The sequence below is a fragment of the Phyllobates terribilis genome, unplaced genomic scaffold, assembly GCF_046119375.1.
Source record: "Phyllobates terribilis strain yellow unplaced genomic scaffold, ASM4611937v1 Scaffold_11__3_contigs__length_659146591, whole genome shotgun sequence".
Lineage (NCBI taxonomy): Eukaryota > Metazoa > Chordata > Amphibia > Anura > Dendrobatidae > Phyllobates > Phyllobates terribilis.
The window spans coordinates 144,364,918-144,653,275 of record NW_027362771.1 but is presented as its reverse complement, the minus strand read 5'-3'; the positions used below and the strand labels follow the sequence as shown (position 1 = coordinate 144,653,275).

Here is a 288,358-nt window from a genome sequence, read left to right as displayed (position 1 = left end):
TGAGATTCTCAAAGCACAATCGTTAACAATCCCGAAAAGTAGGAAGAATGGGAAGCATTTAAGGAAACCAGGATGGATGAACACAGAACTTAAACACATGCTAAAAAGAAAGAAAGAAATGTTTATTAAATGGAAAGAGGGAGGCATATCTAAAGAAGATTATAATGCAGTCTGCAGATCCTGCAGGGCACGTATCAGGTTAGCTAAAGCTGACAATGAATTAAGGCTTGCAAGAGATGTCAAAAGCAATAAAAAAGGATTTTGGGGGTATGTCAAAAGTAAAAGAAAAGTCAAAGATGCTATAGGATTTTTACAGGATGAAAATGGAGAAATGGTAAGAGAGGATGTTGAGAAGGCTGAACTTTTTAATTCCTATTTTGCATCTCTTTTCTCTCAGAAAGAAAATGTAACATCAACTGATCTTCACTGTCCTTTTAAAGGAATAGAGGAATCCAAGTTATCTGTAAACAGAAAGATTGTGAGGGAATATTTAGCTAACATAAATGAGTTCAAGTCTCCAGGTCCAGATGAATTACACCCCAGAGTACTGCAGGAGATTGTAGAAGAAATTTTAGAACCACTCTCCATAATCTTTGAAAATTCTTGGAGAACAGGAGAAGTCCCAGAAGACTGGAGAAGAGCAAATGTTGTTCCTATCTTCAAAAAGGGGAAGAAGGTGGACCCAGGGAACTATAGGCCGGTGAGTCTGACTTCTATACCAGGAAAGATCTTTGAACTAATTATTAAACAACATGTATGTAAGTACATGGATAAGAATGAAGTGATTAACCAGAGTCAGCATGGGTTTGTAACTAACAAGTCATGTCAGACTAACTTAATTTCCTTCTATGACAGAATCACTGACTGGGTGGATCAGGGAAATGCTGTAGATATAGTATATCTTGACTTCAGCAAAGAATTTGACAAAGTATCTCACATCATCCTTATTGAAAAAATGACCAAGTATGCAATGGACCAGGCAACTGTTAGGTGGATTCATAACTGGCTTAGTGATCGGACTCAAAGGGTGGTTGTAAATGGCTTCACATCCAGCTGGATGAATGTCTCAAGTGGGGTACCACAGGGCTCCGTCCTGGGACCTGTATTGTTCAACATCTTTATCAATGATTTAGATGAAGGAATTGAGGGTAAACTGATTAAATTTGCTGATGACACAAAGCTAGGAGGGATAGCTAATACTAGAGAAGAGAGAGAGAGGATTCAAAAAGACCTAAATAAACTGGAGCAGTGGGCAGCAACCAACAGAATGGTTTTTAACAGGGAAAAATGCAAAGTACTACATCTGGGCAATAAAAATGAAAAAAGCATATACAGAATGGGAGGAATAGAGCTAAGCAACAGTACATGTGAAAAAGACTTAGGTATACTAATAGATCATAGACTGAACATGAGTCAACAGTGTGATGCAGCAGCAAAAAAGGCAAATACAATTCTGGGATGTATTAACAGAAGCATACAGTCTAGATCACGTGAAGTCATTATCGGTCTTTACTCCTCTTTGGTCAGACCTCATCTGGAATACTGTGTACAGTTTTGGGCACCACATTTTAAAAAAGACATCGACAAACTGGAGCAAGTTCAGAGAACAGCGACCAGAATGGTGACTGGTCTGCAAACCATGTCCTATGAGGAACGGTTGCAGGATTTGGGAATGTTTAGCTTGCAAAAAAGAAGACTGAGAGGAGACTTAATAGCTGTCTACAAATATGTCAAGGGCTGTCACATTGTAGAAGGATCATCTTTATTCTCATTTGCACAAGGAAAGACTAGAAGCAATGGGATGAAACTAAATGGGAGGAGACACAGATTAGATATTAGAAAAAACTTTTTGACAGTTAGGGTGATTAATGAGTGGAACAGGCTGCCACGAGAGGTGGTGAGTTCCCCTTCAATGGACGTCTTCAAACAGAGGCTGGACAGACATCTGTCTGAGATGATCTAGTGAATCCTGCTTTGAGCAGGGGGTTGGACGAGATGACCCAGGAGGTCCCTTCCAACTCTACCATTCTATGATTCTATGATTCTATGTAATTACTTTGCTAAAGAAGCCATGATAAATTACAACAGCAAATAGAAAAAGTTTCCTGTTTGCATAAATATTGTTTCATAACTACGGCGTAAATGTAGATAGGAAATATAATATAAATGAGTAATGTCATTATGGCAAATGAAGACTGATGTGCATCACTGGAAGAAATGTCTGCTACAATATGGGAATATACGAATATCTATGACATCCTTACATCAGTGGAAGAGATGGCTGCTACAACACAGGAACACACTAATATCAATGATATCCCTACATTACTGGAAGAGATTGTTGCTACAAAATGGGAACATACAGGTGCATCTCACTAAATTAGAATGTCATCAAAAAGTTAATTTATTTCAGTTCAATACAAATAGTGAAACTCATATATTATATAGAGTCATTACAAACAGAGTGATCTATTTCAAGTGTTTATTTCTGTTAATGTTGATGATTATGGCTTACAACCAATGAAAACACAAAAGTCATTATCTCAGTAAATTAGAATACTTTATAACAACAGCTTGAAAAATGTTTCTAAAATCCGAAATGTTGTCCTACTGAAATGTATGTTCACTAAATGCACTGAATACTTGGTCAGGGCTCCTTTTGCATCAATTACTGCATCAATGCGGCGTGGTAAGGAGGCAATCAGCCTGTGGCACTGCTGAGGTGTTATAGAAGCCCAGGTCACGTCTGTACCAACACCGGTCACGTCTGTACCAACACCGGTTCAAAAAAGGTGGGACCCCTGATGAAGGCGGTCGTAACAGCAGAAACGCATTAGATTAGTAAGCACTCCCCTTTTTTTCCTGAGGAGAGTCCATACTGCTTTGACTGAGGCCACGCATCTGCAAGACGGCAGCTTTTTTTGAAAAGGTGTTGGTAGAGACGTGACCGGCCGGCACCATACCAAACACTGTCCTTTTGTAAGCATAGCGTGGATCCAAACACGCAGGATTCCTCGCATCCCTCACAATCCACTACTGTGAATGAACCGCTACCATCATATACTGCAGACAGGTAAGGGGACTTTCCTTACTCAATCACCTTTTTTTGTTCAGTTCAAGTTTGTTTGTCTCATTGTTTTTATTGGACCTAGTCCAGCGTGCACCTAGGCAAAAGGTGTAGTTTGAATGTGCTGCTTTAAAGAGGAGAAGTGATAGCGCTAGTGCAATCTCATTTTTATAATTTTCAAATCTTGCCACAGATTCTCAATGGGATTTAGGTCTGGACTGTGACTGGGCCATTCACACACATGAATATGTTTTGATCTAAACCATTCCATTGTAGCTCTCTCAGGATGTTTAGGGTCATTGTCCTGCTGGAAGGTGAACCTATACCCCAGTCAAGTCTTTTGCAACCTGTAACAGGTTTTCCTCCAGAATTGCCCTGTATTTAGCTTTATCCATCTTCCCATCAACTCTGACCAGTTTTCCTATCCCTACTGAAGAAAAGCATCCCCACAGCATGATGCTGCCACCACCATGTTTGATGGTGGGGAAGGTGTTTTCAGGGTGATGTGCAGTGTTAGTTTTCCACCACACATAGCATTTTGCATTTAGACCAAAAATTTGTACCAGAAATTTGACCAGAGCACCTTCTTCAATATGATAGCTGTGTCACCTACATTGCTTTTTGCAAACTACATATGGGACTTCTTATGTTTTTTTTCAAAAATGGCTTTCTTCTTGCCACTCTTCCATAAAGACCAGATTTGTGGAGTATACAACTAATATTTGTCCCGTGGACAGTTTCTCCCACCTGAGCTGTGGATCTCTGCTACTTTTCCAGAGTGACCATGGGCCTCTTAGGTACTTCTCTAATTTGTGCTCTCCTTGCTGGGGATGCTTAGGTGGATGGCCATGTCTTAGCAGGTTTGCAGTTGTGCCACACTCCTTCCATTTTTGGATGATAGATTGAACAGTGCTCTGTGAGATGTTTAGAGCTTAGGTTATTTTTTTTTATAACCTAACCCTGCTTTACTCCTCTCTACAACTTTGTCCCTGACCTGTCTGGTGTGTTCCTTGGTTTTTATGATGCTGTTTGAACCCTAATGTTTTCAAACACACCTCTGAGGCCTTCACAGAACATGACACTAGCAAAATTCAAAAGTATGACTGTGTTTTTGTTAGAACCCTCCTGTTTTGTGTTTTGCGGTCACGTGACCATCTGCCTTTATATTCCAGCTCCGCCTTTTTAGCTTTGCTGGACTTCAGTGTTGTTTGACTGTTTTGCTAGCCAGGTGCTTCGGTGCCTATCTCTCAGTTCGCTTGGTCCTTTGGGACCACTAGTACCTTTTTGTCAGTTTTTATTTTGTTTTCTGCAACAACTTTCTCTGTTCAGGAGGTGTCCCTTTTTGTTCCAGTCCTTATTTCTATTAGGGACCCCTTCCCTTTGTTCTATAGGTCTTCGTTCAGACTAGCCTAGGAATAAGGCGGGTCTGTTCGCTGAACAGGCAGCCCGCTACATTGTAGGGATTCAGCTTAGTCTTACTGTAGTGTAAGCTTTCCCCTTTTTTCCTTTGTTCTTGTTGCAGACCATAACAGTTTTATTGTAAAACTGGTACAGTTGATGTTTACTGTTCGTTTTCTTTTTTGCATTATTATTTTTTCAGAAAGGGGGAAGAAGTGAATGAACCTCATACTATACAAAAATCAATAGAAAACATTATGTAACAAAGTGTAACAACAACATATTTTGGTTTTCTAATTTTCATTTACTATATTTCCTTCATCTGAACAACTCCTTTGCATATACCTTACATTATAAAGATAGTGTAATCATTCTGGAGGAAGGGCACAGAGCAACAATGAAATTAAATTGCTACCCATTTATTTGAAGGTCTGCAGATATATTTGCCCAATTCTCACTCAGCGTTAGTAGGACTGATGATCACCAGTTGAAATATACACAATATTTATCACTGTATATATTTTCTCACCTTGATTCACTGTACTCAAATTATACTCTATACTTAGCTGTGATAAAGGTTGTATACATCTCCCCCCCTTTGTTTAGTAAGTTGTTAGGCGAAAGCTTATTACGTTTTTTTTTTCTTGCAGACAGTACACCGCCAGCTATAGTGTATTGTTCTGCCTTGAATAAAAACATATCAATAAAAATATGTTCGAAAAAAAAACGTGTTGATGGTAATTACGAGAAAAATAACATGTCTGTCATGGAGCTGAGTCACTGCAATGACAGGAAGACTATGTGACAATAGAGGATAGTTATTCATCACAGCTTTTAATTAAAAAAAATGAAAGGAGAGCAGAATGTTATTTTACAGTAATAGCTCCCACTGGCAGGAATATATTTCCACCAGGTGAAACTTTGCCACCTGCTACGTGTAGATTTTGATCATTATTCTCCAGAAAAAGCTATAAAGTCCCATATTCAGAAGAAAACAAACATGTATTAACACAGCAGGAAAGTAAGGACAACTCTGTGGTTTTGTGCAACATATTAGCACTGACAATCTCTTCACTAATCTGTATTTGCTACTTCATTGAAGTGACATATTATTATTAATTTATACACTGTAGCATTCCAATATTCTGCTAATTAATAAGCCCGTACAAGTATTTTTCCTTTTACTTGAGAGGAGATCTAGTTACTAGAGATGAGCGTTGTTCTACTTGAACTGTTCGCCAATCTCAAATTCGAGCTGTTTTGGGTGGTGTTCGAGCCGTTCGGCGAACACAAACAATTTGAAAAAAATTCGGCTGTTCGAGGTTATGTTCGATAACTGTTCGTGCACCAAAATCATAACTGGATTTTTTCTCAGTAATGATGAAAATTAATGTTAATACGCAGTTTGAGTGTACAGCGGGGTGGGGGGAGGGGCAGGGGATGGATCTCTGCAGGAACAATGAAGATCTCCATTTTTTTTTTCTCTTTCCCGCATTTGCAGTGGGGAGGTGCAATCTGTCAGCCTATCAGCAGCGCACACACGGAGCGAAGTGCTTTTTTTCACACAAGCAAGGGCATGTGTCATTGGCAGTGTATGTCACATGTCCTTGCCCTATAAGACCAAGCCATTTTCCCCGTCGCCACCATTTTCTCCCTGCTGCAGCTGCGTGTTAGACGGCACCGCTGTTGCTGTGTGCGCTATACCTTGTTAATTTCAAGCCAATTTTCGCACAAATATACAGATAGCTTGGGAGTAGGGAATAGTTGTGATTGCAGTCCTTTTAAGGACTAGGTTACAGCATTTCCTACGACTTTTATCAGGCAGGTCTGTGCTCTTAAATAGATAGATTGTGGGAGTAAAGACTAATTGTAATTGGAGTCCTTTTCAGGACTAGGTTACATCAGTTCCTATCAGTTTTTGCCAGGCAGGTCTGTGCCAGTGCTGTGCAAGTTTTTTTCACAGCATTTGGCTGAATCTAGCAAAGCTAATCCTTTTTGGCCTATTGCAGAGTGTGTTAGTCAGTGGAGTAGCCTATCTGTGTTGCAAGATATACCACCTGTGTATAGAATACCAATTTTTTTTACTGCACCTAGTGAAGTAAAATCTTTTGGGCATAGCATCATTCTATTAGTCCATCTATACTGACCTCGATCAGGTTGCAAATTGAATATAATTTTTTTCTGCATCTAGCTCTGAAAAAATATTGGGCTTCTAGCTGTGTGTGGGACTTGTTGTATTAGTCCATCTATACTGACCTCCATCAGGTTGCAAACTGAATATATTTTTTTCTGCATCTACCTCTGAAAAAATATTGGGCTTCTAGCTGTGTGTGGGACTTGTTCTATTAATCCATATATACAGACCTCCATCAGGTTGCAAACTGAATATATTTTTTTCTGCATCTACCTCTGAAAAAATATTGGGCTTCTAGCTGTGTGTGGGACTTGTTGTATTAGTCCATCTATACTGACCTCCATCAGGTTGCAAACTGAATATATTTTTTTCTGCATCTACCTCTGAAAAAATATTGGGCTTCTAGCTGTGTGTGGGACTTGTTCTATTAATCCATCTATACAGACCTCCATCAGGTTGCAAACTGAATATATTTTTTTCTGCATCTACCTCTGAAAAAATATTGGGCTTCTAGCTGTGTGTGGGACTTGTTGTATTAGTCCATCTATACTGACCTCCATCAGGTTGCAAACTGAATATATTTTTTTCTGCATCTACCTCTGAAAAAATATTGGGCTTTTAGCTGTGTGTGGGACTTGTTCTATTAATCCATCTATACAGACCTCCATCAGGTTGCAAACTGAATATATTTTTTTCTGCATCTACCTCTGAAAAAATATGTGGCCTTCTAGCAGTGTGTGGGACTTTCTCTATTAGTCCATCTATACTGACCTCCATCAGGTTGCAAACTGAATATAATTTTTTTCTGCATCTAGCTCTGAAAAAATATTTGGCCTTCTAGCAGTGTGTGGGACTTTCTCTATTAGTCCATCTATACTGACCTCCATCAGGTTGCAAATTAAAAATAATTTTTATCTGCATCTACCTCTGAAAAAATATTTGGGCTTCTAGCTGTGTGTGGGACTTGTTCTATTACTCCATCTATACTGACCTCCATCAGGTTGCAAACTGAATATATTTTTTTCTGCATCTACCTCTGAAAAAATATTGGGCTTCTAGCTGTGTGTGGGACTTGTTGTATTAGTCCATCTATACTGACCTCCATCAGGTTGCAAATTAAAAATAATTTTTATCTGCATCTACAGTACCTCTGAAAAAATATTTGGGCTTCTAGCTGTGTGTGGGACTTGTTCTATTAGTCCATCTATACTGACCTCCATCAGGTTGCAAATTGAATATAATTTTTATCTGCATCTAGCTCTGAAAAAATATTTGGCCTTCTAGCAGTGTGTGGGACTTTCTCTATTAGTCCATCTATACTGATCTCCATCAGGTTGCAAACTGAATATATATTTTTTCTGCATCTACCTCTGAAAAAATATTGGGCTTCTAGCTGTGTGTGGGACTTGTTGTATTAGTCCATCTATACTGACCTCCATCAGGTTGCAAATTAAAAATAATTTTTATCTGCATCTACAGTACCTCTGAAAAAATATTTGGGCTTCTAGCTGTGTGTGGGACTTGTTCTATTAGTCCATCTATACTGACCTCCATCAGGTTGCAAATTGAATATAATTTTTATCTGCATCTAGCTCTGAAAAAAATATTTGGCCTTCTAGCAGTGTGTGGGACTTTCTCTATTAGTCCATCTATACTGACCTCCATCAGGTTGCAAATTAAAAATAATTTTTATCTGCATCTAGCTCTGAAAAAATATTTGGCCTTCTAGCAGTGTGTGGGACTTTCTCTATTAGTCCATCTATACTGACCTCCATCAGGTTGCAAATTAAAAATAATTTTTATCTGCATCTAGCTCTGAAAAAATATTTGGCCTTCTAGCAGTGTGTGGGACTTTCTCTATTAGTCCATCTATACTGACCTCCATCAGGTTGCAAATTAAAAATAATTTTTATCTGCATCTACCTCTGAAAAAATATTGGGCTTTTAGCTGTGTGTGGGACTTGTTCTATTAATCCATCTATACAGACCTCCATCAGGTTGCAAACTGAATATATTTTTTTCTGCATCTACCTCTGAAAAAATATGTGGCCTTCTAGCAGTGTGTGGGACTTTCTCTATTAGTCCATCTATACTGACCTCCATCAGGTTGCAAACTGAATATAATTTTTTTCTGCATCTAGCTCTGAAAAAATATTTGGCCTTCTAGCAGTGTGTGGGACTTTCTCTATTAGTCCATCTATACTGACCTCCATCAGGTTGCAAATTAAAAATAATTTTTATCTGCATCTACCTCTGAAAAAATATTTGGGCTTCTAGCTGTGTGTGGGACTTGTTCTATTACTCTATCTATACTGACCTCCATCAGGTTGCAAACTGAATATATTTTTTTCTGCATCTACCTCTGAAAAAATATTGGGCTTCTAGCTGTGTGTGGGACTTGTTGTATTAGTCCATCTATACTGACCTCCATCAGGTTGCAAATTAAAAATAATTTTTATCTGCATCTACAGTACCTCTGAAAAAATATTTGGGCTTCTAGCTGTGTGTGGGACTTGTTCTATTAGTCCATCTATACTGACCTCCATCAGGTTGCAAATTGAATATAATTTTTATCTGCATCTAGCTCTGAAAAAATATTTGGCCTTCTAGCAGTGTGTGGGACTTTCTCTATTAGTCCATCTATACTGATCTCCATCAGGTTGCAAACTGAATATATATTTTTTCTGCATCTACCTCTGAAAAAATATTGGGCTTCTAGCTGTGTGTGGGACTTGTTGTATTAGTCCATCTATACTGACCTCCATCAGGTTGCAAATTAAAAATAATTTTTATCTGCATCTACAGTACCTCTGAAAAAATATTTGGGCTTCTAGCTGTGTGTGGGACTTGTTCTATTAGTCCATCTATACTGACCTCCATCAGGTTGCAAATTGAATATAATTTTTATCTGCATCTAGCTCTGAAAAAAATATTTGGCCTTCTAGCAGTGTGTGGGACTTTCTCTATTAGTCCATCTATACTGACCTCCATCAGGTTGCAAATTAAAAATAATTTTTATCTGCATCTAGCTCTGAAAAAATATTTGGCCTTCTAGCAGTGTGTGGGACTTTCTCTATTAGTCCATCTATACTGACCTCCATCAGGTTGCAAATTAAAAATAATTTTTATCTGCATCTACCTCTGAAAAAATATTTGGGCTTCTAGCTGTGTGTGGGACTTGTTCTATTAATCCATCTATACAGATCTCCATCAGGTTGCAAACTGAATATAATTTTTTTCTGCATCTAGCTCTGAAAAAATATTTGGCCTTCTAGCAGTGTGTGGGACTTGTTCTATTAGTCCACCTATACTGACCTCCATCAGGTTGCAAATTCAAAATAATTTTTTGTCTGCATCTAGCTCTGAAAAAATATTTGGCCTTCTAGCAGTGTGTGGGACTTGTTCTATTAGTCCATCTATACTGACCTCCATCAGGTTGCAAACTGAATATATTTTTTTTCTGCATCTACCTCTGAAAAAATATTGGGCTTGTAGCTGTGTGTGGGACTTGTTCTATTAATCCATCTATACAGACCTCCATCAGGTTGCAAACTGAATAAAAAAATTTTCTGCATCTACCTCTGAAAAAATATTTGGGCTTCTAGCTGTGTGTGGGACTTGTTCTATTAGTCCATCTATACTGACCTCCATCAGGTTGCAAATTGAATATAATTTTTTTCTGCATCTAACCCAGCCAATAGTTTTGGCCTAATACCACAGTTTGGCCACTCAGCTCTGCTCGGTTCCCATCCATTGTTTTTTTGTGCAAACAACTCCAGAGTTGTGAATTAGTTAACCACCAAAATGAGTGGAAAAAGGCCTGCTGCTGGTGGAAAGGGGAATAGGCGTGTTGGGAAGGGGAAAAAAGGTTGTGTCCGTGGGGTAGGTGTTAAAGCAACAGTAACATCTGCAGAAGAAAGACCATCTTCCAGCCAAACTAAAATGTCTACTTCTTTTAGCGGACAATGTGATAAGATCCCTTTCTTACGGCCACGCCAATCGCTACAAATTCCAGATGAGGCACAAAAACAGCAGGTGCTTCAACGGATATCAAGTGCTCCTTTAAGTGGGCTCTCCTCCACATCAACTTCAACATCACAAATACTCCAGTCCTCAAAGGTGTCACCCCAATCGCACTTGCTTCCTCACAGCTCCCAAATCTCCAGCTGCCCGTCTGAGTATGAGGTAGAACAGATGGTTGAGTCTGCAGAGCTGTTTACTCATACTATAGCCTGGGAATCAGAGGTCGACTCCAGCGCTTCTGTGAATCCAGACGAGGAAATGATCTGCACTGATGCCCAGAATCTTTATGAGCCGGATCCAGGACCAGACGCAGAAGGTTCTGACCATAATGTAGACCCTCATTCCCAAACTGTAACTCCTGTTGGTGGAGACAATGAGGAAGACGATGATAAGACTCAAATACCTGATTGGAGCGACAACTTTAGTTTTTTGTCAGGGCAGGAACAGGTTGGCTCTGAGGACGACGGGTGTGATAACGCACAGGGTGATGATGATGAGGTTGGAGATCCCACTTACTGTCAACCCACAGTCAGCCAAGAGATGAGGTCAGCAGAGGAGGTGGAGGAAGATGCTAGTGACGACGAGGTCAGGTTGCGCCTTCCTGGACAGAGACGTAGTACTGGAAGCACGTCAACAACTGCATCCTCAAACACAACTCTGCCTCTCACCACAAGTCGTGGTGGCTCTTCAGGTCGCATGGGTGCTAAGCCTTGCATAGCCTGGGCATTTTTTCAGATCGATAAAGATGACCCAACTCGTGTTATCTGTAACATTTGTCAGCAAAAGCTAAGTAGAGGCCAAAAAATACATAGTTTGAGTACTTCATGCATGAACCGGCACATGGACATGAAGCATAAGTTGCAGTGGGAAGCTCAGTGTGCTACAATGCGGCCTAGCCGGCCGGGCCAACCACCGTCTGCCATATCTTGTGCATCCGCGGCCTCTTCATCCTCTGTGACTGGGGGGACAGCAGTCACACCTGTTTTGGGGCGCAAACCTGCCACCTCTTTACCCGCAACAGCCAGCGTGATTGGCAGGTCATCATTTTCTTTGGAGGTGGTAACACCAGCTGGTGTTGAGCGCTGTCCGACATCGATAGCACCACCTTTGGATCAAGGCAACCTAACATGTCCGCCTGCATCTTCCTCACAGACCGGCAGTTTGCCGGGGACACCCTTATCAACCCCGTCTAAGCACAATAGCCAGCCCTCGGTCTCTCAGATGTGGACAAGTAAAAGACCATTTCCTCCTAGCCATGAGAAAGCTAAGAGGTTGAATTTCACCATCTGCAAGCTCTTGGCTACAGAAATGCTGCCTTTCCGCCTGGTGGACACAGAGGATTTTCGAGACCTTATGTCCGTCGCAGTGCCCCAGTACCAGATGCCCAGTCGGCACTACTTCTCAAAGAAAGGTGTGCCTGCGCTCCACCAGCATGTCGCACACAACATCACCGCTTCTTTGAGAAACTCTGTGTGTGACAGGGTGCATTTCACCACAGACACTTGGACGAGTAGGCATGGACAGGGGCGTTACATGTCGCTGACTGGGCACTGGGTAACTATGGTGACAGCAGGACAAGGGGCTGCTGTCCAAGTCTTGCCGTCCCCACGAGTTGTGCGTCAATCCTCTTTATGTCAAAGTTCCTCCTCTGCTTCTGCCTCCTCAACCTCCTCTCGGTCTTCCACCTGCACCCAAAGCCTGTCTGGTCATGCCACAAGCTTTCTAACTGCGCAGAAGGGATCCTGCACACCTCCTTACTATGCTGGCAGTAGGGCTCAACGTCATCAGGCGGTTTTTACATTGAAATGTCTGGGAAATGTGAGTCACACAGCTGAGGAGTTGTGGTCAGCTCTGGAGAACCAATTTCATGAATGGTTGTCTCCACTGGACCTGAAACCAGGGAAGGCCGTGTGCGACAATGCTGCAAACCTGGGTGCGGCCCTTCGCCGGGGCAATGTCACACACGTGCCTTGTATGGCTCACGTGTTGAACCTGGTTGTCCAGCAATTTTTAGCCCACTATCCCAGACTAGATGGCCTTCTGCAGAGGGCACGGTCGCTGTGTGCTCACTTCCGCCGTTCGCATCCCGCAGCTCAGCGACTTACATCTCTACAGAAGTCGTTGGGCCTGCCACTTCACCGGCTAAAATGCGATGTGCCTACCCGGTGGAATTCAACTCTGCACATGTTGCAGCGACTGTGGCAGCACCGACAAGCCCTGGTGCAATACGTTCTGACGTATAGCCTGGGCCAACGAGATCCAGAGGTGGGGCAAATCACGCTGGAGGAGTGGTCTCAGATCAGGGACCTATGCACCCTTCTGCACAGTTTTGAAATGGCGACGAAGATGTTTAGTGCTGACGATGCCATTATCAGCATGACTATTCCGGTGATTTACATGCTGAAGCACATGTTAAACAGAATTCGGAGTCAGGTGGTGGCACAAGAGGAGGTGGAGGAAGTAGAGGAGGAGGAGTTGTATGCGGAAGGGCTAACATCTGCAAGGTCCAGACGGTCGGCAGCACCAAGGCGGCAGGCATGTGAGGGTGGGGGAGATGGTTTTACCAGGGCGCATGGTAGCAGCCAAACTAGTGAGGAAGGTGCAGGAGCCCAGGAAGAAGTGGAGGACGAACTGATGGAAGACTCATCAGATGAGGGAGACCTTGATCACATTTCTGTTGTGCGAGGTTGGGGGGAGAGGACAGAGGAAGGAAGCATGATTGTTACCTCGCCACCAACACAACAGGGACTTGGTGCTCCTGGATGCGCAACACACATGAGTGCCTTCTTGCTGCACTACCTGCAACATGACCCTCGAATTGTGAGAATTAGAAATAATCCTGACTACTGGGTTGCCACACTGTTAGATCCCCGGTACAAAAGTAAATTTGCAGAAATTATTCCTGCCATAGAAAGGGATGCACGCATGCAGGAGTATCAGCAGAGACTGTTGCAGAATCTTACATGTGCTTTTCCACAAAATACCAGTGGTGCACGTAGTGAATCTCACAGTTCCAACTTGCCAACCGTGGGACCGTCAAGTGTTCAGCACTCAAACCGTAACAGAACCACAGTATCTGCTGGTAACATCAATTTTGCGGAATCATTTCACCACTTTTTTAGCCCATCCTTTGCAAAGCCACAGGAGACAAGAAGTCTGACACATAGTCAACGCCTAGAGACGATGGTACAGGAGTATCTCCAAGTAAACATTGAAGCCATGACTGTGTCACTGGACCATTGCTCTTTTTGGGCTTCCAATCTGGATAAATGGCCGGAGCTAGCCACTTACGCCTTGGAGATCTTGTCATGCCCCGCAGCCAGCGTTCTGTCTGAACGTGTGTTCAGCGCTGCTGGTGGTGTGCTGACAGATAAGCGCACGCGGCTCTCCACTGATAATGTAGACAGACTCACGTTCATAAAGATGAACAAATCATGGATCCGAAACGACTTTTCTACCCCTGTGTCATCCTGGGGAGAGTAAAAGCTTGATGATTGGTTAAAATCACCCTACCAACCGTTTTAAGCTTTCAAATTACTAATCATGTTTATCTGTATCTTGGCTGGAAAATAATTTGGGCTTTGTAGCAGTGTGCAGCACTGATTCTATTAGGCCATCTATAATAAGCTCCACCAGATTTAAAATTACTAATCATGTTTATCTGTATTTTGATGGGAAAATAATGTGGGCTTTGTAGCAGTGTGCAGCACTGATCCTATTAGGCCATCTATACTAAAGCTTCACCAGATTTAAAATTAATAATAATTTTTAGCTGCATCTAGCCCGGAAAATAATTTTGGGGCTCCGAGATGCGCAAGACACATAAGTGCCTTCTTGCTGCACTACCTGCAGCATGACCCTCATATTGTCAGAATTCGAAGTAATCATGACTACTGGGTTGCCACACTCTTAGATCCCCCAAACTTTTCGATCAACCTTTTCATTTTAATAAAGACCAAAAAAATGGTCATTTTTGAAATTATAAGCATTAGCAGGTTGTTAGAAACTGAAATCAAACAGTTTTCAACTCAAAACTTTATTCTTGGTGATGTTACATTTTCACATAGGACCCCTTGTTCGAAAGGAGCTTCTGAACTCTCTCGTCCATTGAATTTGTCAGGTTTTGGATGGTTTCTGCTTCAATTGTTTTGCATGAGGACAGAATACCCTCCCAGAGCTGTTGCTTAGATGTGAACTGCCTCCCGCCATCATAGACACTCCTTTTAATGATGCTCCAAAGGTTCTGAATGGGGTAGAGGTCAGGGGAGCATGGGGGTCACACCATAAGTTTGTCCCCTTTTATGCCCATATCAGCCAGAGATGCAGATGTTTTATGTGCAGCATGAGATGGTGCATTATCATGCAAAAAAATGATCTTGCTGTGAAATACACGGTTCTTCTTCTTGAACCATGGCAGGAAGTGCTGTTTGAGAAAATCCACATACATTATGGAGTTCATCTTTAGCGCCTTCAGGGATCCTAAAGGGGCCGACAATCTCTCTCCCCATGATTCCAGCCCAAAACATTACTCCACCTCCTCCTTGTTGGCGCTGTAGCCGTGTTTGCGTGGGGTGTCCATCAACCAGCCATCCTCCACTCCATCCATCTGGACCATCGAGCGCTGCACGGCACTCATCCGTGAACAAAACAGTTTTGAAATCAGTCTTCATGTAATGTTTGGCCCACTGGAGCCGTTTCTGCTTGTGTGAAGTGGATAGAGGAGGTCGACAGGATGGCGTATGCACAGCTGCAAACCTCTGAAGGACCCTGCATCTTGTTGCTCGGGGGACGTTGGAGGCACCAGCAGCTTCAAAAACTTGTCTGCTGCTATGACAAGGCTTTTTTGCCGCTGCTCTTTCAACCTGACGTAATTGCCTGTAGGAAAGAGTCCTCAATTTGCCCTTATCAGCACGCACATGTGTGTACTGTGAATCAGCTACATACTTCTTGATTGCCAAGACACTTCATCCTGATCATCGCACAATGTTGATTGTAGTCATGCCTTGACCTAAACACTCCACAATTTGTTGCTTCTCAGCAGCCGACACATCCTTTTTCTTTCCCATTTTGGCAGAAAATGTAGGCTGCTTAATAATGTGAGACAGCCTTCTTAAGTAGTCTTGCCTTTCATTGGACACACCTGCCAAACTAATTAGCACAGGTATCTGCAATTGCTTACAGTGATATAAAGAGCCCTGACACACATCACCATCAATGAGTTTAACTGACAAACAAACAAATTCTTCCCTTATCACTCCTAAACACTTTTTGCATAATAATTTGGAACACAGTGTACATGTGCTTTTCCACAAAACACCAGTGGTTCACGTAGTGAATCTTACAGTTCTAACTTGCCAACCGTGGTCTGTATGGAGTTGTTCAATAAAGGGCCCAAAATTAAGATAACATAGATGGGAGAGGTCTCTATGAATAGGAATTCCTAAGTATTTGAAACCCTGTGAGGGCCAGGCAAAGGGAAAGTTGGACTGCATGGAATCCTATATGGATTTGGGGAGGGAGACATCGAGGGCCTCAGACTTCGCTGCATTGATTTTAAAATTTGACCATGTAACAAAGTGATCTATTTCAGCCATAACAGCATGGATGGATATATGTGATTGAGTGATATATACTAGGACATCATCAGCAAATAGAGAGCACTTGTACTCGGTGCCTCCCACCTCAATCCACCTAATATTGGGGTTATGGCGAATTGATGAGAGCAGGTGCTCCGTCACTAGGATGTATAAGAGAGGGGACAGAGAACATCCCTGCCTTGTCCCATTGGTGATTGTGAAAGGTGATGAAAATGTTCTGACGCGCCCCCTGGGCCTTGGGACACCCGGAGCCGGACCCTTTTTGGTGGATGCTGGTGGTTGTAGTCTCCGTGGCGGCGACCCGGTTCCGTGGCTCAGGGCGGTCAAACCAGTGGCGGAACTATTTATGTGGTTTTGATGTTTAAATGTCCGACTACGCCACCCGTGGATTGCGGTCAGAGTGAACCGCCGCTCCAGGGCAGCCCGCTGAGGCTGGTGTTGTGGGTGCAGCAGAGCGTAGCATAACTCCCCACGGGAGGAGTATAGCCTCAGGGCAGTGTATGCGGAGGATGGGGGTGATGGTGCAGGGCAGCAGCAGTAACGACACGGAGTCAGTGATGCAGTCCAGGGCCTTTACTCACAGTTCTTATTATCCAGACCACGTCTGCAGGTAACGGCTGCCCACGTCGTACTGTGCTCACCAGGTGAGGGGCTCAGACAACTCCCAGATAACTTTGGAGCGCTTCACAGGACCCCCTTTGTATGTCCTTTGTCTGGCCTTTCTTACCAACCCTTCTGTCCGGCTGCCTCGGGCCTCCTCTTGGTAAACTTGGCGCCAGTTTCCCTGACCCTATGTGGTGCCTTCCTAGCGGGTGTAGCGAGGGGCTGCGCCACATAAAATGTCACAGCCTCCTGTTTCTAGCTGAGGGTCGTTTCCTGCCTCCACTAGTTTCGGGGACCGGTCTCCCCCTTTGGCCTGACCCCTCCACGCAGGTGGATTCGGGCGTGCGGTGGCGACTCGCCCGTCCGCACCCCTGGCATCCCTTCGTTCCTCGTTCCTGGAGCCTTCTCCGCTCCTCTTCCTTCCTTCTCCCTCTTCCAGGCCTGGGCCTCTGTTACTAGGCCCGCCTCCGGAGCAGAGCTCATGCAGAGCCCCTGCTCCCTGCCACTTCTGCTCAGACTTCTCTGCACTGAACTAAGATGGTGCCCACCTTTTATACTCCCTTCTCAATGCACCCAGGAACTGCTTCCTCCCTGCTCCTGCACTACAGGGTTCCCCTTCCTCAGTGTTCCCTCCCCCCACTCCAGCCAGGGACAGGGACTGTCGTGCCCATCTCAGGGGCATATTGGTCGCCCTGCCCCACGGCAATGTGGTGTAATGCATGCAGGTGTCGGGTACTGATCCACACTACATCCTTACCTGAGAGTGAGATATCACACCTCTGGGTGAGGTGCAATACCTCTGTAGCAACCGAGCCCTCAGGGTGCTACAGTTCCATTTATCTTCAGCCTAGGTGACGTATTGCGATACAGGGCCGTGATTTTGGCTATAAAAGGGTCCCCTAGACCCCTACCCCAAGCTTTTTAAGAGAATCATATATGGCGTGCCAGGAGACTCTATGGAATGCTTTCTCAGCATCCAACGAGAGTATCTAATTACAAATTTTTAACTGCATCTAGCCCAGGAAATACTTTGTGCCTAGTAGCAGTGTCTGCTAGTCAGCAGATTATCCCGGCTGTTAAGCAAGCTACACCACCTGTAGTTTGGACACTTAATTTTTTCAAAGGAAATGCTTCGGGACCACGGGATACTCAGTGAAGAGCATCAGGAGGCACCCCAAGGCATAGGGGCTGGGACTGGCAGTAGGATGCCTTGCGGTGGACAGCCGAGCTCGATCCTTATAAAAGCTTTTTAACTGCAGCAGCTTTAGTGGACGCTACTGGAGCTGGAATTACGCGGCTGCTGGCATGAGACTTGCCCTCCAATAGATCCTTGTAAATGGATTTAAAGTGTATTCATTCAAATTAGAGAGACAATTTAAATTAAAAAGCTTAGAGCTGCCTCCACCACAGGGGGGCTCGCTCGACCCACCAGCGGACAGGCACCAGTATTGGGAGAGGGGGGCTGGCCGTCAGGGTTCACCGCGGCTCTGGCACAAACCCGGCGACGCGGAGGTGGCACGGGCAGGAGCGGACTGAACGTGTCGGCTTCTCACTTTTTGGATTTTAGAAGGGCATGACATGCCTATATCTGTGTCTCCCCCTCCTTTTACTCCTCCACCTCTTTTCTTTTCGCATGACTATATGTACTTGTCACTTTTCCATGTGTTAGTTGTGTCTTCTGAGCAGTTTGTCAGCTTTTGGACACCTTTGAAGGTGTTTTCTATGTGTTTCTATGTGTTTTTGTTTGCCTGCCATTGGTTTTAACGGTGTTCGAAGGTGTTCGACGAACAGTTCGACGAACAGTTCGGCGAACACACGGGTGTTCGACGAACCGAACCGAACTCGAACACTACGGGGGTGGCTCAACACTACTAGTTACATGAATGGTTTCACATGCAGTGATGCCAAGGCTTGCCAAATAATTCTTACTCAGATAGTGCACACTTTGTTCTTTTAGGGGAATTCATTAAAACTTGATGTATTATAATTCAATCCATTTTTAGAAAAGAGCTATGAATATGAGTTTGAAACAAAAAGGAATTAAAAACAAGGGTTTAAAAAAATAAAATATTTGGGGTAAGAGTTAAAAGCAGTTGTCCAGGACTATTTTTTTTTTTATTATCGGCCTAAAGACTAACAGACTGGTAGTTGCCAACAGAGGTAACTACCTGCCTGTTTATTCGGCTCCGGCGTAGGCTCAGAGCGGTCACCGACCACTCCTGTCGGCCATTCTGCTGCTTCACATAAACAGAGCAGCTCTTCTTCTTCCAGACTGCTCTGTGAATGGGGCGTCACTGCCGACATCATGCTGATAGACAGCCGGCAGATTTTGTGATGGTAGATTTTATTATATTTTATTTTTTAATATACATAGTGTGATAGAAACAAAATATACAGTGGGGGGGAATAAGTATTTGATTCTTTGCTGTTTTTGTAAGTTTGCCCACTGACAAAGACATGAACAGTCTATAATTTTAAGGGTAGGTTAATTTTAACATTGAGAGATAGAATATCCAAAAAAATTAAGAAAATCACGTTGTATAAATTAGATACATTTTTTTACATTTTGCAGTGAGAAATAAGTATTTGATTGCTCTGGCAAACAACATTTAATACTTGGTGGCAAAACCCTTGTTGGCAAGCACAGCAGTCAGACGTTTTTTGTAGTTGATGATGAGGGTTGCACACGTCAGGAGGAATTTTGGTCCACTCCTCTTTGCAGATCATCTCTAAATCATTCAGATTTTGAGGCTGTTGCTTGGCAACTCGGAGCTTCGACTCCCTCCATAAGTTTTCTATGGGATTAAGGTCTGGAGACTGCCTAGGCCCAGAGACACTCCATGACCTTACTGTGCTTCTTTTTGAGACACTCCTTTGTTGTCTTGGTTATATGTTTTGGGTCATTGTCTTGCTGGAAAACCCATCTGCAATGCTCTTACTGAGGGAAGGAGGTTGTTGGCCAAAATCTCACGATACATGACCCCATCCATCTTCCCTTCAGGACGGTGCAGTCGTCATGTCCCCTTTGCAGAAAAGCACCCCCAAAGTATAATGTTTCCCCCACCATGCTTCACGGTTGGGACGATGTTCTTAGGGTTGTACTCATCCTTCTTCTTCCTCCAAACACGGCGAGTTGAGTTAGAGGTTAGAGTCTGACTGATTAATTGAGTCTGTGGACAGGAGTCTTTTATACAGGTGACTATGTAAGACAGCTATCTTTAATGCAGGTAGCGAGTTGATTAGGAGTGTCTAATTGGTCTGTAGGAGCCAGGACTCATAATGGTTTGTAGGGGATCAAATACTTATTTCTCACTGCAAAAAAAAATCTAATTTATACAATGTGATTTTCTTGATTTTTTGGGATTTTCTATCTCTCAATGTTAAAATTAACCTACCTCTAAAATTATAGACTGTTCATGTCTTTGTCAGTGGGCAAACTTACAAAAACAGCAAGGGATCAAATACTTATTTCCCCCATTGTATATATTACAAACAATAAAAAATATAATGAATATAAAAACTTGATCTAAACAATAGGTAATTTTCCAGTGACAATCCAAACCACTGTTTGGAAATATGTCACATAACAGCATTTTTTCTGTTGTATCTGTATCTGCTTTGGGTCTAGATTATGGATAGTGCTATACTATTGGAGTACATCCTGTGGCAACCAACAGGTAAAGGCTCAGTTCATACTTGAGTTACTATGATTCGAATATGGTATGTTTGATGGCTCAGTTATAAACAGAAGCCATGATGATTATGTGAACCAGGCTTAGACTGGCCCACAGGAGAAGAGGAGAATACTCCGGTGGGCCCCTGTGAAGGAGTGAACCACCACCCTCTTATATGAGCAGTGCTTGGCACAATATACTTGAATCACTATATACAGACAAAGGCAGAATCTTATTAATTTACCCAGTTCATTGTTATATAAATTTGTGATTGAGGATAATATTACATTTGTATGTAGCTGGAAAGTGGGTCCCTGGAGCTGGTTACTGGTGGGCCCCTGGCACCCCAGTCCGACCCTGATGTGAACAATGGCTTACCTGTGTGATTCACCATTCATGATGTCAGAAATAAAACACAGCAAAAAGGCACAACATTAACAAAACATAGTAGAAAAAAAAGGTAGCCATGTTCACCAACTACGGGTCACAGAACTATTTGGTGAGTTCTTTACCTCAGTATTTGTAAGCCAAAACCAGGAGTGAAATTATCAGAGGAAAAGTATAATAGAAACACATCACCACTTCTGTATTTATCACCCACTCCTGGTTTTGGCTTACAAATACTGATGTAAAAAACTCACCAAATACTGAACATGTAAACGTGGACTCAAAGTCATCAGATAATTCAAAAGAAACAAAAAAAAGCAGCAGCACTCCATAAAAGGTCAAAATACATGAGTACATTGAAAGTATTGAATCTAGACTGTTTAGTCACTTAATAAAATGTACTTACAAAATGAAGGTTTTTAGCGCATAATTTGGCCAATTCATGTGTGCCCATCAACCACGACAAAGTAACAAGAAATTATAGGTTCATAGCTCAAGTACAGACATATTGCCAATTTATGTAGGCTTATAGCCCAGGAGTGGCATATCAAGTGGTAGTGTAGTACCCATCAGAAGGAGGTTACCTTGTCATGGTTGATAGGCACACATGAATTGGCCAAATTATAAGCTAAAACCTTCATTTTGTAAGTACATTTCATTAAGTGACTTAACAGTCTAGATTAAATACTTTCAATGTACTCATACAGTACAGACCAAAAGTTTGGACACACATTCTCATTTAAAGATTTTTCTGTATTTTAATGACTTTGAAAATTGTACATTCACACTGAATGCATCAAAACTATGAATTAACACATGTGGAATTATATACTTTACAAAAAAGTGTGAAACAACTGAAAATATGTCTTATATTCTAGGTTCTTCAAAGTAGCCACCTTTTGCTTTGATGACTGCTTTGTACACTCTTGGCATTCTCTTGATGAGCTTGAAGAGGTAGTCACCGGAAATGGTCTTCCAACAATCTTGAAGGAATTCCCAGAGATGCTTAGCACTTGTTGGCCCTTTTGCCTTCATTCTGCGGTCCATCTCACCCCAAACCATCTCGATTGGGTTCAGGTCTGGTGACTGTGGAGGCCAGGTCATCTGGCGTAGCACCCCATCACTCTCCTTCTTGGTCAAATAGCCCTTACACAGCCTGGAGGTGTGTTTGGGGTCATTGTCCTGTTGAAAAATAAACGATGGTCCAACTAAACACAAACCGGATGGAATAGCATGCCGCTGCAAGATGCTGTGGTAGCCATGCTGGTTCAGTATGCCTTCAATTTTGAATAAATCCCCAATAGTGTCACCAGCAAAGCACCCCCACACCATCACACCTCCTCCTCCATGCTTCACGGTGGGAACCAGGCATGTAGAGTCCATCCGTTCACCTTTTCTGGGTCGCACAAAGACACAGTGGTTGGAACCAAAGATCTCAAATTTGGACTCATCAGACCAAAGCACAGATTTTCACTGGTCCAATGTCCATTCCTTGTGTTCTTTAGCCCAAACAAGTCTCTTCTGCTTGTTGCCTGTCCTTAGCAGTGGTTTCCTAGCAGCTATTTTACCATGAAGGCCTGCTGCACAAAGTCTCCTCTTAACAGTTGTTGTAGAGATGTGTCTGCTGCTAGAACTATGTGTGGCATTGTCCTGGTCTCTAATCTGAGCTGCTGTTAACCTGCCTTTTCTGAGGCTGGTGACTCGAATAAACTTATCCTCAGAAGCAGAGGTGACTCTAGGTCTTCCTTTCCTGGGGCGGTCCTCATGTGAGCCAGTTTCTTTGTAGCGCTTGATGTTTTTTGCAACTGCACTTGGGGACACTTTCAAAGTTTTCCCAATTTTTCGGACTGACTGACCTTCATTTCTTAAAGTAATGATGGCCACTCCTTTTTCTTTACTTAGCTGCTTTTTTCTTGCCATAATACAAATTCTAACAGTCTATTCAGTAGGACTATCAGCTGTGTATCCACCAGACTTCTGCACAACACAACTGATGGTCCCAACCCCATTTATAAGGCAAGAAATCCCACTTATTAAACCTGACAGGGCACACCTGTGAAGTGAAAACCATTTCCGGTCACTACCTCTTGAAGCTCATCAAGAGAATGCCAAGAGTGTGCAAAGCAGTCATCAAACAAAAGGTGGCTACTTTGAATAACCTAGAATATAAGACATATTTTCAGTTGTTTCACACTTTTTTGTTAAGTATATAATTCCACATGTGTTAATTCATAGTTTTGATGCCTTCAGTGTGAATGTACAATTTTCAAAGTCATGAAAATACAGAAAAATCTTTAAATGAGAAGGTGTGTCCAAACTTTTGGTCTGTACTGTATATTTTGACCTTTTATGGAGAGCTGCTGCGTTTTTTTGTTTCTTTTGCATTATCTGTAGTTATTTCAGCAGGCACGTGTTCACATTATAAGATATGCTGGTCAGTTTTTTGCTTCACTCGAAGTCATCAGAATTAGAAACAGTGGCATGTAAAGTTAAGGGTCATTAGAAGTGCAGGGACCATGTATAGTTTTGCAATGGGGACAAAGACATAAAAGTAAAAACCTCCAGCCTTATTATGACACTGGCTGCAATCCCTTATCTAACTATATCGGTTAGCACTTTGAATGAATAAAATGTTGATTTCTATTCCACTGATGTTATCAAAGCTGAGTCATCATGAATTTATCATCCTCCTTTCGTTTGACATTCTGAAGTAATGTATATAGAAATCCTGCAACATTTCTTCTGTCTGAAAGCTTAACAGTGCTCAGAAAGCCTAATGGGAAAGCCATATGACTAGTCTCTATCTCTTCAGTTCTTTTTATTTGCCATCAACTTTATATATGACTCATTAGTTTCATTTATCTGTTTCAGTGACATTCTATGTGAATGTTCGAATGCATAAACTCAAACATGGTAGAACAAGTAATTAAAAACTGAATGGCATCAAGAATCAACATGTCAAGGACTATAAAACAATGACAATGTCCATCTAATGGGACCACCAAGTCTGATATTAGGCTAATACTTCCTGTTCTGTTCGGATCACTTGTCAGTAGTAAGATCATTATCAGACAGGTTTACAATGAAAGGTAACACCTATATATACAGTGGCTTGCGAAAGTATTCATCCCCCTTGACATTTTCGTGTTTTGCTACCTCACAACCTGGAATTTCATTTTTTTTGAGGATTTGCATCAGTTCATGTAAAGAACATGCCTACAACTGTGAACATTTGGTTTTCTTTTTATTGTGAAGTAAACAACAAATAGGATAAAATAACTGAAAACTTCTGTGGGCATAACTATTCACCCCCTAAAGTCAGTACTTTGTAGAGCCTCCTTTGCGGCAATTACAGCTGCAAGTCGCTTTGGATAAGTCTCTATGAGCTTTCCACATCAGCCACTGTCTCTCACCTAGCCAAATCAGATCTCATACTTTGCACTGACGAGGGGTAATATCCCGAAACACTGTGTCTGTAAATTGAGATTTTAATTTGACTTTTATCCTAAGTCATATTGCAAGGCTCATTAAAGAGTCGATAGTGACTTGTAGGATTGCTGCTTCTAACAGGTGGCGCTATAGTGTTCTAGTCCTCTTCCTCTCTGAAGAGGTAATTTGCACATCAGCCACTTGGATTTTTGCCCATTCCTGAAGACAAAACTGCTCCACCTCCTTCAAGTTAGATGGTTTCCTCTGGCGAACAGCAATCTTCAATTATGACGACAGATTCTCAATTGGATTAAGGTATTAAGGACTAGATCACTCCAAAACATTTACACATTTCCCCTTAAACCACTCGAGTGTTGCTTTAGCAGTATGCTTTGGGTCATTGTCTTGCTTGAAGGTGAACCTCCGTCCCAGACTCAAATCACTGAGCCTGAAACAGGTTTTGCTCAAGAATATCCCTATATTTCGCACCATCCATCATCAACTCAGACCATTTTCCCTGTCCCTGCTGCCGAAAAACATCCTATAGCATGATTCCGCCACCACCACGTGCCTTTTAGCAAGCTCAAAACAAGCCTTATAATTTTTGTGTGTAAGTAAAGGCTTTTTTTTCTGCCCACTCTTCCATAAAGGCCACCTCTATGGAGTGTATGTATTGAGGTCATATAGACAGATACTTCACTGCTTGGCAACTCAGCAGCTCCTTCAGGGTTACCTTAATCCCTGTGTTGCCTCTTTGATGAATCCCTTCCTTGCCTGGACTGAGAGTTTTGGTGGGCGGCCCTCTCTTGGCAGGTTTGTTGTGGTACCATGGAAAATTTGATGATAATGGATTTGATGGCGCTCCGGGGGATCCTAAGAGATTGGGATATTTTTTTACAATCCAACACTGACTTGTACTTCTCAACAACTTTGTCCCTGACTTGTTTGGAGATCTCCATGCTTTTCATGTTTGGTTAGAGATACCTCTTGCTTAATGGTGTTGTAGCCTCTGTGGCCTTTCAGAAAAGGTGTATATATACTGACAGACCATGTGACACTTAGATTGCACACAAGTGGACTTCCTTTCATGTGACTTATGAAGGTAATTGCTTGCACCAGAAATTTTTAGGAGCTTCATCGCAAAAGGGGTGAATACATATGTACATTCTAATTTTTAGTTATTTGATCACAGTAAGTTAATATATGCCTATGGTTTTCTCACTTCACTTCACCAACTTAGACTATTTAGTGCTGGTGCATCACACAAAAATCAGATTAAAAAAATATTTAAACACAGGTTGTAATGTAACAAAATAGGTAAAAAGCCAAGGTGGTTAATACTTTCGCAAGCCACTATAATCCACCATTCACAATCAGTGATAGTCACAGTTCACCTACTCCATCTTCTTGTACAATATCCACAGTACAAATCACAGAACATGTCTTGAAAATTCTAGGCAGCCCCATACCATGTATTATTAGCAAAAATCCAGAATAATTATTTAATCTAGGTTAGATCATCATAGATCATTCATGCATGTAGAAGATGTAACAGCACTCCTAAATAAACATTTGAACGCAGGAGAAAAAAAGGAAGAGTTTTTTTAAAAGAACATCAACTTTATTAAATACAGATTAAAAAAGATTATCATACAAATAGGACCAAAACAGGCTAAGTGGCAACAGACAGAAACAGAGGTAGGAAAAGCCCATGCAACATGGGATAACCGAAATATAGTACAATAAAGAGCAAGTGGAAGTTGGCATAAGTGAACTCAATCCATTTATCATACATTTCATTGTGAGAAACATACCAAAGACCCCACCAAATATGCTCAATTATAAGAAATACTTACCCATATTGCAGAAAGGGCCCCCCGGAATTGTGCAAGCAGATAGTGCGGTACCCCTATGTGCGTTTCACGTGCCGACCTCACGCACTTCCCCTTGAGAAAGCGTGTAAGTCTCTCAATTAATAGCAATACAGGCCAGATGGCTGTCTCCATAATCATGTACAGAAATTGAATGAAATAAAAAAAAACTACAACCAGAATTTAAAAACAGATTGGTAAATAAAAGAACATGTTTCATTGCATTATTTTAGCGATTAAATACAATATACGTGACACATTCTCTTTATTGGAAATCTGTCATAACACTTGACTACTTAAAGGAGTTGTCCACTACTCCTACTCAGATAACCACTACCCCTTCTGAATCCGTATGAATCCCAGCAAAGTACTAACTATTATACTCAACTCTGGTGCCGGTGTCGTTCCAGCGGTGCGGTACTGGCTCTCCCAGGGCTCACGCGAGCTTTGCAGGCTATCAGCACTGGTTTCACCCTTCCGTCCTTCGGACAAATGAAGACATCTGGAGGAAGTGAGTGGAGTATTTGATGTGGAACATGAACAGAAAAAAAATAAATAAAAAAAACCTTGTTACTTATTTAATTTATATGTACACTAAAACAGCACTAAAATAAATACAGTTTGTACTGCATAAAACAAAGTCTCATACAGCTGCGTCAGTGAAAAAATAAAGTTATGGTGGCTAAAAAGCAAAAACCAAAAAATAAATGGTTTGTAATTAAGGCTTTTTTTTAGGTTTTAGGAGTTAATATCTCATCTTCTTTGCTGGTACTGTGTTACACGGCAGAATTTCTCACACCAAATATATTTTGTGTACTTTCACAATTAATATACAATTTTGCTTGTAGAGGATTTGAGTAGCAATTCCTCCTTTAGTGTGAAAAATCATGTCTTAGCGAAAAGCAATAGGTCCACTTGTCTTCTTTCTTTTGGCTAGTAAAATAGGTTTACCTGCAATGCATGTAAGGCCTGAGCAGTTTAAACAAAACTGACACTATCGAATGAATATTTCATGAAAATGTGAACCCGTCAGAATAACCTCCACAGATGTCAAGTTAAAACTTACCTCAGTGCATTTTTTCCAGTTAAGTGAAGGGTTCCTATCAGGCAATTGCCAGCTGGTCTCAGATCGCAATCTAGCAAGTTCTGGTGTTTCCTTTAAGAAGGAAAATCCACATTTCCCCAGTTCTTTCATAAAGAGCTGCCTTACAGTTCTAACAGAAAGAAAAAAGTTATTTATGTAAAGCAAATAAAAAAAACCCGGTACCATTATAATTGGCACAAAGTATAAATTATGTACCAGGCTATAATTCCATAACTGTTTGTCAGAAATTTACATCTCATGATTGTAAAATATAGTAATTCATCATCAGATCTTTCTACCCTCGATGAGCTTTTGGTGCGTTTTTGATACTGTATATTTTTGCTGCATTAAAAACACAGCGTCTTACAATTCCAGCAAAGTAGATGGGATTTATAGAAATCTCATGGCTACTGTGCTTCTTTTTTACGCTTTATAAACTGACCTGTTTCAAATCCGTAACATGTCAATTTCTCTTGCTGGTACGCTGAGTTTTCTGTGCAGATTTTTCCCATAGACTTGCATTAGATGTGGAAATTCCGCAGTTAAAAAACGCACATGCATTTTTAGTGCGTTTCCGCAGCGGAAACTCATCAAAAACGCTTGGAATCCGCACCCTACATACCGTATGTCAATAAAGTTTTGTCAAAGCCCAAATACCAGGAAGAATCCAAAACAAATACGCATGACATACCAAAGAGAGACAAAAACTGGAGCATTGAAAGCTCATGTCAAAAAATGCACATGAAAACGCAATGAAAAAAAAGCAAGCAACCTAATTTAAATAATAGGTGCAGAAATTCTGCAGTGTCAAATACTCACCAAAAGCTCATCATGGGAACGCAGCCTAAAGCCAGAGTCACACTAGCGCTTAAAAAATCGTTCCGATGTTGATCCAGAAAAGTAAGACTAGTGTCATGCAAGTTTCATGCACGTGTCATGCGAGTATATTGTGATTTTTCTCAACGAACATCCATATGACATTCCTTTGCAATCCGTATGCAATGCATTTTTCTCATGCAGCGAGCACTGACGCCAGTGAGGTGACCGGAGTTCATCAGTTATGAACTCCAGTTACGTTACTGACGTCAGCGCTCGGCACTGAAGCTGCATTCTCACGTGCTGGTCAGAGTCTCCTGGATGCCGGGCTAAGAGGTGGCATTTTATGTACTGCAGGTCAATTTCTGTTGTATTAAAAACAGCACAAGATATTTATATAAATCCTATACATTTTGCAGGATCTGTAAGACGCTGCATTTTTGTGCATGAGAATTTTTTGTGCAGAAGAAATAAAACGCACCAAATAGTGATCCTGGGAACTTAGCCTAACACTCATAGGTGCAGTTGGTTTCTTCTGTATACTATTGCCGGACAACTATCCTCTTCTAGACTCAGACTGGGCCACAAGAGAAAAGATGAATCTCCCGGCCGGCCATTGTGCAAGACTGGGCCTCCGACATGGGGAGTGCTTGTCAGGTTGTATGCCCACGATGCGGATTTAACGCGTTTCCGCGGCGGTATTTCCGCTGCGGAAATGCATTACAATCGCTTGTTAAGATGTCTGCCATGTTTTCCAATGATAATTATCATTGCGGAAAAATCCGCAGCACAACCATTTATTGTGCGATTTCACGCCATTGATTTGCATTGAACCGCAGAACATCCGCGGATGGTACCCGAGTCTGGAGAAGAGGAGACTCTCCTCCAACCCGGGCACCATCGTACCTGCAAGTTAAAAAAGAATTATAAAGTAAAAAATAAAAATATTCATACTCACCTCTCCGGCGGCTCCCGGTCTGCTCCAGGCGGCGTCCTCTCTCCTCGGCGGCCCGCGGTGTTGTGCCAGGACCTGCAGTGACGTCATTTAGTCAGCTGATGGTCACGCGACCGCTGGCGTTAGAGGTCAGGTGATAGTCGTGTGACCATCAGCTGACTAAATTACGTCACCGCAGGTCCTGGCACAACACCGCGGGCCGCCGAGGAGAGAGGACGCCGCCTGGAGCAGACCGGGGGCCGCCGGAGAGGTGAGTATGAATATTTTTGTTTCATTTTTTACTTTATAAATATTTTTTTTTACTATAGATGCAGTATTTTAAGCAGAAATCTTGGTCAGACAATATAAATCCATGCCAGTTGCATGGATTTATATAGTGTGACCAACTTGTCAAGCACTTTTCCAAGTGATGCTCAAAATCACTTGGAAAAGCGCTTGAAAAAACGCATGCATAAACGCATGTAAAAACGCATAAAAAATGCTTCTCCCTGGCATGTAAAATCTGCATGCGTTTTTTCTGCCAGGGAGAGGAAAAAACGCTCAGGAAATTTCTGCTTAAAATCTGCATCGTGGGCACATACCCTCACAGTGCATTAACTTCTGTATTTACAGACAAAGGCAGCATCTCATCATTCATTAAATAACTAGCTGCTATATTATTATATATAAGAAAAGTATGTTTGTGATTGGGTAATGTAATATGAGCATGTAGCTGAACAAGAGGCCACCGGAGTCAATATTACTGGTGGGCCTTTGGCACCACAGTCCAACATTGTCTACTTCCCTCTTCTAAGGCTGTGTGCCCACGTAGCATTTTTCAAGCGTATATGCTGCGGAATTTCCGCAGCGTAAACGCTTGAAAAACGCATGTATATCCGCACCCCATGGTCCCCAATGGGATTCCGCAAGTTCTATGCACATGCTGCGGATTTTTCCGCAGCGTTTATGCCGCGTTCAAAAATCCGCAGCATGTCATTTAATTTTGCGTTTCCGCAAGCGGAATTGCCTTAGTCCAATGCATAAAAAACGCAAGGCAATTCCGCATGTGGAAAACGCGTGATAAACGCGCGAAAAATGCGCGATAAACGCGTGCGGAATTCCGCATGCGTTTTTCCGGGAGAGGACTTGCATTTATGCAGCAGAAATTTTCTGCTTCATAAATGCAACGTGGGCACATAGCCTAACACTGATTGCTAGGTTACACAGCATTGCTACAAAAGAACAAAACGTAAAATTGTTTTGAAATCTGTCTTTTGACCCGGCCATAATAATTCAGATTTAATATTTGCTCACCTAACCTCATTTTAGAATTCCTTAGCATTTTTTTAATTTTTGAACTATACAATGTTCACAACCGATGCCTGCATTTCAAAACATGAGGATTTGGACCCCAAGAGTATTATGTGCAACCTTCTAATATTCAATGGTACACAGGATAAATCTTTAAGTCTAGAGTACATGTATCAAACCAGAATGCAAATAATAGCAAACCATTGTAGAAAAGAGGAGTTAATGACTGCCATCCAGGTATTCATTCTCTAACATCAACTAGGGTTACTTTTTAAAGAAATGAAATTGAAGGGTTATTCCCATGTTCTACATGATTAAATTTGAAAAGTTCTTGTAAAAACAAGCAACTTCTCTCCATTCTCAAAAAATGGAGATTTTTTTTTTGCTCTTAATGGCTTGTTGAATAGGTTACTGGTCAAACAAGTTCAGCGCTTACAAGCTCATTTTAATAGAGCTTGTAAACCCTGCTCTTCTCTGAGGTAGCTTATTAGAGTTATACGCACCTATAAGCAGCCTTATATAGCAACATTAGAGAGCGTACAATTTAGGACTGTGGGGCAACAATGTCGATGGTCTGATCCGTCAATCAAGCAGGAGCACACTGGCCCCCAGCCAGGAAGAAGCTAGGAGGCTGGGGAGTGGTGTGTTTCTGCTGAGTATCTTGAGACAACCCCTTTAACCTCTCAGTATGTTTTTGGAGTGTACGAAGAAACCAGACTACCCAGAGAAAATCCACCCAAACATGGGGAGAACATGAATAATAGCTATGCGGATGTTGCCCTTGATAAGACTTAAAAGGGTTGTCCAGTACTTTTAAAAATATGCCAGTGTGTTTTAATGATAAATAGAAGCTTCTTTCTAATTACCCGTTGGTGCTGTTTCTGCCTGTGAGCGGCGCTATCGGTGACCGCTCACAGGCAGCACGTGACCCCCCGCTGACGTCATGTCAAGTGAGGCATGACTCAGCGCTGGGGTCCTCGTGGAGTCTGCTGGGTTGTGGGCGGGGTTATTCCCCCCGCGTCACACCCAGCATCCACCGCGCACTTTCCCAATGAATGGGGACAGGGAGAACGTGTGGTGGATGCCGGGTGTGACGCGCGGGGTAACGCCACCCACAACCCAGCAGCCACCGGTGGAACGCGGAAGAGGGACCCTCGGCTGCAGCCTGGACTTGTCGTGATGTCAGCGGTCGCGTGACCTGTCACATGACTACATGACGTCATGGAAGGTCCTTTCACACCACCACGAGCCGCACAAGAAACCGGACGCAGTGGAGAAAAAACTGGGGGACATCAGAAGGTGAGTATAATGTTTATTTTTTATTTTAAATTCTTTTTTTAACAGGTACCACGGTACCTGGGTCTGGAGGAGAGTCTCCTGTTCTCCAGATCCAGGTACCATCCGCACATTGAATCGCTTAATATCCGCATGTGCACTTGTAGTCATGCGGATATTATGCGTTTCAATGCAAGTCAATGGCGGCAATTACGCTGCATGTCCGCAAAATTAATCGACGTGCTGCGTATTTTTCCGCAATGATAATCCGCAGCGGAAATTTCCGCAGCATGTGCACAGCACATGCGGATTATCATTGGGGACCATGGGGCACATTATTACCAAGCTTTTTTTAAGCGTTTTCACTGTGGAAATTCCGCGGTAAAAACGCTTGAAAAATTCATAGTGGGCACGCAGCCATAAGGTCATAAGTTTACTAACACTGTTGAGTAACACAGAAAATAACATCATTGCTACAAGGAAACAATAAGTACAACAGTTTTCAATCTTCTGGTTTTGGATATTAGGTAACAAAAGTCTACTATTTTATCACATCTACACTCCTCGCCACGTAATAAGAAGAGCTAAGTCTAACATTATGTAGAAAATGGTAAATCACAGACTGTCTACAGCAGACAAAATAAAAGGCAAAAAAAAAATCATATGTTTACTTCTTCCATGTTATTTAAGGGAATTAAAGTCGGATGCCAATATTCAGTAAACTTGGAAGTTCTACTTGTGTAACTGGCGTTCTGCTCTGGAAGTAAAAGTGCACAGCGTATGAGACAGGTGCACCCTAGACAGAGACATCTACGAGATTAAGACGTGCCCATTATAGCGTGCAGAAAACCACTTCTGTGTTCTAGATAAATTTGGCAGCACGGTCAGTGAAGGTGTCAATGCCTGTCTTTTAACTTTCTTGGCAATAGTGGTTCATCAGGAGCCGCAATCAAATAGGGCTTCCCTCACACTGTGCCAGCAAGCTGACAATCTTACCTGCTAGGAGGAAGCAAAAGGAAAGACCAGAGGTTTAACTTTTGATGGACATCTCGTAGATGTCCCTATTTATACTAATATCAACATACAAAAATATCAACAGAATAGAAAGGTCCCAAGATGAGGGAAAGAGATTTCTTGAAATAAAGCCAAGGAACATGCATCTGTTACGGTGAAACACGTAATTTCATGCAAACCCTAAAGCCTCCGATTCTCGTCTGTAATATTCTCGTAATGTATGTGTGTTGTCTTTGTGTTGATTTTGAATAATTTGTGCAAAACAGTTTTGATACAGTAGTTCCCAGAGAATAGTTTGCAGTCTAATGAATGGCAGTTCTGTAAGCGAAAAAGACTTACAAGACCATCTCTGAACGCACGGCGTATTAAATCATGAAGTCGATGGGTACTGCTGTCAGATTAAAGCCACTGCTGTCAGATAAGAAGAGAAAGCAGGAGCCACAGCGAGAGAAAACTCACCGATATTGAAGGTTGTAAATTAAAACCGCGCTACCTGGTCAGATGAGTCCATTGATCCATACTGCCGAGTGTCAGGTCAGGAGAGCGGTAGTAGGATAGTGCAGGCAATATGAGATCAGTGTAAAAAAAAATACCCAAACTGATACAAGAGCACGAGATCATATATGGGGTGTGGTGGGTAAAGATAATCATAGTAAGGCCACAGCCCCACTATCAGTATTCGGTCAGTATTCGTTCAGTAGTTTTTCTCAGGAGTGGGAGCCAAAACCAGGTGAGGAACAATCAGAGAAAAGGTATAATAGAAACAAGTCACCAATTCTGCATTTATCACCCACTCCTGGTTTTGGTTCCCACTCCTGAGAAAAAATACTGACCGAATACTGACCAAATACTGATAGTGGGGTCGTGGCCTAACAATGTGTATTTGTCGAATATGTATTGATATTAACATAACCAAAATCAGGAATGCTTCAACCATGGACGCAACAAGGGAAAGACAAAGTAATGGGAAGTAGGAAGGGGGCAAAGGGTAGGGTTTTCTTATATAAATAGGAACTCCATGGATTGGTATGAAAACGTGCCACAGGTAATAATTGAATGAATGAATGAGTTCCATTTGACACCTATTATATTGGACTATAGGGTAAGCACCACCAAACTACCAGCCCCAGCCCTTTTTTCTAGTATCTGAATGCTATGTAAAATTCAGACTGTACCATAAACAAAGATGGTCTTGGCAGTGTTTGAGGGATGTAACTATTAAAGTGGCTACAGACTACATATACAGTATGCATATAAAAATAACCTATAAGCCACAATTCAGACATCTATTTGTCAAGTAAGTGTTCTATCCGTGGCTTTTTCGTTATAATCTAAGGAGCTGTTCACATGTTAGGGTTTTTTTGCGGACCGCAGACATGACCATTTTAAATTGACTCATGGACCAAAATTACCTATACAAGTCTATGGGTCCATAAAATCATGGCAGCACACAGATGCCATTCATATGCAATCAGTTGGTTGTCCGTGACTAACATTGATTTAGCAGCAAGGACAGACTCTAATATTAATAAAATATAGCTTTTAATGAATAATTCTAAAAACATAGGGATAATCCCCAACACACCCCAAGAAGAACCAGGTACAAACAGAGTATGATATGAATATGCATCAACATCACATAGGTATTGGATAATAAAGTGCCATATATAAACGTTGCCAGTAGTAAATATTACAATCTCACCCAATCAGGCTTGGACTGGCCCACAGCAGAACAGGAAAATCCTCCGGTGGGCCCCTGTGCAGGAGTGGGCTACTACCACCCTCATATATGAGCACAATATACTTGAATCACTATGTACTGACAAAAGCAGAATCTTATTCATTTAACAATCTACCCAGTTCATTGTCATGTAAATTTGTGATTGCGGATAATGTAACATTTGTATGTAGCTGAAAAGTGGGGTCCTGGAGTTGGTTGCTGGTGGGTCCTTAGCATCCCAGTCTGACACTGCACCCAATTCAGATGAGAAGACCTCATAGTCCGTGGAACTCTGTGGGTAGCAGAGCTGTGACTTCAAGTCTGCAAGCACTGGAGCAATCCAGCAGGTCAGAACCTGCAGAAGTCCAACCAGAGCAGCGCAGATAACAGAAGAGGATGCCAGCAGGTAAGTATGAGACTAGGTGCCAGGAATTTAGATTAGTGGCACCACTCCAGTGGTAAAATAAAGTGCTTGAAGTCACTTGGACCATTATTTACGCACATGAAAAAAATCCGTCTGAATCAGTCCCAAACAATCATGTACCATATTTTGCGGATTATAAGATGCACCGCACAATAAGACATACGTTTTGGGATGGAAAATAGCAAAAAAATATTTTAATAAAATGGTGCGTTTTATAGTCCGCTTTTACGGTAACTTACCGGGGGGCGGATGCGGTGGAGTGGGGTCCCAGGAGGCAAGGTTGCTGCTGCAGGAATCTTGGGGTCGCGGCAGGAGTGGGGCGATGCTGCGGGCCCCGGGCTGGAAAGAGGGGGGTGTTCGGCGGTGCGATGCTGCAGCGGGCCTCGGGCTTTCACAATATGTCAGCGGAGTCCATGCAATTCCCAGTGTTTCCACTGCGGTGGACGTCTGGAAAATAGCTGCCGGAGGCGGTGCATGCGCAAATTGAGATCTCGACACCGGCAGTCATTTTCCCGAAGTTCGCCGCAGTGGAAACAGTGGGAACTGCTGGGACTCTGCCGACATATTGTAAATGTCCGGGACCTGCCGCAGCCTCGCATCGCCGAGCACCCCTCTCCTCCCTGCCAGGGGCCCGCAGCATTGCCCGCTCCTGCCGCTGCCAGCTAGCTTTCAGCAGAAGCGACCCTACCTGTTGGGACCCCGCTGCACCACAGCTGTCTTCCACCCGTAAGCTACAATCAGATTATAAGATGCACCCCCATTTTCCCCTCAAATTTGGTGGAAAAAAGTGTGTCTTATCGGAAAAATATGGTAAATGTTTATCTGAACTAGCACATACAAATATATATAAATTGTTACTGACTGATGCAGGTTTCAGCTATTGATATTACGTGTCCCACTGACTCACCATATCTAGGACTTTACATAGAAGCGTCAAGTTAATATTCTACCTGAACTGTAATTCAGGGCGGGCGGATAAATGAATTTCCCCGATTGACACAATGTTATATCATATGGCAACACGGTGGCTCAGTGGTTAGCACTGCAGCCTTGCAACGCTGAGGTCCAGGGTTCAAATCCCACCAAGGACAACATCTGCAAGGAGTTTGTATGTTCTCCTTATGTTTGCGTGGGTTTCCTCTGGGTAATCGTATTTCCTTCCACACTCCAAAGACATACTGATAGGGAATGTAGATTGTGAGCCCCAATGGAGACAGTGCCGATAATGTCTGTGAAGCGCTGTGAAATTAATGTCGCTATACAATTGAGTAAAATAAGTAAATTAAAAATATCATATAGTGGCTGCATGTGCTAATATGGTGTAAGAAGCTAGTAATATCTTATAGAAAAATATATTATCAAGACATTCCAAACCTACAAAAATGAGATTGGAGCATTGAATTCAATAAAAATGTAAGTTTATTACAATTATGACAAAGTCACTGGTAGTGTGTCAGAAGGGAGGTATGTGTCGCTGAGACTCTTAGACTCAGTGATGTGAAAACATGTGAGTTCTCCTGCACAGTCAGTGCAGAGAAAGTTAATATGACCACTTTTACAAGGGTATGTTTTTAGTGGATAACGAAAGTGCAGGGCGGGACGTTATCCACCATACCTCCAATCAGGGGAGAGTCTGGGCTTTAAATAACCAGCCCTGACACTCAGTTGTGTTCAGTGTGTGGAAGCAAGCTCCTGAGAGAGGAGCTTGTGTTTGTGCTAGAACTGGACCGTGTGCTATTGCTGACCTTGAGTGGCCGGACCTCGGCCGAAGTAAGGACTGTACTGTACCTTTTCCCTTTTGTTTGTTTTCCTGTTATGCCAGAAAGGCTATGTTTATGTTTTACACTTGGCCGTGGTTTATGCTGCTAATAAACCACCAAGTCACTTAAAGAGACAGTGTCCTGTATCTACCTCCGAGTGCCGCAGAGCAAGAGACTACCACACAATGAATAAATTACATGTGGCATAAAAATAAAAATACACAGTGAAAAAGAGGTTGGTTTAAGAAGACCATAAAAAATCCCAAGTGATGAGCAGACTAGTATATTAGACATGTATAATATAAGTACACAGGTGAGTATAGGGTAATTATTATCAATCTACAAAAAAAGCATAGTAAGGCTGCGTTCACACATTGCGTATTTTCGCGTGCTTTTTTGCGCGCGGTTTTTGAAAATACGCAATGTGCTTTGTGTCTGCCAGCAAAGTGAATGGGAAATTCACTTTGCCGTTCAGACACAGTGTAATTTTACGCAGTGGGAAAGCGCAGCTGCGTAAAGAATTGGCATGTCAATTCTTTACGCAGCTGCGTCCTGCGCTTTCTCTCTATTGTGCCCATTATAAGCGATGGAATTACGCAGCGGTGTTCACACACTGCGTAATTCCATCGCTTTTTTACGGAGGCGCAGGATGGATACTCACCTACCCGATGTCAGGGGAGAGGCGTCCGGTCCGCTCCAATCCCGTGCTTCCAGCATCTGCCGGTGAGCCGATCAGCTGTTAGCTAACCGGCTTGTAACCGGCCGGTCAGCTGATTACAAGCCGGTCAGCTGACAGTCTGCTGATCGCTTCACGGCAGATGCTGCAAGCGCGGGACGGAGCAGACGCGTCTCTCATCCATCGGGTAGGTGAGTATCCACACACACACACACACACTCACACACACGACACATAGACACACAGGACACATAGACACAGACAGTACACATGTCACCCTTCATTTTTCACACTGCGTTTTTTGCTGCGCTTTTTTACGCAGTGTGTGAATGGAGGAGCTTTTTTTCCCTGCGTAAAAAAAAAGCAGGTAAAAAAAGCAGGAAAATACGCAGCGTAAAAAAACGCAGGAAAATACGCAATGTGTGAACGCAGCCTAAGAGTCTGTTGGTAATCCTAAAAGCAAATATACTGGTAAACATAGACTGGAGGTTTTCTATACTTGTGAGTGATACAAAGGTTAATCCTAATAAGTACTATTCAATTATCCATCATACAGTGTGTCTTGCACTATAGCAATCTGATTGTTAAGCCTCCACCAAATTATTTTGATTTTATGCGTGTATTAATAGAAGCGGATTATAAATGAAATACATGACATAATAGTATAATATATGTATATTTATATATACATATATATATATAATATATACTCAAGAAACGTAAACAGCGAGGAGAAGTCAAAATCATATCTGTATTCCCAGCTGTTTGATAATATGGTCTTCATTACGTATGAAACACCATATAGTTCCCTAAAAAGGCAAAGCCACAAGAGACAATGCTACATGCAAAACTTCTTTTTCCATTAAAGGAAAGAGTGAATTATTCAGATAGAAATCAAAGATTCATAGTGTCATCCAGCACACAGATGGCTGCACTGACACATAAGAAGTGGGTGTGCGTGCTTATCTCTTCGGGGAATGTCCAATGATTTTTCCATAATAATATTGCATGATAGGAGATGCTGCATATTAGCAAATTAATTTGGATACACATATGAATTATAGATTTTACAGTTAGTGAGATTGATGAGGAAAGGCGGCATTGCAGATTAACATTGTCAGAACCATAGTTAGATAGTTAATGAAGATAAAAAAGACATATGTCCTTGTTCAATCAAGGGATGGGAAAGGATATAGGGTCTCCAGATATTTTCTAACACTATTATTCCATTATTCCTATGTTCTCAGAAGGACTGCTTACCAACAGCACCTCAAGGTGCAACAACTTCTGCAGAATTGCAAATGTAATATACAATGGTGTAACGCTAACAGCGGCAGATAACCTGGCCCCTATGGTGGCCCGTAAGTCGGGGGGCATCACACCCGCCCGGCATCACATTTTAAAGTGATCTGCATTCAGCCGTCACCTCCCTCCTCCATCAGTCTCTCTGTGCATCTGAGTTCTGGCGTCTCCGCACAGCAGGCACGATGATGTCATTACATCGCACCCGATGTGCAGAGCTTTGGATTGCATTCAGCGGAGACCGGAGCACCAGGGAACAGAGAGAGGGTTTTATTTTTTTTTCAATGAGTACATTGAGGGGGCCATCATACTGTTTGGGGGGCTAGGTGGGAGCCATCATACTTGTTGGAGGGCTGTGTGGGGGGCATTATGCTGTTTTGGGGGCTTTGTGGGGGCCATCATACTGATTGAAGAGCAATGTGGAGGACATTCTATTGTTTGGAGGGCTATGTGGGGGCCATTATACTGTTTGGATGGTTATGTGGGAACCATTATACTAGTTGGAGGGCTATGTGGGGGTCATTATACTGTATTGAGGGCTATGTTGGGGCCATTATACTGTTTGAAGAGCTATGTGGATGACATTATATTGTTTGGGAGGGCTATGTGGGGGCCATTATACTGTTTGAAGAGGTATGTGGAGGACATTCTATTGTTTGGATGGTTATGTGGGAACCATTATACTATTTGGAGGGCTATGTGGAGATCATTATACTGTATGGAGGACTATGATGGGGCCATTATACTGTTTGGGTGCCTATGTGAAGGGCAATTTTGCTGTTTGGAGGGTTATATGTGGGCCATTACACTGTTTTGTGCTCTATATGGAGGGTAGCATTAAACTCTGTGTGGGTCATTATAAAGTGTGGAGGTTGGTGTGGGGTTCATCATACAGTGTGGAGGGCTGTCTGGGGACCATCATACTGTGTGGAAGGGTGTGGGGACCATTGTATTATACTGTATAGAGGGCCATTATACTGTGTGGAGGGGCCATTGTATTGTATGGGGAGGCCGTCATACTGTATGGAGGGCTGTAGGGGGCCTCATACTGTGTGGGAGGACTGAATCAGGGCCATCATACTGTGTGTGTGGGACAGTAAGGGTCATTGTACGTGTGTTTGGGAGAATGTGAGATCATCATATTGTGGTGGGACCATCATACCCTATTGGGGTCACTGTAGGGACATCATACTGTGTTGGGATCATTGTGGGGGTATCATAGTTTGTGGGGGAGGGTAAAGTCTTTGTCAGCTATCAGTATTCTGTATATCTGTATAATTCTGTGACATCTGTCAATAATATGTGTATATACTGTATGTGGTGACCTCCAGTCTACAACATGTGACTATTGCAACCAATGACTGGGCTCAGCAGTCTCATGCAGACTCTCTCTGCATCACCATTGAGCCCAGTTATTGGTAGCAGTGGTCTTCCGTTGTAGACAGAACATCACTGCTTCATCTCTGCTGAAAAAGCTCAATGGGGAGGAAGAGATGGAGCAGGAGAGGCTTCAATAGTCAAGTACTGTTAATTTTGTTATTTTTAAGCATTGCCTGTCTGTTACGAACTTTTTAGCGAGACTTCATAACTTTTTTAATCATACAACTTAGACAACTGGCAGATCTGACAATGAGCTATCATGGGAGTATCAGAATATATCAGGGAGTTTTTTTGTGCTAGCAAAAATATTGCAGCATAAACTTTAGTGGTAAGGTGTGCCTGCTACCCATAGGCTACAAAAATGGAAAATCATCTGATTTTATGCTTCCTGATTTGGTACAGAATTGCGACATTAGTGTACTGAACATATTTGTCTGTCTCCATATTCCTGTGGTCTATGCTGTACAGTAAAGGCCAAAGGAGTTGGATACTGCAATACCTTCAAACACAAATCAAAGAACATGGACAATATTATAAGCTTATAAGCAGTGCTGCATATTTTCTTTCACAAAACAAAAGGACCACTTTAGGTTGTACCGGGCTCAGTAGGCTCATAACTTCTGTTTTTAAGACATTCCTAAAGTAATTGCAGAAAAAAAGGAAGTTCACAACACATTTCCGCCCTAAATGCTGCAATAAATAATGTACATGCATAGTTTTTCATGGATCGATCTTATGGTATACAGTTGGAATGTAGATTTATACAATCAGAATCTATTGCACAGATTTGCCCCCCCCCCCCCCCACATGGACTGGTGATGTCATAGAGCCAATTAAGTTATAATGGCTGCAGAATGGGTAATGACGTCACAGGTCATAATGTCTAAATGTGTAAAAAAAATAATCCAGTATCATACATATCATATCATACAGCAGTGCCTACATGTCAGACAACTTCAGTGGCTGTAGCCAAGAGTAGGTGTTGTCAGCCTTGGAGTTGTAATGTGTCACCTTTTACTCTCCATATTGAGAAATGATGTAACTGGGGTGGAAGTTGTAGGGCACATGTGCTACTGCTTCCCCTGTAGCGCACCAGTGCATTGATGATGTCATAGGAGTGGTCAAGTCTCAGAAGTGATGACACCATACGAGTAATTATACAAAAGCCTAGGCCAAAGCTCCAGCTGTACACAGGCTAAGGCTATGTGCCCACGATGCAGAAATGAAGCAGAAAATTTCTGCAGCATTTCTGCATCTCCCTGGCAGAAAAAACGCATGCAGATTGTGCATGCGTTTTTCCTGCAGAATATATGCGGATTCACATGCGTTTCCGCATGCAGATTGACAAGCGCTTTCTATGCGATAGCATCACTTGGAAAGTGCTTGACAACTAGGTCACACTGTATAAATCCATGCAAACAGCATGGATTTATATAGTGTGAACCGTAAAAATGAAAACAAATAAAGCTATACTCACCCCCGAGGCCCCGGCGTGTGCAGCAGCGCTCGTTCCTGTCTGGTTCCTGGATGCCGGCATATCGCGACACAGAGCAGTGAAGGGCCTGCGGTCACATGACTGTGACGTCACCGCAGGTCCTCAAGCGATGCCGGCATTCAGAGAGAAGCCGCCGGACAGGTGAATATAAACTTTATTTGTTATTTTATTCTTTTTTTACAGGTACAATGGTACCCAGGTCTGGATGAGAGTCTCCTCTCCTCCAGAACTGGGTACCATCCGCGCATAGAGACGCATAGAAGCCGCTTGTAAAAATGTACAGTCGCGGTTTCTATGCGTCTCAGTGCAAGTCAATGGCGGGAGTTCCGCTGCGCTTCCGCAAAATTAAATGACATGCTGCGGATTTTTGTACGCAGCACAAACGCTGCGGAAAAATCCGCAGTATGTGCATAGAACATGCGGAATCCCCTTGGAGACCATGGGGTGCGGATTACCTAGCGTTTCACAAGCGTTTATGCTGCGGAAATTCCGCAGCATAAACGCTTGAAAAACGCTACGTGGGCAAACAGCCTCAGACATCACAATTATTTTGTTTGGTGTTGACTGAATAAAAAGGGTGTTGTTAGGGGCTGTTTTTTTCTCATTTAGGTCACCAGGGCATGTAATAAAAACAGTAGGGCGAGGACATTATAGACTTGTTGTCACATTGGTAATGATGTCATCATTTGTAAATTCTGCGACACTATCTGACTTGACTTTCCGTTTTAGTATCTCAGGGTGGTACTTGCATATCCTCTGGATTTCCAGTGTAATTCTAGCAGGTGATATATCAGGCGACTGCACCCTCCATTTCTCGCCTGAACTTAGGTTCTAGTAGCTCAGTCTCTAGCTTCCTGTATTGGCGCATTCCTGTTTAGTCTCACCTGTTATCGACCCGGCTAGCCTTCTCGTTTATCCTGATCTCTCCGCTCCTGATCTTGGCTACGAATTCTTAACCTATGCTGTCTGCCCCGACCTCGGACCATCTGACTACACTTTTGTCTTTCCCACCTGTACCTCGGACCCGTGGCTCTGACCCTCCGGTCAGCTGCTGCAGTCCCGGGGATTGCCCTGGAGTGGTATCTGGTGTCTACCGGCGGCCCAGACTATCCTCCCCATCAGAGGCTTTAGTGAATACCCAGTAGACACTTAGTCATGTCCCTCCAGAGTAAGCCTGGCCTGTGGCACAGTGGGTAAACACCCACCAGCTTTACAATGGCTTATCTCTGGGAGAACAATGCGATCGGCAGTCTGAAATTGGACATGCCTGATTGACATTCGCTCCAACCGTTAGGTGGCCAGCGCCCTCATACACATTCAATTGTCTGATCTGTCGATATTGGCGAGGTCAGTCGGCATTAATGTGTATGAAGGCCTTTAGCTACAAGTTGCGTTCAGTTGGCACTTTTGGGACCTGTCGTACAAACAATAATTGTGCATACTATAGTGTTATGGGGAAGCTACACTGGAAGATAATCGTGAAAGAGTGTTGTTTCAAACGCATGTGTCACAATTATCTTGCCAAGTAAACAGGCTGCCGGTCAACTGATGAACAAGCAAAATTCATTGGGTGAAATTTTTTTCGCAGCATAACAGATCATCATTCTCGGTGGTGCATCATTCTGCGTAAACAGGACTTGCACTGCCGAAAACAATGGCAGACTATGCGCACTAAGGCTATGTTCACACATGTATTTTCAGCGTTTTTTGCTGCAAATTTTTATGCAAATTTTCAGCTGCGTTTTGCAGTACCAGCAAAGTCAGTGAGAAACCAGAATTCTCTGTCCACACATCTTGTTTTTTTTTTTGCTGCGTATTTTGTGCCTTGGTTGGGTTTTTGGAAAATAGAGCATGTCACTTCTTTCAGCGTTTTTTCACCCATAGGAAGTAATGGGTGGTGAAAAAACACACCAAAATTTGCATCAGAGTTTTTTCAGCGTTTTTTCACCCATAGGAAGTAATGGGTGGTGAAAAAAACGCACCAAAATTTGCATCAGAGTTTTTTCAGCATTTTTGATGGCAAAATAGAATAGGGTTCTCTTTTTCACAGAACTTTATGTACATACATAAATAGAGACAGAAGGACAGTGAAAATTTTTTTGAAAAAAATGCACAAAAAACGCATCAAAACCAGATTTTTTGACGCAGTTGATTTCCTGCCAGAGATCAGTCCTGCAGATTTATGACGTAAAAAAAACCCAACATGTGTGAATATAGCCTTAGAGATCTACTATAGATTGTTTACTTTGGTCTACCTGTGTGAACAGACATTCAAATGACCGCTGATTGGTAAACGTTTACCGTTTGGCAGTTGTATTGTGCCGCCGGTCGGTCTGTGTAAATGGACCTTTAAACATTTAGGCTTTCATTTGGTATTCTGATAGCATAGTACAGTATAATTCTCTTGCCACAGTTTCTTTCTTGTCCCGAATATAGATCCCCTTTTGTAGTTTCATTCTTATCAGTAATTGCTTATTTGCTCAGAATATTCCTGTATATCTCAGCAAACAGAAGTTTCCTCACTGCTGCACAAACATTTAAAGGGGTATTTCACAATCTTTTCACTTATAAGAAGGGTCTGGTCCGGTTGTGCACAATGTTTTATGAGCCTGTTTATTACACCACTAATCAAGCTAAACCTGCTGAATAAAGGACAAAGGCTTACCTGGGGTTTTAAACCTGGGTTACTCACAGTATATCTGCAGTCTGAAGAAAAGAATTAAGGTCTGCAATTTGACTAGTCGTAAAGCAATATAATGCGTTTTATAATCACAATGGAAAAAATGTAACAGGTTTATAATTGTAATATAACATTTTTTTGTTCATTAAATCAGCAGTTTCCATGAACGTGCAAAAGTGAACTAACTCTATAGACTTATTCCATATACTTAAAACAGGAGAGCTGTGTACTTGTAAAAGGACATTTTATGAATTTTCGTATTGATTTACATCTGTGCTTAAATCCATTTATTACTACAGTGTGAGAGGTTATCACCACACGATTACTTGTTTCCAGCTACATTTTCCACAACAAAAACATTTTCCATAGCAAGTCATTTAAAAAAATGGTTGAGCACAATGCAGTTTACAAGATAAAATGAGCTTGTGGGGACAATAGTCAGCACATTATGAGACCCGCTTCCTTTTAAGATATTGTAAAATATGACGGAGACATTCTGTGTTTGCTGATAAGGAAAAATTTTCATGCTACTATGTCACTTCAAACTTTTGCATTCATGTGCCAGAAAAAAAGGGAAGGAAAAAACAATAGAAACATTTAGAGAAATGCATTTTCAGCTGTCCTATCTACACAACTACATTTATTTTTACAGAAGGAATAACAGGGCACGGTTGCACCCTCTAAGTATATTTTTCCATAGAAAGTGGTGGGTAGATTCAGAGCCAGGCAAATTAAAGTTGAGCACCACCTTTGTTCATGTTAAAAAAAAAGAAAAATATTTAAAGTACTTATCACTTACAAAAATGTTTTAGATATTTTAGGGGCTGCTCTGTGCTGCTTTTATGTGGGAGTCTTGGTCCTGAGACTCCTCAATCCGATTGGTCAAAACACTGCTTTGAAATGGTCAGGTCTTTCATGAGCTGCACGTGCGGAGAAGTTTATGGGTTGAATTGTTAGTCAATGGGTCTGTGCACTGTTCTGTGTTGAGCGTGATGTACTGACCCATAGGGCATGTTCAGACGTCCAAGGAAATCGATCCCAATCCCAGATCAGATTGCAATGCACGGAGTGGCCGCAGATCTCCCGACCCTAGTGTTACAGCTTCATATATTTCTATGAACATCAGGTCGGTAGACCCGTGGCCAGTTTGTACATTGCGGTTTGATATCGGACCGATTTGCATGGATGTCTGAAAGCGCCCTTAGGCCACGGCCCCACTATCAGTATTCGGTCAGTAATTTTTCTCAGGAGTGGGAGCCAAAACCAGGAGTGGGTGATAAATGCGGAATTTGTGACTTGTTTCTATTATACCTTTTCTCTGATTGTTCCTCACCTGGTTTTGGCTTCCAATCCTGAGAAAAAATACTGACTAAATACTGATAGTGGGGCCATGGCCTTAGACTTATTGTTGAGCCCATATACCACTCATGCACGAACTGATCATTTCAATGCAGTTTTTTGACCCATTTGTGGGGATCTCAGGACCGAGACCACACAGATCATCATAACATCCCCATAATGTATAAAAAAATTGTAACTTAAAGGTACCCTTTAAAGGTGTTGTCCACTACTAGGACAACCCCTTCCCGATCTAAATGCTTGGCCTCGATAAAATAAAAAAGCCTATACCCACCTCTCATGTCGGTGCCGTTCCAGCGGTGTTGCCACTTGCTTTCCCGGGGCACTCGTGTGGTTATGATACGTGAGGCTGGCGCCCAATCGGGGATGGCATCACTGTCTCCGCCTTCGGACGAATCAAACAACAAGAGGAAGTGAGATCAGCCGCAGCCCGGACTTACTTTTGATGTTTGATTTGTCTGAAGGTGGGGACAGTGACGCCAGCCCTGATCGGGGCTCACGTGCTCACGTATACTTTTAGTCAACTATAACCCACAGATACATTTTTTCTTTGAAGTTTTAGAATAATTTTTCAATAAGAATATACACCTACGCTGAACCACGGCTGCTGTCAAGCAACAACGGTACAACAGTAAGGTAACCAGCACTTCTATGTTTCTGTTATCCTGTACTGATGTGATCACCTTGCCAGGGAGTATCTGTATCTGCCTGGATAATGATGCAGATACAGATACTGACTGCCTGTCACCCACTGCAGCCTAAATATGATAGCAGAAAACCATGGCTGCTGGGCCATCAGAAAGTCCTACATCTAACACAAGTGAATTCTACACTAACCTTTGTGTAGTAAAAATACGGAGAGAGGTTGGATTTTTTTTTTTTATAATTTATTTAAATAAAGAAAAATATTTAGATACTTTGTTTATTTTACTATTTTTCTGTGCAAGCAATCCGAGCGCTAAAACCCCCCTGTTGTGTGCACATACTATGAAGCCTTTAGTTCTACTTGATTCCGTTATGGCCTACATACTGTATCCTTCAGGGACTCAGTGAATTACAATTCTGAAATAGAGTTTATGAAAGATATTCACATCAAAGGAACAGCAAAATGATTTGAGCGGAATTTTGATAGGCAGGCTTTGGCAATCTTGAAATGTTTGCATACAATTAAACATTTAGAAATGTAAAATGTAGAAATTACCCCTGTATTACCTTAAAGGATATGAACACTTTCTAAATGTAAAATTAAGCAAACTTATAAGCAGAGTTCATTACAAAGTTCTTAACTTTTTGCTGTTGCAGAGCCTATCTAGCTCCTTCACATAGTTTGCTGTCCTGCTGCTTCCGTCCTAGATCAGAAAGCATACTGCTCATGGGTACGTAGGCTCTCCCCCTCCTTAGAGATAGCAGCACAGAGTGGGAGGAATTCATGTCAGATCAGAGAGGGAGAGCAGCATCCAAGTCTTCAGGGAGGGGAGATTTCACAGACTTTATTTAATATTTTGTCAATTGGGGAGGAAATCACACAGGGCAATCTATAGGTGTGGTGGAAATACTGAGATAAAGCTGTACTGTGGCAGCAGCCTTCTTAAACTACAGAAGTAGCATGTTTTACTGACAGGGACTCGGCCACAAAACAAAATCCTGAAACTAATAGCAGTTTGGAAAGTGCATATCCGGTGTTATGTGCACACAGGCATACAGTGATGTACTCAGAATAAATTAGTATCGCACTCAGGGTATGTGCCCACGTAGCGTTTTACAAGCGTATTTGATGCGGAATTTCCGCAGCGGAAACGCTTGTAAAACGCTTGTTATTCCGCACCCCATGGTCCCCAATGAGAATCCGCAAGTTCTATGCCCATGCTGCGGATTTTTCCGCAGCGTTTTGGATGCGCACAAAAATCCGCAGCATGTCAATTAATTTTGCGTTTCCGCAAGCGAAATAGCCTTTTCAATGCATTAAAAAACGCAAGGCAATTCCGCATGGCGAAAACGTGCGACAAACGCGCTATAAACGCTTGCGAAATTCTGCATGCGTTTTTCCGGGAAAGGACATGCGGAAATGAAGTGCAAATTTTCCGCTTCATTTCTGCAACGTGGGCACATAGCCTTAGTGTGTGGTTGAATAATATGCAATGTGTTGAATAATTTTTCCATAAGAATAAATCTCCATGTAAACTGGGAGAGATACAGAGATACACTATGGATGGGCCCATAACAGTCTATGGAAACAGTTTTTAGAATCTGTACACTATGGATCCTGAACATCACTAATTGCATAAGGCCTTATTAAGAAGAAAAGTCGTTATGACAGATCTAGAGCATAATGATTAGGCCATACAGATGAGGTACTGCATGCTATATTTTTATCTATTGCTAGAAAAAGAGATGTAAAAATGTGTGTGCTTCAGGGCGGACATATCGTTGGTGTAACCTGTGAGGCCGCACAGAGGCTTAAGAGGTAAGGAGATGCTTTTATACCTCCAAAGCAGGTGCAATTTTCAATTTTTAGGAGCTCTTTGGCTGCAAAGGGCCCATATATTGTCCTTGCACAGGGGGCCTTTGCTGCCCGCCAGTGGTGTGCTTCATACATAAATGTGCCTTCTTAATGTGGTTGTCAGACACTTGTAGTGAACTTGATCAGGCACTTCCTTTTTGTGAGGCCGGACTGTCTTTTCTACTGAGCATGCTCCGGTAGTCAGCTCCAGCGTATGCTCACAATGGTTTCCCTACACTCCGGGCTCCTTCACCGGCATGCATTGGAATTGAAAACTGGCGCCTGCTCAGTAGAAAAGGCGCAGCCTCTGAAAAGGATAAGCCTTATGATGTTCAGTATCAAGGCGGGTAAAAACTGTGCGGAGTGACAACAGTGCCGCCTCCTGATGATGCTTCATTTCAAAGAGAAAAAGGAGGAGGCCATGTAAGGTCCAGCAGCCCCTACCCCCTGATAATAATCAGTTTGAGATTTCCCGATGCATGCTGGGAGACTCAAATTAGTCATCATCGGAAGTAAGTAAAAAACAAACTGGAAGTTACAATAGAGCGAAAGGGTCGGAAATGTATAAATGAAGTACCATACATTAGAAAAGTGGTTAGACTTGTAATTAAACTAGGTAAATTTATAGTATGAAAGTCACTATTAGCACTTATAGGACAAGATTTTACCTTTCAATGATTCATCTCGACAGAAAATGATGAACCGGGCAGCACAGGTCTAGAAATCAGATGTTCTATCTCCGGCCACTATATTTGCTGTTTGTGAAACTTCTCATTTTGTTTTAGTTACAGAGAGTATTCTTACCACACTGTAAATGGTCCCTGATGCTAGACAAGTGGAAACCACAAAATCAGCTATCAAGCGTATCAGACAAGGGAGAATTATGGCCGCAATAGTAGAAGAATGCCTTTCTGTCCTTATTTCAGTTTAATCCTAAAGGGATTTAATCCTATTTTTATTTTCAGCCGCCAAGTATAGTATTTGATTCTCCTTCGGGTATCTGAATAGTGCCCTATTTCTGAGTTACTGCAAATATAAAAGAAGGGATTTCTGGTGAACTAGATCAGTGCATCTGAGTGAAAATACTGCAATATTGGACTTCAATAGGTCACATACATTACCATCCAAACTGAAGAAAATAGATTATATCATTATTTTATATGAGGAGGCAGAAATAACAGTCACTATAGGGCAAATACATGCTATACTTCAAGAATAACACTCAAAATTGGCACCAGCTAGTGGGCAGTCATTGAGGGGTGCTAGGAATAGGATTATAACATCAAAAACGGGGTGCATTAATATTAGTGACATGTAATGTGATTAAGCCTTGATACTAATATTTATTCAGTTTTTTATATTATAACCATATTCCTCCCAATGACCGCCCACATTCTAGTTGGCACCGATTTTGAGTCTTATATATAGTTGAAAAATAATACTGTTTGCAACTACTCTTTTTTATCTAATGAATGGGATTCTCCTGTAGTGTTATTTTTAGACAATAAATGTTTTTTTAAATGACCATAGCGCAGATCCTTAGGTTTTTTATTGGGTGTCTTAACCCTCTGCACCAATCATTTTCATTATGAAAGGTGTTCTGTGTGGTCATTTCCGGGCCAGCCATAAGTCCTGACTCCTGTAGAACAGAGAGGAGTAGATGAGGTGAAGCAGTGGCTGCGCATGAGCGATGTTGTATTCATTGTAGTTTAAGGGAGATGGGAAACAATCGACTGCTTCAACGTCTGGAATCTAATGCAATGTAGAGCGCTGAATGCATGGTCTCTTCCATTCAGGACTGCAAACCCATGAGAAGGGTACCTTTAGCTTCCGGATTAGATATTTATGGAACATACTTTCAATATACAACAAATGTCTCGAAATGTAATACTTAGGTAATATTGCAGCCCATGGGTTGATTCGATCAGGCAATGTAGCCCTCAGGCCAAAAAAGATAGTGTCCCCCTGCATTAAAGGGAAATTCTTAAGTTGTCTCTTGAGCAGCTCACAGTTCTGCAGTCTGCTCACTTCCTGGTTTCTGCCAGGGCGGACTCTCAACCTCCAGTGACAGTTCTAGTGATCAGCAGAGCTATAGTATTAGTAGAACTATAAGCTCAGCACAAGCTCTGCTGTAACACATTCAGCTATCAGTGGTTTGTTCTGGAGGGTGCACTGTTATCATTATATTTTTGGGGAGATATCAGGGCATGTAAACAAGCACATGGCTCGGGGCAGTGAGAGCCCTGAAGCCTGGAGCCCATGGCATTGTGTTTACACAAGACTGATAAGAGAACTGTCAGAAGCTGAGAAAGTGGGAGGTGAATAGCTAACTGCAGACTAGAAATAAATGAGATTGAGAGAACTGAATGGTATGTAAGGAGTTAATCCCTCTTCTGGAAAGTAACTACTGTGCACGCTCTGTTGGGGCTCATTCAGGTGTCCATTTTTAGCGTACCTGTGCTATCCATGTTTTTCACAGATAGCACTTTTATATACAATAATGAAAGGGGTTCATTCACGTCTCTGATTTTTTGCAGACAAAGTGGTTCGTGTAAATTCACAGAGACATGTCCGATTTCGATCCGGGCGTCAGACCAAATTGGGTAATGCAAGTCTATGAATCCCTGAAAAAATTAGACCGTACTCGGATGCCATCTGAGTGTGGACCAATATTTATAGACTGTTTGGAAAAGAAAGGAGAAACTTTTTTTCAAGTATAGGAAAAACTTAAGAAACTCGGACCAAACTGATTAAACTGTGACCAAAATCACACATGAAACATGGTCAGTTTTTCTTATACTTAAAATGAAATGACATGTGAATGAGCCCCAAGGGTCTGAGCATGTGATAGTAGCTGAACTCCATGGAAAACAGCTGTATACTATGAAAGATAAAAAGTCTCACATCAGAATGACAGCAGCTAGAAAAAGCAAGTCAGGTGCAAACTTGCTTATATTCATGCTGTCTAACGAAAGCAATTTAAAAACACGAGAATACCCCTTATGTCAAAGCCAAGAAGGAAGGGTGAAATCCTACCACTACGGGTCTGAATTATCTGCTGGATGATGAGCAGAGCAGAGGGGAGTGTGTTGAAGCTGGTGAGTGATAAGCCAAAATGTGAGCTGTAGCTGGGATACATGCCAAAGTCTCTCTCTGAATGGAGACTGCACATGTCAACTAGGAAAGCTGAGCAGTCTGTGTGTTGCAGCTGCAGAGTAACGTGGGAGCAGCAGCCTGCACAGTGTGAACTGCGCCCAGAGTTCAACACTTCCATTTGGTACTGGAAGCTGCTGGAGTTCAGGCAGAAGGTGATACCGAGTCTGGTAGGACTGTACCTGTTGTGTGTAAAGGACTGTAATCTGTTCGGGTGAGCCCGCACTGACATATGTGCCTGCTGAATGAACTGCTTATTTGCCATGATACCTTTGTGGCCGGAAGAGGTTGTTTTGGTTCTGAATCCCTTGGGAGTTTTATGAAATCAATGAAACTGCACCTGTTTGGACCAAACCGCATTGCCTGTGTGAACGCTACTTAATATCTACCTGAGAGCATGAATTCCTACACCCTTTAAACCAAATAGACATACCACACAAAAAAAGTCAATAAACATAATTTCCCATATATCTTTATTCAAATGTCCTTATATTTTGTTAGGTTGTTAAAAAGTTGAGCAGCAATTTTTCATTTTTTTTTTTCAAAGAAATTTAGAAAACATTTTATTTTACAGACCTATTCGGTTTTGAAGTGACTTTGAGGTGCCTATATTATTGGAAACCCCCATCCCAAAGCTTCCCCATTTTAAAAACAGCCCCTTAAAGTATTTAAAACTTCTGTCTTGAAGTTTGTTAAACTTTAAAGTGCTTCACGGCAAAGTAGAATGAATGCAATGTTAAATTACATGTTTTCATCTTAAGTGTTGCTGACACTCACTAACAAGCCCCCATAGCTGGTAGACCTTAGCCCATTATTTGCCCTTGCGTGGCCGTGGAAATCATTGGGACTACACAAGTGTGATTGCAGGTTGCCAATGCGGTTAAAGAGGTAGTCCCTACCCTCTGTCAACCATCTAGATGTCGCTATTGACAGCTGTACCTCGGGGTTAAACGGCCATGATGCTAATAACACAGATTGTAGCCGATGCAACATGGAGTCAGCTACATCAGAGGCACTACTCATTCCTTAGGTCAGTAAAAAGGCGAACTGGCAGTCATTAAGTGGTTGTCCAGGCTCCATGTGGCTGAAGACTTGTGAATCCTCACTGCGTGCATAGCATGCACTGTCGGGATTCTCCGCTGCCGACAAGTATGCGATATCTAGGCTTCTGGCCACATTCCCGCAGCGGCCTCGCTAAATTCACTTGTATTGAATGAGGTCGCTCATATCTAGTTGGAATGTGGCTGGGAGCATAATAGTAGTCACATGACTGCCCAATCCTGACAGCGTGCTTTGTCAGGATTCACAAATCTGGAGTCACGTAGTGACTGCTGACTTGCGTGCTAAACCTGGATGACCCTTTTAAAGGGGTTGTCCACTACTCGGTCAACGCCTCTTTAATCCTGGTTTCCTCCCAGTAAAATAACAAGCGCTCTACTCACCACCAATGCCTTTTCAGTGGTGCCTGCACTGGCTCTCCTGGGGCTCCCATGACATTATGTCACGCGATCCCTGTGACCAATCACTGTCCACTTCTTAGGACCAATCAGGCAATCAAAGGATAGAGAGATAGCGCTGCTGTTACCTAGGCGAGTATAGCTGTTAGACCTGTATAAAGGGGAGGCATAGTGATGGAGAGAACCCCTGTCTGAGTAGTGGATAACCCCTTTAAGGGGGCACCTGCTGCTGCGAGGCTCATGTAATAGAAACCTATGGGAGGAGTACAGACATGTCTACCAGACACATACTTCTGGCTCTCTCTAATAATGACAGCAGCTACATATGGCGTCAGACATATCACTATATGGAGCTATGTCCGCCGCCCATACGAGGACTCCGCACTCAGGGCGCACACAGCCGGGCACCTGACGCCGGGCTCCGCACTCCGGGCACCTGACGCCAGGCTCCGCACTCCGGGCGCACACAGCCGGGCACCTGACGCCAGGCTCCGCACTCCGGGCGCACACAGCAGGGCACCTGACGCCGGGCTCCGCACTCCGGGCGCACACAGCAGGGCACCTGACGCCGGGCTCCGCACTCCGGGCACCTGACGCCAGGCTCCGCACTCCGGGCGCACACAGCCGGGCACCTGACGCCAGGCTCCGCACTCCGGGCGCACACAGCCGGGCACCTGACGCCGGGCTCCGCACTCCGGGCGCACACAGCAGGGCACCTGACGCCGGGCTCCGCACTCCGGGCGCACACAGCAGGGCACCTGACGCCGGGCTCCGCACTCCGGGCGCACACAGCCGGGCACCTGACGCCGGGCTCCGCACTCCGGGCGCACACAGCCGGGCACCTGACGCCTGGCTCCGCACTCCGGGCGCACACAGCAGGGCACCTGACGCCGGGCTCCGCACTCCGGGCACTGCAGCCGCCAGCTCTCAGCACTCTTCTGGGTTCAGACACACGCCGTACAGGACGACGTCATGGAAAGAACTGCGTCACGACCAATTAGCCAACAGGAACGGGCCGGGTGGGCGTGTCTATGAGGGGGAGCGCAGGCGGCGCGCACACTGCTGGTGCCTGCTCCGGGGCGCGGACCAATGTCCAAGCGGAGTCGCTGAGGACGAGACGTCACAGGCCGGTGAGCTAGGAGCACGTGACGGGCAGGGCGGGAGGGCAGCAGTGAGGGGGTGTGAGGAGACACTGTGTCTCCTTGTACCGCGGCTTCATACCGCGCTCCTCCCAACGTGCAATTAAAAAATAGCGAGCGGCGCGGAGCTGCCCGAGTGCGGCTGCAGGGCGAGCAGCAGCGCTGTGAGGGAGCCGCTGAGCGGAGGTGCTCGGCCGGCTCCGTGTTTGTCATTTCAGTCAGGTCTGTGCCGGTCCTCCCCCCGCTCACCACTCCTCCTCCTCCCCCATCACTTCTCCTGCCGCCTCAGTCTGCGTGTGAGGGAGAGAGCGGCCGGCGGGGGAGCCGGGGGACACCATGCTGTGATCAGGCGCCTCCTCTCTCCCCCACAGCTAGACTCCCGGGACCGGGCTCCACCTGCACCTCCTCCTCGCCAGGTAAGCGGCCCACATAACGGAATGGCCCCTGCCACACTGCCCGTGTCATTGACAGGTGCGGGCTGTGCCCTTTGTGCTGCGGTGCCAGCCGCCTCATCCATCCACGTCCTCACACCGCCTCCCCCTCATTGTTCGCCGGCCAGATGCCTTCACAGGAGCAGGCCGGTGCTGTGCTCTGCCGATGCCACCACCACAGGGGATTAGATGGGCATGGCTGGGGCACCTGAGTGCACAGAGGGGGGCACACCAGTTGATCCTGTGCTGGCTTTGACCTTGAGTGAGGATCTGGACCTTTTATCTCTGGAGGTAACCTTGGCTGCTGGTGGAATGCTTTCTCTGGCAGTTGCTCTGGTGTGGGGTGGCATGCAGCAGGTCAGGGGGCAGTGCCCCCTGTGTGCCAGGAGCTGTGCTCTGCAGGGTTGCCCCCCTGATTTCTGGCCAGATCCAGCTGTGGATGTCTGATGTCTGCCCATCCTGATGGCACTGCCAGCAGCTGCCCCATGAATTGTGCTTGTGAACGTTTCTGCGTGTGCTTGCTCGGATTAAGTAGCTGGGATTAGTCTCCTGGCCGCTTACTATTTCAGATGGTGGTGAGCCTTCCTGTGCTGTGTGCTGGGGACACTGCCATAATCTGCCATCTAACCACCGCTTCCCTGGTCCTGTAGAGATATATGTGAAGGCCACAGATCTGTTATGGCTATTCGTTTCACTCGTCCTTACACGTCGTTGCCTTTTTCTTAAATTTCTTTATCAATGTTTGTGCGTAAAGTATCCTTGTAAATCAGGATTCCTGCCTTGTATATTGTAAAATGTGAACCTGCAGGAGAACGAGCCTGTGTTACTCCTCATTGGGATGGGAAACGATGCAGGTTGCATTCTTGAATGACTGGTAGGTCATTTTCACCTCTTCGTATGTGCTCGGCTTTTTATCATTGTCATCAGAGGCTATAAATGTGATGGAGTAGAGGAAGACCCCCAGGGCTACTTTCCTGCTCATATTTCAGTCATGAGAAGTTTATCGACAGCACTGGGACGTGACAAGTCACCTGGTGGTTTCATTAATAAAGCTCCTGTTTACGCCTATTTTTAATGATCAGGGTAGTGACTTTTTCAGGTGAGCAGTAGTTGTGCTGAGCTTTGATCTCTACGCTTTGATCTTCCACTCCTCAGTCCTTGACTGTTCCCAGTGTCATTTAGATTAGCAGTCCTAAGGTTCAGTTTGCAGTCAGGTTATCATTATGGAGGTTGCATTTTTTGGGTACTGCATGGACCATCCTCTATAACTGTAATGCAGAGTACATTCCCTTCTATGTTCTCAATTCTGTCACTTGTTAAAGGCGGCATCTTATCTTTATTGCTCATGGACTACCTACTTACCTTCAAGACACAGGTATGTCATGGGGCTACTGTCATGTTTTTGGATATTGCTTTCTCCCCATTTATGCTGTGTTAAGCTTTTATAGAAGCGCTTAAAAAGAATGGAAGTGTTCACTTGAAACAACTTGCATGTTTTCTAGTTATGTTGCTGCAATCCTCATGTGTTAGGTCTAGAGCTTTCTGGACACTTTATTGGAAATGTAGGACTTTTGTGGCTTCTGTGACAGCAGGCGCGAACCTCTCATCATTCATTTATGATGTCTAATGTGCTAGGTGATTGATTCTATATAACGTCACCATTCAGCGTATATAGGATTGTGCAGCAATATGATCCATTGTCATAAGCAACCTGCTCAGGGACTTGGCATCAAGAGTTAAGCTGCACATATGAATCCGACAGATGACTGCAAATTGATAGACGGAAGTGAGAACCTTCCCCACTGATTGCTTAACATTAACAACTGTGTAATTTAGATGTATAATCTAGGTTTTGTACTAAAACCATGTAAAGAAGTTGCTATTTAAGCCATGATATGATTTGTATCAGGCTCATTCCATGGAATGTCTTTCCTGTGTCATAATTGTTGCTTGCCTGTCTAACTGGACACATTGGTTAACCTCACATTATGTGCTAACCATAGAGGTCAGATCTTTGTCATGCTGCTCCAACACCTTACTCGTAGATACAAGACCATTTTTTGTGCATCTTTGCCCTTGCATAATTTATGAGATTAAAGAGGTTGTCCACCATTGGGCACATTTTTTTTGTTTTCTTAAATGCACGCATTTAGATCTTTAATTTTTGCATTTTGGTTGTATGAAAACTTTTTGCACAGTTTGCGTTTCATAGCCTCTATGTTGCAATTTCTATTGCTGGCAGCAGTAAGAGTTAACTGAGAATCCATCAGTGAGCCCGCCATGACGGTCAGGCAAGGAGGGAGTTTTTACTGTTTTTATCTGTCTTTCAGCTGCTTTATAACCACATCAATGTTGAATGTGCAGGAAAACAAAGACTCTGTAAAAGTCAAATGGTGCAAATTTTCAATGGAAAAAAAAAAAGTACGCAAAGGTGGACAACCCCTTGTAAGATGATTGATTGAACTAAAGTCCAGTGTTTCACGTTTTTAAATCTCATTTTATTTTGTGTGCAGTAGTAATACCTCAATGAGCAGATTTAATACATGGAAGTCTGCCTGTAGGTTTATGAATATGTAGCATAGGCATGGAAAAGCTGTGTAGAAATATGTTCATGTATAATATATATGCTACCTTTTTATTAGACTTGATAAAGTAAATGCTTTATAAAAGACCCCCTCTTTGAGAAGACCATTCCTCTAGAAGAGCAATTTTTAAAAGAATTTTGGGTGGTCAACTTTCAGCGTGGCTTGGTTTATTTTACTGTATTTGTGACCAAGCTGATTGTATGGGTCTTGGGTCTGTTCTGTGTTTTATAACCTGGGTAGCTGTGCTCTATATTATTATTATAGCGCCATTCATTCCATGGCGCTTTATGCTTTTACATTGGTAAGGAGTCTATTCTGATGTATGTATTAGTAATGACTGGATTAGCCGTGTAGCTCTGACTTATCCTGCCACTCATGACCTGATATAGTTAGCCTGTATAGAAAGTGCCACTGCTTGGTTAATTGCTCTCACAAATGCTTTGCCACTGCCCTCCTCACTTGCCAGTGCATTAATACTACTTTTCATCCTTTGTTGCACTGCATTTGGGTTAGTTTGTATCAATTTGCGCATTAGGAGCTTGTGACATGGACTACATGTGACCGAAATGGAGCTGAGGATTGTGGAAAGGCCATCTATCTATATGTCTCTAGCTTTTATCGTTGGAACAACTCGCATCTCAAGATGTCAATTATTCAGAATTTACGTTTTCCAATTGATCAGGCTCTTGTTATTTACACAGTGAATAGAATGAAGTCTTATATAACCAGTATTTCTTCATCTATCTAAATTTTTTTTATTTTCAAAAAATTCTGCTGTTTGCTACGATCAACAACGTTCAGTCATATGCAAAGTAAAAGAGTCAGCGACTGGGGCTGTTTGTATGCAGATGAATATTAATAAAATTAAAGGGGTTGTCCAGGCTAAAAAGGGTTTGGAGCTGTAAAAAAAAAAAAGGCAATACTCGCCTTTCCTCCAGCACCCACCTGAATTCAATGAAGGTTGCAGTGTATTCTGCCCTGGTAAAGTAAGAGTAGATCAGTCCTGCTGCTGTTGGAATGGTTTCTTCTGTGTCGATGTAGACCACCTAGCAGTCTGTGCTGGATCCAGGTGGGTGCCGGTAGGCAAGTGCCACTTACTCTGTAGGGGCTTTAATTTTTTTTCTACAGCTTCAAACCTCTGGGGAACTTTCCTTTTGGCCCCGACATCCCCTTTAAGCTGCACAGTCTGGCCTGCACCATAGCAATTGTTTTAAGCTCACTGAAAGCCTAGAATGCCATTTAGGCTATGGTAGCAAACATGGCACAGAATAGCTTGACATAAGTGTTACACAAATTCGTTCCCACTTGATTATGTATCTGTCTTCGTTTTTTTTTTTTCTTCATTAAAAATGTCATTTTGTGTAGCTCAGGCCTTTCTAACGTCACTTTTTTATATTTGTTTTAAAGCTGCTTTTGTTGCATCAAAATATGTTTTGTATTTATGGTAAACTAAAGAACATGGTAACCTCTCCACTAATAGGTCCAGACACATTATTGCATTTTCTCCTTTTTTTTTTTATCCACTTTTTCATTAACATCTTATTCTTTTAATTGATGCCCTTTTTTAAAGTCTATTTCACGTGTTCACCTATTTTTTTGATTGCCATTGTGGATGGGGTTTGGGGTTTTCTGCTGATTCATCAATTGAAATATTTTAAAAAGTCACCAAATTATTGCGCAAACGCACTCCAGTACCCTGAAAGTGATTTTATGTACGTCTTAAATCTTTGCACAATTTTATTTTGCAACATTTTAGCAGAACACATGACTTCTTGTGCTAAACAGTCACTAAAAAAGGTTAAAGGCAAAGAGCATTTTTTATTTTGAGAAAAATTCATTTAAAAGAATTTGATGTAAAAAGTCAACAAATGACACAAGACCAAAAAATTAAAATAGTAAAGTATCTTAAAACCCACCAATGATGAATCGGGCCCACGGTTCCATTTCTGTTTTGGCAAACTGACACTTTTTTTTTTTTTTTGCCTAGAAACAGGTGTAATTCTGGTTTGTCAGGGGCAGGCAGAGGTTGGCATAGCTAGTATGATGGATTGGTTGTGCAGGACCTTTCTTTATACTAAACACAATTTTGTGTGTATTGTACTGATGGCATTAGTTTCCAGGCACTAAAGCAACATGAAATATTAGATGCCATGTGGCTGAATATATAATGCCACTCACACTTTTAGCAATACATTTTTGAAGTGTTTGCCCTCGCCTTGTTTTTCAGTGCCGGCTCCTTTCTCATTTGCTTCTAGCCTGCACTCTTAAGCCAATGCACAAGAGTCTTTCAGACAAAGTATTTCTCCTGAGGCATGTATGTACTGTATTGGAATTTTGAGGTCATGCAAGGTCACTTTGCCTAAAATAGAAGTCTGTTACCTGTTGCTGGCAGTTATGTGCATCATATAGAATTACAGACTAATGCAAATTGTTCGTAGGATTAAACAGTTGTAAGTTTTCAGTGAAAAGTTACCCTCGTCCAAAAGATTACCAGTATGGAGCTATAGAGTAGCTACATACGTTGCTGTTAATACATTTATCGGTTAGGTTTTCCCCCTAGCCCAGACCTGCCTCCATATTTATTAGTCACACATGTCATTTTCACTTGGATGCCTCATTGTAGCAGTCTTTGCCACCTGTCTATTGTTACACACATTGAATGGGATCAAGTATCTGAAAACATAGCAGCTAGGTTTGCACTGTGTACCATGTATGGTGCATATGCATTACCATGACTACAAAAAAACAGTGTGTTGTACTCCTAATAAATAAATGTTAAGTTCTATAGAGGTCATATTATTCATAATCTAAAATTACAGCCATATGACCATTGGGATCTACCTTTCCCGTCAAAAGTGATTACACTACTGGCATCTGGACAGATGACTGCTTTCTGTTGCCTGATTCACGTGTTTGTGGGCCGCACTTGGACCTCAATGCACTTATTGGCCGCAGGTCTCCTGACCTGAACTTGACTGCCTCATAGGCATATATGTGGCCATCAGGAGCTGGTCTGAGAATCGATGTATAAGTACGGACCACAAAACGCAGATGTATGTATCTGGCCTAGGCTTCATGTGAGACTAATTTCAGATGTGGATTTTGTGCCTAAATTCTGACAGAATCTGTCAACATTTAGCAGGTAATGTTATTAGGGTATTTTTTTTCCCCATCCACATGGAATGGTAAAAAATTGCATCTAATAAAGAGTGCCCAGCGAATTTTAAAATCTATAGTGTATTTCTTATTGTTGGGGAGTCTGTATGAAAAAGCCATGAATTGGTCTAATTGAATGGTAATGGGGCTAAACCATGTGTGGATCCTTTGCCACCTCTGTGGGACAAATCAGAGTTCGGCCTCAGTTTTTTGTTTTTTTTTTAACATAGATTCTTTGAAAATTCATGCCATTGGGAAATCCAAAATGTGTGGACTTGTCATGAGGTTGGTTGATGTGGACAAAGTTCCCTTTGTCATTCATGAAGGATATAAGGGATGGATTGTTAGTAATAACATGGTGGAAAAATTCAATGACGGGTTCCTCTTTAAGAATTTTAATTGTCTTTAATTGCTACTTTGAAAAATCCAGCATTCCAATTTTTTGTATTAAAGAGTTGTCCAGTGCGTATTTTTTTTTACTAGTGGCCCAGATTGAGTTAAAAGAAGCAAGACAGACCCCATCAATCCTCCATTGCTTCTGTTCAGCTGCTTAGCAAGGTGACTTTTGCCTTTTTTTTTCCCCGCAACCTGAGCCAATGGTAAAAATTTTACCCACTGGACAACCACTTTAATGCCATGCACGAGATATATTTATAAGTATATTTTCAATGTGTGGTCCATTAGACTGAAGGAGGACATAAACTGCCTTTTCAGTGACCTGTTCAAGTCTATATCGATGTGCGTTGGAGGTCAGTGAATCGAGACTAAGGTGGAACCACAAAAGTGTTGGCACAGTGAAGTGAGTATACTGCTTTAATTTTAGAAGATGATCCACACTTGTGCATTTAGTTGTCTATCAATTAAAATTTCAGATTTTTACTTTCCCTAAAACATCGATGAGGAAAATGCGCAACTCATTTGCAACCAATACGCCGCAGGATTCAACATGCTGCCAGTTCTTGTGGAACTTCATGTGGAAAGTTTCTGCAGTATGTGGAGGAGATCTGTAAAATTAAAATCCCGCTTGTCTACTTCCCTCACACGTGAGCACTTTTCCCCCCCCCACATTTGTCTTCATTGTTGGCCTTTCTAGGGTAGAGTTTTTGGTACGTCGGTGGTAATGAGGTTCTGCTGGTCTGCTCGATAATAGTCACTAATCCTCTTGTGTATCTCAAGAGTGTATTTTGCAGTATAAACAGTTTAGAGGAAAAAATCTTAATAATTGTTAGATTATTGCTGTGACTCATAAATTCTGTTATCACTGCACACCATGCTCTTTGTACTTTTGCATTTTTGTCATTTGCTTGCATGGTTTTTTGTTTTTGTTCAGACTATTTGCATTTTTACATTTTAGTAACTTGATGTGCTTTTCCATAAATACAGTTCTAGGACAATCTAGAACTGTTACATTAATGGCCTTTTGCCCTCACCGTTACCATGTGTGAATGCAACTTATAATGCTTTTTCTGTTTTGTGTAAATAGAGCTTCATTGCATAATGAAACATTAGGCTGGTTGCACATAGCGTAAATATCACCACATATTTTGGCATGGATTTCTAGACTTGTTCGGCAGCAAAGAAATTGTCATGTGTTGTATAAAGCTTTCGGTTTGTATTTAATTCTAGATTTCATACATTGCATGCACTGAAGGTTTTTTTATTCTTCTGATGGTTAATTCTGTTTTTCTTTAGTTCTGTTGACTCAGAGGGCTTTTTTTTTTTTTGCTGGACTAGTTGTAATTATGACTGGCACCATTCACTTTTATTATATAATGTATAGAAAAATCGGAATTCAAATTGAACTGGAATGAAATCGAAAAAAATGTTTGAGGCTTCAGTGACCTGCTGTGTTAGGGGTACATGGACTTCAGATGGACTTCACATGGACTGCTGCATCACATGAGTCAACAGTGTGATGCAGCAGCAAAAAAGGCAAATACAATTCTGGGATGTATTAACAGAAGCATACAGTCTAGATCACGTGAAGTCATTATCGGTCTTTACTCCTCTTTGGTCAGACCTCATCTGGAATACTGTGTACAGTTTTGGGCACCACATTTTAAAAAAGACATCGACAAACTGGAGCAAGTTCAGAGAAGAGCGACCAGAATGGTGACTGGTCTGCAAACCATGTCCTATGAGGAACGGTTGCAGGATTTGGGAATGTTTAGCTTGCAAAAAAGAAGACTGAGAGGAGACTTAATAGCTGTCTACAAATATGTCAAGGGCTGTCACATTGTAGAAGGATCATCTTTATTCTCATTTGCACAAGGAAAGACTAGAAGCAATGGGATGAAACTAAATGGGAGGAGACACAGATTAGATATTAGAAAAAACTTTTTGACAGTTAGGGTGATTAATGAGTGGAACAGGCTGCCACGAGAGGTGGTGAGTTCCCCTTCAATGGACGTCTTCAAACAGAGGCTGGACAGACATCTGTCTGAGATGATCTAGTGAATCCTGCTTTGAGCAGGGGGTTGGACCAGATGACCCAGGAGGTCCCTTCCAACTCTACCATTCTATGATTCTATGGATGGTTGTTGTAAAAGTGCTTCTGTTTTAGGTCCTGTTCACATTGCATTTCAGCATTATGTCCCCAGTCAGCTATGTTCTTTTGCCTGTTTGCGAAGATGGACACTTTCAGGAATAAAACAAACTGGGTTCATTTGAATACAGTCTTTCATTTCATTTCATCAGTCTTATTCATTTGTAATAAGTCTATGGCTCCATCTGTAAATAAAAATGGAAAAACTAGAGAGACAGTAAGTGGCAAAAGGGTGTATGAAGATAAGAAATCCGCTCACCTGATAGGGTTGTGACAGTCACAACTCCTGTATAAAGCATGTGAAGACTACTGCAGGATCAACAGTGGGGTTTGATGCAATAGAATGAGGGATCTGGTGATTCAAAATCCGCGCTGCCAAGTATCCAAAGTACGATCGTAGACAGAGATGTGGTATAATTGCGGTTTATTACATCAACGCGTTTCAGGGTTTTTCAAACCTCTTCATCAAGACAAAACCACAGTCTTCTGTTTCTTGGGGATTCAGGTGGAGCCTCCAGGTATAATGCAAAAAGCCAATATAAACAGGGCATTGGGCTGTAATCGAACGTGCATTTTGAAGCAAATCCAAAAGTATGTTCAGAAAGATGTTCTTTTATATCTCCAACTCCTGGTGACTCAGAAAACAGCATCAAAACCTGTTAAGATTATTCCTGCTTGTCCGATTTGCATAAAAAAATCATTAATTCGAATCAGTGGGTCTGAAAAAAAAATATATATAATCACCAAAAGTGAAATTGCAACACCAAGAAGTCATGAAACTTAGAATATCACAAGATCAAGAAACGTGTTAATGATTTGGAAGTGATAGAAAAATTAAAACAAAAATTTTTCAAAACATCTCTATTCATTATTTAGTATCTGAGCCATCTGTAGAAGTACACAACACACTTACACATCTTGGCATGCTATCATTGAGTTGGTTTGTTTCAGGAATTTGCTAAAACACTAAATGCAGTTGGGCACGCACATCATCAAGATCCACTGCTGGCAGCTTCTTTTGCAATTGCCAAATTGATGTCCTAGATGTGCTTGATTGGAGAGTAGTCTGGAGACGCTGCTGGCCATGGTAGTATGTTTAGGCCATGCAAGCTGCTCACAGTAGCATGGGCAACATGCATTGTCGTGTTGAGAAAAAAAAATGGCTCCTGTGTCAATTTAATGTTCTTTTTGTAAATTACTCTGCATGGCGTTGCCCACGTGGTCTTCAAATCAATCGATATCATTACGTTAAGACAAAAGCGTGTCTCATATGCTCCTTTTCCGTCTCCATTACTGCCTTGTTCTGCAATATGATGGTGTATGAGAGCGGTAGCATGAGATCAGTGGAACTGTAGCTGGATGTCTGGCTTGTAGCCCAATATCATGCAAATACACTGTTTGTGTAGACACTGTATGACGTCTAATTTCACTTTCAGTACAGAATGGGTCACTATGCACCATTCTTTGAATCTGACGAGACCATGTGGAGCAAACCCATGAAGAGGCCTTCACGAAAGAACATCACACCATTCCTATTCCCAGGTTTATGGTGATGGGTGGCATAATGTGGCAGCCGGACCCCTATATTCTTTATTCCAAGTACACTAACAGCTCATCATTACGTTAATATAATGAAACTGGTGGTATGTCCATTTCTCCAAAGTGTCCCAGGAGCTATTTTTCAACATGCCAATGCTATGTCGCGTGTTGTTCGTGCTATTCTGAGCAGCTTGCATGGCCTAAACGTGCTAGCATAGCCTGCAAAGTCTCTGGACTTGTCTCCTATTGAGTACATCTGGGACATCATTGGTTAGCAATTGGAAAGGGATGATTTGCTCAAGCGCATTCACCATGGTAGAACATTCCTTAGACAACCATTAATAACCTTATTGATAGCATGTCAAGGATTGTATATGCGTGTATTAATGTGCATGGCGCTTATGCTTGATACTGAATAAATTGAGATGTTTTTAACATTTGTCCATTCAATTTGCATATCATTAACATGTCTATCAAGTTGATTTAAAAAAAAAAAAAAAAGAATGAAATCTTGGGTGATTTTCAGCTGAGGGCCTATTATACGACTGCCAATCAGCTACATGGAAGCAGAATGGTGGTTGTTTAGTGTCTTTCTTTTTTGTGTGTTCCTTGAAAGAAGGCAAAATGGGGAAAATAAAAAGGAAGAGCATTTCCAGCTTTGGCAGGTTTGATAAAATCACTGTGAGGAGCCGCATGGTTGCCCAGTAGTTAGCACTATTGCTTTGCAGGGCTGGGTTCTCCCCGTGTTTTCGTGGGTTTCCTCCGGGTACTTGGTTTTCTTCCACGCTCCAAAGATATACTGATAGGGAATTTAGATTGTGAGTCCCTATGTGTACAGTAGTGATGTCTGTAAAGTTCTGTGGAATTATTGGTGTTATATTAGCGAGTAAATAAAATAATTCACTCTCTGCAAGAAACTGGACAAAGCTGTGAGGTGCCATGCAAGCAATATAGTGTGTGATAAGTATATATCACAAATATAATCACATGACCCTTCACACTGTTTCCTCCAACTTTTTGTAAAGGTTAAGAAAGGCTGGACCCACATTGAGTAACTGTTGGTCCTGGAGTTTGATTTTAGCCTGCTGAAGACGCCGTCTTTTTTTTATTTTTTTTTTATATGCTTTCATTTCTTCTGATGAACATAGTGTCAACATAGCTGTTTGAGGACTTTTTTTTTTTTTTTTTGCTGGGCTAATTGACCCAGGTCTCTACCATATAATGGACAAAAAATTCCAACTAAGGTAGAATAATGGGGAAAAAAAAAACACCCTCCACTTCAATCATTTAGTCTTTTTTGTCCTACTTATAGAATGGAACGGCAAGTTGGATGCTTGACCGCTGCACCATTCTTTCTCTGTGGGGCTGCCGGAAAAAGCCGAAGGTAACTCCATAGCGTATAGTGTTTTTTGAGCATGCGCACTGCTGTTCCATTTTACGGGGGGAAAAAGAGCCCCTTTTTGACAATCAGTGGTTGGGCCCACCTTTACAATAAATTATCACCTATCTTGTGGGTATGATAACTTATTACTCTGAATTAACCCCTTTAAAATATTGAATGCTAAACTGACCAAACAAACAAGTACCTAATCAGTCCTCTGCTTTTACTTTTTTAGTGCAGTACACAGAATGAAATCTTCATGATGCTTGCCCTTAGAACAATTGTCATGAATTGTCGGTTTAATTTTTTGTTTCTTTCCTAACTTTTATGGTTCTTCTCCCGCCAGACACAGCCAATCCTCGGTAATGTAACAACGCTTTACCAGAGTGAAGGGGAAGGAGTTAACACCATGTTCCGTGTTCTTGTGGAGTCTCAAAGGAGAAGGCATTAACACATTGGAAATGAACAGTATCAGCTAGACAGATGGTAGCAAATGCATGCCTCTGCCAGCAGCAAACACCATTTGAGTCATCCTCACACATCTAGTAGAGCAGATGGAGTTGCACAGTAGAAAATAAGTTCATTTTACCAAATTTTTCCTTCTGGGTGCAACCTGGTAGTGCTTCTGTACAGACTGTGAGTACGCATTTTCATGTAAGGCCCCATGCACATGTCTTGCAGATCAAACACCGCAGCACAGAGTAGGGTCACTTTACAGCCAGCAGTTACTTTATGTCCCTCTTGGTGGCTCTGTGAGACACTACTTTTCCATAGAACCATTGCTGTATAATGAGTCCATAAGCATGTTTTGGGCACTGTATTAAAGGCTCTTTCAAGAGTTTGAGAAAACTAAACTAGCTTTCACAAGTGTGCTTAAAAGAAAATCGCTCTGTAAAGTTATTTCAGTGCAGCTGGCGTCTTCTAGAGTTTTACTTTCTGAAAGGGAAATGGTTACCAGGTGTTTGCTACCTAATCTGAGTGCAGTTGAAGGGGCAGAGACCCTGATTCTAGTGATGTCACTTTCTGGACTGCTTAGTGTCCTTTTTTTTTTTTTTTTTTTTTTTTTTTAACTGCTTTCGGTTCGATCGAGCCATGGTGACTTTATGAATGAACGATCTGTAGGAAAATTGATCTTGTGCAAACCTAGATAGGTCCACAAGGGTCTTCTGCGACATTATCTTGATAGTATCAAGCCATCAGGTTGCTGGTCTTCCTCTTCACCTTTTGTACTTCTATTCTGACCATGATGTCCTTTTCCAGTGATTGTTGTCTTCTTATGATGTGTCCAAAGTAAGAAAGTTGTAGCTTGGTGTCCTTGCTTCAAGTGACATGTCTGGCTTGATTTGTTCCAAAATAGATTTTTGTTTTCTTGCATCCATTATATTGGTAACAACATCCTCCTGCAGCACCACATTTCCAAGGCGTCGATTCTTGTTCTGTCTTGTATCTTACCATCCAGGTTTCGCATCCGTATGTTATGTTACCACAGAAAAGACCAAACCATGTACAAGCAGTATCTTCACCAGTAAAACGATCCTCCATTTTAAGGCCTTGTCCAGTAATTTCATTGTTGATTTGCCCATAGTTATTCTCTTAGGCTATGTGCCCACGATGCAGAAATGTTCCGGATTGTTCCTGAGCGTTTCTGCATCTCCCTGGCAGAAAAAAGTACATGCGGATTGTACATGCATTTTTCCTGCCAGGGACAAGTGGAAGTGAAGCGTTCTTCACATGCATTTCCGCATGCGGGTTGTCAAGAGCTTTCCAAGCGATTTTAGCATCACTTGGAAAGTGTTTGACAACTTGGTCACACTATATAAATCCATGCAACCGGCATGGATTTATATAGTGTGACCTTTAAGAATGGTAAAAAAAAAAAAAAAAAAAAAAAAAAAAAAAAAAATTCTATACTTACCTTCTGATGGCCCCCGGAGTCTTTATTCGCTCCATTCTGGCTTGCCGGCAGCTCGCAGTACACTGAAAGACCTGCAGACGTCAGCGTCGCGTGACCCGTCACATGACTAGATGACATCAGCGCAGGTCCTTCAGTCCACGGCAATCTGCCGGCAAGTGAAGACGAGCACACCGGGGGCCATCAGAAAGTAAGTATAATATTTATTTTTTATTTTATTCTTTTTTCACAGGTTCCCGGGTATCATCCGCACATTGAAACGCTTAGATTCCGCATGTACAGATGCAGTGATGCGGAATCCAAGCGTTCCAATGCAAGTCAATGGTGGCGAAAACGCAGCACTTCCGCAAAATAATTGGTAGTGCTGCGTTTTTTTCTGCAATGATAATCCGCAGCGGAAATTTCCGCAGAATGTGCACTACCTGGCAGTAGTCAATATCTTTGTCTCCTTTGTGTTAAGTAGCAGTCCCATGTTCGAGCTTTCCATCTTGATACTCCGTAATAGGCCCTTCATTCCATCTACGCTTGTTGCTATCAATGTTGTATTGTCTGTGTATTTAAGATTGTTGGTGATTCGTCCAGCTATTATGATTCCTTTTTCTTTTTGGCAAGTCCAACCTTCCTGAAAATAGTTTCTGCGTATAAATTGAAGAGAAATTGTGACAGGATGTAGCCTTGACCGACGCCTCGCTCTCCTTTGAACCATGCTGTGTTGTCGTGTTTTGTTCAGACTTTTGCTTCTTGGTCCGTGTAAAGGTTCGTAATGAGGTTCATCAGATGGTTTGGCACACCTATATCCTTCATGGTATGCCAAAGTTTCTGGTGATCAACACAGTCAAAGGCTTTGCTGTGGTCTATGAAGCAAAAATAGATCTCCTTGTTGTATTCTTTGGCCTTTTCCATTATCCATTTAATGTTAACAATCGCATCTCTTGTTCCTCTCCGTTTTCTGAGTTCTTCTTGTTCCTCTGACAGTTCTTTTGTCAAAGAAAGGCTGTATCAGTCTTTATAGGATCTTTAGTAGTATTTTGCTTGCATGAGGTGTGAGCGCAATAGTCCAATAGTTTCCACAGTTGGCATCATCTCCCTTCTGTGTAATAAGAATAAACACTGGTCTTGCCAGTCCTTGGGCCATTTGCCAGTTGTACATATCTGTTGACACAGGCATGTGATGATATCAACTACTGCTTCAGAATAATTACCCCTATCGGAATATTGTCACATTCAGGCGCTGTGTTTGACAGAAGCTTTAACGCAGCAACAACTTTGTCTTTCAGGATGTTCGTTGCTCTATTATTTCCAGTCTGTTTCATCCCATTTCACTGAGTCATTCTTGTAGAGGTGCTGCGTGTACTCTTTCCATCTTTCGTTGATCCGTTCTAGGACAGTTTGTTCCTGTTGGCGTTTTTTACCATAAGTTGAAACCTTTGTGGTATCTTTGACCTTTAGGTATATCCTTCCTGGTCTTTCCCCTCAGATGTTTGCTTTCTGTCTCTGTACACCTCTTTTGGTTATAAAGTTTTTTGTCTGCTCGAATGGCTCTCTTTAGTCTTTTACCGATGTTGTCTGCATCCTGCTTGTTGCCGTTTACTTGTGGTGTTAGTCTTTTTTTCAATGATCTTTAGGATCTCTTCTGTTAATTTATGGTTGCAGGGGCCTCTTCTGCCTCTTGTTTATTGTCTTCAGTAATAAGTATGTGTGTCCAAAATTCCTCAAGCTTTTTCATCAGTGTCCATTGATGTAAATCAGTTGTGCAGACCGTTCCAAAAATCTACAGGTATGTTGGTCAAGTCAAAGTTAAAAACTACCTGTTATCTAGTCCGCTTGCGCAGCTTGACTGTAATCTTCTTGATCTGTTCCACAGTCAGCTTCTGGCCTTACTGTAATTTTTATACAATCATTGTTTTATCAATAGAGGACTACTTGGCCTACTACCAGGTAGTCTAAACTTGCCCCCACCATTGATTAGCTCCTTTCTGTCCATATACAGTGTACACAAAAAACGGCCAGTCATTGGTGTGGATGGGGTTATAGAGAGCTCAGCATTCAGAAAACTGGTAGCTCAGTAGATGACAATGATGTTATCAAAACTGCAGCAAGCAGCCCAGTACCTGATATATCACTGGAATCTGTGTCTTTGCCCCTACATCATGCTCTTCTCAGATGGAGAAGCAAAAACCTGGTGACAGATTCCTTTTAAAGCAATTATGGATCCTACTGAAATAATGCAGCTACATACAGTACCTTCTAGCATGGCCAATGGCACCAGTGACTTAACTCCTGTAGCTTTATGTTGCTGCACCATGTTATTGCTCCAGAAAAGTAAATATACCCATGGGGATCACAGGAAGCGTTGAGCAGCAGGGGATTAGCGCAAAATTGCATACATGTTCACCATGTGTGGAGAGGATTCTGAAGCAGAGCCCCCTCCAAACATTGGTAGCTTCTGGCTATGTTATGTAGCTGGCATCTTCCTATAACGACAGCAGGTAGAGCTAATCTTTGACAGCGCCATCTAAATGGATAACAGCAGCAATCCCTGACAATGGCTGTTGTCCGTGAGCAAAAGGATCAATTACCATTGACTCCCTAAGATGTGAGCGCAGGGCTCTGATGGGTTTCAACTTTCTGCTGAATGCCCCAGATGCTATCTTCCATAAACCTTTTAAATGTGTAGTTGTAATAAAATACATACTGATCGCAGTCTTGTCTGGGAGTACTTCTTTCCATAAAAACAATTCTATGCATGTTTAGTATCGTCTTAATCATACCTACATAGTTACATAGTTTATAAGGCTGAAAAAAGACAAGCGTCCATCCAGTTCAGCCTATTTCTTGTGTACTGCAGCTATTCCTATACCATGCGGTATAGGCCAATTTACATCATTGAGGAAAAATTCACTTCCCGACACCAATCTGGCAGTCAGATTAAATCCCTGGATTAATTAACTAAGCATAAGATGTAATTTTATTGTTCTCAAGAAAGGCATCCAGGCCTCTCTTGAACTCATTAAGTGAGTTGGACATCACCACTTCCTCTCCCAGAGAGTTCCAGAGTCTCACGGCTCTGACCGTAAAGAATCCCCTTCTATGCTGGTGCAGGAACCTCCTTTCCTCCAGACGCATAGTGTGCCCCCTCGTCTTTGTCACCATCCTTGCTATAAACAGGTCATGAGAGAGATCTCTGTACTGCCCCCTGATGTATTTATACATGTTTATGAGGTCTCCCCTAAGCCTTCTCTTTTCCAATGTAAATAGGCCTAATTTTGACAACCTCTCTGGGTATTCTAGTCCCTCCATTCCCTTTATTACCTTAGTCGCCCTCCTTTGTACCCTCTCTAGCTCCAGTATGTCTTTCCTGAGCACCGGAGCCCAGAACTGTGCACAATATTCTAAGTGCGGCCTTACCAGCGCTTTATACAGAGGAAGAACAATGTTCTCATCATATGCCCCTATTCCTCTTCTGATGCATGCCATGACTCTATTTGCCTTCGCAGCTGCTGCCTGACACTGGGCACTCCAATTTAATTTGCTATTAACCAAGACGCCCAGGTCCTTCTCCATGTCAGATTTCCCCAACGGTTTCCCATTTAATATGTATGGGTGACTGCTGTTTTTCTTTCCCATGTGCATGACCTTACATTTATCGGCATTGAACCCCATTTGCCATTTTTTGGCCCAACTCCCCAATTTATCTAAATCCTCCTGTAGCTGTGCCCTATCCTCATCTGTATTAACTACTTTTCAAAGTTTAGTATCATCTGCAAATACTGATATGGAGAATTACTGTATATACTAGAGTATAAGCCGAGGTACCTAATTTTACCACAAAAAAATGGGAAAACTTATTGACTCGAGTATAAGCCTAGGATGGGAAATGCAGCAGCTACTCGTAAGTATTGCCCCCCCTCATCCCCCAATCATAGTATGCATGGCCCCCTCATCCCCCAATCCTGGTATGTATAGGACTCCTCACCCCCCCCATCCTGGTATGTATAGGACCCCTCACCCCCCCCCATCTTGCTATATATAGGACCCCTCATCCCCCCAATCCTGGTATGTATAGGACCCCCCTCAATCCTGGTATGTATAGGACTCCTCACCCCCTCCCCCCAATCCTGGTATGTATGGCCCCATCACCGCGCACACAAAAAGATAAACACTTATACTCACCTTCCTTCCTCACCTTTGCTCCAGCGCTGCGTCCTGTTCTCCTGCTGCATCTCATGTCAGCATCTGAGCAGCACATGACGTTACAGCCATGCGCTTTCAGACACTGATGTGCGCTGCTGCTGCTGACATATTCACTCCTCTCCATGTCGGGACTATGTGCATGCAGAGGAGAGAATGAACATGGGCGTGGAGAAGAGGGAATATTCATTTCCCTTTAGCAGCAGGCACATGTGGTAGCTGCAGCAGCGGTTACTGCGTGTGCCGCGCTCCTCCGCCACGCAACCTGCTCCTCTCCCGCCACCACAGCCTCCCCACCCCCCTCCCCCACACTCTCTATATACCTGGGTATATACCAGAGTATAAGCCGAGGGGGGCTTTTTCAGCACAAGTATACACTATCGTTCAAAAGTTTGGGGTCACCCAGACAATTGTTTTCCATGAAAACTCATACTTTTATTTATCAAACAAGTTGAAAAATGATTAGAAAATATAGTCCAGACATTGACAAGGTTAGAAATAATGATTTTTATTCTAAAGAATCATTTTCTCCTTCAAACTTTGCTCCCTTTGAAGCAATTACAGCATTGCTGACCTTTGGCATTCTAGCTGTTAATTTGCTGAGGTAATCTTGAGAAATTTCACCCCATGCTTCCTGAAGCCCCTCCCACAAGTTGGATTGGCTTGATGGGCACTTTTTGCTTACCATACAGTCAAGCTGCTCACACAACAGCTCAATGGAGTTGAGATCTGGTGACTGCACTGGCCACTCCATTACACATAGAATACCAGCTGCCTGCTTCTTCCCTAAATAGTTCATGTATAATTTGGAGGTGTGCTTTGGATCATTGTCCTGTTATAAGATGAAATTGGCTCTAATCAAGCACTGTCCACAGGGTATGGCATGGCGTTACAAAATGGAGTGATAGCCTTCCTTATTCAAAATCCCATTTACCTTGTACAAATCTACCACTTTACCAGCACCCAGACCATCACATTACCTCCACCATGCTTGACAGATGGCGTCAGGCACTCTTCCAGCATCTTTTCAGTTGTTCTGCATCTCACAAATGTTCTTCTGTGTGATCCAAACACCTCAAACTTTGAATAGTCTGTCCATAAAACTTTTTTCCAATCTTCCTCTGTCCGATGTCTGTCTTCTTTTGCCCATATTAAGCTTTTCCTTTTTTTAGCCAGTCTCAGATATGGCTTTTTCTTTGCCACTTTGCCCTGAAGCATCCCGGAGTCGCCTCTTCACTGTAGATGTTGACACTGGCATTTTGTGTGTACTATTTAATGAAGCTGCCAGTTGAGGAGCTGTGAGGCGTCGATTTCTCAAACTAGAGACTCTAATGTACATGTCTTGTTGCTCAGTTATGCAGCAGGACCTCCCACTTCTCTTTCTACTCTGGTTAGAGCCTGTTTGTGCTCTCCTCTGAAGGGAGTAGTACACACCGTTGTAGGAAATCTTCAGTTTCTTGGCAATTTCTCGCATGGAATAGCCTTTATTTCTAAGAACAAGAATAGACTGTCAAGTTTCACATGAAAGTTCTCTTTTTCTGGCCATTTTGAGAGTTTCATAGAACAAACAAATGTAATGCTCCAGATTCTCAACTAGCTCAAATGAAGGTCAATTTTATAGCTTCTCAAATCAGCCAAACCATTTTCAGCTGGGCTAACATACTTGTGCAAGGGTTTTCTAGGGTTTTCTAAACATCCATTAGCCTTCTTACACAGTTAGCAAACACAATGTACCATTAAAACACTGGAGTGGTGGTTGTTGGAAATGGGCCTCTATACACCTATGTAGATATTGCAATAAAAACAAGACGTTTGCAGCTAGAATGGTCATTTACCACATTAACAATGTGTAGAGCAGGGGTCTCAAACTCAGCTGGGCATATGGGCCGCACACGGAATAACATTTAATTTGGGGGGCCGCATTATTTGCATAACAAAGTGACATTTTTAGTGATACCATTTTATTTTCTATACACCTTTTGAACTGGTCCTCATCTTGCAGACATGGTCTCCCCTCCCGGTCCCCCATGTTGCAGACATGGTCTCCCCTCCCGGTCCCCCATGTTGCAGACATGGTCTCCCCCTCCCGGTCCCCCATGTTGCAGACATGGTCTCCCCCTCCCGGTCCCCCATGTTGCAGACATGGTCTCCCCCTCCCGGTCCCCCATGTTGCAGACATGGTCTCCCCCTCCCGGTCCCCCATGTTGCAGACATGGTCTCCCCCTCCCGGTCCCCCATGTTGCAGACATGGTCTCCCCCTCCCGGTCCCCCATGTTGCAGACATGGTCTCCCCCTCCCGGTCCCCCATGTTGCAGACATGGTCTCCCCCTCCCGGTCCCCCATGTTGCAGACATGGTCTCCCCCTCCCGGTCCCCCATGTTGCAGACATGGTCTCCCCCTCCCGGTCCCCCATATTGCAGACATGGTCTCCCCCTCCCGGTCCCCCATATTGCAGACATGGTCTCCCCCTCCCGGTCCCCCATATTGCAGACATGGTCTCCCCATCCCGGTCCCCCATATTGCAGACATGGTCTCCCCATCCCGGTCCCCCATATTGCAGACATGGTCTCCCCATCCCGGTCCCCCATATTGCAGACATGGTCTCCCCATCCCGGTCCCCCATATTGCAGACATGGTCTCCCCATCCCGGTCCCCCATATTGCAGACATGGTCTCCCCATCCCGGTCCCCCATATTGCAGACATGGTCTCCCCATCCCGGTCCCCCATATTGCAGACATGGTCTCCCCATCCCGGTCCCCCATATTGCAGACATGGTCTCCCCATCCCGGTCCCCCATATTGCAGACATGGTCTCCCCATCCCGGTCCCCCATATTGCAGACATGGTCTCCCCATCCCGGTCCCCCATATTGCAGACATGGTCTCCCCATCCCGGTCCCCCATATTGCAGACATGGTCTCCCCATCCCGGTCCCCCATATTGCAGACATGGTCTCCCCATCCCGGTCCCCCATATTGCAGACATGGTCTCCCCATCCCGGTCCCCCATATTGCAGACATGGTCTCCCCATCCCGGTCCCCCATATTGCAGACATGGTCTCCCCATCCCGGTCCCCCATATTGCAGACATGGTCTCCCCATCCCGGTCCCCCATATTGCAGACATGGTCTCCCCATCCCGGTCCCCCATATTGCAGACATGGTCTCCCCATCCCGGTCCCCCATATTGCAGACATGGTCTCCCCATCCCGGTCCCCCATATTGCAGACATGGTCTCCCCATCCCGGTCCCCCATATTGCAGACATGGTCTCCCCATCCCGGTCCCCCATATTGCAGACATGGTCTCCCCATCCCGGTCCCCCATATTGCAGACATGGTCTCCCCATCCCGGTCCCCCATATTGCAGACATGGTCTCCCCATCCCGGTCCCCCATATTGCAGACATGGTCTCCCCATCCCGGTCCCCCATATTGCAGACATGGTCTCCCCATCCCGGTCCCCCATATTGCAGACATGGTCTCCCCATCCCGGTCCCCCATATTGCAGACATGGTCTCCCCATCCCGGTCCCCCATATTGCAGACATGGTCTCCCCATCCCGGTCCCCCATATTGCAGACATGGTCTCCCCATCCCGGTCCCCCATATTGCAGACATGGTCTCCCCATCCCGGTCCCCCATATTGCAGACATGGTCTCCCCATCCCGGTCCCCCATATTGCAGACATGGTCTCCCCATCCCGGTCCCCCATATTGCAGACATGGTCTCCCCATCCCGGTCCCCCATATTGCAGACATGGTCTCCCCATCCCGGTCCCCCATACTGCGCTCGGGGGGGTCCCTGTCCCCCCCCCCATACTGCGCTCGGGGGGGTCCCTGTCCCCCCCCCCATACTGCGCTCGGGGGGGGTCCCTGTCCCCCCCCCCATGCTGCGCTCGGGGGGGTCCCTGTCCCCCCCCCCATGCTGCGCTCGGGGGGGTCCCTGTCCCCCCCCCCCATACTGCGCTCGGGGGGGTCCCTGTCCCCCCCCCCCCATACTGCGCTCGGGGGGGTCCCTGTCCCCCCCCCCCCCCATACTGCGCTCGGGGGGGTCCCTGTCCCCCCCCATACTGCGCTCGGGGTCCCCTGTGCTGTATTTCACATGACAGAGAAAAAAAGGATTCTCACCTGTCCTCCGTTCCCTCGGTGTCCTTTCTGCACCTCTGGCCCGCAGGCACATACACCCCATGATGATCGCGGCTCTCTCCAGCAGCCGCCGACATCAGCGCTGTAATGCAGTCAGTGTATGGCTGTGCAGAGACCGGCTCTCTGCACAGCAATACCAGGGCCAGCCGCCGGCCTAGCAGAGGCCAGCAGCTGACATCTGCGTATGGCAGTGACGTCATACGCCGCTGCGCTGGGATGCAAATGTCAGCTGCTGGCCTCTGATGGGCCGGCGGCTGGCCCTGGTATTGCTGTGCAGAGAGCCGGTTTCTGCGCAGCCATACACTGAACTAAAGCGCTGATGGCGGCGGCTGCTGGAGAGAGCCGCGATCGTTACGGGGTCTGTGCCTGCGGGCCGCAAGAAGCAGCCGGAGGGGCCGCGTGTTTGAGACCCCTGGTGTAGAGTGTATTTCTGATTCATTTAATGTTGGCTTCATTGAAAAAAATGTGGTTTTCTTTCAAAAATAATGAAATTTTGAAATGACCCCAAACTTTTGAACGGTAGTGTACATGGTATGTATCCAGGTCATTTTTTTTACTATATAATGATTGCTAAATATAAAACCCAAAAAACAATGGGGGCGTTTCACCATTTCATCCCACTTGGATTTTTTTTTCTAGGTGTCATTCAAAATTATAAAAAACTATAATATTTACAGAAAAATAAAGTTACTGCTCATCAAAGGGAAAATGCAGATGAAAAAATATAAATTGGTTGTGAAGGCTGGTAAAGGAAATGTACACTTTAGCACAGAAAATTAAGTTTGTAATTTCTTCATAAAAATTTTCTACCATTTTGCTATATGTCCGATATATAGCTGCTTGTTTTGCAAAAATGTTACAAATCTATCAAGCTCCTGGTTCTGAAGGCTCTGTGCCACCTCTTCCTTCACTCAGTGTAAAGTTTTTTTTCTGACAGCACACTCATCGTGTTTCATTGAGCCATACACACAACAGTTTAAAAAATAGGTCAGTGTTTCTGGTTCAGGAGATTCTGAACATGTTTTAGGCTGCGTGCCCACGTTGCGTATTACAAGCGTATGTGCTGCGGAATTTCCGCAGCGTAAACGCATGTATATCCGCACCCCATGGTCCCCAATGGCATTCCGCAATGTCAATGCCCATGCTGCGGATTTTTCCGCAGCGTATATGCTGCGGTCAAAAATTCCGCAGCACGTTCATTAATTTTGCGGAAGCGCAGCGGAATCAATGTGCGGATGGTACCCAAGTCTGGAGGAGAGGAGACTCTCATCCAGACCTGGGTACCAAAGAACCTGTAAAAAAAAAAGAATAAAATAAAGTTCTGATGTTTTCCCTCCGTCGCGCTGTTGTGTGAAGGACCTGCCACGTCATTGAGTCATGTGACCCATCACATGACTCAATGACTTCACCGCAGGTCCTGCACACAACAGCGTGAGCCGCTCAAGACTCCGGACGGGGCAGAGAATGCATCGGAAGGTGAGTATAAACTTTATTTTTTTATTTTTTACCATTCTGATTCTTTTTTTTTAACTATTACTTTGTCACATTATATAAATCCATGCCGGTTGCGTGGATTTATATAGTGTGAACAAGTTGTCAAGCACTTTTCCAAGTGATGCTTAAATCACTTGGAGAAGTGCTTGATAACCCACATGCGGAAATGCATGCAAAGACTCACTTATTTTGTGGATCAGACTCTGCCATTAAAATCTATGGGGATCAATGAGACACTGATGAAACAGACATGCCACTTCCATCCTACGGTCATCCGTTTTTACTGATACATCAGGTGTCACTAGTTAAAAAAACAGTCTACCTGCTTCAGTGGAAAAAAAATGATGATAAAACTGATCCAACTAGGATGTTAAAAATCGGAGCACGCACTAGTTTCTTCCTTGCATCGAACGAAACTTGCCCATTCAAGTCTATGGTTTCGCAAAAAAAATCTGATTCATTTATGGAGCCACAGTATAGCATCTGAGTTTTACAGATGTATTGCAATTATTTACCTGTATTTAGTTTATTGTACTTTAATAACTGCTGCTGTCTAAAAACTGATTGCACACAGATTACAATCGGATGACAAATGAGAAAATTGTCTGAGATTTCTGAATGAAATGGACTTTTTTTTTTTTTTACATGTTTGTGTAAACTTAGCCCTATAGAAGCTCATCAAGAGAATGCCAAGAGTGTGCAAAGCAGTCATCAAAGCAAAAGGTGGCTACTTTGAAGAACCTAGAATATAAGACATATTTTCAGTTGTTACACACTTTTTTGTTAAGTATATAATTCCACATGTGTTAATTCATAGTTTTGATGCCTTCAGTGCGAATGTACAATTTTCATAGTCATGAAAATACAGAAATTTCTTTAAATGAGAAGGTGTGTCCAAACTTTTGGTCTGTACTGTACATACCAGGATTGGGGGATGAGGGGGGCCATGCATGGGGAAACTTAACAGTAGCTGCTGCATTTCCCACCCTAGGCTTATGCTCGAGTTAATAAGTTTCCCAGTTTTTTCTGGTAAAATGAGGTACCTCGGCTTATACTCGAGTATATACAGTAATCTCTTTTTGACAGAAGCATATTTGTCCTTCCCAGAATGAAATGGAATAGCACATTAAAACCACTGCAGCCTCAATATGACAGACGATTATTTGATATGAGGACGTTCTGCTATTCACTGTTGTGATTGTGCTCTTTGTAATATCTAATGGTTGTAATGCTGAGTAATTGGGGAAATCCTTTTAGTGCTACGTAAGAATGCAATCCTTTCTGATGTACAGTTTTAAAAAATAATTATTTTGGATTGAAAGTTTTGGCTTGTTCTGTTTTTTGGCTTTTTTTTTTTTTTTTATATTCGGTAAATCTTAATCCTTAATTAAGAAATGTTCAGTTTACAATAAGTACAGAACCGTAACTGTAAACGCTTTTTTTTCCCATTTTTTGTAAAACTGCTTTATCATAGAAAGAAATGCACGTTTAGGCTGAGTTCACACGATGCGTATTTCATGCCTTTCCGCTGCGTTTTTGCAGTTGCGTAAACGCCGCGGAAACGCATGAAAAACGCATGGTAGAAGGGCAGCAATGTTCCCCAATGGAAATCCGCATGTGCTGTGCCCATGATGCGGATTTTTCCGCAGCGTGAACGCTGCGGTCAAAAATCCACAGCATGTCAATTAATTTTGCGGAACCGCGGCGATTTCGCCGCCATTGACTTGCATTAGAACGCGCCAATTCCGCAAGACAGCATCTGTACTTGCGCTATTGGCGCGTTCTAATATGCGGATGGTACCCGAGTGTGGAGGAGAGGAGACTCTCATCCACACCCAGATACTATTAAAAAAGCTGTAAAAAAGAATAAAATAAAAAATAAATGTATATTTACCTTCTGTCGGCCCGCGCAGCGCTCCTGCTTGGTTCCCGGCACTTGCAGTGAGTTGTAGGACCTGCGCTGACGTCAGTCATGTGACGGGTCACGTGACGCTGACGTCGGCAGGTCTTTCAATTCAAAGTTGCCGGCAGCCGGGAACTTTGTACAGCAGGACAGCGCGGGCCATCGGAGGTAAGTATATACACTCTCTCGGGTCACACTATATAAATCCATGCTGTTTGCATGGATTTATATAGTGTGATCTAGTTGTCAAGCACTTTCCAGGTGATGCTAAAATCGCTTGGAAAGCGCTTGTCAATCTGCATGCGGAAACGCATGTGGATCCGCATGTATTCTGCAGGAAAAACGCATGCACAATCTGCATGCGTTTTTTCTGCCAGGGAGATGCAGAAATGATGCAGAAATTTTCTGCTTCATTTCTGCATCGTGTGCACATACCCTTATAATGCATTTGTTCTACTTTTTTTTTTTCCCCCTATTTTATTTACTTTTTCATGAAAGACTGAAACTGATCTAAGCAACTCATGTACATTTGCATATTCTTCTAAGGGATAAGTTTGGGTTGGTGTGAATATAAAATACATTTTCCTTATAAATGTGTTTAATTTACTTTTTACTTTTTTTTCCTTACCTATACAATAGAAATGTAATCTTTTGATGGACATGCATGGATTTGTTATTCAGTTAGCAGTAGCATCGTCCTTTATCTCAGTATAGGAGTAATTAGTACTGTGTATGTGTTACTCATTTAACTTCAAAATGCAAGTTTTTTTTTTGCAAAACTTGGGGAGAATCCTTAAGGTCTTGTTCACACATGATAGTTTTAGTGCAGTTTTCATGCGTTGTAAAACAGCAGCATTTTACTGTCTCAGCAAAAATCAATGGTGTTTTCTAAAATTGTATTCATTCTTTCTCCTTGCTTTTTGTTGACCGGAGAGGAGTTTTCTTGAAACCAAAGCATGTGTGGTTTTTTTTTTTTTTTTAACCCATGCAAATGCATCCATCCACACAATAAAAAACATGCACATTTTAAGACTGGGATCACACGGCTAGTTATGCTAATGACACTCGGCTCGATCTCTATCCGTTTGAGCCGAGTGTCATCTTGCTGTACTGCGATTCTCATACATGAGAGAATCACATCACGGAGGTATGGAGAATTTAACTTCTCCATTGTCTCTGTCCGTGGATGTCTGACTGCACTTGTATGACATCAGAGTGCAGTCCGATGTTTCACACGCACTCAGACTTGTATGGATGCCGGTGATCTGATTCTTGGATGCAGTCACAGCATGCTGTGGTTGTTTTGTCATGCCGAATAGACATGAGGGAAAAAAAGCAGATCTTCCCTTCTCCGTAGCTTAACATTGGGCCGAGTGCTATTTGATAAAATTTCAGGTAGCTCTTGGTCGTGTGATACACATGTATAAGCGAGCTCTAAGAGAATGAAATGCTTCTACTTTTCTGCCTATAGATGTGGTTATTAATGGCCTCTTCATTAATTGTCTGAAAGATTTCATTTGTGGCAAAGCCTTTCTTCTTGTTGTAAGGTGACATCAGTCCTGTTGCTGCCCATAGACAGGGTATTGTCTTTTGAATGTATCGCAGTGGCCCAAGGGAGCAGTGTCAGCGAAGCAAGGGACGTGTCGCTTCTGACTGCAGTCTCTAATCGATTAGAAGATGCCAGGAGCTCCACCGTGTAAAGTAGGGTGGTAGAATGAGGATTGGGCAATTTCCTAACACTTCTCACAAAATGTAAAAAATTGTTGTCAAAAGGTATAATGATTTAGTCCTATCACTTTGATTATCAATTCAAAGCTGGATTTACACTTATAGGCTTTAAACGTATCCTTAACTCATTTGCCTGAGTTGTCCTTTTGCACACAGATTTTGTGCTTCTGTATGGAAGATTGAGTTTGTAATATGGTTTCATTTTTTTCATAATTTCAGCCTAAATTTCAGTTCAGGAAAGGGCCTTTTACCCTATTCACATATATATATATATATATATATATATATATATATATATATATATATATATATATATATATATATATATATATATATATATATAATATTTTCTATGGCGTACCATACTAAAAAATACTAGCACAAGCATTGATTGCAAACAAGATTTGTTATTTTGCACACTCAAAGAAAATTTCCGAACCAATTAATTCAAGACCATGTTGCAAAAAGGAGTACATCCCAATGAAAGCCTTAAGAGCAAAGCTAAAGTTTAGACTACAAAGGTCTAATAAACAACAATTTAACCACAGACAAGTCTAATTATTGATTAAACAGGTGTCCAGCAGACGGCAATGGCACCACATGGAAGAGAGATGCCACAAGACCTGAGAGTACTTTTTCTACACAAAGGTGAAGGCTACAAGATGATCGCAAAGCTCATCAGAGTACTATAGCAAAAGTGATACAAATATTTAAGATGAAACTGCAACCATCTCTGTGACAACCCTGCTGACCATGTAGCTCAAAGCCTAAATAGGAGTGTCTTCTGATGAGAAAAACAACATGCAAGTTAACTGCAGTTAGCTAAAGAAGGAGAAAGCCTAACCGGGTTTTTCCTGTGACCCAAAACGGCGTACGCTGCATAGAAATGGCATGCATGAGTGTTGTCCACGAAAGAAGCCTGTCTGTCCCAAAGCCCATGAACTAATAAGCCTGCCTACAATTTGCCAGGGTCTGTGCTTAAAAAAAATATGAAGATTACGGACACTCTACTCTAAAGTGATAAGGCCAAGATAAATGTGTTTGGAACGGATGTCCTCAAAGCTGTATGGCATCACAAAGGTGAGGAGTGAAAAGGGAAATGTATGGTGCCTACAGTTAAACATTGTGGTGTCATTGGCCTTATGTGGGGCTGCATGAGCGCTACTGGTGTCAGGGAGCTACATTTCATTAATGGTTTCATAAATTCACAGATGTATTGAAAGAAAAGATGCTACCATCACTCTGTGCCCTTGGTGTACGTCACTTTTCCAACATAATGTTGATTCACATCGCACATCTAAGGCCACTGTTAAATTTCTGATGAACAGGGTGAAAGTGATTTCAGTGGCCAAGTATGAACCCAACCTATGGAGAATTCTGAAGAGACAGGTTGAGCATCCAGGCTCTAAAAGAGGTCATCGATGTTTGCAATGTCACCTACTTGTTAATTCCAAGCCTAGAAGACTTGGTGCTGTTTTTGAAAATCATGGAGGTCATACAAATTACTAGATGTATTAGTTTCTGACGTGAGGTGTATTCATTTTTGCATCAACTAATTTGAGTAAAACTGAAGAATCTATAATGAGTTATAATATTAACCTTTCATGTCATGGGTTAAAAATTGTTCTATGATCTGTCCTGTCAATTTTTAAAATTCTTGTGCTCAGTGAGATATTGATTAAAATCTTTTTGTTGGGAAGGTACTCTTTCGCGCTAGGCACTATGTATATATACAGTGCCTACAAGTAGTATTCAACCCCCTGCAGATTTAGCTGGTTGACAGAATAATGAGCTTCACATGTGTGGATTAAAGATCTCTTTTGCCAGCCTTTTCTGACTATTTAAGACCCTCCCCAAACTTGTGAACAGCACTCAGACATGGTCAACATGGGAAAGACAAAGGAGCATTCCAAGGCCATCAGAGACGAGATCGTGGAGGGTCACAAGGCTGGCAAGGGGTACAAAACCCTTTCCAAGGATTTGGGCCTACCTGTCTCCACTGTTGTGAGCATCATCCGTAAGTGGAAGGCTTATGGAACTACTGTTAGCCTTCCACGGCCTGGACAGCCTTTGAAAGTGTCCTCCCGTGCCGAGGCCAGGCTTGTCCGAAGAGTCAAGGCTAACCCAAGGACAACAAGGAAGGAGCTCCGGGAAGATCTCATGGCAGTGGGGACATTGGTTTCAGTCAATACCATAAGTAACGTACTCCACCGCAATGGTCTCCGTTCCAGACGAGCCTGTATGGTACCTTTTACTTTCAAAGTGTCATGTCAAGGCTCGTCTACAGTTTGCTCATGATCACTTGGAGGACTCTGATACAGACTGGTTCAAGGTTCTATGGTCTGATGAGACCAAGATCGAGATCTTTGGTGCCAACCACACACGTGACGTTTGGAGACTGGATGGCACTGCATACGACCCCAAGAATACCATCCCTACAGTCAAGAATGGTGGTGGCAGCATCATGCTGTGGGGCTGTTTCTCAGCCAAGGGGCCTGGCCATCTGGTCCGCATCCATGGGAAGATGGATAGCACGGCCTACCTGGAGATTTTGGCCAAGAGCCTCCGCTCCTCCATCAAGGATCTTAAGATGGGTCGTAATTTCATCTTCCAACAAGACAACGACCCAAAGCACACAGCCAAGAAAACCAAGGCCTGGTTCAAGAGGGAAAAAGTCAAGGTGTTGGAGTGGCCTAGTCAGTCTCCTGACCTTAACCCAATTGAAAACTTGTGGAAGGAGCTCAAGAATAAAGTCCACATGAGACACCCAAAGAACCTAGATAACTTGGAGAAGATCTGCATGGAGGAGTGGGCCAAGATAACTCCACAGACCTGTGCCGGCCTGATCAGGTCTTATAAAAGACGATTATTAGCTGTAATTGCAAACAAGGGTTATTCCACAAAATATTAAACATAGGGGTTATATAATAATTGACCCACACTTTTATGTTTAAAATTTAATAAAATTCAACTGAGCAACATAACTTTTTGGTTTGTAAGATTTATGCTTCTGTTCATAAAACCTACTCTCGTTTGCAGTTTGAAGGCTCTAACTTATTTGCATCTTATCAAACCTGCTAAATCTGCAGGGGGTTGAATACTACTTGTAGGCACTGTATATGTGTATATATATATATTGATTAAAATCTTTTTGTTGGGAAGGTACTCTTTCGCACTATGTGTGTGTGTGTGTGTGTATGTATGTGTATATATATATATATATATATATATATATATATATATATATTGTGTGTAATTTGTATGCTTTAATGAAACTTTGTTTTTTTTTAATCTGCAAAATTGGAAATACATGTGTTTTTATCCATTTTATTTTTTTTATTAATACATTTTTAAATTGCATTCCATAGGAATTATTTGGGGGAAAAAAAGATATAGATATAGATACTGCTGACTGTCTGTGACCAGGTACAGTTGAATTCAGCCTCCTTTCTGTAAAGCAGAGCTGACTGGGTTTCTAAGAACACTGCAGTTTTTGCTTTCTCTCTACTACCAGTGATCACCTGGGTCTGGCAGAAGAAGCGCTGACACCGCTTCCTTTACTGTGTACAGTCATGGCCAAAAGTATTGAGAATGAGACAAATAGTAATTTTTCCAAAGTTTGCTGCTTCATTTTTTGTAATGGCAATTTGCATATACTCCTGAATGTCAAAGCGTGATCAGCTTAACAGCAATTACTGTACTTGCAAAGTCAATATTTGCCCAGAAAATGAACTTTAACCCCCAAAACACATTTCAACATCATTGTAGTCCTGCCTTAAAAGGAGCAGCTAACATCGTTTTAGTGATTAATCCATTAACACAGGTGTGGGTGTTGATGAGGACAGGGCTGGCGATCAATCAGTCATGATTAAGTAAGAATGACATCACTGGACACTTTAAAAGGAGGCTGGTTCTTGGTATCATTGTTTCTCTTCAGTTAACCATGGTTATCTCTAAAGAAACACGTGCTGCCATCATTGCACTGCACAAAAATGGCCTAACAGGGAAGAGTATCACAGCTACAAAGATTGCACCTCAGTCAACAATCTATCGCATCATCAAGAACTTCAAGGAGAGAGCTTCCATTGTTGTCAAAAAGGCTCCAGGGCGCCCAAGAAAGACCAGCAAGCGCCAGGACCGTATCTTACAACTGTTTCAGCTGCGGGATCGGACTACCAGCAGTGCCGAGCTTGCTCAGGAATGGCAGCAGGCTGGTGTGAGTGCTTCTGCACGCACTGTGAGGCGGAGACTCTTTGAGCAAGGGCTGGTTTCAAGGAGGGCAGCAAAGAAGCCACTTCTCTCCAGAAAAAACATCAGGGACCGACTGATATTCTGCAAAAGGTACAGGGAGTGGACTGCTGAGGACTGGGGCAAAGTCATTTTCTCTGATGAATCCCCTTTTCGATTGTTTGGGACATCTGGAAAACCGCTTATTCGGAGAAGAAGAGGTGAGCGCTACCACCAGTCTTGTCTCATGCCAACTGTAAAGCATCCTGAAACCATTCATGTGTGGGGTTGCTTCTCAGCCAAGGGAATCGGCTCACTCACAGTCTTGCCTAAAAACACAGCCATGAATAAAGAGTGGAACCAGAATGTCCTCCAAGAGCAACTTCTCCCAACCGTCCAAGAGCAGTTTGGCGCCCAACAATGCCTTTTCCAGCATGATGGAGCACCTTGCCATAAAGCAAAGGTGATAACAAAATGGCTCATGGAACAAAACACAGAGATTTTGGGTCCATGGCCTGGAAACTCCCCAGATCTTAATCCCATTGAGAACTTATGGTCAATCATCAAGAGACGGGTGGACAAACAAAAACCAACAAATTCTGGCAAAATGCAAGCATTGATTATGCAAGAATGGACTGCTATCAGTCAGGATTTGGTCCAAAAGTTGATGGAGAGCATGCCAGGGAGAATTACAGAGGTCTTGAAGAAGAAGGGGCAACACTGCAAATATTGACTTTCTGCATTAACTCATTCTGACTGTCAATATAACCTATTGGTACTCATAATATGATTGCAATTATATTTCTGTATGTGAAATAAACATCAGACAAACACTAATAAAAACCAGAGGCCAGCAGATCATGTGAAAATATATAATTTTGGTGTCATTCTCAAAACTTTTGGCCATGACTGTATACAGCCATCAGGAAGGCTCTCTATGGGGAGTTCGGCTGTGTCTAACATTCAGCCTCACAATCTAGCTTCCTCTGAATTGATGTATTAGAATGTCAGTGCAAAGTGCAGACCATCAAGATGTTTAAAGTCTATGGGCAGTCTACATGGTTAAGCACATCATTGTAAGGGTAGTTCATCTACGCCTTCTTATTCCTCCCTACCTCCCCTTCATACACCTTACTGCAAGGACGAATGTTCAGCTGGGCTTTTGAAATCAAACCTATCCTTATCTGCCCATACGTCATCTGTCTAGGGAGCCCCATACATATTCGGTTGCCAGCCATTCGCACCAAAATTGTTGATTAGGCAAGTTTGAATCTGATGTTTCATGTTTTTCGTAGTTGTTACTATTTTCAGTTTGATAACTTGGCCAATTATCAACGAAATTAAATTGATATTGGTTTGATAAACTGTTATACCAAATTGACAGAACGTTCTCATGAACAGAAGCTGAGACTGGCCAACAGATTATGGTAAAAAGAACTCTGCACTCTCAAATTGCAAGGTACAGGTTTTTTTGTCAGGCAAGCCAAAAACTATGACGTTTCAGTCAGATTATGACTTTCAGTCAGATTATGACTTTTCTCAAACATTGGATTGCAAAATCTCATCAGGATGTAGAAATAATGTCCAGTGAAGGGCCAAATCACCTCCGACATATAATCTGACCAAAATGTCAAACTTTTTGGATTGTCTAACAATAAACCGAGGGGTAGGATCCTACTTCAGCACTTAAGTCCCAGTGCAAGGTGCTCTATACCCTTTTTGGTTAGGCAACAGTTAAAGGGATATTCCCATCTCAAAGATCCTAACTAGTGATGAGCGAGTATGTTCTATTAACCCTTTCGGCGAGTATGCTCGGGCCGAGCTCCGAGTATTTACAGCTGCTCGGTGATATGGTTGAATCGCTCCCATGTGCATGATTTGCAACTGTTTGACAGCTTTAATACATGTGAGGAATGTGTAAGAAATAGATATTCCTCACATGTAATAAAGCTGTCAAACAGTTGCAAATCATGCACACGGGAGCGATTCAACTATATCACCGAGCAGCTGTAAATACTCGGAGCTTGGCCCGAGCATACTCGCCGAAAGGGTTAATAGAACATACTCGCTCAACACTAATCCTAACCCAATATGTAGTAGGTGTAATAATGATGGCAAATACCTCCAATTAGAAATGTATAGTTTTTCTGATGCGCTATGTCTTTCCTCATGTGCAGACATTGCAGAACCTTAGGTATCCATGGTTATGACCACTAGCAACTAGCTAACTGTAACCATAGATACCTAAGGTCCTGCAATGCCTGCACATGATGAAAGCGACATAGTGAATCAGAAAAACTATACGACATTTTTATTTGGAGGTATTTGCTAATATTATTATTATTACACCTACTACACATTGGGATAGGATCTTGGAGATGGGAATACCCCTTTAATGGCAGAGATTTTTAACTCATCCTTGTTCAAAAGGAGAATATTTAGGCTACGTTACCAATGGTGAGTATTTGAATTGTTTGAGGTTGCAGATTTTTTGTTGTATTTCTGCAGCCATTAGCCAACTAGGTTCCTTGAGGTTTTTCTATGCGTTTTTTGACTGCAGTTTTTTTTATTCTTTTTGGTGTCGTGTTTTCAATTAACTGCTTTTGTTTTTGATTCTCCGTTATTTGACTTTGATATAGTCATATGTGGATTACATGTTTTATTGCATTTTTTTTTCAGGCGAAATGCACTAAAAATGCATATGCATTTTTTTACACTAATTTTCCACACCTTATGCAATTCTATGGGGATTGACTTGTTGCTGATTTGGAACACGCACCGCAAGTCAGTTTGCAGGGTGTATTTAAAAAAAAAAAAAAAAAAAAAAAAAGCAGCACAGGGGGCATGAGATTTCTATAAATCCCATCCAAATTGCTGAAACTATAAGATGCTGCATTTTTACACTGAGTCTTAGGCTGTGTGCCCACGTAGCATTTTTCAAGCGTATATGCTGCGGAATTTCCGCAGCGTAAACGCTTGAAAAACGCATGTATATCCGCACCCCATGGTCCCCAATGGGATTCCGCAACTTCTATGCACATGCTGCGGATTTTTCCGCAGCGTTTATACCGCGTTCAAAAATCCGCAGCATGTCATTTAATTTTGCGTTTCCGCAAGCGGAATTGCCTTTGTCCAATGCATAAAAAACGCAAGGCAATTCCGCATGTGGGAAACGCGTGATAAACGCGCGAAAAATGCGCGATAAACGCGTGCGGAATTCCGCATGCGTTTTTCCGGGAGAGGACTTGCATTTATGCAGCAGAAATTTTCTGCTTCATAAATGCAACGTGGGCACATAGCCAAAGTCATCCTGGGAACTTTAACGTTGGATACTGTGAAATAACAAGTAATTCAGAAAATGTCTGTTTGGAAAAAGTAGTTTGCGTTCCCACTATGAGCTTTTGGTGAGTTTTTGATGTTGCAGATTTTCTGCAGCATTTCTGTGCACATTAAGTAAAGTAGATTACTTGCGTTTTTCTAAAATACGCTGCGTAAACTCACCAAAAACTTATCATGGGAACACAGCCTAATTGTTTCGGACAAACATGAGTTGAAACGAGAGATCAATCTCTGCCATTAGTTGTTGCCTAGCAGAAAAGCGGACACAGCACTTCAGTCCCAGTGTGCAGTCTTTCAAGCAGAGTATCTTGGGCCCCTGCAGAGTGGGGTTTCCCCTCAGTCCTCAGTTTTAGGCCGCAGTAATACATTTTTGAGACTCGTCCTAGTGCTCTCCTTTTCTTTGTTTCATTGATCCATACACACATCAGTTATAAAAATGGATCTGACTCTGGGCCCATTCTCCTCCATCTTGTAGGTCATACTCTACCATTAAAGTCTATGGGCATCTGTGTATATCTGATAACACACGGAGTACATTCTACATACTGCCGTGTTCCTTCTTAGTTGACTCTTAACAATTTTTCAGTTTACCTCCTTCAGTGATTTAAAAAGGATGAGGAAAAAAAGGATGCTAACTAAAATGATTGAGCAAGAAATTGATCTTTTTCTCACGTGTGTGATGGTAGCTTCATATAAAACAGTATATTGATTTACAAAGATGGATATGTATATTCATTAATATCTGACAGTATACAAAGTGCAGAGCTATAGGGACCAAGCATGCAGATAATCAAAGTATAGCAAAAATAGCTCGGTCATCAGATATATTAAGCCACTATAACACAGTGCACCCAATTGAAATATACTGAAGGCACCTATATACACACACTTCATATGCTAATGAAAAGAAAAAGAACACCTCCTGGCCTACAATCAGGAACATGCAATACAGACCAAAAGTTTGGACACACCTTCTCATTTTAAAGATTTTTCTGTATTTTCATGGCTTTGAAAATTGTACAAAAAAGTGTGAAACAACTGAAATTATGTCTTATATTCTAGGTTCTTCAAAGTAGCCACCTTTTGCTTTGATGACTGCTTTGCACACTCTTGGCATTCTCTTGATGAGAGTGCTGTAAAATTTCCTGGTAGATGGCTGCGCTGACTTTGGTCTTGATAAAACACAGTGGACCTACACCAGCAGATGACATGGCTCCCCAAACCATCACTGATTGTGGAAACTTCACACGAGACCTCAAGCAGCTTGGATTGTGGCCTCTCCACTCTTCCTCCAGACTCTGGGACCTTGGTTTCCAAATCAAGATCCCAAAATTGTAACTCTGGGACCCTGTGGAGTGTGTCAATGACTGCCTCCTGGACATCTGTCAAGTCAGCCGTCTTCCCTATGATTGTGGAGCCTACTGAAACAGACAAAGGGACCTTTTTAATCTGTTAGGAAGCCTTTGCAGGTGTTTTTTGGTAATTATTTTAATTTACTGAGATAATGACTTTTGTGTTTTCATTGGCTGTAAGCCATAATCATCAACATTAACAGAAATAAATTAGATCATTCTGTAATGACTATATAATATTCACTTTTTGTATTGAAAAAATGAAATTTACTTTTTGATATTCTAATTTAGTGAGATGCACCTGTATGCCAGGATAAAGCCATCAATGTGAGAATAAAAAATCATATGATTTCTTAGCAATGACGGTTAGTATGTACTATTCCCTATGTGGTGGTAGCTTTAGCAAGACCATAGATAGGTTTTCTCAGGCTCTGACATTCTCCAGCCCATTAATTATCTAGGTAAATAAATGAAGATACTCATTTGGAGTTTCCTATCAGTCTTTGCCATATGCATTGCCATTTGCACTAGATCTTTGGTGACATTGATATTAAATCAGACTGTTCTCCATTGTTTTGGTGTTATCAGATATGACTGTCATAACGAAGTTAAGTAAACATGTGAATACTGAACATCTAGCCATAACTTTTTTTTTTTTTTCTTCCGTATTATCCAATATCCAGTCTGCTACACATCAGGCAGCGTTTTATTTCCTATTTGCTGGCTAGCAGATTGTGGTACCAAACCTGTGATGCCTCAGCACAGCATGACATGAGCAGGTGGTGCAATCTCTGCCGGGGTAGAACAAAGTGATTATCCTTCCCGCAATCTCCTAAAGGAGAGATTAGGAGTAGAGAGACTGAACTGTGATCTTCATTATAACTGTCAGATGGGTATCTCTAATTATTATCAATACCCATGATCGGTGTTTGTGCCCAGATTGTGCAACCATCCATGTGAGAGGGTGAAGCTGCACCCAGCTCTGGAAGGACATTATGGAGGGCATGCCCTAGTACCTTACCGTGTGACACCAGTTTACTTGTAGAGACCACTGAAGAGTCCCTTGAATTCTGGCTCTTGGTATGCGATTGATCTATCTGGTCATACCTGTTTTTCTTGCTGCTTCTGACACCCTTAACTCCATAATGGAACACGTTAAAAATCCTGGTTTTGAATGGAGATTTCCATTAAAATTTGCTTGTTGTTGCTTTTTGGTAAAGGTGCCATTGTATCCCTTTGAATAGTCTAATGTGGCAAGGACAAGCATTTTGCCCACGACCTGCCATCAATTTGTATTTGGTGATTTCCTTTTCTTCCTGTGATGTTGGATGCACGGATATATTTTGTGCTGCAGACCTGTTTGTCCCCAATTGATCCCTGCTTTTGATGATAATCTCCTTGAAATTCATTGGTCCAGTGCTAAAAATGATTTGGAAAGTTAACCCTACGGCCCCTATAATCTTCATCTTCTGGCTACATAAACTGGTTCATCAAGCTGAGCATAAAGATCACCTATGAGTTACTGGCTTTGTTAGCATTTTAACCCTTCTACTGCTGCTATGTTCCTATATAAGGGCTTATTCACGTGAATACTTTCAGGATGTGCAATATTGATTCAAGAACGCAGCCTGTAACAGGCTAATGGCCCCTGTTTATACGTCTGCGTGCCTACAATTTTCACTCAGAGCAATAGGTCTTTTTTCTCAATGCATTCATAAGAAAGATGAGACACATGCTTTTTATTGCAGATTGTATTTTCCTTAAGCGTTGCCGTTTAGGGGAGAATGTTGGCACATGAGGATTCATAAGGACACCATACAGGCTTTATTATGGGTCCTCTGTTATCTGAACTGTAAAATGTAGAACACCTCAGTATCTGACTAAATACATACAATAAAAGTCTGTGGTCTGAAAGTCCTATAGATTCTGAATATTAATGGTCCTGTGTCACATCTCCACTGGGACTCCACATTGACTATGGCTGTGACAGCCAATGCGCAATTAAAGATCACTCTGACTATGCAACATCACCACATAGCGGAGTACTGCAGTTGGGCACTGTTCTCACATGTTATCACTTAACCACTGTTATCACAAAACTACCCTCCCCAAAACAGACCAGTCAGATTTTGATCTGATCTGGATGACAAAACTGATTCTACACTGATGATAGAAATGGACACACAGACTAAAAATAGAGAATTGCCTAGAAAAACACTGATCTAAATAGATCTGATACGCAATTTTTTATTTTTTTAAAGGGTTGTCCTGTCTAAATCGATAAGTCTACAGTCACTCTGTACAACTGCAGGCTTATGAATCCCCCCTATGAAGACTTATGAAACTAGTGGGCATGGCCTCGCTCCATACACTTGTCCCAACTAGGGACATGGCTGAGCAGTGGGCGTGACCGACTAATGGGTGTGGTCTTGCGCCATACAAGTGTATGGAGCGAGGCCGTGCCCACTGTCGGGCTCTGGCCGGGAAGATGTATAATGCATACATGCCCTCCGGTTCTGGCTCAGAAACCGGCGAATCTCTGCAGCACACAGTGCCTGTGCTGGGGGGGATTCATAAGTCTACAGTCACACAGAGTAACTGCAGACTTAGTGATTTGGACTGGACAACCCCTTCATATGCGAATGAGCTGGGATAAACAATGAGAATCGCAGAAATTCTGGATCATCTTTAATTAAAATTGTTTTGTGCCACTCCCCTATTATTCCTACTAAAAATTTATGGATACTTTTTTAACTGGTACCATAGCTGTAGAAAAAAAGACACAGACCACACATCCAAGAATCATACCTTGATCTAATACAGTTACGCAAAAATTTTCTAAAAAGTGAAATGAGGATCTTGGTTTAACATTCTGATCAGACTGTATGGAGCCCACTACAACCTCATGGTGTACCTGTGTGGGTCCCTAGCCTAAGAGGTGCAGCTCCATACGCCGACCATTGCTGGAGGGACCTGGTACTGCACAGCACCCATGCTGCAGTACAAGGTAAAGCCCTACCACTCCAGGCCACATCACCCCACATGTACACCACCACAGCAGCAATGGCCACCACACAACACCAACACCAAATGAAAGGGGCAAAAATCTCACCTTCCACATGTTCTGAGACAGAGAGCTTAGAGCAAAAATTGATGGAACCCCTCTTGCAGTCTCCTGCTAGTTAAAAACACCTGGGCCAAATGTAAGGAGTGCTGGTACCAAATAAATAAAAAGGGGGGGGCAGACCAAGTATGTATTAGATGAACATATGATTTTTGTATGGTTGGTCCATGTCTTTTTCTGCAGCTATGATATACTTTTGCATCTGGTGTCATGATATGGAGCTGCATCCATTTGAGGGAAATGGTAACACCTATTTGTCAACTTCTATTCGGAATAAGACATTATGAAAACAGTTTCTCAATCAGAATAGTCCATAGTATAGAGCTATTCTAGTAAAAACATTTACTAAGACCTATCTAGAGAGTTGACAGGTCGCCTTTAGCTGTGACACTTTTTGGAATGCACTACCCAGGACAATTCAATTCATTCCCAATACCCACCGTTTTAAGCGTGCCTTTTAAAAATGCATATCTTTAGACTGGTCTCACCTTGCTTAAGTAACAACACTTCCCATTTTGTCCTTGCAGAATTTTCTTCCAAATCCTGGTCCCTTGTATCATCTGTTTCCACAGCCTCCATGCATCTAATAGCCCTCTGTGTCTGTATTGGCTGGTGACCGGTTCAGACAGCATTATGTGAATACAATACATTACCCTAATTATTATACTGATGGCTAGACTGTACAATATAAGCACTTTTTACCATTTGTCTCCCTATTACCTCATAGATTGCAAGCTTGGCAGCAGGGCCTTCACGCCTCTTGGTATCTGTTGATTTATGTGTTATTCTATAATGTCTGATATTGTCTGTACAAGTCCCTCTGAAATATAAAGTGCTGCATAATATGTTGCGCTATAGAATGAAAATTTATTACAGTTAAAGGGATCTTCCACGAACAAAAGTTCATTTTAAAAATTGGCTGTGTCTGACCGTGTACGGGACCCAGTCTGATCAGATCACAGCTCCTGTGCAGGGGAGGAAGCAAAAGAGTATACAGACAGGACAGCATGAGATCACAGCTGATTCTTTCTGTGAGGTAAAACCTTGTTTAAAAAACGGACAGTAAAATGTTTTACCTCACAGAAAAAATAATTTGCGATCCCATGCTGTCCTGTCTGTATACTCTTTTGCTTCCTCCCCTGCCCAGGAGCTGTGGTATGTGCAGACCGTGTTCCGTATGCGGTTAGACACAGCCAATTTTTAAAATGAACTTTTGTTCGTGGGAAAACCCCTTTAAGGAGCTTTGAACATCTGATTCAGCTTCTGCTCCTCTTCAGTCTTTCCTGTGGTACTACCTTGCTGTACAGGGAACGGCAGCTGGCCCCATTCGCTTGGAAAACTGACGGGACCGCAGTGTTGACTCACCACTGCATTCTTTGGATCGATATAGGTCCCAGACTTCGCACCCCTACTGATCATAAAGTTATGGATTATCACCTTGACATGGGTATGCCCCTATCAGACTCGCCACTACTATCTCTACATGATTGTTTCATGAACACACAGAAAATCCTGCGGACTGACAAAACCTTGTAGGCAGGTTTATCTGCTGCAAGCCTTTTATCACTCATTTCTAGGTTTACTGTCCTTTTAATATTGGCACTGGAGTGTTTTGTAACTGAGCTATTAGCACACAGCCAGGAATCCAGCAAGTATCTGCTGGTATCCCATGTAGCACTGAGATTGACTTCGCTGGATGTGTCTATTCCTGTGCCAACGACTAACTTGAAATGTTCCCCGTACTTATTTGTAAGAAGGCATTTAAAATCAATTCATGAAGCACAGATACATTTTTGATATGTGGCTTAAATGGGTTTACAATTACAATCAGGCTGGAAGGGTGTTTGCCCTAAAATAATAAAGCTACCTGATAAATGCCTTACCTTTCCAGCTTTAAACTATGGGACTCCCTGGCTGACTTTGTCTACTGTGCTGCTGGGATGATGTCCACAGCTAGTCAGGCTATTTCTGAAATGCTAGGCTATCAAGCAAATTAGTCTATTACTTTATTGCATTTCTCCCATTTCTCCCAACTTTTTTTTTTTTTGATCTAGGAAAATCACTATAAAAGAGTATATAGTAACGTGGGAAAACTGTAGTTTATTGCTGTGATTACCTGGGCTGTGGAGTCGGGAAGCCAAACCTCCGACTCCTCAATTTCCCTGACTCCCGACTCCACAGCACGGCCTCACTACTGAGCGTGTACATAAAGTGCAGCACAGATTCATCTCAACTAAAAGCCCAGATCCTTACATCAGGAACAGAACAGACATTTATAGGACATTTCATAACTTTCACAAATTCTTATGAAAACATCTACAGCACATCCTGCATTGTACTACTGTACCCAATCTTACTAAATAAAGAACTTAATGTTGAGGTGAGTCCGAGAAAAATCAGCTGACGTTGTTTTGTTACTCTTCTTTGTCTTGCCAAGATACATACATACATACATACATACAACGACATTAACTTACCAACACAGCTTCTACTGATCTGTTCTTTTCTGATTAACTCCAAACTTAATGCTACAACACAGAATGCGTGGAATCCATAAATGCAATTTAGTTTTTTTTTTAAAAATTGGAAGTGGTTCCAGAAATATGAAATTTTATTATTAAGGGATTTCCATCGTACAATAATGTATGTACATTTGAGTTAGTTTTTATTATGTAGAGAACACTTTTCTAGCTTCCGAAACTTATTTGTTTCGGAACTCTGGCTTCTAGTTTATTATATATTTTAGGGTTTGGTCCATTTTATACTGACTCTGACTCCACAGCCCTGGTGACTACCACACAGGAGAGGCCAAATGCAGTGGTTTTGCTGCAATAGCTTGGTAGATTGCTGTTTAACCACACCTTCAGAATATGCCTTAATGGTTGGAAGTCACATAGGATGAGGTCCATGAACTGCATTTGACTGTTCTTTAATATCGATTGTTCCTGGCCATTGAGGAGGGTGGAGTGTGTGCTGTCCCTTTCCACTGAAATGTGTGCTGTGGCACCAGGAGTTTTTTTTGGTTGTGCTTTTATTTCAGTGGCGATTGACCATGCATACCCGGGAACATCTTCATTGATGGTGATTGCCAGCACCTGCCTTTTTCAGGGTAGAGTTGGGGGACTTTAAGGTTTATGGATGAGAACTGTGTGGCCATTTAAGGGCTCTTTCTGCTGTCAGTTCTTCATCTGAGTTCTATCCGTTTTTAACAGAACATGTACCCATTTATATTATATTTTTTTGGAAAAAGCCCGGGAGGGGCTGAAACATCTGATGACATGTATGTTGAGACAACAATAAACAGCTAATTATTTCACATGTGAGTGCCGGGATCCTTCTTGATTTGATCACGTACCCATTATAGTCTGTGGCTGCTCACATGTCCATGTTTTATTGCAAACCGTATGGTCCTCAAAAACACTAAGACATGTTCGGCTTTGATCAGAGTCAGATCAAACTCGCCAATTGGTCCATGCACTGTCCATTTTTTATGGGCTGTTTAATGCAACAAGCTTGAGAAACCTCCATCATATTTTTTTTTTTTTGTTTTGCTGATAAATGAAATGCTGATGGTAAGGACGGACACGCTGACCAAACTGATGGAAATCTAATAAAAACGCTGATGAAAAACAGTCCGTTCTTTGCAAACAAGACAAATCACTGCTTTCTCAGTGAACCCCAAGTCATCCTACCTTTTACTAATTGTGAGGTACAGCCATTGTATAGCATGCATTCACACTTCTTGTTTTTGAGCTGAAATCCTCCATTATTAACTGCTTGTTCTGGTAAAAGGCATTCTTGAAAGTGTAGTGTTAGATCTGTTTCCACTAGCACTCACCAGTGGTATGACCTCCTTTTGGGCTACTTCTCAGGTTGTAGCTCCTCTTGAACTTACTAAATCTTGTCTGTCTTGTATCTATCCTTTTCCTGCTCCTCAGAGCTGATCTTAGTGACGCAGCTGGCTTAGTTACTTTCCAAGCCTCTGAGGCTGCGATATATAAAGAGATGTCATTAGGGACAGTGTTGAACAATGTTTTGCAGAAGTAATGAAATGCATTACATCTACCGTACTCCCTCGCTTCAGTCCTTCTTGAAGCTTTTGAAGTGAGAGGGCTGCTCAGTTTACAAAAAAGCCAGTAATTTGGTTTGTTCAATATCTAAGCAGTACGAAATGGCCAATTCCCCAGTGTGCTCATAGATACCACAGCGTTCAGCTCTACTGTAGAGATGTCCTCTATTCTACATAGTTGTGTAATATGTGAACCTGTGGCTTGGTGTTAGAGCACTCTAAGGCCTCATACATTTTGTATAGGTTGTACGAAGCAATAATATAGCACCCATATGTAAGGAGGCTGCCAGACACATACAGGTACTTCTCACTAAATTAGAATATCATCAAAAAGTTAATTTATTTCAGTTCTTCAATACAAAAAGTGAAACTCCTCTATTATATAGAGTCATTACAAACAGAGTGATCTATTGAAAGTGTTTCTGTAAATGTTGATTATGGCTTACAGCCAATAAAAACACAAAAGTCATTATCTCAGTAAATTAGAATACTCCATAACAGCTTGAAAAATGTTTTTAAAATCCACAATCCTTGCTACTGAAATGTATGTTCAGTAAATGCACTCAATACTTGGTCGGGGCTCCTTTTGCATCAATTACTGCATCAATGCGGCGTGGCATGGAGGCGATCAGCCTGTGGCACTGCTGAGGTGTTATGGAAGCCCAGGTTGCTTTGATAGCAGCTTTCAGTTTGCCTGCATTGTTGGGTCTGGGGTCTCTCATCTTCCTCTTGACAATACCCCAAAGATCCTCTATGGGGTTAAGGTCAAGTGAGTTTGCTGGCCAATCAAGCTCAGTGATACTGTTTTTAAACCAGGTATTGGTACTTTTGGCAGTGTGGACAGGTGCCAAGTCCTGCTGGAGAACGAAATTTCCATCTCCAAAAAGCTCGTCGGCAGAGGGAAGCATGAAGTGCTCTAAAATTTCCTGCTAGACGGCTGCGCTGACTTTGGTCTTGATGAAACACAATGGACCTAGACCAGCAGATGACATGGCTCCCCAAACCATCACTGATTGTGGAAACTTCACACTAGACCTCAAGCAGCTTGGATTGTGTGCCTCTCCACTCTTCCTCCAGACTCTGGGACCTTGATTTCCAAATGAAATGCAAAATTTACTTTCATCAGAAAACAACACCTTGGACCACTGAGCAACAGTCCAGGTCTTTTTTTCCTTGGCACAGGTGAGACGCTTCTGGCATTGTCTATTGGTCATGAGTGGCTTGACACAAGGAATGTGACACTTGTAGACCATGTCCTGGATATGTCTGTGTGTGGTGGCTCTTGAAGGAATGACTCCAGCAGCAGTCCACTTTTTGTGAATCTCTCCCAAATTTTTTGAATGGTCTTTTCTTAACAATCCCTTCAAGGCTGCGGTTATCCCGGTTGCTTGTGCACCTTTTTCTACCACACTTTCCTTCCACTCAACTTTCCATTAATATGCTTGGATACAGCACTCTATGAACAGCCAGCTGCTTTAGCAATGACCTTTTGTGGCTTACCCTCCTTGTAGAGTGTGTCAGTGACTGCCTTCTGGACATCTGTCAAGTCATCAGTCTTCCCCATGATTGTGGAGCCTACTGAAACAGACTAAGGGACCCTTTTAAACACTTAGGAAGCCTTTGCAGGTGTTTTTTGTTAATTATTCTAATTTACTGAGATAATGACTCGTGTGTTTTCATTGGCTGTAAGCCATAATCATTAATAGAAATAAACACTTGAAATCACTGTTTATAATGACTTTATGTAATGAGTTTCACTTCTTGTATTGAAGAACTGAAATAAATGTAAATTTTGGATATTCTAATTTTGTGAGAAGCACCTGTAGTTGATGGGCGGTATGAATCACGAAGGTGGTTTGTCCTGGAGTAATTCTCTAGTGCACGTAGTTCTAAGAGGCTTGTTTTGTACATCTGGGCCATGTTTACGGGCAGCCGGAGAGATGGGCAGGTCTGAATGCCAGAATACACCACCCCTGGGTGTGGTTCACAGTGTAAAATGGAGTCTGTTTGACACATGGTTCTGTGTGTGAAGGTTCCTGTGTGATGTCTTCAGACTGAGCCGGTATACTGGATGCTATCCAGCCTGTGTGTCCTGGACTGTCTCTAAAGTGACTTTGTTGCAATTGTTTACTTTGTTTTGCCTGTACTGAAAGGCTTTTTATTTTCCTTTTGCTTGTGGCATGGTTTATGAAGCACCAATAAACCAGCCTGGATATTTAAATGGAAATGGCTCCTGTGTTACCTCACCACGCACCCAAGTGAGTAGCATTCCCACAGTGCATTTACACAGGCTGATTCTTGTGAACGAGAGTACCTAGGAACGCTCATTTCCTGAGAACGGCCAGTGTATAAAGGCTGCCAATCACTCAACAAACAAGCTTACTTAAAAATCCTGTGTAAACTGAACAATGACAGTCTGTGTGCACATCGGCAGAATAGTTGACATGTCTAAACAGGTAATCATGACCCCCAATTGGCAAATATGTAGCCTATTGGTAAAAAAAAACAAAAAAAAAAAAAAAAAAAAAACAGCTTTATGGTATGGAGCTCTACTTCTTCCATATGTAGGCAATTCATGCCATGTTGTATACTTAAATTAGCTAGCAGCACTGTTTCTAATTGGGAAGTTCCACTCTTATAAGTGCTGTGCAGGGGTGTCATATTGTGTACATGCAAATATTTATGGCTCAGTAGTTGGGGGTGGGGTGGGTGGGGGTGGTGTGCTGTAAAAGCATGGTGCTGGGACTTCATAGAGACTTTTTGTAGTACATAATGAATTGGTAGCAGCAAAGTAGAAATTCCAGAACTGACCAGAGTTAAAATCGGTCTAGAAACTATAAATACTGTTGGAGTTCTCCAATGTCCATTGGTAGTCAGGTTACAAAGAAAAGTCTGCATCTAGTGGAATGTGCCCCACCTCCACCTAGTGAATAGCTTTCCTGTCAATGTTGCAAGCTGATAATTCCTATCAAGGATATTTAAAAAGTGCAGTTTTTTTTTTCCTTCTGGTATACACATGACTTATTATAGCCACTCCTTTTTTACGTTTTGGTCCCACCAAGTCTAGTGTCTTGGGAGGTTAGTTGTATATTATGAAAATGTGGTCACTTTTTGTGTCTGTTGTTCTCGGTCGCTTTAAAATACTACTTGGGTGTTTTCGACACAACTTTTATTAGTTGTGTCTAAGGATCTGAGCTTTCTAGTATAACTTTGACATCTAATTGTTCAGTTTTTATAATACTGAACATATATATATATATATATATATATATATATATATATATATATATATATATATATATATATATATATATATAATATAATATAATATAATATAATATAATGTGTGTGTGTGTGCGCTTTGTTCTTGTGATTGGTAGGGGCCTTTAGCTCTGGTGCCCCTGGAGCTGCTGTCAACACACCAGGCCCCATGTTGCTAGTACTACTATGAGCTGCCCTGTGTGGCCTAAAGATGCTACATTGGCCTGTAGCGTCTTCAGACTTCTCTCCGATCAAGCGCACCTGAGACGTCATTGTTCGGCAATTGCAAGGGGACCTGCCAGCAGCAGATCTTGATGATTTGTGTGCCTAAGAACCATTCATACACCGCTTGGCTTGCTATTAATAAGGTTATCTGTGCATACTCAATACTGAATAAATCAATTTTTTTTTATTTGAAAATTTTATTTTCATTTTTCTTATCAATTGCATATCATTAACACTGCTAATTCCACGACTTTCTTCTTGGTTTTTCAATTTAAATTTTGTACTGCACACTCTCTATTGGGAGATTGACCATTGCTTTTTGGGAATACAACTTTTATCATACTGTTGTGGACATATGAAATCTGAGAAAATTCAGAATTTTTAAAATAAAGTGTTTTGTTTGACATTCTGCACAAAATTTAGGTGGCATAGATAGTATTAATTTTTGCCGTGTTCTGTAACTTCATACTACATGGGTTTGTCAGGCCTCAGATGAACTAATTAGATTAAGCTAGAAGCTTTCCTTAGATAATCATTTAGGGAGCCATTTCTTATGCTGAAGCTCACTGCTGATAATGTGCAGTTGAAGGTCAAATGCTTAGCAGAGAATAGCAGCAGCAGCGGCTTAATCTCAGTCAGGCAGTGGTTTAAAATTACTTAACGATTGGCTTTTGAAATATCTATGGGAATCGCAGGCTTTTTGTGCGGCTGTGATGCCGAGTTCTCAATATGCAGCGTACATAGTATTACCAGGATCAAATGGCCACTGGCTTCCTGTGCAGCACATACTATAATGTTTTCCGTCTCATTCATTGCCGGCCACTGGTGTTTGTCATCTGCATCCCAAAATAGTTGCACTTAAATTAGACACATTTAGATTGGTTTGTCACTGAAAGCGAACATACTTCATCAATCAGGTCTAAGTGCTGTCTAAGAAACAAATGCTTGTCCAGGTGGGATTTAAAGTCCAAGCTATTTCCCTATTATTAAAAATGCTTTAGCCCTCACTCAAACATCTTTTTTTTAACATGTTCTATCACTGTTTTTCACTGATAGACTATAGTGGACACAGGTTCTATGGGTCTGTGTTTTTGTTTTTTTTGCGGTCTGTGTATTTGCAAACAAATCACAACAACAAAGATGGGTATCTCTAGCTCTGGAGTTTGAGAAAACCATATTTTAAAAATCCAGCTGTGGATCATAGAGACCAGACTAGTCTGGCACTGCCCCTGACTAGACTTAGAGTGCTGCTTTAAGTGATTGACTTGTCTCTTCCATAGCAAAAGATCTGTCAGTCACCTCTAGCAGTGCTGAGAAGATCCAATGCCTGTTTCCCTTTTAACATTCCCATTTGTGCACATTCACCAGCCATAGGCCAAGAGTGTCCTTTTGGCCTTCACCTAGCATATCTCTGCAAAACATTAAACTGTATTGGAAGTCCTAGTAGTACATATCTTTAAAATGGTCCATATGGTAAATGGAAGTCCATGTATTCATCCAGAGTGTAGCCATTGTCAGACATGTATCCCCTGAGCGTATGCATCTGACAGTAGCCATAAAAAGCAGTGTCCCTAGCTTCATTCCTCCCAAATGTATTTTTAGTTTGTTTACTAATAGTTGCCATTCTCATTCAATCAATGTGCACCATAATCTGTGGGCTTCTATTTCTTGTAAGCTTCAGGAAAATAGCATTTAAGGCTAAGTGCCCACGATGCAGAAATGCTGCTGATTTTTTCTGCATCTCCCTGGCAGGAAAAACGCATGCGGATTTTACATGCTTTTTTTCCTGCCAGGTAGAAGCGTCTTTGCATGCATTTTCGCATGCGGGTTATCAAGCGCTTTTCCAAGCAATTTTAGCATCACTTGGAAAAGTGCTTGACAACTTGGTCACACTATATAAATCCATGCAACGGCATGGATTTATATAGTGACCAAGTTAATAGTTAAAAAAAGAATAAAAATAGTAAAAAATGAATTAAAATAAAAAAACATTATACTCACCTTCTGATGGGCCGCGGTCTTCTCTCCGGTGCGTCCTGGCTCCCCGATGGCTCGCGATGGTGTAAAGGGACCTTCCATAATGTCATTTAGTCATGTGACTGTAACATGACTAAATGACGTCATGTAAGGTCCTTTTACACAATTGCGAGCCATCGGGGAGCCAGGACGGCACCGTACAGAAGAGCGGGGGCCATCAGAAGGTAAGTATAATGTATATTTTTTATTTTAAATTCTTTTTTTAAACAGGTACTATGGTACCCAGGTCTGGAGTAGAGTCTCCTCTTCTCCAGACCCAGTTACCATCCGCACATTGATTCGCTTAATATCCACATGTGCACATGTAGTCATGCTTATATTATGCGATTCAATGGCGGCAATCACGCTGCTTTTCCACAAAATTAATGGACATGCTGCGTATTTTTCCGCAATGATAATTCGCAGCGGAAATTTCCGCAGCATGTGCACCGCACATGCGGATTATCATTGGGGACCATGGGGCGCGTATAACCAAGTGTTTTCGCTGCAGAAATTCCGCAGCAAAAAATGCTTGAAAAACGCGTAGTGGGCATGCAGTCTAACTTTACTTGCAGCCCTTGTAGAAGAGAGTGGGACAGTTTTTTTTTCTTGCCATTTTCGAGCTTTAAGTATTTTTTTTTTTTTTTTTTGGAAAAATTCTATGAAATCTACATAAACACATTCAGGCTGAGTGCCCACGTAGCGTTTTTCAAGCGTTTATGCTGCGGAATTTCCGCAGCATAAACGCTTGTGAAACGCTAGGTAATCCGCACCCCATGGTCCCCAAGGGGATTCCGCATGTTCTATGCACATGCTGCGGATTTTTCCGCAGCGTTTATGCTACGTACAAAAATCCGCAGCATGTCATTTAATTTTGCGGAAGCGCAGCGGAACTCCCGCCATTGACTTGCATTGAGACGCATAGAAACCGCGACTGTACATTTTTACAAGCGGCTTCTATGCGTCTCTATGTGCGGATGGTACCCAGTTCTGGAGGAGAGGAGACTCTCATCCAGACCTGGGTACCATTGTACCTGTAAAAAAAGAATAAAATAACAAATAAAGTTTATACTCACCTGTCCGGCGTCTTCTCTCTGAATGCCAGCAGCGCTGAAGGACCTTCGGTGACTTCACAGTCATGTGACCGCAGGCCCTTCACCGCTCTGTGTCGCGATATGCCGGCAGCCGGGAACCAGCCAGGAAGCAGCGCTGCAGCCACGCCGGGGCCTCGGGGGTGAGTATAGCTTTATTTGTTTTCATTTTTACGGTTCACACTGTATAAATCCATGCTGTTTGCATGGATTTATACAGTGTGACCTAGTTGTCAAGCACTTTCCAAGTGATTCTATCGCCTGGAAAGCGCTTGTCAATCTGAATGCGGAAACGCATGTGAACCCGCATGTGGATCCGCATGTATTCTGCAGGAAAAACGCATGTACAATCTGCATGCGTTTTTTTCTGCCAGGGAGATGCAGAAATGCTGCAGAAATTTTCTGCTTCATTTCTGCATCGTGGGCACATAGCCTCAAAAGCGGAATTGGGCTGACTTCTTGCTCCTGTAGCAAATATTAAGATTAACAGGGGTAATGACCAAACTTATTTGACATATGCAAGAATTGTACTAATTAGTTGACATGGGAGCTAGAAAGGGTGCTTTCCCCAGATTTTTTAGTATAGATTAAAAGAATCCTAGAGGGACTCTGAGCAAGTAAAATGGTGAAGATAAAATTGAGAGCAGTGATAGGGTGGGGGGGAAGGTGTAGTTAAAGAGCAATATCCAAAAATGAGTCCAGCTAGAAAACTTTGTCTTCCCGAATAATATGGGAAGGACTGAAATTTCTGCCGGTTAATACCAACTGTTAAAAATAAATAATGTCATGTGAGTTAGTGATAAAATGTGAGTTCAGCAATCCACTTCACTGTCCATTTTAGAGAACTAAATTAAAGGAGGGTAGCTCTTTTTTCCAAAAAAATTGAGACATGTGCTGCTACCGCTGAAACTAAAGGTTTAAAAATGGAGAGTTTATAAACTAAGATGGATAACTCGAGGTGGTGAAGGAGGAACAGAGCCGACCCCAAATCCATCATTAGGTCCTAACCATACGGGACAGTCATAAGGGGGCCAGAGAGATGCATATTGAAAAGTTTAGGAACCAATTAACACCTAAGATCACAGTATAAATATTTAGCATAACAAGGTCATTGTCCAAGGAACTCACAATTACTGCTTATGCTTCTAGCTGGCTTTCCTATGAGAGATGAGCTGGGGGGAGATCTGAGCCATATGGCAAGCATGCTGTAACTTCTGAGCTTGGGTAATAACCTTCTGCAGCATCATCTTCAAAGCTCTGGTTCAGTCGTAGGGGCGGTGGTCAGTCAATCAGAAGGCCATTAGATGAGTGCGTCGGCTCTATGGCAAGAAAGTCGAAGAAGCTGGCTAGATCAGCATGGCGTTTCCATGGGAAGGAGGCTCCGTCTTTACATACTATCAGATGGAAGAGATGACCCTATATGTAGGTCGCATCGGTTTCATAGACCTTCGCGAGGAAAGGTTGCAGCAAGTGACGCATCCGAGTGCGGTTGGAGACCTTTAGAAATACTATAATCTTTACACCTTCCCAGATAGTAGGGCTGAGAGACCAAGCCCTCCACAGGATGGCGTACTTTTCAGTATAACGGTCCTGCGTAGTGCATCCATTGGGTTGTTTGGATTCATCGGCCTCAGTCTAGCTATCCAATGTATCTTGTCAGTAGTATGAGAGCACTCATGATCGTTGTGTTATTTAATGAATACAGTAGTCACTATTGCTCTGTGATCTGTTTCAGATCTTCCTAGTCTGCATGTTTGGGGATACCTTTTATTTGGACATTGTTTCTACGGCCTCTGTTTTCTTGGTCATTTCAGCAGGAATACATTACGTACCTGCTCTGTTTCTCTTTCGAAGGGCTGACTCAATCCGTAAGAGAGCTTGTGGTACCTTCTGTGGAGGTTGTTCTGGAAAAAATACACTCTTTTCATTCGGACTGAGTAGAGCCCGTTGATGATTGACTTCTATCTTCAGGATTAGCGTGCTGATACCTGATTTGGCTGCCAGAGCCTGTATTAGTTCCTATAGGAGCTGTAATTTTGAATGCACCATAGGGCACACTACACCTCAGGGTTGTTGTTCCATAGTGGGCTCTCACTGTGAGGGCTCAGCCCTTAAAATATTCAAAATTGAGACTGACAAGTCCGTGAAAGTGGTGACGGATGGGATTGCCTGTAGAGAAACTGTCAGCATTGCAGGTGGTGCTTTGATTTCTTGGACGTTCTGCATTTACTGCTCAGCGCAGACTGTATCCGGTACTGTGATGGAGAGAGATCTACCTATGTTGGCTCAGTTATCACAACAGCATGAATGTGGTAAGGAGAGCAGGATGTTCCTGTTCTTCTTCCGGACATCACCGGATGTCTATAGGCAGGGACTTTTTAGTGTAAAGTGGATGGGACAGCAGAGCTCTGAAGACCTACAGTTTCACTGTAGCATAGCTAAGCCACACCCCGACAGTGCAGTTTGCACGCACTTAGGACCCTGCTATTTTACTAGTTTAAGCGGTCATCATGTGACTGCAAGTACAGTGGCTTGCAAAAGTATTCACCCACTTGGCTTTTTACCTATTTTGTCACATTACAACCTGTGTTTTAAAGGGGTTGTCCACTACTTTTACATTGATGCCCTATCCGTAGGATAGGGCATCAATGTACGATCAGCTGGGGTCCCGCACGCGGCACCCCCGCCAATGAGCTGTTATCGGTGCCGCCGGCCGGAAGTGCTCACCTGCGGGGCTCCGCCATCAAGTTGTAGTGGTCGCCGTGGTGTACTGCAGATCCGCCTCCCATTCAGTATAAGGGGAAATGTGTAAATGTCTTGGAGTGGCCTAGTCAAAGTCCAGGCCTTAATCCAATTGAGAATCTGTGGTCAGACTTGAAGATTGCTGTTCACCCGAGGAAACCATCTAACTTGAAGGAACTGGAGCAGTTTTGCCTTGAGGAATGGGCAAAAATCCTAGTAGCAAGATGTGGAAAGCTCTTAGAGACTTATCCAAAGTAACTTGTAGCTGTAATTGCCGCAAAAGTAGGCTCTACAAAGTACTGACTTTAGGGGGGTGAATAGTTATGCACACTGAAGTTTTCAGTTATTTTGTCCTTTATTTATTTCACAATTGAAAGAAAACCAAATGTTCACAGTTGTAGGCATGTTCTTTACATGAAGATGCAAATCCTCAAAAATCAAAGCTGTGAAATTCCAGGTTGTGAGGAAGCAAACCAAGAAAAATGCCAAGAGAGGGGGTACTTTCGCAAGCCATTGTATGTGATTTGCTGACTTGTTTCTCATCGGCTTTTCTCACTAGGACATTGAGAGATTTAGGAAAAGTTACTAGTCTGCATGTGAGGATTCACCTTTTTTTTTGTCTCAATGCATGTTAATTTAAGTGACTTTATAAATCAGTCTTATTTAATCTGCAACTCCTAAAGAAATGTCTCCATGGTAACATACTTCAAACAAAAAGTGTAGTATTTTCTTATATACATCCCTACTGCTTAGAAATCTACCAAGTATATGATAGAAAGACGATGGCACAGATGGAAGGCATAGAGCTGCAAGTAGTAGCACACTGTTGGTTTGCAGTCTGTTATTATGGAGGCACATTGATACACTAAGTACTTCACTTTTTTTCTTATGCATTGTAACAAAAAATTAAATGGGCATATGTGATAAAAAAAAATCGAAGTTAGATTTGTTTTTTCTTTCTCTGCTTTAGCCACAAAGTGGTTAGACTTTGACTGACTTGTAAACCAGACCTATGTTTAGAAGCCAGAGGTGGGGGTTGCTACATACATTTTTTTTGTTTGTTTGAAGCATTAGTTTAGCCGTGGTGTTTGTGGCAGAAAAGACTTCTTAGTTGAGCTCCACTAATATTCAGTCATGTGATGTGTGTGGTAATATGGCTTCTATCATTACACTTGCATTGAAGTAAATCCACTTTGTGCAATGCCCCAGTTTAGCAAAGCTTTTACGCTTTAGGCAATTTCAGGTTTGAAGTTTCTCTGCCAAAATGGGTGGAGCTGGGACAAGGCATGTCTACTCGTGCCTGTTGGATTCTGCAAAAGTGGTGGCGTTATTTATGCCAGGAATGCTACTCCAGTCACTGACTGGAGTAGCATTTCTGGCAAGGTGCAACAGAGGTGAGGAGATGCGCCAATGTCATTAAGTGGCGTACTCCTCTTAATTTGGCTCTTTATACTCCAGCAAACCATTCAATAATACTAATGCATGAAACACCTTAATGAATCAGCACCAAAGTTTTGTTCAGACTCCGAAAGCATTTGGGCTCTGTTTGCTCCATTCTTGATGCGGAGGCATGCTGGAGTCAGAGGCGCCTGATTCAGTAAGATGTGCGTGCCCCTTTATGAATGAAACGTGTCTTAAAAGTTGCGTGTGCCTAATGTGCACGTCGCCACAAATCTTACTCCAGTGATTGACCAATGTTTACCAATATGCAATATTAAATGCACTGCAGGATGCAACAGTTGCTCATGATAGACTTTTGCACAACATCACAAAGCATTTTACTCCAGTTTTCTGGCATAAGTGTTGATGAATCTTAGTGTTACATATGACCTGGTCTAAGTCTTCCTATGAACACCAGTATTACGGACCTAAATGTGAATTTTAATAATACACATAGCTTTCTGCTTGTGTAAGGTTGGATATATTGCACTAATTTTACCACTTTTTTTCCCTTAGTGCACTCTGGATACAGCTACATGAAATGATGCCGCAGTATACCATGGAACAGTATTCACAACATATTTGTGGAAGTCCCCTTTGAGTTATTTTTGATCATCCCTTTAACATGAACTTGGCATAGATTTATTACCAAGGATTGTTTCATCGGTGTGGCAGAAGACATTAGCACCCTGCTGGATTTCCTGAATCCATCTGTTCATTTGACTACTCCAAGGGATTGTCTGTGGCAAAAATGGCAAATAATTCAGTTGCATATAGTGGAGTAAAAAACTCCATAAATGAAGCAAATCATGGTGGTGACTTTGGGATCACGATTGAAGAGCTTCGGGCTCTTATGGAATTGAGATCAACTGATGCATTACAGAAAATACAAGATTGCTATGGAGATGTCTACGGTATTTGTAGTAGATTGAAAACTTCCCCCCATGAAGGTAAGAAAGATATTTCCTATTTGTAATGGTTTTTATCTGTGTTCAAGATTTGCACACCATTTCTCCAGTTCTTTTTTATGCTAATGTTTGGGCAAAGGGTGCATTCTGTGGTTTTGTTTTCTCAAATGATCTTCCTTAATGCTGAATCCTTCACCTGCAGAATGTCACACTAGTAAGAGGCCTGCCTGTCTGGCTTATGAGATATGATGAATCAATAAAATCTGTCCAGCAGTGAGAAATACTGTAACGTGTCCCCCTATATTCTCAACCATTATATATATGCCATTGCTAAATTCCGTGGATGAATCAGGAAAAATAAGCTTGCACAGTATATAATATAAGACTATAGAGAGGCTATGTATTGGAATGGCTCTGCTACCCTGTAGATTATTCAGTGTGGTGCTAAAAGCAATGACATGGGAGAAAGTGTGTTCACATTGTATTTTCAGTGATTTTTTTTTCCCCTTCATAAGTGCAGCAATCAGCCCAGTAAGTGACATATCCCCTAGAATCAGGGTCTCTGCTCCAACTGCATGCTGCTTTCAAATGGGGTAGTGCAAACCTGGTGACATTCACTTTAAGCCCATTCACTAGATTAAACATGTACTGCAATACCAGCACATAAACAAAAGTGGCTATATTTCTGGCTAAATAAAAAATAAAACAAACAGAAAAAACGTAGCCCCAATTACAAACCCATTTAGAATTGTTAACCTTCCTCCTAAACCTTAGAGGTTGTCTACTACCCTGAATCAGTTATTGTTATTGCCCTAAATGTTAACGGATAATGCCCCTAAAGATCCCCATATACCTTTTCTGCTATTTTTCATGTAGTTTTCTGCCTTTCTGCTTCACTTTCTGTCCCCTGACACCAGCATCCTCTGCTCCCTTCTGACTGCTCTTCCCATCATACCTTGTGCTGGGTTGCAAGCCAGCAGTGAGTGCAGCCCCTGTAACTCCGCTTACACATCTCGAATACCTCCCCCAGAGTCACGCACAAACTCAGCATAACGTCTTGTCCAAGACTCATTCAATGTACTAAAACAGTGCATAGAAGTAACACAAAGCTCCAGAACACCAGCCCTAGAGATAGATTATCCCCTACTCCCCCCTGGCTAATCGTGATCTACTGTAATAGGATGGATGGGGGAGAGTGAGATGAGTGTGTGTATATTAGAGAGCATATAGCATCATGTACATACATTTGCAAATATATATTATATTACACATGTATTCAGACAAAGCTCTGGAGGGAGAGCGGTGTTTGCAGCAGCATTTAGTGTGAGCTCTGCTGGATAGAGCCACCCACACGGCAAGCCTCGATCACCCGCCGTCTTCCAGAGCCAAGAACGCGGGGTCAGCTTGACATGACCTCACAGGAAGCCAGGAGATTCTCCACCAGAGATCATGTGACCAGGAGAGCAGCTGAGATTACGCAGGATTTGGGAAAGCAATATTTAAGTAAAGTGCTTATCTATGGTAGTTGGCTCACGTGAAAGGGACACGTAAAGTAGTGACCAACTCCTTTAAGTGATTCTGCTCCTGTTCTCATTCCTTTTAGGGGCGAAGAGGGCACGCACATTCAGTGTTTGGAAACATTTTGTAGAAATGCATGCTAGAATTGAATAAATCTAAACGGTCATATATTAGCTGGAAGCACAAAACACAGCAAACCTTCAAAGAATACTTCCATGCAAAAACTCATTTAAATAGTTAATCTTTATTTGTATACAAAGAAATTATAAAAACAGGTAAATAAGATATACTGCAGAATGAAAACAGCTGGTATACAAAACCTGTGTGTGTCACATGCATAGAATAAATTCAGATTAAATACCATATAAATATGTTCACTTACATGCAGAGAGACCTATATGCACAGACATTCCCCCTTAATATATACAGGTAAATATAAATAAACCAATATAAATACGACATCAGTAGAGAAAAAGCATGTATATTACTGGAAATTGTAAGGCTGTATGCACACAATGCGTTTTTTATGCGTTTCCGCAGCGTTTCTGCAGCTGCGGAAACGCATTAAAAACGCATGGTAGAAGGGCAACAATGTTCCCCAATGATAATCCGCATGTGCTGTGCACATGCTGCGGATTTTTCCGCAGCGTTTATGCTGCGCTCAAAAATCCGCAGCATGTCCAATAATTTTGCGGAAACGCGGTGTTTTCGCCGCCATTGACTTGCATTAGAACGCGCCAATTCCGCAAGACTGCATTTGTACTTGCGTTATTGGCGCGTTCTAATGTGCGGATGGTACCCGGGTGTGGAGGACAGGAGACTCTCCTCCGGACCCAGGTACCATTAAAAAGCTGTAAAAACAAGAATAAAATAAAAAATAAAGATATATTCACCTTCTGACGGCCCCTGGTCTCCTTCCCTCTGCTCGCGTGCAAGACTGAAGGACCTTCGGTGACGTCACAGTCATGTGACCACAGGCCCTTCAGCGCAGTGTCTTGCGATATCCCGGCAGCCAGGAACGAACGCGGCAGCACACGCCGGGGCATCAGAGGGTAAAGTATAGCTTTATTTTTTTATTTTTAAACCTTCTTATACGGTCACACTATATAAATCCATGCTGTTTGCATGGATTTATATAGTGTGACCTAGTTGTCAAGCACTTTCCAGGTGATGCTAAAATCGCCTGGAAAGCGCTTGTCAATCCGCATGTATTCCGCAGGAAAAACGCATGTACAATCCGCATGCGTTTTTTCTGCCAGGGAGATGCAGAAATGATGCAGAAATTTTCTGCATCGTGTGCACATACCCTAACTCCGCTATGCAGAAGATCACTTGAACATTTTGCCTAGGTATTTTAATTTGGTAAACAAAAATGCTAATGTAAGTGCAAATAAATTCTAAGGCAACCGCAAGTGCTTCTTGGTAAAGCAGATAAATATATATTCACACATGTGAGAAAGTCCACACTCTAGTTAGAGGGCTGAGAGGGCTATGTCTGGTAACTATAGTGTGGACCTCCTCACATGTGTACCTGTATATATTAAGGGGGATTGTCTGTGCATATATGTCTCTCTGCATATAAGTGAACATATTTTTATGGTATTTAAACTGAATTTATTCTATGCATATGACACACACAGGTTTTGTATACCAGCTGTTTTCATTCTGCAGTATATCTTTTTTACCTGTTTTTATAATTTCTTTGTATACAAAGATTAACTATTTAAATGAGTTTTTGTATGGAAGCATGCTAGAATTGGTCAAGAAAAGGGGTAGTCTATTCTAAGCTGCCCCCTTCATTTTAGGATCTACACAGCTACAACATGGGCTGTCAATGACTTTTACACAATAACAGTTATACTGAAGTACCTCAAAAATATATATATTTTTTTTTATTACCGGCAGACCTGCTTGAGAGAAAGTAGTTTATGTAATGTTGAAAAGGAATAGAGCAATAGATTGAGGCAGTGTGCATGCAGAGCTTGATTCCTACAGGCTTTATCATAATGAACACTTGAAGGTACTCCTAGAAACATGCTGACATTTCCTATGATTGCGGGTACATCCATCCCTAGATTGGCTGCAGTTGTTTATCTCTTTCTTGACATGTTCCCCAGTGGCTGTCATTCGCCATCTGTTCTGTGGCATCTCAAGTACAACTGTTAGAAGTTAAGGGCAGACGCTTGTACTATTGAGGGCCCTGGAATCCCATTCAGGTGAATGGATGCCTTTCACTCAACAAATTTAATGGCATGCTCTGCCTGTTCTTGGATAACATGTCATTTCCTGAGGTGATGACTTTTCACATAGATTGAGAAATAATATACTTTTTTAACACGTTTATTAGTTAAAATGGTGAATAGTAAAACAAATGTCTACATGCAGAGATTCACTGCATGACATTTGTCACTGTGACAGCAAGTGGTTACTGTTAACCTCTTCACGACAAATGACACGACAAATGACGTAAGCTTACGTCATATGCAGGCTTGCACGCTGAGCCTGCGTCGTTACCCGCACATGACTGCTGATTTAATCAGCCATATTGTGCCTCTAACAGTCCCATATGGAGTGGAACTTTGCCCGCAGCTGTTAACCTATTAAATACTGCTATTAATCTCTCACAGTGGCATTTAACACGCGTTGACAGGGGCGTGCATCATTCCAATCCCCCATCAGCACGCACATGACGTCTTTTGAAGACCCCCGTGCATGTCATTACAATCCTCCTGTTAAACCAGCTTGGGCTGGCATTCATAGATTGTGATTTTCACTATACAAGCGATCGTATGATCGCAGCTTCAAGTCCCCTAAGGGGACTATTAAGTTCAGTAAAAAGTGAAAAAAAAGTTCATATAAATATGTAAAGTAAAAAAATAGTTAAAATTTCCCTCCTTTTGCCCCATTAAAAATAAAACAAGTAAAAAAAAAAAAATTAAACACCGAGCTATACGTGTTTGATATTTGCGTACTTCTACTGACCTGGAGAATCATATTGCCAGATCAGTTTTACCATATAGTGAACATGGTAAATAAAAAAAACATTGTGTGAATTTGCACTTTTTTTTTGCAAATTTAACGCACTTGGAATTTTTTCCCCCCGTTTTCCAGTACACTATGGTAGAATGAATGGTGTTATTCAGAAGTACAACTCGTCCTGCACAAAACATGCCATCATACGGCTATATTGATGAAAAAAATAAAAAGTTATGGCTCTTGGAAGAAGGGGAGGAAAAAACGAATACAGAAAATGGACCTTTCGTGAAGGGGTTAATGCTTACTGTGAAACTTACATATGGAAGAACTGACTTTTGACCATTCACCGGCCAACAGTATTCCTGATTATGATGGCCATTAAGGGGCTGTAGGTCAATAATTTTCATAAGCATTTGTAAGAGTAGACCAGAAACTAACCCATAACACAATGGAGAGAGAAATCTTTCCATCATACTTTCTCCAGTTTGTTGTATATCCAATTTACAGTGATAAAACAGAGGCGAGTGTTGGGTGATTGAGTTGCTTTCTACCCTTTCACAGTCCAACATCAGAACATTTTGGTCTTACAACATGCGCGCCCTCTTCAGATATCAGCAGCTTGTTTCTGAGGAAGGTTTACTTGTTGTAAGACAGAACTTTCCTGATGTTGGATTGTGAAAAATTACACTACTGCATCTGTAAACCAGACTGGCGAGTTCTTTAGTCTTTTATCATTGGTTCTAGCATACAATGACTGCAAAATACTGTAAATAATACTGTTGTGTAAAAGAGGCCTTATTCTAGAGCTCCCTGTGCTATCATCCCTGGAGACCTAGAGAAAAGGACCCCATAGCTGTGTATGTTCTAAGGCTTGATATTTTCTTAACCGGCAGCGCCGGGGTGGTGCTGCTAACCTAAGTTCCCTGCCCCTAGTATGATACTTACCAGCCGCCGTCTTCATCATCTGCGCTGCACTGGTCAGTCTCCAACAGTTTGTGACCTGCTAGATCGCTCCAGTGTTTGCTGGGCGACTCCGTGTAAGTCTGAGACCCAGAATGAGGCCCTCATAGACTTGCTTTGAGAGCGGCTGACTTGCCTCTGACTTCCGGGCAGTCAGAAGTTGTGGGACTGGAGTGGCTTCTGGAACAGGTAGGTGAAGGTGACAGCTGGTAAGTAAAATGAAAAACATAGCCAGAGAAATAACAAAAAAAAAAAAAAAAAAAGTTAAAATAAAAAACTAAACAAATAAATCAATTTTAAACATTGCAAAAAGGCAATGGTATTTACCAGCCAAGGCAGAGATACTAATGCACAAACAGGATGAGGCAGACCCCCTTAATAAAGGTGAAGGTAACACTGGTGCAAAATACTGAAGAAACAACCACTCACAACCTACCAGTTCATGGAGGGGGTGATTGTCTTGCATTAGGGTGCAAGTTACCTCCACCTTTATTAAAGGGGTCTGCTGCATCCTGTTTGTGCATTTTCTGTGATCTTGGCTGGTAAATACCATTGCCTTTTAGCTATGTTAATAAGTATAATACTAGGCTCAGGGAACTATTAGTTACACCACTCCAGCGGTAAAATTAAGAAAAAACCGAGTGGTGCGTTTAACGAATTTGGTTCATCTTTGTATGTCAGTGGAAAATGAATTCCCTCTTCTCCTCAGCCAAGTTGTTGCTCTAACACAACTTTTTTTTTACTTTTTTCTTTCTTCTTCCTGCAGACTGTGACCAGAAACTCATTATGATCTCAATGAGGAAAACCTGCATTAAAAACTCTGAAAAATTGATATACTGTGCTTTGTAGAAGCACTAACCACAGGTCAAACAAAGCTTGTGTGAAGAGGAGAGAAAAAAAAGCTCCATATGAACTAAAATGTAAAAATCTCATTCGTTTTGCAGTTATTGTAGAACATTTTTTTTCTGCATCAGGATACACTTCAGATGCATCTTATGAACAAACGCGAACAATAACTTAACTCCTTAACATTCGCCGATACGCATTAAAACGGCGGCTGCTAAGGGGCCTTATTCCCTCATCCCCGTTTTAAAACCGCAATCGGGAATAAGGAAATGGTTCCCCCCAGAGTCTGAATATCTCTGGGGTCTCGGCTACCCCGGGCAGGTTTTTTTCAAAAGTTAAAAAAAACAAAACGATATTATGACTCTTGTTGAACACTAGTGCTCGCTACTTGAGTTTGCTTCGGGTACTCGGGTATGCACAGAGTATTGAGCATGTCACTCGAGCACCCGCAAGTCCCCGACCCGCATCTTTCACGGCTGTTAGGGTATGTGCACACGATGCAGAAATGAAGCAGAAAATTTCTGCATCATTTCTGCATCTCCCTGGCAGAAAAAAGGCATGCAGATTGTGCATGCGTTTTTCCTGCAGAATACATGCGGATCCACATGCAGATTCACATGCGTTTCCGCATGCAGATTGACAAGCGCTTTCCAGGCGATTTTAGCATCACCTGGAAAGTGCTTGATAACTAGGTCACACTATATAAATCCATGCAAACAGCATGGATTTATACAGTGTGAACCGAGAGAGTGTATATACTTACCTCTGATGGCCCGCGCTGTCCTGCTCACTCCGTTCTCCCGGCTGCCGGCAACTTTGAATTGAAAGACCTGCCGACGTCAGCGTCACGTGACCCGTCACATGACTCTGACGTCACCGCAGGTCCTACAACTCACTGCAAGTGCCGGGAACCAAGCGGGAGCGCTGCGCGGGCCGACAGAAGGTAAGAATACATTTATTTTTTATTTTATTCTTCTTTTTACAGCTTTTTTAATGGTACCTGGGTGTGGATGAGACTCTCCTCTCCTCCACACCCGGGTACCATCCGCACATTAGAACGCACCAATTACGCAAGTACAAATGCTGTCTTGCGGAATTGGCGCGTTCTAATGCAAGTCAATGGCGGCGAAATCGCCGCGTTTCCGCAAAATTAATTGACATGCTGCGGATTTTTGACCGCAGCGTTAACGCTGCGGAAAAATCCGCATCATGGGCACAGCACATGCAGATTTCCATTGGGGAACATTGCTGCCCTTCTACCATGCGTTTTTCATGCGTTTCCGCGGCGTTTACGCAACTGCAAAAACGCCGCGGAAACGCATGAAATACGCATCGTGTGAACACAGCCTTAGACTGCCAAAGAAAACATGCGGGGATTTGCCTGCCATACACGGGCAAACCCCCACATGTTTTGTTATTATTGGGTGTCTTTACAGCCACGAAACATGTGGGGCGATACACGGTGCATACCAGAGCACCTGATGCAAACTCAAGTAGCGAGCACTTGCGCTCAACACTAATGACAACTTATTCAATATGATGACCTAATGTTATCAAATTCTGTGTAGTGCCTTTGGGTTCAAAGTGCTCACTATACCCCTGGATGTAGTTTCCAAAATGGGGTCATTTGTGGGGAGTTTCTAATGTTTAGACATTTTGACTACATGTGGGGCATCGCTGAAAGAAAGTGGGTAATAAAATATGGGGTACATTTTTTTGGTGTTCCCTCTTGCAAAAGTAAAAGATTGGGGCAAAAGCAACATTTTTGAGGTAAAATTAAATATTTTTTTTTTCATTCCATTTTGCATTAATTCCTGTGTAGCATGTGAAGGGTTAAAACATTTCCTAACAGTCTTGAAGTATTTGAAGGGTGCGGTTTTTAAAATGGTATCACTTTTGGGGAGTTTTCAATACATGGGCCCTTCAAGGTCCATTGAAATCTGAATAGGTCCCTAAAGAAACAGGTTTTGTAAATTTGTTGAAAAAATGAGAAATTGCTGCTTAACTTTTCACCCTCCTAAAATCCTAACAAAATAAAATGATGTTTGAAAAATGTTGCAGATGTAAAGCAGACATATGGGAAATGTTATTTATTAATAATTTTGTACAGCATGACTAACTGGTATAAGAATATAAATATTGAAAGTTTAAAAAAAAAAAAAAAAAAATACATTTCTTTCAAAATTTTTGCCAAATTTCCAGTATTTTCACAAATAAACGCAAGTCATATCGAACAAATTTTACCACTATCATGAAGTACAAAATGTCATGGAAAAACAGTCTCCGAATCAGTGGGATCCATTGACACGTTCCAGAGTTATTACCACAAAAAGTGACACTGGTCAGATTTCTAAATTTGGCCTGGTCATTAAGGTCAAAATAACCTTGGTCACTAAGGGGTTAACACAACATGGGGCATAATGGGACACAGGAATATGCTATATATGTTAGGTTAAAATTTAAGGGAAACCTGTCATGTCCAGAAACTTCACCTGCAAATCTAGGTTATCCTGGAGGTAAATGGCATTAAAATCTTCCCTGACTCTTATTGGAGCATGGACTACAGGGAGAAAATACATTTCTATTCTCCCTGCAGCCGCCCGCTTAGTCATTGGGGCAGTGCAGGGAGCAGTTAGTCACTGTTCCCTGCCACTTTGCCAGCCTGCTCTGCAGTGTATGTGTATAATACAATGTGGTAGGGGGTGATTGTAGTGCGCTGACTATCTGCCCTTGCACCGTCCCAATGACAGAGCGGCGGTGCAGGTGTCTGCTAGTCACCGCTCACTATAGTGTGCGCACACGTGAGGGGAGGATAAACCTTCATTTTCTCCTTGTAACTGCTCTTCCAGTAAGGCAGGCCTGATTTTAATGCCATTTGCCGGTAGATTAACCCGATATTTGCAGGTTTATAGCGTTTCTGTACATGGCAGGTTCCCTTTAATGTGCTACAAAGTAAGGCAATAGGTAGCAAAAAAATCATAAAAAAAAATACACGTTATTAAAATGTGACGCGTTAGAATATGATGTATCAAGGGGTTAAATGTGATTCTGAGAATCTGAGGACATGCAGTTCTTCAGCTAGTATAAATGAATACAGCTAGTAATGTGCACAAACCAGCGAGACAGCTTTGACGTTGCAGTTGATTTGTCCTGCATCCTCTGGACGCTCATCTGACGGGGTTAATCTGCACGTGGAAACCCAGCCGTACTTGTCCGCCCTGTTTAACTTTTAGCAGTTGACATTTTTCTCCCAGGCTACTGACTAATAGAAATTTCCTACCATTATTGTCCTTACCACTATTTAGGTTTCACATTAAACACTGGAGCACGTTGCTGAAAATATTTGCGGATTTCCTTAGACTGTCTTATTATTCCTAGAGGCCATATAGAAGTGTCTTACATTATTGTCTGCAGTAATTGTTTGTGTTTAGAATCAAGGAAACTATTTTTAACAGTCTTTGTCCGAACTGAAGGCTATTGAAAAACACACCGTCCACATTCCTAGCGTTTTGCCGAAAAAAAGAGAACGGAGGCATGCCCCATTCACCAGCCTTCTGCATGGACAGGAAGGAATGCCATTTAAGCAGCTAGTTGCCATGGAAACTGACCAGTCATAGAGAAACTATCTTTAGATACTGCGTTACTAAGACTGTTCATGATTTTGGTGATGTGATGATTTTCCTCCTGCATACATTTACATCTCTACTACATGTGTTAAATCCACAAAAGACACAGCTTCTACCAATCTAAACCAATGGAGATGGGGTGATATTCAGTAAAAATTAGTGTATCCTAAGACTGTGGATCAGTGTACCTTATCTCAGCCTGCAGTGCATTGAAGTACAATTTATTGCTCTATGCAAGATCAATATATTTTTCCATAGAGGCTTTGATTGAAGAGCTTAGTTAAGCATAACTGCCCCCATGACTAATACTTTCTCTTAAGTACTCATTTTTTAAAAAAAATTACCACAAATGTGAATGAAACTGCAAATGTTTTTGCAATCTTCCTCACATAAAGTTTACTTGCCTTTATATAAAGCCTAAAAGAGTGAGCATCTTTGTGCTGGAATATTTAGTGTTTGTACCACAATTAGAAGTTATCCTTGTTTCTATGAATAGATAATTTACAATCTTAATGCAACATTTTTAATGCATTGTGTATTATAGAAATGTTGCTGTGTAGGTTCTGCATTGCTATTTCCAATATTTGCTTGTTGATCTTAAGAAGGGGTTGTTGTCTGATAAGTCTGCAGTCACACTGACTGCAGATTTCTGAATCCTTATGGCGAGCGCACGACACGCTGGTGAGAGCGGACAGTCACATGCGATTTACATATTTCCGGATACATTTTCGACTAGATTCGCTCAATTCACTTGTATGTCCCACTCAAGTCAGTCACAAACCATGCCTTTTATAGACCTTTCTTTGTGCTCAGGGGCTCAGTCATACTGGAGCAGAAAAAACCTTCCTCAAATTGTTCCCACCAAGTTAAATGCATACAATTGTCCAAAATGCTTTGGATTGCTGAAGCATTATTTTAATTCACCAGTACTAAGGGCCTAGGGCGGCCCCTGAAAACCAACCCCATAGCATCATTCCTCCACCATCAAGCTTTACAGGTAGTACTAATGCAATCAGGCAGGTAACCTTCTCCTGGCATCTCCCCAGACTCATCCATTGGACAGAGATGTGTGATTCATCACTCCACAGGATGAATCCATTGGTGGTGTGCTAAACATCAGTCCATTCATCGTTGGGCTTGGTAATGTAAGTGTGCTTTCACACTGTGTATAGGAACCCATTCAGTGGCTCCCATTGGGGCTTACGTTCAAACCCCCTGCAAAATGAGATTCGAGTGTATGCTCAGACTGGGCCATAGACTATAATGATGTGGACAGAGCGAATGTGCACTCTGATGTGCTTCATTTTTGGGCTTGTTGGCCACCAGTAGGCGTATACGCCTGGAAATGATGCATGGCAGATCACATGTTTTCTTTGTTTGCACCATTATAGTCTATGGCCCCGTCGGCACATACTTCTTTAGAAACACTAGCTTCCCCATTATTTGTTTTATTTTTTCCATCACCACAGTTTTAAAAAGCAATGAAAATTTTTTGAAAAATGTTTTTGGTCTCCTATGCAGAGTTCATCATGTAGGGAGGAAGAGGAGGTAAGCTGTGACCATCACCTAATTGTATGGTGGATCCTCTGTGTTCTGCAGGATTTGAATAAGAGGTTACAACTATGTATTCATAACAGGGTAGGGAGTGTTAGTCTGAGGCTTAAAGGGGTTTTCCCACGAACAAAAGTATATTTTAATTAATAGATCTTGGAATAAGAAGTTTCATAATCGGATGTGTTTAAATAAAATGTTCCTGTGCTGAGATAATCTTATAAATGTTCTCCTGCTGTGTACTGTGTAATGGCTGTGTCTGACCGTGCAGGGACATGGTGTGATCATACCACATCTCCTGGGCAGTGGAGGAAGAAAAAGAGTATACAGACATTACAGCACAGGATCACATCTGGTTCTCTGTGAGGTAAAACATTTCACTGCCTGTTTTTAAACAATATTTTAACTCAAAGAAAGAATCAGCTGTGATCACCTGCTGTCCTGTCTGTATACTCTTTTGCTTCCCTCCCTGCCCAGGAGATGTGCTATGATCAGACCATGTTCCGGTATGGTCAGACACAACCATTACACAGTACACAGCAGGGGAACATTTATAAGATTATCTCAGCACAGGAACATTTTATTTAAACACAACCGATTATGAAACTTATTCCAAGATCTATTGATTAAAATATACTTTTGTTCGTAGGAAAACTCCTTTAAGAGGGTTGATACCTTTTCAGTAAATGTTGATCTCTGTACTCTCCTTCCCTGGGTCCACCGAAGAGTCTTCCGCTGCTACCGATGTCTAGCATTGACACGACATCAATGAATGGCAGCCAATCAAGGAGCTTAGTGACTCTGCCCGAATAGATGGGATACACTCTTCAGAGCCACAGAGGAGACTCACCAGTGGAGTGCAGCTCTGTTTGTTTCTTTGTAATAACCTGCAGCCATGGTCATTACTTTACTGAGGACAACAACCCCTTTAAGCTGTGCTCACATTTGTGTGCCTTATAGACAGGAATCTTATCAACAGTATAATTAGTTGATAGATGCTTGTGTAAGGCACTTTTAGAAGCGATGATGGTTAATGTAATAGTTTGATTACCCTGTTTACGAGGAAATACGTGCTGCTAAGGATGATTAGGATCAATGGGAACAATCCGATCTGCCAAGGAATTCAGGGTTTTCCTTGTAAAAATGGATTAACTGTGATATGTATATATGGGCTAATATTTTGAAGCTTCTCCTTTCTGCCTTCTCTTGACCATGCAGATGATGGCGCTACTCACAGTTGTCTCTTAAAGTGGAAACTTGTTTTATTAGCATTCAGGCAAAGTACACTTATGAAATATTGGGGTGTATATTACAATATTTCATAACTTTGCAATACCTGAATTATCAAATAAAAAAAGTTGCTCTTTAGATGGTTGTTCCTTTACTCTTGTATGTACTTTTATGTGGCAGATCCACCTCTGTTTGAATGAAGGAGAGTGAACCTGCAGTACTCTGCAGTGGCTACAACACAGCTGTGCTGTTCAGCTCCATAACGGCTAGCATCTGGTCAGTGGCGGCACTGAACAGCTGATCAGTGTGGGTGCTGGGTGTCTGATCCCCACTGACCTGATGTTGATGACTTATGCAAAGGATCGGTAATCAATATAAAAGTATTGAAATAACAGTTTAAGATTGAACATGTATTTTCCTTGACACGTAAAAAAGAAAAATAAATCCCAGCAAGAAAAGAAAAAGAAATTCCCCAGTAGTTCCCAAATATCACTGTCATCAGTGCTTTATACTGCTGCTGCGTCGCCATGCTTTTACACTGTAGTTCTATACGCTCAGATATGTTGGCACATACAGTGCTGGCCAAAAGTATTGGCACCCCTGCAATTCTGTCAGATAATACTCAGTTTCTCCCTGAAAATGACTGCAATCACAAATTCTTTGGTATTATTCTCTTCATTTAATTTGTCTTCAATGAAAAAAAACACAAAAAGAATTGTCCTAAAGCCAAATTGGATATAATTCCACACCAAACCTAAAAAAAGGGGGTGGACAAAAGTATTGGCACCCTTTGAAAAATCATGTGATGCTTCTCTGATTCGTGTAATTAACAGCACCTGTAACTTACCTGTGGCACCTAACAGGTGTTGGCAATAACTAAATCACACTTGCGGCCAGTTAACATGGATTAAAGTTGACTCAACCTCTGTCCGGTGTCCTTGTGTGTACCACATTGAGCATGGAGAAAAGAAAGAAGACCAAAGAACTGTCTGAGGACTTGAGAAACCAAATTGTGAGGAAGCATGAGCAATCTGAAGGCTACAAGTCCATCTCCAAAGACCTGAATGTTCCTGTGTCTTCCGTGCGCAGTGTCATCAAGAAGTTTAAAGCCCATGGCACTGTGGCTAACCTCCCTAGATGTGGATGGAAAAGAAAAATTGGCGAGAGATTTAAACGCAAGATTATGCGGATGGTGGATAAAGAACCTCGACTAACATCCAAACAAGTTCAAGCTGCCCTGCAGTCCGAGGGTACAACAGTGTCAACCCGTACTATCCGTCGGCGTCTGAATGAAAAGGGACTGTATGGTAGGATACCCAGGGAGACCCCACTTCTTACCCCGAGACATAAAAAAGCCAGGCTGGAGTTTGCCAAAACTTACCTGAGAAAGCCTAAAACGTTTTGGAAGAATGTTCTCTGGTCAGATGAGACAAACGTAGAGCTTTTTGGGAAAAAGCATCAACATAGAGTGTACAGGAAAAAAAGAGGCATTCAAAGAAAAGAACACGGTCCCTACAGTCAAACATGGCGGAGGTTCCCTGACGTTTTGGGGTTGCTTTGCTGCCTCTGGCACTGGACTGCTTGACCGTGTGCATGGCATTATGAAGTCTGAAGACTACCAACAAATTTTGCAGCATAATGTAGGGCCCAGTGTGAGAAAGCTGGGTCTCCCTCAGAGGTCATGGGTCTTCCAGCAGGACAATGACCCAAAACACACTTCCAAAAGCACTATAAAATGGTTTTAGAGAAAGCACTAGAGACTTCTAAGGTGGCCAGCAAGGAGTCCAGACCTAAATCCCATAGAACACCTGTGGAGAGATCTCAAAATGGCAGTTTGGAGAAGGCACCCTTCAAATATCAGGGACCTGGAGCAGTTTGCCAAAGAAGAATGGTCTACAATTCCAGCAGAGCATTGTAAGAAACTCATTGATGGTTACCGGAAGCGGTTGTTCGCAGTTATTTTGGCTAAAGGTTGTGCAACCAAGTATTGGGCTGAGGGTGCCAATACTTTTGTCCGGCCCTTTTTTGGAGTTTTGTGTGAAATGATCAATGATTTGATTTTTGCTTCATTCTCTTTTGTGTTTTTTCCTTGCAAGCAAATTAAATGAAGATAATACCAAAGAATTTGTGATTGCAATCATTTTCAAGAAGAAACTGAGTATTATCTGACAGAATTGCAGGGGTGCCAATACTTTTGGCCACCACTGTATATGGTTTTCCATACAGATAGAGTATGGCTTTTAGAAACAGGGCTGTGGAGTCGGTAAGCCAAACCTCTGACTCCCTCATACATGGCTCATGTTTAAGTGATACACTTACTGTAGCACAGATTCATCTCAGCTAAAAGTCTAGACCCTTAGATCAGGAATAGGACAGATATTTATAGGAAATTTCATAACTTTCCCAAATTCTATGAAAAAATATTCCCCACAAACTTCATTGAACTACTGTACGGAGTCGATCCATTTTATACTGACTCCAACTCCACAACCCTGATTTGTAAGCTACAATCTTTTTTCACTGATTATTTATTGAAGTTGTTGCTGAGCAGATACTGAGCAAATATGTGCAATCGAAAGCAAGGAAGCTCTAAAGAACTCCAAAACAAAAAAATGTATTTGCTCTTTGTCAAGTACAAAAGCATTTCAGCTCTTCAATTCAGCAATTTTTGGCCTTCTGGATTTTGCACTCAAATTACTATTCTGCTTCATCCCACCCCCTTCTTCAAATACTGAGCCAGATGGTCCTGAGTAAGGATAACAACTGAGTTTTTTATTGACTTTAAAACAGACCTGGAGAAGCCTTTTTTCCTCTTTGTAAGAGCCAGCTTCTTAGGCTATGTGCCCACGATGCAGAAATGCTCCGGATTTTTTCCTGAGCGTTTCTGCATCTCCCTGGCAGAAAAAACGCATGCGGATTGTGCATGCGGATTGTGCATGCGGATTGTACATGCGTTTTTCCTGCCAGGGACAAACGGATGTGAAGCGTTCTTCACTTGAATTTCCGCATGTGGGTTGACAAGCGCTTTCCAAGCGATTTTAGCATCACTTGGAAAGTGCTTGTCCACTTGGTCACACTATATAAATCCATGCAACCGGCATGGATTTATATAGTGTGACTGAAAGAATGGTAAAAAATAAATATATACTTACCTTATGACGGCCCCCCGGAGTCTTTATTCGATGTGACTCGCCCCCTGGGCCGTGGGGTACTCGGAACCGGGCCTTCTAGTGTACTGTGCTGATGGGGGTAGTAGTGGCAACCTGGTCCCGTGGCTCAGGGTGGTCAGACCAGTGGCAGTCTTCTATATGTTTTGTAATGTCCGACTACGCCACCCGTGGATTGCGGTCAGAGTGAACCGCCGCTGCAGAGCAGACCGCTGAGGCTGGTGTTGTGGGTGCAGCAGGGAATAGTACAACTCCCCAAGGGAGGAGTGTAGCCTCAGGACAGTGCGTGTAGATGGTGGGGGTTGTGGTGCAGGACGTCCCAGTACAGTTAGTGCTGGCGCGGTAAGAAACACAACGACAACGTGTTGCAGTCCAGGGTCTTTTACTCACCGTTCATATACTCCAAGCCACTTCTGTACAGGTAGTGACTGCCCAAGCCGTGCTGCGTTCACCAGGTGAGGGGCTCGGTCAACCCCCAGGCAATTCAGGAGTATGGCACAGAACTCCCTTCTATCCTTCCTCTGGCCGTGCCCCACCAGTGACCAAACTTCTGTCCGGCTGCCTCGGGCCTTCTCTGGGAGAACTTGGTGCCAGCTTCCCTGGCCCTATGTGGTGCCTTCCTAGTAGGTTTAGCGAGGGGTCGCACCAATAGATGATTACGACCTCCGGTTCTTGGCTAAGGATTATTTGCCTCCACCAACTTGGGATCCGGTACCCTTTTCTTGCCTGACCCGTCACCCGTAATCTCCTGGGTCCTTAGGGTCCCTTCTACCTTCGTGTTCCTGGGCCTTTCTATTCTTTGGTTCCTTCTCTTTCTGTTCTGTTCCTTTTTCCTCTCTCCCTCTCGCCCTGCCCGTGTCCCTAGGCCTGGCTCTGGAGCAGAACTCCAGCGGAGCCTCTGCTCCCCTTCTCCTCCACTCTCACTTTCTCCTCACAGACTCGACTTCTCCCAGAACTAAGATGGTGCCCACCTTTTATACCTCCTCCTCCGTGTCTGAGCCCAGGTGACCTGCATCCAATGAGCTCCTTCATATGCCCAGAAACCAGCCCCTATCTGCTCCCACATCACTAGGGTTCCCCCCCTCCCCACTCCAGCCAGGGACATAGTCAGTCGTGCCTGCATACTAATGGGAGCACCGTAGAGCTGTCCCCCGGGAAATGAGGAGTGTATATGTGTGCAGCTAACTGAGCCCTGGTCCATACTCCATCCTTACCTGGGAGTGGAATACCACACCTCTGGTTGAGGTGCAATACCCCTTTAGCGGCCGAACCCTCGGGGCGCTACATTACCCCCTGGTAAACCACAGCACGTCCTCGGGCTGGAAAAGAGCAAAAGACATTTGATTACAAGACATGTAAAACTTTTTCAATAACTTTTTACATTAGAAAACGGACGACATTGTTCAATTCCCTCTAGGGGAAACACTTTTCTCTTTTTCAACATTTTTCTTTCACTAGATATTGTTAATACTACCAGAACTCTTTTGTCATATAAAGCATTCTCATTATCATGTAGCAGCATATAAAACTTTCCAAATAAAACATTTTCAAGTAAAACATTTTCTTGTGTACTGGCCGCGGTGCAACTTGCGACCAGGTGTTCATTCTTCTTAAAGGTGCAACACTCTAGCAAACTTGTCTTGAGGTAGACGTTGCAGTTCTTTTATAAAACCAATAGGGGGCGCTTTAGGAAGCGCAACTATTTTACAGGGACGGCCGCTCTCAGTCCCCGGCCAGGTAGGGAAGGAGATGGGTGTTCTCAGTCCCCAGCCAGATAAGGAAAGGGGGGAACTTTTAACAGTTCCTCATCAGTCCCAACGAGGACCACGCTCTAATCTGGAAACAGTCCCAAAACAGTCTCTGTACCCTGGCGGGTAACTATGTACACTGGCGCTTCTCCACTTTACTGTGAATGCTGACCTCCATATGCGCCTTGCTCCTGGTAGTCTTCAGGCCCGTCCGGGCCCTCTTGATATTCTTGGGCAGAGTGGCGCTGTTCCTCCTCTTCTACCACTCTGTGGACGTGTAGGGCGTACCACCCCTTGGCGCTTTGGTGTCTGGTGTAGGTCACCACGTCCCCAGGATTCAGGTCTCGCCCTCGGTGACCCTCCGGCAGGTGGCTCTCGACATCCCTCCGGGTCATGAACACGTCGCTGATGGTGTTCAGGTCTCTGATGAAACCCCAGCTGTGCTCCATTTGAAACTTGATGACAGTCCCGGTGGCTCGGGGACCGTGGGCTGCTCGGGGGTCTCGCCGGGTTCGCATTTTCTGTTCCGCACTCTGAACCTGTAGCTGTTCCTGCCTGATGCGCCGCTCCAGCTGCTCCCTCTCGAATAGCGCCAACTGCTGGCGGCAGGACTCCCGTCGGCGGGCCGCGCCCGCCCCCGTTTCCTGAGTAAACCCCATCAGATTTTCTCCTGTCGGGTCCCACTCAAACTGGGCGTCCTCGAGCGGGGGTTGGGAGACTTCCATGGGCTCCGGAGCAGGTATCAGGGGTTCAGGTGGGGCTCCGGCCTCCGCAGACAGGCTTCTCTGGAGGCGGGGGTTAACATATCCGGGGGGCCAGATGAAAGGGAGCCCATCCGGACCGGTGTGCTGGGCGAACAGATCCGCGCCCAGGGGTGGTACAGCCGAGGCAGGGGGCGCTGACGGGGCAGCGGCGCCCGGAAGCACTAGGCCTTGCGACCAGGCCTGCGGTGGTCGTCTCCTGGTCGCACCCGGGGGTGGCACAGCAGAGGCAGGGGGCGCTGGCGGGGCAGCGGCGCCCGGGGGCACTAGGCCTTGCGACCAGGCCTGCGGTGGTCGTCTTCCAGTCGCGCCCTGGGTTAGAGGGCACGGGGCGGGGCTCAACTGCGGCGCCCACAGCCTGGGGCCCAGATGGTAGCAGGGGAGGCGTGGTGGCAGCTACGGCTCCCGGGGCTTCGGGTTCCGTGACGGGAGACAGGGACAGGGTTGTGGCCCCTGGACTCGGGGTAAGGACTTCCCCGTTACCTGCCTCCGCGGCTATGGCCTCCTCCGCGGCGTCGTCCTCGGCCTCCGGTCCACTCTCACTGCCCTTGGAGGTAGGCGTGCTGCTGGGTGGTGGCAGTGCCTCCTGCTGCTGGGTCACGGTCCGCCGAGCCATCTCTTCCTTCCACCCAGCAATCACGTCCTGCTGCGCCCGGACCATCCTCCGGTCCAGCTCCTCCAGCGCAGCCCGCACATACTCCGGGTCTTCCTTGGGGAGTTGTGCTAGCAGCTCCGTGAAGCTGCATGGTGGTTCGGCCTGCAGCAGGCCCCTCGCCAGAGTGCTGGAGCTGGCTCCTCTTTCCATCTCCGGGTGTGGTCCGGTGAGACTGACCCAAACCACACCCGGCCCCACAGTTTTCTTCTCTTTCCGCCCCTATTGGGGGTGGCCTTGGGGCAATCTGCTGACAATCACTTTCAGGGGCAGCACCCCCACCTTGTTGGACATCTCCACAGCCGCACTCATGGCTGTTGGGGGTGGGCTCCTTCTTTGGTGCCATTCTGGGACCTGGCCCACAATGGGAGGCGGATTCCTGTTATCTTTTGGCACGCATATTATGGCGTCCGTTCTTCTGGGGTGGGCGCCATCTTTAATACAGTGAAACAGTCTCTTTTCAGGCACGCAATACCCTTTTGTGGCGGGTTGGTCACAATCCTGCCGACTACGCCAAAGCTGACTCGCCCCCTGGGCCGTGGGGTACTCGGAACCGGGCCTTCTAGTGTACGGTGCTGATGGGGGTAGTAGTGGCAACCCGGTCCCGTGGCTCAGGGTGGTCAGACCAGTGGCAGTCTTCTATATGTTTTGTAATGTCCGACTACGCCACCCGTGGATTGCGGTCAGAGTGAACCGCCGCTGCAGAGCAGACCGCTGAGGCTGGTGTTGTGGGTGCAGCAGGGAATAGTACAACTCCCCAAGGGAGGAGTGTAGCCTCAAGGCAGTGAGTGCAGATGGTGGGGGTTGTGGTGCAGGGCGTCCCAGTACCGTTAGTGCTGGCGCGGTAAGAAACACAACGACAACGTGTTGCAGTCCAGGGTCTTTTACTCACAGTTCGTATACTCCAAGCCACTTCTGTACAGGTAGTGACTGCCCAAGCCGTGCTGCGTTCACCAGGTGAGGGTCTCGGTCAACCCCCAGGCAATTCAGGAGTATGGCACAGAACTCCTTTCTATCCTTCCTCTGGCCGTGCCCCACCAGTGACCAAACTTCTGTCCGGCTGCCTTGGGCCTTCTCTGGGAGAACTTAGGGCCAGGGAAGCTGGCGCCATGTGGTGCCTTCCTAGTAGGTTTAGCGAGGGGTCGCACCAATAGATGATCACGACCTTCGGTTCTTGGCTAAGGATTATTTGCCTCCACCAACTTGGGATCCGGTACCCTTTTCTTGCCTGACCCGTCACCCGTAATCTCCTGGGTCCTTAGGGTCCCTTCTACCTTCGTGTTCCTGGGCCTTTCTATTCTTTGGTTCCTTCTCTTTCTGTTCTGTTCCTTTCTCTTTCTGTTCCGTTACTTTTTCCTCTCTCCCTCTCGCCCAGCCCGTGTCCCTAGGCCTGGCTCTGTAGCAGAACTCCAGCGGAGCCTCTGCTCCCCTTCTCCTCCACTCTCACTTTCTCCTCACAGACTCGACTTCTCCCAGAACTAAGATGGTGCCCACCTTTTATACCTCCTCCTCCGTGTCTGAGCCCAGGTGGCCTGCATCCAATGAGCTCCTACATATGCCCAGAAACCAGCCCCTATCTGCTCCCACATCACTAGGGTTCCCTCCTCCCCACTCCAGCCAGGGACATAGTCAGTCGTGCCTGCATACTAATGGGAGCACCGTAGAGCTGTCCCCCGGAAATGAGGAGTGTATATGTGTGCAGCTAACTGAGCCCTGGTCCATACTCCATCCTTACCCTGGAGTGGAATACCACACCTCTGGTTGAGGTGCAATACCCCTGTAGCGGCCGAACCCTCGGGGCGCTACTGATGCGTCTCGGCTTGCCAGCAGCTCGCGGTACACTGAAAGGACCTGCTGACGTCAGCGGTCACATGACCCGTCACATGACTAAATGACGTCATGGCAGGTTCTTGAGTCCACCGCAATCTGCCGGCAATCCAGGACAAAGACACAGGGGGCCATCAGAAGGTAAGTATAATGTATATTTTTTATTTTATTCTTTTTTTTACAGGTTCTATGGTACCCGGGTCCGGAGGAGAGTCTCCTCTCCTCTGCACCCGGGTACCATCCGCACATTGAAACGCATGTAATCCGCATGTACAGATCCAGTGATGCGGATTCCATGTGTTCCAATGCAAGTCAATGGCGGCGAAAACGCAGCGCTTCCGCAAAAGAATTGGTAATGCTGCGTTTTTTTCCCGCAATGATAATTCGCAGCGGAAATTTCTGCGGCATGTGCACAGCACATGCACATTATCATTGGGCAACATAGCAGACCTTCTACCATGCGTTTAAGCGTTCCTGCAGTGGAATTGCCTAAATAACGCATCGTGGGCACACAGCTTAAGAGACATGTCTCAAATAACTCCCATGGTGATTTACGCTCATTCATGTGGTTTGAACAGCTGTAATACGGATGTTAAATTGTGGCCATATCACAGGCCATTGGACACTTGCCTTATTTGCTAGCAAAGATTAATTCAGAGACATTGTAAAGTTGGGTTAATATTACCTGGTTGCAGTATGGTGGACCTCAGATTAGATCCAAAGGAAAAATTGCTCAATCTGAATATTTTAAATGCCATGTTCAACTTTGCTCATGGTTTTTTTTTTTTTTTTTTTTTTTTATTATGCATTTGCTTGTTATATGCAAAATTAAGCAACTTTCTAAATCTTTATTAAAGGGAATCTGTCATCAGGATATTAGATCCCTAAGTGGAAATGTGTAAAGGCTCTTTAATGCTTATTGAAGGGAATCTGTCATCAGGAAAATTCAGGCCAATCTGTAGGCATCATGGTATAGAGCAAGAGTAGTGAGGTAACTTGATATATAGATTTGTGAGAAAAGATTAAATATAACCCGTGTTTTAATGATTTAAGCCTCTGCTCTTTCTGTGATTTTTCGGTCCAGTGGGCGATCCGATCAGTGACTGACAGCTAAAGATAGAGCTGTGGCAAAAAGTAAGAGAACACTGCAAAATTTTCATTTTCTCAGATTTTTCTCTTTATAGATATATTTTTGAGTAAAATGTACATTGTTGTTTTAGTCTATATAAACTACTGACAACTTGTCTCCAAAATTCAAAGCTAACATTTTTGTATTTGCAGCAAATGAGAAATCGTCAAAATAATAAAAAAGAAACAGTGCTTTCAGCCCTCAAATAATGCAAAGAAAACAAGTTCTTATTCATTTAGAAACTATAATACCCATGTTTTAACTCAGGAAGAGTTCAGAAATCAATATTTGGTGGAATAACCATGATTTTTAATCACAGCTTTCATGCGTCTTGGCATGCTTTCCACCAGTCTTTCACACTGCTTTTGGGTGACCTTATGCCACTCCTGGCACAAAAATGTAAGCAGCTCTTCTTTGTTTGATGGCTTGTGACTATCCATCTTCCTCTTGATTACATTCCAGAGGTTTTCAATGGGGTTCAGGTCTGGAGACTGGGCTGGCCATGACAGGGTCTTGATGTGGTGCTCCTTCATCCACACATTGATTGACCTAGCTGTGTGGCATGGGGCATTGTCCTGCTGGAAAAAAACAGTCCTCAGGCTTAGTGCCCACGATGCAGAAATTTTCCTGAGCATTTCTGCATCTCCTTGGCAGAAAAACGCATGCGTTTTTTACATGCGGTTTTGACACGTATTTGCCATGCATTTTTCCAATGCATTGTATAGGCAAATACGCATGCAGAAACGCACAAGAATTGGTCATGTCCGTATTTTTTCTGCAAGTAAAATCTGCGCAGAAAAAATACGAACCATGTTCACAGAACTTGCAGAATATCATAGGAAGTCATGGGATAAGGTATGTAATACGTTTCTGGAGCGTTAACGCGCTGCAAATACGCACCAAAATACGCACCAAAAACGCATCGTGGGAACATTGCCTGAGCAGAAGGAAGCAAGTGGTTTTTAAGGATAACCTTGTATGCGGCTTGATTCATACGTCCTTTGCAAAGATTAACCTGCCCAATTCCAGCCTTGCTGAAGCATCCCCAGATCATCACCGATCCTCCACCAAATATCACAGTGGGTGCAAGACACTAATCAGAGAAGATTACCTTACTCCAGTTCTCTATGGTCCAATCCTTATGGTCTTTGGCAAACTTCAGCCTGGCTCTCCTTTGCTTCTCATTTTCTCTCTGGCTTTTTCTAGCTTTACATGACTTGAGGCCTGCCTCTAGGAGCCTGTTACGAGCTGTTCTTGCTGTGCACTTCACCCCTGCTGCCATTTGCCATTCCTTTTGTAGGTCACTTGATGTCATCCTGCGGTTGCTGAGTGACATTCGAATAAGAAGACGGTCATCCCGGTCAGTTTAGAGTTGCTTTCGCCCTCTGCCGGTCTGTAGCTTTGTTATCCCCAATGTCTGTTGTAATGGACTGCCAGCTTTGAAATTTTAAGGATGGAGGCAACATGCCGCTCACTGTACCCCTATACTAGTAAAGCCAGAATTGAGCCGCCCTTTTCCTCACTCAAGGCTTTTCTTTTCAACTCCTTTGGCATGGTTATTTTTTCATTCAAATTACTTTTGGGCTATTCCTAGCACTTGTTTTGCCATCCAGCTTGTCCTATTGCAAGAGGATTGTGAAGACCACAGCAGTGTTTTTTATACTTTCCCTCGCTACATAAGATTTGGTTCAGGTGATCACCTAATCAGAAACACATTAAGTAGAATGAGGTGTACTTTGGTTGGAATTCAACTGACACTGGAGAAGTTGTCAAGTAGTTTATATCCCCCCCCGGGCCCCTAAGGATTTTTGTAAATACCTTATGTTGCAGGTTCTGCCACTCAAAGGCATCACATGACCCCACGCTGACGTCACGACAAGTGAGGCGTGACTCAGCGCTGGGGTCCCCGCGGTGGATGCTGGGTTGTGGGCGGGGTTACCCCCGTATCACACCCAGCATCCACTGCGCGCTTTCCCAATGAATGGGGAGAAGCAGAGCGCGCTTTAGATGCCGGGTGTGACGCGGGGGGGTAACCCCGCACACACCCTGGCATCCACCGTGGAACGCAGAAGACGGAGACCCTCGGCTGCTGCCAGCACTTGTCGTGACGTCAGCGGATGTCAGAGCCGGCTGCAGCCGGGGGTCACATGATGCCTGTGATAGCGCCACTCACAGGCAGTATCTGCAACCTAAGGTAATTGCAGAAATCCTTAGGGGCCCCGGGGGGATACATGGGGGGGGGGGGGGGGTAATATAAAGAACTAGACAACCCCGTTAAATTTTGCCAGAGCTGTAAATGCACACTTGCACAAATAAAGCGGTCAGTCACTGATAGGACTGCCCACTCGTCCGAAAATCCCAGAAAGATGAAATGAGTAAAACACTGATTATACTCAATCCTTTCTCACAAATCTATATAGCAATCTGCTCAGCTCCTCCTGCTTTATAACATGATGCCGGCAGATTGGACTGCATATTTATGGTGACAAGTTCCCTTTAAATCCATACATTGCTTGTAGTCTTTCATTTGGAAATTTTAGAGAAATACAGGTTTTAGCTTTAATCGCAAGTGCATGAGGCAGACACGGCACTTCCTGCTCTACTGACTTTTTTTACCCACCCGCTTCTGCTCACTGTTGGATGCCTGCTCCCCTTCCCGAGATTCTGTGCAGGAGAAGTTATTGCCCGGAGTCATCTCAGAGGGACTGGCGCAAACAACTAATTTTGTAATTTGTATATTTTCCACCCAGAATTATTATAACAGTGCTCCTTTCATAAATGTGTACACATCCCTGCCAAAAACACTAGTTGCAGAAATGCCCCATCCCGTTCTTTCCAAACAATGTGATGCACGAGTTTTACCCATGGCTCGTGGTGATGTACATTTTTGCCCACTGAGTGCTGTCTGGGGCAGTTTCTGCTAGCCACCCAGCTTCAAACAATTGTTGGTAGATGTGCCTGGCTGTAAAATTATATCTCTGCTCTGAGATTTTAATATCTTTTAGAAATTCTGTATATTTTCTGAGATGCCCACCTTTTAACCTTGATGTGAAAGCATATCAGAATGGTGGTAAATCCAGTAAAGGTGACGTTAACGATTTAGCATGTGTACACCTTGCTTTTAGACATGAGCATGCTAAACGTGATTATCACATGTATTTACACATGACACGGCACTGTAGCTACATGATTACTTTACGGTTAAGGCCTGGGTCACACGACGGTAGATTGTCTCATCCAAGAGAATCAGGTCGAGTATGCTAATGACACTGCAATCAAAATCTGATCAGAGTGTGAGCGGAGTGTCAGCATAGTGTGATCAGATTCTTTCTGATGCAAGAATCTAAGCATACTGTGAGGGAAAGGTGAAGATCAACATTTCTCCATCTTCTCCCTTTTGTGAGCCCATGGAAATCACACTTCACTCGATTTCCATGCACAGCAGAGTTTTCCCCTCCCCCATGACAGCACACCTTGAGAGAGAGGATCCGCCCCACCAAGGACAGGAAACCATCTGAAATAAAAGGGCGGTACCTCTCCCTCGCTTCGCTTCAGTTGGTTTCCTGTCCTTGATGGGGAACCTGTCTGGAAGAAAGAAGACTTACCTGGGGCTGTCCCGGTGTGGAAGAGCGGGCACTGGCCTGTGCACCGGGTTCAGTATCCCAGAAGCGCCGTCCGCAGCTTCCCCTGGGGTCTCTGCGCCGAGCGGGGCGCACGCGGTGAGGCAGGCTTTGTCCTCCCGGAGACCGCGGCGCCGTCCTCCCCCTGCAGTGTGGAACGCTTCCGGGTGTGACGCGCCTGACGTCACGGCGCAGGGCACGCTGGGAGCGGCGCGCTGCGTGACGTCAGGAGGCGGCGCCGATCCAAGATGGCGGCGCCCATCGGAGCGTCCCAGGCCGGTTTTTTATTATTTTATTTTTTTTTTTCAACGGAGCTCCGGCCTGAGGAAGGAGGAGGGCCCACAGACCGGAGGAGGCTGGATGGCCCTATATTTAAGGGGGGGGAGCTATCCTGGAAGCGTGGTGCGCTTCTGAGACATGGCTGATCCAGATAGCCAGGAGCAGCAGCAGCTTGCCCCCCCACCTCAGCAACAGAAAAAGCAGAGGGATGCATCGTATACAGACAGCCACTCGAGTAATCGTAGTGGCAGCCGCAGGAGTAAGGCTTCGAGTGCCTCGGGACCATCCAGAATGGAATCATCGGTTCCGCGACAGCCTCCGAATCTGGAGCCTAAGAAGAGTAGTGCCAAGCAAAAGCATAGAATGTGTGCCCTTTGCCAAGCTTCTCTCTCAGTAGAGTGGCAGAAACCACTTTGCCAGGGCTGTGTGACCAAAACCATAGCTGAGAATTCCCGGGATTTTGCTGCAGATTTAAAGTCCATAGTACATGCAGAAGTTCAGGGGTCCCTGAAAGGGTTCCTTAGAGGGAAGAAAAGGCCCCGTAGAGAGGTTTCCCCCGTCTCTGATTCCTCCCAGTCCGAGGAGCAGTGGGATTCATCGTCCTCTTCCTCATCGGGGGGCGGTTGACCCTGCTTCCCCATTGAGAATACAGACAAACTGGTTAGGGGCGCCACACGTGGGAGGCGGCGGCAGGTGGCCTAAAACCAGCGGTGGCTAGCACCTGTGTGGCGAGGTCCTTGATGGTGTGGCTCCAACAGCTGGAAGACCAGCTTAAAGATAAAAAGGTCTCCAGACAGGCAATACTTGCAGAGCTACCTCTAATACAAACAGCATCGGCCTTCCTGGCCGACTCTTCAGCTGACTCGGTCAGACTGTCAGCTAGGGCAGCGGGACTATCCAATGCAGCCAGGCGGGCCTTGTGGCTCAAAGGTTGCCCAGGCGACCTACCTTCGAAACAGAAACTGTGCTCCCTCCCATGTGATGGTAGACTCCTGTTTGGCCAAAAGTTAGAAGACCTGTTGGAAAAAGCAGGCGATAAAACCAAAGGGTTCCCGGGATTTTCGGGGGAACCAAGAAGATTTAGTTTTCGGAGGAGAAAATTTAACCGGGGTCGTCCTCCGGGAGACAAAAAGAAATGGGAAGCCAAGTCCAAAAAAGAATCGGGCTACATGTTTGGAGGACCATCCTCGAGTTCGAAGAGATCCTCCCAATGACGCCAGGCTGGAAGTGGGTGGAAGGCTTTCCCACTTTCTTCCAGCTTGGGATGCGATAACAGCAAACCCCTGGATTCTGAAAATTATCAGTGGGGGCCTGAAGATCCGGTTCAGCCAGACCCCCTGGCGGACCTTTGTGGTTACCCCCCTACGAAAGGTCCAGGAAGAACAATTAGCCCTGGAAACAGAAGTGTTAGAGTTAGTAGGAAAGCAGGTCCTTCTCGAAGTACCAGCAACACAGAGAGGGTGGGGGTTCTATTCCCCACTATTCATGATAAAAAAACCAAACGGGTCCTTAAGGACCATCATCAACCTCAGGAGTCTGAACCAAGTAGTAGAAAACCAGACTTTCAAGATGGAGTCAGTAAGCTCGGCAGTGAAGCTCTTACATCGCAACTGCTTTATGGCTGTAATAGACTTGAAGGACGCATATTATCACGTCCCAATCCATCCGGAGTATCAGAAGTATCTGAGAGTAGCCCTGTTTATTCAGGGGAAGCTGAGGCGTTTTCAGTTTGCTGCCCTACCCTTTGGCCTCTCCATTGCCCCGAGAATATTTACGAAACGAATAGCAGAAGTGACAGCCTTCCTACGGATCAAGAATGTAGTGATCGTGCCATATTTAGACGACTTCTTGATAATCGGGAAAACAGAAGCCCACTGCTCCAGTCAGCTCCTAGTGGTCACGGAAGTGTTGCATCAGCTGGGGTGGTTAGTAAATTTCCAAAAATCAAGACTAACCCCCTCCAGGACTCAGACCTTTCTGGGTCTAATCCTAGACTCTCGTCGCCAAACCTGCTTCCTCCCAGAGGACAAAATCTGCAGGTTGATTGCATTAGTCTCGAAGGCCATTCAAGCTCCAGAGATGTCTCTGAGAGAGGCAATGTCCCTCCTGGGTTCTATGACGGCCTGTCTCCCAGCAGTAATGTGGGCCCAGGGGCATATGAGGCGGCTTCAGTGGTAGGTCCTGTCAGCACAGACGTCCTGCAACGGGCATTTAGAAGGCAGGCTCTCTCTCTCCCCACAAGTAGTAGATTCCCTTTCGTGGTGGACAGTCAGGGGAAATCTAACCGCAGGCGTTCAATGGTCCAGACCAGTAGATCGGGTAATTACGACCGACGCAAGCAGTTCCGGATGGGGGGGTCATCTGGCAGAACTCGCAATACAGGGTCACTGGGCTTACCACGAGGGGGGAGCATCCTCAAACTTAAAGGAGCTTTGGGCCGTAGAAAGATCCCTCAGAGGCTTCCTCCCTCACATCCAAAATCACCATGTCCAGGTCAGGTCTGACAACCGGACAGCAGTAGCCTATGTGAATCACCAAGGAGGGACAAGGTCACGCCCTCTGATGGTGGTGGCAGACAGGATCCTTGGTCTAGCAGAGCGAAACCTCCTATCCCTCAGCGCCCTTCACATAAAGGGGATAGAAAACGTGAAAGCAGATTTTCTAAGCCGCCATACCCTAAGACAGGGGGAGTGGGGGTTGAACCCGGAGGTCTTCCATCAGATTGTCCAGTTATGGGGGCAGCCAGACATAGACCTGTTCGCCACAAGGGCAAACAGAAAGGTGCAGAGATTTTGCTCCCTAAATCCGGCAGAAAATCCCCATGCCGTAGATGCCCTCCAGATTCCTTGGGGGTTCAGGAAGGCCTATGCCTTTCCGCCATTAGTGATGATTCCAGTAGTGGTGAGGAAGATCCGGGAGGAAGGCGCCAGGGTGATTTTGATAGCCCCTTTTTGGCCCAAGAGGCCTTGGTTCTCTCTGCTTCGGCTAATGTCGGTGTCAGATCCCTGGATTCTACCAGAGAGGCCGGACCTTCTCATGCAGGGACCAGTATTCCATGCCCAGGCCAGGGGGTTCCATCTTTCGGCATGGAATTTGAGAGGTCGCTATTGAGTAGCAAGGGGTTTTCACCAGGCTTAGTTTCTACTTTATTGGGGAGCAGAAAACCAATTACAACTAAGATTTATAGCAGGGTTTGGGGTAAATTCCTAGAGTTTATAGATATCCCGCTATCGAGCAAACCTCCGATCAGAGGGATCCTGGAATTTCTGCAAAAGGGGCGGGACCTGGGTCTAGCTACAGGGACCCTTAAGGTTCAAGTTTCAGCTTTGGGAGCACTCTACAATTGTAATCTGGCTGGGAATAGGTGGATCTCGAGGTTTATCAAGTCCTGTGCCAGAGCAGGACCGGTTAGATCCTTGGGTGTTCCTCCTTGGGACCTGAACTTAGTCTTGAACGCTCTTACTAGTGAACCATTTGAACCTCTACACAAGGTTTCTCCAAAAATTCTCACCCTTAAGACCATCCTCCTAGTGGCCTTAACGTCAGCCCGTAGGGTGGGTGATCTGCAGGCCCTTTCGGTTAATCCTCCTTACACACAAATCTTTGAGGATAGGGTCACCTTGCGGCCAGATCCAGCATACCTTCCCAAGGTGGTATCTAGATTTCACCGTAGTCAGGAGATTGTGCTACCCTCGTTCTGCAGCAATCCCAAGAACTCAGGGGAAGTCAGGTTCCATAACCTAGATGTTAGGAGGTCCCTGCTACAGTACATTCATATGACTAGTCTGTGGAGGAAAGACGGTTCTCTGTTCCTGGCCTTTCAAGGGTGTAGGAAAGGTCACGGGGTGTCCAAGGGTACCATCTCTAGGTGGCTCAGGGAGGCCATTTGCTTAGCCTATACGTCCACAGGGGTTCCAGCCCCGGACAATGTGAGGGCTCATTCCACCAGAGCCGTTGCAACCTCCTGGGCAGAGAGAGCAGACGTCTTGATCGAGCAGATATGTAGGGCTGCTACTTGGTCTACACCATCCACCTTCTTTAAGCACTATCGGTTGGATCTATCCTCTTCTGATCTCACCTTTGGGAGAAGGGTACTTCAGGCGGTGGTCCCTCCCTAGGGTGCTCATAAATTCTCCAAAATTCTCTCAAGGTGTGCTGTCATGGGGGAGGGGAAAACACCAAGGTTACTTACCGGTAGCCGGTTTTTCCTGAGCCCATGACAGCACCCGTAGTTTCCCCCCCTTATTTTTTCTATGTTTGTCACACCCTGGTGTGCACTGTTTGGGGTGGTGTGTATATGTATATTGTGGTGTTGGTTATGTGCCTAACCTGTTTAGGGAGGTCCTCTCAATGCTCTGTAAACAACTGAAGCGAGGGAGAGGTACCGCCCTTTTATTTCAGACGGTTTCCTGTCCTTGGTGGGGCGGATCCTCTCTCTCAAGGTGTGCTGTCATGGGCTCAGGAAAAACCGGCTACCGGTAAGTAACCTTGGTGTTTTCAACCTTTTCCTTTTAATAAAGAACAAAAAAATGGTCATTTTTGAAATTATAAGCATTAGCAGGTTATTACAAACTGAAATCAAACAGTTTTCAACTCAAAACTTTATTCTAGGTGATGTTACATTTGCACATAGGACCCCTTGATTCAGTATTGTAATTTTTTTTTTATTTGAAATCCCTGCTTTTTTTCTGTTTGCTTTTATAGTATAGGGAGTTCAGCTGTTAATGGGGTAAGAAGTGTAATATTGGATAATGTTTATGAAATATGGATATTCTTATTGTTCTGTGTTGTGCTGTGTGCTCACGCAGATTTTTGGAGGTGCACAAGAGTGATAAGCATTCAGTAAAATCGCTTTGCTACGTGCTTCTTTTGGGGAGTTTTTAGAGATGTTTTTAGGTTCCTGAAGTGCTTTTGGAGGTTTTTTAGAAGATTTCCATGACCCATCCCCACCCCCAAAGAATTTTTTGCAGCTTTTTGGTAGAACAGTGAATTTGGAGCGGATTTAATCGAAACCTGATTCAAAGAAGCAATATGCAGTTTACAAACCCAGAAGCAGAGAACAGTGCTCAAAAGACAGAACATATCATAGGAGAGTGGTATCACAATAGGAATAAGTAGTCAAAGTATTTAAAGCATTTGTGAAAGGATTTTTCAGGTGTTTTTGGGAGCAAACTGCTGAAAAAATATATTAATCGGTGTGCACAAAACCATTATGAGGCTGAGTTCACACGATGCGTTTTTCATGCGTTTCCGCGGCGTTTTTGCAGTTGCGGAAACGCATGAAAAACGCATGGTAGAAGGGCAGCAATGTTCCCCAATGGAAATCCGCATGTGCTGTGCCCATGATGCGGATTTTTCCGCAGCGTAAACGCTGCGGTCAAAAATCCGCAGCATGTCAATTAATTTTGCGGAAACGCTGCTCTTTTGCCGCCATTGACTTGCATTAGACCGCATGGAATCCGCATCACTGTATATGTTGATGCGCTTTTCATGCGGTCTAATGTGCGGATGGTACCCGGGTGTGGATGAGAGGACTCTCATCCAGACCCAGGTACCATTAAAAAAAAAAGAATAAAATAAAAAATATATATATTCTCACCTTCTGACGGCCCGCGCACTTCGCGGTTGAATGAAGGACCTTCGCTGACGTCAGAGTCATGTGACGGGTCACGTGACGCTGACGTCGGAAGGTCCTACAGTCTCCACTGCCCGCAGCCGGGACCGATGAAGCAGGACACCGGGGGCCATCAGAGGGTAAAGTATAGATTTATTTTTTATTTTTTAACATTCACACACTATATAAATCCATGCCGGTTGCATGGATTTATATAGTGTGAAGTTGACAAGCACTTTCCAAGTGATGCTAAAATCGCTTGGGAAGCGCTTGTCAACCCGCATGCGGAAATGAAAGTGAAGACCGCTTCATTTCCGCATGTCCCTGGCAGGAAACCGCATGTACAATCTGCATGCGTTTTTTCCTGCCAGAGAGATGCAGAAACGCTCAGGAAAAAATCCTGAGCATTTCTGCATCGTGTGCACATACCCTAAATATACCCAGGCCTTTTCATTTCACTTCTCTCTAGTGGAAGAAAACCTGTTAAGGGACACGTTTGTATTTACATAGAATGCAAAAGGAAAAATGTATGTCAAATGGGTATCACTTTGACATACGTGTGCACATATGTATTTTGAGCCTTTCTCTACCCCCCCTTTTTTTTGCTCTATTTTTAAAGATAAAAAAAACCCTGCATCAGTTTGCAATAGTTTTACAACGTATAGCTTTCCAAAATTCCAAAAATATGGTGTGACAGGCCTTAGAATGGGGTTTGTGTCACCAATTTAAAATAGTGGTGGCCCTGTTTTATAGAAATTTTGGAAATTCTACACAATAGTGAGACACTGTATATGCCACAACCCTCTCACTGATCAGACAGTTTTATCATTAATGAATGTGTATAGTGGGGAAAAGGCCGAATCTACTGTAGTGCATATAGCATATATGATACACAGATGGCATAGGAGAGCACCCAAGTACCACCTCGGCCCTAGGCCACGTGTTGCTCCCCATCATTAACCTGCGCATTCAGCCAGTAGAAGCAGGTACTGAACTTTATTCATGGCCTTCTATCCTTGGACTTGCCTATTTATAAAGAAGTTCTTCTGAGAGTAGAAGTCTATATGCTTTAAGTGTGAACACTGGGATAATGATGGTGCCCGGCTCCTGCTTCACCTTTTAGTTCAAAAAGACTCCATGAATTTCACCTTGCCTTTACCCCTTAAGGGCAGGGCTATTTTTCGTTTTTGAGCTTTTGTTTTGTTCCCCACTTCTTCCAAGAGCCATTCCTTATTTTTCCATCCACATAATGTATCAGGGCTTGTTTTTTGCTGACCAAGTTGTATTTTTGAATGACCCCATTAATTTTACCATATAATGTACTGGAAAACAGAGAAAAAATTCCAAGTGTGGTAAAATTGCTGAACTGCAATTTTTTTTTTTTTTTTTGGGGGGGGGTTGGTTTTATGATTTATTCAGTAAAAAGCACCTAAAAATAAAGAGGAAACAAAAATACTCACCATCATTTTCCTAGACTTGTCACATTTTAATATTTTGGTCGATGGAGCTGTAGGAGGGCCTATTTTATTGATATTAGGTTAGATGTAACATTTTGATCGCTTACTGCATTTTTTTGCAAAGTTTCGTGGACCAGAAAACCCTGCAATTCTGGCGTTTTCAATTTTATTTTTTTAACTTGTGTTTTGTATTTGAATTAAAAGATTTGGACTTGTGATTGTGTCTGATCGCTTGTACTACACTGTGTGCAGAATTATTAGGCAAATGCGTATTTTGATCACGATACTTTTTATACATGTTGTCCTACTCCAAACTGCATAGGCTTGAGAGCCAACTACCAATTAAGTAAATCTGGTAATGTGCATCTCTGTAATGAGGAGGGGTGTTGACTAATGACATCAACACCCCATATAAGGTGTGCTTAATTATTAGGCAACTTCCTTTCCTTTGGCAAAATGGGTCAGAAGAGAGATTTGACGGGCTCTGAAAAGTCCAAAATTGTGAGATGTCTTGCAGAGGGATGCAGCAGTCTTGAAATTTCCAAACATTTGAAGCGTGATCACCGAACAATCAAGCGTTTCATGCCTAATAGCCAACAGGGTCGCGAGAAGCGTGTTGGCCAAAAAAGGCGCAAAATAACTGCCCATGAATTGAGGAAAATCAAGCGTGAAGCTGCCAAGATGCCATTCGCCACCAGTTTTGCCATATTTCAGAGCTGCAACATTACTGGAGTATCAAAAAGCACAAGGTGTGCTATGCTCAGGGACATGGCCAAGGTAAGGAAGGCTGAAAAACGACCACCTTTGAACAAGAAACATAAGATAAAATGTCAAGAATGGGCCAAGAAATATCTTAAGACAGATTTTTCAAAGGTTTTGTGGACTGATGAAATGAGTGACTCTTGATGGGCCAAATGGATGGGCTAGAGGCTGGATCAGTAAAGGGCAGAGAGCTCCACTCCGACTCAGACGCCAGCAAGGTGGAGGTGGGGTACTGGTATGGGCTGGTATCATCAAAGATGAACTTGTGGGACTTTTTTGGGTTGAGGATGGAGTGGAGCTCAACTACCAGACCTACTGCCAGTTTCTGGAAGACAACTTCTTCAAGCAGTGGTACAGGAAGAAGTCGGTATCGTTCAAGAAAAACATGATTTTCATGCAGGACAAGGCTCCATTTCATGCATCCAGCTACTCCACAGCGTGGCTGGCCAGTAAAGGTCTAAAAGAAGAAAAAATAATGACATGGGCCCCTTTGTTCACCTGATCTGAACCCCATAGAGAACCTGTGGTCCATCATAAAATGTGAGATCTACAGGGAGGGAAAACAGTACACCTCTCAGAACAGTGTCTGGGAGGCTGTGGTGGCGGCTGCACGCAATGTTGATCGAAAACCGATCAAGCAACTGACAGAATCTATGGATGGAAGGCTGTTGAGTGTCATCGTAAAGAAAGGTGGCTATATTGATCACTAATTTTTTTGGTTTTTGTTTTTGCATGTCAGAAATGTTTATTTCTAAATTTTGTGCACTGATATTGGTTTACCTGGTGAAAATAAGCAAGTGAGGTGGGATTATATTTGGTTTTTATTAAGTTGCCTAATAATTCTGCACAGTAATACTTACCTGCACAAACAGATATCCTCCTAAGATAGCCAAATCTAAAAAAAAAACACTCCAACTTCCAAAAATATTAAGCTTGGATATTTGAGTCTTTTGGGTTGATTGAGAACATAGTTGTTGATCGATAATAAAAATAATCCTCTAAAATACAACTTGCCTAATAATTCTGCACACAGTGTATACACAAGCACAAATCATGGTTTCCTATGACCACCAGGCTGGTGTTCACAGGACCGCAGTCATGAAAGGCATGTTTGTCTTCCGCAAGCCTCCAGCTGTGATTGCAACCCATCTGCTCAACAGAGACATATATTAAAAAAATAAAAACTAAGTTTTACTCTGCTCAGCAGCCACTATCTGCGGTATGGCCAATGTAACATGCTAAATCTCGTAATAGGTCCTCTACATATAGATGTTGGATTAGTGCACAGCCGTGGCCAATGACTCCTGCCTTCAATGGGGTGCTTCAGGGTTAGAAAAACATTGCTGGTCTTTCAGAAGCTGCTCTATACTTGTCCATGGGCTGTATCTGGTATATTGCAGCTCACGTTATATTAAGTGAATGGAGCTGAACTGCAATACCAGAAACCACCTATAAACACGTGTGGAGCTGTTTATTTAAGAAACCCATCATATGTACGGTGTATATATATAATTTTTTTCAAATCCAGGACAAACTCTTCAAGCTATCTTTTTTGTCCCTCACTTTTCTGCCATGATGGAAAAAAAAATGATGTGTGCTTTTGCACATATTTGATGTCTTCTGTGCCATTCACCTTTACACAGTGTGATTATAGAGGTAGCTGCTCCCCTTACCGTTCCAGCATACAACTGGTGACATGATAGATGTGTACTGTGACACCGGAATCACATTCTCTCACTAAATAAGTGTCTTTCTGGAAAAAAAGAACAATTTGGTTTCCTGCATGCAATACACCTGTAATTGCTAAAGCTTTTCTCTTGATACTACAACATAACTAGTTACTATAGCAACTAGAGGGAACAATATTTTTCTTGACCTTATTTGCAGGCTTGCCGTGCATTCTCTTAGGACAAAGGATGTTGGGAATCTGGTCCGTGATATCGTAAGATTTTGTTTTGTCAATGTTAATTCCCGTTCAGTCTCGCTAGTCGCCTGCATAGACCTCCTAATATATAGATATATACATTAAAGGGGCAATCCCACATTGGACCTTCAGAATCCGTAAGATTTGTTTGGCTCTCAGATGACAACCTGTCACGGGTGTTTCAGAAGTTACAGCCGCCCTGCAGTGGGCTGCAGGAGATCTCTGTTTGGCATTGCTGACCTCTTCTTAGAGGCTGTCTCTAGGACTCAGCGGCTACCTTCTTCTGGCTAATTAACACCCTGGCCTGGGTGTACAAATACATGCTGTGTGTCAGAGGGAGGTGCCGGCAGTATTCATTACTCCTTGTGAAGGCTTTAGCAAGAGCAGTACTTCTTCCTCTCTGGTGCTTGAGGACGTATGCGCATTTGTCTGGAGTCGTCTAAGGCTAATCAATTTCCCCCTGTTTGTCCTCCCGTGTTGTCTTTAGTGTTCAGTGTGGATCGACTCGTGCTAATCTCCTCCCTTCCCTAGCCTTGGCCCAACGCCAGGGAGAGACAGAGCGAGGAACGTGTGCGTTGATTGGTGAAGAGCCAATATAGGGATGCTAGAATATCACCTTGTTTCCCCTATCAGCCAGAAGGTCTCCACTTCCCCCTTTCCCTATAGTCTGGGCTGTCTTTCCCACACTTTGGGTGACACAACCTTGTCATAAGTTTACCCAAACAGCTTAGTTAATAGACCTCTATTGTTGTACTGCTATATACCTGACACTCTTGTTGGTAGACATAAAGTACACAACTTTCCTCTTAAGACATCTATAGCAAAACCTATATGGCCATACATTTACTAGCCGAGGTACTGGGTATTATAATTTATTTACATTTTCCTGGCCTTCAGTCATATGGAGCAAGTCATGAATGAAAAGGCTGCAGTTTCATCTAACAGCTGATTGCTGGGGGTGCTGAGAGCTGAACTACCACTAATCTGATATTGATGGCCAGTCCTAAGGATATATGAACAGTTTTCTAGAACTAAAAAAAAAACACATTCAGTTCTCTAGTTTGTGTTCTTTAAATTTCCAAGTTTTCAGAAAAAGTGGTGGCAACCAGAGGTGGTGTGTTTGGACATGGTAAACTGCATCATGTATGCATACTTCCTAGTTATACATGTCTCCATGATTCTTGATTGATGGGTGCAGGGGACTTATCCCTTTTCTTGCCTGTTGTTTCAGAAATTAAGAATAAATTCACACCTTAAAAGCTACACAAAGAAAAGAAATATTTTGGTTCAAAATGTACTATTTGTGTGTTGACATGAAAAAAAAAAACTTAAGGGCCCAATTCATCATATCTTCTAAACCAGAAACTGGTGTAAAACTATGGAAATGGTACAAAATTGTTGTGCCATTTTTGTCCCTGCTCCACCATTTTAACCATAGCTTAGTGGGAGGGCTGTAGCCTCACACTACACAACAAATTTGTTACAGTTCAAACAACAAAATTGGAGTAAATCTTTATAACAGCAATGTACTCCTCCAGTCAGTGGCCGTACATTTCTGACACTGGTGCACAGAACCAAAAGTTGTGCCAAATTCATTAAGAGTGAACTCTGCATCAAGACTGGCATATGAAACACAAGTCATGAGTCAACCCCTAAATGTAGTAAATAAAAAAAATACCGTATTTTTCAGACTATAAGACGCACCCCAAAATTTAGGGTGGACATTGGAAAAAAATATTTTTTAAAAGGGGGTCCATCTTATAGTTTGAATAGATACGGTACCTGGGGGGCGGAGCAGGGGTCACAGGAGGCAGGGTCCTTCTGGAAGCCAGTGGAAGTGGAGGAATGCTACGTACCCTGGGTGCGAGAAAGCGGTGCTCCAACAGCGGGGAGTTGCGGAGGTGTTGGTGGTGAAGAATCCCAGGGCCCTCTGTTCTTTCTCTCTCCCAAGAACGCGGCAGCAGAAGAGGTGAGATTCTGCGGAGACTGTGTCTGGCTGTCAGCGGTGAGGCAGAGCGGTGTGCGCTGATTTCTGGTGGCTGCGGCCATCTTTCTGAAGCCATGATCTACAGGAAAATGTCCGCCCGAGGTCCCATTCTGCGCTTGCGCCGGCTCGGGCAGCCAATTTTACTGTAGATCACAGCTCCAGAAAGATGGCCGCGGCCACCGGAAAACAGCGAACGCCGCTCTGCCTCACCGCCGACAGCCAGACGCCGGCCCCGCAGCATCTCACCTCTTCTGCTGCCACCGCCGGGTTCCTAAGGGAGGGGAATGAAGGGCCCTGCGATCCCGCTGCACCACCGCAACTATCCGGTAAGCTACGTTCGGACCATAAGACGCACCACCCCCATTTTCATCCCAAATTTGGGGGGAAAAAGTGCGTCTTATGGTCTGAAAAATACGGTAAATCATTCTCCTTTTTATTTCAAGCTCCACTGCAGTGTTATTTTTTTTTACTGCTGAAGTGGTGTCACTAATCTAAGTTCCCTGCTCTTAGTCTAAGGCTGCGTGCCAACTATGCGTTTTCAAGCGTTTTTGCCGCGGAATTTCCGCAGCAAAAACACTTAAACGCTTGGTAATACGCGCCCCATGGTCCCCAATGATAATCCGCATGTGCTGTGCACATGCTGCGGAAATTTCCGCTGCGGATTATCATTGCGGAAAAATATGCAGCATGTCCATTCATTTTGCGGACACGCAGCGTAATTGCTACCATTGACTTGCATTGAATCGCTTAATATCCGCATCACTACATGTGCACATGCGGATATTAAGTGATTCAATGTGCGGATGGTACCCCGGGTCTGGAGAAGAGGAGACTCTTCTCCAGACCCGGGTACCATGGTACCTGTTTAAAAAAAAAAAAAAAAATTTTAAATAAAAAATAAACATATACTCACCTTCCGATGTCCCCCGGTCTTTTCTCCGCTGCATCCGATCTCTTGTACAGCTCGCGGTGGTGTGAAAGGACCTTCCATGACGTCATTTAGTCATGTGACAGGTCACGCGACCACCGACTTCAGCGGTCGCGTGACCTGTCACATGACTAAATGATGTCATGAAATCCATGCCGGTTGCATGGATTTATATAGTATGACCCAGTTGTCAAGCACTTTTCCAAGTGATTCTAAAATCGGTTGTAAAAGCGCTTGATAACCCACATGCAGAAATGCATGCAAAGACGCTTCACAAACGCTTCTACCTGGCAGGAAAAACTCACTCATGTAAAATCTGCATGCGTTTTTCCTGCCAGGGAGATGCGGAAAAAATATGCAGCATTTTTGCATCATGGGAACTTGGCCTTATACTCATCGGCCACTGTTTTCATCTGTTATCGACGCTGCTTCTGCTGGTCTTCTGCAGGTTGTGAACTTCCTGATGGCTCCAATGTTTGGGCCATACGAAAGTCACAACTCAATGCAAGTCTATGAGAGCCAGACCGAGGATCTCATACACTTGCATTGAGAGCTTGTGACAGTTAACTCTGACTTCGATCAGTGAGAAATTGTGATCACAACATGGTGGATCAGGATCATCGGAGTGGCACTGGGAACAACTGAATATGATGTCTGGAAAGTATTATACTAAGGTCACGCAACTTACATTAGTGGCACCACTCTAGCATTGAAATAAAAGAACAATGCTGGAGTGGTGCTTTGATTCTGTATCACTTTATCAGAGGGTCCATGTACAGACAAAATCTGACTTTACATAGTAACAAACCATCAATACACGAGGGATCAGCTCATAATAGGGGACATAAAGCTGCCTGAATCCACATAAAGTATGTGTATTCAGTGTTTTTTGGGTCAATGTAGAAGTGTGTACTTTATGCGATCTGCGGTTTTAACACCTTCCCGGCATGACGTTCAGTTATGTCATATGCCAGGTCCCTGACTTTGAGGCAGGCTCAACAGCCGTGACTGCATCTTTCCCGCAGATGATGGCTGTGTTGTTCAGCCATCATCTGCCTCTAACAGCTGCTTTCTGCCTGTGGCTGTTAACCTGTTCAATGCCACTTGTGAATCTGTGACAGTGGGATTTAATTCACACTGGCAGGGGACGAGTTATTCTATGCACCCATGACTCAATTTGCGAGGTGCCGATGAGTTGCCATGACGGCAAGGGGTCTGCTGAAGACCCCTGTGCCTACCATCACTGTACTCTCCTGAAAGCTAGCCTGTAGCTGGAGTTCATAGGAGACCTTGTTTTTGCACTATACACACTGTTCCAAATTACTATGTAGATTGGCTTTAAGTGTCATAGAGATGTATTTTTTTGTTTTTAAAATAAACTCATGGATGGTATGGTCAGGGCTTTTTGTATCATTGAAATGAAACGCCTGTGATAATTAGTTTGCCAGATAAGCCCAATTAAAACATAACTAGTAAAAAGGACGTTCCACTTAAGCAGGCCACAGGTTTCAAGCAATATAAGAAAGCAAAAGGATCTCTCGGATGCCAAAAAGTGTGAAATTGTGCAATGTCTTAGACAAGGTATGAATGTATTTCACGTAAAAAACTTAAAGGGGTATTCCTGTCTCCAAGATCTATCACAATATGTAGTAGGTGTACTACCGTATTTTTCGGGCTGTAAGATGCACTTTTTTTCCTCCAAAATATTGTAGGGGGGTGCGTCTTATAGTCCGATATACATAAAATTCTGTGGCTGTGGGTGGTGGGGGATGTGGGGGAAGCGACAGTGGCGGAGTAGCGGTGCACAGGAGGCAGCAGCCACCTGCTGCAGCCTACACTGTGTCCGCTACTAAAGAAAATGAATATTCACTGCTCCCCACTCCCATAGTTGTGGTGAAAATATTCATGGCCTTTAATACTGTAACTTGCACACTGACATCCGAGCGCAGCAGGAGCCGCGCTGCGGCTAAAGTGTGTGCGCTATAAGGGAGCATAAATGGTCACTCCTGTCCACGCACGCAGTCCCGGCGTGGGGAGCAGTGACTATTCCGGCACAGAGCGTGACACAGTGATGGAAGTGAGAGGAGGTGAGTATGAGTGTTTTTTTTTTCTTTCTGTGCAGTGTGACGGGAATCAGGGGGTGCCATGCATACGGGGATGAAGGCGGATTAACAGAATTAGGGGACATTACCCCTATAACAGTGTCAACAGCAGTCCCCCTTAACAGGGCATCATGACCACATTTTTTTGCTTACATTTTTTTTATTTTCCTCCTCTAAAACCTAAGTACGTCTTATGGTCCAGTGCATCTTATAGTCCGAAAAATACGGTATGTCACTTACCTCATGTGCAGGACTTTGCAGTAGCTTGGGTATCCATGGTTACGACCACTAGCGACTAACTGTCACATACTAACTAATACAGAGCGCATACTGGTTTGTGCAGTTAAAAGCATAATGAAAAAAACTTCAGCCAGGAAATTCATGGATTAAGAGCTGCTGCTAAAATACCATTTTATAAAGCAGCAAACAGGTATTTGAAGCTGCTGGTACCTCTGGAGTCCCACGAACCTGTAGGATCCTCCAGTGGAGGATAAACCTACTATTCAGCCTCCTCTAAATAGTGCTCATAAGCGGTTGCAATGGGCCCAGACATACATGATGACTAATTGTAAAACAGTCTCGTTACTGATGAGTGTCGGGATGGTTCAGATGGGTGGAGTAGTGGATGGTTGATGGATAGCCTCCATGCCCCAACAAGGCTGCGACATCAACATGGAGAGGGTGGAATCAGTGAGACCTAGTAGGCCCCTATAGGGTACCAGAAGGTGTGAAAATGACCTTGGCAAAGTATGTAGAGTTTCTTACTGACATCTTTCTTCCATGGTACAAAAAGAACCACAGTGCCATCTGTAGCAAAATCTCATGCTGCAAAGAATACCTCTGGGTCATTGGCTGCTATGGGCATAAAAGGAGAGAAACTCATGGTGTGGCCACCGTGCTCCCTTGGCCCTTCACTATTGAGAACCTTTGGGATATCCTCAAGCAAAAGATCTATGAGGGTGGGAGGCAGTTAACATCAAACAGCAGCTTTTAAAGGTTGACATCCTGCAAAGAAATTCAAGCAGAAACCATCCAAAATCTCCCAAGTTCAATGGCTGCAAGAATTGTGAAGGTGATATCAAAGAAGGGGTCATATGTTAACATGTAACTTGGCCTGTTTTGATTTCAGTAAATGGGACCTCTTAATGCTGCAAATTCAACAAATGACCATTTTCAGTTCTTTACAACCGATAAAATGTTTGGAAACTGTGTATAAAAGTAAAAAAAAAAACCTCAAAATGCACTGTGTTAAAGTTTTGAACAAAATGCTGCTAGTTTCTTATACTGACTTGATTGCATCGAACATTTTAACAAAAATCCGAGAAAAAAATGCATTTGCATAATTTGAAATGCGGTGTACGTAACAATACTATGGTATTGCTGTGTAACGTACAAGCGATCGGATCGTCACAGGTTCAAGTTCCCCAAGGGGACTAACAAATACAGTACAAAGTGGGAATTGCACATTTGGTATTGCTGCATTCATAAAAGTCTGATCTATCATGATGTAAAATAAATTAACCTGATCGGTAAACTGTGTAATAAGAAAAAAAATAGAAACCTGAGAATTACGTTATTTTTGCTGCTACTCTTGCAGTGCAATAAGAGACGATCATATCTACCCCAAAATGGTATCTATAAAAAAAAAAGTCAGCTCAGGGTGCAAAAAATATAGTTTCACACTGCTCCATTGACCAAAGATTGAAATGTTACGGGCTCGAAAAATGGTGACACAAGCAAATTTTTTTTTCTTTTTTTTCCACCACTTAAAAAAACCAAAACCTTACATGTTTGGTATCTGCATCATTGCATGGACCTGGAAAATTATATTGTCAGGTCAGTTTACTTGCAGAGTAAACAATGGTAAATAATAAAAGCAAACTGCAGAATTGATCTTTTTTTTTTTACATTTCTCCACTTTAATCCCTTTGAAATTCCAAAGTATGGTGTCATTCAAAAGTATAATTCAAGCCACAAAAAACATTTCTATAGAGCGCTGATGAATATGCTGGTGCTATATGTAGGAGGAATATAAATATATATATAATATATATATTCGTCTAATTTTGTCTGTAGCGGAAATTCTGCGTCGCTGATTGGTCGCAGGCGGCTGGCGCGACCAATCAGAGACAGGTGCAGTCCGGCCGCGAATTGGCGCGGAATTTGAACCACGCTTCGCTGATTGGTCACGGCCGGCCGGGAGCGACCAATCAGCGATATTGGCGCGGCTACTTTAAATTAACCCCCCAATGTATCCCCCTGGGGCCCCTAATGAATTTCGGAAACACCTCATGTTGCCAATACTGCCTGTGCGCAGCGCTAACGCTGACCGCGCACAGGCTGCACGTGTACCCCGGCTGCAGCCTGCTTTTGCTTCCGCTTATGTCACGACTATTTGGGGCTGCAGCCAGGGGTCTCCTGTTCCGCGTTCCACGTTGAGTGACAGGTTGTAGGCAGGGTTATCCCCCATCGCGTCACACCCGACATCCACCGCGCGCTCTCTTAATGAACGGGCGCGCGGTGGATGCGAATAGTCGTGACGTAAGCGGAAGCAAGAGCCGGCTGCAGCAGGGGGTCACTTGCTGCTTGTGCGCGGTCAGTGATAGCGCCGCGCACAGGCAGTATTGGCAATATGAGGTATTTATGAAATTCATTAGGGGCACCGGGGGATACATTGGAGGGTTAATTTAAAGTAGTGGACAACCCCTTTAACCCCGTTTCGCTGATTGGTCGCGCCCGGGCGCGACCAATCAGAGATATTGGCACGGAATTTAACCCCCAGTCACAGCGGAAAATCCTGTGTATTCATTGCATTATTCTTAAATCTTCATAAATAAACTACATACATATTCTAGAACAGGGCTCGACAAACCCAGGCGCCTGGTCGCCAGTGGCGCCTAGAAAATGTTGTCTGGCGCCTAGAAAATGTTGCCTGGTGCTTGAGGAGTTGAGAAGAAAAAAAAATACACTCAATCCAATCCCACCTCCTGCACGGAGTCATCCAATCGGAGGAAGCAGGGACAGTATCGCTCAGGCCGCCTTCTCCACTTTGCTCCGCCCCCGTTATGCTCCGGGACTGGACAGGGAGAGTTGGGTTACGGGGGAAGGATCGCTGTGGCCGGGGGCCCGTTCTCAACTCCCGCTACCTGTGTAAGTACATACAATGGCCGTGCTCCCCGGGGAGACGCCGTGTGTGAGGGGGTCTATATGTACAGTTTGTCAACAAAAAAACGGAACAGGCATTTTTTTAAAAAAATTAGTTTCTTTGATTTTTCTGAGAAAAAAACTGAGAATATAAAAAATTTATAAATGTAATGACATCTATTTTTTTTTTTTTTAAAAAAGCAATTTTTAAAGCATTCGTAAAAATTTAAAAAAAAATGTCAAGAAAAAAACGGAACAACAATTTATCTTTACTTTTCCCTCCAAAAAACATTTAAGGTGAGTATGTTTCATTGATTTAGAAAAGTGTTGTTCCTACAAAAAAGGATTTGAAACTTCTTATGGTTAGAAAATAAAATATATGGATAATAAGGCAGATTGATTTTTAATCTTCTCTAGAAGTGCTGAGACCCTCTATCCTGCTGGACCACCACTGAATGGAGTTTCCTACATTGCTAAATCTTTTTGTAAGTAGGGTATAGCAGTATATACACAGTATATGCTGTAATTATATGGTTACTATATGGCAGTATATTCACAGTGTATCCCATTATTATATGGGTACTATATGGCGGACTGCGGAGTGCTGCTGGAAGAACAAAGTTGGGTGCCGCCGGGAGAACGAAGCCGGAGTACTGCCTCGTCCACTCGGACAAAGAAGGGTAAAGAGATCATGTGTAAGTTATAATTGGCATAGCAGAGCAAAGTGCACATTTTTTTTTCTTTTCTGGGTTCAGGAAAAAAATGAAGCGCAGAGCAACAGAGAGAATACCAGAAAATGAAAAGCAACTGAAAATGACACAGTTCTTTACAAAGACCTCTCTTGAAAGCGCAGTGCAACAGGTAGAAAGTGCCGGGCAACAGGTAACTGAAGAAACAAGAGTTGACCCACCAGCAGAGGAGTCCCCATCAACAAGCCGTTGTCAAACTGCTGGACCCAGGAGATTTAGGCAAGAGTGGTGTAAAGAACTCGCATGGCTTAAATTTGACCATACAACTGGTATAGCTATATGCGAGATTTGTGCTTCCTTCCCTGGCATTGCTGACCAAGCATCTAGGATCGTAAAAGGATTTTCAGGACCCTTTAAACTTGAAACCTTCAAAAAGCAGCAAAGTCTCTCCAGCATCTAAATTGTGTGGAGGCTAAACATGCAGCGTTGGCTCCAGAAGCTACTGCATTGGCTGCTTGTATAAGGAAAATGGATGAAGACATTTTTAAACATATGACCATTCTATTTAATGTGGCCTATTATATTGCCAAAAACAACAGACCTTTCACAGATTTTGAAGGGTTGCTAGAGTTGACGGAGAAATTAGGGAGTGCTGTGCGACAGGAATATGCAAACGATAAAAGATGCAAAGAATTCATTTCCCATATTGCAGAAATAATCAGGAAAAACCTAATCAGTGAGCTCAAAGAGGCAAAATATGTCAGCTTGATGCTAGATGGCTCAACTGACAAAGCAGGGGTTGAACAACTGATTCTGTATGTCAGGTACATCAAGGACAACAGAGTCAAAGAAGTATTTCTTTCTGTTTCTCCTCTTGAAATGGCTACTGCAGATGGATATTTAGAAGCGCTCACAGAAGAACTTAGAACACTTGGTCTTGTAGGCTGGCTTTCTTCAAGTCACTTGATTGCCATTGGTACAGATGGTGCTGCCAGCATGATTGGGACCGAAAATGGCTTGGTGCAGAAAATACGTCAAAACATCAGTCATTTAATTGGCATTCACTGTGTTGCACACCGATTGAACTTAAGTGTATTAAGTTCAGTAAAACAAGCTAAATTAATTGATGATTTTGACTCTATTTTAAAGAAACTCTACCAATTTTATCAATACTCACCTAAGAGAATGCGACAGCTGAAGCAAGTAGCAGAAAACCTGCAGCTTACAATTCTGAAATTCCAATACTTGCATAATGTCAGATGGGTAGCAAGCAAAGTCGGTGCTCTGTCTGCACTTGTCAAAGACTGGAAATGCGTGACAATCCACCTAGAAAGTGTGGCTGCGGAAAAAGACAGTGCCTCTGCAGCTGCCCATGGTTTACTGAGAAAGCTCACAGATTTTAAATTTGTTCACATGCTCCATTTTCTACTGGACTATCTGGAAATTCTTAAAAACTTGTCACTTATATTTCAAAGGGAAGAGCTTTTTTTAAGCACAATTGAGTTGCATGTGAAAAGCACAATTTCAACAATCAATTCACTTAGAGATGCACCAAAACAACATGAGGCCAGATTTGTCTCAGGAACATCTCTTCAAGGACTGTTTCAAAATGTACAGCTACATGGACTGAGCAACACTAGCTGCATCAATTCAGCAGGAAAAAGCTAATTTAATTAATCATGCAGTTAAATACTTGACAGTGCGATTTCTAAGTGATATAAATATTGAAAGATCCACCGCAGTGTTTGACACCTTTGCCTGGCCAGCAGGAACAACATTGCAAGACTACGGTGTGGTTGAGATTACTGCTTTGGCTCATCATTTTCGTAAACAGCTATCTCTACCTGAAAGTGATGACCAATGCATTCACTCACTCCTCAATGAGTGGTATGAGTTTAAGGTCCTTGGAAAAGGAAAGAAACTGTGTGAGCTTCTGGATTTGGCACTCTCCAACACCGAGAGATTTCCAGTTCTGGGAAACCTGTTGTCGATTGTGGCGGTGCTACCTGTCTCAACCTCATGTTGTGAAAGAGGATTTAGTTTGATGAACATGGTCAAAAATAAATTCAGATCAAGGATGCAAGAAGAAAGTTTAAGTGACTTGTTTATGATCACCATGAATGGGCCATCTGTGAAGGCGTTTGATCCTGCCAAGGCTGTGGACCACTGGTACTTCAGCTCTAAAATCACAAGGCATGTTCATGGCCACAAAAAGCAAAGTGAAAAACACTAGAATGTTGCCTAAAATCTAAAATATCAAAATATAATATTTATTATCTTTAAAAGTAAAATGTTGTTTATAACGTTTGTAATGTTTTTTTTTGTTAAATTAAAAGCCAAGTTTGCTTAAAAAAAATTCTGGCTCCTAAATTTTTTGGCTGGCTCCTAGATTCTGAACAACTTTGTCGACCCCTGTTCTAGAATACCCGATGCGTTCGAATCAGGCCACCATCTAGGATGAAATAAGCAGCTATTTCTGTGTTGCTCTACCTGAGGTTGTATCGTTTGGCCTATTCTACTTATTATGCACATCAGTAGGAAATGGCTGAAAGGTAGAAGGTGATCCCATTATGGGGGCAGGCTGCTGTGTTCAGTTCTGCTTAGTCATTTCAGGGTTAATATTTCTTTCCTTGCTCTTGGCAGTCAGGCTGAAAATAAAGATTATCCAGAGGCTAGAACTACTGTTGGTTTTGGAAGTGTGGGTAATAAAGTGTGCAAGTAAGGTATTTTTGTGCTCTTCTGTATGTTATTTGGACTCCTAAAAGTGTACTTACTGATAGCGTTTTATACAAGTATACTAAGCCATGAAGGAGTGATTGGCTGCAAAGATGATGTAAATGTACCAGACCTGATCTCTGCAGGACAGGCAGCGTTTATATGAGCGGCATGGAATTCAATAGTAATTTTTTCTCCTCTTTGGCAACTTTTATTAAATCCCAGGGAAGATTACTAGTTTGCTAATACAGGTGGCACAAAAGTAGGTATTGGAATGTTGCAACGTTAATGGAAGACATTTCAAGCACTTAAGGTCAAACAAATGTAAATGTAATAAAATGCAAATAAATGTCCTTTTGTGGTGTCAGTGTGTGCTTATCCATATAATCTGTTGTGATAATTTCATTGATTCTGCTGAATATCTACTTTTGGGCTACCCTGTATGAGCTGGGCATTTGAAAGAACTGGTCTGATTTCAAAATTGCCTATCAATATTTTAACCCCTGTGTACTATTCATCTCACCTGAGCTACTACTGTATAGTTTTATCTGCCATGGTGTGCAGCCAGAATTGGTGCATGTCATTTTGGCTTTATGCTCTTTGATGATGTGCTATTAGTTGTGTGCATAAATGCTGCTCTCAAGTGCTTCCACTTTGCTGCTCATGAGAACGTTGTGCTGCTGTTCATTTTGTATTGAACTCTTACATATATTCACATTGGGTTGAATTATTGTGAGGACCTGATTTCTGTTGGATTTCACAAAAAAAATATATAGAAATTGTCACTATGAATATATTCCCAACTACCTGTACATTAGCAAATTATATATTTTTTTTGTCTAGGGAGGAAATCACTATAGTGCATAAAAATGGTCGCCAACTTATTACACGGGCAGAAGTCTGACTTAAGCTGTGTGCCCACAATGTGTTTTTAAGCGTTTCCTCAGCGACAATTCCGCTGCAGAAACGCTTGGTAGAAGGCCTGCCATGTTCCCCAATGATAATCCGCATGTGCTGTGCACATGCTGCGGAAATTTCCGCTGCGGATTATCATTGCAGAAAAAAACACAGCACTACCAATTATTTTGTGGAAGTGCTGCTTTTTTGCCGTCATTGACTTGCATTGGAACGCATGGATTACGCATCACTGTATATGTACAGGCGCGTTTCAATGTGCGGATGGTACCCGGGTTTGGAGAAGAGGAGACTCTCCTTCAGATCCGGGTACCATAGAACCTGTAAAAAAAAGAATAAATTAAAAAATAAATATTATACTTACCTTCTGATGGCCCCCTGTGCGCTTGTCTTTGCTTGCCAGCAGATCGCGGTGGACTGAAGGACCTGCGCTGAATTCATTTAGTCATGTGACGACAGGTCCTTCAGTGTACCGCTTGCTGCCGGCAAGCCAGGACAGATCGAATCAAGACTCCGGGGGCCATCAAAAGGGAAGTATATATTTTTATATTTATTTTTTTATTTTTTACCATTCTTTACGGTCACGCTATATAAATCCATGCCGGTTGCATGGATTTATATAGTGTGACAAAGTTGACAGGCACTTTCCAAGTGATGCTAAAATCGCTTGGAAAACGCTTGACAACCCGCATGCGGAAATGCATGTGAAGAACGCTTCACATCCTCGTGTCCCTGGCAGGGAAACGCATGTACAATCCGCATGTACAATCCGCATGTACAATCCGCATGTACAATCCGCATGTACAATCCGCATGCACAATCCGCATGCACAATCCGCATGCGTTTTTTCTGCCAGGGAGATGCAGAAACGCTCAGGAAAAATGCAGAGCATTTCTGCATCGTGGGCACATAGCCTAAGAGTGTAGGTAGCTCAGATTCCTGTGAGCATGTGTAGTAGGAAGGTCTGCTGCTGGGACCTGGAGATGGCTTATACAGTACCCCAGCCTGGATAGCCTATACCATCACCTATAAAGGAGGTACTGTATAAGCCACCTCCAGGTCCCAGCAGCAGACCTTCCTACTACACATGCTCACAGGCATCTCAGCTACTAACATTCTAAGGGCTCACACTCATGTGCGTTTATAAAATTGGTCTAATGTTGTTCCTGAAAAGTCAGACGAGTGTCATGTGATTTTTCTCACCTAGCATCCGTATGACATCCAAATAACATCCTTATGCAATGCGTTTTTAACATCAGCTTTTACATGCAGTAATTCTGTCATTTAAAGCTAGTTTCTACAGATATAGATAGAAATATGTCACTGAGATATATCATCATTGCAGTGTGTGTATACCTTATTGTCCATGTATTTAGCTAATAATTCAAGAATTGAAAGAAAAAAGTGCCGTGAGGTCCCCCTTAATTATCTTAAACAGCTGAGGGAGAGCAGACAGCTGGGGGCTGATGTTTATAGTCTGGGAGTGGGGGGGGGGGGGGGTAATCATTTAGCTTCCCATGCTATTAATATCAGCAAACGGCTGTCTACTAGGCCTTTACTGGTTATTAACAAGGGGTGACCCTGCAAAAAAAAAAAGGCGTGAGACACTTATTTTTCGTCAGCAAAGACTAACCAGACAGCTGTAGGCTGGTATTAATGGCCTAGGAAGGGGCCATGGATGTTGGCCACATCCCTGACTAAGAACATCAGCCCTCAGCAACCCTAGAAATGACGCATCCATCAGATGCGCCAATTCTGGCGCTTAGCCTCCGCTCTTCCCATTTGCCCTGGTGCAGTGGCAAGTGGGGTAATGGTTGTGGGGTTCATGTCAGCTGTTTTATGGCCGCTGACCTCAAGCCCAGGAGAGGCGTCTATAAGACACCCCCATTGATAACCCCATAGTGAAATGTAATAAAGACACACAGAATAAAGTCCTTTATTTAAAATAAACACTCCCCACCCTCTTTTACCCATTTTTTATTGTAAAAGTAATAAAATACTGTATTCCTCACCTGTCCGCCGATAATCCATTTGTCCCGCGACAAGCCCAGCTCGGCTACATCTGGATATCTTGCTGAACAGTGGCATGCAGCGATCGTTCAGCCTGGCATCCAGGAGAGATACTGAGCTGCGCGTGAGCGCCATTTTTTGCGGGGTCCCCCTTGTTAAAGGCTAAGTAGACTGCTGTGGGCTGATATTAATAGCCTGGGAAGCTCCATGTTTATTTACCCCTCTCCCAGACTATAGACATCAGCCTCCAGCTGTCGGGTGGCACATGTTAAGGAGCTGAAACTCCTAAACCCTTCATCCAATTTTAATGTGGATACCCTCAAATGAAAGCTGAAAGTCTGAACTTCAACTGCATCTGAATTGTTTTGTTTAAAATTCATTGTGATAATGTCTAGAACCAAAATTAGAAAAATGTTGCCTCTGTCCAAATATATATGGACCTAACTGTATGTGGCCACTCGCTTCATGCTGCAATTTTTTTTTCTCTGTCCGATCCGAGCTGAGAAAAAAATTAACACTGAATCATTGACTAGCGTTAGTAAGAGTGAAATCTGATTTATTTATTTTTTTTTCAGATTGCACTAGTCAGTTTTAAATGCAGATGAGTATGAGCCCTAAAACAGATTTCTGTGTGTGTAACAAATGATTTTGTTGAAAAATTTCAGGAATAAATTCCTAAATAACATTTTTTTTTTCTATTCCCAGAGAACCCCATTAATACTATAGTGTATTAGCTCTACACCAGGCATACTCTTCGGGGTGCTTTATTAACCATGTCCTCCAAAGCCATGCTATATCCCTTTCTAACTGCGGGAAGGTACAGACGACTCTGGGATAAAGAATCTTATGAATTTTGAGGCTCCATTTTATTAAGTTGCTTTCCAAGCGCTATTATAAGTTTCGAGGTGCGAAAACATAAAAATCTATTTTGGAAACTAGACACTACAGTTAATTTATGAAGGTGTATAGTGAGCATTTGAAGGTGTATAATGAGCACCTCCAGATAGAATTAATTATTGGGCTGTGAAAGTATGTATGCAGACGTGCATATAGATAAAATTATTTATATTTATTGCTTTAATGTTTCAGACCCAAGTTTCATCTGACAGAACTAAAAGCAACCTAGATGTGTAATGCAATTTCTCTTTAGTTTGCCAATACAACCATATATGTGACTATAAACTGCCGTTTTGGCACTTTGCAGTACCTAAAGAAGGGGAGGGGTTCTGTTTTGGCATTTGGAGTACAGATTTAGTTGGAAAATGTTGTGGGTACCAGGGCTGTGGAGTCTGTAAGCCAAACCTCCGACTCCAACTCCGACTCTTCAATTTCCATGACACCGATTCCACGACTCCCTCATACATGGCTCATGTTTAAGTGCTAAATTTACTGTAGCACAGATTCATCTCAGCTAAAAGTCCAAACCCTTAGATCAGGAATAGGACAGACATAACTTTCCCAAATTGTTCTGAAAAAATATTCCCCACAAACTACATTGAACTACTATACCCAATTTATTATATATTTTAAGAGTTGGAGTTGGTCTATTTTAGGCTGTGTGCCCACGTAGCGTTTTTCAAGCGTTTATGCTGCGGAATTTCCGCAGCATAAACGCTTGTGAAACGCTAGGTAATCCGCACCCCATGGTCCCCAAGGGGATTCCGCATGTTCTATGCACATGCTGCGGATTTTTCCGCAGCGTTTATGCTGCGTACAAAAATCCGCAGCATGTCATTTAATTTTGCGGAAGCGCAGCGGAACTCCCGCCATTGACTTGCATTGAGACGCACAGAAACCTCGACTGTACATTTTTACAAGCGGCTTCTATGCGTCTCTATGTCCGGATGGTACCCAGTTCTGGAGGAGAGGAGACTCTCATCCAGACCTGGGTACCATTGTACCTGTAAAAAAAGAATAAAATAACAAATAAAGTTTATATTCACCTGTCCGGCGGCTTCTCTCTGAATGCCGGCATCGCTTGAGGACCTGCGGTGACGTCAGTCATGTGACCGCAGGCCCTTCACCGCTCTGTCTCGCGAGATGCCGGCATCCAGCAGCCAGACAGGAAGCAGCGCTGCAGCCACGCCGGGGCCTTGGGGGTGAGTATAGCTTTATTTGTTTTCATTTTTACGGTTCACACTGTATAAATCCATGCTGTTTGCATGGATTTATACAGTCTGACCTAGTTGTCAAGCACTTTCCAAGTGATGCTATCGCCTGGAAAGCGCTTGTCAATCTGCATGCAGAAACGCATGTGAATCCGCATGTATTCTGCAGGAAAAACGCATGCACAATCTGCATGCATTTTTTTCTGCCAAGGAGATGCAGAAATGCTGCAGAAATTTTCTGCTTCATTTCTGCATCGTGGGCACATAGCCTTATACCGATTCAGACTCCACCAAAATGGACACGGACTCCGACTCCACAGCCCTGGTGGGTACTATGTCCCATTTGCAAAGCCGTAAGCTGCCTAAACCGCCCCTATGTTACCTAATTTAAGTAATTATACCCCCTCAAGACCAGAGGTGGCTGGTTTCTCAGGCTTGCCAAACAGCTTGCAACCAATGCACTGAAGCTGGCCTGTCACTGGATTCAGCTAGGCTGTGTGTCCCTGTGCCCATCCGATAATCCTAGAGGCACGCTTTCTACTAGCTGCATTAGAGAGCTCACAGTGCTCAACCAATACTACTGGCACAAACTGACGATCAGGAAGGACTGTGGGAACTGTGTACTGCTGAAAATTGAAAGTGAGAAAACCTATTTTAAAGAAATCGGGCTAACACAGTATCTATCTGCCCTATGACCCAAAAGCAAGGAGCTTCCTTCCAGTATTTGTGCCCTTGCCTTATAAACCCATGACATCATGATGACATCCCAGACTTCCAACTAAAATATGGAGTAAAAAAATTAAGCTAAAAAAATGTTTACCGTACATCCTCCTAACCTGCAGTACTATCAATAGTGTTGTCTCCTAGGTCATGGATGCATGTTACTAATGCATGCATACATACAGTGGGGAAAAAAAGTATTTAGTCAGCCACCAATTGTGCAAGTTCTCCCACTTAGAAAGATGAGAGAGGCCTGTAATTGACATCATGGGAAGACCTCAACTATGAGAGACAAAATGTGAAAACAAATCCTGAAAATCACATTGTCTGATTTTGAAAGAGAATGCCAAGAGTGTGCAAAGCAGTCATCAAAGCAAAAGGTGGCTACTTTGAAGAACCTAGAATATAAGACATATTTTCAGTTGTTTCACACTTTTTTGTTAAGTATATGATTGCACATGTGTTAATTCATAGTTTTGATGCCTTCAGTGTGAATGTACAATTTTCATAGTCATGAAAATACAGAAAAATCTTTAAATGAGAAGGTGTGTCCAAACTTTTGGTCTGTACTGTATGTATATGAAAAAAAGAAACAAAAGTAAACATTTGGTATCGCCGCGTCCGGAACGACCTGACCTATAAAACTGTCCCACTATTTAATCCTTTTAGTGAACACTGTAAAAGAAAATAAACAAAGCAAAAAAGGATGCTTTATCATCATACGAACATAAAATAGAATAACACACTATCAAAAAGACAAATAATGTTACCGCTGAAAATGTCATCTTGTTCCGCAAAAAACAAGCCACCATACAGCTCCATCAGTTGAAAAATACGAACGTTATAGCTCCCAGAATAAAGCAATGCAAAAAAAATCTTTTTTTCTATAAAATAGTTGTGTAAAAGCACCAAAACATAAAAAAATTAATATATTTATGGTGGTATCGCTGTAATCATACTGACCCGAAGAATAAAGCTGCCTTATCAATTTTACCACACGCGGAACGGCATTAAAAAAACAATTCCTGAATTGTTGGGTTTTGTTTTTTTCTGCCTCCCAAAAATCTCAATAGAAAGTGATCAAAAAACATCACCTGATCGAAAATGGTACCAATAAATACGTCAACATGTCCCGCAAAAAAAATTAGCCCTTACATGACTGTCAGCCAAAATATGGAAAAATTATAGCTCACAAAATATGGCGAATCAAAAACTAGTTTTTTCAAAAACAAACCCCCATTTTTTAGTGTGTGACAGCAGTGTGTGATAGCAGCCAAACATAAAACCCCCCTATAAATCCGATCTCTCTGTAATCACACTGACCCAAAGAATAAAATAATCACTTGTACCTCACGAGGAACAGCGTACAAAATAAATGAAACCAAATCTTCTGATGCTGATCTGTTCATTTTGCCTTCCAAAGATCGCAGTAAGGCTCGGCTCACATTTATCCTGCGCTCTGCGCTGAGCACTTACACCTTGGTTTCCGTGTAAATCTCTGAAATACGTTATTCAGGCGGAGCCCCCGGCGGACGATTTCCTGTAATGAGGCAGACAGATAAAGGCACCGTGAATGCCATCTGGCCTGTGGTCTCACTGTGGTCTCACTGTGTCTATCTTTTTACTAGGTGTGCATAAAAGTGCCGTCAGCCACAGTTTTGTGAACCTCTGGGGGAAAAAAAAGGACACTGTGAAACAGAGGCCAGACTGAGTCCAGAGTAACCCTGCTGCCTCATTATAGTGGATGGATGCCTCGGGGGTTTTATCTGAATTACATCACTTGGAGATTTAAATGGAATCCCTGTTATCAGTGCTCAGCGGTAGAGCACAGGATAAATGGGAACATTTTACATAACATTTTGGATCACAATAAAATCTTTGGCTCAATCCACAAAAAAAAGCAAGTCCCCACTCGGGTCCGTCATCTGTTAATGGAAATATAGAGGGCTTCCACATTACTAGTAGTGCACAGGCTCTGGAAAAGCTAAATGGCCCTTGCCTCCCAAAAGAAATTCAGCAAATTCTGTGCTCCCAAATACAAATGCCCACCTCCCTTTTGAGCCTCAGTGTACCTAAACCGCAGTTAGCATCCACATGTTTGACATTTCTGTAACCATGAGAGCCCACCTAATTTAAAGTTCTTGAATGTGGTTTTGAGCACCTTGAAGGGTGCAGTTTTTAGAATGGTATCACTTTTGGGTATCTTCTGTCATAAAGGCCCATCAAAGTCACTTCAAATGTGATGTGGTACGTGAAACCATTTTTTTTTTTATTAATTTTGTTGGAAAAATCAAAAATCGCTGGTCAACTTTTAACCCTTAACTTAACAAAAAAAAAAATTTTGGTTCCAAAGTTGTGCAGATGTAAAGTAGACACGTGGGAAATGTTAATTTATTAACTATTTTGTGTGACATAACTCTCTGATTTAAGGGCATGAAAATTCAAAGTTAGAAAATTGCAAAATCTTTGCCAAACTTCTGATTTTTTTTCACAAACAGCCGCAAGTTATATCAAATAAATTTTCACTATCATGAAGTTGTCACGAAAAAAACAGTCTCAGAATCAGGGGAATCCATTGAAGCGTTCTGGAGTTCTCATAAAGTTACAGTGGTCAGAATTGTAAAAATTGGCCTGGTCATTAACGTTTCAACAGCCTTCGGGGGTAAAGGGGTTAACTCTAAAGATGAAACATCATACTGAATCTCCGTACATTGCTCACATAGACAGGATGTTCAAAATGTTAGGTTAATGTAAACTCTAGATGGGCAGGGTATGAAAGAGTATTCTCATTGCTTACATTTATGGTGTATCCACCAGTGAGACCGGCCTATATCGTCAGAAAAAGGCCGCGCGCACACCGCTGCTAGTGGAGAGTGTCATAATCACTAAAATATTTTTATGAGGTTGCTACATTTCGCCTGTTAATAAAATGGACTCCATGGAACCACAGACCCCCATAAGTCAACATGGCCCTTTTTCCTTCCATTTTCATTCATTTGTAATGGAGCTCTGTTCACATTTGCTTTTCAGAAACCAAATTTAACACTCAAAATGTTGGTAGCTCTTGCTACCCAATCCTACTCTACTAATGTACTTGCTTTGCTGTGTAGATATTTATTTCAGTGAGAAGAGGGAAAGACTGCTGACACTCAACCCTCGGCCTGAGCATCTGCCATTGTAAAAGATTTAGGAGGCCACTCATTATACACGCAAAATATACATTTATTGGTGGATCCCACCAAAATTTGGTTTGGATGACTTTTTTATATGTATAGACTTTAGTATTGAAGTGTAATGCTGTTTTCAATCCCATTGTAGAAAGGTCATGATTGGAGATCTCCAGGCGAGAATTCATGGGGTGTGGGGATACTTCATGAAATAAAAGAAAGGGCAGGGTCCATGGCTCTCAAAAAATATCAACTTTTTCCATGTTCAAGTTTGAAAGTTTGCATTGGCCATAATTACACATTTGCTAAACTACCCAGATGCTTCACTAATTGAATAGTATTAATTTTTAAAAATAATTCTGAGGAGCCTGCGGTTGATTCATGCTGCACTAACCATGAGCAGCGTGAATCGGAGTCTAGCTGCACAATTGTTGCCAGACATGTTTTTCCCTGAAACACTTCGGTGTTTCAGAGCAAGCAGTTTAAAGGGCTCTTCTCCATATAATTGACAGGCGTCTCCCTATGTACACAAGTGGTAAAGACATGTTAGAGCAATGCAGGGAGAAGCTGCAAATGGTTTTCTCTGAAGCGCTGAAGTGCTTCAAAGAAGAACATGCCTGTCTGCCCATCAGGCAGCCGGGTTCTCCTCCTTTCTGCCTTCGGTTTGGGCTGCATGAATTGATTGACAGCTTCCCTTTAAATCTTAAAATTCTATCCGCTTTATTTTTTTAAGAACTAATAATGTGTCTGTTCTGAAAGAATTGAGAAATTATGAGTCTTTGCGGAATCAAGATGCATTGTTTCCATGCTTTGAAGGGGCTTCACATAAAATATTAATTTTGCATAAGTTGCTATCTGTGAAACCTTAAAGACCACTTCTCTGACTCTACATCAGTGTTCACCCTACTTTGGGTGATTGTCCTCAAGCGCTTTCACAAACTGACTTGCAAATGGCACCAGGTGACTTGTGTTTGTCATCAAGCTATACAATGGTCTGTATTTTGTATATAGGGTGCAGGCTGTAGACCACTTATAGCCTCCCGCCTGGCTGGCACAGGTAGTGATTGATTTGTAACTAATATATACTTACATAAGTAACTATGCATTCCTACTCAGATGACCACTTCCAACTTGAGCAACAATTTTTAATATGGTAATAGTTTTCTGTTTATGGGAAAAATGGATGTCTTGACTTTTTTCTTTAAATTTGTTTTTTTTCTGAAATAAAGAAATAGCCATTAATTTCTGTTGAATTACTTGCCGTCAGACGTGATTGTTGTAGGCAAGTACTGCTGCGTGTGATGGATGGCACGTCATTGGTACAGATGTGGCAGGGACTATGGGACCAATTGGGTCTTTAACGGGTAGCTATTGGTTATTACTTTATTTAATTACATTCTCTACTTTTGGCAAAGTAACATTTGTTCTAGAGGTAAGAATCGTCATCGACCATTTTAGCTCCTGCTTGTGGACCTAAAGTATTTTTGGGGCATATTCATAGTTTGTGACTTTTCTGGACTCCTCAGTCTGAAATATGTGGAGCTCAGTGCCTATTTTCACACACAGGTCAAAATGCACATCAAAACTCTCACGGGCTTGGTGTGAATTTTCTATGCGACATTCATAGTGCAGTTTCTCTGTAGTAAATTCGGCCGATGTAAACATTGATTTCTTTTCGAGAATGAAGCTACTATTTTACCTCTCCTGCCAATAATCCAACTTTTCTGAGCGTTGTAAAAAGATTTTTTAGTTTTCATACCCTACAGAGAAGAGCATAAATGTTCATGGTTAAAGGGCTTGTACAGGATTATTAATTTTTAGGCCCATAGTAAAAAAAAAAAAAAAAAAAAACTAAAATCTATAACAGACAGGTAGGTGCTAATAGAGGCAACTACTTGTTTGTTCTACGCAGTGTCGGCTCAAAGTGTTAATCAACCACTCCTGCTGGTCATTCAGCTGCTGTGTCGATGGGGCATGAATGACAGCTGACTCCCCACAGTTTGGCAGTGGGGAGGCGGCTGTCAATCAGTTTGATGTCTGTAGTCACACCCTCTTGACAGGGTAGAGTGGAAGAGAAGTTGCTGCTCTGTCGACGTGGCGTCAGTGGAAGCTGCTGAACCGTTGGCCAGAGCAATCTGTGACAGCAGAGATATGTGCTGAGCGCAACATGCCTGTTCTTAGGCCTCTAATAAAATAAATTGCAAAGTCCTGGATAATCCATTTAATTCTGTGACTCCCATTGCTTAGTAATTTTCACTGTACCTCATCTGAGATTTTTGTTACCATACTTGGATCAATTTACTCCAAGATTTGCTTCTGATCGAATTCTTTTTTTTCTTTTTTTCTTTTTATACAGGTTTGAATGGAAATCTGGCAGACCTTGAAAGGAGGCAAGAAGTATTTGGAAAGAATCTTATACCTCCTAAAAAGCCAAAAACATTTCTTCAGTTAGTATGGGAAGCACTACAGGATGTAACATTAATTATATTAGAAATAGCAGCCATAATATCTCTAGGCCTTTCTTTTTACCGCCCCCCTGGTGGAGATAATGAATGTGAGTATTAATGAAGAAAGGTATCAGTGGGAACTGGATTGTGCTTGATACATCTGTAAGGATGTTGTTATACTGCTCTCAGTGGTACTTCTGGTTCAGTAGATAAATCTACTAGCATTAGCCCTGGAAAAAGAAAAGGTTGGTTTCTTTATTTTAGTTGACACATTTTTCTTTGAGTTTTAATCTATTTATGCAACCTGTATGCATTTTGGTATCTGTACACATTGCTCAATGTGGAGCATAAAATGAAGGCATTGAGCAAAAACAATAGTAAAGAAAAATATATATTTTCAGACCAGGTTTTGATATTAGAAAATAAAGAAAGCATGCTTCTTAATTAGAACTTGCCTGGTGGTATACGTAAGTGGAGGTGTCAATACCACAAATTATTGTATTCTAAGGTAGAGTAGCGAAGAAATGGATACCAGCTCCTTTTAGTGTTATGTATTATACACACACAGCTCTGCAGTGCACACTTGCAACACTTCTGCACGTAAATGCACACACAGCTTTGTTGCTTGCATAAACGCTCACACAGCACTGCTATGTTGACACACACCCTTAAAAAAGGTTCTCCAGATTTAGAGACCATTTTTAGTTACTCTCTTTAACTTAAATGCATATATATATTTTAGAATAAAAATAATTTTTACTAATGGGTTTCATTAAAAATTTTGCACTTTGGTTTTTACAGACTCTTCCCTGCACATTTTACTATAATGTGGGCAATGGTCAAGAGTCATTTGAGAGGAGCTCAGAAAAAGATTCAATTACAAACTCCCCATCTGACTGTCATAGTGGACTGACTGATGGATTTTCAGTTAAAGGGGTTGTCCAGTGCTCTGACAACCCCTTCTCGATTTCTATGTTTTTCTCCAATAAAATAACATCTATACTCCCCTTAAGTGCTGTCTTTGTTCCAATAGTGTCTGCACTGGCTCTCCTGGGGCTTGTGTGACATGCCATGTGAGCCCTGCAGCCAGTCAGCGCTCGCTTTGCTATCCCCTCCTTTGGATAAATCGGAAAAACTGAGGAAGTGAGAGCAGTAGCTCTTCTCTCACCTCCTACGGATGTCTCCACCGAGTAGTGGACGACCCATCTAATTCATCCTAAATCCAGCAATACCAATACAGAATGGAGACAATAGAAGGAAAATGGTGCAAAACCTTTAATGAAACCCAATTGCAAATTTGATTTTTAGTCCCAAATGCATGCATTTAAGCAGAAGAGAGGGGTGGCTGGCTGCATGTGTACATTTCCACTACTTTACCATAAATAGGAAGCACTCGCATAGGTGTTATACATACTGTAATAGAGCGTGTCAGAGCTAGTGCCAAAATATGGATTACTGCCAATGTTAAAACTAGCGGGTCTTGCAACTAAAGATGGATTTTTATTCACTTCGGCACACTGATGGGCACAAATTTTCTAAAAACTGAGCACCATGTTAAAACACTGGCTTGTACTCAAACGTTTTACTGCATGGTTGTGAATAGCTGAGCCCAGGTATTGAGCATGAGATTACTGTATACATTTTGTTTTGAACCCCTTTTCCTTTCCAGTGTGTGGCGCAGCCAGTGGTGCTGTGGAGGAGGAGGAAGGTGAAGCCGGTTGGATTGAAGGAGGTGCTATCCTTGTGTCAGTTGTATGTGTGGTATTGGTAACTGCTTTCAATGACTGGAGTAAAGAAAAGCAGTTCCGTGGACTGCAAAGCCGGATTGAACAAGAGCAGAAATTTACAGTTGTACGTGGAGGTCAAGTCATCCAAATTCCAGTAGCCGATATAGTTGTTGGAGACATTGCACAAATTAAATATGGTAAGAAAGCGTGTACCGCACTGACTCATGATGTGGACTTCCTGGGACCTACTCCATTTCTGTTCTGTGTTATAGGTGATCTTTTGCCTGCGGATGGAGTTCTTATTCAGGGGAATGATCTCAAGATTGATGAGAGTTCATTAACTGGAGAATCTGATCATGTTAAGAAAACGCTGGAGAAAGACCCCCTGCTGCTTTCTGGTAGGTTATTCTTTCTCAAGGTTTCTGATTTAATAGTAATCGTGCAGTCTTGGGGTATGTGCACACGTTAAGTATTTGCAGACAATTCTGCACTAAAATCGTTTTCTTAACAGAAAAATGCTGCATAAATAAATGCACGTTTTTGATGTGTTTTTTTTTCCGAATCATTAGAATCGGTGAAATAAGCTGAAAGAATTGATATGCTGCAGATATGAAACAGTTTTAAATCTGCAGAGAAAAAAACAAGCAACATTTGCATAAGATTTCAGAAATCATTCACTTTGCTTGGACAGTAAAATGCTGCGTTTTTCATCAGAAAAATGCGGCAAAAACTCAACATGTGAACATACCCCTAAAAGACCAGCAGCATGCTAACTTGTCATCTGTCGTTTAACCCCTTTACGACCTATGACATATAGGTCCGTCTCCGACAGCGGCATTTAACTTGGAAGCGCGTCATAAGCCATGCCCATCGGTGCGACTGTCACATGATCGCGGGGCTCCGATGGTTGACAACCCATGGTCTGTAGGAGACCCCTGTGGTTGTGATAGCTGATCTGCTATGAGCGCCTCCCAGCGGTCGGCGCATATAGCAGAGGAGCATTTTTGTAACACCTAGCAGGGCTAATCAAAACATCAGAATTACGTTTTTTTTGTCGCTGCAATATTGCAATAAAATGCAATAACGGGCAATTAAAACATCTTATCCACCCCAAAATGGGATCAATAAAAACGTCAGCTTGGCGTGCCCAAAAAAAAAAAAGCCCTCAGCCAGCCTCAGATCCCTAAAAATGGAGACGCTACGGGTCTCTGAAAATTGCATCTTTTTTATTCATTTATTTATTTTTTTATTTTTTTTTACTAACTTTGGATTTTTTTCACCACTTAAAAAAGAACCTATACATGTTTGGTATCTACGAACTCATAATAACCTGGAGAATCATAATGACAGCTTTAACATTTACTGAACATGGTAAAAAAAATAAAAAATATTGTGGATTTGCATTTTTTTTTGCAATTTCACGTACTTGGATTTTTTTTTTTCCATTTTCCAGTACACAATATGGTAAAACCAATGGTGTCATTCAAAAGTACAACTTGTCCCACAGAAAACGAGCCCTCGCATTTCCATATTGATGGAAAAATAAAGTTATAGCTCTGGGAAGAAGAGTAGCAAAAGATGAAAACGTTAAAACCCAAGGTGATGAAGGGGTTAATCTATTTACACAGGCCGACCTGGCATCACATGTACACTGAACAATCTTTAATGTTTGTTCAGAACGCATAGTCAGCTGTTGTTCTCAGGAGAGCAGGTCCTGTTTACCCGCTGCAGCCTACACTGTCCTCGCTGCTAAAGAAAATGAATATTCACTGCTCCCAACGCCCAATGGGCGTGGGGAGCACTGAATATTCATGCTCCTTAATAGCGGCACACAGCGGAGTGCAGCGCGGCTCCTGCTGTTGCCGGAATCGTGTGTGCCCATTGTTAAAGGGCATGAATATTCAACCTCTCTCCACGCCAATGGGAGTGGAGAGGGGTGAATATTCATGCCCTTTAATGAGCGGGCACACGCGACAGCCGGCAGCAGCAGGAGCCGCAGGCTTCGCTGTGTGCCGGCTATGAAGGAGAGTGAAGTCACTACTCCCCGCGCACACACTCCCGACGTGGGGAGTAGTGACTACCGGCAGCTGATCTCTCCTTGTGAGCCGCGCATGGTAGTGATGTCATGCGCGGCTCACATGGAGAGATCAGTGCAGGCAGACTGGACGCAGCGCTGGAGGAGAGAAGAAAGGCGAGTAGGAGTGTTAATTTTTTTTGTATGTGCAGCTTGATGGGGATTAGGGGGACCATGCATACCAGGACAGGGATGGGGGGTGCCATGCATACCAGGACAGGGATTAGGGGTGCCATGCATAACAGGATAAAGATGAGGGGGCCATGCATACCAGAGCAGGGATTAGGGGTGCCATGCATACCAGGACAGGGATTAGGGGGGCCATGCATACCAGGACAGGGATTAGGGGGGCCATGCATACCAGGACAGGGATTAGGGGGGCCATGCATACCAGGACAGGGATTAGGGGAGCCATGCATACCAGGACAGGGATGAGGGGAGCCATGCATACCAGGACAGGGATGAGGGGTGCCATGCATACCCAGGATATTGATGAGGGGTGCCATGCATACCCAGGATATTGATGAGGGGTGCCATGCATACCCAGGATAGGGATGAGGGGTGCCATGCATACCCAGGATAGGGATGAGGGGTGCCATGCATACCAGGATTGGGGATGAGGGGTGCCATGCATACCAGGATTGGGGATGAGGGGTGCCATGCATACCAGGATTGGGGATGAGGGGTGCCATGCATACCAGGATTGGGGATGAGGGGTGCCAGGCATACCAGGATGGGGACCACGTATTAAAGGAAGGGGGGACATATATACCAGGATGGGGGATATTGTCAGAATTGGAGGACATTACCCCTATACCAGTGTCAGCAGAAGACCCCCCTCCCCCTTAAAAGTGCATCATGACCACATTTTTTGCTTAAATTTTTTTATTTTCCTCCTCTAAAACCTAGGTGCGTCTTATGGTCCGGTGCGTCTTATAGTCCGAAAAATACGGTACTTTGCTGAGTATTTATTTTTTTTAAAAAACTCCACCATACGGTTCCAGAGATATGGTCCTTTTTATTTACTGCTAACTTTTATTCTCGTGTGGCTCTTAGGATTCTCTGGAGGCATGTCTTTATAGGTGCTCTGCATTATTACACTACACTGTGAGCTACACCCCCTTATAAAAGTTAGCACTAAATAACAAGGCCCAAATCTATGAAACCGTATGGTGGATTAAAGTAGAAACAAAAAGCAAAGGAATTCTCAGGGTAGAAGTAGGAATATAATGACAAAAACTAGCCACTTTTTACTTCATGACAGGTCCTCTTTAACCGCTATTCTCTGGCTAAAAATACATGATCTTTGTCCCATAGTTAACTGCAGAAATAGCATGGACTGTCACTGCATAGGAAAAACCTATCTTTAAAATTACAGTACTTTTTCAAGATTAGTAGAATTACCTTTTATTTTAGTATTGATATACTTTAATCAGTACAGGATCAGGCCATTTTACTCCATTCTGACCACGTACATTTTTGGGTTTTACTGTACACGTTTTTTTTCTTTTGGATATTCAAATACTTTTTTTTTTTTTATATATATATATATATATATATATATATATATATATATATATATATATATATATATATATATATATATATATATATATATATACATATATATACATATACATACATGGGGCTAAATTTTGTCAGTTTCGGATGTCGTTATTTTTTATTACTTTTGAATACTGGTCCCAGTTAAAGGGGAAATTCAGCTTCTTGCCTGAATAGCTGAGCTAACAAGGTCTTGTAGTACTCGGCAGCACCTGCTCCTTCTGTATACCCAGTGATCACATGGCTGCTGGGTTCGGAGGAGGAAGCACTGCTAGTGCTTCCTAAGTAGTATACATAGTGCTTGTTTAAGGTTGTGTACACAGCAGTTATGATTTATTATCATGTTTGTCTTCCTATCTGCCTTGTCTGTGGGGAGTTTGGTTTTGTCAAGCTGCTGGATTTCGTGCAATCAGTTTACTTAGTTTACTCTGCATTGATGTTTTAAAACATCAGTGCAAGGTAAAGTGTGGATCGCTCAGTTGTTAAAAGGCTATGGGCGGTCCAAACGTAGTTTAAAAATGATCTAATCAATGAAGTCCTGGTTTCGGTGTCCATTGACTATGAAGGGGTAAGTGGCACAGTGATGTGTGCTGTTAGACCAGCTCTTTGCTCTGTCATCTAAACTAAGCAGGTCCATGGTGCATAATTTGCATTTTCTGCACAGATGGGATGAAGAGTGGATTGCTATAGACTACTTTTCACTGCCTATAAGCATGTCCACTGCAACCATTATCAGATTGTAATGTTTGACTCAGGTTATGGTAACTATAAGGTTTGAAATTTAATTTTCTTTTCAATTTTTTTCTCTTTCTAAAGGTACACATGTTATGGAAGGATCTGGAAAAATGGTTGTCACTGCAATTGGAGTGAATTCTCAGACTGGAATTATATTCACTTTACTTGGAGCTGGAGAGAATGAAGAAGAGAAAGAAAAGAAGGAAAAGAAAAGTATGCGTTACAAAATCTATAAAATTGATTGAACTCATTTTCTATGTAGGGATGGCTGTCTTGTGAAATGAGTTCTCGACATTCAATATTAAGAGAGTGGATATTTTTTAACAAATAATGACGAATTTGCCTATCACAAATCCAGGTCATGTTGAATACTCAAAGGCGAGTACAGTGCCATGAAGAACTTATGGAGCCTTTTTGTTTTACAAATTCTTTTGCTCTCGCACCTAGATTTCCATTGCTGCCATCTTGTAGTATTCTTTTATATATCTTGAAAGAATGAAACTTTCACATTGGTGCAAATACAATCTTTACAAAATTTCACTAGTACCAGCCCTTTTATTTGTTTATTTTTTCAGTTGCCCTTGCAGAGCTGTGATACTAGTTAGCAGATAGATGTTACAGTAGTGAGTTTAGTTGTGAATTTCACATTGAATGGTCACTGCCGTTTCAATGAACTTAAAGGTTATTAGCATTATGAAGGTGCCTAGTCATAGTACTGAAAATATGGAACCCAGGAGTAAATGAACTTTATTTCTCCCGGGAGCCACCAGCTTTCAGTCATGCAGGCGTGCACGGAGCAATTACAGTCACAGCACTCTGAGCAGTATCTGTAAGCACGACCCAGCACTGACTGATAGCCGACTCTATAGTGTCATTGTAGAGCCAGCTGTCAGTATGTGCCGCGCTTATAGCCATAGCTCTGGGTGCTGTGAGCTAGACTCTTATTTGCTTTGGGCATGCCTGCATGACTCCAAGCTGGCGGTTCTCAGGAGAAATAAATATTGAGGCTTGATTTGATAGTTCACAATCCATCCTTGGAGCTTGATATCACACTCTTGATGAGCTATCAATTAAGCTAAAGAGGCTGGTGCTGGGCGTAGAAACAGCCTTGGGAAGTGCCGGTTTGGAAAATGTTCTGAGCACTTAACACTCCATTTGCATATAAATTAAAATAATTTTTTAGGAATGCAGCAACAGATAGAAGATATAAAGGTGTAGATGGATTCTGACAAATTCCCTTTTATAAAGGGTTTTCAGTTTTATCATTCCAAGACCAGACCCTTTACCAGGCACTTTTTTTTTTTTTTAATCGAACATGCAGTTGAAAGGGGCTGTACTGTAAACTATTTTTTTTCCCATTTGGGAATTGAAATCATTTTTCCTCATGATACTTGGGATCTAATTTTTATTATTTTCATGCTTTCTATTATTCTTTCCTTTATAAAGTAAAAAAAAGTGTCTAGTTATTCACATTTTCCTTTTTTTTTGTCCCCACAGGACTGCTAAAATACACTTTTTAAATTTTATTTTCATAGATCACACTTTTTTTTTTTTCAATGGGGACTGGGCTATGGGGGCTACTAACAGCAATTTAGATTGGCCTTGTCTTTTTCTTTTCTTTTTGTCCTGCTTTATATTTTTGTTTCACACACTATTCCCCCATCCTCATCAGGTCATGATTTAAATTTTTTTTAAATTTTTTTTTTTTAAACCTGATTTCCCATGTAACTGAGCTGGTATACGACACCCAGTTACAGTGGAAATTTTGCATCCTGGCTGCATTTCAGAGCTGATTGGGTCTGCTGGGTTCCAGTAGCTCCTGTGGTCTCCACATCAAATGATCACTGGCTTCCCTACCATCACATGATCACTGGTGAAGCTGTGTCTTCACTTCCTATAGTGTATATATATTGTGCTTGTTCAGCGCTGTGTATAGAGCCATCAGGAAGGCAGAGACCATAATAAGCAATCTTCTCTTCCTCAAAGGGGAGTCCGGCTGTGTTTATCAGCTGGCTCCCACAGCTGCATGATGTTGTGCAGTAATGTTGTAGAATGTGGGCTGCCTGGACGAGAATAATCAAATCATGAGTAGTGTAATTGGCTATTACTAGTGGGTAATGTTTGAAAATAATTATTACTTAATTGTTGAAGCCCCTGACATTAAAGTCTGCTTTTCTGCTGCTCCGCAAAGGACTGCAGCGGTCATGTTCTGTTTAAAACTCACGACCGCTGCAGTCAATCTCTGTTCTTAGCGATATCAAGATAGACCACACAGGACTGCTGAGGCAAGTGGTTAAATCCAGTAGTCACATGTTGTAGACACTGTAGGGTTATCGGGTAGCAACGGAGAGGTGATGGGGCTTCTATAAGTGAGTAATGCTTATTTTGATATTTTCTTGCATCTGCTACCCAGTCCTTATTCTAAGTTTTTTTCATGTGCCCTGAGATTCTGACAGTTTAGAGTAGTTCATACTTATTAGGATTTCTTTATAGGGTATTGAGTCAGCCATTTGCTGATGGGGGTTGTAGTTTTTCGCAGTTACAAAATCACAGTGCAGGGCATGGTAGTACTTCAGTCTTCCTGGGATTCTCAGTATGGCATGGAGATAAGATGTGTGCACAGCACATACACCACTTTGTAGTGACTTTCATGGAGTAGATATACGTTATGTTCCCAAGAGGTTGTTAGCAAATACCTGGCTACAAGCTCCGCTGTAGTCTCATCTGCATGGGAGCAATTTACCTTGAAAGGTTCTCATGTCGGCAGCACGGAGGAACGCTGACATTCAATTGTAAGGCATACAGTGTGTCCTTTTGACAGTGCAATGTTGCCATGGTAACAAGTGACTTAAAATCGAGAGCATCAGATGACAGATGCTTGCTTGGCAGCAGATTCTCAAGTTCTTGTGTTATCAGACTAAAGTCTTTCTGTTACAAAATCCTGTATCAATAGGCTTAATGATGCAGCCAACGTAACAATGTGCACTGAATGCTGGAAATGTAACAGCCGCTGATCTGTACTTGTATGGATTTCCTGCTGGGGACTTCAGTCCTCCAGTCATTGCCTGCTGTCTGCCTGCTCACTGTAAACAGCATTTCCTCCCATGACCTGCTTGTGCCATGGAGGACAGGACATTCTGTGGCTTTAAGTGGAATCCCCGGCAGGGTTTTCCCTGGTGTAGGGGAATGCATACTGCTACACGGGATAGGCCTCGGCTGTAATACGCCTAGTAGGCTGCATCTAATAATAGCTGCTATGTCAGATGCTGTTACATCTACATTCAGTGTGTCTTACCGAAGGCTGGCTATATCATGACATCACTGAAGACTGACAGGGCGCTCAAAACACACATCAGGGATTATTCCTGCTACCCTAGTGCTCAGAAGAATTGTGGATATATTTGCAAAGTCTTGTAACCTTACATAACCTCACGCTGTAGTTATTGTAATTATGCCACTGGACTATTGATATAAACCTAATGTAATTCACATGCAATGTGATGAGACCCACTCCTCTGCAAAGTCAGGTGTCATGGGAAATGTGCAGTTTATTGGAGGTAAGATGGAATCAGATTGGCAGACAACCCAGAAATGTCACATCAAATATAACAGGTATACAAAAGAGTCTCTATATATATAATATATTTTTTTTAATATTTGCCTGTTCTCCACTATACAAGGGAAAATTAAAACCACTCTTTTTACCTTGACATTGTGGATTCTGTCAGATCATATCTGCTGTACTACCGTATTTCATCTGGCTAAAATGTAAGGAACAAAAACCTGATATACAATTGAAGCCTGATATATCCAGTAAGATCTGGCATCTCCATTACAGGTTGTGTAACTAGTCAATGTAAGACGCTTAAAGGGGTTTCCCCACCAACAAAGTTCATTTTAATTAATGGATCTTGGAATAATAATAAGTTCCACAATTGGATGTGTTAAAATAAAATGATCCTATGCTGAGATAATCTTATAAATGTGCCCCTGCTATGTACTGTCTGATCATAATACATCTCCTGGGCAGGGGGGGGAAGCGAAAGAGTATACAGACAGGACAGTATGAGATTGCAGCTGATTTTATTTGTAAGGTCATTTGTGATCCCTTGCTCGGTCTATATACATTTCTACTTTTTTTAAACACATTCAATTGTGGAAATTATTCCAAGATCTATTAATTAAAATTAACTTTGTGTGTGGGACAACCCCTTTAAGGCCTTCCTTATACACATTAGACTAATTTTTCCAAATCTGCTTATGTCAACATTCTAATGTGTAAAGGCCCAGTCACACTTAGCGACGCTGCAACGATCCCGACAACGATACGACCTGTCAGGGATCGTTGCTGCGTCGCTATGTGGTCGCTGGTGAGCTGTCAAACAGGCAGGCTCACCAGCGATCAGGGGAGCAGCGACATCATGGAAAGAATCTTTCCACGATGTCCTGCTCCTGGTTACCAGCCTGCTGCTAAAGCAGGAGCAGGCTGGTAACCATGGTAAACATCGGGTTACTAGGGGCACACGCGCACCTAGTAACCCGTTGTTTATCATGGTTACCACTCTGCTACAGTGAGCTGGAGGTTACCGCTCACTTTAGCAGGCTCTTAACCATGATAAACAACGGGTTACTAGGTGCGCGTGTGCCCCTAGTAACCCGATGTTTACCATGGTTACCAGCCTGATTGCTGCTCCCGCTAGTCACACACAGTGATGTGTGCTGACCAGCGGGAGGGCAATGACCAAAAAAAGGTCCAGGACATTCTGCAGCGATCAGCGACCTCACAGCAGGGGTCTGATCGCTGCAAAGTGTCACACATAGCGACATCGCTGGTGAGGTCGCTGTTGCGTCACCAAAACCGTGACTCCGCAGCGATCTCGCTAGCGATCTCGCTATGTGAGACGGGGGCTTAAGGGGAGCCTCTAACAGATCATTGTCAGGGGAGATAAAGATCGGCATGTCTGATTTCAGACAATGGATCCTTTTTTTCAAGAAAGTAAACTCTTCCAGAGAAGTTTGGCTGTGGTTCTCTCATAAAGAGTACAGGAATGCCTGGCAGAGTGAGCGCTCTGGTGTATGAGCGCGTCAGGAAAAATACATGCTGGAATAAAATGATCTGTCGAACAATTGTTTGGTCAACAGCTTTCTGAATTGAATTGGGGAGGCTTTAGGCTTGTGAACAGTCAAAATACAGTGGCCCTCTGTAACCTACGAAGCAAGAGAACTGTCAAATAGAAACATTTTACAGAACAGTGATGGGCTCGCATCAGAGCTGACATTATATATTCTCCATATATCTGCAGAGCTTTCCTTTACCTTCTGCAGAAATCGTTGCCCAGTCCTGGCATGCAAGCACCCTGGCCAAGCTGTGGTGGATTGTTGGTTCTTGTATAGCAGAGGGGTGTATATTAACGCATAAATATTATAAGACTCTGCATCTTGGATGGTCAAGAATCTGTGTGTGTTTGCCGCTGTAGATGGTGTCCAATTGTAAACCATGAAAGCTTTTTAATATGGATTTCAATATTTTACAGGTAAAAAGCAAGATGGCACTATTGAAAATCGTAACAAAGGTAATTCTTCAGTCAATTCTTTATGTTCATTCAACAATATTCAAAATATTCGTTCGTGTGTGCGTCTTAATCTTTTTTTCATGGTTAAAATTGTATTTTTTAGCAAAGGCTCAAGATGGTGCAGCAATGGAAATGCAGCCCCTTAAGAGTGAAGATGGTGCTGATGGAGAAGACAAAAAGAAATCAAATTTGCCAAAGAAAGAAAAATCTGTGCTGCAAGGAAAACTTACGAAGTTGGCTGTTCAGATTGGCAAAGCAGGTATTTCAAACTTTCCTTCTTTACTGCACCTGGTGATCAATAATTTTCTCCTATGGATAGTGGTGGATAAAATAAGTTCAAACCCTTTAATGCTGCACCACACCACCTCTCCCCTCATCATACACAAGCACACCTGGCTTTGGCATGTATGCATGTGTATCAGAGGGGAGTGTGCCATTTTCTACTGAGAGAACACAAGATTGGGTATGTTCAAATCCGCACCTCCTGTACTGATCTTGCCAAAATTGCCATTTCTGATGACCCTTACCTGATTTGTATGGTGGGTCTGATAATAAATACCTTATGTCTGCGACCAGTTTAAATGTATATACAAAGCAATGCAAGTTCTGACAATTTGGTTTTCAATTTCTTAACTCCTTAATGACCTATGATGTACATTTTCGTCATTCGTTACCAGACACCGGTGGTGTTACATAGCCCAAATCTGCCTGTGACTACAGTAACCGAATCTTTCTCCTATTGCTGTAGTTTAACCACTTTGGTGCTATTGTCAATCTGTGATAACGGCATTTAAATAACATCTGTGTCAGTGATCGAACATGTACTAGGGGCTAATTCAGATGTCCATGAGTCACGTACGTGCTACATCTGTGTTTTTGACTGATATAAAACTTACCCATTATAGTTTATGGGGCTGTTGACATCTGTGTTTGTTTGCAGAACGAGTGGTCTTATAATAACATAAAAAAAAAAATCACAGCGACCTATCTGGTTTTGATTGGGGTCACGAATCAAAATCACCTATATTGGTCTATGGGTCAGTAAAAATCACGGCCTGCACACGGATGCCATCATTGTACAGTCTGTGTACTTTTCAGGATTAACATTTGTAATCAACCTTTTTTGTTCGAGGGGCAAAATTTGTCAGTTTGAACTAATCCATGGACCGAAATAAAACATCCTAAACGTCACAACATAAATGACTAATATGTGCGAATACTATTTTTGAAATTCCCACCTATCAAGAGGATAGAGGTCTTATTCTCTTCTATTTACATGTCATGTATAGGAAAAACTTTGAGATGTATTAATTTTTTTCATCCGTAAAAATCACTGATGAAACGTAAAGGTAAAAACTTGTCACACTAACCAAAGCACTGATGAAATTATAGACGTCTGAATGTAAAGTGTAAAAAAATAAAATTGTAAAAAAGTAAATATAAAAATTGGAATCCACTCCCCCACTTTTACCACATTATGCATAAAGAAAAAAAAAAACACATTTGGAATTGTCGCCCCAAAAAGTATGATGTATCAAAATATAAAATTATTGAAGCCATACATTAAACTCTGAAAAGAAAAAAAGAATCGAAATGCCAGATTTCCTATTTTTCATTAGCTGTAATCCTCAACAAAATATAATAAAAACATGTATATTCCCCAAAGTGTGGTGCCAATAAAAAGTACTGCTTATCGTGCATAAAAAAAATGTCCTCACAGCTACATGGACAGAAAAATAAGTTACAGGTGACAAACAATTGATTTATTTTTTATTACGAATTTCAGAATTTTCTCTAATAACCCCCCACGACAGCACACAGGAGGATGTAACCCTACCCTAATAGGGACAGGAAATACGAAGAGGCTGGAGGGAGCTCCCACGTCCTCCCTCCAGTGTTATTTCCTGTCCCTATCAGGGATGAAGAGGTCACCCCCGGTGTGCTGGGCCGACGACCGGCACTGGGGGAAAGCTACTAGCCGGGCAGCGGAGGATCGAGCGGTCTTTACCTCTCCTCCTCAGGGCGCTGCTCCCGTCTCCTCCGGATTCGGGACCCCCTCCTGCAGTCCGCGCTCTCGGGCAAGGTATGCAGGATCTTCTGACCGGAGGCCTCTCTGAGCTCTCCGGTCCATCTCCTCTTCCTCTCCCCTCTGGATGCGCGGGTGATGCTGGCTCCCGGATGTGGAGCGGATGCCGGGCGGTGGATGATGACGTCACTTCCGGCAATTGCGTTCCACTGTGAACCGCATCAAAAAACTATGGGGGAAGAAGAGTGGAATGCTGCCGGTGATCAGAAATCTTCACCTGGACACCGGGGGAGGAGCCCTCTAAACAGAGGGAGGCGCTGGTGCGGTCGCCCATAAAAGGAGCCCTGGACAGGAAGACATCTACAGGTAGGACAAAACCATGTCTGTTGAAGCTTCTCGCTCTGCATCTGTAGAGCTCAGCGCCGGTCTGGTCCCAGTAAGTATGGCACTGGTAGTCCATCTACCAGATGCAGGAAATAGTGATTATAGCTCCCCTCCCCTTCTCCCCTCTCTTGTAGGGGGACAAGGAACCTGCATCTGGAGAAAAAGTTAAACAGTCACGCAGATGTCCCATCTGTACAAAAAAACTATCTTCCTCCCATAGAAAGCCCCTATGCAAGGACTGTACGGAGAAGATTATCCTGCAGGAACAACCTTCCTTAATGGAGGAGATAAAGAGGATTGTACGCCAGGAGATCAAATCCTCCTTGGCCTCGGTCACTCTCCCTACGTCCTCACCTAGTCAGGGTTCTACATCTACTTCCTCAGTAGCCAAAAAGAGGAAGATTAGCCCGCCAGAGGGAGGGGAGGAAGACTCTCAAGAGGAGATATATATCTCGGAAGATCTTCCAGAGGAAGGTGAACTAAGTCCAACCCCTGATAACTCCCAATGAGAGAGATATTATTTTCCATCAGATAGTTTGGAGGAACTCATCATGGCAGTAAGGAGAACTAGGGAGGTCGAGGAAGAAAAAGTGCCCCAAACAGTACAGGATCAGATGTTTGGGGGGCTACGTTCCAGAAAAAAATTGGTGTTCCCTTTACACCAGCGTATTAGGGACTTGGTCTTAGATGAGTGGGAATCTCCAGAAAAGAGATTAAATACCCCTACAGAGTTGAGGGATCATTTCCTGTGGACAATGAGATGGCAGAATGCTGGTCTGAAGTCCCAAGAGTGGATATCCAGATTCCACGAGTAGCAAAGAAAACCACACTGCCCTTTGAAGATTCCTCTCAATTAAAAGACCCCTTGGACCGCAAAATGGAGGGACTACTCAGAAAAATCCTGGGAGACCTCGGCAACACTATTAAGCACCAACGCAGTCTCTACGGGCGTAGCTCGATCAATGGCTCGTTGGCTAGATCAACTGGAGGAACACCTAGCTTCAGGCACCCCCAGAGAAGACATCTTGGCATCCCTACCACTTCTACAGAAGGCTACGGGGTTTTTAGCAGACGCCTCTGCAGAATCCCTGAGAGTAGCGGCAAGAGCATCTGGGCTATCAAACTTTGTAAGAACGGCCCTATGGTTGAAATCCTGGAACAGCGACGTGGCATCAAAAATGAAATTGTGTTCCATCTCCTTTAAGGGGAAATACATGTTCGGGCCAGCCCTAGGTGATCTTCTAGAGAAGGCCTCAGACAAGAAGAAGGCCCTCCCGGAACCTAGGAATGTGAGGAAGAGGCCTTTTTTTGTCCCTCCCAAAGCAGACCCCTCAATATAGGGGTAAAGGCAAAACAGGATGATGGAGCTACCCAAAAGGTAGAGGAGGCAAAAATCTTTTTCTCTCCCAAACCAACGTCTGAACAGACCATGACGTCAGGACAGTCTGGGGCCGCATCTCGAATTTTCTCCCTCAATGGAAAGAAATCTGCTCAGACCCATGGGTCCTGAGGGTTGTAGAGTTCGGAGTAAAAATAAATTTCTCCTCCTATACTCCAGAGAAGATAAAGTTAACACCGCTCTCCTCTGAGTCGTCAGGCCACCCTGATATCCGGTCTTACAGACCTATTGTCCTCAGGGGTGATATCCCTGGTTCCTACAAGGGAGATAGGCACAGGACATTATTCCAGGCTCATCCTAATAAAAAAAAAAACCAATTGGCTCACACCAAGATACGAAAGCTTAAAAGCAATCTCAGCAAGAATATTCTCCTGGGCCGAAGAACATCTTCTATCTTTGTCGGCTCTTCATATCAAAGTTCAGTCAATATCCAGGCCGACTTCTTAAGCAGAACAAAGATTCATCCACGAGAGTGGAGCCTAAACCCAGACGTCTCCAGATGTTAGTCGAGAGATGGGGCTATCCAGAGGTAGATCTCTTCGCCGGACACCAGAACTCGAAAGTACCTCAATATCTCTCCCTGGATCCAAACGGCCCTTGCCTGGGCGTGGACGCATTCGCTTACAAATGGGAGTTCAAACTAGCGTATGCCTTTCCGCCACTACCTATCCTTTCAAAAACCTTACAGAAGATAAGGACCGAAGGGACCAGAGTAATGTAATGTCCCCTCGCTGGCCAAAAAGGAGGTGGTTTGGAACTTTAACCAGTCTTGAGTGTGGAGAGCCCTCTAATCCTTCCTCCCATCAAGGATCTCCTTCTACAGGGACCGATTCACCATCCGGATCCCGAGAGACTACACCTAACTGCCTGGCTTCTGAATTCCTGATAGTAAAGACAAGAGGCCTCTCAGAGAAAGTCATCAAAACTCTCCAGAAGAGCAGGAAACCTGTAATGAACACCATTTACGATAAGATCTGGAAAACCTTCTTAAGGTGGTGTGCACCCATTCGCCCAGACCCTCATAGGGCTGATGTGGCTCAGATTCTAGACTTTTTACAAGAAGGTCTGGACAAACGTCTCAGACCTAGTACTCTTAAGGTCCAGGTAGCGGCGTTAAGTTCTTACTTCGATGAAAGACTAGCTGAACATCAGTGGGTGAGAAGATTTATGACAGCAACCACCCGCATCCACCCTAGAATAACAGACCTAGTTCCCCCCTGGGACCTTAACATTGTTCTGAAAGGGTTAACCCTTCCACCCTTTGAGCCCTTATCAACCATAAGACCTGGAAAGGCTGACCTGGAAAACTGCTTTCCTGGTGGCAATAACTACAGCCAGAAGAGTGTGTGAACTACAGGCCCTTTCGATCAACGAACCCTACCTGAGAATCCTGGAAGATCGTCTAATTTTCCAACTTGACCCTTCATTTCTACCTAAGGTGGTCTCAAATTTCCACAGATCTCAGGAGATAATCCTTCCATCTTTTTGTGACAACCCAAAAGACAAAAAAAAGAGATGGAATTCCACACTCTGGGCGTTCGGAGAATAGTACTGCACTATCTTCAGGAAACAGAAGAAGGAAGGAAAGACAAGAACCTATTTGTCCATACACAAGGTCCAAACAGAAGAAAGAAAGCAGCAAAATTCACAATAGCCAACTGGATTAAAAGGGCGATTACGGAGGCTTACTAGATCCAGGATCTACCACCTCCAGCAAAGCTCAAGACCCATTCTACTGTACAAGGGCGAGATCTGTCCCCTGGGCTGAAAAAGCCAGCGCATCCATCGAACAGATTTGCAGAGCTGCCACATGGTCCTCAATTCATACTTTCTCCAAACACTACAGACTTGATCTAATGTCTGTTGGAGATTTAGCCTTCGGAAGGAAGGTCCTTCAGGCTATTGTCCCTCCCTAGTATATCTTTGGTATACCTCCTGTGTGCTGTCGTGGGGGGTTATTAGAGAAAATAGAATTAGACTTACCGGTAATTCGGTTTCTAATAACCCACCACGACAGCACTTGTAATTCCCTCCCCGTCACTTATTGTTTCTACGACAGCTTGATCAGTAAAAATAAAAATTAATTTGAAGCATCTATACTCTTGTGGTCCTTTGTAATAACACTGGAGGGAGGATGTGGGTGGGGCTATTTAAACCTCTTCGTATTTCCTGTCAATATTAAGGTGGGGTTACATCCTCCTGTGTGCTGTCGTGGTGGGTTATTAGAAACCGAATTACCGGTAGGTCTAATTCTATTTTTTTTTTACCCCTGTAAAAAACTGTAGTTTAATATCAACATGTTCTTATGAATCATGCTCCTAAGTGATTTTTATTTTTACCTCACAATGAATGCTGTAAAAAACAAATACCCCCACAAACAATGGCAAAAATTGCTTTTTATTTCTGAAGTTTCGGCGCACTAAGAAATTTTTCCCGTCGTTTTTCAGTAAAATGGTGTAATCAAAACCACAACTAATCCCACAAAAAACAAGCACTTGTATGGCTACACTGACTGAAAAATACGAAAATGGCTCCATGGAGAAAGACAAAAATCCAAAAATTAAACATTCCTGGGACTAAGGAATTAAAGAGGACCTGTCAAAAGTGGTCAGTTTTAGTGAATATTTTATTTCTGTTGCTCCCCTGAATATTTATTTTTTTATTCACTATATGGTTCCAGGGATTTGGACCTTTTTCATATAGTGCTAATTTTTATGGTCTTTACGAAGATTGTGTTGATCACCGAGTAATTATGCAGAGCAGCCTAAAGACGCTCTTCCAGAGAGTGCTGTGAACCATGCCCCCTTGTAAAGACCATAAAAATTAGCATGAAACAAAAAATCCCCAGTCTCTGAGACTGTCAGCTTAACAAAAAGGCTTAAAAGAGTATTTCCATCTCCAAGATCCTATCCCAGTATGTTGTAGGTGTAGTAGTAATAATATTAGCAAATGCCTCCAATTAGAAATGTAGTATAGTTCTTCTGATTCGCTATGCCTCTTTCCTCATGAGCAGGCATTGCAGGACCTTCGGTATCCATGGTACCGACTACTGATAAAGTGACAGCTAGTTGCTAGTGGTCTTAACTATGGATACCTAAGGTCCTGAAATGCCTGCTCATGAGGAAAGAGACTTTGCAATTCAGAAAAAAATATACTACATTTCTAATTGGAGGTATTTGCTAGTAGTAGTATTATTATTACACCTACTATATATTGGGATAGGATCTTGGAGATGGGAATACCCCTTTAATTATTGAAAAGAGCAGCAGGAATACGTTAAGAGCAAAAACTGGCCACTTTTTACCTGGTGACAGGTCCTCGCTAAATGTTAGGCATATAAATGATCAAGACAAAAATGCATTAAAATATGTAATTTCCAAATCGAATGGGTCTTAAATTTCCCAGTCATTTAGCCAAAGAGAAAAATGTTATCTTTAAAATAGCTAAGGCCTTGCTCATACAGTGTGGTTTCTGTATACATTTTATAATAGGAAAAATGCCGAAACATAAAGCTTTCCTTAGTGTTGTGTGGAGACTGTACATATGGCTGTTCTGTATCATGCACTCTTAAATCGAGTACTGCCTACTTAACCTTGTTGTCTACTCTTTCAAGGCTTGGTGATGTCTGCAATAACCGTCATAATCCTTGTTTTATACTTTGTGATCGACAATTTTTGGGTTCAGAACCGCCCCTGGTTGGCTGAGTGTACACCAATTTATGTCCAGTATTTTGTAAAGTTTTTCATCATTGGAGTAACAGTTTTGGTTGTAGCCGTACCAGAAGGTCTTCCACTTGCAGTAACCATCTCACTGGCTTACTCTGTTAAGGTAAGAGCTTTCTTCATCTACCCAACTAGTTGTCTGTGTTTTTTCTAGCACTGCATGGTTTAGACTCTGGAATTACAATCATAACCTATATTTGGGATGTGGGAAGCAGTTTCTATATTATGTGAGGCCTTTTTTCTGTCTTTCTAACTTTTCTCTTTCTTACTCTCCTGTCTTTATTTTTCTTGCTCTCTAACTTTGTCTTTTTTTTTCTGTCTTTTTGTCCTCGATCTTGTTTTGTCTATATGTTGTGAGTAGTGTTGAGCGATACCTTCCGATATCAGGAAATATCGTATCGGATTGGATCGGGCCGATACCCAAAAAGTATCGGATATCGCCGATTCCGATACCGGAAACCAATGCAAGTCAATGGGACACAAATATCGGAATGAAAATAAACCCTTTCTTTCCTTGTAGGTTAATTCTACATGAAGTAAAACAACTAAGAATAATGTAGAATGACATGAAAAGCCGGCAATTCATCAGCGGCATACACCAGTACCCGACAATTTACAACAGAAAGAATAGAGCTTCACACATAGATTAGATAGATAGAAACATGTCAGTCACATATATATGAAGTACTGTGACAGTGTTGCTTACTGTACTTGTCATTTAGTGTAAAGGATTTATTTTAAAAAATATTAGTGTTTTCGTGCACCGTCTCTTTAAGAAAGCCGGCCGGCAATTCAGCATCTGTACCCGACAATTTAGAATAGAAAGAATAGAGCTTCACACATAGATTAGATAGATAGAAACATGGCAGTCACACATATATGAAGTACAGTGACAGTGTTGGTTACTGTACTTGTCATATAGTGTAAAGGATTTATTTAAAAAAATATTAGTGTTTTCGTGCACCGTCTCTTTAAAAAAGCCGGCCGGCAATTCAGCATCTGTACCCGACAATTTAGAATAGAAAGAATAGAGAATCACACATAGATTAGATAGATAGAAACATGTCAGTCACACATATAAGAAGCACAGTGACAGTGTTGATTACTGTACTTGTCATTTAGTGTTAAAATAAAGGAGTTATTTAAAAAAAAAAATTGGCGTGGGGTTCCCCGTAATTTTAGGCTCTAGCGGAGGTTAAGCAGACGGCTGGGGCAGATGTTTGAAGCCTGGGAAGGGGGTAATACCCACGGAGCTTCCCAGGCTACTAATATCAGCCCCCAGCTGAATACCTAGCCTTTACTAGCTATTAAAATGGGGGAACCCCCCCAAAAAAATAACGTGGGGTCCCCCCTAATTTAATAGCTAGCAAAGGCTAGGCAGACAGCTGGGGGCTGATTTTAATAGCCCAGGAAGGGTGCCATGAATATTGGCCCCCTCCCAGGCTAGAAACACCAGCCGTCAGCCGCCCCAGAAATGGCGCATCCATAGGATGCGCCAATTCTGGCACTTAGCCTCGCTCTTCCACGCTGCCCTGGTGCGGTGGCAGGGGGTAATAGGGCTGGGGTTGATGTCAGCTTATAATGCCAGCTGACATCAAGCCCAGGTTAGTAATGGAGAGGCGTCTATAAGACACCCCCATTACTAACCCCATAGTCAAAGTTAAAGAAAAACACAAACACCCAGAATAAAGTCCTTTAATTGAAATAAACACACAATTCTTTATTGTTCTAAATTAAACCATACTTACTGGCACGCCCATTCCAGCTGAAGCCAACGATCTCCTGCAATAAAAGAAAAATAATAAAGCAACCTCATCCTTACCTTTCCATGGTTCCCACGACAGCTTCAGCTCTGCTACATCGACATGACAGGCTGGACCGCAGCAGAACGCTGCCATCCAGCCTGTCATCCCGCAGACACTGAGAAGCGCAGGCGTGCTTGCGCTCCTCAGTGTCTCTCTGTGACGTCATCCAGATGAGCCGAGTTCATGTCCAATGAACTCAGCTCACCTCATGCACGTCACTGACAGCGTGGGAAAATTCTCACGCTGAAGCGCTGAGTGCAGGAGAATTTTCCCACGCTGTCAGTGACGTGCATGAGGTGAGCTCATGTCCAATGAACTCAGCTCACCTCATGCACGTCACTGACAGCGTGGGAAAATTCTCACGCTGAAGTGCTGAGTGCAGGAGAATTTTCCCACGCTGTCAGTGACGTGCATGAGGTGAGCTGAGTTCATTGGACATGACCTCGGCTCATCTTTATGCCGTCACAGCCAGACACTGAGGAGCGCAAGCATGCCTGCGCTTCTCAGTGTCTTCGGGATGACAGGCTGAATGGCAGCGTTCTGCTGCAGTCCAGCCTGTCATCTCGATGTAGCAGAGCTGAAGCTGTCGTGGGAACCATGGAAAGGTAAGGATGAGGTTGCTTTATTATTTTTCTTTTATTGCAGGAGATCGTTGGCTTCAGCTGGAATGGGCGTGATGGTAAGTATGGTTTAATTTAGAACAATAAAGAATTGTGTGTTTATTTCAATTAAAGGACTTTTTTCTGGGTGTTTGTGTTTTTTTTAAATACTTTACTAGAAATTCATGGCGGTCATGTCTAATATTGGCGTGACCCCATGAATTTCGGGCTTAGGGCCAGCTGATAATGCCAAGCTGGCCTTAACCCCTTTATTACCCAGTGAGCCACCGCACCAGGGCCCTGGATGAGTTGGGTACAGCGCCAGAAGATGGCGCTTCTATGAACGCGCCATTTTCCGGGGCGGCTGCGGACTGCAATTTGCAGCGGGTGGGGCCCAGAAAGCTTGGGCCTCCCTGCGCTGCGGATTCCAGCCCCCAGCTGCCTTGTTGTACCTGACTGGACACAAATATAGGGCGAAGCCCCACATAATTTTTTTTAAATTATTTCATGAATTTCCTGAAATAATTAAAAAAAATTGACGTGGGGCTTCGCCCTATATTTGTGTCCAGTCAGGTACAGCAGGCAGGAACGGGCTGCCCCCAACCACCAGCTGCCTATTTGTACCTGGTTGTACACAACAATATAGGGAAGCCCTTTTTTTCTTAATTATTCCATGAATTTCATGAAATAATTAAAAAAAAAAAAAACGTGGAGCTTCTCCCTATTTTTGTGTCCAGCCAGGTACAACTAGGCAGCTGGGGGATGGAATCTGCAGCGCAGGGAGGCCCAAGCTTTCTGCCCCCCCCCCCCCCCCCCCCCCCCCCGCTGAAAATTGCAGTCCGCAGCCGCCCCGGAAAATGGCGCGTTCATAGAAGCTGGATGCTGTACCTGGCTGGCATACAAAAATATGGCGAAGCCCACGTCAAAAGTTTTGGGAAAAATTTATTAAAAAATAAATAATAATTTAGGGACTGCATCTTTATTAACTCCTCAAATGTCATTTAGTGTTAAAATAAAGGATTTATTTAAAAAAAAAATGACGTGGGATCCCCCATAATTTTAGTCTCTAGCGGAGGTTAAGCAGACGGCTGGGGCAGATGTTTGAAGCCTGGGAAGGGGGTAATACCCACGGAGATTCCCAGGCTACTAATATCAGCCCCCAGCTGAATACCTAGCCTTTACTAGCTATTAAAATGGGGGACCCCCCCCAAAAAAATGACGTGGGGTCCCCCCTATTTTAATAGCTAGCAAAGGCTAGGCAGACAGCTGGGGGCTGATATTAATAGCCCAGGAAGGGTGCCATGAATAATGGCCCCCTCCCAGGCTAGAAACACCAGCCGTCAGCCGCCCCAGAAATGGCGCATCCATAGGATGCGCCAATTCTGGCACTTAGCCTCACTCTTCCACGCTGCCCTGGTGCGGTGGCAGGGGGTAATAGGGCTGGGGTTCATGTCAGAGCCAGCTGCCATGAAGCCCAGGTTAGTAATGATGGGCGTCTATAAGACACCCCCATTACTAACCTACAAAGTGTTAAAAAGAAAAAACACACTACACCCAGAAAAAAATAATTTATTTGAAATAAAACACACAATTTTATTTAATTCTTAGTTTACTAAAAATAATAGTTACCTGTCCACGTTCCTGCGCTGATCTCCCATGCACAGCTGTCACATCTGGAGATGGTGACAGCTGTCATGGCTGCTGTAAGCTCACGCTGCCGGGAACACGTCCGCTCCCGGCAGCGGGAGCCACTGACTGAGGTCACCGGAGTGCATTCAGTCAGCGCAGCTCCGGAGACCCCCTTTACGGCACTGCTGTACCGTGGGAATTTCTCACGATACAGCAGGGCCGTAAAGGAGCTAACCGGAGCAGCGCTGCCTGAACTCCGGTGAACCCTTACGGCCCCGTCATTCTAGCGGCGGCAGCGGTTCAGAGCGGTCACATTCTATGTGGCTGCTCTGAACTGGAGATCATCGTGGGACACTCGTGGACTACTACGGAGGGGTAAGGATAAGGTTGTGGTTTATTATTTTATATTTTATTACAGGAGATCGATGGCTTCGGGGAATTAGGTGTCTAGGTGAGTATAGGTGTAGTTTTTTATTTTTTACTTTATTTTAGGTGGCGATCGGCGGGGACAGGTAATGTATGAACTAATTTATTGTAGGTAACCACTGGCCACCAATGACATGTATTTAAAATTTATTGGGGACACAGTAGGGCAATTTATATAGCAGGATCAGGCTGATGGGAACTACTGCTCCCATCGAGCTGATCCTGCTGGCACGAGTGGACGGGGGACAGACATAGGCCGATGGGAGTAGTAGTGTCACATCGGCCTATGTCTGCCTGCACGCACACACCCGCACACATCGCACAGACACAGCGCACACTCGCAGACACCCCGCGCACACACCCCGCGCACACACCCCGCGCGCACACCCCGCGCACACACCCCGCGCACACACCCCGCGCACACACTAATCATGACGGGCTGATGGTCTGGGAGGTGAGGCTGACCTGTGCGGCCGTGGGAAAGTTCATGTGAGTTCATGCAGTCAAGCATGAACTCACATGAACCCTCTGAGGGCACCGCGGCGACTTCAAATGAACAGCTGATCGGCATCACCTGATACCTCAGCTGTTCATTTGAAATAACCGGCGGGAAAGCGCAGCACAGAACGGGAAAGCCGGCGGTGAAGTCTTTTCATTGCCGGCTTCCCCGCCCGGGTCCTTCGCTCCTTGGTGCTGCGCTCCCCGCCCGGTCCTAGCTTACGATCGGGATGGGAGGTGGCGAGGGGAGCGGAGGATCGGGGTGGGAGGCTGCGGGGAAGCAGTATGGGGCTGTGTGATTGTTTAAAAGCCGGCGGCTTTTTACCGCCCGCCGGCTTTTAAACAATCAGGAGAATTCTCCCACGCTGGGATGGCATTCTGATGACAGGCTGGATCTCAGCTGAGCGCTGCCATCCAGCTTGTCATCCTTCAGAGACACTGCAGAGCACAGGCATTATGGGAACTTCCGATTCCGGTATCCGATATTGTCAAAGTATCGGAATTAAGTATCGGAATTCCGATACCGCGAATATCGGCCGATACCCGATATTACAGTATCGGAATGCTCAACACTAGTTGTGAGACATAGTGAGATTCCTAAAATATAACTACCAAACCCTGCTGTGTGAAACCAAAGTTAAAGGCGTCTCCCCTTATGAGTCATAATAGACATTTGCAACTTATATGCTGTTAAAAATGATCCAGTGATTTTATGACATTTAACTTTTAAGTTTAGTCAGGTGTGGAAAAATGTTGCAAAGAAAAATGCTTTTAAAAATAAGTGTTAATTTGCATTTTTGGAATTGATAAAAAAAGTAAACTATTCTAACTTCTATTTTTTTAAAGCATTCCTACTTTGCATTTATTTTTACACCTGCCTAAAGTTTTGCACACTACTATAGACCGTATAGTACCAGGTAATGTTTAACGTTGTAGCAATGTGAACATAATGAGTTGAGTGCTGGTGGTCACATGTGCTCAGTCACTCTTTTCAAGCTAGCTGTCTCACACCTTATTGACCTTCGATTTTTCATTTTTTGCGCAGTCATTTTTTCCACACCTTCATATTAGAATCATAACTTGTTTTATTATGTTTTGTCGACAGTCAGGTGAGGGTTTGCTCTTTGTGAGAGGAGTTGTAATTTTGACACTTTTACTCAATTTTACTATATAATATAATGCAAAACAGAAGTAAATTCAAGTGCGGTAAAATGGTAAAAACATGATTATCATTGTTTTTTGATTTTTTTTTTTTTCTTCCGATGTTCTTTTTGTTAGAAAAAATGACCTGGCAACATTTCTAGGTCAGTACGAATACAACAATACTAAATTTGTATAATTTTTTTTCCCTCTTATGGTGAAAATTCATAAATTTCTAGAGGGGAAAAAATAGGTTTGTGTCGCCATCCATACGTTGTTTTTTTATTGTATTTTTTTTTTTTTTTTTTTTACGGAAGTGTGGAGACTAGAGGAAAAGAAAAAACGCAATCCTGCGATTTTTAGAACAGGTGCACACTGCAATTTAAATGTTGCTATTCGTGATTGACCGCAGGATTTAAATTGTCAAACAGCGGTGATCAGAGCTAGCTCCAGTGTCAACTGTTAGGCCACAGCCCCACTATCAGTATTTGGTCAGTATTCGGTTAGTATTTTTTAAATGCGGAATTGGTGACTTGTTTCTATTATACCTTTTCTCCGATTGTTCCTCACCTGGTTTTGGCTCCTACTCCTGAGAAAAAATACTGACCAAATACTGATAGTGGGGCCGTGGCCTTAGAGGAAGATGCCGACTGGGTAACATAGCCGGCATCTGTTGGGTATGAAGCTGACTGAGCTCACTCAATACATGGGAACTGGATATGTGACGTGTGTGTGAAAGGTTAACCTGCAGATCAGGCGGTGTTTTTTCTTCCCTGCTGGTCAGGATTGGAGCACAGCCTCTGTAGAGAAGAAGAGTAAAGCTGCATGCCCACTATGCGTTTTTCAAGCATTTTTGCCGGAATTTCTGCAGCGAAAAAGCTTAAACGCTTGGTAATACGTGCCCCATGGTCCCCAATGATGATCCGTATGTGGTGTGCACATGCTGCGGAAATTTCCGCTGCGGATTAACATTGCAGAAAAATACGCAGCATGTCCATTAATTTTGCGGACATGCAGTATAATTGCCGCCATTGACTTGCATTGAATCGCTTAATATCCGCATGACTACAAGTGCACATGCGGATATTAAGCGATTCAGTGTGCGGATGGTACCCTGGTCTGGAGGAGAGGAGACTGTACCTGTAAAAAAAAAATAATAATAATTTAAAATAAAAAATAAACATTATACTTGCCTTCCAATGGCCCCCGGTCTCCCGTACGATGCGTCCAGTCTCTTGTAAGGCTCGCGATGGTCTAAAAGGACCTTCCATGACATAATTTAGTCATGTGACAGGTCACGCGACCGCTGACGTCACCGGTCGCGTGACCTGTCACATGACCAAATGACGTCATGGAAGGTCCTTTTAGACCATTGCGAGCCTTACAAGAGACTGGGGGCCATCGGAGGACAAGTATAATGTTTATTTTTCGTTTTGTTTTTTTAACTATTAACTTGGTCACACTATATAAATCCATGCCGGTTGCATGGATTTATATAGTATGACCAAGTTGTCAAGCACTTTTCCAAGTGATGCTAAAATCGCTTGGAAAAGCGCTTGATAACCCGCATGTGAAAACTCTTGACAAACTCTTCTACCTGGCTGGAACAATGCATGTAAAATCCGCATGTGTTTTTCCTGCCAGGGAGAAGCAGAAAAAATCTGCAGCATTTCTGCATCGTGGGCACTTAGCCTTAGGCCCTGATTAAATAAGACTGGCATTTTGTGCACTAGTCTTAATCATGTGTGGAATAAATGTGCCATATTCATAAAGAGGTGCAACGTATGTGTAATGTACACCACTTTTCATCAATATGTCGGGTGGGTGTTGCCTTGCCCACTTTGATCATATGACATTCTTAATGATGGGCATGCAGGAATTAGATGTGCCGAATCACTAAAAGGCACACGCTTTGCTAGAAAGAGATTGGAGTAACATTTCTGGTGTAGGGAATGCCCCACTTGTAATGAATTTATCAGGCAGGCGTTGATATGCCCTGTATCCTTCCCAGCTATTTTGGCTCTGCTGCCCAAAACTGGGATGAATTTGCTGTTGCAAAATGTTTGTGCAACCTCTTGTTACACAGAAATTCTGCGACATTTGAAGGTGTCTTGCGTCAGAACACCATGATTAATCGGGGTCTTTATCTGTAAAATGGATTACACTGTCAGCTTTACAGAATAGCAGTGGCACCATAAGAGCGAGCAAAAATTGATAGTGGGTTTTTTAATTTTACAAAACAGCCATCCTTTAAGGACTTTTGATATGGCATTTTTTTCAAGGGATCCTACTCCCTTTTAGCTTTTGGATCCTGTAAATTAAGAGGAAATGACATTAGCAATGATGGATACAGTATTCACATACTGAAGCTAGAGGAAGCACAAACTCTGCCACGGTGGCCATTGTCCTCTATGAAAGGTGGATGGAATAGATAGCAGAATTGTATGCATACAGTCGAGCATGACCTCGGCATATTAGAAGTGATGGCTCCTGTTCAGAATGATGGTATTTTTGCGCTTTTCTAGTTTTAGTGCCCAAACTTCAGGCCCCACTGTTAAGAGGGCTTAGTGACAAGTTACTGATGTAGCAATCACACATGAATGTCATTGTGAACCAGTGACTTGAGAACGTACATTGTTTGTCCTTTTTTCTTTTGTAGAAAATGATGAAAGACAATAACTTGGTTAGGCATCTGGATGCCTGTGAAACCATGGGAAACGCTACTGCAATCTGTTCAGATAAAACTGGAACGTTAACCATGAACAGAATGACTGTGGTCCAGGCTTATATGAGTGAGAAACATTACAGAAAGATTCCGGACGCAGAGTCCATCACCGAGAATGTGCTGCACCTCCTTATAACCGGGATTTCTGTCAACTGTGCTTACACATCAAAAATCTTGGTAACTATACCTACTGTACTTTACAAGACGAAATTGCTTCTTTCTCTTCTTGACACACATAATGTAGAGTTTCGCTTCTAGGCTGTATTCATCCAAGGACAATAGTGTTGCTACTTTTAACGTTAGCATTATCATTCCAGGAGCATGTATCTCTACAAATCGAAATAACTTCACACTTTATCATTACTGAAGTCAAAGGGAGTGGAAAATGTCCTAGCTGGTGCATGTGTAACGAGTCCATTGTAACCAAATGTGTCATGGGCTTTTATAAAGTGTAACACTGCACATATTGGAGCTTCTTCAATCACTACATTGGATAGTTGTAGGGAATTTGTCAGCAGGTCTTTGCTGTGTAATCTGAGAGCAGCATGATATTAGGGCAGAGACCCTGATTCCAGTGATGTCATTTGCTAGTCTGCATGCTATCTTTTTTTTATATAAAATCACTGTTTTATCTGCTGCAGATCTAGCAGTTCTCTAAATGCTGAGCCCTATATAACCCGCCCACACCGCTGATAGTCAGCTTTCTGTACACAGAAAGCTGCCAGCCAGTGGATGGGGCAGGGTTACACAGCAGGAGGACTACATGACGCAAGACCTTTCGTTCGCTAGCAATCGCCGAGTGATAAAATAGTGATTTTATTGAAACACACCTTAGTAAGTTACACATTGCTGGAATCGGGGTCTTTGCCCCTACATCATGCACAGGGCTGTGGAGTCGGTAAGCCAAACCTCCGACACAGACTCCTCAATTTTCATGACTCAGACTCCCTCATGTTTAAGTGATACATTTACTGTAGCACAGATTCATCTCAGCTAAAAGTCTAGACCCTTAGATCAGGAATAGGACAGATATTTATAGGAAATTTCTTAACTTTCCCAGATTCTTAGGAAAAAATATTCCCCACAAACTGCATTGAACTACTGTACCCAATTTATTATATATATTTTAGGAGTTGGTCCATTTTATACTGACTCTGAGTCCAACTCCACATCCCTGATCATGCATGTCCCAAATTAAATCGCAAAAACCTGCTGACAGATTCCCTTTTAATGTGATGGTGAAATCTTAAATGCAGTAGCCTTATTTCCCTGTCTAATGTGTGATACTAAAATCCTTTCCCTAGCCTCCTGAAAGAGAAGGTGGCCTGCCACGCCATGTCGGGAACAAAACTGAATGTGCCTTGCTGGGATTTCTTTTGGATCTAAAGCGGGATTACCAAGATGTCAGAAATGAGATTCCTGAGGAAACCTTATTTAAAGTGTATACTTTTAATTCTGTGAGAAAATCTATGAGCACAGTATTAAAAAATAATGATGGCAGTTACCGAATGTTCAGCAAGGGTGCCTCTGAGATTGTCCTCAAAAAGTAAGTGCACAGATTTTTAGTTGTCACCATGTGGAATGAGAAATTGAATTTAGTTAGAATAAACGTTCTAATTGCGAATATGTTGGCTTAAAGGAGGACCTGTCACCAGATCAAAGGAAATCCAGTTTTTTTTTTTTTTTAATTCCACTGTGCCCCTGATTATTCTGTTTTACTTTGTTTTTTAAATCCACCATATTGTGCCAGAAATTTATGCCTTTTCTCTTTGGTGCTACTGTTTATAGTCTTTACGAGGGGGTATTACTTAAAGTTGTAATGCAGAGCAGCCTAAAGAGAAGCCCCCAGAGAATCCTGTCAGCTGTTTGGAAAAAGACTAGTGATGAACGCAGGTGATCGTTACTCGAGTTTCCCTAGGGTGCTCGGGTAAGCACAGAGTATCGCGGGTGCTCGAGTGACATGTTCGAGTACCTGCAGCTGCATTTTTCGCAGCTGTTGGACAGCCACAATATATGCAGGGATTGCCCATGTTTTTCAGGCAATCCCTGCATGTTTTGTGGCTAGCAGCTGTGAAACATGCAGCCTTGGGGACTCTAACATGTCACTCGAGCACCCTAGGCAAACTCTAGTACCGAGCACTTGCGCGCGTCACTAAAAAAGACTGTGAAAATTGGCACTAATTAAAAAGCAAAATATCTCTTGACGTAGATGGCAGATCGAAAAAAAAAACACTACTTAATATCAAGGGACGCAGTAAGAATAAAATAAGATAAAAAAAAAAAAACCTTTTGACCTGGTGACTGATGCTTTTTACGTAAAAGTAGAGTCTGGACATTTTTACAGAGAACCTGTCAGTGTGCGTTAACATGTAGAAGTAGTGATAATGCTGTATAGGCGGTTATCCCCCCAATGAAAATTATATCTTTGTGAAGGGATCGAATGAACCAGTCTGGAGAAAAATACTGTAGAAGCCATGTTCAAACCAGGCTATAAATGCGTTGTGGGTGCATCATTGGGCTTAAGCTGTTTCTTCCAAATGCATTCACACACCCCCATTGCTCTTCCAGCCTGATTTACATGTGGTTTTTATACTCTACTTCTCAAGAATAGTACATTGGATCCCTACAAAAAAAGTTTTCATTTTTATTGAGGGAAAAGTGCTATCTATTCCAGCCAATTTTGACCTTCTATAGTCAAATAGCACTCCTTCCGAGCTTTGCCATGTGCCCAAACTGTAGTTTCTGACCACGTATGGGTATCGCTGTACTCAAAAGAAATTGCACAATAAATTGCATGGTATAATTTGGGGATAAAGCAAAATTTCAGTAAAATCTTTCACTTTTTCTTTATCCTGTGGAGCACCTAAAAGGTTAACAAACTTTCTGAATGCTATTGTGAATATCTTGATGGGTGCAGTTTTAAAATAGGATTTTCTGACACATAGGTACCCTCTAAGTCACTTTAAAAGTCAATTAGTCCTTTAAAAAAAAGATTTTGTAACTCGTGAAAAATGAAATTGCTGCTAAACTATTAACTCTTGTAAAAATCTAAATAAATCCAAAAAAAAATAATTGATGACCAGATATCCCTTATTGAATAAAGTGTGTGGACTCTGAGGGACTTCCAGGTAGCTCATTTGATATCTTTGTCTTTCTTCTAGTACCTTTGACCCCTGTATCAGCTGTCTTACCTATTAACTTACTGACCCCCTTTCTATGTAGTCTAAGTATTTACCCACTTGGGACATCTTTGATGCACTTTGCACTTTACTTAAATGATGGTCTCCATATGTATTTTTACTTCAAGCTGACCTGGGTCACTGTGTTCCTATACATGGTTTATTTATTGATCTATGCTTCTACCTACCCTCAGATGCCCATTTTTCTGTTTACTTTTTTCCTCGTTTGTATTATTGTTCTTCGTGTTTTTATGAATTCTTCAATAAATGCTTATTTTATATTGACCATGAGTCACATTTATAGGTTCTTTCTTGTAAAAATCTGTTTGAAAAAAATGATGCTGATGTAAAGTAGACATGTGGTAAACATTTTTTTATCAACTGTTTTGTATGGTATAAGGATCGTATGTATATCTGTTTAGAGGACACACCACTTTAATTTTTGAAAATTGTGAATTTTTTTTAATTTTCATCAAATTTTAGATATTTTCACAAATCCTGTTACCCTAAATTTACCATCAAAGTACAGTGTCACAAAAGTCTCACAATCACTGCGATATGTAGAAGCATTCGCCACATAAAGTGACTGGTCAGATTTGACGTTTTCAGAAAATGTGAAAACTTGCTTTGGCGAGAAGGGGTTAACTTGGTAATCATCTGCCAACTTAAGTGCTACACATAGTGCTGTCACTTCAGCTACTTGAGTCTAATAGAGTGACACCATTTGTTCCATGAAAAGATACCACTATCCCAGTATTCTTTTGTAGATGGGTTACGTGTGGAACAGGGACCCTGAAAATCATTCTGAGGCAGTGTATTTTCCATTATTATGCCAGTACAATCATGTCACGGTAGAAATGTTGACTCGTGGGTTGAAGTAGAGATATTGCATATTTTCTTATCCGTTGAGGTAGTAATATTGTATGTTCGCTTGTCGGTTGAGGTTAGTAACATTGTCTGTTGGCTTATGGGTTGAGGCAGCAATGTTGGTTGAGGAAGTAATGCATGTAGGTCCATGGGTTGTGGAAGTTATGTATGTAGTCCCGAGGGTTCAGGTAGAAATGTTGTATGTAGGTCCATGGGTTGAGGCAGTAATCTTGTATGTAGGTCCATACGTTGAGGTATTAATGTCTGTAGGCCAATGGATTTAGACTGTAATATTCTAGTCTGTTGGCTCATGGGTTGAGGTATTAATGTATGTAGGCTCATTTGACGAGGATATTATATTGTCTGTTGGGTTGAGGTTGTAATATTACCTGTTGGTTCAGGGGTAGCGACAGTAACTTCTGCTGGCCTACGCGTTGAGGTTGTAATCTTGTATATTGGCTCATGGATTGAGGCAGTAACGTCTGTTAGCTCATGGGTTATGTAGGTTGAAAAAATATAGGTCCATCAAGAGCCTTTCTCCGCCAGTTATATATTCTCGATCACTAAATTATTTAGAACCTACAATGTCATTTGTTAGCTCATTAGTTAAAGCAGTAATGTTTGTTGGCCCATGGGTTCAGGTTGTGATCTTGTATATTGGCTCATGAGTTTAGGCAGTAAGTATGTGTAAAGCAACAATGTGGCAGGTTTAAGTGCTGTATTTTTCTGACCATAAGACGCACTTTTTTTCCCCCAAATTTAGGAGGAAAATGGGGGGGGTGCGTCTTTATGGTCTGAACCATACCACATACTTTCGATGGTGGATGCGGCAGGACAAATGCAGCAGAGCGGCGGTGGGCGCGGCGTCGAGGCAGAGCGGCTGTGCGGCGGCTAGGCAGAGTGGATGTGCAGCGCTGCGGCGTCGTGGCAGAGCGGCAGTGGGTGCACAGTGATCTACTGGAAAATGGCCGCCCTAGCCGGCACATGCGCCGTCTGGGAGCTCGGGCGGACATTTTTCTGTGGATCACAGCTTCATGAAGATGGCCGCGGCCACCAGAAAGCCGCACCACTCAGTTGCACAGCCGCAGCCACCGGACAGCAGCCCAGGCCCCATCACAGGCCCAGGCCCCACCACAGGACCCGGCCCAACTTCCGCCGGCTTCCTGAAGGACCCTGCCTCCTGTGACCCTCGCTCCAACGCCCCCAGGTAAGATACCTATTCAGACTATAAGACGGACCCCCATCTTATAAAAAATATTTTTTTTCCTATTTTCCACCCCAAAATTTGGGGTGCGTCTTATAGTCCGAAAAATACGGTACATTGCAGCCTTGGATTGCTGAATTCAGAGGTAACAACTAGATTAGATAGACACTTCACAACACAGACATTAACAATCCTAATATGTATTTTTTTAAGTAAATTTTCTAACTTGTTGGGCAGTATTGGCCTGCCCCAGATGAGATCAGCTGTCTTTTGTAGCATGCTGCACTCAGACATCCAGGGGGAGCTTTTGCTACAATGTCTAATGTGTAACTATAATAAACTGGTTGGTGGTTGCCACAGAAATGCTGACCAAGAACACCAGTGGCATGTTTCTCAGCACTAAATAATTAGAAAGGTTTGTCATAGTCTGGTAGTCAAAATCTGTTTTAACAAAGCTTATTTGATGGTATAAACAGCTTGTATCATTTGAGGTGTAAATTAATTTGCTGCACATGTTTTGGATGATTTATATCCCTGTAATAATTTCTGTAGAGAAGCGACCAGATAATGGTAATCTGGAACCCACTGTCCACAATAGCAGTTAGTGCCCAAAAATTGCCCTATTTTCAGCTTTAGTAAAAGTTTGTGCCTATATAGCTTTTTATTTTTTGATGTTCACATACATCGACAGACAATGACCTAAGTATTCCAATTTGGCTGGATCCATTGAATTTATTTTGATTTATTGTTTTGGCCAATTTTTGCTAAAAAATTCATTGATAGAGTGAATAACCCCCATTCCAATTCATTTGGATCATAGCAATAGATTGTCTACATCAGGGGTGCTCAACCTTTTTTGGTCTGTGGACCACATTGTCATACTGTACCAATCTGGAGAGCCCCACCAAACATTAAAGGGGTATTACATTCAGTGACATTTGTGGCATATCGAAAGTATATGCCATAAACGTCTGACATGTACAAATTCTACTTATAGGACTCTTGCCTCCAAAAATCAGCATTCTAATGGTACGTTCACACTGAATTTTTTTACGAGGATTTAAAAATAGATTCTGCTACTAAATCCATTTAAAAAACCACATCAAATACGGTTTGAGTATGTTTCTGACAGGTATTAATGGGAAAAGCTCCTATAGTATTGTTTTTTTTCACGTAATTTTGAACATTTCGCAGTAAGACCTAATGAGCTTATTCAAAAATTATTTGAAGCATTTTTTTTATGTGGATTTGCAGTAAAAATCTGTGCACAAGTTGTAAAGGGCAAGAGGTGATGCATGCACATGTCTCTCTATACTAGATCATGGGTTTGTTTTTTGTTTTTTTGCTTCTTAACGATTCAGAACTCCCATAAACTACGGTGGAATGTGCCACAGACACGGCCACTTGTCTAATTCACATACTCTGTTCTGGAGTGCCAAATGGGTTTAGAAACCCTATTCTCCTAATGCTTCCAGAGCTATCTACACCATTGGTACTTGCCAGTTCATGCATCTCTGCTGCTTGCCACTACTTTTCTGTGTGGCTGATCATGTATAGTTAACTTGTCAGACAAAAATTTTTCTGTCCATATATTTGGGAGCCTCATAGAATGGCATCACTGGCCCCATGTGTCCTCCAGACTGCAGGTTATGAACCCCTGGTCTACTTATTGTATGACTGTCGATCCTCAAGATGGCATTGATCCAGCATATTTTTCAATGCCTAAAGGAAAAATGCTAGGAAGGCTGTGCATCCCAACAGAAGTAGAGTCCATGTCAGTTATTCTCCTTCAATGGTAAAAGCATGTGGCCACCTATCAAGAATAGGATAGACCTGGCACCAGCTTACTTTTCCATAACTTTCAATTATTGGACTGCTTTGCGGACTGCAAACAATATTGTAGAAGAGTTTGGTATCACTGGGGCCATGGGAATACTAACTTAATAATGGTCCCTATATATATCACAGAGGAACCTATTTTTTCTGTATTCTCTGAAGGGATTTCACACCATTCTTTGGAGCATATTAACTTTCGTATCAACCGGAATTTCTAGTGTTCACTTTCAGGTGGCAAAGCTAAATTGGCTCCAATGTTTGTAAGCAGGTCATATCTGAGCATGAAGATCATTGGGAGCGTGATGACCATATTGAAGGAAATTTAGAAGCATTTAGTATTGCCTGTATCTGGAAGACAGAGAACTGATATATCATTCACATTAATGTGATGAAAAGGTTCAGTATTGAAGTAAAGTAAACTGCATTAGGAGACTGAAAAGGTTTGAATGTGGATTTTATTAGTCAACGAGTTCCTAATAATAATAATCTTTATTATTTTGGTTTGTCCTGAAGAAGTACAGGTGCATCTCACTAAATTAGAATATCAAAAAATTAATTTATTTCAGTTCTTTAATACAAAAAGTGAAATTCATATATTATATAGTCATTACAAACATAGTGATCTATTTCAAGTGTTTTTCTGTTAATGTTGATGATTATGGCTTACAGCCAATGAAAACACTGAAGTCATTATCTCAGTAAATTAAAATAATTAACAAAAAACACCTGCAAAGGCTTCCTAAGCGTTTAAAAAGTTTCCTTAGTCTGTGGGCTGTACTCAGTAGGCTCCACAATCATGGGAAAGACTGCTGACTTGACAGATGTCCAGAAGGCAGTTATTGACACACTCCACAAGGTCCCAGAGTTCCAATCTTCATTTGGAAATCAAGGTCCCAGAGTCCGGAGGAAGAGCAGAGAGGCCACAATCCAAGCTGCTTGAGGTCTAGTGTGAAGTTTCCACAATCAGTGATGGTTTGAGGAGACATGTCATCTGCTGGTGTAGGTCCACTGTGTTTTATCAAGATCAAAGTCAGCGCAGCCGTCTACCAGGAAATTTTAGAGCACTTCATGCTTTCCTCTGCCGACAAGCTTTTGGAGATGGAAATTTCATTCTCCAGCAGGACTTGGCACCTGTCCACACTGCCAAAAGTACCAATACCTGGTTTAAAAACAGCAGTATCACTGTGCTTGATTGGCCAGCAAACTCGCCTGACCTTAACCCCATAGAGAATCTATGGGATATTGTCAAGAGGAAGATGAGAGACACCAGACCCAACAATGCTGACGAGCTGAAAGCTGCTATCAAAGCAACCTGGGCTTCCATAACACCTCAGCAGTGCCACAGGCTGATCGCCTCCATGCCACACCACGTTGATGCAGTAATTGATGCAAAAGGAGCCTCGACAAAGTATTCAGTGCATTTACTGAACATACATTTCAGTAGGCCAACATTTCGGAGTTAAACATTTTTCAAGCTGTTATAAAGTATTCTAATTTACTGAGATAATGACTTTTGTGTTTTCATTGGCTGTAAGCCATAATCATTAACATTAACAGAAATAAACACTTGAAATAGATCACCCTGTTTGTAACAACTCTATATATATTTCACTTTTTATATTGAAGAGCTGAAAAAATTAAACTTTTTGATGATATTCTAATTTAGTGAGATGCTCCTGTATATGTACTTCATAACGCATTGACGAATAAAAACTGTATTCAAACCTTTTCAGTCTCCTAATACATCATGGACCATTGGCAGCGTGAATTTCTATCCACTCACTTCCAGTCTTGCATGTTACTCCATATTGTGGATCTGCAGCAGCCATCTTCTTCAGCTAGCATAGGGGTTGTGACTTTCAAAACCCCACAAAGTGAGCACATTCTGCTTTTTCTTTTCCTTTTTAACACAGATAAGACCCTATTGCGATCATTGTTTATCCATCTGTATCTACTAACCCATGCACATAAGGAGTTGTTACCATTACCACTAGACATTTAATATTACCCCCATACTCCAAAATCAAATCTGCATATTCTGAGCGCCTAACTTAAACCTGTTCAAATAGTCTAAAACCTCCCCTGTTTTACTCTGTTTTGTGTGTACTAGCTGGCAGAGTCTTTCATCTTGACACCCCTAACAGGAGCTCGAATAGAACCAAGAATGCCATATTACTCAACCTGTATTCATCCATTATATCCCCTGCCACTTTTCTGCTCCCTGATGATCTTTTATTTAGTTGGCTGCTGCAAATACATGGCTTCTATACACCTGACTTCTGCCATGAATCACTGGCCTCGGCAGTGTATGCATAAGACCGCTAAGGACACTGGTTACACAGGACATTACTGCTGCCAAGTAAATAAAGGACCTTGAGGAGCAGCAGGGGAAATAAGGGGTGGCTATAGGTTCTTTAGTTATTATATTGCTTTGCCTATGTTAGGACACATTTTTCAAGATCTCTGAAAACCCCTTTAAGTATAAATAATAATGTTTTAAAGTACCATTATTACAAGGGTGCTTTACATGTGAAGAGGGTTTACATACATAAAATATTACATATATAGAATACAAGTACAATAAATAGTGACAGACTGGTAAAGAGGGGGAGAAGACCTGCTCTCACACACTTTGAATCTACAAGGAAACAGTAGGTTAACGATCAGTTCAGGTGGTATTGAGGTAGCAGCGGGGCTATTGTAGGTTGTAAGTCTTCATGAAGAAATGGTTTTCAGGTTGCATCTGAATGTTTCAATTGTGGAAGGCAAACTAGTATGCTGAGAGAGTGTGTTCCGGAGTATGGGGGATGCTCAGGTGAAATCATGGAGACTATTGCGTGAGGAGCGTACAGAGGTGTGGGAAACATAATTTCTGGTCTTCACAAGACCTTTATGTCAAGGATACGGGAGATTATTTTTGCGGTGGTCTTTGTAGATTTTTTTTTTTCAAAAAAATTCATCAAAATGGCACAAATTCGCAATTTCCTTTTTTATCTTTTTACTTTCTTCTGTATCTTTCTAGAGTAAAGAAGCCCCACAATTCTGTAAAATATCGCACATCAGTCTGTGTGCGCGAAAAACATACAGATTTTGCACACCAGTAGGGTACTGCACCTATGCAGAAGGTTTGTGACTTTTTAGCACCAAAATCTCATAAATCCTTTAAAGACAAATGAGCATTTTTGATTTTGTGCCAAATTAATAAACTGCTTGCACCATTTTGAAGAATTTGGTGCAAAAAAAAAAAAATCCACAAGCACCAGAAGACAAAAAAAGGTAGTTAACTGCAATAAATGGCAAATGATGACTCAGACCCTTCATGTCTAGTCCTTAGAATTAAACCCTCCTACCACAGCCACTTCCAGCCTGAAATGGCTGCAGTCATACAGCAAGGTCTGAGAGCATGGTGGTTGTGAGTAATGCACCTGTCTGGAGATGATTAATGACACCATGAATGTCACAAGTGTATAGTGGAAACGGAGTCCCTATTACTTGCAGTGAACATATTGTATTTCTCTATCAGAAAGCAATTTCTTGTCAGTAATTAAGTGATGTTTCCACCTTAATAATAATGCATGAACGTCTTTAACTATGTCCTGACTTGTCTGGGACATACCCGTATTTTTCGGACTATAAGACGCACCGGACCATAAGACGCATATAGGTTTTAGAGGAGGAAAATAAAAAAAATAAAAATGTAAGCAAAAAATGTGGTCATGATGCACTTTTAAGGGGGAGGGGGGGTCTTCTGCTGACACTGGTATAGGGGTAATGTCCCCCAATTCTGACAATATCCCCCATCCTGGTATATATGCCGCCCCCCTTTCTTTTATATGTGGTCTCCATCCTGGTATGCCCGGCATCCCTCCATCCTGGTATGCATGGCACCCCTCATCCTTATCCTGGTATGCATGGCACCCCTCATCCCTGTCCTGGTATGCATGGCACCCCTCATCCCTGTCCTGGTATGCATGGCACCCCTCATCCCTGTCCTGGTATGCATGGCACCCCTCATCCCTGTCCTGGTATGCATGGCACCCCTCATCCCTGTCCTGGTATGCATGGCACCCCTCATCCCTGTCCTGGTATGCATGGCACCCCTCATCCTCATCAGGCTGCACATTAAAAAAAAAAATAAACACTCCTACTCACCTCTCTTCTCTCCTCCAGCGCTGCGTCCTGTCTGCCCGCACTGATCTCTCCATGTGAGCCGCGCATGACGTCACTGCCATGCGCTGCTCACATGGAGAGATCAGCTGCCGGAAGTCACTGCTCCCCACGCCGGGTCTGTGTGCGCGGGGAGCAGTGACTTCACTCTTCTTCATAGCCGGCCCGCTCATTAAAGGGCATGAATATTCACCCCCTCCCTACGCCCATGGGCGTGGAGAGAGGTTGAATATTCATGTCCTTTAGCAGCGGGCACAGGAGATAGCCAGCAGCAGCCGCAGCGTGACTACACTGTATACCGCTATTAAGGAGCATGAACATTCAGTGCTCCCCACGCCCCATGGGGAGCCGTGAATATTCATTTTCTTTAGCAGCGGCGACCGTGTAGGCTGCAGCAGGCAGCTGCTGCCTCCTGTGCCCCGCTCCTCCACCGCTACCGCTTCCCCCACACCACACACAAATATACACCCCCCCAACATTCGGACCATAAGACGCACCCCCCATTTTCCTCCAAAATTTTGGAGGAAAAAAGTGCGTCTTATGGTCCGAAAAATACGGTATATATTTTACATATTATGCTGATTGTAAAGTAACTTTCTTTTCATTTTCCCTTTTTAGGTGCTTCAAAATTCTCAGTGCAAATGGTGAAGCCAAAGTCTTCAGACCGAGAGATCGAGATGATATGGTTAAACAAGTGATTGAGCCAATGGCATCTGAGGGCCTGAGAACAATTTGTTTGGCGTATAGGGATTTTCCTGCAGGAGAGCATGAGCCTGAATGGGAAAATGAAAATGAGATTTTGAGTGGACTCACCTGTCTCGCCGTTGTAGGGATTGAAGACCCCGTCAGGCCAGAGGTACTGGAGGCGAAATCTCTAATATCTAATTTATGACCATACATATTGTGATGGTAACATCACTGATTGAAGGCTGAATTGTTTGAGGATGTGGGCTTCCAATGATTTTTACAAGTGGTTTCTCCCTCTTTTGCTAGGTACCGGATGCTATTAGAAAATGCCAGCGTGCAGGTATTACAGTGCGTATGGTTACAGGGGACAACATTAACACAGCCCGTGCTATTGCCACAAAATGTGGAATTCTTCACCCCGGAGAGGATTTTCTGTGTGTAGAAGGAAAAGAATTCAACCGGCGAATACGGAATGAAAAAGGAGAAGTAAGTGTTTTTTTGATTTTGTTTTTTTGTTTTGTTTTTTTGTTTCTCCCTCTTTTGACCATTTGTATTTCATTTTATTGGCAAATACTTTTTCATGTAACAGATTGAGCAAGAGCGAATAGACAAAATTTGGCCTAAGCTTCGTGTACTTGCTAGATCGTCTCCAACTGATAAGCACACATTAGTGAAAGGTAAGACATAATGGTCTGACTTTCCCAGTGTTCGCTTGCGTAGTTCTCATGTTTTATTCCTATGAATCGTGATTGCTCCCTGCAGAGAACAACTACAATATCCTCTTTAAGTGATCATTTTTCTACCATGTACATGCAGTTACTCTAAGTCTGTCGCCCTTCTTGCTCTGATGACATATATCTTTACCTCCAGGTATAATTGACAGCACTGTCTGTGAGCAAAGGCAAGTGGTAGCCGTAACTGGTGATGGGACCAATGATGGGCCGGCATTAAAGAAAGCAGATGTTGGCTTTGCTATGGTAAGATTGCCATCATTACAAAAACTACTACTGCCATCGTTAAAAAAAACTGCTCGATTGCTTTATTTTATCGGTTTCATTGGCCTAAATTGAACATTTTAAGATATTTCCAACTTGATTCAGTGCAGATGATAAATGCTCCTTTTATATCAAATCACATTAGTCATGTTCTGTTGGGCTCTTCGGAAGATGACAACAGAGAATCCCTTCTGACTTACTAAGACGGAAACAAACTAATAAAGCAATGCATTTTACACAGTGGGGCTACTAAACACTGCCTATTATAGCAAAGAATGCGAATTTTGTCAAGTAAAGGAAAAAGGTTTTCATATGTAATATTCAGTTCAGTAATATATACATTAATGTATTGCAAAAAGTAGCCTCAATACAGCTGGTTACTGCCAACATCATTTGTATCTCACTTCAAGGCTTTCTGGGGATATCCCGGTTTAAAATGAAAGCTATGATGAAAACTGTTGGGTCAGTAAGGATCCCACACCAGTACTCCAGTATCTTTGTCACTGCCATTAATGTTTAATGGAGTAGCCGTGTACTTGCACAACCAGCTCTGTATTCGATTGCTCCTGACTTTGAACATTGAACTAGAGGGAAGGGAGAAATTAAACACCCATTCTAATGATTATGGGAGTCCAGTGGGAAATCTTTTTTTTTAACTGGCATTACCCCTCTCAACATCAATTTTCCATAGAGCACTTGTCTCCTGCCTCCCAGCTTCTTGCTCCTGTGCGTCTGCTTGATTGACAATTCCGATCAATGGCATCATCGACCCGGCTGGCATCAACGGTACACTTTGATGCTACAAGCTGAGGCTGCTTTGGTTCTGCCGTATTGGAGAAGCAGTACTTACAAGCTCTATTGAAAAGACCCTGTAAGCCTTGCGCTCCTTGCTGAAGAGATCAGCTCCTGCTGCTAGACTGCAGTGATTGCTGCTAACTTTGGCAAAAAGCAGTGAACAATTGAATGAAAATCACTCCATTCCTGATGGCCGACAAGATTTTTAATAATGAGTAAATTGCATAGTAGCTTGTTTTTATAAGCACTTTGCAATTTCAGCCATTTATGATTCTGCAAATAACTCTTTTTAATGTAACACCAGAGTGCAGTGGAAGCCAATGAGTTTCACATGAACCATTGCTTTAGCTCTCCTCTCTACCTGATGAGCCTGTAAAGGTATAAAATGAATTGTTACATGGCCAGTCCATTCCTCCGGTAGTGAGAAATCTGCATTTGAATTGGTATGCAAAAAAAGCTGTAGATCTGAAGCCTCTGTCACTCCAGCTCTATTACCTGCCTTGCACCGCCGCCTCCTGCTTGACTGACTGTTCCTTTGGTCAAAGTCACACAGCATACAGACTGTCAGTCAAGCAGGAGGAGGCGATACTGGGCGGGAGAATAGAGCTGGAGTGACAGAGGCTTCAGATCTATAATCTCATTTGCACCAGAGGAATGGACTGGCCTTTAAGGAACTTTAGGGTAAAGCGGATTCCAGCAGAGTGGTGATATACAATCCTCTATCTCAGTCACATTTGTATGATCATTCAGTAGCTGCTTTTTCTATTACTATAAGGCCACATACCTTGGGTGTCATTTAGGACATGTTCTGGTTTTTCAAGCTCCATGCATTTTATATTACGCCTCTTAAAGTCTTGTTATCACACAAGAGATGTCCTTACAGCTTCAGACTTGTGTTGCAGTGTATCTATTTCAAGGTGATCTTTGTGTTGCGAAGTAACTGTTATGTGGTCATTTGTAACACGGCTGTATTACTTTTCGGAGTCATTGCTCCTACACAGGGTGGTTTAATGACTTAGATTTAGTTTTTATGTTTCTAAATGGAAAAAAAAGGAGTGTGATTGTATGATGACTGGAGCTATCATGTGCATATAAACATGGCTCCGAAGCCTGACTAAGGTGTGGAAGATCCATAAGGAAAAAATATCTGAAATTTCCGATGAAAAAATCTTTACTTCAGATATCCATTTAAAACATCAAAATGACAAGACAGCAAAACATGTCTGATGCATTTTTGACCACCCACTCTTAACTGATGGTGGTGGAAATGCGTTGCATGAAGTGAATTTTTTTTGAATTGGTAATTTCAGCTTTTATTTACTTATGGATGAGCCAAAGGGCAACCTTGAACTCCTGTAGACTATATGGTAGTGGAAAAGTTGAACCGGTGATCAGACCACCTCTGTTGCCTGCCCACTGCCGTGTCACTGCGGACCTTTTGAGGTCTCACACATATCTCTGTAAACATTTCTTCGAATCTAAGGGAACTGAAATATTAAAAACCTCACTAAATTACCAACATTAGCCCATAACCCAGCCAAACGATTACATCACGGTGAACGTTAGTGGGTCCCATATCTTAAAGGTGCGGCAACCACCACAAAAGCGATATCTGAGCAGCAGCAGTAGTGACCCAGATGCGCCACTGCCCTCAGGCTGCAAAGCCCCCAAAGCTCCAGGTCACAGCACCACAATAGCTCAATGTATTGGTTGTACAGTCTAAGTCCTTTTTTCTACAGCTATGTCATATACAAGTAAAGATTACTGAGAGCATGAATGGGTCTGGTTTGCCACATCCATGTAGAATGACGCGTTCCTGGACCATTTCTTGGAGCGGTAAAATGAGCCCTAGTGATCTTATCCTAGCTAGGTCTATATTACTCATCAATGATCAATCATATTACGCTTGATAAATGACTGGATTGATTTAGAGGAGTTTGTGTTACCATTGACAGCAGTGATTCTGCTTCAGCAGTTTAATTTCTACCACCTTTGGAGCTGCAATCCTCCTGGTGTAAAGAATTGTCAACAATGCTAAAATAGTGGCATCTTGTCAGATACTGAAAATTGCAATTTCTTTGTACTCCCTCTTTGCATGCATTTTATTCTGTCATAAGTAAATAGAACTGACCAAAGATCCTCCACTTTTGTCAACTCCTTCATATACACCCATATTACAATTGTGTATAACCTTTGTGTTTTGTGGGCTATGAGACTATGGTCATAGAAGATTATGGGGCTCTACTGTGTTTCCGATTTCAATATTGATGCTTGTGGTAGATTTAACTGTTAGCAATCAAGCAATAAGAGATTTGGGGATAGGTGGCCCAAAATCTATTTTCTCCAAAACTCACCCGTACAAATCGAAATAGCAAAAATGTGAGCAATATTAAATCATAACTTTTAATATATTAGAATACAGAAATGTATATTAAACACCCTTACCAATATTACCCATAACTACAGGCAAAAAAATCCAAACCTATTTAGTTAATGATTAGAATCAATAATTAAGCATAAAAATAAGTGAAACTGACAGTGGTCAAGTTCATATATAGTATCAAACGGACATCTAGATTATGTGCAAACTGACAGAGGTCACGTTCACACAAATATATGAGAGCATGTTTCAAAATAAACAGGAGATAACAGTAAGTGGAGGGATCTCACCCACCTCGCCCATATATCTGAGTCACATACCATGTGTGAACTTCACCACTGTCAGTTTCACTTATTTTTCTGCTTAAATATTGTTCTAACTGTCGGCTACATAGGTTTGTTTTTTATGCTTGTAGTTAAGAGTAATATTAATAAGTGTGTTAATATCCAATTTTTTATTCTAATATACTAAGTTTGTCTTAGTATTGTTTGCATTTTTGCTTGTTCGAGTTAACTGTTCGATTTGGATGCAGCAGAGAGTAAATAGAATGCTCCATGACCCAGTGTTCCAGAAGCGTTCTGTGTGTGGCACCATGCAGAGGTAACATACCGCAGCACACAGTGCCTATGGCTCTCTAGTGCTGAGCCTGCTTCATGAGACCTTTGCCACTACCCTCACCCTGGAGGACCACAGACGTCAATAATGCGCGGATGCTAATTGATTCAATAGGCACCATGCAAAGCTTCAGTCCATGAGCAATTTACCAAGTGCTTCTTCCAGTGACAACAGCCTATTAGCTAGTCACCAGGGAACATGTTTAATGGAAGAGGGCCGCAGAACGTGAGCATCTTCTGGATATTGAGAAATGTTTCATCTGTCCTTTACCAGTTAGGGCACTTAGAGGCTTCCTGGCTACATTTCTTGTAAAACATATTTGATTGAGAGCGTGAAAAGCTTGTCACCATGAAATTTACCCTGTTTTATTCCCTATTTCATCCTGCAATTTTAATCAGATTCCAAGACAATAAAATTAGGTAAAAATACAAAACTCTGAATGAAAAGAAACAGCACAAAAAGTACTGTTTGTAGCATTCATCAAATTTTCTTATCGACTTACTTGCCAGTACCTGGTGGCTGAAGAATAACCTGTGGCTTTCCATGCAAGTACAAATAATCCAGTTACCTCCCACCGGAGGACACTCGCCCAGGATGCCAGAGTGTTTGCTTTTTACACTGTAGACCTCTCTTTTGTGCCCCTATGCTTGGGGGTCAGTTACATAGTTTATAAGGCCGAAAAAAGACAAGCGTCCATCCAGTTCAGCCTATTTCTTGTGCACTGCAGCTATTCCGCAGCGTTGATCCAGGGGAAGGCAAAAAAAAAACATGCGGTATAGGCCAATTTACATCATTGAGGAAAAATTCACTTCCCGACTCCAATCTGACAGTCAGATTAAATCCCTGGATTAATTAACTATCACTAAGCATAAGATGTAATTTTATTGTTCATAAGAAAGGCGTCCAGGCCTCTCGAACTCATTAAGTGAGTTGGACATCACCACTTCCTCTCCCAGAGAGTTCCAGAGTCTCACGGCTCTGACCGTAAAGAATCCCCTTCTATGCTGGTGCAGGAACCTCCTTTCCTCCAGACGCATAGTGTGCCCCCTCGTCTTTGTCACCATCCTTGCTATAAACAGGTCATGGGAGAGATCTCTGTACTGCCCCCTGATGTATTTATACATGTTTATGAGGTCTCCCCTAAGCCTTCTCTTTTCCAATGTAAATAGGCCTAATTTTGACAACCTCTCTGGGTATTCTAGTCCCTCCATTCCCTTTATTACCTTAGTCGCCCTCCTTTGTATCCTCTCTAGCTCCAATATGTCTTTCCTGAGCCCCGGAGCCCAGAACTGTGCACAATATTCTAAGTGCGGCCTTACCAGCGCTTTATACAGAGGAAGAACAATGTTCTCATCATATGCCCCTATTCCTCTTCTGATGCATGCCATGACTCTATTTGCCTCCGCAGCTGCTGCCTGACACTGGGCACTCCAATTTAATTTGCTGTTAACCAAGACGCCCAGGTCCTTCTCCATGTCAGATTTCCCCAACGGTTTCCCATTTAATACAGTTATATGAAAAAGTTTGGGCACCCCTATTAATCTTAAGCTTAATGTTTTATAAAAATTGGTGTTTTTGCAACAGCTATTTCAGTTTGATATATGTAATAACTGTTGGACACAGTAATGTTCTGCCTTGAAATGAGGTTTATTGTACTAACAGAAAATGTGCAATCTGCATTCAAACAAAATTTGACAGGTGCATAAGTATGGGCACCCTTATCATTTTCTTGTTTTAAATACTCCTACCTACTTTTTACTGACTTACTAAAGCACTTTTTTGGGTTTTGTAACCTCATTGAGCTTTGAACTTCATAGCCAGGTGTATGCAATCATGAGAAAGGCTACTTAAAGTGGCCACTTGCAAGTTGTTCTCCTGTTTGAATCTCCTCTGAAGAGTGGCATCATGATCTCCTCAAAACAACTGTCAAATGATCTGAAAACAAAGATTATTCAACATAGTTGTTCAGGGGAAGGATACAAAAAGTTGTCTCAGAGATTTAACCTGTCCTTTTCCACTGTGAGGAACATAGTAAGGAAATGGAAGAACACAGGGACAGTTCTTGTTAAGGCCAAAAGTGGCAGGCCAAGAAAAACATCAGAAAGGCAGAGAAGAAGAATGGTGAGATCAGTCAAGGACAATCCTCAGACCACCTCCAGAGAGCTGCAGCATCAACTTGCTGCAGATGGTGTCACTGTGCATCGGTCAACTATACAACGCACTTTGCACAAGGAAAAGTTGTATGGGAGAGTGATGCGAAAGAAGCCGTTTCTGCAAGCACGCCACAAACAGAGTCGGCTGAGGTATGCAAAAGCACATTTGGAGAAGCCAATTTCTTTTTGGAAGAAGGTCCTGTGGACTGATGAAACCAAGATTGAGTTGTTTGGTCATACAAAAAGGCGTTATGCATGGTGGCAAAAAACCACAGCATTCCAAGAAAAACATTTGCTACCCACAGTAAAATTTGGTGGAGGTTCCATCATGCTTTGGGGCTGTGTGGCCAATGCCGGCACCGGGAATCTTGTTAAAGTTGAGGGACGCATGGATTCCACTCAGTATCAGCAGATTCTTGACAATAATGTTCAAGAATCAGTGATAAAGTTGAAGTTACGCAGGGGATGGATCTTTCAGCAAGACAATGATCCAAAACACCGCTCCAAATCTACTCAGGCATTCATGCAGAGGAACAATTACAATGTTCTGGAATGGCCATCCCAGTCCTCAGACCTGAATATCATTGAACATCTGTGGGATCATTTGATGAGGGCTGTCCATGCTCGGCGACCATCAAACTTAACTGAACTGGAATTGTTTTGTAAAGAGGAATGGTCAAAAATACCTTCATCCAGGATCCAGGAACTCATTAAAAGCTACAGGAAGCGACTAGAGGCTGTTATTTTTGCAAAAGGAGGATCTACTAAATATTAATGTCACTTTTCTGGTGAGGTGCCCATACTTATGCACCTGTCAAATTTTGTTTGAATGGAGATTGCACATTTTCTGTTAGTACAATAAACCTCATTTCAAGGCAGAAACATTACTGTGTCCAACAGTTATTACATATATCAAACTGAAATAGCTGTTGCAAAAACACCAATTTTTATAAAACAATAAGCTTAAGATTAATAGGGGTGCCCAAACTTTTTCATATAACTGTATGTATGGGTGACTGTTGTTTTTCTTTCCGATGTGCATGACCTTACATTTATCGGCATTGAACCCCATTTGCCATTTTTTGGCCCAACTCCCCAATTTATCTAAATCCTCCTGTAGCTGTGCCCTATCCTCATCTGTAATAACTACTTTACAAAGTTTAGTATCATCTGCAAATATTGCTATTTTACTATGCAACCCTTCCACTAGATCATTAATAAATATATTAAATAATATAGGGCCCAAGACAGACCCTTGAGGCACCCCGCTAGTAACCCTGACACCCCCTGAGCTTACTCCATTGATAACCACCCTCTGCTTTCTATCAATCAGCCAGCTATTTACCCACTTGCACACATTATCCCCCAGACCAAGCATTCTCATTTTATATACCAACCTTTTGTGTGGCACGGTATCAAACGCTTTGGAGAAGTCAAGGTATACAACATCCACTGACTCTCCCCGGTCCAGCTGTGAGCTCACCTCCTCGTAGAAGGCCATCAGGTTTGTTTGGCAGGAGCGATCCCTCATGAATCCATGTTGACATGGAGTTAGACAGTTATTATCATTAAGATATTCTACAATAGCATCTCTAAGAAATCCTTCAAACAATTTACCCACAACAGACGTTAAGCTTACTGGTCTATAGTTCCCAGGGTCTCTTTTAGACCCCTTTTTGAATATTGGTACCATATTTGCTTGGCGCCAGTCTAGTGGGACAGTCCCTGTCCATAAAGAGTGCTTGACTATAAGATACAGCGGTCTGTCTATCACATTACTTAATTCTTTTAGTACCCGGGGGTGTATGCCATCTGGGCCTGGTGACTTGTCTATTTTGATATTATTTAGGCGTTTCTGAACTTCCTCCTGGGTTAGGTGGGTGATATTTAGCGGAGGGTTTACTTTATCACTCTGCATTTCCTCCGATACATTGTTTTCTTTTGCGAAAACAGTGGAGAAGAAGCTATTGAGTAGGTTTGCTTTACCCTCATCGCCCTCTATGATTTTACCCAGGTTATTTTTCAATGGGCCAACTCCATCAGTTTTAATCCTTTTACTGTTTATATAGTTAAAGAACAGTTTGGGATTCGTTTTACTTTCCTTGGCAATTAGTCTCTCTGTCTCCTCTTCTGGAGGTATAAGGCCACTGCTCCACTATCAGTATTCGGTCAGTATTTCTCAGGAGTGGGAGCTAAAATCAGGTGTGGGTGATAATGTAGAATTGGTGCACTTGTTTCTATTATACCTTTTCTATGATTGTTCCTCACCTGGTTTTGGCTCCCACTCCTGAGATAAAATACAGACTGAATACTGACCAAATGCTGATAGTGGGGCCGTGGTCTTAATGTGATTATTTCCTCAGTGAAAAAAAAAACATCAAACTTCAGCAATATCATTGTTTTTTTTGTTGTTTTTTATCCCTGCAATTTTGTTAAGCAAAGAACATAGATTACGCCCTGCTTCTGATTACTACATTCCCACTGTGGGCACAAAGGAAGGCTAAAAACCAGCAGCTCCCTAACAAGCTGCTTGCCGTGTCCATAGCTCTCCACTTTCTAGTGCTGTGACTGACGGACAGCCTGGGGTACAGCTTCCCTTTCTACAGTTTACATTTTCGCACATAAATCCCATTCTGTACTCTGGATTTTTCTAGCCATGATTGGTGTCAATAATACTTTATTTTATGCTGTTGATTACCTACAGTCCAAATAACTCCATGATGCACGATATAGTGAGTCACTTAAAGTGATTCTATACTTTTCTACAAGTTGAGCTCACATGACTGTCTAATAGAATGCTTCTGTTGTCATTTATTCTGCAAGCCCTGACAATCATTGTGTGAGTTAAATGGAAGCCTATATGTGTAAATAGTGTGCACGATGCACCCATACATGTGCCGTTATGGACAGGAGTGTAGCCAAACACAACCCAATCCTGCAGCATGTCATCTGCCTATTTGTAAAGGTATGAAAGCTGTTTTCAGCGCGCAGCCTACTCTGTTATTGAAGACGCCAAAGTACTGCCATCTAGTGGCCATCAGTTGTTTACTGTTCTTTCTGTTCTGCATTTTACTACTTTACAACAAGCAATATGTTTTTCTTAAGAAATGTAGTTATGTTTGGCAACTGAGGCTGCTATAGATTATGGCAAATTTGGTCAGTTTTTAATTCCTTAGACTGGTTTCTAATGCTGTTTCTAAGGCAGTTTTTAATGCAATATTGGATCTAAAGCCAGAAGTAGATTACAAGGAGCATTATGTGACTCCAGCTTTCCTTTAGTTTTATTGCAGGTCACTATGCAGTAAACTGCAGTTGAAGGACATATTATGTCAGTACCATTTGACTTGCCTGCTTCATATAACTCCCTTGTAGGATGTCTTCTTAAAGCCCCATACACATTAGATAAAAGCCAGCCACACCTGACCAATTTCACGTGGAGCAGTCAACCATACATCTATATGCCCATATGTCCTGTTGCAGAATTTCCACAACCGTTCCTTTTGCTACTAAGATAAGCCTCTGGCGGCGGTTCTCTCATAACGAACACTGGAGCGGCTCTCACATGAAGGAGCTGGGAGAGACTGCTGTTGGGTCAGACAAAGGATTGTTGGTCATACAGCTATCTGATGTATATGGCCAGCATTAAGGTCTGTTAGCTATTCAGACCAGACATCCCACTATTACAGCATTTCATGTACAGTACAGACCAAAAGTTTGGACACACCTTCTCATTTAAAGATTTTTCTGTAATTACATTCACACTGAAGGCATCAAAACTATGAATTAACACATGTGCAATCATATACTTAACAAAAAAGTGTGAAACAACTGAAAATATGTCTTATATTCTAGGTTCTTCAAAGTAGCCACCTTTTGCTTTGATGACTGCTTTGCACACTCTTGGCATTCTCTTGATGAGCTTCAAGAGGTAGTCACTGGAAATGGTCTTCCAACAATCTTGAAGGAGTTCCCAGAGATGCTTAGCACTTGTTGGCCCTTTTGCCTTCACTCTGCGGTCCAGCTCACCCCAAATCATCTCGATTGGGTTCAGGTCTGGTGACTGTGGAGGCCAGGTCATCTGGCGTAGCACCCCATCACTCTCCTTCTTGGTCAAATAGCCCTTACACAGCCTGGAGGTGTGTTTGGGGTCATTGTCCTGTTGAAAAATAAATGATGGTCCAACTAAACGCAAACCGGATGGAATAGCATGCCGCTGCAGGATGCTGTGGTAGCCATGCTGGTTCAGTATGCCTTCAATTTTGAATAAATCCCCAACAGTGTCACCAGCAAAGCACCCCCACACCATCACACCTCCTCCTCCATGCTTCACGTTGGGAACCAGGCATGTAGAGTCCATCCGTTCACCTTTTCTGCGTCGCACAAAGACACGGTGGTTGGAACCAAAGATCTCAAATTTGGACTCATCAGACCAAAGCACAGATTTCCACTGGTCTAATGTCCATTCCTTGTGTTCTTTAGTCCAAACAAGTCTCTTCTGCTTGTTGCCTGTCCTTAGTAGTGGTTTCCTAGCAGCTATTTTACCATGAAGACCTGCTGCACAAAGTCTCCTCTTAACAGTTGTTGAAGAGATGTGTCTGCTGCTAGAACTGTGTGTGGCATTGATCTGGTCTCTAATCTGAGCTGCTGTTAACCTGCGATTTCTGAGGCTGGTGACTTGGATAAACTTGTCCTCAGAAGCAGAGGTGACTCTTGGTCTTCCTTTCCTGTGGCGGTCCTCATGTGACCCAGTTTCTTTGTAGCGCTTGATGGTATTTGCAGCTGCACTTGGGGACACTTTCAAAGTTTGCCCAATTTTTCGCACTGACTGACCTTCATTTCTTAAAGTAATGATGGCCACTCGTTTTTCTTTACTTAGCTGCTTTTTTCTTGCCATAATACAAATTCTAACAGTCTATTCAGTAGGACTATCAGCTGTGTATCCACCAGACTTCTGTACAACACAAGTGATGGTCCCAACCCCATTTATAAGGCAAGAAATCCCACTTATTAAACCTGACAGGGCACACCTGTGAAGTGAAAACCATTTCCGGTTACTACCTCTTGAAGCTCATCAAGAGAATGCCAAGAGTGTGCAAAGCAGTCATCAAAGCAAAAGGTGGCTACTTTGAAGAACCTAGAATATAAGACATATTTTCAGTTGTTTCACACTTTTTTGTTAAGTATATAATTCCACATGCGTTAATTCATAGTTTTGATGTCTTCAGTGTGAATGTACAATTTTCATAGTCATGAAAATACAGAAATTTCTTTAAATGAGGTGTGTCCAAACTTTTGGTCTGTACTGTATATGGACATCATATATTAACAGTGTGCTTCCTTAGTGTTTGTGCCAGTTTGTAAAGCACTTTCCTGTGCTGCTGTATTGTTGGCATGCAACCAATGTGATTGTTGTGTGTGGCCATCATGTCTTCATGTCAGTGGATACCACCTTGTGTCTGAAAATCCGTTTCTACACCTAGGGAGAAGAGCGGTTTAGGCTGTGAGTAATTGTGTTGTGAATACGTCTGGCTATATGCATGCTGCCCTTCTAGATATCTGGGAATTGTTGTCTCATCTGTGCCATAATATGTCTGTGACCGGTGAAGTGCACTGGAACTAGAGTATAAGACTGTTTTCATGTCCTTGTCTAGGTCTTGCTATTCCGGTGTCTTGGTATATTCCTGCATCTCTTAGACAGCTCTGTGCTTCAGTACATTTCTGAGTGCACTTGAGGCAGACGGGAGTCTCCGGGTTTTTAATAAAACCTAATTTACCACACTTTATCAGTGGTGTTGCTTGAGGGAATGCATGTGTTTTATCGAAGCTATAACTTATTTTTTTATTGTCTTCACACAGGGTATTGCTGGAACAGATGTTGCAAAGGAAGCGTCTGATATTATTCTAACAGATGACAACTTCAGCAGCATTGTAAAAGCCGTGATGTGGGGAAGAAATGTGTATGACAGTATTTCAAAATTCCTCCAGTTCCAGCTTACTGTCAATGTAGTGGCTGTCATTGTAGCTTTTACCGGAGCATGTATCACACAAGTAAGTCCTGTAATTCAGCTGCTTTCTTTTCGTTTCCTCTATCATATTAAATATGCAGCACTTGACAGATGACAATGCACGCTGTAGTGCCTGAGCTTGGGTGACTCCAGCAATGATAGATAAGGTTACTGTAACATTTGTGGTGAACCGTCAGACATTGCCGTCTCGGTAGTTTTTGTTCTTTTTGGGTCACTATACTGTAACATTTGTTTGCTTGTAGGGGTGGGCTGAATTTACAGTTATGCTGTGGATATGTGCTTGATGCTTCCCTCTCTTCCCTGGGTGATACACTTGAATAATGGCCACTGAATGTAACTGTACAATTTCTTTTCATACATGTATGCATTCTGGTCCATTTAACAGGACTCGCCACTTAAAGCTGTACAGATGTTATGGGTTAATCTTATTATGGACACTTTTGCATCACTTGCCCTGGCAACTGAGCCCCCAACCGAATCTCTATTGTTGAGAAAACCCTATGGAAGAAATAAACCTCTCATATCTCGTACTATGATGAAAAACATTTTAGGTCATGCTGTCTACCAGTTAGTTGTGGTCTTCACTCTTTTATTTGTAGGTAAGTGCTGTACTTGAGCAACATCTATTGATTTGACTTATTTTTTTCTTCTCTTTAAAATGTGTCTATATATGTATAGATTACAAAGTAAGAATGCTTAAAAAAAAAAGCATAAATAGTTTATAATCAATTAACCTGCAATGTGAAATCTAAATCTAATCAATATTTGGTGTGACCATTTCACCCTTTGCCTTCAAATCGGCATCAGTTCTTCTAGGTGCTCTTCTCACCACAGAGCTCTTATCTCAACATCATCAAATCTGCAGTTACATGAAGAGACAGGAAGATTTGGATAAGCCTACATCTGCAGAAGATCTGCGGTTAATTTTCTAAGATCTTTGGAATAAACCTCCCTGTCAAGATAGTTCAAAAACTTTGTATAATGTGTACCTAGAAGAATTGATGCTTTCATGCTGTTTGAAGACACAGGGTGATCACACCAAATACTGATTTTGCATTTAGATTTCTCTTTTGTACATTCACTTTGAGTTTTGTTAATTGATAAAAATATATATAATCATCCAGTGGCATCAGTAAAGGTATTGTTTCTGTACAATTCTAGTAGTATATGCAATCCTAAATACACATTGATAGAAAAGATTTAAGTGGGTGGAAGAGGCAAGTTGTGATTCTGGAAATGAATGCTTGGTGGTAGTGGTAAGTGTGTGATCACTGAGGGTTTCTCCATTGGTACCCTCTCCAGTCTTGAGAACAGGAGTTCAGTGTCCCGTCTGAATGGAGCAGCGGTCACTACAGCTGAATTAATATCTATGGGGATAGAGAAGAGCGCACAGCTAAAGTAACTTCAGTGTATTTTGAACATTAGTGGTGAACTTGCACTACAGCTCCATTCTTATCTTAGGGTCCCTTAGACTAGTACAGCGCTGAGATAACTCGATCCCATAGCCTTTGATTGGACGGGTACCTTGTATTCCATGAAAAGAATAAACTTGTGCTAAAATGCACGTACAGTGAGACTGCAAGTTGTGGGGTTTTTTTTTGTTTGTTTTTTTATGACTTGTTATATATATGATGCATATTTTTATTGCAGGGGAAAAACTATTTGATATTGACAGTGGGCGAAATGCTCCCCTCCACGCTCCTCCATCCCAACATTATACCATTGTGTTCAACACATTTGTTATGATGCAGCTATTTAATGAAATCAATGCAAGGAAGATTCATGGGGAAAGGAACGTGTTTGAAGGAATATTTAACAATATCATCTTCTGCAGCATTGTGTTAGGTACTTTTATCATACAGGTAAGGACATGGTTCGTTCTTGTGAATTCAGTTGCTGAAAATGATCATCCACTCTTACATGTGAATGCATGAGACCAAATAATCCAATTAACCCTTCTCTCTAGTTATTAGAAATGATTGACACTTGATCTTTCCACTAGTGACCACATAGTTAAATAATGAATGAAGGGTAGCCTTACTGTTTCTTTCCATAATGTGGGTGTCTCTGGGCTGGTAATAGTGTATGTAAATGCTGATGTTTCTTGGTCTTCTCTTGTAGATCGTTATTGTGCAGTTTGGTGGAAAGCCTTTTAGTTGTACAGAGCTGACAGTAGATCAATGGCTGTGGTCAGTTTTCCTGGGTATGGGAACATTGCTCTGGGGCCAGGTAATGTAAATGTTTGTGCACCCGCCGCTTTATTTACCTTTGTATAGTTAAGAAGAAGTGATTGCTGCACATGTATATAGTCTCTTCCTCTTTCTAGTACAGACTGTAATTTTGATATTAGAACTAGCTTGAGCTCCATGTCCAAAGCTGATCTCCACCAAAGAATTGTATATTAGAAAAACAAGAGGTGGTTCCAATTTATAATGCACCTTCAGATTGTGATTGGCTGTGTATGTGTGATGACATTTATGTAACACACAGCTCTAGTTGCTTTAATCTGATCTTTACCATTGTTTAGCTGGTGACAACAATACCAACCAGTCGTTTAAAGTTCCTCAAGGAGGCAGGTCATGGGACGCAGAAGGATGAGATACCAGAAGAGGAGCTTAATGAGGATGTGGAAGAGATTGACCACGCAGAGAGAGAGCTACGTCGTGGTCAGATCTTATGGTTTAGGGGCCTGAACAGAATCCAAACTCAGGTATGGTCATGAGTGAGGGAAGAGCTATGTAGGGAAGAACCTAAATTCTAAGGGCTTGCTGATTTGCTAGGGCTAACTGAAATGTGAGAGGGGTATGTCTGTGTGTGCGATTTCTCCCTTGTCTATATTTTCCTCAAAACGTTTGAAAGAATTTCCTTTAGTTTCACTTGATCTTCCTTTTACCTTTCTTCGATTTGCTTTTATTAGCTGCTCTATAAAGTGCCTTTTTCTCTTTTTTTTTGCTTTCTTTTTTTATTTTGATTTGTTATAGATGGGATGGTCCTTTCTCTTGTTCTCTCTCTCTCTTGCTGAGCAAGCTGTCACAATCTCTGATTCCTTGCAGATGGATGTAGTGAATGCTTTCCAAAGTGGAAGTTCCATTCAGGGGGCTTTAAGGCGGCAACCCTCCATCGCCAGCCAGCATCATGATGTAACAAATATTTCTACCCCTACACATGTAGTGTTTTCCTCCTCTACCGCTTCTACTACTGTGGGGTGTGAGTGTGTGTTCCTAAGTGCATGAAATTAACACATCCTAATTCACACCTAACGTTTCTCATTTTCTCCTCAGTAAGCTCATTGTTCAGGCTGCTCATAAAGCTTTCCCTTCACAAGGATAATACACCCCATGTGTTTAATTTAGAGGGCTATTTAACTGGTTTGATTATTAGCAAATGCAAGCTTAAAAGTATGAGATCCTGCACGTTTTTATTTTTGTTCACTTCATCAATGTATTTTTGCTTATATATGGATGTATCTGTGGAAAATGAAAACTATGTCCTAGTAAGTTTTCGAGTATATACTTAATGTTGTGTGCTTTTGGCTACTGGTTGTGTTGAGGATCTATGTTCAGTATTTGTTGCAGCAGTGTACGGTCATACATTGGTCTGTAGGAACCCTTGGGCAATTCCAAAGTTATTCTTCTGATGTCTATAAATCTTCAAGGGAAGGTTCCACTTTTGTAACCAATCACATTCTTTCTATGAATGAACAAAGTGGCTCTAAAATAGTTTTTATTTTTAAAATGGCTTACTAATTCATGTTAATAGCTCCTGTCCAGAACATTGTGTCTCCATAACAGACTACAGCTCCCTTTTGCATCTGTCCTTTTCCTGCAAATGTAACCTACCTTACGGTTATGGATGGAAGAGAGGATGGCAACATTCTCAGACTGCACAGGAACGGTCTGTAATCTTACGATGGAGAAACACATGTCTCTAGAAGATGGACACTATTTCTATAGCTGTTTTATGTTACGCTTTGACTTATTTGGATCAATAAAAATTGGCTGACCATAGCCCTTAATCATTGTGAATTGCGCAACTTCCTAATGTACTTTATTTTCATCTCTCACTATTCTCAAGGTTTCTGCTTCTTGAAAACCTTATAAGACTAAGCCTGACCTAGTCTGTCTTTCACACCGCAAAGTTTTGTACTCCAGAACAGAATAGAGATTTGTGCTGCGGCCTCCATGTATAGATGTATTCTGTGTACCAGCCTGAATGGTGTGATAGTTGGAGCACAGTAGTGTTTCCAGCCTCTGGACACAAACAGTATTCCAGGCATTTTGAAACTTGGACTAAAGCGCAAAGTAAATTTGAAAGTTGCGTGATACATAATTTTGTCTTAGATGCTTCTTAAAGAACCATTGCATAAATATATGTTTGTATGTATATATAATATATGTTTATGTAAAAGTTCCTTAAGAACTCAATTATGTGTGTTTTGTATATTATATAATGTTTCTAGATGTGCTATGTATTGTTGAAGGATTTGTCCATTAACGGAGTAAAGGCTGAGTTGGGAAAGAAACATTGCTTAGCCTTTAGAATTGAAAAACAATGTATGTGGAAAATACTTAAGTATTAAATAACACTCTCATCAGTTTTTATCCTCTTTAATATATTGCAATCATCCTATTCTATAGCACTGTGTTACAGTTGCCCATTTTGCCTTTCTACCCAGCTCTGTTTAGAAAGGAAGTCTCCTTTCCCTGCATTAGTCATTCCCCTCTTCACCTCCTGACCCAGCTGCTCCTCTCCTTTCCTCTGCCAGGGACATTTGCAGTGATCGCTCGTGCAGGGAAAATTGATGTCCTGTTTCTACATAGAGCTTAGAAGGATTCAGCGTGTTAGTTTATAATCGCCTGATATCCTAGACCTAGTGGAAAAGAGATGATTAACTGGGTAGAAGGGCAAAATGAGCAATTGTAAGTGCACAGTGCTATGTAACTTGGCTGCAATATATTGAGGATAAAAATTATAATAGGAGTGCTTCTTTAACTCTCAATACTAGTCTACAAAAAACACACGAGACCTTTCATAGTGTACATGATGTGGAAACCATAGTAGTTAACTATCAGCATTTTTTTTTTTTTTTTTTATATATATACTTCAGTTGCTCGGTTGATACTCTTTTAAGGGGTTTTCTGAAAACCCCCATCTCCAGGTGCCGCTTGTTTAAAAACATTTCTCTGCTCTACTCATCCTCTGAGTCTCCATTGTTGCTCCATGTTGTCTGCTCTGCTGATGTCCTGTTGACAGCGCTGTCCAATAACGGAGCTCGGTGGCTTTGCCCGAGTTGACAGCGTAAGCCTGACAGTCACTGAGCTCCGTAATAGAGGATGCCACCAGCAGCGCAGACAATGCCAGACACTGAGCAGCAGCAGATATGCCACTGGACCTGGAAAAGGTGAATAAGAATTTTTTTTCTATTATGCTGTAAGACACTTGTTTTCATGTTACACTTAAAAATCTCCTTTTTAATTGGTAAGAATTTGCGATGAAACAAGACTGTATGGTGGTGTGACTCGGGAAACAGGAGCATTAGTGTTTTGGAATCCATTCTTAGTCCAGAGACCATCTCCTCAATGATTTTTCTACTCTGCTCCTCAAACTGATCCCTGACAAAACTGTACTACGTTGACCATTTGAATATTTGCCACTTAATGCAAATATTTGTAACATTGAAGCTTTACCTTTTACACCTGGCACTAGCAATATTGAGCCAGACATGGCAGTGGCAGAACCCATTTTCTTTCATGGCAGATCTTACCCCATGCCTTCTGCCGTCACCCAGGGTGGCTCGTCCCAGTGACTGACAGATTTCTTTTAGAAAGTTGTCTTTCATTATGGACACACACCCTTAATGTGGAAAAAATGTAAATCCTATATTGTGCTCCTTTAGTCCTGGGGTGCTAGCATCTATATCACCTCTAGATAAAGTAGCTGTGTTTGTGTCCATTGTTGCACATCTAATGTCGTGACAGGGGTTTGTGTCTTCACGGTTCACTTTTATGTTTGCTATCTGGGGGGGACAAAAAAGAGCACCAATGTCCAGCTTTGTGTAACTGGAAATTTGGTAAAGGCAAAACCAGTATATACTCGAATATTTACACTTGTGAGGTATTTTACAGTAATTTTGTTTGCTTTCTGCATGGTTTTCTGCAGCTTCAAGCTCATTGTACCATTCAGCTTACATATGCCTGGCTTCATAGTCGGTATCCTAATTCCTGGCATGAGAATTGGTTTACCTGTTGTGCTAATGGTTTTCATATTTTTTTTCCTAAATGTATTTGTGAAAAGACATGTTATACATTTTTTGCACACGCTGAGAAATATTTTTGCAGCACCAACTTGCCTAATTGAATAGAATGGAATAGCGCTTGACTATTGCCGTACTAAAGACTTCACATACGTTACCTTCCACCAACCATCAGTCTATATTGACCAACATGTTTTTTATTCCTTTTATTTTTTTTACAGTATGTTGCAAGTCCACACTGCATTTTGCACAGTTTTAAGTTCATTGTTTAGTATTTGTGAGTTCACATAAAAACCATATCCACGCACGCGTTCCTTCCGCTTTCTAATCTATTTTTTTTTTTTTTTGTCTCTTACCTTGTGACCTTCAGATTCGAGTGGTGAATGCATTTCGTAGTTCTCTGTACGAAGGACTGGAAAAACCCGAGTCTCGAAGCTCGATCCACAATTTCATGACACACCCGGAGTTTAGAATAGAAGACTCTGAGCCTCATATTCCGCTCATCGATGACACAGATGCAGAAGATGATGCTCCCACCAAACGTCACTCTACTCCACCACCCTCTCCAAATAAAAATAACAATGCGGTTGATAGTGGAATACATCTTACAATAGAACCGAACAAGTCAGCTACCTCTTCATCCCCAGGCAGTCCACTACATAGTCTGGAGACTTCACTCTGATTGTAAGATGATTGTTAAGATTCTAGCTGATTTGCAAAGAACACTGGGTCCTTTTCACACATTGCGAACGGCAGGTGAGCGAGCCTGCCTTATGGACTTCAAATGAAGACACACTTGTATGAATGTAGATTTATTTTTTTAAAAAAATGCTTTCTGCCAGACTGAGGGTGCTTTTCTCGGGAAGGAAAGGGATGGGCTTATTGGGACGACCTCTGACTGATAAATCGTAACCCAGCAAAAGTGACCTGCAGAACATCAGTTACACTAAAGAATCATTGGCCTGGACAGTGTGTTAGTAATGCTCTAGTTTATATTGATCCTCATTATTATTATTTCTGGGGCCCTGGGATGCTCATTTGATTATTTATGTTATAAATGATACAGATCTGTTTACAAGGTTTATAGATATTTTGTTCCTGTTCATAGAAGGGAAGTTTCCTTATATATGATGATGATGATGAAGAAGAAAAAAGAAAATGTCCTTTAAACACTGCTGTATTTTCAAGAAAAAGGGGTGTTTCTATTGAAATTGTTCTAAATTAATGCCTGCAATTTACTTGTTGAAATAATGTAGATAAATTTAATAGCCAAATAGAGAAAAAAAAAATAACACTAATGCTTCAGAGAAAAGTGTGAGCCACAGTGTTATACTGAAAATCATGGCCTCTCCTTAGTTTGTTAAATGAAGAAAACGCATTTAATTCATGATGGTTTTCGATAATTTTTTTTTTTTTACATTGAAAAAAAAAATGAATTTGTTCCAAAGTAAAATGGAATTTGTGAAATGCAGGACATCAATGTGTGACGGATCTTGCTTGAAATCTTTTTTGCTATCTCCGTCAAAATATATAAAAATCAAAATACATCAAAAATTAGTCTTCTTAATTTTCTTTTTGTTTGTCTAAACATGTTAGTTTTAGAACTGTCTTGGTGAACTGTGAGTGGAACAGTGTTGATTTTCTAATAAATCTTTAGATGACCTTCATACAGCTTGAGGGGCTGTTGGCATTTTGGAAAAAAATACTACTAGGTAGTAGTAAAGTCATACATGTTTTCCTTTTTGTTTTTGAAACTTGTTTGTAAACACAATAAACATGCCCTTTTATTAAATACACGCGCAGCAATGTTTTCTTGCCAGTGTTGCCAACATTAAAGGGGTTTTTCTGGGACTTCTACATTAAATACTTTCTTTTGGGAAAGCTGATTGAAGGATTCTGGGTTTTCTGGCGAACACCTCATCCCCTTCAATTCTTATCAACTAAATCTTTTGTACATTTTGCAGTAGCTAAGCCAGGTATCTTGGTTCTGTCTCCTTTGATTGAGCTGTAGTACCTTAAGGTTGCTGCATAAAGATGCTGCAGTGTTGTTGCCCTTTAATCAGCTGATCGGCTGGAAAGCCAGAACCCGGACCCCCACTGACCTGATAGTTATGGCCTATTTTTAGGTATAAAAAGTAGCAAAGTCCCAGAAAACCCCTTTAAATGACTGTACATATTTCATTACTACACATGATTTTGAAATAGATACAGCCATTAAATGATGGCGCAAGTACATTGGAAAGGGAAGAAAAAAAAAACACTTATAAAAAAAAACAACTGTTAAAATAGTAATTGAGACGTCCTGTACCCACTTTTATTTTAACCACATAAATCACTTGTGAAGCGTTATCATTCTGGTTTCTTGTATCTTCATAGTTTATTCATCAGTATTGTTCAGGCGGATAGGGACATTGCATAGTTAGGCTAATTGGCTAATTAGGAGTTTAGGAAGTGTGGGTGACCCCTTCCATTAAAGCATTTAATAGTTTATTCTTGAAACAAATATAAACAATGAATGGCGTTTATAACCATTTAAAGAGGATCTTTCATTGGAGTTCCTCCTCCAAATATCACTGATATACTGGTTCTGAAACAGGATTTTATTTATTTTTTTCTGTGCCCCTCCATTCCATAATAATGCCGCCCACCCCCAATAATAAAGAGCACCCAATATGCATATTTACCCCTCATCCATTTGGGCGTATGCCACAGAACTTCACTGTGGGTCTTTGCTATTCCCCTTGGATACCGGTCAGACACCTCTCACCCAGCTATACCATATCTCATACTTTGCACTGACGATGGGCAGTACCCCGAAACAGTGTCTGCAAATTGAGATTTTAGTTTTGGCTATTATCTGAAGTCATGTGACGAGACTCGTTGGAGAGACGATATTGAGGATTGCTACTTCCTATAGGTGGCACTAGAGCTCTAGTTCTCTCCCTCTTTGAGGAGACAATTCTCTATCACATCGGTCAATTAAATAAAAGCTGTCATAGAGAGGGGGGAAATAAGCAAACACCCAAAGAGAAGGTCATAGCTGCAGCCTAGCTCAACATGGACTCTTGAGAACTTTGACACTCTTGTTAGTAGGAAGGGACATGACTGCAGAGCACAGAACAACAGCGGTACTAGAGCCAGAGCTGACTCTTAAAGGAAAATGCACTGAGTTTTTTTTTATCCCGTGCTCTGTCTCTCCAGCTCTTCTGCTCTTCTGTGCTCTGGCACTCAATCAGCAGGCAGGGACCAGGACTACTGCAGAGCTCTCATGAGCACATTCAGTTCTGACCTTCTCTTCAGTTGTTTCCTTTTTTTCCCTCTGACACTTCCATGTTTTGATTAGCCTGTTAAATATAGGAGAAGGAGCCCAGTTGGTTGAAAGGCAAATGTCTATTGGAGACTTTTTTTCTTTTTTCCCCCCTTCCCGGGGGGCATAGCTTTGGAATGGTGGAGCATGGAAAAAATAAAAAATAAACTATTCCAGATTCAGTGGAGCAGTGACGATTGGAGGAGGTACTCAGTTTAAATTAAACCATCCAGTAAAAGGTTCTCTTTAACTTAATAGGACAGGTTGTGGGCTTTGGATAGTGATGTTGCTTTACTGCAAAATGCGTATTAAATGTCGTTTTAAGATGTTTTGGGGTAAATAAGTGTAGATTTTCAACCACTGTTGTAGCATACCTGCTTAGAGTATGGGCCCATTTAGACTGGTCAATCGCAGCCATTAAACGACTGGCGAGCAGCTACTTTTCAGATGATTGGCTGTCGCTTACTGGCCTGTTTAGACAGACTGACCACACTTCCATGCACAATGATGAAAGCACCACTACAGCGTGTTTGTTTTTTAAATTATTGTAAAGTGCTGCGGAATATGTTGGCACTACAGTATATAAATTGATTTCACCGCTGGAGTGCTATCGCTAATGTATGTTCCCTGCCCCTAGTAATATACTTACCAGCTGCCATTTTGTGTTCTTGGTGCCAGTCCGGTCGTCTTCTGTAGGTTGTGACCTGCCTTATCGCTCCAGGGTTGTCTGGGCTGAAGGTCACTACTCAATTCAAGTCGAAGAGAGCCAGAACGAGGCTCTTATAGACTTATACTGATAGCTTGTAACCATTACCTCTGACTTCTGGTAAGTCAGAAGCTACAGTCACAAGATGGCGGCAGGGGACTGGAGCAGCACCGGGAAAAGCTGAAGACAGCAGCTGGTTAGTATATTACTAGGGGCAGGGAACTTAGATTAGTGGTACCACTCCAGTGCTGAAATAAAGAAAAAAACTGCAGTGGTGCTTTAACACGATCTTTCTGTTTGAGTAGAAAATCATGCTCAGTAGAGCAGGGACTAGCCCAGCCTCTGAAACGGACGTCACTGACACTTCGTTTCTGTAGCGACAAATGGTCTGTGGCAGCGACCGCAGCCTCTGCCCCCTGATGACATCTAGTATGAGTATCCCATCATGCACTCGGAGTTCTCAAGCGTCATCAAACAGGAAGTATGTAAAGAGAAAAAAAAGCGTAGTGAGGGAACGATAGGGACTTTTTAATCAAAGTATATTAGAAAACCGATTAGATCACATTAGACATTTAGGATTAAAATAAATGTTTGTTTCAGACCACCCCTTTTAAATGTATTTTATTGGGATTTTATGCGATATACCAACAAAGTATTTTAACGGAATTTATACATGGTTTTCTAATTATTTTAAAAATATAAATTTGAAAATTATGTGTGTTTGTATTCAGCCCCCTGTAGACTGATGCCACTAAATAAAATCCTAAGTGACCAATTGCCCCCAGAAGTATTAGTAAATTGAGACCACTTGTGTGTAAATTATTCTCAGCAGCATGAAAACCAAGGGACACACCAGACAGTTCAGGGATAACGTTGTATAGAAGAGTAGGGTAAAGTTATATAAAAAACAATAGTCCAAGCACTAAACATCTCACGCAGCGCTGTTCAATCCATCATGCAAAATTGGAAGGCGTATGGCACAACTGCAAACCTACCAACACATGACCGTCCACCTAAATGGACATCCAAAGCAAGGGAAACACTAACCAGAGAAACAGCCAAGAAGGCCCATGGTCACTGGAGAAGATGAAGTGGGAGAATCTGTCCACAGGATAACTATTAGTCATATATTCCACAAATCTGGCTTTTATGGAACATTGGTAAAATAAAAAGCCATTTTTGAAAGCAATCCATATGATGTCCCAATTGCAGTTTGCAAAAAGCCATGTAGAAGAAATCGCTAGCATGTGGAAGACTGTTCTCTTGTCAGATGAGACCAAGGTAGAACTTTTTAGGCAAAATGTTGTTTGTGGTGGAAAACTAACACTGCGCATCACCCTGAAAACACCATCCCCACCATCAAACATGGGGGTGGCAGCATCATGCTATGGGCAAGCGTTTGTTCAGCAGGGATAGGTAAACTGGTCAGAGTTGATGGGAAAATGGATAGAGCTAAATACAGGGCAATCCTGGAGGAAAACCAATGTGCACATGTTGAGTATTTGGTCAGTGTTTTACCTCCGTATTTGTAAGCCAAAACCAGGAGTGGAACAATCAGTGGAAAAGTATAATAGAAACACGTCACCACTTCTGCATTTTTTATCTACTCCTGGTTTTTGCTTACAAAAACTGATGTAAAATACTAATCAAACCCTCAACATGTGCACGTGGCCTTAGAGGCTGCAAAAGACTTGAGACTGGGGCATAGGTTCATCTCACAGCAGGACAACAACCCTAAACATACTGCCAGAGCTGCAATGAAATGGTTTAGATCAAAACATATTAATTTGTGTGAATGTCAGTCCAGACCTAAATCCCTAAATCGGTGGCAAGACTTGAAATTGCTGTTCAGATGACTCCATCCAATCTCACTGAGTAATTGCAGTGAAAGGTTTGACTCAGAGGGGCTGAATACAAATGCATGTTGTAATTTTCAGATTCATATTTTTTAAATATTTAGAAAACCATGTATCATTTCCTTTACACTTCACAAATACTTCCTACTTTTGTGTAGGTATATCACATAAAATCCATATAAAAAGAAAAACATTTAAGTTTGTGGGTGTAACGTGAAAAATTGTGAAAGTTCATGGGGTATGAATACATTTTGAAGTAACTGTAATTGATGAACTGAGAAATGTTATAATTATAGGATGCTCACAATTCAGATCAGATACTTTTATCTTTGTCATTCTTGTAAAAATATATAATTTTATTTTTTTATCCTTTATGCAACCAATCCGCATATGTCTGCTGTGGTATGAATATACCCTTTACGATTCTTTCACCAAGTTTTTTTGTTTCTTTTTTTTTTTTTTTTTTCTACAAGCTGTTTTGGGTTACCTTTCATTTAGATCGGATTTTATTTCCTATGCAGAAGTGTATAAAAAAAAAAAAACACATGAAAAAAAAAGTATACTGCAATTTGTGTCCTTCAAGTATCCATAAATATTCACCAAAAGTGTGGAAAAATGACACACAACTCACTGTATTGCAAAATATATCTGGTATTTAGCACACATCTAGCTGCAGCATATTTTGTGTAAAAACAAAACCTAATTTATTGTGTTAAAGGGGTTGTCCAGACTTATGATGATCACCTCTTACCAGCATTGGTCATCAATATCACATTGGTGTGGCACCCCCACCAATCAGCCAGCTGTAAACTGTGGCCCAGTCCCGTTCACTGTGTAGTGGCTATCTCTGACAACTGCATCTCCTCTATTTACTGAAATAGGAGTATTCATTTCAGTTCTGTAGGGGACAGGATGTAAAACTACTGATTTGTGGGAATGCTTGGCATGTGCTCCCCACCAATCTGATATTGATAATTAGTGTTGAGGAAATACTTCAATAGTCCTCAGATTCACCATATTTTCTCAGGAAAGATGATTTTTAATGAATTAAAAGTACTCTAAAACCTCCCTGAAAAACGTGTATGACCATTTCTTTTCCTCAAAAACAAATGTTCACTACTGTACTGTCACACGCACTCAGTTAGGCCTCCTTCACAGTGTTTCTGGTACGTCTGGTTTTTATTTTTTTCCATGGATACCACATGTTCCTATTATAACCTATGGGGCTGCTCACATGACCCTGTTTTTACGCAGTCCGTGTAAACCACATGGAGACAGGTCTGTTTTTTTTTTTTCCAGCAGCCCTGATCACAAGGGCCAATAGAAGTCTATGAATCCGTGTAAAAATGTGCTGTACGTGTTTAACATTACAAAGTATAGGAGAAGCTTTGTAATTTCTTTTTCTTTAGCCATACTGGAAAAACACTGATGGCACACTGATCCAAAATACTGATGACACCGGTACTGTTTTTTTCCCAGTACTGGTGTTATACGGACTTGGGAAGGGGTCCTTAAGTTACCGTACTTCTTCTTTTTTTTTTTTTCTTTTTTTTTTCAAAGATCACTGCAAAAATTTTTTGGTATTACTGATATACCATCTTTTCAGTTAGCCCTTAAAAGGTATCAACCACTGAGGACTCTCAAATCTAAATATTTTTGGTATTACTGTGATTTTTTGGAAAATCAAGCAAATGAGGTCTTACAGATTCTTCAGTGTTTTATGGCCTTCTCTACCTATCGCTATGCCTAATCTGTGACATCCTCTATCTATCCACATTCACCATAAAATATATAAAAGCAGAAGCAGGAAATGCTGCATCCAAGTTATGATAGTACAGCACAGCCTTCCATGAGGGAATGTGATTTGGCAGATGCAAGGCATTATCAGGAAGCCTGCCTGAGGTCATTTAATCCTTTTCTGGCTAATGCAGTTTTTTACTGTGTAAAATATTGATGGTCAGTTTAAGCAGATCTGTTTTGAATTTTTTTCGTTGTTGCAACGTACATTTCCATTCAAGGCGTAGTGGCTGCCACTGCGTCCTGCAGAACAGCTCTTATACATGTTTACGTCTGGCTGCCCAGGAGCTGTGTTCAACCTAACCATCTCATCGATATGATGTGACCAGACAATCTCTTTAATTTGGGTGGATGCCTAAAGGTCCATATTTTCCTTTCAATTGGGTCATCAGAAAGCTAAAAGATGACGGAAGGAGCTGAGAATGAGCCTTTATTAGTCACTTACTACTAATCAGAAATGTCCTTGGTAGAGAAAAACTGAGGCTGTATACTCTACCCGTTACATGAATGCTGCTGTACAGGCAGTGTACGAACTGCAGACACGCAGAGGAGATTTGGAAACTGTCTTAGTTATTATCCAAAGCAACGAAGACTGTATTCCTGGGTTGTCGGTCCCTGTTGAGCCATACTGTATTACTGTATATGCTGTATTACTCAGAACCTATAACTTTGAGGCATCAGACATCATGGTTGCAGGTGTATAAATTCCCGCCTGCAACTATGATTTGTTTTCCTAAGACTGGAGTCACACAGTCGTATAAAAAAATCGCTTTGATTTTAAGCCCCAAGAGTTTTCAGAGTAAAATCCATGTTATTGCATGTGTAATGCAAGTGCAATCAGATTATGCTTTTTTTTTTTTTTCTTCTTCCCACTCACATGCATGGCGTATGCAATGCTTTAACATCTTTTACATACTGTAAATTCTCAAGATAAATTAAAGCTAGTTTACAAAACTAATAAAGCAATCTTCCATAAAGAAATAGATCATAGATACAATAGATATCTATACTGTAGATATATAACTTCATAAGCCTCCTACATATAAAGTTTCACCCTTTAGTGCCTTTCATATGACAATTGGCGTGGGATCCCCCTTATTTTTGATAATCGGCAAAAGTAAAGCAGACAGCTGTGGGCTGATATTATCAGGCTCGGAAGGTCCATAGATATTGGGCCCTTCCCAGCCTAAAAATAGCAGCCACCCCAGATGTGGCACATCACGTGAGATGCGCTTTGCCTGGCTCTTCCTGATTACCCTGGTGCGGTGGCAATTGGGGTAGTGGTAGTTTGGGTTGATGTCAGCTGTGATTTGTCAAAAATCACAGCTGGCATCAAGTCCTGGTGTTGGTAATGGAGAAGTGTCTATCCGACACCCGCATTACTAACCTAGTAATCAAAAAATAAAAATGCACAAAAAAATATTTTTTCAAAAAACACTCCCTGACACTTCCCCCTGGTTCCCCAGTTTAAAAAAAAAAAAATTGCAGGTCCACTGTAGTCTACTGGATCGGACATAGTCCACAACTAAAAGAGAGAAATAAAGACCAGACACTATCCCTCATTCACCAATTTATTAGAAAACAAAAAGTTCCCACGCAGGTCCGACGTAGTCCTTGGTGTTCCCACGATTATCCCCCGAATCCAAAGGCTACATAGCCTCATTAGAGAACAAAGCTTCATAGGGTGTAGCAGCAGCCACTCCAGATCCCGCGGCGCTCCACAAGGGGTGACTTCAGTACACAGTGCCTGTGAATAGCCTGCTTACTGCTATTCACAGTTGCCAGACCAGATTCGGGGAACGTTGGACTAAATCAGATCTGCGTGGGAACATTTTTTTGGAATAAATTGGTAAACGAGGGAGAGTGTATTGTTTTTTTTTCTCTTTTTATGTCTCCGGTATCTATTTGTGGACTACGGTGGATTCTCAGGCCTACAGTGAACCTGCATGACTTTCTTTTGTTTTTGAATACATTGGAGAGCCAGGGAAAGTGTGGGTGAGTTTATTCATATAAAAACACACTCAAAAAAAGTTTTTTTAAATTACTGGGTAAGTAATGGGGGTGTCTGTCAAATATCTTCATTACTAACTCCAGGGCTTGATGCCAGCTGTGATTTTTGACAAATCACAGCTGACATCAACCCAAACTACCATTACCCCGATTGGTACCGCACCAGGGCAATCGGAAAGAGGCGGGCAAAGTGCCAGAATTAGCAATGTGATGTGCCACTTCTGGGGCGGGTGTGGGCTTGTATTTTTAGGCTGGGAAGGGCCTAATAACCACGGACTTTCCCAGCCTGATAATATCAGCCAGCAGATGTCTGCTTTACCTTTACTGGTTTCATAAAATAGGGGGGACACCACATTGTTTTTTTTTTTTTAATTTTTTGGTTAAACAAAGCTAAACACCCCTTAATGTCACATAAAAGGCACTAAACGTTTTTAATATGTAGGGGACTTATGAAATTATATGTCTACAGGATATCTATCTATTCTATTGATCTATTATTTTATCCATTATGTATCTATCTAGCATTTATCTATTCTCAGGGCTCTGGTTGTGAATTTACTATACTTTGCTGATGATCTGATGAAATTTCGTGGCTCCTTAGAGACGTGTGCATAAAAATTGGACGGCATACGCATGGTCTGTGTGCTGTCCAATTTTTTTCTCACACCCATTGACTTGCATTGGCGAGTGCGAATTGGTTCTCGCTTCCACTCGCAGCATGCTGCAATTTTTTTTCTCAGTCCGATTAGAGCTGGTGAAAAAAAATTGCAGATCAGCACTGGCTCCTTGAATAACATTGCTCAGAGTGCAATGCGATATTTTCTTTCATTCCACTCGTGCAATTTATATTCTCGTGTGAGACAGCCCTAATAACCAATCCTATTCAAACCTATTTTATATGAATGGAAGCTGAAGATTTTGATATCTGTAGTAGCTGTACATATTAAATATCTGAAAAATATGGTATTGAAAGACGGACATTTAAAGCCTTTTTCATGATTCAGTGTGTTTGTAAGTATTGAATTCTCAAATCTAGTGTGTGAAACTACTTGATATCGAGTAACTGGCTTACAATGACTAATTTTCCCAGTTCATTGGTCTATACAAGCTGTCATTATGTTGCTGAAATAGATCTTGGCATGAGTCAGTTAATTAGGCAAAGCAGCAGCACATGTGAGCATTTTCATGAAAAATTTCCCAGGATTTTTGGGGAAATTTGACCGTATTATAAATTGTAATGCAACTACTACCTTTTTCATATTGTGAATCATAAACCGGTCACTCCTCTGTTTGCTTAAAGTCCACACATCACTTTAGAATCAATGGATGTCTTCACATGATCAGATGGATGAGATGTCAATGGCGTAGACAACACAATCATTACATTTATAATTTTACAAACAGATACAATGGGTTTGTTACATAAAATCACATTCTGGATATCTCATCTATTAGTAAAACAATACAACTGTAGAAAGGGCAGCCTTCAGCCTAGGATTATTTTTATTATTGTTTGTATTTGTCTTTTTTTTGTCTTTAATTATTTTGAAATACAAATTTGTATAATCTAGGTTGCTTTTAAGTGAATACATATCAGTTCTCTCACACATTAGGGCATCTTGCTTTTGTGATCATTGGGTGGGTCAGGAGGTACCCCTACCAGAGGCATCCGTCCACTATAGGGACACGCTGGCTTATTTAATTGAATAGTGTACGGTTGCCACACTTTCAACTCCACTCATTTACTAACCCCACATAGAGATATGATGACTGGTGAATCCTGTCAAAATCCAAGGCCAGTTTAAATGCCGGGGGTTATTCACATACTTGTCTCAGGAAAAAATTTTAGTACCAAAGATCATGAAAATTGCATCTAATTATTTTCTCCATGTTTTTTTTTTCTTATTGATGTTTATTTTACATGCCAGTCGATTTGAAAAATGCAACAGATTGAATCTATTGTACTAAATAAAAATTAGAAAAAAAAAATAAAACAGCTAGTCAAAGCCGTACTGCTTCTATACTATAGTGAATGCAGGCAAAAATGGATACAATGAAACATGAGGTTTGATGGGAAGTTTTTATTACCTCCTACTGCCATCTAGGAATACACGGGTTCCCCTAAATCTTTGTGTAATCCTATAAAAAATTAGTGGGGCTGCTGCAACAACTGCTTTGTACATGCTGCTTAAACCTCATTCCTTCAACTTCAGGTTAAAAGGAAGTTATCAGCAGAAAATTGTTTTGTTTAATTTGGGTCATTTTTTTGGTTATTTGTATTTAAATAAATGTAATTCTTTTTCAGATTTATATACATTTTTTATTTTAAATATTCATACTGGCCACAGGGAATATTCTAGACTTCTACTTCCTGTGATTTAATGAAGGGTTTTCAGAAGGCTTCTCAGAGACAGGATTACAATGACAGGTAACGCCTGATCCACCAATCACAATAGGTGATGTCACACCTGACCCTGCTCCCCTTCCCTATGACCTTTGCACAGGCTCATTAGACTCTTCAATACAAAAGGCAGGATCAGGATCCAACCCTTGTTGCTATGTACATGTTACATCCTGAAACAACAGGAAATTAGCCTAGTCTAAAAAAAAAAAAAAAAAAAAAAAAAGCTCCAGTGGCAGTGTGAAAATTGCAAGATTTCAATTTTTTTTCCTTTTTAAAGAGGTTGTCTGACACTTTACCTCTGATGGGCTATCATTATGATAGGTCATCAGTACCTGATCGTTGGGGGCGCAACTGATAGCGCCTCTACTGATCAGCTATTCCTGGGGCCAGTTGCTGGAACGGCACAGCACAGATCCATCCATGTGGAGCGGCACGGCACAGATCCATCCATGTGGAGCGGCACGGCACAGATCCATCCATGTGGAGCGGCACGGCACAGATCCATCCATGTGGAGCGGCACGGCACAGATCCATCCATGTGGAGCGGCACGGCACAGATCCATCCATGTGGAGCGGCACGGCACAGATCCATCCATGTGGAGCGGCACGGCACAGATCCATCCATGTGGAGCGGCACGGCACAGATCCATCCATGTGGAGCGGCACGGCACAGATCCATGCTGGGTGTTGCACCCACTCCAATCAATATTAAAGTCCTGGATAACTCCTTTAAATACAGTCTATGATATAAAGCCTATGCATATATTTAACACACATCTGATTTAACTATCAATCAATTTCTGCCGGTAGCTTCCCTTCTAAGCTCCTTTCTGCTTTGTTTTAATAATGGTTTCATGGTGCAGCGTTGGCACATGGATATCTGTATCCACTAGAAGCTCTTTGCTTAGTAGTTCTGTTCTTTTTCAGGTAAAAGAAAAAACAAATAGCAAGTGAATATGACCCACTCTTATTTGTAGCACACAGTGTCACTATAGATTACAACTAAATGCTGTTACAAATTTCTACTTTTTTCATAAAGGTGCTACACATAACCACCATAGGGAGCTTTTGTACACACAGTATAAAGAGTCACTTCATGTAAGAAAATATTTCACCAGTATTTGTTGGGCTGCAGTGACACACGGTGGCTGAATATCATACTACCAGAGATGGTAAAACATGAAGACCTCATCTTTCATTTCTGGCTGGGAATTTAGATTGTGGACCATATAAAAGTCCAATGGCTTGTGTTCTGTCGCCATTTCAAAATCAAGTCCATAAAGATGTGTGCAACCTTTCCCATCCCCAAACAACAGCTGCAGCTTCTTTCTCAATCTGAGAATTCCATAAATCAGCAGTAAGCTTGCTCGCATACTGAACAGGTTTGTAGTGTGAACTGGGATGACATCAAAAGTAATGTGAGCTGATGGAGCTGGATTAAAATAAGCTTGAATTGTGACACAGGTAAGCCATCTACTCAGTGCATCACATGCGTCTTTTACAGCAGGACTCAACTGCTGCGCGGGTTGATTGTCAAGGAGGTTCGCTGACAGTTGTCAGATCTGGCATAAATTTTGCACAGTAATTTACTTATCCGAGAAAAATGCGCAGTTTTGCTGGAATTTCTATCATGTGAAACAGCTTTGGTCTTATTGTCTTCCGGACCAATTCATTGTCTGATAGCACATGGCACTAGAGAGTCATTTTATTCATTTAGAATTTGTACTTTTTCTCATTGAGCGTGAAATTTTTCTCCTGTCAACGTTCATGCATGAAGACATCCATCATACGTCTGTGTGGCTCTTCTCCACACAATTATATCATCTGAAATCTGGTGCAATTGTTCTATCACATGTTCATAGGCCTCGGGTGCGGAGGATACCAGAAACATCAGACTCTTGTATCTAAAAAGACCTTTATGGAGTGACAACATTGTAAGGACTATGAAAGCTGAAGTTAATTCAATTTGATAACCACAATTTACTGGAAACACTTAGGCTGCGTGCCCACAATCTGTACTAGCAGCGTTTTGGACGCAGCTCACCTGTGCATCGTCCTACAGTAGAAGCACAGTGGATGGAATTTGTAGAAATCCCATGCCCACTGTGCTTCTATCTGATGCTGCGTAAACTCGCCAACGGCACAGCTTTATGAGCTGCAGCATTTCAATTTCTGTTGCGGAGACGCTATTTTCTGCAACAGAAATTTCCCCAATAGAATGTATAGGATGTGGTAACTCTGTATGTGTTGTATAGGATGTGGTAACTCTATGTGTTCAATGAATACATGCGGATTTACCAGCGTGATCGGAAGCAGAGATTTGGGCGCAGTGAAAATAACCTGCGTCCAAAGCGCTGGTATAGCCTGATTGTGGGCACATAGCCTTACCCCATTTATCGCAAGGAAAAAAATTTCAATAATGGGTATCGGATGTTATTTTCTGAACACAGCTTGATACACCCTTCAAATATACACAGATCTGAATGTCTGTTCCCTTTGGTACAACAACTAAAGGAGATACCCAGGGAGGGGGGTCCCTCCAGTAGTTCAGCAAGACTTTGATCTACAGGGCTCTTAATGGGAATGTATTCTAAAAAAATAAATGTAAAACAATAGAACAAATGTTAAAGTACACTGCTCAAAAAAATAAAGGGAACACTCAAATAACACATCCTAGATCTGAATGAATGAAATATTCTCATTGAATACTTTGTTCTGTACAAAGTTGAATGTGCTGACAACAAAATCACACAAAAATCATCAATGGAAATCAAATTTATTAACCAATGGAGGCCTGGATTTGGAGTCACCCCCAAAATTAAAGTGGAAAAACACACTACAGGCTGATCCAACTTTGATGTTATGTCCTTAAAACAAGTCAAAATGAGGCTCAGTATTGTGTGTGGCCTCCACGTGCCTGTATGACCTCCCTACAATGCCTGGGCATGCTCCTGATGAGGTTGCAGATGGTCTCCTGTGGGATCTCCTCCCAGACCTGGACTAAAGCATCCGCCAACTCCTGGACAGTCTGTGGTGCAACGTGACGTTGGTGGATGGAGCGAGACATGATGTCCCAGATGTGCTCAATCGGATTCAGGTCTGGGGAACGGGCGGGCCAGTCCATAGCTTCAATGCCTTCATCTTGCAGGAACTGCTGACACACTCCAGCCACATGAGGTCTGGCATTGTCCTGCATTAGGAGAAACCCAGGGCCAACCGCACCAGCATATGGTCTCACAAGGGGTCTGAGGATCTCACCTCGGTACCTAATGGCAGTCAGGCTACCTCTGGCGAGCACATGGAGGGCTGTGCGGCCCTCCAAAGAAATGCCACCCCACACCATTACTGACCCACTGCTAAACCAGTCATGCTGAAGGATGTTGCAGGCAGCAGATCGCTTTCCACAGTGTCTCCAGACTCTTTCACGTCTGTCACATGGGCTCAGTGTGAACCTGCTTTCATCTGTGAAGAGCACAGGGCGCCAGTGGCGACTTTGCAATCCTAGTGTTCTGTGGCAAATGCCAAGTGTCCTGCACGGTGTTAGGCTGTGAGCACAACCCCCATCTGTGGACGTCGGGCCCTCATACCACCCTCATGGAATCAGTTTCTAACAGTTTGTGCAGACACCGGCACATTTGTGGCCTGCTGGAGGTTATTTTGCAGGGCTCTGGCAGTGCTTCTCCTGTTCCTCCTTGCACAAAGGCGGAGGTAGCGGTCCTGCTGCTGGGTTGTTGCCCTCCTACAGCCCCCTCCACGTCTCCTGGTGTACTGGCCTGTCTCCTGGTAGCGCCTCCAGCCTCTGGACACTACGCTGACAGACACAGCAAACCTTCTTGCCACAGCTCGCATTGATGTGCTATCCTGGATGAGCTGCACTACCTGAGCAACTTCTGTGGGTTGTAGAGTCCGTCTCATGCTACCATGACTGTGAAAGCACAACCTACATTCAAAAGTGACCAAAACATCAGCCAGAAAGCATTGGTACTGAGATGTGGTCTGTGGTCCCCACCAGCTGAACCACTCCTTTATTGAGGGTGTCTTGATAATTGCCAATAATTTCCATCTATTGTCTATTCCATTTGCACAACAGCATGTGAAATTGATTGTCAATCAATGTTGCTTCCTAAGTGGACAGTTTGATTTCACAGAAGTTTGATTGACTTGGAGTTATATTCTGTTGTTTAAGTGTTCCCTTTATTTTTTTGAGCAGTGTATTTTTAATAGTATAAAAGTATGGAAATAATAAAGTTTTGATATTTTAAACTTTTAACTCCTTAACGCAAAATCCCGTACATGTAAATTGGGAAATTCGGTGCCTTACCTCATTCAGATGTAAATGTGCATGATTTCTTTAAACTGTCACTTTGCGAAATGACAAGGTGACTGTTTAAAGTCACAGAATGACTTCAAGACAAGTACAGACACATGGTGCACCCTTGGTGTGAGCAATCATTAAAGTGCACCTTCCCTCCTCCTTGTTTTCTGTATATCTCTGCTTTTGTCTGGCTCTATGAAGCCAGAGCTGTCAATCAAAGAAAAGAGAGCGGGGGTGAAGATGGAAGTAAAACAAGCAGGTGGGAAGGTACATGTAAATTTTTATCCCGGCCTTTGTGCACTGAGCGCTTGTACTTAGTTTGAACAGTCATTTTGAGCTGACAGCAGTTTTTAATAAAGAGAGTCTATCTCCTACACAGGAAACGTGCAGCTGGCCAGCCCAAAATAATTCAGCTTTGTTCCCACTTAGCCACTGCTGTGATTGGTCTGTCTATACAGCTGCACTCTGAAATGCTAAAATAATCAAACATGGAATGTCTAAAATTGGAGCTGCATTACTGCTATAGAAAATTTTAAAAAAATTAATACTTGGCACACAAATTGGCCTATTCATGGAAGCCCAACAGCCATGGCAAGGCATACCCCTTTCTGTTGGGATCCTAACTTTATATGCCTTTCGGACTGAAAGCCTATAATTTTAAGGGCAGGCAGGATCTAGTTCTAATTAAAAATACCTTCGGATGATAGGAGGAGCGCTCATTCAGGAGGAATGTAACACAAATATCAAAAAACTGACCAGCACCACCAAACAGAATAAGACAAGTGTGAACAGGTGCAAGCTGGGCAAACTATTCAATATAAGTGAGAAAATACAGCAGCACTCTGAAATGCTATAATATGCAAACACTGAATATTTGGGAGAGGCCTATAAGGTTAAGGTCCCAACACAAAGGGGTATGCCTTGCCATGGCGGCAGAGCTGTCATGAATTGGCCAATTTGTGAGCTAAGTACCTTCATTTTTTAATATATTTTCTATAGCAGTAACGCAGCTTCAATTAACAACTACATTCAATGTTAGCATATTATAGCATTTCAGAGTGCAGCTGTATTTTCTTGGTTGTATTTAATAGTTGTGACGACTTGTATCTGATCACAATTGTCTTATTCTGTTTGGAGGTGTTGGTCAGTTTTTTGATATTTATACAGACAGACCAATCACAATGAAGCAGATTGGTTTAGCCTGCTTTTCTGTCTGTAATCTTCTCAGTGATGTTGCAGAAAAGATCAGAGCTAGCTGTCAGGTACTACAGGAGGATGTTATAGACCCTCCTGCCTTGGTCACGATCAGTGTTTTCTCTGAGCATGATATTTTAAAGGGACTCTGTCAGGACACAATGACTGTTCAAACTAAGTACTGCCGCTCAGTGCTTCATGATGCGGCCAATCATTTTAATACACCTTCACAACTGCTTGTTTTCTCTCAATCTCCACCTCCCTCTTCTTTGATTGACAGCTCTGGATTCATAGGGTCAGAAAAGGGTGGAGATAGATGGAAACCAAGCAGGTGGGAAGGTATATATAAATGATTGACCCCACAGTGAAGCACCAAGCGCCTGAGCTTGGTTTAAACAACTTTTCCAGTTCAGCCATTCACGCCTCCATGGAGGTAAAGAGGATGTCAAGGCCCATAAATGTGGAGATGCTCCTGGTCCATGTGCAGGAGCTGCCTGAGTTATGGGACACAAGACACCCTGGATATGTGGACAAGGCATAACAGGATGCATCATGGACATGCATTTGTCTTCAAATGTACCCCCGGTATGATGACAATACGTGGGATGTCCAAATTGGAATAAGTAAGGTTTGCCATATCTGTAAACTGCATTGTGGGCAACCCTCTTTTATGATCCCCCCCCCCAAAAAAAATAGTTACTTAAGAGAACATTATGCGCAAATTTAGCTAAGTTTACATATAGGTATAGTATATTACATATGGCGCAGTGGTTCAGTGTTTTTATTTTGTTGCCCACCAAGCTTACATGTTGCCACATCCAACATAATGATACAAGTCGAACACAACATGCACCCTGACATGTAGTATGTTGTTCGGCTGAATTAAAGAACCAAGGCTATTTTATGCAATTTCTAGTGATGAGCGAGCATGCGCCCGAGCATCTCACTGCTCGAGATGCTCGGCAAGTATTTCCGGGATGCTTGGGTGGGAGCTCTTTAGAGAGCCAATTAACATGCAGGGATTGCCTGCCACTGACTGTAATGCTGTAGCCATGTTGGTTGTGGGTATTACAGTGATTGGCTGGCCGCACAGCGTCATCATGTGTATATCAGACCTGGTGACCCTATGCTCATCACAGTGTACCCCGGGAACAGGCAGAATAGGGAGAGCTGCTGCTGAGTGAGGGAGAGAATTGGGGTGGTTGTTTTAGTGAGGTATTCCACAGCTATATATACATCTAAATTAACAGTCCTTCTGAGAACGAATCCAGCTGCATATATTACTGGTGATAGCAGGAGTTAGGCAGGGTTTGTGGACAGTGTATCCAGCACAATAGGGTCCATTGAACTTTCTGTGCACGTTCTGTCTGCTGCTGCTGTTACAGATATCCATAGTCCTACATATCAGGGATATTTTTTTTGCTCTTAATCCTGATTTTCTGCTTAAAAAGCAATATAGTGCTCCATATTTCTGTTCCATTTGCTTGTAAGCATAATACAGCCAGATTTTTTTTATTTTATTCACATTGCTGTATTGTGTAAGTAGAGAAACTTTTGCATCATCACATGTGATCCCATATTACTGCGGTAATAATACAGACATTTTTTGGAGCATGCCAAATATTCCACTCCATTTAAAGTCAGCCATCTGTGTTTTGTTGAACCTATTCACACTTGGTCGCTGACCAATACTATACTAAAAGGCCACAGCTTAAAACTATTGTTGTCACACGTGATTCCATATTACTGCGGTAATAATGCAGACATTTTGTAGAGCGTGCCAAATATTCCACTCCATTTAAAATGGTTAAGGCGCGTGGCAATGGTCGGGGAAGTGGATGTGATGGTGCACACAGAGGCCGAGGACAAGATGAAGCTGCGCCCACTAAGGGAGCACAACAAGCACCCACATCATGTCAAACTACCTTCCTGTCCCACTTGCTAGGAGGTAGCAGAACACCATTCTTGAAGCCAGAGCAGTGTGAAAAGGTTGTTGGTTGGATAGCAGATAATGCTTCCAGTCACTTTGTCACCACCACCACCCTGTCTTCCACACGGTCAAGTCTCAGTAGCCATGAGTCTGGACCATATATTCCTCACCCTGATTCTCCTTCCTCCCACCAGGTCAAGTGCTCGGAGACAATTGATCCCACACTTGGACACTCCAAAGAGCTGTTCACATTTCCATTTAGAGATTCAGGCCTCTTGCTGCAAGCGGGGCAAGAGGAGATCACACGTAGCGATATTTGAGCAGCCACAGTCACACGAAGGCGACAGTGGGAAACTGTCACAAGAGGTGAAGGATGATGATGAGACACAATTGCCACCAAGTCAGGAGGCCCAGGGTGCACACATGGAAGACAAGGTGGTGGACGATGAAGTCACTGACCCAACCTGGCAAGGTGACATGCAGAGCAAGGAACACAGGGGGAGGGAGGTATTGCATCACAATAGGCAGAAACAAGCAGTGTGGTGGCCACAGACACAAGGCAGGCAGCAGATCCCCGGAACACCAACACGACAGAAGTTGCCAGTCCAACTGTTAGGTCTTCCCGAGTCTGGTTCTTTTTTAAAGACTGTCCACATAACCTCAAAAAGGCCATTTGCAACATCTGCCAGGCCAGCATCAGCAGGTGCAGCAAAACTAGCAGCCTGACCACCACCAGCATGCTCAGGCACATGACAGCAAAGCACCCGGCTAGGTGGGCCGAATGCCAGGGTCCAGAAACAGAGTCTGCAGGTGACACCACTGCCTGTTCTGCTGTTGTGCATGCACACCAATCCCCTGTCCATGGCACAGGCAAAGATGCCTCCCGCCCTTCACCGGTCGTTGCACACTTGAAACCATCACCGTCCTTGTCCTAGCACAGCGTTCAGTTGTCCCTGCACCAGTCCTTGAATGCAAGCGCAGATACGCAGCCAACACCCCACAGACCACACTACTAAACTCACACATTTCTGGAATGCTTGCGCTTGAAATGTTGCCTTTTAGGCTCGTGGAGACAGAATCTTTCCGCAATCTGATGGCGGCGGCAGCCCCTCGTTACTCGGTTCCCAGCTGCCACTATTTCTCCTGGTGTTTCATCCCCGCATTACACAAGCATGTGTCCCAGAACATTAGCCGTGCCCTCAGCAACACAGTTACTCAGAAGGTCCACCTAACCACGGACATGTGGACAAGTGCTTGTGGCCAGGGACGATACATCTCGCTGACGGCACACTGTGGGTTAATATAGTGGAAGCCGGGACCCAGTCAGACCTTGGGACAGAACACGTCCTCCTGACACCGAGGATTGCGGGCCCTGGGTCAATCAGGGTTGCTCCCACATTCTACAGCTCCTGCACCTTCTCCTTCTCAGCCTCCATGTCTGAAATGATCACATCAGTCGCAAGCTGGAAGCACTGCAACAACGCCTTGGCCAAGTGGCAACAGGCACTGATTAAGCAAATATGCTTAGGGGAGAAACCGCACATCTCTTAAGAGGTCGTGAAAGCTGTAACAGAGCAGGCAGATCTGTGGCTGTCACCGCTCAACCTACAGCCAGGCATGGTCATGTGTAACAATGGCCGGAACCTGGTGGCGGCTCTGAAGCTAGGCAACCTCACACACATACTCTTATGATCTGCAACAAGTACTAAGGAAAGAAAGGGGAAAGCTGTCCCTACAGTAAGACTAAGCTGAATCCCTACAATGTAGCGGGCTGCCTGTTCCTTGTGAACAGACCCGCCTTAGTCCTCGGCTAGTCTGAACGAAGACCTATAGAATAAAGGAAGGAGTCCCTAGAAGAACTAAGGACTGGAACAAGAATGGGACACCTCCTGAACAGAGAAAGTTATTGCAGAACACACTAAAGACAAACTGACAAAAAGGTACTAGCGGTCCCAGAAGGCCCAAGCGAACTGACAGAGATAGGCACAGAAGCACCTGGCTAGAAAAACAGTCAAACAACACTGAAGTCCAGCACAGCCAAAAGGGCGGAGCTGGAATATAAAGGCAGATGGTCACGTGACCGCAAAACACAAAATGGAAAAAACAAACAGGAGGGTTCTAACACATACCATGCCTGGCCCATGTGCTCAACCTAGTTTCTCAAAGCCTACCCGGATCTGCCTGAGCTGCTTGTGGAAGTATGCCGCGTGTGTGCCCATTTCAGAAAGTCATCTACAGCTTCCGCCACCCTCGCATTGCTTCAGCATCATTTGCAGTTTCCAGCTCACCGACTGGTGTGCGATGTCACCACGTGTTGGAACTCAACCTTGCAGATGTTGGGAAGGATTTGCGAGCAGCAGAGGGCAGTTGTTGAGTACCAGATTCAACAAGCCCCTCGCCATTCAGGTCAGCCTCCGCACATAAGAACTGAGGAATGGACATGGATGTCAGACATCTGTGTCATCCTCCAAAACTTTGAGGACACCACCAAGATGGTGAGCGGCGATGCCACCATAAATAGCATCACCATCCCATTTCTCTGTCTTCTGAAATGCTAGTTGCTCACAATTAAAGAAGAGCCATTGCAGGCACAGCACTATGAGATGAAGCAAGGAACCATATAGGGTGATGCCACACAGTCCAGCCTCATCTCATCCCAACGCAGATTGGGTGCTAATGGGGAGTAGGAGGAACAGGAATTGGTTTCCTTCGCTACAGACGGAACTACCCACACGACATGTATACCATCTGTTCAGCGTGGATGGCCTGAGAAAAGGGAGAATGAGGAGGAAGAGAGCATGGATAGTTGTCCTCTTGGTCAGGACAGGGAAGACTTGGCTGTTGGCAGTCTGGCACACATGGCTGAATTTACGTTCCTCTGCCTTTCCCGTGATCCTCGCATTGTACGCATTTTGGGCAACAGTAATTACTGGTTGCTCACACTTCTACACCCACGCTACAAGAAGAACTCTATCTCTCCTTCCAGTGGCGGAGAGATCTAGAAAAATGTTGCAGTACCAGAAGGCCTTTGTTGCGGCATTATTAAAAAAATTCCCATCTGAAAACACTGGCGGCAGAGGTCACAGGTCCTTGGACAACCAAGGAGTACAGGCAAGGTAGACACAAATACGACATAGCAGAGGCAGGGGAACACTGTCAAAGGTGTTGGACAGTTTTCTCAGACCCTCCCAGTGCCCAGGCCCTGATGAGCAGGGTATTCTGACATGGAGGGAAACGTTTTGAAAGATGCTGAAGGACTACCCTGCCGACCGTACCAACGTCCTTCGTAATCCTCTGTGCCTTATAATTATTGGGTATCCAAGCTGGACACATGGCAAGAACTGGCTCTCTACGCCTTGGAGGTCCTGGCCTGCCCTGCCGGTAGCGTTTTGTCAGGACGGGTTTTTAGTGCTGCCGGGAGCATTATAACTGATAGGTGCATCCGCCTGTCAACTTAAAATGCTGACAGGAGGAGCACAAGGTCTATAACATCCACCAGCTCAGTGATGTCATCATGGAGTGGAAGATGATTCCAGTGGCAACCTGTGAAGCTCTAGTGAACTCCATGCTCAAGAGAGTTAAGGTAGTGCTTGAAAAGAATAGTGGCCACACAAAATCTTGACACTTTGGGCACAATTTGGCCATTTTTACTTAAGGGTGTACGCACTTTTGTTGTCAGTGGTTTAGACATTAATGGCTGTTAACAACAGATCCAAAATTCAAAAATGAATGGCTGTGCAACCACCAAATAAGAACAACCTATATATAAATTGCACAACTACAAATAATTTCAAAATCAAGATTTTTATTATGTAAAATCAAGCGACAAGAAAAAGAAAAACAGAATCCAACAGGTGGGATAACTTGAATGGGGCACAAGTATATCAAAAATACATACAAGGTAGTAGATGGTAAATATGAAATAAATGTGATATCGTAGTGATAGTAGGAACTACAAGTAAGAAATATAATGGATAAATAGCTCGGTAAGTTAGAAACAACCTCATTGGTGCTGAACCAATGATAATAATGAAGCGCTAAATATTACATGTATCCTGAAAAAATTTGATATCTGTAGACTGAAGATCAAGGGTATATAAAAATATATTATAACAGATAACAGAAATTCATTAATAAGTAAAGTGGCAATGCAAGGAATAGATCAAAGTCTAAAATGATTAAATAATGCAAAGTGGCAGTGCATGAAAGTGCAACCGTGCCAAATGTACATTGTATTTATAGAAACCAGAGAAAAGCACCTAGGGATGAGAAAATGTAATAAATAAGGCAAGAGCTCAGACCAAAAAAGGTATATCATCTGTTGTAATATGCTTACCGCCAAGCAGCTTGTGCCCCACAATGACTTTCCGATGAGCGTTTCGCCACTGCAGGCTTTAATCCCACCTGTTGGATTCTGTTTCTCTTTTACTTGTCGCTTGATTTTACATAATAAAAATGTTGATTTTGACATTAATGGCCGTGTTGAGTTATTTAGAGGGTACATCAAATTTAAAATGTTATACAAGCTGTACACTGACTACTTCACATTGTATTAAAGTGTCATATCTTGAGTGTTTTCCCATGAAAAGATATTATAAAATATTTACAAAAATGTGAGGGGTGTATTCACTTTTGTGAGATACTGTATATATGGATAGGATTAATTTTCTGGCGCCCATCAGCAGGGCCGGCGTCAGCACCCGGCGCACCCGGGCAAATGCCGGGGCCCTGAGCAGGCAGAGGGGCCCACTGGCTGTCGCGCACCCTGCTGGGCTATGGGCGGAGGAGAGCGGTGTCAGCGCCCGCCCTTCTCCGCCGCTTGCTCAGGGCCCCGGCAGCCGGATACTTACCTCTCCCCGTGCCTCCGCAGATCAGCTGTCTTCCTGCTCTGCACTCCTGTGACGTCTCAGGTCAGAGGGCGCGGTGACGTCTTTCCACCGCGCCCTCCCCTGAGCCGTCTCAGGGAGCGCTGAGCGGGAAGACGCCGACAACGCTGGAGCTCGGACCCGAGCAGCTGGCAGCGGGCAGCAGGCAGCAGGTGAGGAGAAGGGAGGTGAGTATTTGATTTTTTCTTTTAATGTATGGAGGCATGGGGCAGTATAAAGAGAAGGGGGGGGCATCCTGCATGGGGCATTATAAAGAGAGGGGGGGCATCCTGCATGGGGCATTATAAAGAGAGGGGGGGGCATCCTGCATGGGGCATTATAAAGAGAGGGGGGGGCATCCTGCATGGGGCATTATAAAGAGAGGGGGGGACATCCTGTATGGGGCATTATAAAGAGGAAGGGTGACATCCTGCATGGGGCATTATAAGGTGGGGAACAGCCTGCATGGGGCATTATAAAGGGGGGGGGCAGCCTGCATAGTGCATTATGTGGGGGGGAACAGCCTGCATGGAGCATTATAAGGGGGGGGGGCAGCCTGTATGGGGCATTATGTGGGGGGTAACAGCCTGCATGCAGCATTATATGGGGGCCAGTATCCTGTATGGAGCGTTATAAGGGGACCGGTATCCTGTATGTAGCGTTATAAGGGGACCTGTATCCTGTATGGAGCGTTATATGGGGGCCAGTATTCTGTATGGAGCCTTATATGGGGGTCAGTATTCCGCATGGAGCCTTATATGGGGGCCAGTATTCCGTATGGGGCCTTATATGGGGGCCAGTATTCCTTATGGGGCCTTATATGGGGGCCAGTATTCCGTATGGCGCCTTATATGGGGGCCAGTATTCCGTATGAAGCGTTATATGGGGGCCAGTATTCCGTTTGGAGCCTTATATGGGGGCCAGTATTCTGTGTGGAGCGATTCACCGGTTTCTGAGCTATTGTGGAATTTACAATAGATATCACTCATGTAATGTAAGAAGTGAAATCTTTGCATTGTACTATATATATATATATATATATATATATATATATATATATATATATATATATATATATTCTCCGCCGTATCTCTGCATCATGAATCGTGGTATGTGTTAAAGGGGCCCACTGAGACTCTTTCGCCCGGGGCCCATAAAAACCTGGAGCCGGCCCTGCCCATCAGGAGCTCTGGCCGTAAGTGAACACGTGTGCAGTTGGCTTCTATTGAGCTTTTGATGCATACGATTGTTACTTATCATCATTTCAACTCCCAGAACTGAAACCAACTTACAGGACCTAGACACACCATCTGAGTTTGAAGTGGTGGATGAACAAAAAGAGGAGGCAGGAGCATCTGCTGGACCACCAATAGATAAGGAACAGGACGATGAGGCGCGCAGAAGCAGCAGCCCAACATTGCTGTTGGAAACATCCCGATAAGTGGCACCAACACCCCGCACAGCATACCGAAGGAGGGAGCCTCTCCCCAACACCACACAACACAACGTGAGGTAGATAGACGAGTCATTAACTATCTATATCACCCAGTAAATGATAATGAGGCATTTTTTTGCAGTATGGCCCAACATCTGCATGAAGTACCTACGGATGTCAAGCTCGACACTAAGTCTGCCACAGTGCTCCTCCTAGACCTTGCCATTCCTCCAAATGACGTCCAGGATTTTTTTAACTTTCGGAGCAAAGACATCTGACACGTGGCAACAGACAACATCCAGCCACTACAGTTGCCCCCCAGCCACCACCACCATCAGCACATTAACACCCTGCTAGCCAGTCTGACTTGCACCACATCAGTGCACCAGAAAAAGGATGGCACCATGGGCCACACACCCAGGGCCGTATTTGCCCTTAGGCACTTGTAGGCACGTGCCGAGGGCGCCTGAATTTGGGGAGGGCGGCGCCTGAGCGTGTTTTTTTTTTGTGTGTGTTTTTTTTTTGTTTCGTGCACCGAGCCGGCCCCCCCCATCTCCACTCCCCCCCCCCCTGTCATCGCGCCCATAGGCGGATTATAATGAGGGCAATCCGGGGTGTCTATGGCCGGATTGCCCTCATTATATGTGCGGCCGCTGCTTCTTCTCCGGCCGGGCAGCACTGCAGCAGTTAACTTCCCTGTGTGCTGGCCCGGCCGCGTCACTGCTAGGAGACACGGCCCTGTGCGCGGCCGTGTCTCCTAGCTATGACGACACGCAGTGCGCGCCCGGCCTGCACTGCTACTTACCACCGGAGAGGAGCAGGAGCCAGGAGGACTGGAGCCGAGCCGGGGGATGGTGCGTCTGTGTGTGTGTGTATGTGTGTGTGTGTGTGTGTGTGTTGTGTGTGTGTGTAGGCAGATATCATTGTGTGATGTCTGTTTATATGTATTTTTGTGTTTCAAATGTGTTTATGCGTGTATGTATATGTCTGTATATGTTTGTGTGTGCGTGACTGCGTGCGGCCTCCCACTGTCTCAGGGGGGGCGCCGTGCGGCCTCCCGCTGTGTATAGATGGCGCTGTGCGGCCTCCTGCTCTGTATAGATGGCGCTGTGCGGCCTCCTGCTGTGTATAGATGGCGCTGTGCGGCCTCCTGCTGTGTATAGATGGCGCTGTGCGGCCTCCAGCTGTGTATAGATGTCATCGTGCGGCCTCCTGCTGTGTATAGATGGCGCTGTGCGGCCCCCTGCTGTGTATAGATGGCGCTGTGCGGCCTCCTGCTGTGTATAGATGGTGCTGTGCGGCCTCCTGCTGTGTATAGATGGTGCCGTGCGGCCTCCTGCTATGTATAGATTGCGCTGTGCGGCCTCCTGCTGTGTATAGATGGCGCTGTGCGGCCTCCTGCTGTGTATAGATGGTGCTGTGCGGCCTCCTGCTGTGTATAGATGGCGCTGTGTGGCCTCCTGCTGTGTATAGATGGCGCTGTGCGGCCTCCCGCTGTGTATAGATGGCTACGTGCAGCCTCCCGCCGTGTATAGATGGTTACATGCGGCCTCCCGCCGTGTATAGATGGCTACGTGTGGCCTCCCGCCGTGTATAGATGGCTACGTGCGGCCTCCCGCCGTGTATAGAGCCTCCTCTTCTCCAAACCCGGGTACCATCCGCACATTGAAACGCATGGATTCTGCATGTACAGATGCAGTGATGCGGATTACATGCGTTTCAATGTAAGTCAATGGCGGCGAAAACGCCGAGCTTCCGCAAAATAATTGGTAGTGCTGTGGATTTTTCCACAATGATAATCCGCAGCGGAAATTTCCGCAGCATGTGCACAGCACATGCGGATTATCATTGGGGAACATGGCAGACCTTTTACCAAGCGTTTTTTAAGCGTTTCTGCAGCGGAATTGCTTAAAAAATGCATAGTGGGCACACAGCCTGCCTGCTGCAGCCCAGTTCTGTGTGGGCCGCTCCCACCCCCCCCCCACCCCCATATACAATGTTGCAGCCCTGTGGTCTGTGTGGGCCGCTCCCATCCCCCCCACCCCCATATACAATGCTGCAGCCCTGTGGTCTGTGTGGGCTGCTACCCCCCCCACCCCCATATGCAATGCTGCAGCCTGTGGTCTGTGTGGGCTGCTCCCATCCCCCCCACCCCCATATGCAATGCTGCAGCCCTGTGGTCTGTGTGGGCTGCTCCCACCCCCTCCCCACCCCCATATGCAATGCTGCAGCCCTGTGGTCTGTGTGGGCCGCTCCCCCCCCCAACCTTTTATATGTGCTACATGGAATGGGGGGGGAGAAGCTACATGAAACTAGGGGAAACGGCTGCGACGGGGGGGTGGGGGAGATATTGGATGCGAGGGGGGCACGACGTGGGGTGAGGGTGGGCGTGACTGGGGGGGCGACCACTGACAGTGCCTAGGGCAGCAGAAACTCCAAATAGGGCCCTGCACACACCTATGCATACAAAGTGGGTCAGATGACCCAACGTTGGCACAGGGACCATGAGCAGGACCCAGCATGTGGCCTAAGTGGCCATGATTGCTATATGCCACCACAGGCACATCCATTCCTCCTCCTTACAACCCTCGCCCCTTATTGTCCTTGTATTTTCCCGGTCCTCATTCAACAACCCAACCTAATCCTTCCTGCAGTCATCCTCCCCCTTCCAAGATATACAGTGGGTATGGAAAGTATTCAGACCCCTTTAAATTTTTCACTCTTTGCTTCATTGCAGCCATTTGGTAAATTCTAAAAAGTTCATTTTTTTTCTCATCAAAGTACATTCTGCACCTCATCTTGACTGAAAAAAAACAGAAATGTAGAATTTTTTGCAAATTTATTAAAAAAGAAAAACTGAAATATCACATGGTCATAAATAGACCCTTTTCTCAGACACTCATATTTAAGTCACATGCTGTCCATTTCCTTGTGATCCTCCTTGAGATGGTTCTACTTCTTCATTGGAGTCCAGCTGTGTTTAATTAAACTGATAGGACTTGATTTGGAAAGGCACACATTTGTCTATATAAGACCTCACAGCTCACAGTGCATGTCAGAACAAATGAGAATCATGAGCTCAAAGGAACTGCCCAACGACCCCAGAGACAGAATTGTGGCAAGGCACAGATCTGGCCAAGGTTACAAAAGAATTTCTGCATTACTCAAGGTTCTTAAGAGCACAGTGGCCTCCATAATCCTTAAATGGAAGAAGTTTGGGACCACCAGAAGTCTTCCTAGACCTGGCCATCCAGCCAAAACTGAGCAATCGTGGGAGAAGCACACTCAACACTCTCCATTTTGCGCACAAAATGCCAAAGGCGCATTTCACAAAATGCCAGGCCCTTGTAAGCTTGTAATTAAAAATCCTCTATTGATGGTCAAGATCTCTGTGGAGATAAGGCCTCATCACATGACGGCTCAGCTGAAAGGCCTCATCCCCAACTAGTACAAAAGGAACAGTACCTTGAAATTGCACCCAAGGATGAGCCAGACTTGTGCAAGTCCACAATTCTCTTTCTGATATCTTGGCTGATTTCTTTAGACTTTGATATGATGCTACACAAAGAAAGAGTGTGTTTCAGGTGTGCATTAAAATACATCCACAGGTGTGTCTCTAATTAACTCAGATGTTGGCAAAAAAAACTTATCAGAAGCTTCCAAACACCTGACATCATCATATGGGCAGTCCAGAATTGTTTAAAGGCATAGTAATCTCAACGCTCTCCATTTAGCGCACAAAATGCGAAAGGCGCATTTCACAAAATGCCAGGCCCTTGTAAGCCTGTAATTAAAAATCCTCTATCGATGGTCAAGACCTCTGTGGGGATAAGGCCTCATCACATGATGGCTCAGCTGAAAGCCTCATCCCCAACCAGTACGAAAGGAACAGCTTCTCCACTAGAGCTAGGGAGTATCTGTTGGGGTGGCTAACAGCACTAGTAAAAATAGTGTTTGTAATTATAGTAATGAGACCCTGAGTTCGGTGGCCTCTTCACACAAATGTGTTTTCCATCGTCTGACCCAATACAATTAAGGAATTGCCATTTTTCATACATCCCACAGGAATTGCAGACCCAGTCTAGTGGGGTTGGCTCGGACATGACCGTTTCACAAAGTCAGTCCCAGATTTACTGGCAGGTTGTGAGTACTATGATGGAGATAGTTGACTTTGCAAGCTGAAATTCCAAGTTCAGCGTAGGAGAGGCCAGTAGCAAGAAATCTAAAGGGGACAAGCAAAAAAAATTCCAATCAGGAAGAACACACATATGTTTATTGAAACAGATAGAGATGTCTTATTAAGTACCGGACACAGTAGTGGCTAACACATTTGAATATTTCTGATTATATACAACACACACATTTGTGGGTATAAAAGCTGACCAAAAGAACATGCAGAATTAGATGATTGTCCGTCTAACCAGTTTATCTTATAGTAGTTGCACGTTGGGTGTACAAATACAACCCCTGGCAAAAAATATGGAATCACTGGGCTCGGAGGATGTTCATTCAGTTGTTTAAAATGTTGTTGAAAAAAAGCAGATCACAGACATGGCACAAAACTAAAGTCATTTCAAATGGCAACTTCAGGGCTTTAAGAAACACTAAAAGAAATCAAGATTAAAAATGTAGTACTCAATAAGGGAAATTTTTTTCAGACCAAGCAGAGGGAAAAAAAATATGGAATCACTCAATTCTGAGGAAAAAAATATGGAATCATGAAAAACAAACACACAAAAGAACACTTCAATACATCACTAGCTTTAATAACAGCTTGCAGTCTCTGAGGCATGGACTTAATGAGTGACAAACAGTACTCTTCATCATTCTGACTCAAACTTTCTCTGATTGCTGTTGCCAGATCAGCTTTGCAGGTTGGAGCCTTGTCATGGACCATTTTCTTCAACTTCCACCAAAGATTTTCAATTGGATTGAGATCCGGACAATTTGCAGGCCATAACATTGACCTTATGTGTCTTCTTTCAAGGAATGTTTTCACAGTTTTTGCTCTATGGCAGGATGCATTATCATCTTGAAAAATGATGTCATCATCCCCAAACATCCTTTCACTTGATGGGATAAGAAAACTGTCCAAAATATCAATGTAAACTTGGGCATTTATTGAAGATGTAATGACAGCCATCTCCCCAGTACCTTTACCTGACATGCAGCCCCATATCATCAATGACTGTGGAAATTTGCATGTTCTCTTCATGCAGTCATCTTTATAAATCTCATTGGAACAGCACCAAACAAAAGTTCCAGCATCATCACCTTGCCCAATGCAGATTTGCGATTCATCACTGAATATGACTGTTAGGATCTGCAACATAAACTAAGGAAAGAATGGGAAAAGCTGTTCCTACAGTAAGACTAAGCTGAATCCCTACGATGTAGCGGGCAGCCTGTTCCTTGTGAACAGACCCGCCTTCGTCCTCGGCTAGTCTGAACGGAGACCTATAGAATAAAGGGAGGGGTCCCTAAAAGAACTAAGGACTGGGACAAAAATGGGACACCTCCTAACAGAAGTTGTTGCAGAGCAAAAAGACAAACTGACAAAAAGTACTAGAGGTCCCAGAGGACCAAGCAAACTAGACAGAGATAGGCACCGAAGCACCTGGCTAGAGAGACAGGCAAAAAACACTGAAGTCCAGCAAAGCCAGAAGGGGGCGGAGCTGGAATATATAGGCAGCTGGTCACGTGACCGCAAAACACAAGATAGCAAAAACTAACAGGAGGGTTCTAACAGTACCCCCTCTTCAATGAGGATCCTCCAGGCCCAGGCCTATCAGGAAACCTCCTGTGGAAAGCTTTAACAAGCCTAGGAGCAGAGACATCATCCGTCCTTACCCAGGAGTTGTCTTCGGGACCGAAACCCTTCCAGGAGACAAGATACTGTAATATCCCTCTATGCCATCTTGAATTCAAAATATGAGAAATTTCATAATCACCGTCTTCCACCACAGGAGGAACTGTGACAGTGGCATCCCTATTAGAAACGTCAGCCCTTTTCAACAAGGAAACATGAAACACAGAATTAATCTTCCAGGAAGTAGGGACATCCAACCTGACAGCAGATGGGTTAACAACCTGAAGCACTTTAAATGGACCCACAAACTTAGGACCCAGTTTTTTAGAGGGAATCCTCAACCGCAAGTTCTTCGAGGACAACCAAACCATGTCACCCACAGTAAACAAAACCTCTACGTTTCCTGTCAAAATACTTCTTGGACTTCTTGTTAGCCTCTTGCAGGTTACAACGTACATTAGTCCAAACTCTCTCCAAATCACCGGAAAAATTCTCCTCCTCCGGCACCGCCGACCCCAATTTGGAGAACGAACCAAAAAACGGATGTCTCCCAGTGCAACAAAAAAAAGGAGATCACCCAGCAGAGGAGGATGTATGATTGTTAAGAGCAAATTCTGGGAGAGGCAGAAACTCAGACCACATCTCTTGATTGTCTGCCACCACACAAAACAACGGAAAAACTGTTCAACATCCTGGTTCTTTCTTTCAGTCTGTCCATTAGACTCAGGGTGATAACCAGATGAAAATGACAAATGAACTCCCAACCTGTCACAAAAAGCACGCCAAAAGCAAGCCACAAACTGAGGTCCTCTATCAAAAACAATATCCGTGGGAACGCCATGGAGCTTGACAATCTCCTTAACAAACGCCTTAGCGAGTGTCTTGGCGCAGGGCAACTTAATGAATGGAACCAAATGACACATCTTACTAAAACGGTCTACGACCACCCAGATGACAGTAAAACCATCAGACATAGGAAGATCAGTAATAAAATCCATAGAGGGATGCGTCCAAGGCGCACTAGGAACCTCCAGAGGGCAAAGCAACCCCGCAGCAGGAGTATGTGAAGCCTTTGACCTAGCACACACAGTACACTGACGCACCCACTTGATGACTTCCTTCTGCCATCCAGGCCACCAAAAACTGCGACTGATAAGTCTTTTAGTCTCCGAAACTCCTGGATGACCTGCCAACCGAGAGTCATGACACTCCACAAACAAATCTCTCCTAAAGGCTCTAGGCACGAACAACCTCCCATGGGGAGGGTTAGATGGAGCATCATCTTGAGCATTCAGAATCCCATTCTCCAGATCTGAGTCCAATGCCGCCACCACAACTCCTTTCTGCAAAATGCTCTCCTCCTCCTCGGTACCGACCGTAGGAGAGAAGCTGCGAGATAAAGCATCGGCTTTAACATTCTTAGTACCAGGGATATAGGTAACAGGAAAATGAAACCGAGAAAAAAAAAAGTGCCCACCTAGCTTGACGGGCATTCAAGCGCTTGGCAGCATCCAGATAGATCAAATTCTTATGATCTGTGAAAACCTGAATAGTAAATCTAGCGCCTTCCAAAAAATGACGCCAGTGTTCAAACGCAAGTTTAATAGCCAGCAACTCCCAATTTCCAACATCATAATTCAGTTTGGTTTCCAAAAAATTTTTCGAAAAGAAGGCACAAAGATGTACTCCACCCTTGTTCTCCTGAGACAGAACTGCTCCGACCCCCACCGATGAAGCATCGACCTCGACCAAAAAAGGTTTGGTCTCATCAGGCTGTATAAGGATAGGGGCAGAACTGAACCTCTCTTTGAGATACTCAAACGCTTCAATGGCTTCAGTAGTCCACTGGGTCGTGCTCGCACCTTTCCTGGTGAGATCGGTTAGAGGTTTAACAATTACAGAAAAATTCTTAATGAATTTCCTGTAATAATTGGCAAAACCCCAAATCCTCTGTATAGATTTGAAACCAATAGGCCTAGGCCATTCCTGCACAGCCTGAACCTTCACCGGGTCCATCTCAAAGCCCTCGCTGGAGACAATGTAGCCCAAAAAACTAATTTTCTGCACAGCGAACTCACATTTCTCCAGCTTAGCAAAGAGTGAATTATCACTCAATAACTGCAAAACTTCACGTACACTCTGCCAATGGGACTCTAAATCTGGTGAATAAATCAAAATGTCATCCAAATACACAACCACATTCTTACCAATCAAAGGTCTCAGGATGTCATTAATAAGGTTCTGAAAAAATGCAGGTGCATTGGTAAGACCGAAGGGCATCACCAGATTCTCAAAATGACCTACCGGAGTGTTAAAAGCAGTTTTCCATTCATCACCCTCCTTCACACGTAACAAATTGTATGCCCCTCGGAGATCAATTTTTGAGAACCACTTGGCTCCCACTAACTGGTTAAACAAGTCAGGAATTAATGGCAATGGGTAGGAATAGCGTACGGTAATCTTATTAATTTCACGAAAATCCAGACATGGACGTAAACCGCTGTCCTTTTTTTTAACAAAGAAGAATCCGACTGCCACAGGCGACTTAGAAGGTCTAATGTGACCAGCAGCCAGGCTAGTCTCTATGTACTCCTCCAAGGCCTTTCTTTCAGGGATAGTAAGATTAAACAAGCGACTTTTGGGAAGAGTAGCACCTGGAACAAACTCAATGGCGCAATCATAATCCCTATGAGGAGGTAAAACTTGCGACTCCTCCTCCGAAAAAAACCTCCAAAAATCTTGAATAGGTACTGGTAATTCCCCTTTTTCCACAGCCACAATGCGACTATTACAACATTTATCATAGCACTTCGGACTCCAAGACTTAATCACATTAGTAGACCAGTCCAACAAAGGATTGTGCAGTTTTAACCAAGGCAATCCTAGAACAACTGGAGAGGGCAAATTATCCAAAACAACCAAGTCCAAAATTTCTTGGTGAACACCATTGATAGTGAGAGGAAATGCAGCAGTCTTGTGAGTAATACATTTCAAAGGAGTGTTATCAATTGCAACCACAGAAATAGGAGATGACAAAGGTTTGGATTTCAATTTAAGTTTTTCCAAAAACCCTTTATCAATCACATTAAGTGTTGAACCACAATCCACAAATACCTGAAATTCAATCAAATCTCCCTGCAGAGTAGTACACCCAGAAAGGAACACTCCTGCAGAGCGTAAACAAGCTATACGGGCATAACTGACCTTTTTTTTTTCTTTACTTAAACGACGCTCACAATACTTAATCAAATGATCAGCTTTACCACAATAAAGACACAAACCTTCGGCGAATCTCCGATATCTTTCTTGAGAGCGGAGTGACATCGCCCCAACCTCCATTGGTTCTCCGCTGTCAGAGCAGATTTTCTGGAAACTAGGACCTGAAGTTACAGGAGTTTTTACATCATTGACCCTGGACCTTATTCTCCTGTCCACACGAACAGCTAACTGCATAGCTTCCTGCAGAGTCTCAGGTGCAGGGAATGCAATTAGCAAATCCTTAACCCTTTCACTCAGACCAGCAAGAAATAAACTTTTCAGCGCCGAATCATTCCACTTAACTTCTGAAGCCCATCTCCTGAAGTGTGTGCAATTAATTTCAACATCATCTGACCCCTGATTCAAACGTCTAAGTTCTGATTCAGCAGATGAGATTCGATCAGGATCATCATATAATAGCCCCATAGCAGAAAAAAATTCCTCAACAGAACTTAAAAACGGATCATTAGGTTGGAGAGAAAAAGCCCACCCCTGTGGTTCTTTGCGCAAAAGTGACATAATAAAACCAATGCGCTGTGATTCATTCCCAGAGGACCTCGGTCTCAAACGAAAATATAACAAACAAGCATTTTTAAAGGAAAAAAAATCTTGCTGTTTACCATAAAAAATATCAGGCAGTCCTACCTTCGGTTCCACAAAATGCGCTCCAGGACAGCTACTCACGTGTTGCTGAAGCTCGTCCACCTCCAGAGACAATCCCTGCAGGCGTTGAGCCAACTCCTGGATGGAAACCATATTGATCCCCGAATTTCTTCCCTTTTAGTTTTTTTTTGGGCTGGACTTACTGTTAGGATCTGCAACATAAACTAAGGAAAGAATGGGAAAAGCTGTCCCTACAGTAAGACTAAGCTGAATCCCTACGATGTAGAGGGCAGCCAGTTCCTTGTGAACAGACCCGCCTTCGTCCTCGGCTTGTCTGAATGGAGACCTATAGAATAAAGGGAGGGGTCCCTAAAAGAGCTAAGGGCTGGGACAAAAATGGGACACCTCCTAACAGAAGTTGTTGCAGAGCAAAAAGACAAACTGACAAAAAGTACTAGAGGTCCCAGAGGACCAAGCAAACTAGACAGAGATAGGCACTGAAGCACCTGGCTAGAGAGATAGGCAAAAAACACTGAAGTCCAGCAAAGCCAGAAGGGCGGAGCTGGAATATGTAGGCAGCTGGTCACGTGACCGCAAAACACAAGATAGCAAAAACTAACAGGAGGGTTCTAACAATGACTTTCATCCAGTCATCCACAGTCCACAATTGCTTTTCCTTAGCCCATTGTAACCTTGTTTTTTTCTGTTTAGGTGTTAATGATGGCTTATGTTTAACTTTTCTGTATGTAAATCCCATTTCCTTTAGGAAGTTTCTTACAGTTCGGTGATAGACTTTGACTCCAGTTTCCTCCCATTCGTTCCTCATTTGTTTTGTTGTGCATTTCCTGTTTTGGAGACATATTGCTTTAAGTTTCCGGTCTTGACGCTTTGATGTCTTCCTTGGTCTACCAGTATGTTTGCCTTTAACAACCTTCCCATGTTGTTTGTATTTGGTCCAGATTTTAGACACAGTTGACTGTGAACAACCAACATCTTTTGCAACATTGCGTGATGATTTACCTTCTTTTAAGAGTTTGATAATCCTCTCCTTTGTTTCAATTGACATCTCTCGTGTTGGAGCCATGGTTCATGTCAGTCCACTTGGTGCAACAGCTCTCCAAGGTGTGATCACTCTTTTTAGATGCAGACTAACGAGCAGATCTAATTTGATGCAGGTGTTAGTTTTGGAAATGATAATTTACAGGGTGATTCCATAATTTTTTCCTCCTTATTAAAGCTAGTGATGTATTGGAGTGTTCTTTTGTGTGTTTGTTTTTCATGATTCCATATTTTTTTCCTCAGAATTGAGTGATTCCATAATTTTTTTCCCTCTGCTTGGTCTGAAAAAAATTACCCTTACTGAGTACCACATTTTTAATCTTGATTTCTTTTAGTGTTTCTTACAGCCCTAAAGTTGCCATTTGAAATGACTTTAGTTTTGTGCCATGTCGTGATCTGCTTTTTTTCAACAACATTAAACAACTGAATGAACATCTTCCGAGCCCGGTGATTCCATAATTTTTGCCAGGGGTTGTACATGGTAGATTGATCTAAAACTAACCACAGAAACACTCAAAGGATGTCATGCAGGCCATCTAGTATTGTAAGCAGAACATCATAAGTAGAAAGTCTTAAATTAAATAATGCCTGTTATTCACAAACTCAATGCCAAATATCTCTAGAAGGATCAAAGATCAATATTTTGCTTAAATAATGGAACAAAGAATTGCATGGATTGCTCAATTACCTCATGGTAAACATCAGACATTCTTCAGCAGAAATATATTGCCTCATTCGTGTATTCTGTAAGGTCAGGCCCATGCGAAGGTCCTCTAATAGCCGGTCAAAGGTCAGGACGTGCATTTGGTAGTACGCAAAAAAAATTATCAGGGTGCTTGCGTAGCTCCCCATACAGACATTGGAAAAAAAGGTGGAGTATCAGTCCTTACCAGAAATCTCAGTAAGATAATTAAAAAGTTTCCACTGATCAATATGAACAATGTTGATCTCTTGTTTTTTTTGTTTTGACCCTGCACACTCCTAAAACTGTGGGGCCGATCACTTAGGAACAACAAAGGGACCTTTCCAATTGGCATACCAAGGACCTATCCTTCTGAAATTTTTAATCATAACCTGGGCTCCTTTAATACATTTAGACTCATTGTATTTTTTAGTGAGGTCTGTAAAATTAAGGGAGCAAATTCCACTATATGTTTTACTTGATTCACTGTCTAGTGCACGCCCAGTAAGTGTTTCATGCGCATAGAGAAATCTTTTTCCATGAGGTAAGCAACATAGAGTAGTAACCTAGGGCATGCAGCTGGTTGGAAACTTTAGGACTATCTTTGGGCCACTTTTCTAAGAGTACCCAGGAAATATATATATATATCACCAGTGTGGGCTTGAATGTAAAAATTCTGGAAAGGGTCAGGCTATGTGCAATGGCTGTCATAAGGGCTTGCTTCAAAATCTCAAAAGACTGCAAGGCTTCTCCCTCTACAATGACAGGGGCGTAATCATTAACTTGTTTTAACAAATCGTTCAGTGGTTTAGCCAGGTGAGCAAAGTCCTCAATAAATTCTCTGGAAAAATTAACAAGACCCAAAACTTTCTAAGCTCTATAATATTGGTTGGTATGGGAACAGCTTGAATAGCTTTAACCCTATCATGCATGGGTATCTTTCCTTCTGCTGAAATGGACACACCCAAAAATTTAACCTCTGACTTCATCAATTGTACTTTGTTGAGGCTCATTTTGAGTCCTTCATGCAAAGCCTGACACACCTTTTCAAGAATCTCTTTGTGTTCATATGGATCAACTGGCTTTGAACTGCTGGAGTAGAAAGCTTCTGTCAGACAGGGTTAATTTTTTGAAGACCTGTATACTGCTGATACTACCTAGGACCTTTCACAACCGCATAAGGAGATCATTGGTTAACAAAGTCTTTATAACATCATCAATAGCATTCTGCAAGACTCTTGACTTGAAAGGCCGCTCTATGCGAATTTTCTTTACCAACTATTCAGTAATTGCATAAACTCTTTCCTAAATAGTTCCTCCATTCTTTCAAGATGTCTTGTCACCACATTCTGTTCCTCTAAATGTTCCCCCATCCATTCTTCTATCCTAAAGCCCCCGTCTCACATAGCGAGATCGCTAGCTAGATCGCTGCTGAGTCAAGGTTTTGGTGACGCAACAGCGACCTCACCAGCGATGTCGCTATGTGTGACACTTTGCAGCGATCAGGCCCCTGCTGTGAGGTCGCTGATAGCTGCAGAATGTCCTGGACCTTTTTTTGGTCGTTGCCCTCCCGCTGGTCAGCACACATCGCTGACCAGCGATCAGGCTGGTAACCATGATAAACAGCGGGTTACTAGGGGCGCATGCGCACTTAGTAACCCGCTGTTTATCATGGTTACCACTCTGCTATGGTGAGCGGTAACCTCCCACTCACCATAGCAGAGTGGTAACCATGATAAACAGCGGGTTACTAGGTGCGCGTGTGCCCCTAGTAACCCGCTGTTTACCATGGTTATGACGCGTCCCTGGGCCTGCTGTGTCGCGCAGCGTCTCGCGCACGGGGGCTTACCCGGAACCGGATCAGATGAGGGTTGTAGTCTCCGAGTGGCGGGGACCCGGTCCGTGCCCAGGGAGTCAAACTCGATGTGTGGCAGTCTTGATAGATGTTATTTGAGTGTCGACTACGCCACCCGTTGATTTGCAGCTATGGAGCTGCCGCTGCAGGGCAGACCGCTGAGGCCGGTGTAGAATTGTGCAGCGTGATAGTATAACCCCCAACGGGAGGGGTATGGCCTCAGGGCAGCCGACGTGGAAAATGGGGGTAGCAGGAACCACTCAGAGACGGTGCGGTGTAATTCAGGGTCTTTACTGGTAACAACGATAGACCCTCCCGGAGTACTTGCTAGCGAACGGGGCTTGGTCAGTCCTTGAGCAGATGGGATCTCCCCTGGCCAGGCGGAGTTGTAGGCCTCCCAAACTGACTGTACTCTTCTGGCTACCTTGCTAGAAGCGGATATAAGTAGCCCACGTCCCTGAGTGTACCGTGTGGTGCTCACCCGTATGGCCGGTGACTCGAGGCCTTCTAATGGCTTCCGCTCCACGATGGCGGTGCTGGTCCCACGCGTGTGACCGTGCCTTCGGGTTTCTGGGCCTGAGGACCTGAAATCCCCTACCGGTCGGCTTCTGCTGCTGGGTAAGAGTTAGTCCCCACAGCCTCGGACGCCGGGTCCGGTAAGAAAGCTTCTCAGTCAGGGCGAGCTCTGCAGCTGCCAGCCCCTGACTCGTAGTAATATTGCTCCCACTGAGCTTCTGCTGTTTCTTCCTCTGACTGTTTCTTGTCTCTACTCTCCTAGACTCCTCACCCTGCTTCAGCCCCGGGTTTATATAGGGGAAGTTCTTCCCCTCCCAAGACTGGGCAGGAGGTGTGGCATGCACAGGATCCCTGACCAAAGGACCTCCCACCTGCTCTCAGACATAACATTACATTACTGTGAAAACCAGACCCCTGGGGTGCCACATTCCCCCCTAGTGAAATTTAGTACTCCGGGACTAAACACATTTTTGTAAACATAACAGAGTACAACCAAAACATTATAATAAAGAGACACATAACAATGGTCACGGCGTGTCCGCAACCGGGTGCAGTCTTTGAGGGGAAGCAAGGTGTCCATTTCACCAAAACAGGGAGACGTAACCAGGTAGGGGTCTGTCCTACCCCGAGTCCTTAACAGTCTCTAGTCCATTCTGGGTTACGCTCCAACTAATTGTACAAGGATTCCCGGTAGATCCACCAAGGATTCCTAAAAATAACTAGAAACACAAAATTATACACAAGCAACAATACACAGGTAAACATAAATAAAACAATTTATACACTTTAAATCCTCCAGCGTGCGGGTAACTGGCCTCTAGTGGCCCTAGTGGACCTACGGAGCTGACTGCCTAGCCCTGAACTACAGGGTGTAGGAGCTGTCAAGGATAAACTGGGCAGCTGTCTACCGGCTCTTTGGCTCACTAGGGATATGGCAGGCTCACTGCAAGCAGAGGGTTGATCCTCCTGGTTTGCGGGTGTGGGGTCTTCTGCTGTTCTTCCAGCTCTACCTGTTGCTCCGTAGGTGCTTGGGATGCTGGTTGGAGGAAGGTGAGTACGGGTACCACAACTGCACCATTGACTTGAGTCCAAGACTGAGGGAAGTCCCCGAGCACAGTACTAACCATATCTTCCCTTTCCTCTACGGGTCGATGGTCTTCTTGTTCCTCCTCAGGGTTCCTCAGTTGTTCGGGACACTTCTTCAGGTGGTCCCGGGATACAATGGCTGTGGTTTCCCCTCCGTCTTTACTGATGGTACAAACCTTCGGGTTTTCGTGGCTTGAGGGCAGTACGGTGTACGGGTCCTTCTCCCACTGGTCGTCCAACTTGTGGAGCCGTCTCTTCCTCTTCAAGACCTGCTCTCCGGGTACCAGGGGAACAGCGGGAGCATACTGGTTGTAAGTTTTCTCTTGTCTTTCCCTAGCCTGACAGGGACTTCGCTCCACGCTCTCCTGTACTCTCCGGTACTGCTGCTGCCTCTCTGTGTCCCAGTCTGTTTCTGGTGAAGTGTCCTCGGGTGTCAGGACTCCCATTTCCAGGTCAACAGGTAACTTACCAGGTCTTGCCCTCATTAGGTAAGCCGGGGTACAGTTGGTGGAACCTACCGGGATGTGGTTGTATAGGTCCACCAGATCGGGCAACTTCTCAGGCCACAGACTGCGTTCTTCCAGGGGCAACGTTTTTAGAAGATCCATTACCACCTGGTTCATTTTCTCACAAAGTCCATTAGTTTGCGGATGGTAGGGTGTCGTCCTTATCTTCCGGCAGCCATACAGATTGCAGAATTCCTGGAAGACCTCCGCTTCAAAGGCTGGTCCCTGGTCCGTCAGCACTTGGTCCGGGTACCCGTGTGGACGGCAAAAGTGCTGCTGGAAGGCTCTAGCTGCTGTTTGAGCCGTTAAGTCCTTGACGGGGACGACAACCAAAAACCGGGAGTAATGATCCACGATGGTTAACGCGTAGACGTAGCCACTTCTGCTTGGGGTCAGTTTTACATGATCCAAGGCTACCAGTTCCAACGGTTGCCGGGTGACGATGGACTGCAGGGGAGTCTTCTGGCTGGCACGGTCCTTCCTTCTCAGGTTGCACGGGCCACAGTCTCTGCACCACTTCTCAATGGTTCCCCTCATGCCTACCCAGTGGAATCGCTCGCGCAGCAGGAACTCCAGCTTCTTCCACCCGAAGTGTCCAGCTCCGTCGTGGTATGCCTCCATCACCATGGCTGCGTCTCTGCGTGGCACCACTACTTGCCAGAGTAGTTCATGCGTCCGGGAGTTAACCATTCTGCGGCACAACTTCCCCTTATAAAGGAACAGTCGACTCTTCTCTGCCCATAGTTGTTTGGCTTCCTCCGGAGCGTCTGGTTCAAGGCAAGCCTCCGGGCGAGTCAGCATCTCCTTCACCAGTCGGACGGCAGGGTCGCTGTCTTGCGTTTCCGCCCAGTTGTAGTGAGGTAAGGGGTTCAATGTAGCAGCCTGCTTACTCCTTACCCGGTGGGAATACTGGATAGTCCCATGACGGTGGAACGCAGGGAGTTCAACTTCTTCCAGTCCCTCCGGATCTTCTCCTTCGTCCGGTAGGTTTGGCATCCTGGACAGGGCGTCCGCGTTGGTATTGGAGCGTCCGGCCCGGTATTTGATTGTGAACTCGTAGTTGGACAGACGGGCCATCCACCTCTGCTCCAGGGCACCGAGTCTTGCCGTGTCCAGGTGTGTCAACGGGTTGTTATCCGTGTACACGGTGAACCGGGAAGAAGCGAGGTAATGCTTAAAGCGCTCGGTGACTGCCCATACTACGGCCAGGATCTCTAGCTTAAATGAGCTGTAATTCTCGGGGTTCCTTTCGGTGGGTCGCAGTTTTCGGCTGGCGTAGGCGATTACTCGTTCCTTCCCCTGCTGGATCTGGGACAGTACGGCTCCTAGCCCGATGTTACTGGCGTCGGTGTAGAGGATAAAGGGCTGGCTATAATCCGGGTACGCCAGGATTTCGTCCCCCGTGAGGGCCATCTTCAGCTGGCGGAAGGACTCTTCTTCCAGCTCCTCCCATTTGAAGGGCGGCTTCTGGTTCTTGGCCTTCCGGGACTGGCCTATCAGGAGGTCCTGCATAGGTGCTGCCTTTTTGGTGAAACCGGGAATAAACCTTCGGTAGTAGCCTACCAACCCGAGGAACTGCCGCACTTCTTTTACGCTGGAGGGGCTTGGCCATTCCTTAATTGCGGTGATCTTATCAGGGTCGGGAGCCACTCCGTCAGCGCTCACCACGTGTCCCAGGTACTGCACCTTTGGTTTCAGGAGGTGACACTTGGAGGGTTTCACCTTTAGGCCGTAACTCGCCAGAGCTTCGAACACTTCCGCCAGGTGTTTCAGGTGGTCCTCATACGTCTTGGAATATACGATGGCATCGTCCAGGTACAACAGGACCGTCTCAAAGTTTCTGTGGCCCAGACAACACTCCATTAGTCGTTGGAAGGTTCCTGGTGCGTTGCAGAGTCCGAACGGCATGCAGGTGAACTCGCTAAGTCCCATCGGGGTGGTGAATGCGGTCTTCTCCCGGTCCGCCTCTGCTACAGGAACCTGCCAGTACCCGCTAGTGAGATCCAAGGTAGAGAAGAAGTTAGCAGATCTTAAAGCAGCCAATGACTCCTCTATCCTTGGTAAGGGGTACGCATCCTTGTGTGTGATACGGTTGATTTTCCGGTAATCTACACACATCCTCATGGTGTTGTCTTTTTTTCTGACTAAGACTAGTGGAGCTGCCCAGGGGCTACAGCTATCCCTGATCACCCCAGCCTCCTTCATGTCTCTAAGCATCCCCTTGGCGTGTTGGTAGTGGGCAGGGGGTACGGGTCGATACCTCTCTTTTATGGGAGGATGGTCTCCCGTGGGGATGTGGTGTTCTACCCCCTTGACTCGCCCGAAGTCTAACGGGTGTTTACTGAACACTCTCTCGTACTCTTGAACCACCCGATAGACTCCTTGTTTCTGGTGTGCGGGGGTGGAGTCAGTACCCAGATGTAGTTGTTGACACCAGTCCTCCATGTTTTTCTTAGAGCCGTTACCTTCCTCCGGGTGAGATGGAGGCAAGGGTTCCACAGATTGTATAGAATTTTGGTTAATGGTATATAATTTGGCTAGCGTAGCATACCGGGGCAGGTACACTTCCCTCTCCCCGATATTTATTATGCGAACGGGCACCCTCCCATGGCGTACATCAACCACCCCCCGTGCTGTCAAAATGGTGGGCCTACTGTCCGAGTAAACTGGTTCTACCATTGCCTGGTAATCCCTACCTCTCAGACCAATAGCTGCCCGGCACCAAATCATCATTTCACTTTTTGGGGGCATGGCAATAGGAAAAGGGTCACACATTCTTACGCTACCAATCTCACCGCCGGAGAGTTCCACCTGTTGCCGTCGCATCAGTGCCCGGATCTCTTTCTGGAGCACCCGCTGCTCGCCGGAGCTGGCGTTCTTGGCAACCTGCTGTAAAAGGAAAATCACCTCTGCAAGACAATTTTCAATTACATTAGTTCCTAGAGTTATTTTTGGGTGACTCTCATGTTTGTCAATATCTACAATGATCAGTCCCTGTGCTGCCAGTTCGACTCTACCGATTTTGATGGTCACTTCTTTAAATCCGATCTGTGGCACGGGCTGGCCATTGCTGGCGATGATACTCAAGTCGTCGTCAGGGTAGCGGGTAATATCCGAGTCATTCCAGTACTGCTTAAAGAGCACGTACGGGATGGTGGTGACCTGTGACCCGGTGTCCAGTAGGGCACTCATGGGAATGCCATCCAGTACCACAGGCAAGACTGGACGTCCTCCCACATATCTGTCGCGCCAGTTCGATGGGCCTGGCGATCTTTTTCCTGGGGGTTGGCCCTCTACCCCAGGTTGTGCCCGTTTAAAGAACAGTACCTTGCCATATGTCCGGGTTGATTGCAGCGGCGGCAGATGGGTCGTCCGTCCTCGCTGTATCGGTCACTGGGTCTTCCTCTGGCCGGTGGGGTCCTCCTTGGTCGACGCCACGGGATGTCCTCCGGTCCGGATGCCAGCTGGATCTTCCCTGGAGTGGAAACCTGTAAAGACTGCACAGTTCGGGTTAGCGCAGCAACGCTCTTAGCTAGCTCTTGGACCTGATGGTGTAGGTCTGGAGCCGGGTCATTGTCCAAAGCCTGCGCATCAGCTCCCACAGGCCCTGCCGACAAAGGCGCCGCCTCCTGGTGGTAAGTGATAGCAGGGCGCCTGTGGGTCACAACGCCACCTGGTGCCGGTTCTCGGAGCACCCGGATGGCTCTGTCCTTGAACTGTGCAAATCCCAGATGGGGATCCTGCAAGGCCATTGCCCGCAACTGGGTTCGGTGGGTATTACAATATAGTCCCTCTATAAACTGTTCGGTCAACAGCCTGTCCTCGTTTCCCACTCCATCAGGGTCGGTCTGCTTAATGGCCCTCAGGGCCTCTTGTAGGTTTAGTGCATAGTCCCTTATACTCTCATGCGCTCGCTGCTTGCACCCGTAGAATCTAAGCTTAATCTCGGCTGAGGTGCGGGTATCAAAGGTGTCCTTCAGCCGGGTTAATATCCCTGCGACAGTCTTCCTCCCAGGTGGCCAGGATTTTACTTCCCTTTTGGCTGCCCCGGTTAGTTGGGCCACCAGGATGCTCACTTTTTGCTCTTCTGTGAGGGGGTACACCTGGAAGAGGCTATCCAGCTTTTCTCTAAAGTCATGCAGGGTATGTGACTCCCCTGAGTACCGGGGTAGCCAAGCTGCTCCCGGGATATAGGGCATGGTGAAGGGCATAACTGCAGCAGCGGTAGCGCTGGCGGGGGTTGAGGCAGTGAAGCTCTCCTCCGTATCCGACATCTTCCTCCCCCCTAGTGGACCGTGGCCTACCTTGCGATGATCCTCTTCCGTAGGCCGCGGCTCCGCAGTGGATGGTTGAGGACCTTCCGTCGCGCTCCTGTGACGTCAGCGTCTGCTGGGCTCCTTCCAGGACCTTACGCAACGTCCGGACGTGAGGCGGGGCTTCAGTTCTCGCGCGCTTTCGGAGTCCACGCCCCTCTTCTTCCCGCGCGGCGTCCTCAAGATGGCGTCCAATGGCGGGAAAACTCCACGGATGGCGGGAAGAAGGCAGAAGATGGCGCCGGATGGCGGGAAACTTCACCGATGGCGGGAAGAAGGCTGAAGATGGCGCCGGATGGCGGGAATCTTCACCACAGGTAAGTTTGAAAAGTCTCTTTTTCAGGCACGCAGTACCCGGTGGTTGCGGGCACGAAATCCTGCCGACTACGCCAAAGTTGACGCGCCCCTGGGCCTGCTGTGTCGCGCAGCGTCTCGCGCACGGGGGCTTACCCGGAACCGGATCAGATGAGGGTTGTAGTCTCCGAGTGGCGGGGACCCGGTCCGTGCCCAGGGAGTCAAACTCGATGTGTGGCAGTCTTGATAGATGTTATTTGAGTGTCGACTACGCCACCCGTTGATTTGCAGCTATGGAGCTGCCGCTGCAGGGCAGACCGCTGAGGCCGGTGTAGAATTGTGCAGCGTGATAGTATAACCCCCAACGGGAGGGGTATGGCCTCAGGGCAGCCGACGTGGAAAATGGGGGTAGCAGAAACCACTCAGAGACGGTGCGGTGTAATTCAGGGTCTTTACTGGTAACAACGATAGACCCTCCCGGAGTACTTGCTAGCGAACGGGGCCTGGTCAGTCCTTGAGCAGATGGGATCTCCCCTGGCCAGGCGGAGTTGTAGGCCTCCCAAACTGACTGTACTCTTCTGGCTACCTTGCTAGAAGCGGATATAAGTAGCCCACGTCCCTGAGTGTACCGTGTGGTGCTCACCCGTATGGCCGGTGACTCGGGGCCTTCTAATGGCTTCCGCTCCACGATGGCGGTGCTGGTCCCACGCGTGTGACCGTGCCTTCGGGTTTCTGGGCCTGAGGACCTGAAATCCCCTGCCGGTCGGCTTCTGCTGCTGGGTAAGAGTTAGTCCCCACAGCGTCGGACGCCGGGTCCGGTAAGAAAGCTTCTCAGTCAGGGCGAGCTCTGCAGCTGCCAGCCCCTGACTCGTAGTAATATTGCTCCCACTGAGCTTCTGCTGTTTCTTCCTCTGACTGTTTCTTGTCTCTACTCTCCTAGACTCCTCACCCTGCTTCAGCCCCGGGTTTATATAGGGGAAGTTCTTCCCCTCCCAAGACTGGGCAGGAGGTGTGGCATGCACAGGATCCCTGACCAAAGGACCTCCCACCTGCTCTCAGACATAACATTACATTACTGTGGAAACCAGACCCCTGGGGTGCCACAGTTACCAGCCTGCTACTGTTTCAGCAGGCTGGTAACCAGGAGCAGGACATCGTGGAAAGATTCTTTCCACGATGTCGCTGCTCCCCTGATCGTTGGTGAGCCTGCCTGTTTGACAGCTCACCAGCGCCCACATAGCGACGCAGCAACGATCCCTGACAGGTCGTATCGTTGTCGGGATCGCTGCAGCGTCGCTAAGTGTGATGGGGTCTTTAGTCTCCTGTCCTCAATCTTACTCCCGTCAACCTCCTGCTCCTCTGCTTCACCTCCCATCTCATCAATGACTATTTGCAAAACCAGGTATTCATACCCGTCTTTCTGTATTATCTCTGCTTGCTTTAGTGTTTCATTCAGCTGTTCTACTCTTTCTGAACACTGCCTCACCCTGGGTGATCACATTAACATGCTGTCTTGCAGGATGTCTATCAATTGGCTGATCAAAAGCCTTGCCCATTTTATACAATGCCGCTGATCGGCTATCTTTACCTAACGCCTTTTTCTTGTCTAGTTCCCTACTTTCTTTTGTAAACCACTGCATACAATTTAACCAAGTAGTCTCTGTATTAACCCCTTCTAGCTGCGGGGTGCTAGTGTGCTTTTCTGCCTGTCTCCTTAACCACTCCATACCGGATGGCTACAAGGACGCTTTTTCCTCTGCTCTGGAATCAACAAATGCAATTTAAGCAAAAGTTACTCACACCTCTCTGTATGGAAGACATGTGTCAGTTTGAGTTGACCAAAAGAGGTGTGGTTGCACTCCAGCCTCTTTTGCTATGCTTGCTAGGCGTTTCTTTTCTGTCTTTTAACCCCTTTACAGCCTGGGGCATAATAGTACGCTCCAGGCTGTCACCCCCTGTTCAGCGCGGGCTACGGCGCTGAGCCCACACTGAACCGGGCACATGCCACCCGTGGTTAACATGTTAAATGCCGCTGTCAATCTCTGACAGCGGCATTTAACATCGCCGCTGTCATGTGATCGCGGGTCACTGATGGGTGGGCATGACAACGCTGAGTCTGCAGCAGACTCCAGTGGTTGTCATGTACTCATCGCTATGAGCGCCACCTAGTGGTCGGCGCTCATAGCACAGGAGCATTTCTGCTACATAGAGGTGATCTGCTCATCACCTCTATGTAGCAGAGGCGATCGAACAGTTGCTGCTTCTAGTCTCCTATGGAGACTATAGAAGCAAGAAAAAAGTGTAAAAAAAATGTTTTTAAAAATATTTAAAAATATAAAAGTTTAAATCACCCCCCTTTCGCCCCATTCAAAATAAAATAATTAAAAAAAAACCACATACACATATTTGGTATCGCCACGTTCAGAATCTCCTGATCTATCAATATAAAAAAATACTTAATCTGATCGGTAAACGGCGTAAGAGAAAAAAATTCTAAACGCCAGAATTAAAGTTTTTGGTCACCGCAACATTGCAATAAAATGCACTCGGCCTCAGATCCAGAAAAATGGAGACGCTACCGGTCTTGGAAAATGGCGCCATTTTTTTTTTTTATTTATTTTAGCAAATTTTGGATTTTTTTTCACCACTTATATAAAAAAGAACCTATACATGTTTGGCATCTACAAACTCGTAATGACCTGAAGAATAAGACTGGCAGGTCAGTTTTAGCATTCAGTGAACGTGGTAAAAAAAATTTTTAAAAAACATCTGTGGTATTGCACTTCTTTTGCAATTTCACCACACTTGGAATTCTTTTCCCGTACACAATATGGTAAAACCAGTAATGTCGTTCAAAAGTACAACTCGTCCCGCAAAAAATAAGCCCTCAAACGGCCATATTGACCAAAAAATAAAAACGCTATGGCTCTGGGAACAAGGGGAGCAAAAAATGAAAATGCAAAAACGGAAAATCCCAGGGTCCTTAAGGGGTTAAAGCCTCTATGCTACCGTGGCACAAAACTCTTCCCACGTCCTTGTAGATAACTAATGTAGAGATTTCTTCTTCTTGGTTGCACATATATTTTTTATAGTCCTTAGTTTTATGTAGTTTTGTTAATAAAAAATCAGGCAGACTAGGAGGCACACGCAAGAGATTTTCTTTCCGGCTGGTTTCTTTTGAGCGACTTCCACATGGCGCTACGCTTTTCCCCTTCTAGTCTTTAGCTCTCATCTACAGATTCCTCTGAGGTTCTTCTGGAGACAACCCTCCTGGGCTTCTCTTCTTAGCTTATGCTCACCACTTTGTTAGAAAGTCCTGAGAGCTTTACAAAGTCCAAGAAGACACTGTAAACAATTCCTCTTTGAAGCAGGGACTGAGGTTTATTAGAGTAGTGCAACAGAGCAGATACAGAAGACAGGCGTCACGGGTGTATCAGGTTTGACAGACAGTCGTTCTGGATCCGGCTGTAGAAGGTCTCTGCGCTTGGCTTTGCAGATATCTTCTTGATCCTTTCATCTCTGTAGTGTAGTGGTATCCTTCTCTCGCTAGGACCCAGCAGTGATCTCCACCTTTTGCTGCTAATTGACCCACCCTTGCTTGATATATAAAAACCCTCAGTGTCTCCAGAGAGTCGCTGGTGATATAACTATTTTCCCCTGCTCAGGCCTGGAGTACTAGCAGTTGGCTAGTTTCTTGTTGGAGTTTCTTGGTGGATTATTGTCGTCTTCTCTCTGGCGTCTTTTCAAGTTAAGTGTATCCCCTTGTCGGTTTTCCTTGTTTGTCTTTAGCTGCAGTGGGGGCTGACTAGTGCTCACCCCTTCCTTTCCCTACTTTGGGCCCAGCTCTAGGGACAGTTAGGGAATAGGTATCCTGCTCGGCGATAGGTGCGGAACCTATTTAGGGACGGTAGGGGAGCCAGGGTGTTGTTAGATCTGACTAGGGGTCTCCACTCTCCCTTTTCCTAGTTGTTGGGCTTCCCCCCCTTTTCCCATCGTCATTCACTTGGTCCTTCCCTTACCTAGCGTGACAACAGGTTAGTTGAAGCACGCAAGACACGTGCAGGTGTCCAGACAAGACGGTGGTGGCCTGGCGATGGAACAGTATAAGGGGCTTTTATACATGGTTAGACAAAGAAAAGGACATATTTTGACTAAAGGCGTATACATTTTAGAACAAAGCATACAATGACAAACCTCCTTATAATCCTGTAAATCTCCATGTTCCCTTTAGCCAATGTCATTACTCACATCACTGCTTTTAGTCTACTCACATAACTCTGCCAAATTGACAGTTCTATGGTTCTGGTTTCTATACCAATTTAACATATTGACTACCAATTTAACATATTCACTACCATATAGAACTACGTATTGACAATCACGGTCTCCAGCGGCTGTTCCAGTTAGTCTCATTGGAACACATCCATACTCACTAATGGCACTGATGTAATTTTATAACTCCATTCTGCGGTGAGCCTCAGCTCTTTAGCAAAGTTAGTTGATTGTCCAAGATGGCTGCTGACCACAACATGGCTGTTCAGAATATTATGGCTGACTATTTTCTTACAGATACAATGCCCTTTATCAAGATGTGCAGAATTATTTGGCAGCTTGTTTTCCTCAGGCAAAATGGGCCAAAAAAGAGATTTAATTGACTCTGAAAATTCAACAATTGTTAAAATTCTTACAGAGGGGTGCAGCACTCTAGAAATTGCTAATATATTAGGGCGTGATAAGAGAACCATCAACATTTTTATTGCAAATAGTCAACAGGGTCGCAAAAATGTGCTGACAAAAAAAGATGCACATTACCTGCCAAAGATTTGAGAAGAATCAAACGTGAAGAGACCAGAAAACCATTATCCTCCACTGTTGTCATATTCTAGAACTGCAACCTCCCTGGAGTGCCCAGAAGTACAAAGCGATCAGTGCTCAAAGACATGGCCAAGGTAAGGGAGGCTGAAACCCGACCACAACTGAACAAGACACATAAATTGAAACGTCAAGACTGTGCCAAGAAATATCTAAAGACAGATTTTTCAAAGGTTTTATGGACTGATGATAAGAGACTGTCTCTTGACACACACAAGATGGATGGGCCTTAGATGTACAGACCCCCACTTCGACTCAGAAGCCAGTAAGATGGAGGTGGGGTACTGCTATGGGCTGGTATTATTAAAGGGAATCGGTCAGCAGGTTTTTGCTATGTTATCTGAGGACAGCATGAGACAGGGGCTAAAACACTGAATTCAACAATGTGTCACTTATCAGGCTGTGTGCTATTGTTTACTGATTGTGATGCTAAGTCACTGCTAACATGTAAAGTCACTACTCACAGACAAACTGTAAGACAGGGTTGTCAGGAGGTCCAAAGTCAGATACCAGGAGGGAACGTAGTACAGAGAGACAAGACAAAGGTGTGGTCAGGTAATAGTCCGGGGTCAAATGCCAGGAGGGTATGTTAAGACAAGGGAGTAAGACAATGGGATAGTCATAGGCCAAGTCCGGGGTTAGGTACATGAAGTCAGAAATCGTCAAGAGCAGAAGAAATAATCCAGACGAATAGTCAATGTAAATCTAGGTCCGGCAACAAGATCAGAGAAACAAACAGTATACTAAGCACACACAACAAACAATACTAAGCTACAACAGACAATGGCCTGGCTCACAGCTAGTCAACTAAAAAGCCAGCAAATCACAAAGGACAGGAAGCACCTGGGGAAACACCCGCAGGCTGAATCAGACTGTTAAACCAGATGGATGAGTGATTGAATCCATAAAAAAATTTGGAATATTAATATTTTGAAAGTGTACTTTATGTATTTATACAATAAAGGATTTGCAGAAAGTGCAAAGCCAGTTAAAATGATGATGGTCAAACCCCTGAAAGGCAACAACTGTTGGGCCTCATTGAAATATTTTTAAAGTGTAGTTGCTATACTCCTACACTCATAAAGGCATTGCACAAAGTACAAATCCAGTCAAAAATTGTAAGGAGGGTAATACAGTAATCCTCTTAAGATGTCTGCTTCTTCTTCTTCTTCCTCTTGAACCTTGGGGAAATGCCTCCACCTGCTTCCTGGAGCCTGATTGCCAGGTACCTGGGCAGTAAGTGACCCAGCTTGAGGTAGTGCCAGAGCCCCAACATATAGAAATGCGCAATAGCCCCCTGTGTCACCTGCACCATCGGCTGGCTGCTCATACATAGGAGGTGGGGAACCCCAAGGACAATACGATCTCTAGGGGGTGGTTGTAGCCCTGTCTCGAGCTGCATCAAGGAGCCTCTCCCAGCCCCATTCATTCCTCAAGAAGGGTTCATCTTGCTCTCTTCATCCTGGGATCACACCCACTGCATACCAGCAATGTTCCCATTCCACTTTGAGGAATTTGACACTGGTTCCATCCATCAGATCTTGTAGCCTTCGAGGCAAGTGTTCTGTCTCTATTGCACGTTGGTTGAATGAGATGTGATGACGGGTCCCAAATTCTTCAAAGGACTCCCTTCTCCGCTGATGGTTGTAAGTAACTACCACCCCCTGGGATGCCAACTCTCGGTACCTTACGGCTAGCAGGCCCAAACATATTTCTCCAGACCTGGTCCTGGCTTGCCTCATCTCTTCCGACCAGCCTAGGCCCCGCAGTCCACTCGCCAGTTCCTGACTCTCCCATCAGCAGTGCGCAAGAACCCCATTGGTAAAGGATGAGGCCTGGGTTCAGGCCTTGGTGAGTCAGGGATATTAGACGGATCAGGAACACAGGCTTCTGCCACTTCTGCTGTTGCACCAGCCTCCTCTGGCTGCGAGATTCCTATGCTCATTCCCTTGGGAGTTTCGCATGCTTCTAAAAAAAAGGCAAAAAACTGACCAGCAATTCTAATGGTGTGAACACATACCTGCTGTAAATGTCTGCAAATACTATATAATGGAAAAACAACTGCAATATATTGTGTTAGAGGTGAAAATACATGAATACATAGGAAATAATGAATCTAGACTGATTTGTCACTTAATGAAATATACTTACAAAATGAAGGTTTTTTGCGCATAATTTGACCAATTCATGTGTGCCCATCAACCACGACAAGGTAACCTCGGTCTGATGGGTAACTACGCTACCACTGGGTATGCCACTCTTGGGCTGTAAGCCTGTATGGACAATATGTCTCTGCACACATGAATTGGTCAAATTATGCGCAAAAAAACTTCATTTTGTAAGTATATTTCATTAAGTGACAAATCAGTCTAGATTCAATATTTCCTATGTATTCATGTATTTTGACCTCTAACGCAATATATTGCCGCTGCTTTTCCATTATATAGTTTTCGCATGCTTCTGCCATCTTTGTCGCCCACTAAGCACGTAGCACTGTATGGCAGAGAAACGGAACCCTTGAAAAATTTTAACAGTTTTGATAAGTTTTACAGATCACAGAAATTTTCACAGACCACGGTAAAATGTGTGGCTGAGAAATTGAACCCTAGTAATTTTTTAACAGCTTTTGATCAGTTTTTCAGATCACAGAAATTTTCGCAGACCACGGTACACAGTGTGGCTCACAAATGAAAGCCAGGAAAATGTTTCAATGATTTTGGGAGTGTCAGAGATATATATGATCCTTATTAATGACAGAGACCACCCACTGTGATCTTTGGAGCGTACAGCTCTCTGCTGCCCCCCCCCCCCGCCCCCCCGCAGGCTGTTCTCACTAATTAGTTATCGGAAAGCTAGCAGGGAGCATACAATATATACACCTCCGGATTCCAATGCATGGAATATGTGTATATACCACCGTACGATCACTGCTAACTTCACGATAACCCAGGAAAGATTATTAGCTGCCACCACCAAGGTGTTTTTAAATATAGGTTGATTAGACGCCTTACAGGTAGCGTGTGGCTTCGGGGAGGGGCACGATTTCAGAGAAAAAGAAACAACTATTAAATTTGATATTTAATCCAAAGGGAGGCAGTGTTTATGAAAAAATACAAAAGATTTTACAAAGGGGACAAAACAATAACAGTCACAGAAAACAAAAGGGATTAACAGAAGAACTTACTATACCGAGACGATTCAGTTTAGCCAAAGGAGAACACTTTGATTTGGCCGTTACGTGAACGTGGCCCCTGCTTACACGAAAAAATTTATCTCTCAGCACTAATCCAGATCATCATTCGGCTTGATCTTTTATGCCGAATTGGGCCCCACCCACACACTCCCCTTTGACGACCTCACGTGGGCCGGGTTGGGGGCTGGTTCATGCCCTTCATGGTTTTATGAAATACAAAATTTATGCGATAGCTCCTCGCCAGATGGTCTTACATGTTGGAGAGTGCCACCATATTTTTATTGGGATTTTATCTTTCGCTAGAGATCAAACATGACTCAGCTGCCGTCAGTTACCTTTTCACTGTTGAATTACAGTTCATCGGCAGGGCTCACAGATGAGAAAATATGCATATTGTTCCCCAATTAGCCATGCCGCTAAAAATATATATCTCATCACAAGCTGAATTATAGAAATTCCCCTATTCTATGTTTACCTTCGGTGCCTCAGAGTCCAGCAGATGCCTAGAGATGAAATGAATATGCAAATGTGAAAGACAATGCTATTCTAATGAGTGTGATATATTCCCTGTGATGCTTAACGAGATGTTTCCTATCTCTTCAATCTGTGTCTGTACACAATATGCATCCTCATTCAGTCCCCACATCCTCATTCAGTCCCTGGCCCATATGTTAAACTGTGTCTTCTTGTGTCCACTGCCATTTTACATAGAGGCAGATTTTAGATTGCTATCTCCTCTCCTTACTGCAAATGGGATAGGGGAGAGGGGTTAGGTGAGAGGAATTTCAGAGATGTTTAATGTTTTCTAGGACAGGGAATATTATATAACACAAAAAAAGAACTTGAAGCTGCAGCGTCGGCGTCCCTGCCTCCTGCTAGGCAGGGACGCCGTTCCCCTCACCTCTCCGCTCCGTGCCCGGCGTCTTCCTCCCGCTCTGCTGGCAGCCCGCGCTGCTTCCCGGCCACTGTGCTTAGGGCGCGCGAGCGCGCGCTCCCCCTCTCTTAAAGGGGCCGCACGCGCCGTCCTAAGGAGTCCCCGGCCAATGGCCGGAGGACCTCATCATATATAAGGCACCTCCTCCAAAATGGAGGTGCCCGAGCAATGTTGTTGCAAAGCCGTTCAACTCTGCTTCAGCCCTCAGGTCCCGTTATCAGATACCTGCCAGTTTCCTGCCAGATCTCTACTTGATTTCTACCTGACTCCTGTCTACCTGCTTGTATTCCTGCGGTCCGACAGTCTGCCTACCAACACCTGTCAGTCTGTCTATGGATCTGCCCGCCCGCTCACCTGGGAGCGCTCACCTGCTACCTGCCTGCTAGCCTACCTGGAGGCTCTGCCGTCACTTGCCGTGACCATCTGCCTGTCCAGAGACTCTTGCCCGCTCACCTGGGAGCGCTCACCTGCTACCTGCCTGCTAGCCTACCTGGAGGCTCTGCCATCACTTGCTGTGACCACCTGCCTGTCCAGAGACTCCTGCCCACTCATCTGGGAGTGCTCACCTGCTACCTGCCTGCTAGCCTACCTGGAGGCTCTGTCGTCACTTGCCGTGACCACCTGCCTGTCCAGAGACTCTTGCCCGCTCACCTGGGAGCGCTCACCTGCTACCTGCCTGCTAGCCTATCTAGAGACTCTTTCCCTGCTGTCACTTGCCGTGACCACCTGCCTGCCAAGAGACTGTCCCTGTCACTTGCGTCACTTGCCGTAACCTCCTGCCCTTCTACCCAGAGACTGTCCCTGTCACTTGCCATGACTTCCTGCCCTTCTACCCAGAGACTGCCCCTGTCACTTGCCGTGACTACCTGCCCTTCTACCCAGAGACTGCCCCTGTCACTTGCCGTGACTACCTGCCCGCCTTCCCTGGGAGCCACCCGCTTCCTTACAAGGACTGCCCCTTTGTATAGTTGCTCTGAGGTTCCACCTCCCAGTCCCGTTACAGTTTGCTCGGGCCATGGAACCCGGTGGCACCCAAGCTCCCTCGCTCTCGGACCTATGCCATGAACTTTCCCATCAGAGGTCTCAACAGGACTCCATCCTGGGTCACCTGCGTAATGTTAACTCTCGCCTGGACACATTAGCTACCTCTTCGGGAGCGGCCTCCACTTGCACACTTACTACCCCGGCACCGCCGCTGCCCATCAATACTATGGCATCTCTTCCCGGTCCCCGCCTCTCCGCCCCGCCTCGCTTTGGCGGAGATCCCTGCCAGGCACGGGGCTTCATTAACCTGTGCACTCTGCACTTCGAACTGTTGGCACACCAGTTTTCCACCGACCGGGCCAAGGTAGCCTTCATCATGTCCCATCTCACGGGGGAGGCACTGGCTTGGCTAAATCCTCTATGGGAGAGAAGAGACCCCCTGGTGTCCAACCTGCCAGCCTTTCTCACGGTTTTCCGGAAAGTCTTCGACGAACCAGGACGGAAGACCTCATCCGCATCATCTCTGCTACGCCTCCGTCAAGGAAGTCTCACCGTGGGCCAATATGCCATACGGTTCCGTACCCTTGCTTCGGAGCTGGCCTGGGATACCGACGCCCTGGTGTCTGTCTTTTGGGAGGGTCTGTCCGGCCGTATTAAAGATGAACTCGCCGGTCGGGACATTCCTGCCACTCTCGACGACTTAATAACACTTGCCACCCGGATTGACATCCGGTTCCAGGAGCGAGCCAAAGAGGTCACCCGTGAGAGGAGGTTTCCACGTCTAGCCCCTACCTTCCAGAAACCCGTCACTTCTCCCGTTACTCCCCAGGCGCACTCACCCGAGCCTATGCAGGTCGACCAGACCAAGATGGTCAAAACCCCTCAAGAGTTACGCCGTGCCGAGGGGAGCTGCTTCTACTGTGGCAGTAAAGAGCATCGGATCTGTTCCTGCCCGGAGAGGTCGGGAAACGCCTGTGTCTAGGATCGCTCAGAGAGGTCGTCCTAGACAAGAGTAAACCCTCTCCATATCTGTTGCTGTCGGTCTCTATCATCTGCGGGGAGAACCGTTATTTTGAACTAGCTCAACTTGACTCTGGAGCTGCCGGAAATCTCATTTCTCAGTCCCTGGTAGAGAAATACCGCATTCCCACCAAACCTCTGGCTGTACCCTTGTCTGTCGCCGCCGTGGATGGGGGCCTCTTACCACATCCCATCCAACTCATCACCGAATCTATAACTCTGCAGGTGAGAATGCTGCACTCTGAGAGCATCTTCTTTCATGTTCTGCTTGGACTCTCTCACGCCCTCTTGCTAGGCCTACCTTGGCTTCAGAAACATGCACCCGTGCTTGATTGGCAGACCGGAGAAGTCCTTCGCTGGGGGCAGGACTGCCATAAGACTTGTTTAGTTCCCGTCCATCCTGTCCGTCCTTCTCCTACCCCAGCCAATCTACCTGGTCTTCCGGTTCCCTATTGGTCTTATGCGGACGTCTTTAACGAAAAGGAGGCAGAGACATTACCCCCTCATAGACCATACGACTGCCCAATCGACCTGATACCCGGCGCTACTCCTCCCCGTGGGCGTATTTACCCTTAGTCCGCTGCTGAGACCCAGTCCATGTCTGAATATATTGAGGAGAATCTGGCCCGGGGATTTATCCGGAAATCTACCTCCCCGGCGGGAGCAAGCTTCTTCTTCGTCAAAAAGAAGGACGGCTCACTCCGTCCCTGTATAGACTATAGAGGCCTTAACCAGATCACGGTGAAAAATAAATACCCCCTTCCGCTCATTCCTGAATTATTTGACCGTCTGAGGGGGGCTAGAATCTTCACCAAGCTGGACCTCCGTGGGGCGTATAACCTGGTCCGTATCCGTCAGGGGGATGAATGGAAGACAGCATTCAACACCCGGGACGGCCACTATGAATACCTTGTGATGCCCTTCGGTCTCTGTAACGCTCCCGCCGTCTTTCAAGAGTTAGTCAATGACATCTTCCAGGACCTTCTCTACTCCTGCGTAGTGGTGTACCTGGACGACATCTTGGTCTTCTCTCCGGATCTTCTCACTCACCGGAGGGATGTTCGTCAGGTCCTGCTCAGGCTCAGGCAGAACCACCTCTACGCTAAATATGAGAAGTGCCTCTTTGAGCAGACCTCGCTTCCGTTTTTGGGCTACATAATCTCTCAGACCGGCCTACGAATGGATCCTGAGAAACTATCTGCCATCCAGAAGTGGCCCCGACCAGAGGGGTTGAAGGCTATTCAGCGGTTCCTGGGCTTCGCCAACTACTACCACCTCTTCATACCGCACTTCTCTTCCCGGACTGCCCCAATCTCTGCGCTCACCCATAAGGGCGCTAATTCCAGAGAATGGCCGCCCGAAGCAGAGGAAGCCTTTCTTTCCTTAAAACAGGCTTTCTCTTCCGCCCCGGTGCTGCATCGTCCGGACAGCAACAAACAATTCTTCCTGGAGATTGACGCCTCCTCCTCTGGAGCCGGAGCGGTACTTACCCAAAAGTCGCCTTCCGGAAGAATGGTAACTTGCGGCTTCTTCTCCAAACTCTTCTCCTCTTCTGAGCGCAATTATTCTATAGGAGAACGAGAGTTATTGGCCATTAAGCTGGCACTGGAGGAGTGGCGTTACCTGCTCGAGGGGGCTCTTCACCCGGTAATAATTTACACGGACCACAAGAACTTGGCTTACCTCCAGAGCGCCCAGAGAGTTAACCCGCGCCAAGCCCGGTGGTCCTTGTTTTTTACCCGCTTTGATTTCGTTCTTCATTTTCGCCCGGCAGACAAAAACATCAAAGCTGATGCCTTGTCCCGATCCTTTCTGGTCTCTGATCTAGAGGAGGAACCTAAGCACATCATTAATCCCGCCAGAGTAATGCAGGTGGCCCCCGTGAATCTAAATCGTCTCCCTCCCGGTAAGACGTTCGTAACAGTACCTGATCGGGAGAAGGTCCTACACTGGGGTCACTCGTCTAAGCTAGCTGGCCACGCCGGTCAGAGAAAGACCCTCCAGCTTATTACCCGGCATTACTGGTGGCCTACCCTGCACAAGGACGTAATTGACTTTGTTTCAGCCTGTGTGTCCTGCGCCCGCAACAAGATTCCGAGACACCTGCCAGCCGGTCGCCTCCTTCCTCTTCCAGTACCTGCTGCCCCGTGGCAGCATATAGCTATGGACTTTATAACGGATCTCCCTGTCTCTGCCGGTTGTACGGTCATTTGGGTGGTCGCTGACCGCTTTTCCAAGATGGCCCACTTCATTCCCCTGCCAGGTCTCCCGTCTGCACCCGAGCTGGCTAAAGACTTTATCCGCCACATCTTCCGTCTCCATGGCTTGCCCCTCCACATCGTGTCGGATCGTGGGGTTCAGTTCACCTCACGCTTCTGGAGAGCCACATGTAAGCTGCTAGACGTCACCCTGGACTTCTCCTCCGCTTACCACCCACAGTCCAATGGTCAAGTGGAGCGGATCAATCAGATCCTGACCAGTTACCTCCGGCACTTCGTTAATACCCACCATTCGGACTGGGTGGATCTCCTACCATGGGCCTAATTCTCTTACAATAATCACGAGAGCGAATCTTCCTCCAAATCCCCATTTTGTAGTCTTCGGCCAGCATCCTCGGATCCCGTTTCCCGTCTCCACCTCGGTGGACAATCCGGCTGAGGAATCTCTCGTTAACGAATTTTCCTCCATTTGGGAGAGTACCCGATCCGCACTTCTTCGGTCGTCCGAGCGGATGAAAAAAACACGCTGACAAAAAACGCCTGGATCCTCCACAATTCCGTCCTGGAGATAAAGTCTGGCTCTCGTCCAAGTATGTCCGGCTCAAGATTCCTTCCTACAAGTTAGGGCCTCGGTTCATCAGCCCACTGGAAGTTATCAAACAAATCAACCCGGTGGCCTATAAATTGAAACTCCCAGCCAACTTGCGGATTCCTAACTCCTTCCATGTATCTCTACTCAAACCCGTGGTACTTAACTCTTTTTCCAAGTCTACAGGTACGCCTCCTGCTCCGGTTTCTGCTGAAAACGAGTTTGAGGTAGAGAACATTCTGGCCACCAAAAGGGTAAGAGGAAAGACCTTTTTTCTAGTAGATTGGAAGGGGTTTGGTCCTGAGGAGAGAACGTGGGAGCCCCGGGAGAACATCCATGCCCCTCTCATCCTTGGTAAATTTCTATCTGGCCTAAAAAAGGGGGGGCCTAAAGGGGGGGGTACTGTAGCGTCGGCGTCCCTGCCTCCTGCTAGGCAGGGATGCCGTTCCCCTCACCTCTCCGCTCCGTGCCCGGCATCTTCCTCCCGCTCTGCTGGCAGCGCGCGCTGCTTCCCGGCCACTGTGCTTAGGGCGAGCGCGCGCGCTCCCCCTCTCTTAAAGGGGCCGCACGCGCCGTCCTAAGGAGTCCCCGGCCAATAGCCGGAGGACCTCACCATATATAAGGCACCTCCTCCAAAATGGAGGTGCCCGAGCAATGTTGTTGCAAAGCCGTTCAACTCTGCTTCAGCCCTCAGGTCCCGTTACCAGATACCTGCCAGTTTCCTGCCAGATCTCTGCTTGATTTCTACCTGACTCCTGTCTACCTGCTTGTATTCCTGCGGTCCGACAGTCTGCCTACCAACACCTGTCAGTCTGTCTATGGATCTGCCCGCCCGCTCATCTGGGAGCGCTCACCTGCTACCTGCCTGCTAGCCTACCTGGAGGCTCTGCCGTCACTTGCCGTGACCACCTGCCTGTCCAGAGACTCTTGCCCGCTCACCTGGGAGCGCTCACCTGCTACCTGCCTGCTAGCCTATCTAGAGACTCTTTCCCTGCTGTCACTTGCCGTGACCAACTGCCTGCCAAGAGACTGTCCCCGTCACTTGCCGTGACCTCCTGCCCTTCTACCCAGAGACTGTCCCTGTCACTTGCCGTGACTTCCTGCCCTTCTACCCAGAGACTGCCCCTGTCACTTGCCGTGACTACCTGCCCTTCTACTCACAGACTGCCCCTGTCACTTGCCGTGACTACCTGCCCGCCTTCCCTGGGAGCCACCCGCTTCCTTACAAGGACTGCCCCTTTGTATAGTTGCTCTGAGGTTCCACCTCCCAGTCCCATTACAGAAGCATGTAATACTTTGTGGATCAAAATATATAAAATTTCCTCAGCCCCTCACCAAAAAAAAATCTGCAGCTACAGTACAGACCAAAAGTTTGGACACACATTCTCATTTTTCTGTATTCTCATGACTTTGAAAATTGTACATTCACACTGAAGGCATCAAAACTATGAATTAACACATGTGGAATTATATACTTAACAAAAAAGTGTGAAACAACTAAAACTATGTCTGGTATTCTAGGTTCTTCAAAGTAGCCACCTTTTGCTTTGATGACAGCTTTGCACACTCTTGGCATTCTCTTGATGAGCTTCTAGAGGTAGTCACTGGAAATGGTCTTCCAACAATCTTGAAGGAGTTCCCAGAGATGCTTAGCACTTGTTGGCCCTTTTGCCTTCACTCTGCGGTCCAGAGGTAGTCACCGGAAATGGTTTTCACTTCACAGGTGTGCCCTTTCAGGTTTAATAAGTGTGATTTCTTGCCTTATAAATGTTAGAACTCTCCTTTTAGGTTTTTTCTATCTTGCTGGTCACATGACCTTTTTTGCCTATTTAATCCTGCTCCGCCCTCCTGGCCTTGCTGGACTTCATTGTAATTTCTACTCTTAAGTTAGCCTGGTGCTTAGTTACCTTTCTCAGTCAGTTTAGCTAGGTCTTCGGACCTTTATGTTCTATGTTGTGTGTTTGTCTTTTACTGCTACAATTTCTGCTAGGAGGTGTCCAACTTTATCCCAGTCCCTAGTTCTTGTAGGGATCCCTCCCTTGCATCTATAGGTCTTCGTACAGACTAGCCGAGGACTTTAGCGGGTCTGATCGCAGGATCAGGTTCCCCGTTACATCGTAGGGATCTAGCTTAGTTCTATTGTAGGGACAGATATTCTTTCTTTCCTTAATGCTTGTAGCAGATCATAACAGTAAGTCCAGCCCAAAAATATCTCTAAGGAAAGACTTCCAGTTTCCATCATGGTGTCGGTTCAGGATTTGGCTCAACGCCTGCAGGGACTCTCTCTGGAGGTGGCCGAGCTCCAATAACACGTGAGTAGCTGTTCTGGAGCACATTTTGTGGAGCCAAAGGTACGTTTGCCTGATTTATTTTTTGGTGATCAAGAAGAATTTTTTTCCTTTAAAAATGCTTGTTTGTTGTATTTTCATTTGAGACCCAGATCCTCTGGTGATGAATCACAGCGCATAGGGTTCATAATGTCACTTTTGCGCAAAGAACCTCAGGGATGGGCCTTTTCTCTCCA

General features: G+C 43.4%; 1 protein-coding gene across 5 annotated transcripts; it reads left to right on the top strand.

Moving 5' to 3' along the window:
* Positions 1–53,518: 53,518 nt before the first annotated feature.
* Positions 53,519–232,708, top strand: ATP2B1 (ATPase plasma membrane Ca2+ transporting 1). Of its 5 annotated transcripts, none has more exons than XM_073651644.1 (22): positions 53,519–53,653; positions 108,071–108,504; positions 166,951–167,148; positions 168,711–168,965; positions 169,041–169,166; positions 173,222–173,353; positions 178,675–178,713; positions 178,817–178,972; positions 186,136–186,350; positions 195,001–195,243; positions 196,371–196,612; positions 206,938–207,175; positions 207,313–207,492; positions 207,596–207,683; positions 207,877–207,983; positions 219,801–219,992; positions 220,356–220,569; positions 221,621–221,832; positions 222,092–222,199; positions 222,498–222,680; positions 223,024–223,110; positions 226,594–232,708. In XM_073651644.1, exons 2-22 carry the CDS (start codon positions 108,306–108,308, stop codon positions 226,903–226,905), a joined length of 3,726 nt encoding a protein of 1,241 aa, XP_073507745.1. In that variant the 5' UTR covers positions 53,519–53,653; positions 108,071–108,305; the 3' UTR covers positions 226,906–232,708. The 5 variants fall into 5 exon arrangements, with proteins under 5 accessions (XP_073507745.1, XP_073507744.1, XP_073507748.1 ...); XM_073651643.1 differs by lacking the exon at positions 53,519–53,653 and adding an exon at positions 53,692–54,078; XM_073651647.1 differs by lacking the exon at positions 53,519–53,653 and adding an exon at positions 53,693–54,078 and having other exon boundaries at positions 223,024–223,177; positions 226,594–226,765.
* The last annotated feature ends 55,650 nt before the right edge of the window (positions 232,709–288,358 follow it).

Coding starts and splice junctions, on each gene's coding strand:
- ATP2B1 (XM_073651644.1), top strand. CDS start 108,306: ATGGCAAATAATTCAGTTGCATATAGTGGAGTAAAAAACTCCATAAAT. Junction 169,167..173,221: donor AGACCCCCTGCTGCTTTCTG/GTAGGTTATTCT, acceptor CTCTTTCTAAAG/GTACACATGTTATGGAAGGA. Junction 220,570..221,620: donor CTTCACTCTTTTATTTGTAG/GTAAGTGCTGTA, acceptor TTTTTATTGCAG/GGGAAAAACTATTTGATATT.